Source organism: Nuphar pumila, chromosome 15 (assembly GCF_984573655.1).
Source record: "Nuphar pumila chromosome 15, dmNupPumi1.hap1.1, whole genome shotgun sequence".
Classification (NCBI taxonomy): Eukaryota; Viridiplantae; Streptophyta; class Magnoliopsida; order Nymphaeales; family Nymphaeaceae; genus Nuphar; species Nuphar pumila.
This window is the reverse complement of record NC_143263.1, coordinates 38,594,583-38,882,940: the sequence shown is the minus strand read 5'-3', so window position 1 is coordinate 38,882,940 and position 288,358 is coordinate 38,594,583. Positions and strand designations below refer to the sequence as shown.

At 37.1% G+C, this 288,358-nt stretch overlaps 4 protein-coding genes across 7 annotated transcripts in view; 2 read left to right on the top strand and 2 right to left on the bottom strand.

Moving 5' to 3' along the window:
* TIFY8 (TIFY domain protein 8) overlaps window positions 1-3,908 on the top strand; it is a 10,870-nt gene extending 6,962 nt beyond the window's left edge. The window contains exons 5-8 of one of the 3 annotated variants that reach the window (XM_089990318.1): window positions 1,304-1,550; window positions 1,642-1,724; window positions 3,044-3,055; window positions 3,152-3,245. In XM_089990318.1, coding sequence (XP_089846444.1) covers window positions 1,304-1,550; window positions 1,642-1,724; window positions 3,044-3,055 — 342 coding nt within the window. In that variant the 3' untranslated portion in view covers window positions 3,152-3,245. Of the gene's footprint in view, window positions 1-1,303; window positions 1,551-1,641; window positions 1,725-3,043 lie in introns of all 3 variants that reach the window. The other 2 variants (XM_089990315.1, XM_089990316.1) reach the window with 2 other exon arrangements.
* A 118,886-nt stretch (window positions 3,909-122,794) lies between these two features.
* LOC149815174 (gibberellin 3-beta-dioxygenase 1-like) lies at window positions 122,795-124,159 on the top strand. Its single transcript, XM_089988422.1, has 2 exons — window positions 122,795-123,312; window positions 123,453-124,159. The coding sequence occupies exons 1-2, from the start codon at window positions 122,834-122,836 to the stop codon at window positions 124,048-124,050; spliced, it is 1,077 nt and encodes a 358-aa protein (XP_089844548.1). The 5' UTR covers window positions 122,795-122,833; the 3' UTR covers window positions 124,051-124,159.
* Window positions 124,160-125,622: 1,463 nt separating this feature from the next.
* Window positions 125,623-197,470, bottom strand: LOC149815173 (paramyosin-like protein). Its single transcript, XM_089990493.1, has 9 exons — window positions 197,286-197,470; window positions 196,786-196,945; window positions 184,009-184,140; window positions 167,940-168,019; window positions 166,709-166,748; window positions 166,491-166,598; window positions 131,770-131,850; window positions 126,200-126,322; window positions 125,623-126,125 (listed from the first exon to the last, which is right to left on the bottom strand). The coding sequence occupies exons 1-9, from the start codon at window positions 197,468-197,470 to the stop codon at window positions 126,075-126,077; spliced, it is 960 nt and encodes a 319-aa protein (XP_089846619.1). The 3' UTR covers window positions 125,623-126,074.
* Window positions 197,471-211,859: 14,389 nt separating this feature from the next.
* Window positions 211,860-285,996, bottom strand: LUG (transcriptional corepressor LEUNIG). Of its 2 annotated transcripts, none has more exons than XM_089990028.1 (18): window positions 285,545-285,996; window positions 285,364-285,461; window positions 285,166-285,275; window positions 284,419-284,814; window positions 284,227-284,315; window positions 282,609-282,696; window positions 282,455-282,530; window positions 282,110-282,159; window positions 257,318-257,632; window positions 214,815-214,997; window positions 214,381-214,626; window positions 214,112-214,229; window positions 213,844-213,953; window positions 213,526-213,675; window positions 212,999-213,154; window positions 212,788-212,904; window positions 212,438-212,644; window positions 211,860-212,368 (listed from the first exon to the last, which is right to left on the bottom strand). In XM_089990028.1, the coding sequence occupies exons 1-18, from the start codon at window positions 285,574-285,576 to the stop codon at window positions 212,225-212,227; spliced, it is 2,685 nt and encodes an 894-aa protein (XP_089846154.1). In that variant the 5' UTR covers window positions 285,577-285,996; the 3' UTR covers window positions 211,860-212,224. The 2 variants fall into 2 exon arrangements, with proteins under 2 accessions (XP_089846154.1, XP_089846153.1); XM_089990027.1 differs by having other exon boundaries at window positions 214,112-214,256; window positions 285,545-285,981.
* Window positions 285,997-288,358: the final 2,362 nt, after the last annotated feature.

The following is a 288,358-nucleotide window of genomic DNA, read 5'->3' as shown; positions in this document are numbered from 1 at the left end:
AATATTTATGAAGATTATGAGCCATTGATCTTAAAGTCTTAAAAAAATTTGTTTATGCATCAAAATCTGATGATTCAAGAGTGGGTTCTTATAGAACCAAACCTGTAGATCACATCCGTACAATTAGATTCAAGAGAAAAGAACAAAAATCCATGATAATCACAGTTCACACATTAGTTATCATATTTTTAGTTCTCATATTCTAGTGACTGTATATATACAATTTTTAATAGTTTTAAGTTAACACTATGTGTATGTGTGTGCATTTATGCATTTATATATATAATATAGATAAAACTGGACTTGGTTAGGGTTAACTGAATCTAATTTTGGACAGAAATGGACCTCAGTATGGTTGACTTCACCTGACACAAAGGAAACCATGTCTAAGTGTCGCACCCGCATGGGTGCGGGTGCAACTTTGGTGCGGTGCCCTGTTAGAAGAGTCCGTGTTACATAGGCATCAAGGTGCTTGCTAATGAATCTTCTCACTACTAGAACCAAGTGTGGTGAGACAATGGCCCTAGTCCAAGAGCCAGTCTTCTCCTGTTTAATCTTATTGGAAGGAATCTTAACATGTGAGAACTTCGAGATAATCAGTTCTACAATATCAAGTTGGTGTTGCTTGTGCAAGGACGCTGAAGTAACATCCTTTCATCTATTTTGGTCCTGCCCCATTTTTCTATCTTCATTGTGATTTGATTTGCTTGTGGCACCATTCTCTAAAAGGCTGATTTGGGAGATGGACCAAATCCAAGAGCCACAGTTTTCTCCTGGTTAATCTCATTGGAAGGAATTTGAATGTGCGATAACAGTTTCACAATCATGGCTGGTAAATGAGCTGAATGAAACAAACATAGCCTTTTCGGGCTCGGCTTGTTTACCACTCAACCCAGCTTTGGCTTGGGCTTGTTGACATGACCCAAGCGGATACTTGAGCTGACCGAAGCCAGACGAGCTGAGTCTGAGTTGGCTTATGCACAAAGGTTCATGTGTATTTGAAGGAATGAAAACAATGAGATTTGAACACTGAACCTTCTTTTTGAAAGCTATGTGCTCTAACAAACTATACTAGATTGTTTTTTGCAATATATATTACACTTAAATCCTATATATTACAGCTGCACAAGCTCACCCGAGCTGGGCAGAACCTATGTCTGCACCACTGGGAGTTTGACATTTTTCCAGTTTTTCTGAAGGAATAATTGAATGATCATTTTGACTATTTGCTTTGCATGATCATCATATTTTTATATACAAATAGTGTTTGATGAAACCAAAGTTCTTTTCTTGATGTTGGCAGGCAGATGCAATCATGACCTTAGCTGGATCTAATGGCCGTTCATGGTCTACGACATATTCTTCCAAAAGTAGCAGGCCTGCATCCTTAAGTGAAACTTGTAAGATAGGAAATGATAATGACATAGGTGGTAAAAGGGCACTTTCTCAAGATCTACAAGGCAGGCTTCCCTCTGCAGCCAGTGCAGGTACCCCTAGCTACAGCCGAGGTGGTCACAGCTCATCTTTGCCAGCTACAGGTGTTATACCTGGTATGATGTACTAGTTTCCTGTTAACTTACTGATTATGGATAGTTTATCTTCTATTTTTCTGATTTTACTAGTTGCAACTTATGTTTATAGGGGTTGAAGGTGGTGCCTCTGACAAAGACGCGAAGCTGGCGATGGCACAAGTAGTCAATCCTGAAAATGAAGAAAACAAAGAGGTACAATAGATATTAATTTTAATGTACGATGCTGATTTTGTACACCTTATATGCAATACAAATTTTGTCAATGGTGTCGTGGGTAGAACAAGTCACCACAGTGAGATGAAACAAACCACGCCATCACCACCAAGTGGGTGCTTTTGTTATGTAATGATTCACCATACCCACATCCTTAGCTTCTTACTGAATGGCATCTTTAATCTTCCTTCTACAGCTTTTCTTATGTGATGATGATACTTGTTCGGCATTACTTTTCTCAAGATCTAGTTGTGAAAGGGAGAACCTACAAAACAGCTTCCATTTCCTACCCCTGATATATATATATATATATATATATATATATATATATATATATATATATATATATATATATATATAGAGAGAGAGAGAGAGAGAGAGAGAGAGAGAGAGAGAGAGAGAGAGAGAGAGAGAGAGAGAGAGAGAGAGAGCATTTTTATGTTTACCTGGCATTCCAAGGTTAGAGATACAGATAATCTGTACTCTGGGATTTTCTCAAGTTGGTATATGCAAAGCAGTGGGAGGGAAACCCACCAGTTCATAAACTAAGAGTAAGATTCATAGCTATATGATATACAAGGTGCTGCTACTCGATGTTACTCATTATTGTGTTTGGCTTCACAGACAATTGTTTCTGTTTCTCTTCCCTTTTATGATATGGGTCTGCATTTGGACCATTGATCACCGAGTTTTGTGGGCCTAAAGAGATTCATAATTTTGCACCTTGCCTGGCCCAATGGATTATTGTAAGGTGCAGGCTATGTTTTGGCTTTTGGTGCGATTTCATTTTCTTTAGGCCATCCGATCTCCAATTTTGGTGTTCTTGGTATGTGTTTAATGTAGATCATGGTCACGGAGATAGTCCCATCTTAAAAAGATCATTCTTTGATTAGCTGTAAAATTTTCCCTTGTTACATTGTAAATGAAGTTGGTGGAGCTTTGCTAATGAGAGCAGTTAAGCCTGTCATTCAGATGGTTCAAGTTCTGCTAAAAGTGTGTTCCCATGTAACTTTTAATTGTTGATGTGGTTGGTATTTCAGGCCATGGATTAGCAGAACTTGAACCATCTGTGTTCCCTTGTTATAAGCGTTTGATGTAGATATCATGTGTTCACGGAGATGGTCCCATCTTAAAAGATCATTCTTTGATTAGCTGTAAAATTTTCCCTTGTTACATTGTAAATGAAGTTGGTGGAGATTTGCTAATGAGAGCAGTTAAGCCTGTCATTCAGATGGCTCAAGTTCTGCTAAAAGTGCGTCCCATGTAACTTTGAAGTGTTGATTTGGTTGATATTTCAGGTCATGGATTAGGTACTTGATCCGTTTCTCAAGCAAAGCAAACCTAAATATTGGCATACATTGTGAATTAATCTGCTGACTGCATGATCATACATGGATTTACTTTAGGGAAAGCTCAGGCTTTCAATGGAAATGCACGAAGGAGGGTCCGATATCGTTTCTGCGCATTAAGGCTCTGTGGCATTACGTGCAACGGGACTGTTTCTTCATAGCCTTCACTGCAATCAACTTTGAGCTTTTGCGTAATATGTTGATCTACGCAGTGATAAAACAAAAGGTATATGTAGAAAAATCTTTGTTGGAGAATAATTTTCAGTGCTTTGGAGAAACGGTAGAACAACTGATGCTTAATAAGGGTGTGATGACCTTGGATCTCAGATCAAAGGGTCTGAGGTGGCAAGGACCTTATCTGGTAGCCTCATGACAAAATCCGATGTGCCATCAAATAATGGATCTCAGATCCGTGGGTAGATTGGATCTGAGATCCTTGCTTTTGTGAGGCAAAAGGGGGAGGGTCAGATTTGAAATCTGAGATGGGGGGATCGGACCTGAGATTCTCAGATCTCAAAATCTGATCATAACCTTCAAATCTTGAGAAATTTTTTTCCCTTGATGGAATTAAAGAAAATTTTGAAGGAACTCAGATCTTGAGATCTGAGGTATTCAAACACATCCTAGAGTCAGAAAATGATTTAGCAATGAAAGCCTTTCATAAGGAGGGATATGCTTGCTTGAGGTGGGTCCTCAATCGAAGGAAACCAGTGAAATTGTTCGGATTTGGCCTTATGTTTCGTCGTTTGACTTGCCTTAATTAAATTGTGCCAAGTATTAGTGATTAATCAAATGGAAAGACTATACACAAAAAGTTTATTTTGACTGATGAGGTAAATTCTATTATGATTACGGCAATTTACTGGTTGAACCGTAACTTAGATTTATTGAAATCAATAATCAAACACAAAATGGTGAAGTATGAATCATGTAGTGAGCTCACTTGACACCCCCAAGTCTTGAACGTGACATGCAATGATGTAAACAAGCAGATGCGCTCATGATAAGGCCAAACAAAACCAGGTCCATGGGCAATCTGATGCGCATTCAGTCATTATTCTGAGCCCAAACTGAAAGCTAGGGCTAGGACAGTGGTGCAAATTCACTTCCCCGCATACCTCGGCCTCCCACACTTCCTCTTCGGCAAGTCCATGGGCGCTGCCGCCACCATGCTCATGTACCTGCATGACCCGATGGGTGGTCCGGCTTCATCTTCTCTGCCCCTCTCTTTGTAATGCCTGAAGACATGAAGCCCTCCAAGTTCCACCTCTTTCTCTTCGCCTCCAGCATTGGTGATGGTGGGTGGTGGTGGTGAGATGAATGGTGGTAGAGATGGATGGTGGTGGTGGGTGGTGAGATGTAGAAAGAGCCCACAAAATTTTTCGTGAAAACATTCCTCCATTGGAGAAATGTTTTTTATAAAAAAATATACTTTTTAGAAAAACTCAAAGAGAAATTTTCTCTTGTTTAAAAGGGTTGAAAAAACCGTACATATTTTTTACTTTGTATCACTTTTCCTACATCTTGTTTAGAAGGGTTGAAAAAACCGTACAGAGTGCATCAGATCGCCTCATATCTTGATCTGGATTTGCGATCCTAGGATCTAGGACCCTTGGTTTTCTGGTGCAAATCGCCGATAGACCAGAAAACTGTGGATATAAGGCATTTTATGACAGATCCCTTGTTTTCTTGAGGAATGGATCTGGTGTGGGCCCCACTCTAGATCCGACCTTGAGTCACTAGATCCTCCGATATATGGTGCATCAAACTTCCTATTGAGAGCCCTAGAAATCTGACTCAGTTGGAAAGCTTGGGTCAGATTTTAGAGCACTTTTTTTTTTTTAGTTTATAACCTGAAGAAACCGCACCAGACAGGAAGACCTGGTTGCACTAGCTCAGCCTGCCATACCTACGGTCGTCGTGCCAGCAGCATCAAACTCTGAGGCTAGGAAACCTTACCCTCGAGGCCTATGCTACCCATTGGCTTGCTCAGATGGGGCGACATGTGAATAGAATCTTGACTGCCTGTCTAGCAGTCAATGCCTCACCCCACTACGCCAAGCCACCCTTGGGGTAATCTCAGAGCACTTATGTTCATCATCCCAAGTGCGATTTTTGTATGAGAACAATTCCAAATAGAACTCACTTATGGTTCTTTTTTTTGAGTGGAAGTTTGCTTCTTTAAGCTATTCATGTTTTTGCAAACATTTATAGTGGAGGGCATCTCTCCAGAGGCTTTTGCAAATCAAAGAAAGATAAGAATTAGAGCAAGAGGACCAAAATATATCACATCAGGCTATTGTTCGTAAAATTGGCTATGTGCTGGTAGATGGCGAGCCCCGAAAGTTGGTTGGGTTAAGGTTAATGTCTTTACAATCCTTTGTCTGCATTGGCGTGTGGGATTTACTATCAGAAATCATGATTGCGGCAATTTATTCATGGGATGGATTTTATTCGATCCCGTGAGTCCATTAACAGAGAATGGGTAGTGTGGAAGGAAATACTTGCTTCGATTCCAGATCATCCTAAGGTGGTGGTGGAGTCCTCAGGGCATGATGTAGTTGGCGTTCATTAATCATTTGCTTGAAGACCGGATGCATCCAGGAACTGTGGGAGTGTAGATAGTTGATATTTTGTTCTCATTTTGCCCATTTTCAATGTATTTTGGTATCTAAGGGAAGCAACTATGCTGTTGGGAATTTGGCTCAGATGGAAATGAACCAGGAGGATAGAATCTGGAAAGATAAACCTCCTGATTGGTTTCAAAGAATGAGTAATGACTGTCTTTGAATTTTGATTATAAACTGGTCAGGGTTTGCCTAACCCCAGCTTGCCTACCATAAAGAAAAAAAAACAACAACAGTAAAGCTATTTTCATTGCCAGTCCAACCATCCAACATGTTTCTATAACCAGTAGCCTCGACTTGAGCTTCACCCTTTGTTTTTTTACACCACTGCTGTTTTAAGATGGTGCTTTGCAGCCTGAACTTATTATGGACCAAGAGGTGCCATGTTAATTATAGCCCTATTTCGGTATCTGTGGTGTAAAACTCCACAAGTACTTTCTCCTGTCCAACAGGAACTGTTTTCTGTTGGCTTTGACCATGCAGCAAGGGATGCACGCCTGGGTATTGAACTCAATACATCCTTCGACTTGAAATATCTTAAGCTGACCCACCTAATCAGGTGTGCGGAGCCCTTGTAAAGGTGTGTCAGCTTGTCAAACTTGTGTATGTGGATTTCAATCTGCTGTCTTTCATGGATCTGCATATTTTTCATGAGCATATTATTTTGAGAACTGGATTAAAAAAGAAATGATATTGCTAGTCACATTGGAAATTTGCGCATAAGATGAAAAGCTAGCCAGAGTCATCATTTTCTATTCCACATTGAAGTAATCGTGCATTCATCATTTTCTACCTCACATGGAATTGTAGACAAACACCATTTTAGGTGTTGCCAAAATATGGTCTTGTCAAAATATAGTGTTGCCAAAATGTGGTCTTGGGCATAACATCCTCTTGTGAGCGACGAAGGTGTTGGAGATGAAGTTGCCAAAAACATCCTCTTATGAATGGTTCTGCAATATAGGGTCGGGGTTGCCAACTCCATCCCCAATGCAGTGTTTTGGCGATACGACCGCTTCCAAACAACAGAAGGTGTAGGGGAAACCACAATGCGCTGCTCTCAAACAACAAAATGTTGTCAGGAAAACCGCAACACACTCCAAAATGGAGCCTTTTTTCTTATATTATAACGTTTTAAGAGAAACCAAGCGCCACATTTAAACAACTATCCATCTCAAACATGGAATTATTGAAAACAGGATCAACGATTCTAAACAAACAGGCTTTCTAGGAGATGCCTTTTATTGAAATTGGAAGCCACTGTTAGCCAACGCCTAAGTCACATGGATACTCAATTTTGACTCCCATTCTGTATATCTTTATATACAAGTCATATTGGAAACTTTATAAAAATGACGATATCCCCGCGTCTGCAGTGGTGCCCACGTGACAAAATGGCTGTATCTTCGTATCTGCAGCCATATCCATGTAACATAGGTCATCACAAATTGTAAGCAAAGCCCCAATTCAGCAGAGAGAATGGATGTTCATGAAATTGATCACGCTATACAAACAAAACCAATGTTACAAATTCAAGTTCCAGCTTCCCTTTCACATATCTACATTTAGATGATTTCAGTACTTTTCTGCCCAAGTGCAGCTGACTCCCCTAAGAATCAAGCCAGGTCCTATCTAGGGAACTGACATGCCTTATCTTGATCTTTGCTCTGGATTTATTTGGATCCAAATGTGCCAAACTGGATCGTATCAGCCCATTAGATGTGCATCTTGTATGGACCAAGTGAGCTGCAATCTTGTCAAAAACTCGGTTTTAGGTAAATATCAGCGGCCAAAATTCTTGTGATAAATTGAAGCTTTTAATTTTTTTTCGCATTTTGGAGAAAAATAAAAAACAATTTTAAAATATTTTTACAAAGAAAAATTAAAAAATAAGTTAAAGTTTTAAAACTAAAAAATAATTTAGCATTTTACAAACAAATTGGTTAGCCAATTTCTTGTGTTTTTTTTTATTAATTTTTTTTAAACATTGACCATATTTACCACTAATGCTTGGAGCCACAAAAGTTTAGCTTAGGCAGATAATGCATGAAGTGAATATAATCTTGATGTCCAACCTAAGCACTGCAAGCTTGGAGACAAAGATAGATATGAACGCCCATGACCACATTTGATGGCACAAGAACCAATTTCCATTTGAAGTAGCTAATATGGTGTCTACCATTAAGGGGGGAAAGAGACAAGAGACCTCATCTTCACTATTACTGTTATAAAATAGTTCATAGGACATAGTTGACATGTGAGCCATTGTTCTCATCTGTGAATTACCAACAAATGAAAATGAACACTTCAGTAAATAGAGCATTGACATTATGGATGAATATAAAAGTACCATTATGTTGCTACTGTGATTCTAGAGCTTCAGGTTTTCAAAGTGTTTGGTTCAGTAGACCTCTTTGGTGCCATCCATGTCCTTTATTCCTACAAGATTGAGTGATGATTTTTGTTTTCCTCAAGAAATATTTGTACTTGTGGTTTTTTCTCCTTAAATAGTGAAAGTCATTCGACGCAAAGTGTTGTGTTAAAAAAAATGTTGTAGAGGGAATTTTGGTTCAGTAATTGAAGCTTGAGCAGTTCGTTTGAATACTGAAGGCTTTCTGGTCTAACATTTGGTTTATATCTTAGCCTACAAGAGATCCTCTCATCTGGTAGGAAACTTGTGAATATCACCAAGTTGACCGTGTAAAGTATTAACACACGATATAGGAACCAAACACTAGCACATACACTCATACATGATTTACGTGGTTCGGTTTGGGCATGACCTACGTCCATGGGAAATCCCTTTCTCTCTGAATTGACGTTGAGAGGAGATGTGTCTCTTTCTTTATATAGAAGTTCCATGAGGGAGGTTCAGAGTCCAACTGAACCTCTTATGATTACAACAATGAGTGGATTGGACTCTACAATTTTCTATCACCTTAGAGTTCTAAGATACAATTTTTAGAAGAAACTTATCAGGAGTCTTATTATCCTTGAAACTCTCCACATTGGAAGTTGAATTAAGGTGGGTTTCTGCACTCAACATTGGATCTAGAGCCTATCATTTTAACATGACCCTCAAGCCAATTTCTACGAAATTGAACTTGTTTATAAAATAAGTAAACTTAGGCCTTGCCAACAGTTTAGTGAGGATGTTAGCCAATTGATCTTGAGAAGAGATGAACCGCATATTGATTTCACCTTTAGAAACTTTTTATTGAATGAAGTGATAATCAATCTCAATATGTTTAGTTCGAGCATATAATACATGATTGGTAGCAAGATATATGATTCACAAATTGTCACACCAAGTAAGAGTTTCTTCAAAAACAACATTCAACTCTGTCAACAATTGTTTGAGCCAAACTTGCCCAGAGACAACACCTATGACTGCCTTATACTCAGCTTTTGTACTAGATCAGGCAACAATGCACTGCTTGGTTGAGCTCTAAGATATTAAATTTGTTTCTTTAACTGTCAAGTAGTCACTTGTAAACTTGTGATCATTCGGACACCCTACCCAGTCAGCATCAGAGTATGCAGATAGACAAAGAGAACTAAATTTCTTGACCTTCAGACCAAAGTTGATGGTTCCTAGCAAGAGTAACCATAGAGCGTGTTTGATACACCCTCCCCCACCCATTTTTGGATGTTTCGACCAATTGGGATGGTGTATAAAACATACACTAGATACAGCGGACACGTGGAACACGTTTGTCGGATCTTGATTTGGGTGTAATTTCCGTTCCACCCCCTTGTTACAAAAAGAACAGGGATGGGGAGAACAAAAGATAAAAAAAAATGAAAATTGTTACCCCTCCACCTCGGCGATTTTCCCTTTCCTCTTGTTCTCGCTGCCTCTCTCTCTCAAACCCTCTGGCTCTCGCTACCTCTTGACCCCATTGAGCGACTAGTGTCATTCATTTGGTGAGCGACCACTGCCTGATGCTCCCCTTGTCTCACTGCCTCACCCCAAGCACCCCTTGCCATCCTCCGATCTCCGGCGAGCGACACCCCTCTCTCATTGCCTCACCATCATTTTTCATTGCCCTTTTTTGTGGGGTTCTTGTTGGAAAATCCTAGAACCCTAATTTGATTGTTGTTTGTTTTTTAGGATAGAAGTAGGAAGATCAATCGTCGATTAAGTTTTGTGTTTTGGTGGATCTGATGCCTGAGTGTTTTTTGATTATTTTTTTGCATGTTATTTGTTTTTATAACTCTTTTATTTTTGTTTTTGTTTTTTATTTGGTTGAACATATGGAATGCATTGGTTTGTTTGAGATTTATTCTGGGCTTGGTTTGGAATGATAAACTGATAAATATTATATGCATTGAACTCTTAACATCGCTTAGTTTGAAATATTTTTTTGGTGTTTTGTTTAGAAGGGAGTCATCCACCGGTTAGCATTTCTCTTATTTCCTCATTCCATTAACCTTTTTCAAGCAAAAAAATATAAAAATAAAAGCTCATTTTTTGGGTGTATTTCTCATGATTTCAAGTATTTTATCTTCAGTTTTCTTTTCCTCCCCTTGTTGAATCATTTTTTCAGCACTCGGTGTGTTGATAAATTAAGTGCAGATAACTAATAACTTATGAGTGTAACGTGTGGTGAGTTTAGACATGGAATTGATTTTTGAATGAATGAAGACATATTTTTTTTATGCTTTGGTATTTGGATCCAATTTGAGATCCATATTTAATGACTTAATACATGATTTTGGACATACATTCATATTTGGATCCATATCCAATACCAATTATAATGTCGGGATATCAAAAAAGTTGTTGTGTAGTTACTTTACATATGTTTTTGTAGGTTTTGGTATTTGGATCCAATTCAAGATTGATATTCAAGGCAAAAATCTATAATTTTAGACATATGATTGTATTTGAATCCATATTGATACGAATTATATCATCGAAATATCAAAAAAATTGTTACGTATTTGTTTCACATGCATTTTTGTATGTTTTGGTATTTGGATCCAATTTGAGATACATATTTAGGGAAAAATCCATGATTTTAGACATACATTCATAATTGGATCTATATTTGATACCAATTATAATGTCGGGATATCAAAAAATTGTTGCTTAGTTGTTTTATATGCATTTTTGTATGTTTCGGTATTTAGATCCAATTCGAGATCCATATTCGGGGAAGCTCATAGGCTTATAGTTTTCCATATCTGATCTGAGAAAAAGATCCAAAATATATTTCCTTTGATATAAGACTAATCTTGAGGGTTCGTAAATTATTTTGATGCCAATAAAATAATGTAGGGGACCCAAATCATTGATAGAAAACTCACTGCCAAAAATTTGAATAATCTGCTTAATAGTATCAAAAATCATTATTATGACAGATAAACATAGACGGATCAACTTTGGATTGAGTAAACCCTGACTTTTCTAAATAAATATGAAGCCTCTCAAACTATGCTTGGGGAGCTTGTTTCAAACGATAAAGAGCACAATTTAGTCTACACACAAAGTCAGAGTGTCTCTTATCTTCAAAGCCTAGTGGTTGACTCATGTAAACTTATTTTTTTAAAACACCATGAAGAAATGCATTATTTACATCTAATTGGTGAATGGGCCAGCCCAATATGACTACAATGGATAACATCATCCTGACAGACGTTGGCTTAATAACAGGGGCTGAAGGTTTCAAAATAGTTGACCCCCTCCTATTGATTGTACACTTTGGCAACAATACGATCTAACTTTTTATTTTATGCCTTAACGTTTCATAGAAGTAGAAATACTAAACTATTTTGGTTTACGTAAGTAGTGTTAACCATGTTTCTTTGATTAAGTCTATGGTTGTTATTTGATCGGGTAGTGTGTTACAAAGTTGTTAGTAGTTTTCTTTAGCTAAATTTAGTTAGTCAATGTAGTTAGTTTGATCTAACTTTTATTTTCCTTTAATGCATTTAGTTAGCAACTTTTGCATTCACATTTTTTTTAGATTTCTATTCATTAGTTTAGTTTAGGCCTAAATATTGTTCACGTTTTCTTGGTAAGCAATTAAATTAAGTTTGTTTCTTCTTTTTATTTGTTCTTAGTTAATTTCATAACTTGTTTCTTGTTAAGTAGATTTGTTTGTTTTGTTAATTTGTCTTGTAGTAGTTAGTTCATAACTTAGTTCATGTTAGTTAAATAGTTAGTTATGCTATTTTGTCCTATAGTGTAGTGTTATTTCATAGTTTGTTTAGTGTGTTGTGATTTTTCTTCAAACTAATCTTTGATTTTCTTGTAGTTTTCTATCATATTTTTGTGCGTCATAATTTTATTTTTACAAGAGAGTATGCAAACGTGCGGTGAGCCCAAAAATGAGCCCTCGAAGAGCCCTCTGAGGTCCCCTCAAAAGGCCCTTCAGGCCCCTTAGAACCCCTTAGAGAACCCTCAAAGATTAGCTAGTAGGTAGAAGAAGAAAAGAAGGGACAAAAAGCTCCAAGCACTGAAGACATTTTTTTTCTTTTTAGATTGAGATTTATTTTGTTTTATTTTATTAATTGGGTTTGTAATAAAATAATTTAATTATTCTTTGTAAGTCCTCCGTAGAGGGCAACACTCATTCTTTTATTTAGTTAATTAATTTTTCTTTTCAAGCCAATAAAAGTAATTTTGTATAGGGTACAAAAGTACTTATCCCATTCCCTGAGTTCGACCCAAACTTCACCACTACTGTGAACCGGTTTTTATGATTTGATGTATGGTTTGTACAAACATTTTTACTAAAAACATATCTCAAAAATACTTTATTGAAAAAGATACATCAATTTTTTGGCGTATTTGCAGGGAATGACAAATTAAGAACTGAGTACCTGTTTTGTTGCCTAGTTCGTGTATTTAGGATTGTTAGTTTCTTTCCTGTAGTTATTTAGGATTGCTAGTTTATTTTTCTGTTGATTAATTAGGACTGTCAGTTTGCTTTATGCATTTAGGATTGTAGAACCACATGCTTATGAACCTAGAGACTATCTTACTTTTTCTGCATGGCCCACCTATTAGGCTACCCCTAGGAGGTGACTACGCACAATTGGTATCGTGTTCAATGTTTGCTTTTTGCAAAATTATTTGTTGGGTGCAAGTGTGTGGTTGTTTATTTTTTCTTTCCTGCTTTCTTTATTTCATTTTTGTCTGCTTTCGTGGTGTGGTTTGATCACATTAGTGCGCTAGTTAGGTAGAAAACCAACCATTAGGACGGTTGCTACACCAGTCTCTACCTGCAATGTATGCAAAGGCAACACTCACTTGACCTTGAGCTTGTGAACACTTTAGAGGACCCTGAGTCCCTCATTAGGAAAGCCTGTAGACCCGATCCCATGGCTGAGGATAAGCAATTGACTCATCCTCTCAAGGTGTACTTCATTCTCAATGCTTACACTCCCACCTCTTGCATCACGAGACCTGATGTGAGAACAAACCAATTCAAAATCAAGGCCAGTGTCATTCAAATGTTACCATCCTTTTATGACCTTAGCAACGAAGATCCCTACCATCATCTCGATGAGTTCCTCGAGATCTGCTCTACGATGCAGATCAACAATTTTGGAGATGACGTGTTGAGGTTGACGTTGTTCTCATTCTCCCTCAAGGACAAAGCCAAGTACTGACTGAAAGCCTTAGATACAGTTCAAATTACCACTTGGGAACACAGGCAATGAGAATTTCTTAAGAAAGACTTCCTAATTGGTAAGACAAACCAATTTCAAAAAGCCATCACCAGCTTTTCTCATATTGAGGAAAAACAATTTTATGAGATTTGGAAGAAGATGAAAGATCTTCTCCAAAAGTGCCCCCATCACCAGGTGTCTCGTTGGCAATTAGTGCAATACTTTTACGATGACCTCACCAAAAAGGACTGGCATATGGTTGATTTTTCGTATAGAGGCACGTTCATGCTTAAGAGCGAGGACGAGGCATGAGCCATGTTCAAAATGTTGAGTGAAAATGCTATGCACCATGCCCTATCCTCGAGAATCGATAGGACCACATTTGTTCCTAGTGGTCCTAAAAAAGAAGGGATTTATAAAGTTGGGTCCGAACATGAATTGCAAATCAAAGTGTACCAGTTGATCAAGAAAGTTGATTAGTTACTAGCCAACTCAGCTTCATTAAATCACGTAGGAAAAGTGTGCGAGCTATATGCTAGCCCTGCACACTATGTTTCAGACTATCCAACAGTGTCACTCTATCCTGAATTCGTTAAGAAGCAAGTGAGTGTTGTCCAAGGTTTCGCCAGGTCGGTGCAAGATCCATATGCACCCAATTATAACCCGGGATGGCAAAATCACTCCAACTTTGTGTGGAGCAATCCACAAGCCACACCCCATTTGCCTTCCCAAATATAGCACAGACCAAGTAACCCCCCACAAGGTTACCTGCGGTCCAAATTCCCATAGGCCTCTCCCCAGCTTAGCTTGCCTTCTCCTCAAGAGCCCACATCGAGTCAATCTTTTCAAGAGAAGCTTCTTGAAGCCTTCTCTAACATCAAGGTCAACCTCAGTTCTTATACGCAGTCGATAGCGAAGCTAGAAACTCAGATGGCACAGTTGGTTGAGGCCTTGAGCAAGCGAAGCGAGGGAAGCCTTCTAAGTCAATCTATTATCAACCCGAGGGGTAAAGAACCCATGCACCATGGCTTGCATCTCACAGAGTCTCATCAAGAACAGGCCAACTCTTTTATGACCCTTTAGAGTGGGAAGGAACTCCACCCTACACAGAAGAAGACTGGAGAGACCAGTGACACACCCATTGACCAGTCGATCTCTCCTACCAGGCCCAAAGAAAATAGGCAGGGCCCACAACCTGTGCCTTCTCCTTTATATATTCCTAGAGCCTCATTTCCTTAGGCCTTAGTAAAACAGAATGATTTTGGCAAGCAAAGGGTTAGAATACACAAAATGCTTGACATATTCAAGCATGTTCATATAAACCTCTCCCTTCTAGATGTCATCCAACAAGTGTCCGCCTCTACAAAGTTTCTTAAGAAACTTTGCACCCAGAAAAGAAAATCAAGATTGTTGCTCAAGAAGATCTTTCTGACTGAGCAGGTGAGCTCGGTGTTTCAACACCAAGCTCCATCTAAACTGAAGGATCCTGGGGTACTGATCATCTCTTGTGTTATAAGGAACATGGCCATCGAGCATGCATTGCTCGATCTTGGGGCAAGTGTGAATATATTGCCGGGTTCCCTATACGATACTTTTGGGATTGGAGATTTAAAACCCACAACAACTATCGCTCCCCCGAGGAATATTGGAAGATGTGTTAGTAAAGGTCGAGAACTTTTATTTTCTTGTTGATTTTCTCATTCTGGACATGGAGGGCACTGATGTCCCTCACTAGACCCTATCATTCTTGGCAGACCATTCTTGGCCACTGCCAATGCTCGTATTGATTATCATATTAGGGAGATGTATGTTTCTTTTGGTAATAAGCGTTTGTGCATAAACATTTTTTATGTTGCCACAAAAGTGATAGAAAATGATGAATGCTTTCATATGACGGACGTTCAATGAAAGCAATCTGATCTACAGTTGGATGATTGTATAGGTAAATATTCGGTTTATGGCTCACCTTCTTATGAAAATAGTCTTCATGTGGAGACTAAGCTTGGTCTTAGCATGCCAGAGCACCATTGCAGGGTCCAGAGTGGTAGAGTTGGAGAAAATGTTGTGGGCAGGGTCATAGATGAAACCATTTTTCTCATACCTCCCGATTGAGTATGACTTCACATCCATTGATTTCATGGACGATGAAGGGTCACCAAAGATCCGTCTGGCTGAAGACATAAAATTTAGCTCTCTATGGGAGGCAACCCATATTAGTGTTGTGCTATTAGTAGTTTTGTTGTTTTGTGGTTTTTCTGTTATTTTCTTTGTTCCTGAGCATGAATGTCAGATCATGTATACATTGCATTTGGTACATTTTTATGAGTTGTAAGCATTGAGATTGGTGGAATCTCTGCAGAGCTAGTACAAGGCAGCATCAGGTAAGATTTCACAGTACAGATTATGTGACTTTTACTACTTTTCTCTTATTTCTTTTGTTTCTCATGTGCATTCATATAGTTTCATGCAAGCATGAGAGAGTGTCACTAAGGACAATGTCATTCAAGCATGAGAGAAGGTGTAGTTTGCATACCCAAATCTTTTTTTGTCTTTGTACTTACACATTGATGAAAACTCATAAAATTAGGCTTTTAAGGAATGAGTTTGACTTTATATGAATGCTTTACATAATTTAATATTTTTAGAGAATTTTTAAGCCCCATAATTTTTTTTTTCTGACACGGATCTAAAAAAACATGGTTATTTATGTGGATTTCAAAGAAATGGCAATAGATGCATATTAGAGTTTACTTTGAACCACAAGTATGAATATGCATAGTTTATTTTTAAAAAACTAAGCAAATGAACAACATTGAAAATCAGAGCTCAAAAGTGAAAAAAGCATATGTTTAGTTGTTGATGTCTTCGTATTCCTCAGTAATTGGGATCAGACACAAGTTGAAGTGTTTGAGTTCCATGTCGAAAAAAATAATGAAGAAAATCACTTCTTTGTCTAAGTTGATATCTGTGGCCTATTTGGTTCGAGCAAGTAGAGCTTAAGAGGTGTTTACACCTGGTGCTCTAAAGCTATCTGGTTTGGGAGCCACAGGCCCAAAATCTCATTACATGGACTGTATAGAGAGCCTAATAGATATTGACATTGCACATGACAAGAAGCAAGCTATACATAAAACTATTAAAAATTAAAGGTCTAGTGACTCAAGCAATTAAGTTTGAGGGATACTTTGTATCTGGTGTCCTATGGTTGTCTGGACTGAGAGCCATTGACCCAAAACTCGTTACACGGGTCACGAAAACTAAAAATTTGATATAGTTCTCAACAAAAAAAAAAGTAAAAAAATTTGAAAATCTGGAAAAAGAAAAAGAAAAGAAAAGAAAGAGTATAAAAGAAAAAGGTTCACTGCTTAGGAATAAGTATTGAGAAAACCTGTACAGAAAATATATAAGTGAGGAGAAATAAATAATGACATGTATATATTTAATTTTCTGAGAATAAAGCATAAATGATTATGATATTTAGAAAAGTAGAAGAAAAAGTTTTACTCTGTGGTGGCATGTGATGATGCGTTAATTACTCGTAAATATAATATATTATTATTGCATAAATGCATCATTTATAGGTTTAGAATCCACAATTAGATGCATTTAGGTATGATTGAGCTACGGTTCGAATTTCGTTTGAATCAGACTTAAAACGAGAGAGATATCGCATTTATAGTGTAGCGGGTTAGACCTCAGGGCGAAATCGGTCAATTTGGATCCAAACGACCATTCTGGGTTGTGGATCGAGCCAAAAGTCTAAGATCCACCCCACACTAGAACCAAAACTCAAGTTTTAGGATTTTTGCTAAAAACCCCTCCTCAGAAATGGCGCCTAGCCATTACTTTGTTTTTAATCCTGGTTTTGGAAATTTCTAAAATATGGGCTTCTTCTATAAAATCAAGTTTCAAAAACCCTAACCGTGTCTTTTGCTTTTGGAAGTGCACCCTCCAGCCCAACTCACAATCCTTCACCCTTCTCCCTCAGCCACAAGCCACCCCACCTTCTTCCCCTTGGGTTGCTTGACTTTGCTAAGCTCCCATGGCCGCCGTCTCCTCTTTCTTCCATTTTTCATCGTCTTCCACACCTCTCTTCTCTTCTCCTCCTTGCTGAAACTAACCTCCCTTGCTGTATTTTGCAGGTTGCAGCAGGCATGGTGGTAGTCCAGCTGTAAAAGGGGTGTCGTCTGCCCCTCCACAATCAGCCAACTCTACCTCCATTCGGCCCTCTACACCATCCGCGCCGCCGGACCTTCGCACGCCACCATCGGAGCGCCACCCACCACTATTTCCAACATCCTGCAACAAAGGCAAAATAGACAGCACCATTGAGGGTGTTGGCTCACAACCTGGGCAAATTTCCACCTCTTCTTTGACCCCTCCAATCGTCAGATTACCAAAAGAGGCCACTGGTAAGCTTCTCACCCTCTTCTAGTTAAAAACCTATGCGTGTGGTTTTTCTGTTTTTTTTATTGTCTGCATTTTTTATTTTTTTTTACAGCCATAATATAGATGTGTTGGTGTGTTGAACACCTAGATCGAGTCTAGGTTTATGCTTCTTCTGTCATTTTTGGATTGATTTGCATTTTCAACATCATTGGAATCATTTTCCTCTTTTGCGCCTAAACCGGCTAGATTGATTCTAGCCGATTAAAGTGTTTTGTTTTAGGAGTTTAATTTAGTTAATGTGCACAATTAGTGTAGATGTGATGAATGTCTAGAGCTTAATTTCAATTCAGTATATGTGTAGTTCTTGGGCGTGATGTGCATTCTTTGTTTTTTTTTTGGGGGTATATCCAAATACCTAAAACCGGGTTGAAGCATTCTACCCGATTTCTGTAATTTGATGCTATGAACACCCCAAAATTTTCAAAATATTGCAAATATCCCCTTTTTGCCCCTGATTCCATTTTCTGGATAATTGAGTCAGTTTTAAATCTAAATACTAGTTTATTTATCAAATTTTACTGAAATTAAATTCATTTTACATATCTGACTCAATTTCGGATCCGAATCCATTGTCAAAATCAAATCTGAGCTTCGTTATCTAATCTTAAATCAAATTATCAAAATTACCAAAATTACTTTTTGAAAGGCTCAGACAGTCCATCCGGCATTCATTTGGATTCATTATTTGATATTCCTCGATTCGAGGTTTAGAACTCGAATATTTTCTTAAAACTTGGGTCCAAACTCATTTTCTGAAGAAATCCAACCCAAATTTTCAGAAAAGCCTTCTTTTGTAAATATTTTTAAAATTTTGCCAAATTAGTTTAAAATTCTTAATTCTTTAGAGTTTTATTTCAAAAACACAAAAAAATAGGAAAACACAAAGAAAATACAAAAAAATAAACTCTTGAGACCACTTTTTGAAAAATCATCTTTTTCTTTAAATCTATCTTTTGAATTTTTTTTTTATAAAGAAGCCTTGTTTGGAAATTTTATAAATATTGAAGGGCTTGTTTTGGAAAAAGGAAAAAAACCTAAACTCGATTTCTTAAAAAGGGGTTTACCGAAACTCTCTCTCTCTACCGCCTTCTCCCACTCTCGCCCGAACCCTCCATGGCCACCCCCCCCCCCCCCCCCCCCCCCCATGTGTGACCTCCTCTTCATCGCCCCCCAATCCTCCATGGCCTCCATCCTCCGCTCATCCCTAACAAACTCCAACTGATTCCTCCTTCTCGAACCTCCTTCTCCCCTATAAAGGAATTGCGCATGGGAACCCTAGATTCATCACGTTTCACCCCACCATTATCCCTCTTTTCTTCTTCCCGATCCGTTTTCACCTCCTCATCTTTCTACATATTCTCACCTTCACCGCCTCTTCACCCCCACACCCCTCTTTCCCTTCCAGCCTCTTCTCTTACCTCTGATCTCCTCCTTCCCCTTGTTTCTTCTCCATCTCCCTCTGATCCATCTCTTTCTTTCTCTCTCTCTGGTCCTCCTCTCCACCTTCTAACGGAATTCGATCGGTCATCTCTGAGATTAGAGGTAAGTAACCCTCTTCCCTTTTCTTCCCTATTTTTTTTAGCGTCTCTTCCTCTTCATTTTCAGCATTGCTCCGTTTTGATCTTTCTAGTTCTTCTTCACTTCTTTTCTTTTGCATTTCAAGGCACAAAAGGTGGGAATCGACCTGCATATAGCAGGATCGACCCCCCCCTTGTGGCTATAGTAATAGGAATATATTGATTCCAACATATTCTCTTCCCTTTTATACTTTACCTATGGATTTCTCGATTTTCAGAGGTTCTAACACAAATTTTTTTATTATTATTTTATGTATTTATTTATTTGTTTTTTTTTCTTCTTCTGCTTTCATTGTCTGATCCGTATACATTTCCTCAGTTGTATTTTGTTATCCAATGTTTCTTTCTATTTCAGTTCACGATGAATTTTCGATTTCATTTGATGTATTTTATATGTTGATGATCGGCGATGCCTCGCAATGGCATCACCGACTCAGCAGGGTCCTAATTTCAACTTATATCAGAATTTAATTTACTTTCCCCTCTGTAGTTTCAACTTCCCCTTTGGTTTATTTTTGCATGACCATGTCGTAGGTTCGTTCTCTGCTTTGCAATATCCAGGCATCAAAGGATGGGCTCATGGCCCACACATTGACCTGATGCCCCTGCAATGAGATTGGACCCTATTCAAATAGAAAATTTATTTACATGTTCCATTTCTGGGTTACCATTTGATGCTCAACTCACGATTAGTTCTTTATTATCCTTTGATTTTTTTTTCTTCTTCTCTTTCTTTCTTCTTTTCTTTTCTCTTTATATTACTGTCTTTGCATTTGATTTCCCATTTTAATGGCATCAGATTGTAAGTTTGGTTCACTCTAATTCATTCATCCCTGCATTATATTTTTACTGTATTTGATTATTCATTCCATTTTTAATCCATGCTTATTTCGGGGATTACTTATTGGTGTCAATATATCATTCAGACTCATCCAGGAGGTTATTTTTAGACTCAGTGGGGTTTACCTGTATTCCCCTTTCCTTTCTTTGCACAATATTCATAAGTACCATTACAATTCATAACAACATGTTGCACGACCCTATTGTTTTATTCTCTCCCCAAATCATGACCAAACATCTTAAGATATGCATTTTTTTTTAACATTTAGTTCCTGTTATTCCCACTATTTCAGCATTGCTCGATTACTTGGATTCTTTGTTTATCATATTTAGTGGTATGTTGCATTCCTCTCATCACATTAGAATTATATCTCACCCTGATTTATGAATATATATTTCTCAAGTTTTGTCAATCAGTGCCCTGTGTTTTGATCTAACTCCTTACGCTTAGTCCTCATGATTATGGTGCTTTGTGGATTCAGAAAGATGTGTTCTATTCCGATATACACGTTCTGCCTCGGATCCAGGTAAAACCCACTGCCGCCGCTAACTGAGGCTTTGCTTAAAGGACATATTGCTTCACATAGTTTACATAAACTTGAAGCACTTCTTATATATATAAGGGCTTGAAGTCTTGCCCTGATGAGTGGGAATCTTTTCTTGATTTATCTAGACTGACTCGCTGAAGGATAATACAGGTAGTGATTTTTGTCATAAGATTTATCAATGCAAATGATATAAGGTGCTCTCACTTGGCAAGTCCTAAAATACCAAAACGAAGGCAGCTATATCAAAAGATCGAAGGTAAAAAGCTAATACAGAATAGTTTGGAGTACTTCTACAGGGCTGTGCAATAGCAGGAGTGGCCTTCTTGGCTCCTTCAGGTCCCGGATTTCTTGCAAAAGGGTGTTCAACAACATTTGATTTACACAATAAGCTTCAGGTTCGTATACTCATGTCTTTCATTTGATTGTCTATTTCATTTACTGACCCATTTGCTATATTTCATCATCTTATCTACTGTGTGTTCTTTGTTGTGTACGCATTATCGATCATGTTGTTATTTAATATTGTCCCCTTTTCTGCAAAGTCATTAGCCTTGGTGGTTTATGTTGCAAAATATGAATCATAAGTTTTATTTAGCCTAGAAATTGAAAAACAACATCAAGATCTGATATTCTTGTGTTTGTGTCTGTCATTAAGCAACATTACTATCATTATTGTTCTCTTTTACCATGGTTTTGATGACTGTATTTTTTTTAGCAGTAGTCTTTGTATTGTTTTTTTTAGCAGTAGTCGCTTATATGCCATGAACCCAAGAATGTATGGCCCAACACAAAAATCTCTCATTGCTGAAGTATCGCAGAAGCTTATCATCTTTCTGCCTCTAAGCAGTTGGATGCCTAGAAATGGTTGAAATTCCTAGCAGATACATGGCTGAAATAATAAGCACTTTTAGCTTGAAGAAAAGTAACATATGTGAAAATTCCTGTGCACTTTAATATGAATCATCTGCAAAAAATTTCTGTACATTTTGGCATTCTCTGCTTAACATTCATGTGCATTTTTCGTTTGCTGCCTAAATTCGTTGATTATCTGTGCATATATTTTGTTGTGGTGTTTAATTTCCTGCGCACCTTCATTTTTTTTATCACACCTGAGTGTATGACAATCTAGCTCAATGTCATAGTATTTTTACTTTTTCAGTAGCAGTTGCCTTCCACCATTCTGCATACATGTTCACTGCTATAATATAATATCTTCCCTGTATATTCTGTATTGGCCTTCAGAAACTCCTGCACACAGTCCCAGCCACCTTCTTCCTCCTGACAGCACATCCAGCAATTCTTGTGCCCTGTTGCACAACAACACTTCATTAACTGTCTTTTCACAAGCTATGTCCTACATGCTGCCACTTCCCTCAAACCTACCTTTCCAATAGACATATTCACCTGCGATGTAGCACACACCACCTACTCACTCAGCACATCACCCATTTACTTGCCACAACATATACATCATATGTATACACAGCTGGTACAATAGCTGCCCACATCCCCTGCCAATCTGAGTCTGAGATGTATGTACACAGGATCAGCCCATTTCAGCAAAGAATGTGAGTTAATTTATGACATCACATAAAACACTCACACCTACGGTCCATATATGCTTTTATATAGGCCCCTCTAATGTAGCCTCATCACCAACCCACATTTTTTTTGCTAATAACACTATTCACCTTGTCATCACCCTCCCAACACATACACAACTCCCAGCAGCTGTGTGCTACCATTTACCTACACAGTCCCTTCACATCCACCGTTCCACCTATATACATACATACATACATACATATATATATATATGTATTCATATATATATATATATATATATATATATATATATAGATATATACGTATATAGATATACATATATATATATATATGTATATGCATGTATATATGTACATAGATATATATCCTTTTCATATTCCTACACTTTAGTGTTACGACAATGAAGCCATACATGATACTTCAAGTACAAGGTTTTGATGATGAGCAAGTGGAATCAACTGCATTTCAGCTAAGGCTATGAAGAAATTGAAGAATTCAGTGAAGAATCCTTGAAGACTAGTGTGCAAATGTTTAATTCATTAAAAGTCTTAGATTCTTGTAAGAGCCTTACTTAGAGTGCATATTTAGGTTGCATTTCACCTTAAAAGTCTTTAGAAAAACTTTTCAAAAAGAAACTCTTTTGAAAATCTTTTTAGAAAACTCTTTTCTTAAATTTTCATGTTTATTAGTCGACCAATAGACTTATCAGTCGACTAATCCTTTCGCGCCATATTTTCTAAAAAGTCATTCTTGTCAAATTAGTCGACCGAAGGTTTTATCAGTCGACTGGACAGAATGTCTGTTTTCTGAAAAATTAGCAGCAGTCGACTAATGGTTTTATCAGTCGACTGAACAGAACATGTGTTTTCTGAAAAAATTTAGCAGCAGTCGACTAATGCTTTTTATCAGTCGACCGAACAGAATGTTTGTTTATCAGAAGTTTTTAGCAGCAGTCGACTAAAAGGTTTTTCAGTCTACTGATGATATTATCAGTCGACTAACTTTTCTTAAGTCGACTAAGTTTCAAAAGTTCAGATTTTCAAACGGCTCAATTAACAGATCAGTCGACCGACGATAACTGTCAGTCTACTAATAACTAACTATTAGTCGACTAACTGATGTTTCAGTCGACTAATTTTGTCGTTTTCCTAAAACTTCAAAAAGGCGTGTCTTTTCATTTTTCAAACGTTTTGATCGTTCAAAATGGACAGTTTTGACACCCTTTCATACTCTCAACGTATGGAATATTTTAACTATAAATATGAGTGCATTCTACACTTAAAAACATCAAAATTCAATAGAATTATATTGAATTACTTCTTGCTTTTCACTCCTATTCATTCAAGTATTTATTTTCTCACTCACGTGATATTTTCACTTCAGTTTTTCACTCAAATCACTTTGAGAGATAGTGAATTCGTGAGTAGTGTTTCAACAACCTCAAAAGCCAATTGCATCTCATTTGCATTCAAAAGGAAGGCTCATAGGTTGTATTGTAAGTTGTTATTTCTTTTGTGTAAAAAAAAGGACTCCTTGGTGTAAAGGAGTTGTTTGCTTTCAGTAGGATTGTTACTGAAAGTGGGACCGGTTATGGTCTGTGTGATCTTGTAGTTTACAAGGTTGATTGTGGAAAATCTCAAGCGGGTTTTGCTTGAGGACTGGATGTAGGTCGGGTTTGACCGAACCAGGATAAAATCTTGTGTTCTTTGTGTGTTTGCTTTGAGATTTGCAAAATCATTCAATATTCCGCAGAAAGTTTTAAAAGCACTATTCACCCCCCCTCTAGTGCTCGTTGCCTCGATCCTAGTGCAATTTCATTTGGTATCAAAGCACAGATTTGCTATTACTTTGATTTGACCATCATCTAGCATGGCAACTACAACATCTCAGCACAAAGAAGGAAGCTCCTCTATTCGTCCTCCTCTCTTCGACGGAACAAACTATGGATACTGGAAAGTAAGAATGACAATATTCCTGCAATCCATGGATCTCGATATCTAGAGAGTTGTTTCAGAAAAGTACCAAACTCCATCAACTGATTTCAGCCGATGGACCGATGATGAAAAGAAGACTGCTTCACTTAATGCCAAGGCAATGAATGCCTTATATTGTGGCGTTGACAAGGTAGAGTTCAATCGCATCTCTCAATGCTCTACAGCTAATGAAATCTGGCATACTCTTCTCGTAACCCACGAAGGTACGTCAAAGGTAAAGGAATCTAAAATTGCTTCTTTAGTTCATAAATTTGAATTGTTCAAAATGAAGCAAAATGAATCTATATCGGACATGGTAACTAGAATGACCGATATAACTAACACTTTGAAATCCCTTGGAAAAGAATATTCACAAGTGGATTTAGTCAGAAAGATTTTAAGGTGTTTAACTCCTGAATGAGAGAGAAAAACCACTGCTATTGAAGAAGCAAATGATCTCAATACTCTCACTCTTGAAGACTTAGTTGGTAACCTAATGGCATATGAGGTCCAACTTCAAGACAGACAAGAAGAAGAGCCTAAAAAGAAATCTCTTGCTTTTAAGGCTACTTCTGACTCAGAAGATTCTGAAGAAGATGAAGATGAAGATGGAGATATTGGCCTCATCACAAGGCAATTTAGAAGATTCATCAAAAAGGGAAGATTTCAAAGAAAGGCAAAGAAAGCAGATTCTTCCATTCCCAATGAAGTAAAGTGCTTTAACTGCAAAAAGGCAGGACATATCAAGAAAGATTGTCCTCTTCTCAAATTCAAGCCCAAGGACTAATTCAAGAAGAAAAAGGCATTTCAAGCATGTTGGGATGATAGTGACTCCTCTTCCGATGAAGAATCAAATGAAGAAGTCGCCAACATGTGTTTTGTAGCACAAGAAGATTCGGTAAGTCAATTTGACTATGATGAGTTATTTGAAGCATTTAATGATTTATATGCTAAATTTAAGAGTCTTAGTTCTAAAAATAAAGAGTTAAAAACTGAAAATTTAACTCTTGACTCTCAAAATAAAGTGTTACTTCAAGAAATAGAAGATCTCAAGAAGGAAAATTCTTGCCAAGCACTTGAGATAAAAGAAATTGGAGTTAGAACCAATCTCTTACAAAATGAAATATTTAGTCTTAAAGAAAAGTCAAATGATCTTCTTTCAATAGTGACCAAATTCACGAATGGTCAAGAGAATCTAGAAAAACTTCTTGGTTCTCAAAGATGCTCGGTTAATAAAACCGGATTGGGATATAGCTTCTTTGATACTCAAAATAGACCAAACTATGTGGTGAAAAATCAAAGACATTATTCTCAACCTTTTGTTCATAAAACTAAACTTTCTAGTTCTAATAGAAATGCATCTAAAAATGATTATTCTAGACATGTTTATTCTAAATCCTGTTATAGAAAGAATATTTATTATCAAAGAAAACCAAAATCCAAATGGATATGGGTTTCTAAGACTAACTCTCATGGACCCGAAAATAGAAAGGGGTCAAATGCTCTGTTTTCTGATTTTGTTGTAGGTACACAACATAAGGAGCAAATGGATATTGGACAACGGCTGTTCCAAACATATGACTGGAAGGCCAGAGTTATTTTCCACCCTCCAAAATAAGGATGGAGGAACCGTCACCTTTGGTGACAATAACAAGGGAAAAGTGATAGGTATTGGTAATATTGGTAATCCAAAATTTCCCTTGATAGAAAATATTCTTTTAGTAGATGGTTTAATGCATAATTTAATATCTATTAGTCAATTATGTGATAAAGGTTTTCATGTTTCTTTTGAAAATGATTTATGCTTAATTTTTGATTTTCAATCTAAAAAGATCATTTTTAAAGGTAAAAGAAGAAACAATGTGTATGAACTATATCTAGATGAATTACCCTCTTTTAATGAAAAATGTCTTATTGTTTCAAATGAAATTCAATGGTTATGGCACAAGAGACTTGGACATGTTAACTTTAAAATTATTTCAAAATTATCCAAGAATGATCTTGTAAGAGGCCTACCTAGAATACCATATAAAAAGGATCACTTATGTGATGCTTGTCAAAGGGGTAAACAAATCAAGAGTTCTTTTAAAGCTAAAGATATAGTTTCAACAAAACGTCCTCTTGAACTTTTACATTTAGATCTATTTGGACCATCTAGAATTCAAAGTTTGAATGGTAGCAAGTATGCTTTTGTTATAGTAGATGATTATTCTCGGTTTACATGGGTGATTTTTTCTAAAAAGCAAAAATGTTGCTTTTTCAGAATTTTCTAAACTTTGTAGAAGAATTACAAATGAAAAATCTACATCTATTATTAAAATTCGTAGTGATCATGGTGGTGAATTTGAAAATGAATCTTTTCTAAAGTTTTGTGATTTACATGGTATATCTCACAACTTTGCTTTTCCTAGAGCGGCTCCACAAAATGGAGTTGTTGAAAAAAAGAATAGAACCTTGCAAGAATGTGCTAGAACCATGCTTCAAGATAAAAATTTACCAAAATATTTTTGGGCTGAAGCAATTAATACAGCATGTTATGTCTTAAATCGTGTTCTTATTCGACCAATTTTACATAAAATATGTTTTGAATTGTATTATGATCGTATACCAAAGATCTCATATTTCAAAATTTTTGGTAGTAAATGTTTCTTGTTAAATACCAAAGATAATCTTGATAAGTTTGATTCAAAATCAGATGAATCAATATTTCTTGGATATTCTTCTAGAAGTAAAGCATATCGTATTTTCAATAAAAGAACATCTTGTATTGAAGAATCTTTACATGTTGCATTTGATGAGAATTGTGAGCAGGTTATTCCTCTAAGCGAAGAAGAAGAAGCAATACTTCAAGAAGAACCCTTGATAGAGAGTACTTCTCAAGAAAATATTCCTCTTCAACCGGTTTGGAAAGAAGTTCCTAATCATCCACATGAACAAGTTATTGGTGAAATAAAGAGTGGTGTCCAAACTAGAAGGTAGTTAGAAAAATATATTGCAAATGTTGCTTTCATATCTAAATTAGAACCAAAGAATATCAATGAGGCATGTGATGATGAATTTTGGCTTTTAGCCATGTCTGAAGAACTTAACCAATTTACTAGGAATGATGTTTGGGATCTAGTTGATAGACCAAAAGATCATCCAGTAATTGGAACAAGATGGGTCTTCCGAAATAAGCTGGATGAAAATGGTGAAATCATTCGTAACAAAGCAAGGCTAGTGGCACAAGGCTATAATCAAGAAGAAGGCATAGATTTTGATGAAACCTATGCACCAGTGGCTCGATTAGAGTCAATTTGTATGATGCTTGCTTTTGCTAGTTACATGAACTTCAAGTTATATCAAATTGATGTTAAGAGTGCATTCTTAAATGGACACATCAATGAAGAAGTTTATGTAGAGCAACCTCCAGGCTTTGAAAATGAGAAATATCCAGAAAAGGTCTACAAATTGAAAAGAGCTCTGTATGGACTCAAACAAGCACCAAGAGCGTGGTATGAAAGACTATGAAATTTTCTAGAACAATCTGGTTTTTTCATTGGTCAGGTAGACTCCACTTTATTTATTAAACATTTTAATTCAGATATTCTTATTGTGCAAATTTATGTTGATGACATAATATTTGGTTCTACTAATGATTCTCTTTGTAAAGAATTTGCTAAGGCTATGCAGGAAGAGTTTGAAATGAGCTTGATGGGCGAATTAAACTACTTCCTTGGACTTCAAATAAAGCAAACTGAAGAAGGAATCTTCATCAATCAGGGTAAGTATACAAAAGAACTTCTCAAGAGATTTGGGATGGACTCATCGAAATCAAGAAGGAATCCTATGAGTACAACTACTTCTCTTGATAAAGATGAAAATGGTAAAAGTGTAGATACTAAGCTCTACAGAGGTATGATCGGATCTTTATTAAACTTAACTGCTAGTCGACCTGATATTATGTTTAGTGTTTGTATGTGTGCAAGATTTCAAGCTTATCTAAAGGAATCTCATTTAACTGTAGTAAAACAAATTCTTCGTTATTTGAAAGATACTTCAGATTTCGGTTTATTTTACCCAAAATCATCTTCCTTTGATTTAGTTTCATATAGTGATGCAGATTTTGCAGGAAGTAAATCTGATCGCAAGAGTACTAGTGGAACTTGTCATTTCTTGGAAAATTCCTTAGTCTCTTGGTTTAGTAAAAACCAAAATTCAGTATCACTCTCAACAACTGAAGCTGAATATATAACGGCTAGTTTAGCATGTTCACAAGTACTTTGGATGAAACAGACCTTAAAAGATTTTGGTTTAAACTACTCCACAACAACTATTTATTGTGATAACACTAGTGCTATAAATCTTTCGAAAAATCCTATTCAGCACTCAAGAACTAAGCATATTGAAGTTAGACATCATTTTTTAAGAGATCATGTGTTAAAAGGAGATATTTCGTTAAATTTTATTTCCACTAAAGAACAACATGCCGATATCTTCACTAAACCTCTTAAAAATGAAGATTTTATGAGAATTAGGAGAGAACTAGGTATTTGCTCGTTTTTGGATTTATAAAAATGCTGATTTTTGAACAAAATCTCAATGTCGCACTTTTTTAGTCGACCGATAAAGTTTTAGTCGACTAAATTTTTTTTTAAAAATTTAAGTGAAGGGACCCGACACCAATTGGATTTGTTTTAAAACCCGTTTTTTTTAAAAGAGGCATCGTTTCACTTCGTACCTTTTCGTTTTTTTAAAACGAAACCCTTAAACCGAAAACCCCTCTTTCTCTTTTGTCTCTCTCTCTCTCTTCCGAAAAACACTCGGAGTGCCGTTCGACTCCATCATCGCCGGGATTTTCTTACCGTAACAGAGAGACGCCGGAATCTTCTGGTCGTGATCTTCAAACGCAGGAATCCTCTTGTAGTGACTGGCGCATCTTCAAAACACGCCAGAACTCTCTTGCCGTGTTTTAAAATAGAGATACGAGTTAAAAGTCTATTTTGCTTATGCTATTTTTGCCCTTACTCTTTTTTATTCTGACAAAGGGGGAGAAAAAGATAAAGATAGCATTACATTGAAATTGCAGAAGATCTTGAGAAAAAGATGATAGCAATTACATCACAGGAGATCTTGCATGAGAAATGCAAAATTAAGAGAAAAAGAAAGCTTTGAATGAATGTATTTCTAAATACATGAAGAAATGATGAATGGAAATGCAAAACAATCAATATGTGATATATGTGCTTTAAATGTGCTAACTTTTAATGTTTTGCAGCATATTGATAGGGGGAGTAAAATCTCCATCTATGCATCTAAATGCTTCATCTTTGATTAAGTTTGTCATCATAAAAAAGGGGGAGATTGTTACGACAATGAAGCCATACATGATACTTCAAGTACAAGGTTTTGATGATGAGCAAGTGGAATCAACTGCATTTCAGCTAAGGCTATGAAGAAATTGAAGAATTCAGTTAAGAATCCTTGAAGACTAGTGTGCAAATGTTTAATTCATTAAAAGTTTTAGATTCTTGTAAGAGCCTTACTTAGAGTGCATATTTAGGTTGCATTTCACCTTAAAAGTCTTTAGAAAAACTTTTAAAAAAGAAACTCTTTTGAAAATCTTTTTAGAAAACTCTTTTCTTAAATTTTCATGTTTATTAGTCGACCAATAGACTTATCAGTCGACTAATCCTTTCGCGCCATATTTTCTAAAAAGTCATTCTTGTCAAATTAGTCGACCGAAGGTTTTATCAGTCGACTGGACAGAATGTCTGTTTTCTGGAAAATTAGCAACAGTCGACTAATGGTTTTATCAGTCGACTGAACAGAACATGTGTTTTCTGAAAAAATTTAGCAACAGTCGACTAATGCTTTTTATCAGTCGACCGAACAGAATGTTTATTTTTCAGAAGTTTTTAGCAGCAGTCGACTAAAAGGTTTTTTAGTCTACTGATGATATTATCAGTCGACTAACTTTTCTTAAGTCGACTAAGTTTCAAAAGTTCAGATTTTCAAACGGCTCGATTAACAGATCAGTCGACCGACGATAACTGTCAGTCTACTAATAACTAACTATTAGTCGACTAACTGATGTTTTAGTCGACTAATTTTGCCGTTTTCCTGAAACTTCAAAAAGGCGTGTCTTTTCATTTTCAAACATTTTGATCGTTCAAAATGGACAGTTTTGACACCCTTTCATACTCTCAACGTATGGAATATTTTAACTATAAATATGAGTGCATTCTACACTCAAAAACATCAAAATTCAATAGAATTATATTGAATTACTTCTTACTTTTCACTCCTATTCATTCAAGTATTTGTTTTCTCACTCACGTGATATTTTTATTTCAGTTTTTCACTCAAATCACTTTGAGAGATAGTGAATTCGTGAGTAGAGTGTTTCAACAACCTCAAAAGCCAATTGCATCTCATTTGTATTCAAAATGAAGGCTCATAGGTTGTATTGTAAGTTGTTATTTCTTTTGTGTAAAAAGAAGGACTCCTTGGTGTAAAGGAGTTGTTTGCTTTCAGTAGGATTGTTACTGAAAGTAAGACCGGTTATGGTCTGTGTGATCTTGTAGTTTACAAGGTTGATTGTGGAAAATCTCAAGCGGGTTTTGCTTGGGGACTGGATGTAGGTCGGGTTTGACCGAACCAGGATAAAATCTTGTGTTCTTTGTGTGTTTGCTTTGAGATTTGCAAAATCATTCAATATTCCGCAGAAAGTTTTAAAAGCACTATTCACCCCCCTCTAGTGCTCGTTGCCTCGATCCTAGTGCACTTTCATTTAGATCTTAAACATCTTGGCATATGAGCATTTTTACCATTAACGTCCATATGATATGTGTCATTTTCTTCTATTTTCATATTAACCCAGTTGTTTTGCAGGGAATATATGGAAAATATCATTACTTGGAGCTGTAAATTCATTTTTATATGTTGTAATAAGTTAGGTCTTAATGAGAATTTACATTTCTAGCTTTTAGATAGAGTGAATGAGCATTGTAAATATCATAAATTGTTTATTTTCATGTTTTTTACCTTTATTTCCCGAAATCTCACAATGGTGAAACACGAATGACACGTGCACCATTTTATAAAAGGTAATTAATCCTAAGTTGACAATTTACATCAATGGCCATAGTCAGGATGTAAACAAAACTTAAGATTTTTATCTTTTATAAAATAACATTGGATCCAAACTGAATCCTTTTCAAAATTCATCATATTTTCTTTAAATATTTTTTTTCTTTTATCAGAGTTTAGTTTAAAATTAATTCAATATATATATCAATGGCCATAGTCAGGATATATATTGAGAATTAATTTCATTTTAAACTCTATAAAAGCACCAAACTATGTTTTATTCTTCACCTGAATTTAAATATATATTATTTTATAATACATTCAACGACCATAGTCAATGATGCATTATATTTTCAATCTTACTTTACATTCATTTAAAGAATGAAATATGATTTTCAAAATCCAATTTTGAATTCTTTAATTCATTTTATCATTTAGGATAGAATTACATCATGTTTTCAGAAATTCTTTTTTTCAAAATTCATGTGATTTCCTTCAAATATCTTCTTCACTTCTCAAATCAATTTTCAACTCTTGTAAGTCCAAATACCATCTTCATATTCTAATTTTAAAATTCAAAGTCCAACTTGACTTTGAGATTTCAAATTCAATTTTATATTCAAAATTCCATTTCCAAATTCAATTTCAAAGTTCAATTTAACTTCAAGATCTCTGATTCATCTTCTGATTCCAAATTCAAAATCCAAATTTGACTTTGAAATTCATTTGTATATTCAAGATTCAATTTCTAAATTCCAAATCAAATTTCAAAGTTCAATTTAACTTTGGAATTCTAAATTCATTTTCAGGATTCAATTTCAAATTCAAATCAACATCTCAAATTTCAAAGCTCAAATTAAACTTTGAAATTCCTGATTCATCTTCGAAATTTAAACTTCAAAAAACCCATTTTAGGATCCAGAATCCAACTCCGCTTTGGATCTCAGACTTCATATCCAATTTCATTTTAGGATCCAGATTTTCAAATAAATGCCCTTGGATCTCAGACTTCAGATCCAAATTCTATTTTAGGATCCAGAATCCAACTTCATCTTGGGTCTCAGACTTCAGATCCAATTCCCATTTAGGATACTAGCTCCGTAATTCCACTTCATCTTGGATCTCAGACTTCAGATCCAAAATCTATTTAAGATCCAGAATCCAATTCCATCTTGGATCTCAGATTTCAGATCCAAATTCTATTTAGGATCCAGACTTTAGATTCAAATTCCATCTTGAATTCCAGATTTCAAATCAAATTCTATTCCCAATTACAACTTTCAAATCTAATTCCATTTTCGTTTCAGATTTCAAAATCCAAGTTTATCTTGATTCTCAAAATTCCCAAAACCAATTCTATATCTCAATCCTATTTGGATTTCTCAAATCTCATTCTAATTTCAAACTTCAAAACTAGAATTCGAATCCATTTTCAAACATTCATCCAGATTCAAAATTCTAATTCAAAGTCCATTTATGACTTTGAAACTTCTTTTCTTCTCCTTTTATCTTAGCTTCAAGAACATTCTTTTCAAAGTCAAAGATTTATTCTCAAGCTCTGATTATTTCAAAAACTTAGAACTTTAAATCTCAAGTTCTAAGTTATAAACCATTTTTTACTCTATTATCAAATTCATCTCAGAAACACTTGGAAATTTTCAAAACATTTTCTCAAAAGAGCATACATCCTTGCATTGCACAAGCATGATTCTTTGTGCATTTAGATTTAGGATAAATTCTTAGATGATATTTTAGCAAAGCAAAGAGGCATAAATTCGATCCTTGGTTCGATTACCCCTGGTAAAGGCGTCAGGAATGGTCGAACCTCGTACCGACGAGCGAATCTCGTCTCCCCATTTTCCCGCAAATATTTTTAAAACAGAGGTGAGTTATTTTCTTAAATATTTTCAAATCAAGGTCAAGTGAGACACCGCAAAAGAGTTTCTCTCTCTTCTTTTCTCTTCTTTTCTTTTCTTTTCTTTTCTCTTCTCTCTTCTTCTGTGTCTTTTATTTTCTCCCTTCAAAAAGGAGGAAATAAAGGTTGGAAAGGAAAAGAGAAGGAAGAGAAAGAAACACCAAGAGAGGAAAAATTTTGCGATGATCACAGTTTTGGCGACCGTGATGGGACCCGTCTTCATCCGGTCGAATTTGTGCCTTTTGCTTTGCTTTTATATTATCTAAGTCTTTATTCTATAAATGTCAGCCTCATTTCCATGCAAACCTTAGGAGCCTAGACTCTGTCCTAAGCTGACATCATTGCATATAGGATCTAAGTATGGTTTGGTAGGACCATATTGAGGAGATTATTCCATGTTCACATTAGACTTAGGTCTGAAATACAACTCTCCTCAATTCTAGGGATTGAATGCAAACAATGTGTGCAAGTGTATGCTTCTATTTCATTTAAATTCTATCTCTTTTAGGACTTGCATTAGAGCTATCTGGTTTTATTTGCCTGTTGAACATGTTTTTTGAAAACATCCCTACCTATATTGTCCCGGTCTTAACGTTGCTGGGCTGTCCCACTGAACCATAGTTCGGGAGAGAGCCTCACAACTGGGCCACTTATTTGGGTTCGTGCCCCCCTACCACGTACCTAAGGGCCATAGTCCGAGGTATATAGGTAGGTGCTCAAGGATGTTGGGAAGCCATTAAATTAGAACCGGAGAAATATATTTATGTCACGTACTTCGAGCTTTGGCTTGAGTATATCGGCATACCTTGATTGGAATCAGATGATTTAAATCTTAGAGTTAGGATTAAGGTCCTATCAGCCATTTCAAATATTGCATTTAGAGTCAGCCTTTAGTTGAACATGTTTTTTTAAAACATCCCTACCTATATTGTCTCGGTCTTCACGTTGCTGAGCTGTCTCATTGAACCATAGTTCGGGAGAGAGCCTCACAACTGGGCCACTTATTTGGGTTCGCGCCTCCTACCACGTACCTAAGGGCCATAGTCCGAGGTATATAGGTAGGTGCTCAAGGATGTTGGGAAGCCATTAAATTAGAACCGGAGAAATATATTTATGCCACATACTTCGAGCTTCGGCTTGAGTATATCGGCATACCTTGATTGGAATCAGATGATCTAAATCTTAGAGTTAGGATTAAGGTCCTATCAGCCATTTCAAATATTGCATTTAGAGTCAGCCTTTAGGAATTGCTGTTTGTGCATCCTTAATTGTACATCTGTGATTGTGTGATATTTTATATTTCCCTTATATTTTCCAAAACTCTGGGTATATATTATTCAAAATTTTCTCTTTATTTTTAAAACCCAGGTGTATTTTTCCTTTTCTTCTTCTGATTTTTTCAAAATTCTTCTGATCCTGCCTGCAAATTCTTCAAATTTTAAATCTTTACCATTTATTTTGAAATTCCTTTTTCCTCCTATCTTTCCAATGTATCTTCTAAATTCTATTTTTCTTGTTTATCTTTTCATAAATAAAATCGTTTTTTCGTCAAAGAGATATCCTTTTTCAAAATAGCATTTTCCTTCATATTTTAGTTGGTTACTCTCTCTCGTGGAGTAACAACGCAATTGTCATAAATTCTGTGATGACTCAATCCCTGGTAATGGGATATCATTTTTGTCGACCTAATTCCTTTCTTTTGTCAAAATTTCTTTCAAAATTCTTTATTCTAAATATCTCATTTTTAAAATTCTCCTATTTTTCTCAAATAAACATTCTTCAAATATTATTCTTCCTTCCCAGTTATACTGGGGCATTTTTTTTAAAATATATAGATATATAAATTCATATTTCAAAAATCTGTTTGCAGGCAGGATTAAATAAATTTTCTTTTCTTTTCTCATTTTTTATCAATCTTTTGTCAATCTCGTCAATTCTTCATCTTTTATTAAATTTTATCAATTTTATTGATTTTTCATCAATTTTATTTTGGTCAATTATATTCTTTCATCTTACCCTTTCAGGTTAAGGGATAAGCCTGACCCTCGTTGTCCGAGGTGTTCCCATTCAATATAAGGGATAATCCTAAAACCCCTCACCGGAGAAACAATGCTACCTGTGAGAATTCTTTTAAAAAACAATATTTTCATAAATTTATTCAATTTTTCTCCACCTTTGTAAATTTTATTCTTTTACCCTTCCAGGTTAAGGGATAAACCTGATGCCGCTTTTTCAATGAGGTATTTCTTTTATTCATTTATCCATTCAGGATAAGGGATAATCCAGAGAACCCTCATAGGAGCACCAATGTTACCTGTGAGAATTTTTTTCAAAAATAAATCCTTAATAAATTTCTTTAAATTCTTCTCCATTTTATAAATTTTTATTCTTCTACCCTTTCAGGTTAAGGGATAAACCTGATGTCTCTTTCCGATGAGGTATTTCTAAATCTTTTTTTTTTCCTCAGGTTAAGGGATAAACCTGACCCTCATTGTCTGAGGTGCTCCCATTCAGGATAAGGGATAATCCTGACACCCCTCACGAAAGCAACAAGGCTATCTGTGAGCATTCCTTTCAAAAACGAAATTGTCATAAATTTATTCACTTTTTATAAATTTTATTCTTTTACCCTTTCAGGATAAGGGATAAACCTGATGCCTCTTTTCCATGTGGTATTTTCTTTCTCCTTTTCTATTTTCCTGCTCAGGTTAAGGGATAAACCTGACCCTCGTTGTCCGAGGTGTTCCCCTCTTAGGTTAAGGGATAAACCTGACCCTCGTTGTCCGGGGTGTTCCTGCTCAGGTTAAGGGATAAACCTGACCCTCGTTGTCCGAGGTGTTACCCTTTCAGGTTAAGGGATAAACCTGACCCTCGTTGTTCGAGGTGTTCCCGCTGAGGTTAAGGGATAAACCTGACCCTCGTTGTTCGAGGTGTTCCCATTCAGGATAAGGAATAATCCTGAAACCCCTCATAGGAGCAATAAGGCTACCTGTGAGAATTCTTTTGTAAAGACAATTTTTCAATTTTTCTCGATTTTGTAAATGTCTATCAATTTTTCTTTTAATTTTCTCCAAAATTCTTTTATTCATTTACCCTTTCAGGTTAAGGGATAAACTTGATGCCTCCATCCCATGAGGTATTCTTTTATTCTTTTCCCCCTCAGGTTAAGGGATAAACCTAACCCTCGTTGTTCGAGGTGTTCCCGTTCAGGATAAGGGATAATCCTGAGACCCCTCGTAGGAGCAATAATGCTACCTACCAGAATTCTTTTGCAAATACAAGTTTCATCAATCTTTATTGATTTTCTAAATTTATATCAATTTCTCTTCATTAATTCTCCTCAAATTCTATTCTTTTTCCCATTCAGGATAAGGGATAATTCTGAGACCCCTCACAGAAGCAACAAGGCTACCTGTGAGAATTCTTTTCAAAAACAAAATTTTCATAAATTTAATCAACTTTTCTCCACTTTTATAAATTTTATTCTTTTTTCCATTCAGGATAAGGGATAATCCTGAGATCACTCATAGGAGCAACAATGCTACTTGTGAGAAATTCTTTTTATAAAATAAATCAATTTCCTCAAATTTTTTCCATTTTTATCAACCTTTCATCAAGATTCTATATCCTTCTATCATCTCAAATTTTATTTTTTCTTGTCCCCGTTCAAGATAAGGGGTTAATCCTGAAAATTGGACCGCATACAGCTAACTCTGCTGGTCCATCTAAATCATAAATCATAAATCATAAATCATAAATCATAAATCATAAATCATAAATCATAAATCATAAATCATAAATCATAAATCATAAATCTTGTCATATCCTTTATAAATTCAAGTCTCAGGTTATTTCTTCACAAAATCTTCTTTTTCCCTTCAGGTTAAGGGATAAACCTGAATCATTTTTCCTAAATTCTCATCAAATGTCTATTCTATTTCCCCTTCAGGTTAAGGGATACACCTGAATCATTTTTTTCTAAATTCTCATCAAAATATCTATTCTATTTTTCCTTCAGGATAAGGGATAATCCTGAAACCCCAGCAATCATTCCTGCTTCGATCTCTAAATATCTTAAGAATGCTGGTCTCCTTCCCGACTCTCAGTTGGAGAATCCAGTGCTCATTTCAGTCCTTGAACTGGTCATTTAAATTTTTTTAATCTTAGATTGAACCATTTTTAGAAACCCAGTCCTTGCACAGGTTACTTGTCAAAATCTTCAAAATCTAAAGATCAAGTTCATTCATAAAAATCAGTCCTCGTGTTGATTGTCTCTCAGAAAGTCTCAATCTTAGATCAAATCATTAAATCAAAGGTCATTAAATAAAAAGTCCCAGCTACTTCGTTGGTCGTTAAATGAAATGTCCCAGTTTTTACAAGTCGTTAAATAAAAAGTCCCAGCTACTTTGCTGGTCGTTAAATGAAATGTCCCAGTTTGTCACTGGTCGTTAAATGAAAGGTTCCAGCTACTTTGTTGGTCGTTAAATGAAATGTCCCAGTTTGTCACTGGTCGTTAAATGAAAAGTTCCAGCTACTTCGTTGGTCGTTAAATGAAATGTCCAAGTTTGTCACTGGTCGTTAAATGAAAGGTTCCAGCTACTTCGCTGATCGTTAAATGAAATGTTCTAGTTTTCACTGGTCGTTAAATAAAAGGTTCCAGCTACTTCGCTGGTCGTTAAATGAAATGTCTCAATTTGTCACTGGTCGTTAAATGAAAGGTTCAAGCTACTTTGTTGGTCGTTAAATGAAAAGTCTCAGTTTCCACTGGTTGTAAAATAAAAAGTCTCAGCTACTTCGCTGGTCGTTAAATGAAATATCCCAGTTTTTACTGGTCGTTAAATAAAAAGTCCCAGCTACTTCGCTGGTCGTTAAATGAAATGTCCCAGTTTGTCACTGGTCGTTAAATGAAAGGTTCCAGCTACTTCGCTGGTCGTTAAATGAAATGTCCCAATTTGTCACTGGTTGTTAAATGAAAGGTTCCAGCTACTTCGCTGTTCGTTAAATGAAATGTCTCAGTTTGTCACTGGTCATTAAATAAAAAGTCTCAGCTACTTCGTTGGTCGTTAAATGAAATGTCCCAGTTTGTCACTGGTCGTTAAATAAAAGGTTCCAGCTACTTCGCTGGTCGTTAAATAAAATGTCCTAGTTTGTCATTGGTCGTTAAATGAAAGGTTCCAGCTACTTCGCTTGTCGTTAAATGAAATGTCCCAGTTTGTCACTGGTCGTTAAATGAAAAGTTTCAGCTACTTCGTTGGTCGTTAAATGAAATGTCTCAGTTTGTCACTGGTCGTTAAATGAAAGGTTCCAGCTACTTTGTTGGTCCTTAAATGAAATGTCCCAGTTTTCACTGGTCGTTAAATAAAAGGTTCCAGCTACTTCGTTGGTTGTTAAATAAAATGTCCTAGTTTGTCACTGGTCGTTAAATGAAAGGTTCCAGCTACTTTGTTGGTCGTTAAATGAAAAGTCCCAGTTTCCACTGGTTGTTAAATAAAAAGTCCCAGCTACTTCGTTGGTCGTTAAATGAAATGTCTCAGTTTTAACTGGTCGTTAAATAAAAGGTTTCAGCTACTTCGCTAGTCGTTAAGTGAAATATCCCAGTTTGTCACTGGTCGTTAAATGAAAGGTTCCAGCTACTTTGCTGGTCGTTAAATGAAATGTCCCAGTTTGTCACTGGTCGTTAAATGGAAGGTTCCAGCTACTTCGCTGGTCGTTAAATGAAATGTCCCAGTTTGTCACTGGTCGTTAAATAAAAAGTCCCAACTACCTCGCTGGTCGTTAAATGAAATATCCCAGTTTGTCACTGGTCGTTAAATAAAAGGTTTCAGCTACTTCGTTGGTCGTTAAATGAAATGTCCCAGTTTGTCACTGGTCGTTAAATAAAAGGTTCCAGCTACTTCGCTGGTCGTTAAATGAAATGTCCATATATGCTTTTATATAGTCCATATATGCTTTTATATAGGCCCCCCTGTTGTAGCCTCATCACCAACCCACATTTTTTTTGCTAATAACACTATTCACCCTGTCATCACCCTCCCAGCACATACACAACTCCCAGCAGCTGTGTGCTACCATTTACCTACACAGTCCCTTCACATCCATCGTTCCACCTATATATATATATATATTCATATATATATAGATATATATACGTATATAGATATACATATATATATATATATATATATATATATGTATATGCATGTATATATATACATAGATATATATCCTTTTCATATTCCTACACTTTAGATCTTAAACATCTTGGCATATGAGCATTTTTACCGTTAACATCCATATGATATGTGCCATTTTTTTCTATTTTCATATTAACCCAGTTGTTTTGCAGGGAATATATGGAAAATATCATTACTTGGAGCTGTAAATTCAATTTTATATGTTGTAATAAGTTAGGTCTTAATGAGAATTTACATTTCCAGCTTTTAGATAGAGTGAATAAGCATTGTAAATATCATAAATTGCTTATTTTCATGCTTTTTACCTTTATTTTCCGAAATCTCACAATGGTGAAAAACGAATGGCACGTGCACCATTTTATAAAAGGTAATTAATCCTAAGTTGACGATTTACATCAATGGCCATAGTCAGGATGTAAACAAAACTTAGGATTTTTATCTTTTATAAAATAACATTGGATCCACACTGAATCTTTTTCAAAATTCATCATATTTTCTTTAAATATTTTTTTCTTTTATCAGAGTTTAGTTTAAAATTAATTCAATATATATATCAATGGCCATAGTTAGGATATATATTGAGAATTAATTTCATTTTAAACTCTATAAAAGCACCAAAATATGTTTTATTCTTCACCTGAATTTAAATATACATTATTTTATAATACATTCAATGACCATAGTCAAGGATGTATTATATTTTCAATCTTACTTTACATTCATTTAAAGAATGAAATATGATTTTCAAAATCCAATTTTGAATTCTTTAATTCATTTCATAATTTAGGATAGAATTACATCATGTTTTCAGAAATTCTTTTTTTCAAAATTCATGTGATTTCCTTCAAATATCTTCTTCACTTCTCAAATCAATTTTTAACTCTTGTAAGTCCAAATACCATCTTCATTTTCTAATTTTAAAATTCAAAGTCCAACTTGACTTTGAGATTTCAAATTCAATTTTATATTCAAAATTCCATTTCCAAATTCAATTTCAAAGTTCAATTTAACTTCAAGATCTCTGATTCATCTTCTGATTCCAAATTCAAATTTTAAATTCAAAATCCAAATTTGACTTTGAAATTCATTTGTATATTCAAGATTCAATTTCTAAATTCCAAATCAAATTTCAAAGTTCAATTCAACTTTGGAATTCTAAATTCATTTTCAGGATTCAAATTCGAATTCAAATTAACATCTCAAATTTCAAAGCTCAAATTAAACTTTGAAATTCCTGATTCATCTTCTAAATTTAAACTTCAAAAAATCCATTTTAGGATCCAGAATCCAACTTCACTTTGGATCTCAGACTTCAGATCCAATTTCATTTTAGGATCCAGATTTTTAAATAATTGCCCTTGGATCTCAAACTTCAGATCCAAATTCCATTTTAGGATCCAGAATCCAACTTCATCTTAGGTCTCAGACTTCAGATCCAATTCCCATTTAGGATACTAGATCCATAATTCCACTTCATCTTGGATCTCAGATTTCAGATCCAAAATTTATTTAAGATCCAGAATCCAATTCCATCTTGGATCTCAGATTTAAGATCCAAATTCTATTTAGGATCCAGACTTTAGATTCAAATTCCATCTTGAATTTCAGATTTCAAATCAAATTCTATTCCCAATTCCAACTTTCAAATTTAATTCCATTTTCGTTTCAGATTTCAAAATCCAAGTTTATCTTGATTCTCAAAATTCCCAAAACCAATTCTATATCTCAATCCTATTTGGATTTCTCAAATCTCATTCTAATTTCAAACTTCAAAACTAGAATTCGAATCCATTTTCAAACATTCATCCAGATTCAAAATTCTAATTCAAAGTCCATTTATGACTTTGAAACTTCTTTTCTTCTCCTTTTATCTCAGCTTCAAGAACATTCTTTTCAAAGTCAAAGATTTATTCTCAAGCTCTGATTATTTCAAAAACTTAGAACTTTAAATCTCAAGTTCTAAGTTATAAACCATTTCTTCACTCTATTATCAAATTCATCTCAGAAACACTTAGAAATTTTCAAAACATTTTTTCAAAAGAGCATACATCCTTGCATTGCACAAGCATGATTCTTTGTGCATTTAGATTTAGGATAAATTCTTAGATGATATTTTAGCAAAGCAACGAGGCATAAATTTGATCCTTGGTTCGATTACCTCTGGTAAAGGTGCAAGGAACGGTCAAACTTCGTACCGACGAGCGAATCTCGTCTCTCCATTTTCTCGCAAATATTTTCAAAACGGAGGTGAGTTATTTTCTTAAATATTTTCAAATCAAGGTCAAGTGAGACCCCGCAAAAGAGTTCCTCTCTCTTCTTTTCTTTTCTTTTCTTTTCTTTTCTCTTCTCTCTTCTTCTCTGTCTTTTATTTTCTCCCTTCAAAAAGGAGGAAATAGAGGTTGGAAAGGAAAAGAGAAGGAAGAGAAATAAACACCAAGAGAGGAAAAATTTTGCGATGATCACAGATGCCTATAGATTTAATCTGTTTTAAATCATGTGTTAGCACTAGTTCAATCAGTTCAATGACTGATTTGTTGGTTATTGCAGTAATTAGTGTAGTTTGTTGAATTTTGTGTTTGAGTTAGAAGATTTTTCCGTATTAGCCTTACTTAGATGGTACTTCATTTTTGGCGTGTTTGCTAAGTAGCATATAGGTTATTACTTTTTGTTGCAGCATCATTTTTGTGTGTGCATAGCTATTTTGCAATAGGGTAAGTTAGTATAGAATAGGGGATTTAGCGAAATGTTATTAGTAAGTTAGCCTAGTTCTAATTTCTAGTCTTACTTAGTGTTGCCTCATATTAGTCGAGTTAGGCATGGTGTGTGCATAGGCACTTAGGCATTTTTGTTTTAACAGTAGATGCAACTAGTTTAGATATTAATAAATGAGGTTAATCAATATTAGGTTGATCACTTGTTGCGCTTTGTTCATATGTTAGTATAATCCTACGATTAGTATTAGTTAGGTTATTTTTGTTAGAATCGATTTAGCATTGTATATTTGCTTAACCGTTTTGAGTAGTTGTTAACATCCTATTTCCAGTATGTGTTTAGATATTAATTAGTTATTATATGCTGGGATATTGAATGTAGAGGATTTAGAATAGTAGGTTCTCGCTGTTTGAGCATTTTGAGTGGGTAAATCATCGAAAGGCCAAAAATTGAGTAGCCTTTGCATACTCGATTTAGGCAATTTTGCAAACAGCATATAGATTGTTTACTTTCTGGTTTTAGCAGTATAATTAATGTATGTATATGATAGAGGTGTTCACGTAGGATAATTAGCATTTTTGGGTTTAGTTCTTCATAGTTTTGCCCTTCGCGATCTTGATTTTTCTAGATAGGTGTATTTCGTATTTCTATCTAAATTTGTGACACTTATATTCGAAGCTCCCAGAGTGATATTCTTGATCCGAGAGTTCTGCTGGATTTCTAATTCTGTCAAGAATACAACAGAACAAAAATCGCTCTAATCAGACTCCGTTTGAGCCATCTACTATTCAGTCTTTGACCGCCTATCAGAAATTAGGGTTTCACGTATCGTGGGGGCAAAATAGTCATTTGCGATTTTGCATAGCTTTTCTAATTTAAATTTTTAGTATTTTATTAAGTTTCTAATAGTAGTCTAGAGTTAATTGCAGTGTTAGGATAAATAGTTTAGGGAGTTAGCTCTGGTAACTTCTCATTTTACGTAGAATTAGGTTAGCGATAAATTTTAGAATTAATTCAGAAATAGTCGTTTCCACTTCTATAAATAGTTTTACTAACTTCATTTATGTGTCATGCAATTGATATTAAGTTGCGGATAAAGCGCTTCTCGTCCAAGCGATATCATACTTCATTAGTGAAATGATGAAAATGCCCTTGTATTCGCGGGCTTAAGTCACTGTGTAGCTTCTTTTTGTTCTTCTTCAATTTACTTTTTATTGTAATATTTTTTGTAATTGAACAAGTTTATTATCAATAAAATGCAAAGTTTAGTTTTAATTTGAGTATATCATGTTCTCTGTGGATCGATCTGACTCACCACTTACGTGGAAAATCGGTATTATTACTTGGTTGGCGATTTTCTAAATGCTTTCAACGATAAAATAATGTTTTAAAAATACCATTGCTAAAAGTACCACCAGCATGTAAAAGGCACTAATTATGTTTTTAAAATGTAATGACATGAAATATTTATGAAAATAAATTGCTTGGTTGCCTAATGCTTCTTAAATTGAAATCTTTATGCATACATGACATAGATGTTTGTGGGTAGCATCACTGCAAACCCTCATGAGACCTTACTCGTCCACTATGTAACCTAGGGGTTTAAATGGCTTATTGCAACGCTAAATGCAACCGTGATTCCTACAAAAGTGAGTTAGATTTTTGTTCTTTTTAGTTTATTTATTTTTGTTAGGCCAGTTTGCTCGAGGACTAGCAAACGATAAGCATGGGAGAATTTTTATGCATAATTTCATACATTTTTATGCATGATCATGTGCGATAATCGTTTAAAAATGCTTGTTTGCAAAGGTTTTCATAGTTTTTTATCAAATTGTAGTTTGAGCAAATTGAGCCTCTTTGGAATATTTTGGGGAAAATAATTAAGCTTTTAGAAAATATTTTAGAAAGAGAGGTCTTTTAAAATATTGAAAACTTTTCATACTCTTTTTGAAAGATTTGCTAAAACCTAATTAGCAACTATAAAAAGGAAATTTTTAGCCCGAGGAAGATGTTTTTCCCTCTTGGAATCTACGCCCCCCTCTCTCTCCTCTCTACCTCTTCTTCCCCTTGTTTTCTTTTCAACCGGTTGCTTACCCTATTCTTCTTTCTTCTTCTTCTTCTTCTTCTTCTTCTTCTTCTTCTTCACTTTTTCTTCTAAACCTCATCGTCACTAGTTTTTCTTGTCCCCATCGCCGAAGAGAGTAGAGTTCGTTCGATTGCAATGGAGAAGCCAACTTCTTTTTCTCAACCCATCCGTCGAAGGTAAGCCATAGGTAAACCTCTTCTCCCCCATCTCTATAGTACATAGGAACATTGCATGCATTGTAGTTATATTTTTTATCTTCAATGCATATTTCATAGTTTGATATTGTTTTGGTCTCAGCATCTTGTATCTCATATAATTTATTGTTTACCATTTTTTTAAAAGAAAAGAAAAAAATATCTTTCTCTTTTATTATTTTTATTATGTTTTAGACATTGGCGTATGCAGGTTTATTCTTTCTAAGCACAAACACCTGTAGCAAACGATGGCAGATCGGTGTACGGTTGATCAATACACACTGACCGATCCGACCAACCTCTGATCAGGTCACGCATACCCAATGTGAACTAATCTGTTGCTGACGAGTGTAGAGGATGTTTGCGGGTCTACTGAATGGTGCTTTGCTGATCACTAAGCATAGACCGAAAGTGCATATTGTCTGCCGGTGACGTGAACAATGTTGATCTCTTCTTTGGAAAGCTCGGCAACAATCTCACACTTGCCGTGATCATCCGACCATGATTGAAAAGCATTCAGATCTGCTCACATAGTGTGAATGACACTGGTCCTTGTGCAGCTTAGTGCATGCATTAATAGGTTAAGATTTGTTTAGTTTAGGTGTTTCTAGTTTAACAGTTTTTTATTTTATGTCTTAATGTTTCATAGAAGTAGAAATACTAAACTGTTTTGGTTTACATAAGTAGTGTTAACCATGTTTTCTTGATTAAGTCTATGGTTGTTATTTGATCGAGTACTGTGTTACAAAGTTGTTAGTAGTTTTCTTTAGCTAAATTTAGTTAGTCAATGTAGTTAGTTTGATCTAACTTTTATTTTCATTTAACGCACTTATTTAGCAATTTTTGCTTCATTAGTTTAGTTTAGGCTTAAATATTGTTCACGTTTTCTTGGTAAGCAATTAAATTAAGTTTGTTTCTTCTTTTTATTTGTTCTTAGTTAATTTCATAACTTGTTTCTTGTTAAGTAGATTTGTTTCTTTTGTTAATTTGTCTTGTAGTAGTTAGTTCATAACTTAGTTCATGTTAGTTAAATCGTTAGTTATGCTATTTTGTCCTGTAGTGTAGTGTTATTTCATAGTTTGTTTAGTGTTTTGTGATTTTTTTTCAAACTAATTTTTTATTTTCTCATAGTTTTCTGTCATATTTTTGTGCATCGTGTTTTTATTTTTATAGGAGAGTGTGCAAACGTGCGATGAGCCCAAAAATGAGCCACCAAAGAGCCTTCTGAAGTCCCCTTAAAAGGCCCTTCAGGCCTCTCAGAACCCCTTAGGGAACCCTCCAAGATTAGCTAGTAGGTAGAAGAAGAAAAGAAGGGACAAGAAGCTCCAAGCACTGAAGACATTTTTTTTTAGATTGGGATTTATTTTATTTTATTAATTGGGTCTGTAATAAAATCATTTAATTATTCTTTGTAAGTCCTCCGCAGAGGGCATCACTCATTCTTTTATTTAGTTAATTAATTTTTCTTTTTAAGGCAACAAAAGTAGTTCTGTGTGGGGTACAAAAGTACTTATCTCGTTCCCTGAGTTCGACTCAAACTTCACCACTAGTGTGAATCAGTTTTTATGATTTGATGCACGATTTGCACAAACGTTTTTACTGAAAATATATCTAAAAAATACTCTATTGAAAAAGATGCATCAAAAGGCACATAAAAGAAATCTGTCAACTTAAAGAACTTATTTGCATGTTGTAAAGATATGTTACCTGAACTAAAAATAAGTAACTATGAGCCATTTCCAACCATGACTCCATCTGTCCCATGATATTTACTTTTGTTAGTCATGCTTTGTTCATCTGACGTACATGATGAATGGCACATGTATCTAGATACGATGAAAAGTTCTGCATACTATTGAGATCCATAGCTATAAACGCTTTGAGGATACCATAACATATATGAGTTGTATGATTTTTACAACCACATAATTGGCAAATTACTTGCTCATCTTTACCATCATATTGGGGTGCCATTGATTATCCTTAGTGTCAAAATTTTGAAAATTTTGGAAGGGGTTACAACAGCCAGCCCCTCTTCCTCTACCACCATGACCTCTTTGAGAAAATAAGGCGGTAGTAGAAGTCTTTGATTATTGAGGAGACTTAGGATTTAACATTTAAAGTCTCTTTTCTTAGTTCAACTAGTAATCATAAATCTCAAAAAAAATTAAGGAGCTTATAAGGGAGGACATAAATAACAGTAATAATAAAACTTTCATAGTCTTGAGTGAGACCATTAAGAGCAAATTGAACCAAATCTGCATCAGGCACAACTTCATCAACAACACAGACAATCTGCATGAAACTTAACATGATTTAGATATTCCACCATGCTGTTTTCTTCCTTTTTCACATTTTGAAGATCACATTTCAACTGAATAATTTAAACACTCGAATGTGATGCATAGGATTGTTCTAAAGCAATCTATGTTTCCTTGGTAAATGGGACACATGATTTGTCCCAAAATGGCCTCAATGATAGTGACCTTGATTCAACTTAATGTCAAGGCCATTTCCAAATAACAAATTCAGGATTGATTATAAGTTTCTTACCTTTTCTAACGTATTAAAAAGATGTTGAATGTGATCCATCTATATACATGATGAGATCCTGGTTGTACATCACCAACTCTATCTGAGAGCGCCACAACAATTAGTTGTCTTTGTCCAGCTTTATGAACACAAGAGACAAAAACATATTTTATTGAACTGCAAGATTAAGAAACAGGGAAGACGAGCTTGACATCATATCAACTGGGCAAGAAGAAAATACGGCATGGACCTTAAAACTCACAAGAACAAACACGCTCTGATACCATGTAAAGGCTGCACACACACAATATGGGAATCAAACACAAACACATACACTCACACACAATTTACATGGTTTGGTCTGAGTGTGACCTGCGTCTATGGGAAATCTCTCTCTCTCTCTCTCAATTGACACTAAGAGGAGAGAAGCTTCTTCCTTTATATAAAAGTTACATGAGAAAGGATCAGTCTAATTGGACCTCTTATGATTACAACCCTGAGTAGATTGGACCTTACAATTTCCTATCACCTTAGTATCCTGAGATACAATCGCAAAGACTTCTCACCAAGAGTCTTGGTATCCTTGAAACTCTCCACATTAGAGAGTCTTCTTATCCTTGAATCTCTCCGCATTGGAAGCTGATTTAATGCGAGATTCTGCCTAGGTGACACAACCTGCGTGTCTCATGTTTTATTATCATTTTAATATTTTGAATAATATTTTGGATAATAATTATATGTTTAAGTATTAAAGTAGAAAAAATACATTTTTATCAACTAAAAACAAAATCAGCATTCTCGTGTCCTGGTTTTCAAAAGCTTTGCACAAAGTGTCTAATATACCGAGTATGTGCTCTTGTGACATAGGTAACAATATCTACATAAGGTGTAGTTCAAACCGTTTTCTCATAATTAATGTCATCAAAGTGCTACCCAATATACAATTTGGATTTTCGTGTATGGATATGGAGAATTCAATTTGTACCCAACCAAAGGAGTCAAAAGTTAGGCCTGGATTAGGTCATTGAGCCTATAGGTTTGAGACCAAACGTTTAGGCCTAGGAGCTCCAAACCACAACTATGGCAGGGTGGACCCCTCCTAAAATGGCCTAGCTAATACCCTAGCGAAGCAGGTTATATGTTACCCCCCAAACAGGGCATCTCATGCTCGGGGGTCCCAAAAAGCACCACATATTTAAGCATGTGCGTCTCGTATCCCCATGTTTGTCAGCATTAATTAGCTTTAGAGTTTGATGCGATTGCAAAGACTTAAGTACCCTCTCCTCCATTGGTGCTAAAAAAAATGACGATTCTAGAAAAGGAGTGGTTGTAAAGACTTAAGTGCCCTGAAGATGATTATTTAAGATCCAGTCTCTGCACTGCAGGATTATCCGAGAAAGAAATCTCCCCTGGAGGAGGCCATGAACATCAACCCTCTCACTCACTCTCTCCCTTCTCTTTCTGCTTCTGTGCACATCCAGCAGAAGATCCTGCATTGCTCCATCAAGCACCGACTGACCTGCACATTGACTCTTGTGGAGCCTGATTCAGAGTTTTTACCCTTACAGAAGGAGGGTTTGGGGGCTCCTCCCAGTGTGGGTAACATCATTCAACTAAATGAGTTGTGGATCCTGATTCAGAGTTTTTACCCTTACAGGAGAGGGGTCAGGGGGCTCCTCCCAGCGTAGGTAGCATCATTCAACCTGAAGAGTTGTGGAGTCTGATTCAGAGTTTTTACCCTTACAGAAGCGGGGTCTCAGAGCTCCTCCTAGCGTGGGTAGCGTCATTCAACTTGATGAGTTGTGGAGCTTGATTCAGAGTTTTTGCCCTTACAAAAGGAGGGTTTGGGGGCTCCTCCCAGCGTTGATAGCATCATTCAACTTGATGAGTTGTGAAGCATGATTCAGAGTTTTTTCCCTTACAGGAGGGAGGTTTGGGGGCTCCTCCCAGCGTGGGTAGCATCGTTCAACTTGATGAGTTGTGAAGCCTGATTCATAGTTTTTGCCCTTACAGGAGGGGGTTTGAGGGCTCCTCCCAGCGTGGGTAGCATCATTCAACTTGATGAGTTGTGGAGCCTGATTTAGAGTTTTTGCCCTTACAGAAGGGGGGTTCGGGGGCTCCCCCCCCCCGGCGCAAGTCCCGTTGCGCGGTCAGCGAGCGGGGGTCCTGGCGGGGGCTCGGGGGGTAGCGCCCCCCGGACCAAAAATTTTTGGGGCCTTGTATAATTTTTTTATTTTCTTTCCCTCTTTTAACTATCGAAAAAGAGCAATAAAGCATTTTGTTTAATCATGGGGCTCATGTTTCCTTCAGTTGTTTCTTGCTCGAGGTTTTCGTAACACTCCTTCCCACGATTTTTCTATTTTTCTTTTTCTGTTTCTTTCCCACAACAATTTGTAGTGTTTTCGGGTCTCCAACAAGCCCCACAGCGATTTATAGTGTCTTCCACAAATCACTATAGCGATTTGTAGTATTTTTGGGTCTCCATCGAGCCCTACAGCGAAAACACTACAAATCGTGGGAAAGAAACAAAAAAAGAAAAATAGAAAAATTGTGGAAAGGGGTGTTATGAAAACCTCGAGCAAGAAACAACCGAAGGAAACATGAGCCCCACGATTAAACAAAACGCTTTATTGCTCTTTTTCGATAGTTAAAAGAGGAAAAGAAAATAAAAAAATTATACAAGGCCCAAAAAAAATTGGTCCGGGGGGCGCTGCCCCCCAAACCCCGCCAGAGGCGCCCCCCCTGGACCGCTGACCGTGCAGCGGGACCCGCGCCGGAGGGGGAGCCCTCGGACCCCCCTTCTGTAAGGGCAAAAACTCTAAATCAGGTTCCACAACTCATCAAGTTGAATGATGCTACCCACGCTGGGAGGAGCCCCCAAACCCATTCTTCTAACGGCAAAAACTATGAATCAGGCTCCACAACTTATCAAGTTGAATGATGCTACAGTCAGTGTGCAGGTCAGTCGGTGTTTGATGGAGTAATGTAGGATCGTTTGCTGGATGTGCACAGAATTAAAAAGAGAAGGGAGAGAGTGAGAGGGTTGATGTTCATGGCCTTCTCCAGGGGGAACTCTTTGCCTCCCTTGATTTCTTCTCTAGAGAGAGAGGGTTTTACAGTGTTTTACGGAGAAGGAAGAAGAAGAAGATGACGATGAAAAGTTCAAACATATATTTTTGATGGCTCAGGTTCATTTCGCCAGATGACCATCGGATCGCCGGCTCACCATCGAATCGTCGACTCACCATCGTTTCGCCGGATCACCATCGACAAAACGATTAAGGTTCGTTTCTCTGTGTAGACTTTGAAGAGTCAACATCATCCTTGACTTTCTGGATGGAAGACATGTGTGTCCTTTTTTTGAACCATTTGTTTTTTCTTATTTTGAATGAAGGGCATTTTTGTCATTTTCTCAAACCGTCGTTTTATGAAAAGAATAGCAAGAAAGAGTACTTAAGTCTTTGCAACCACACCAGACTCCAATGCTAAGTGATGTCAACATACACGGAAATACGAGCCCCATGTGCTTGTATACGTGGTGCTCATTTAGACCCCCCGAACACAGACGTGGGATTCAATGAATCATCGGGGGAGAACATACACCACCCTCCCATACCCTAGTGTGAGAGGCCTGCAAGTTGGCTCTAGTGTACTTATGTGCCAACCCAACAAAAAGGGACACCGAGCCAGATAAAGAATGTCCCATCATCATGAGCTTTGATTGGATTCATCGAGTTCTGTTGAGCTTGTCATGCTTTCTAGAGGACAAATATTTAATCCCATCACATCCTTAACCATGTCCTTTGGCATGGCTAAGCCATGAGTAGACAACAATGCTGTACAATCTCTTGTCGCTGGGGAGATCAAACCTAGTGGGGTCCTCCCATGGGAGGAATGATAGGGGCATTGGAGTGGTGCTATCCTCTGCCTCACAGCATTTTGGCTGATTCTAGTTTCTTCTTTATGATTCTTTGCAATTAACTTCATTAATTCTACTTTTTAATGGGTTAATATCAATGTTGTTAGTATCGGCCTGAATCAGCAGATTTGTATTGTATCGATTAAATTTTGATAAGAAACCAAGCTGATCTGGCTTATTTTTAAATATTTTTGAAAACTGGTTTAAAGTTTTTTTTAATATTTTTTATATTATCATAATATTTTTGTCATGTGCCATCGACTGGTTAAAAATTGGCTGATTCAGTTTAGAATTAAAATAGGCTGGTTCTATGAATAGTTTTGAAAATTGATTTAGGGCCCATATCGATCCTGACAACATTGGTTAATATTGCTATAATAAACTTACCAAAATCCCTTTTTTCATTTTTTCTTTGTTAAATATAACCGCGTATATGCGATCTACATACTGTGTTTAGTATAAATCGACTTTTGGATCCCCAGAATCCAATGTGTGCATTTTTTTCGGTTATGCAAAAATCGATGGCTATAACTGCACCAAAAAAAAAACATGTTTTTTAATAAAAAAACATATTTCAAGGGTTGATTCTTATAAAATCAATCATGCTCAATACATATAGGAGGTTAGGTTGAGACAAAAACAACTAGCATCTTGAGATGCAGACTAAATTGTTGGTAGAATTAATTGCAGCAAATATATATCCTTTTAATGGCTCATAGCAACATCAGTGAGTGAGTGTCAAAAGTTATCAAGAGCATCCACAATGCTCTCCAGGAATTGAAATCTGCAACTTGGTCACCATTGATAGATCATAATCACATAAACAGGATGGTAGCACAGGAGACTTGGACACCATGCATGCGCAAACTAATGCCACCATGTCATGGGACTTGGAAGATTAATTGGTTCATAACCCTCTGTGAGGCAGTTTTTCTCTTGATTATTGACAGTCCCAGTTCAATACATTGCCAATTTTCAGTTTTGAAAATGATAGGGTTGCATAAGATGCATGAATGCGTTTGCTTTGCTCCTTTTCTTGCATAGAGCTGGATATACTGGGCGAAATGGCCGATTTCTTTGTCCTATGCCTCACTTTATGTTTATGCATTAGCCAAGTTCATAAACTCTAATCTCATGAATTTGGTCATATTGCATATAACTCAAAAGGTTGCACCAAAATCATTTCAGTTCATAAACTTGGTCGCAATTCATCATGCCAAGTTAATATTAGTACAGCACATGTGCTCGAGTCGAGTGCATGAACCGATAGAAACACACACATAGACACACATGTGTGCAAATGGACGGGAATGTTTTTTTTTTTTCTCACTAAAGCCAGTAGCTAGCACTATCTTTTTTTGAATGAAAGAGTTTTATTAATATCATAGCTACAAGTGATGAGATATCACTTTCAGCATTAGGTATAAAAAAAAAGTCAATGAAACATGTAAATAGAACATGATCTTGGTTCGCCCAACCAAGTATAAATTTTGTTGGATCATTTGATTTTATAATTCTTTCCTTTAATTCCCACTTGATGAGCGCCAAAAGTGCCTTTGCTGGGATAGTTTCATTCCTGAATTTTTGTCTATTGCTTTCCAACCATACACCTCACCATGCAAGAAGAAGCCAACAATGCCACGCGAACACCCACTTGCTGCCTTTGACAGTCATATCGTTGGCCATAATCAAATCCCTCGGCGTTACAATTCTCTGCCAAAATAGTGTTACATCCGCCCAAGAAAACTGAAAGAGCTTGTTGATATGCGAATACTCTGCAAATAAATGCATGCTCGATTCCTCGACTTGCCCACATAAATAGCATTTGCTTGCCAAATAGAAATCTCGACACTTCATAGTTATATCCGTTTTGACTCCATCATTCAGTACTAACCATCCAAACGAACAACCCCTACGAACAACCCCTTGTAGGTAGACCCTATCCTCACAAGGCCAAGAAATGATGACTGGGGGAATTAGAATCCAGTAGCAAGAAGATACCGAAAATTTACCCGAGCTCCAAAACTTCCAAATGAGGTGGTCCTGCGGATCTGGTAGCATGATTTGAGAAAGATAATGCATAAGAGAGAGCCATTGTTGCAATACTTGTGCGTTGGGATGTCTTATCAAGACAATGTCACGTGTTGTCCTTTCATAAAGCACTCACCAATTGATTAGTACCCTTGGCCACCTAAAAAAGCAATGGGTATTCCTCCCTTAGTACTAGGTCCTTATACCAAACACCTCTCCAAAAATTGGTAGTTTTCACTCTGCAATTGGGCTGTGATCCCTTCTAAAAAGTTGGGCTGTTCCGACGATGTCTAAAACTAACAAGCAAATTTGATAATAGTTTGGGGCTTCATTGTCACAGTCTTTTTTTTTGTTCGTACTTTTTATCTCGCACGAACAAGTAGTTTGGTAGGTCGTTTGGGTCATGCGACATACAACTTGCCTTAGAGGCGAAGAGCTACTGTGGAATACCTGAAGCAACAAAGTCGAGCAGGTCAATAGTGTGGGGCAATGCCAAATTCTTTTAGCGTATAAGTATTGAAGCCAATGAGACACATGTGTGTTGCCTTTCTATGACAAACGCACAAGCAATCGAGGATCATAGAGCTAGCTACGCGTCTAAATAAGCATTATAACATTAAAGTGAGTATCGAGTTCGCAAAATGCACCAAACAAGGAGCATATTGATTTTTAGCACTTATGGGCTCACAGAGCGTATAGTGTGCCCCATTAACCCCCAATCATGAAGGAGAAGGTCTTTTGACCCCATCTGAAGCCAGTTGTTAGTATGATGTAGTACTCCTAAGGGTGCAAGGTTGGGCAACAATAGCATACCTCATGCATACTTGAGTTTCCCAAGTAGATAATTTGTATACTCGTGAGCACCCCTGTGCACTCTGATGTGTTAATCATGAAATATAGGAGTTGCCCACTCATGATCGTACGATGGTGTACCAATGCAAGTCAAGAGGAATGTCCTGTGTATAGGTGTTATGGGCGCTGACCCCCATCAGTAGAAGGAATCATAAAACCACTTAGAAACATAACACTTTTGGTATCCAATGGTGCTCTGAGCTAAATTGTTGTATTTAATCAAAATGATTGTACCACGGCCTTCCTAACATATGAATGTGTTGGCGAGATTTCGATATTGGCTTGAAGATTCTCAATGTTCATGAAGATACGTGGCTCCGAAGTTCAAGTGGGCTCGCGTAGGCACCGAGACAACACCGTCGGATGAAGTAGCTTATTTCAGTGTTCTAACTTCATGGGCATCTTCCCCACATATGATTGTATGAGAGAATATATACTCAACTGTGACACATGAATTCTACATGAAAGTCATCCGTTTACAAACATGAAGTTGAAATGGGCCATGGGTGGCATAGCACCCCCGAAGCATGGCACGTGGCTGCAGGTGGCTAGAGACTCTCGTAAGATAGAACATAGAGTTGAGCATATGCACTTATAAGCTGCTAACGAGTAATGATATGTTGCATCGTGCTATCACCGCATGCCATAGCTAAGACATGAACTTTTCACTTAGCAAACATGTGTGCCACCATAAGTCTCACCACAATGCACACACGTGTGCCACTTTCGACAGTTGATAAGTAAAGTTTGTCACAGTCTGGCACGCTCAAGGCGGACCTAGCTCTAGGAGGCTTACCATCCTACAATGCATCTAGTATAATGGGTATCTATAGCTTATTTCTACAAACAATATTTAATGATATAATGGGTATAAGTAGCTAACAGTATCAATTTTCCCCACTTGGAATTGGATCACAATCGTATGCTTCTTTGCTTCTTCTTTTTCTAGGATACGACATCTAAAGTAAATTAAAAGATGGCACCAATACTTGAGTAGCATTGGCTTCACTCATCACTCATGGATGAAGCACAAAAAATGCATTCTATGGGCCCTACATCTTACATCAAATGAAGGGTGTGGACGAGGTCATTTTTTATGCAGTGAGTATCATTGGTTTCACTCATCATACATGCACTTTGCCTTTTTTGTTGCGAAATTTGTCATTTGAATGGATTTCACCTACAAGTTATTGTATTTATGAAAAATTCACATGCACTTTATCGCAATCCTTGCATCATTAGCAATGATTAGTTTTTTTTCATTATTGTGAATAGAAAACTTAAAAGTAGAGCCTTTATGAGATGGCAATATAAGATGATTGAATTTGCAGTGAAATAGAATGATAAATGAACCATGATGATTCACTTTAAAAAAAAACTCTTCAAGCTAAAAGATGTCAAGAATATCTTTTGCTTTTTATTCTCATTTGGTTGGTCATGCACACTTATCCATCTTATGCATTGGTGTCTTTTCCTCCTAAATCTTATTTTCAAGATTCTTGAAAAAGACAAAGTTGTTGATGATCATCCATGTTAACATTTTTCAAGATGAACACCACACCCATGTCCAGAAATGCCAAAATGGGTGGCTATCAAGCACATCGTTGCATGCCAACCATGCAGTGATGCTTCATATAATGTGAAGTCCTTTTGCAAACAAGCAATCTCATACCCTTGGTTAATAGATCTCCAATAATCCCCAAAATGTTAACCGGGAGTTGGAGATCCATGTATCCTTTATTAAAGGCAATCAAACGAAACCATAAGGAAAAACAGTAAAGTTCATAGACATGGTGAAGAATCTTATGGTGCATGAACAATCCTGATCTACTTTAGCTAAGATTCAACCAGGGTCCATGTTTGTGTAAGGAATCTCACACCAACTTGGCTAGGTCGCAACCAATCCCCGGGGTTCAGAATTGCCTGACAAGAGAATGAAATTCAGATCCGGGCCCTGTTTGAAGGAGTTATCCGGATTTAAAGGAGCCTGCCACTGGTTCGGCTAACTTCAGCTTGAACCAAACCCAGACCTAGGTTGGAGCCTAGTAGTAAAAAAAATTAAAGCTGACTGGATCCAGACCTGTGTCTAACAATGGATATGTCCAACAGCTACGGAAATCCAAAAAGTCCCAGTCAATCGAGAGCTTAGAGCTAGCCAATATTTATCCAGTGAATTGAAAAATCCATTAATGGTTTCAATTGGACCCATTTGGAAGTATAAATACCAGGTCAGGGTTCAAGTTCTCTTTTGATCCTATCCCTTCATCCCAGGTTCAACTTCTACCAAGTATGCAGTTTAACTGGTGGGCTCTGTAAAGGCTTGGGTGTCAGTAACCCCAGCCGGCGTTTACCTGGGGGGGTTTCTCGTCATAAAAAACCAAAAACTTGGAAGGATAAATGGATTAGATCCAATCGAATCTACTTCATATATATCCATCCTTAGAGGGGCTAAAATCAGGTGGCAGTCAATCTAAGAAAGATTGCCTATGAAAGAACTCGATCAAGATCTCAACTGCAGAACTGAGTCTGACCAAAATCTTGGTCAGAATATGATTTTTGACAAGATTATAAAAGGGGTTCAAGTGCCAGTCAGTCCCCATATTGGCATCCATCTTAGAGCACCTAACAATCCCTCGATTTGCTTTATAACTAGGGCGGGTAAAATACGCCAAATGAACCGAAACATAGGGTGTTTGGACTCGTCTCATTTACCACTAATGGTGTTCAAGCTCAGGCTCATATCTAGGCAAACCGAGCTCGAGTTCATGCGAGCACCAGCAGATCTTCATTCGAAAAAAAAGAGCTCATGAAAGCTGAGCCGTGCCAAAAAACCATTTGTTTGTGCTCGATTCATTGAGTGCAATCGGGCCGAGTCAGAAGCTGAACTGAGCCAAGTCACAAGCTGCTTGTTGGTTTGGTTTGCCACTCACATGGAATCGGGCCGAGTCAGAAGCTGTTCCGTTCGTCTTCCAACCCTATCTATAACCTCTATAGGCCTTGTCTTAAAGGAGCTAACAAGAAAGAGCCAAACATAGAGACAAGCCCATCATGACCCACATTTGAACTGATTGGCATTTCATTCCCTTAATTTGGGGTGACACCCTTGGATGGGAACTTAGCTGAGAAAAGAGACAAATGCCCTATTTCATATGAAGTGACTATAATGGCTCTGAGGAAGAAATGCCAAAGTTAGATTATAATTGTGATCATTATTAGTTTTCTTGGATTTAGCAAGCTGGAGAGCCTTTGTCCTCATGCATGAAGGTGCCAATATGAAATGACTTCTCTTGACTCAAAAGGCTTCTGATAAGGTAGATGAGTGTCTATAGCCTTGGATCCTAATCCTAAAATTTGAATCACTAGGCCTCTTTGATCATGGGACTAGGCCTTTATAGTAGACTCAATCCCTTTTCTTTTAATAGTAAAAGTTTACTTCACGGCTGTTACAGGGATACACCATTTTCTGTGTCTTTAATGACACGAATCGGACACACTGTAACATGTTGATGAGCTGAACACATTCAAGCTATATTTTAATATTTTTAATAGTTTTCTCATAATTTTAATTGTATTTCATTAAAAATCATATTTTATATATTAATATTATTGTAATTTTTTATTGACTACAAAATTAAGAAAACCCGTGTCCACATGTCTTGTTTTTTTTTTAAATTGTGAACTTGCTTTTCGAACTCATGCCAAGTGTCAGGTTACATCCATATCTTTGTGATACAGCTTCACAGTGGCATGGTAATTGTCTGATTAGGGGTGTCAATGGGTCGGGTTTGGTTCAGACCCAAGTGAAACCTGGCCTGATTTTTAGCTATAGTATTGGGTCTAGACTCGGGTCTAATCGGACCCATCATGAGAGAAACTATACCCGATAAAAACTACATGAATCAGACACGACAAAATAATATTTGTTATCATTTTTACATTGAAAATTTGTGGCTCTTAATCAAAACTCGAGTCAGGCACAGGTCTGGCATAAAGTTTCACAAACTATACCCAGCTCTATGTATTAATCAGACATTCGGGTCCGGACTAATGTCTTAATCGCATCTTCTTATTTATGATCACCATATCCGGACCCTATAGGGTTTGGCACGGGTCAGATCCGGTAAACCCGACCCGTTGTCACCCCTATGTCTGATGCATTGGTGATAGTCTAGTTGGCTTAGCATTCAACAGTTTTAGAGGAGATGTCATTCAATGATACTGGACTCTCTCTCTCCCTCTCTCCGTAGTGTCCAATCATACGTAATTTGGCTCTACTCTCCCTCTCTCTCTCTCTAAGCATACTCAATTTGGCACTACTCTCTCTCTCTCTCTCTCTCTCTCTCTCTCTCTCTCTCTCTCTCTCGTATCCAATCATGCGTAATTTGGCTATCGAGAGCTTACCAACCAACTAACAGAGCTCAACGTGGAGTTGTGGACAACCAAAATTTTAGGGTAATGATGCAGGATAACAATATTAATTGGACGGCTTTTGTTGCCTAAGCGGCTTCAAAAGCATATCTTCGTAGGAAGCATGCTTCGGAAGTTAGAAACCCTGTTCTTCTCAAGGAGAAAGCGTGAGAAAATGCAAACTTCTCATGGGAAGTGCACTTCTTATGTGATAAGAAATACGCTTCTCATTTATTTATTGTTTGCTTTCTGGTTGTTTCTCGTTTGCTTTTCAATCGATCGCTGCTTAATTTTTTATAGTATTATATATTATCTTTAGGTATAAAAGGACAGACCTGCTTTCACGTCGCTTCCTACTCGCTTGCTCTTCACTTCTTTGCTGTCTTATACTGAATTCCACTTTCATTTTTTTTTTTTTTGTGCACATTTTCTTGATCGCTTCTCACACATTTCCACAATGCTTCAACACTTCACACTTATCTTTTAGCAGTAGCTTTTCAGCTTTCATTTCATGCATCACTTCTTGCACCCACTTTTATTTTTTCTGGTAACTATGCTACAACAAAAAGAAAGGCTGTCATTGCACGTCTCCATGTGGTGGGACGTTGCAGGTTCAAAACCCCAGTAGTACATTGAATAATAACTGATGGGTCAGCCTAACCACAGCTTGTCTTTCTTAAAAAAAAAAAGAGCTTAAGGGTCAATATGTTAGTAGCAAAAGTGAAGCTTGCAATGCATCAAAATTAGGTCGCATTGCTTACTTTGCTCATCTGGTGGGAGAGACTTGTGAAGTAACCAAGTTGGCAGCACGTCACGAGTTCAAAACCCAAGCGAGGCATCCCTTACAGCAAAGTCAAAGGTGGGTGTATTCTTTAAGGGTTTTACCAACCTGAGGATTGCTAATGTGTGGTTGGTGATGCCAAGCTATTTATTGGCATAGCCGACAAAAGAAATAATATGAATAAGTTGTATTAAGGAAGCCAAAAACATTTTCTTAGTGCTTGAATGAAAGCCAAAAACCCATAACTAGGGATGAATGAACTTATATGTGCAAGTGGCATGAATGAACTTCCATGTCACATGGCAATGTTTGGTTAAAACACATGGACAGCTGTGGCCAACGCATTCATTTGTCCAGTAATCTTGACAAGAAATCTATAGGGTGAGGCCTTAACTGCACCAACCCGAGATCTCCCAACTTTTTCATATGTACTTTCAACTAGGGGTGGCAATCGGGTCGGGTTGTCGGGTTGGCGTGTCAGCATACCTCAACCCGAACCCGACCCGTTTATTAAAAGGGTCGGCTGTGGCAAACACGAACCCGACCCGTTTAATAAACGGGTAACCCGACACGACCCGCCAACCCATTTAATAAATGGGTTGTGTCGGGTAAACGGGTTTTCAGGTTCGCGGGTCAGGTTTGCGGGTCGGGTTGGCGGGTTGACGGATCGGGTTGGCAGGTTGGCGGGTCGGGTTGACGGGTCGGGTTGGCGAGTTGACGGGTCGGGCAGACGGGTTGGCGGGTCGGGTTGGCGGGTTGACCCACCCGCCTAACCCGTTTATTAACGGGTCAGCCGGGTTGGCATACCCCCAACCCGAACCCGACCTGTTTAATAAACGGGTTACGCTGGTCGACTTGTTTATTAAACGGGTTGGCTTAAGCCCAACCCGAACCCGCCTAAGAGGCGGGTTGGCGGGTCGTGTCAGAAATTGCCACCCCTACTTTCAACTAGGGATGCACAACGAACACCGAGCTAAGAGCTAGCTCAGGCTTGGCTTGTTTAAAAATAAATGAGCTGAGCTTAAACACAAGTCCGGTCTAAATAAATGAGCCGAGATTATCAAGTTGCTAAACTCGATTAAGCTTGATTAAGCTAGCCTAAATAATATATATATATTCTTCAAGATAAAACCAAAGTTAATGTTTCTTTAATGGGTCGGGCATTGGTCTCTTTCCTAAAAGGTGGTGGGGTCAAATCTCATTCCTTTAAAATTTCACGTTTTACAATAGCCGCTTTATTTAATACAAAAACTGATTCTACTATATTACAAAAATGACAAGTTTCTCAAAAAATCTTATAATTTTTTAAAATTCGTTTCATGTCCAAAATCAGATTTTTTTTACTGTAAATGACACTTTCACCCTTCATACATGCATTTTTTTTTCAAATATGCGAGATTTTCCCTCAAATATCAAAATATAAGAATTTTCTTTTTTATTTGCAAATTTTCTCTTAAATATATGAATTTACTCCCTCACATTTGCGAATTTCATCTCAAAATATGAGAATATGCGAATGTCCTCCCAAATATTTGATTTTTCTCTCAAAATATGCAAATTTTGTACTATATTTTGCAATCCCCTTCTCCTAAATATGCGCTTTTGAAGTGTCACTGCGCTTTTGAAGAATCTTTTTTTTTCAACAAACTCTTATTAATAAAAATCACATAACAAGCAGGAGGATATTAGCAAATGTGTGAGGACATTCGCAAGGAAAGAACATTCACAAATGTGAAAGCAAGCAGGAGGAAAATTCACATATTTGTTTATTTGAGAGGCAAGTTTGCATATCACAGGAAATTTGCATGTGCTAATGGTGAAAAGGTCCTTTTACAATTGAAAAGTTGTGGTTTTGGACATTGGGCAGATTTTTGAAGAAAATGTAAGGTTTTTTCAAAAAATGCATCACTTTTGTCATACAATATGGTCATTTTTAGTATTTAATATATGTATTATTCTTTGAGCCAATGTATGCAAAAACAATAGCTTGGCTTAATGGTGAGAATTTTGTGCACATTTTGAAGGTGTTAGTGATCGAATCCTCCTGCTTCAAAAATGTAAAACAAATAGAACTTCAAACATGCTTGGTTTGGCTTGAACCCATAACTGAGCTGAGTCTTCACAAGGCTGTTGAAGCTCAGCTTCGAGCTCCAACTGAGCATGAACAGGAATATTTCTATGTGAATCAAGTTCGAACAGCCCAGACTCAGCTTGTGTGCATCCCTACGTCCAAATTGTTTCAGGTCAAAAAATGCCAAGACCCATTTTTCTCACTATTCAAACACCTCTAGTAGGTTTTTTTTTTTAGATATGCAAACTGGGGTTAAAGTTAAACTAACCCCATAAGTACAAAAGTAATATTACAAGTAAGGGCGCCAACGAGTCACGTAGAATCAGACCTGGCCCCGATTTTGGGGTACGGTATCACATTCGGACCCTAGTAAGATAAACCATACTCGGACCTAATAAGAAATACATGAGCCAAACCTAGGTCATACTCAGTAAAACAATATTTTTTATCATTTTTACATTAAAAAATTGTGGGTCTTAATCGGAACTTGGGACAAGCCCGAGTCTGGTATAAAATTTCACAATTTTCGTCTGGGGAACTTGGGACAAGCCCGAGTCTAGGGAAATTAGCGACGGAACAATTTTGTCTCTACTCCATCGCTACTTGGCAACGGACGTAGCAACAAAAAATTTTTGCTGATGATCTGTCACTAAAGTGCGAAGGAACTTGAGACAGAATTTTTCTGTCGCCAAGTAGCGATGGAAGTTTTTCATCGCTAATTACGCAAATGTTAGTGACGGATAGTTTTCTCTAGCTAATCCGTCGCAAATTGACGGCGGATTATTTCCGTCACAAAAGTCTGTCGCTAATTAAAGTTTTTCTTGTAGTGAAACTATGCTCGACTCCATGTAATAATCTGACCTTCGGGTCCAGACCCGAGTCGTAATCTAGTCTTCTTATTTATCTCACCCTATAGGGTTTGGTTTGGGTCAGGTCTAGATAAATCCAACCCATTAACACCCCTAATTACAAGTCCGCTGAAGAGGGATACCAACTCAGTGGTTTATACTTCCATATCTTGATAGTGCTCTACTCGCCCAACTTAGCTAGATTGTAAGCAAAAACTTTGGAATGCAAGAGCAGATTACCTGGGAGCATACTGACAAATATCAAGAGACTTGTGAAAATCTAACGATAATATCACGAGAAATTGCCTGAAAGTTTAAAATGGCATTTTCTCGTGAGCTTTTCAAAATATCACGAGATTTATGAAAAAACATAAATACAGTGATTTAAACATGATATTTACGTTTTAAACAGCTATTTATCGTGAAAAAAATGTGTGATTTTATTTTTAAATATTTTTTATTAATATTTTCTTATAAAAAATATTTTTTTATTTTAAAATTTATTTTTTTATTGCCAAAATTTTGCCAAAAAATGTGAGTTTTATGAAAAAAATTTAAATTCTCGCAAATTTTTGAAAAACAATATTTTGCAGTTTTTAAGTTTTGTCACTATGGGAGAGAGAAACACCCTGAGTAGGGTTGGACATCAGGACAGGCTCCGGCTGCAAAATTTTCCCACTATCCAAATATCCAACTAGGGGTGGACCGGATTGGGTTAAATCTCTAAACAGGCCCGAATTGGGCACGGTTGATGGTGCAAACATATGGGGTCAAACCCAAGGTTGTTAAATGCGATGAGGCGAAGCGAGGCGTTGAGCCTGCGCTTTGCCTCTGAGGCGTACGCCTCTCACAACTGGATTGGAAGTGAAGCGGTGGGAGGGGAGGCAGTAGGAGAAGGACCACGCGCCCAGCTGGTACGGAAGCGAGGGGGGGTCGCATCCGGTGGTCGGAGAAGACTGAGCAGCCAACAACGAAGTTTGCCACCGGGGAATTTGTAACCGGGGAACTGTGATGAGGGGCAATTTGCGCATCACAGCAACGCCTCAGTACCTTGAGCGTGCACCTCGCCTCTGAGGCGTACGCTTCAGGTACTGAGGCATACGCCTCTCACAACACTGGTCAAACCGTTTATTGGTTGGGCTTGAAGGGCTTGGCCTAAACCTGATTGTGACCGGGCTTGGCTTTTTGGTTCAGGTCAGCCCTATCGGACGTCCCACAATCGGGCTAGTCTGGCCCGATGTCCACCTCTAAATTCCAAAGCACAAAATAGCAGCTGAAGCCCCTTACAGTCCAGGTCAAAATCTACAGTGTTCTGATATTCAAATAGAACCTTGTGATACCAAAAATCGCCACGAGTGAATCTACCACGAGCAGTGAGCTTTAAGAAACCTGGTGTAGACTAATCCAGCCAGATCCCAAGCTTTTAAACTGTGGTCCAAGCATCAACTATTTATACTGGGACCCACAAAGCAAATATTGGTGGTATTTTGAATATCACAAAGTCATCTTAAATGCCAATATTATCTAAAAAACGCAATATTTTCAAAATACTGATTTTAAAATATCAGGTATTATCATGATATTGATGCGGTACAAACGTTTTCTTAAGATTGTGTTTGATTCACTAGACAAACGCCACCTGGTTGATATCGATGCCGTAATAACATTTTCTTTAAGGCTGTGTTTGATTCACTAGACATATGCCACCCTGGACAACCAGGTGAGTTGCACCGTCAGGTCACAGGTTCTATCCAGGAGTGTCAAGGAGTCGGGTTTGGTTTCGATATAGTTGAAATTAGACCTGGTCTCGATTTTCAGGTATGGTATCAGGTCTGGATCAAGGTCTAATCGAACCCAGCTACCGGGATGGGAAGTGGACATTTCAAGAAGTGGCAGCTGCCTACCACCTCGTAGAGGTGGTAGATGCCACTTCCAATCCTAAATGCATTAACTCTCATCCCAGCTACCGGTTTCCAAACAGCCACCAGGCGGTGGTTTGACCAACTTTTTGCCAAATGCATAAGCTCCTATCCCAGTTCCTAGATTCCAAACAGAGCCTAAATAGAATTCAAATATTGGTTTCAAATCTGGCACCAGGAACTTACTTGAATGACAGGGCCCCACTACCCATCAGGCCGAAGTTGTTTGGAGAGTGGCCCCACTGGCAAGGGTTGTTGGATTGGAACACTCAGCTAGCCCATCTGTGTTATTCCTCCCTTTTCTTTTCTTTTCTTTTTTTCTGTGATGTGAATCACAACTTTCAAGTCATTTCATATGCTGGCAGTGGACTTTGAGACATAACAAGACAAAGACCTTGAACCTTGGTGATTTCCACCTGTAACCTTTTTTCTTGTCATTTTTCTTTCAAATTGATGATAGGATGCATCAGCTTATTCAGAAAAGAGGGATAAGCCAAGAATATTGCATTATTACATGAACCTGTTAGGAAAGTTTTAAAATGTTAATGATTACTACCTAAAGTGTTTTGAAAAAGTTTAGTCCCATATCTAAGAGAGAAAAGTTTTTCAAGAGGTTTAAATAGAGAGTTTGTTATCTATTCTTTACTTTCGTAAGCCTTGATTCTTTAGGTGGATTGTGGACGTTGCTGCGCATCGTGCAGCAACGGACGCACCGTTCGCGCGCTTGGGGCGCTTGAGGCGTTTTGAAGGTGCACTTTGCACTTCAAAACGCTCGCAGCGGTGCGAGGTGCTTATGAGGTGAAAATATCCGTTTTGACTTTTCGGTTTTGAGTTATCTGGTCGTTTGAAAAGCTTTAAGTTGCATGCATATCGAGTTAATGTTGCATTGTGACTAATGGACGGTTTTGGAGGCCTTTGATTGATAGTCAAAGGTGGGTGACCGTTCAGGTACTTTTTCGTCCTATTTTCAAACCATCAGATTTATGACCATTAATCTCATTTATCGCAAAACGTTTTGGCCTCTCTAAAAGTTTATAAATATCTTCTATTTTCGTCTTTTGAGAGATAAGAATTTTTTGACTCTCCAAAATCTTCTTCTTCCTTCTTCTCGATTTGGCTTGCAGAGTACAAGTGTGGTAGAGATCATCTGTCCTTGCGAAGCAGTGACTCTCTGGAGGTTCAAGCCTAGTTGTATCCAAGGAACTCAGTCGCATTAAACCCCTTTTCGCATCTTCGGACTTCTCGGAGTGGGGCGATTGAAGTTCTAAAGATAGTGATCTTAAGAACGTGCCTCTAGGCTTGAGATCTCTTTTCTGAAATCCATTTTCACAAGGTTGGTATAACAATTTTAGAACTTCAATATGGCCTCTGGTTCGACATCCAACTCCATCAATCTGCTTAGCTGTGACCTTGAAAAACTCGATCGATTTGATGGGTCAAACTTCAAGCGGTGGCAATCAAAGGTCTCTTTCTTGCTATCTGAGCTGCATATTGACTATGTTCTCAAAAAGCCCTGTCCCACTGTCGCTGCTGGAGAAGTTGAGACAGAAGAACAAAAGAAAGAGCGAGAGAAGTGGTTTACTGACAACTACCGATGCAAAGGGCATATCCTGAACACTTTAGTCGATTCTCTCTTTGACTTGTATTCACCATTGGAGTCGACTGGAGAGTTGTGGAATGCTCTCGAGATCAAGTACAATGCAGAAGATGCTGGTAACAAACGGTTTATCGTAGATCAGTATGTTAATTTTTCTTTTGTTGATGATAAGCCTATACTTGCTCAAATTCATGAGATGCAAATACTGGCCTATAAGATCAAAGGAGAATGTATGTATCTTGATGATGACTTCCAAGTTGCTGTCATCATTGGGAAGCTGCCGGATTCCTAAAAAGAATATAGGAATCACCTAAAACATAAAAATGAGAAAATCACTTTAGATGGCCTTCTTAAGGACATCAGAATTGAGGAAGAGACTCGTCTTCGTGACAAAAAGAATTCGAGTCCTAAAGAAGGTTATTCTAAAGTGAATTTTGTTAGTAACAAGGGTGGCAAAATCATGAAAATCCAGAAAATCAAAAAGAATTTTGTGAAAGGGAAAAAGCCAACTGATAAAAAGAAAATTAGTTGTTATGTTTGTGGCAAGTTTGGCCATTTTGCTAGAGAATGCAGAGAACGGAAGAGTACAAGTGTGGTAGAGATCATTTGTCCTTGCGAAGCAGTGACTCTCTGGAGGTTCAAGCCTAGTTGTATCTTGGGGAACTCAGTCGCATCAAACCCCTTTTCGCATCTTCGGACTTCCCAGAGTGGGGCGATTGAAGTTCTAAAGATAGCGATTTTAAGAACGTGCATCTAGGCTTGAGATCTCTTTTCTGAAATCCATTTTCACAAGGTTGGTAGAACAATTTTAGAACTTCAATATGGCCTCTGGTTCGACATCCAACTCCATCAATCTGCTTAGCCGTGACCTTGAAAAACTCGATCGATTTGATGGGTCAAACTTCAAGCAGTGGCAATCAAAGGTCTTTTTCTTGCTATCGGAGCTGCATATTGACTATGTTCTCAAAAAGCCCTGTCCCACTGTCGCTGCTGGAGAAGTTGAGACAGAAGAACGAAAGAAAGAGCGAGAGAAGTGGTTTACTGACAACTACCGATGCAAAGGGCATATCCTGAACACTTTAGCAGATTCTCTCTTTGACTTGTATTCACCATTGGAGTCGACTGGAGAGTTGTGGAATGCTCTCGAGATCAAGTACAATGCAGAAGATGCTGGTAACAAACGGTTTAGCGTAGATCAGTATGTTAATTTTTCTATTGTTGATGATAAGCCTATACTTGCTCAAATTCATGAGATGCAAATACTGGCCTATAAGATCAAAGGAGAAGGTATGTATCTTGATGATGACTTCCAAGTTGCTGTCATCATTGGGAAGCTGCCGGATTCCTAAAAAGAATATAGGAATCACCTAAAACATAAAAATGAGAAAATCACTTTAGATGGCCTTCTTAAGGACATCAGAATTGAGGAAGAGACTCGTTTTCGTGACAAAAAGAATTCGAGTCCTAAAGAAAGTTATCCTAAAGTGAATTTTGTTAGTAACAAGGGTGGCAAAATCATGAAAACCCAGAAAATCAAAAAGAATTTTGTGAAAGGGAAAAAGCCAACTGATAAAAAGAAAATTAGTTGCTATGTTTGTGGCAAGTTTGGCCATTTTGCTAGAGAATGCAGAGAACGGAAGAGGACTGGTCCTAAGCCAAATGAGTCAAAAGAAAGGCTTGTTGTTGTAATCTCTAAAACCTTTATGATGGCTGCAAATAAGGACTGGTACCTGGATACTGGAAGCATTGTTCATGTGGCAAACGACAGGAACTTGTTCAAGTCGTATGAAGTAGTGGGGGAGGGATGCAATCCCTTTATGTGAAACTCTTCCTCAACTAAAGTGCTGGGAAAAGGGAGTGTGAAAATTAAGTTCACCTCCGGAAAGTCCTAACACTTGAGAATGTCCACTATGCTCCAGAAGTTCGAAAAAATTTAATCTCTGCAGATTGTCACGAAATGGTTTTAAGATTGTTATTGAGTCTGGGATTGTAACTGTGACCAAAGGAAAAATCTTTGTAGGAAAAGGGTTTGACACTGGTGGTATGTTCAAGATGAGCATAAATGAAGCTACTACTTCTGTTTATATGATTGACTCTTATTTTCTTTGGCATTCACGATTAGGACATAAAAATTCTTATTGCATTCATAATATGAATAACTTTGGTCTTCTTCTGTGTCATGTTAGAATAGAACATAAACATAAGTGTGAGACATGCATTCAAACTAAGCTAACTAGACTCCCGTTTCCTAGTGTAGAAAAGAATTATAAATTGCTTGAATTAGTGCATTCTGATGTGTGTACGATGGATAATGTTTTGAGTCGTGGTGGCAATAGGTACTTTATTACCTTTATAGATGATTACTCAAAATTCTATTATGTTTATTTGTTGAAACATAAATCTGAAGCATTTTCCAAATTTCTTCTTTATCTAGCTGAAGTACAAAATAGGTTTAAAACAAAGATTGTACATTGAAGAACAGATAAAGGAGGTGAATACTTAGGTGGAGAATTTGATAAATTCTGTGAAGATAATGGTATTATCCATCAAACGTCAGCTCCTAGAACTCCTGAACAGAATGGAGTAGCAGAAAGGAAAAACAGAACACTTGTAGAAATGATGAATGTTATGCTGCTTAATACGGGTTTGCATTCCAACTTATGGGGAGAGGCTATACTTTCTGCTTGTTATATTCTTAATCGAGTTCCTTATTCTAAATCTGATAAATCACCTTATGAATTGTGTTTTGGTAAGAAACCTAATCTTAGTTATTTTCGTGTTTGGGGTTGTTTAGCATATGTTAAAATTCCAGAAAATAAAAGGAAGAAGGTTGGACCTAAAACATTTAAATGTGCATTTGTTGGGTATGATGAACATAGTAAAGCATATAGATTTCTGGACATTGTTAATGATGTTATTGTAGAATCTAGAGATGCATCTTTCATAGAACATAAAAATGCATTTGATTCTCTTCTTGATGGAAGCCGGATTATAGTAGATGAACATCCTGTTAATAACATGATTGAATATTCTAATGATTGTGCTGATGAACCAGAAACTGAAGTTAGACACAGTAAACGCATTAGAAAACCAACTAATTTTGGTTCTGACTTTTATACATTTTTAATTGAGAATGATCCTGTGTCTTTTCAAGAGGCAATGTCTTCTCAAGATGCTGCCTTTTGGAGAGAAGCTATTAATGATGAAATAGAATCAATTATGTCTAACAATGTTTGGAAATTAGTTGATTTACCTATTGGCTGCAAATGGATTTTCAAAAAGAAATTAAAAGCTGATGGCACAATTGATAAATTTAAAGCTCGTTTGGTTGCAAAAGGCTTTAAACAAAAAGAAGGTATTGATTATTTTGATACTTTTGCTCCTGTAACCAGAATATCTACTATTAGAATTCTGATTGTCATGGCTGCCATATATAAGCTTCAAATTCATCAAATGGACGTGAAAACGGCTTTTTTGAATGGAGAATTAGATGAAGAGATATATATGGAGCAACCTGAAGGTTTTGTAGTGCTAGGGAAAGAGTGCAAAGTTTGCAAACTTGAGAAATCCTTATATGGATTAAAGCAAACGCCTAAGCAATGGCATGAAAAATTTGATAGTTCTCTGGTACATAATGGTTTTAAAATTCATGATGCGGACAAATGTGTCTACAGTAAGGTAGATAGTATCTCAATTATTATTTACTAGTTTATATGTTGATGATATGCTTATTTTGGGTAACAATAGTGAATGCATAAATTAAACAAAAAGTTTTTTATCTTCCGTGTTTTGTATGAAAGACTTGGGTTTTGTAGATGTTATTTTAGGAATCAAAATTATAAGAAATAAAAATGACATTGTATTATGTCAATCACATTATATTGAGAAAATTCTCACAAAGTATGGATATATGAAAAGTTCACCAGCATGCACCCCATATGATCCAAATATGAAATTGACCCCTAATGTTGGTGCAAGTGTTCAACAATTAAAATATGCCAGTGTCGTAGGTAGCCTTATGTATGCAATGAACTGCACAAGGCCTGATATTGCCTATGCAATGAGTAAAGTGTGTAGATACACTAATAATCCTGGTCATCAACATTGGAATGCAGTGAACAGGATTCTTAGATATCTAAAACATACTTTAGACTATGAAATTCACTATACCGAGTTTCCTGCTATTATTGAAGGGTATAGTGATGCAAGTTGGAATACCGACTTTGAAGATTCTAAGTCTACGAGTGGATGGGTTTTTGCCCTTGGTGGAGGAGCAGTTGCATGGGGGTCTAAGAAACAGACCTGTATAACTCATTCTACAATGGAATATGAGTTTATTGCTTTGGCATCTGCTTGTAGAGAAGCTGAATGACTTAAGAATATACTAGTGGATATTCCACTAGGTGAGAAGCATATACCTGCTATTTCAATGTTTTGTGATCGTCAATCAGCTATATGTAAAGCAGGTAATATGAAATACAATGGGAAGTCTAGACATATTAGTCTAAGACACAGTTTTATAAGACAAATGATTGATGACAATATTATTTTATTGAAATATGTGAAGTCATGTCAAAATTTGGCAGACCCATTTACGAAAGGCCTTTCGAGAGATGTCATCAATAAAACATCAAGGGGAATGAGAATTAAGCCAATTAAGTCATCACCTAAGGATACCCAACCTAGAGCGTTGGAGATCCCACATGCATAGGTTCAATGGGAAACGAATTGGTGAATGACAGATATTGAGCATATTTATGTAAGCCCATTATTGATATGTGCTCATGAGTTGTAACTAATATGAGGGTTGAGCTAATAGCTCTTAATGAGTTTGTAGGCCTTAAGGCTAGGGTGTGGGTTATAATACACCTAGACAAACTCACCTATATGAGTGTAGAAATGTGAGTCGTTTCTTATGAGAATTGGCAATTCTCTAGAGCACTCATGAATCCAGGAAAGCACAAGGCTCTAAATGTGCCAACATGAAATCCACACAATCGAACTTTTGGAAACCTATGTATGATTGAAAACTCCGTTAACAATATAAGGAGCTAAGTTCAAGGTAAGTCCACTTAGCACCTTGGTTAATTTAGGTTTGCTTTCAAATAGTGGGGGTTCAAGTCATGCAGACACTCTCACTAATGCATAAGTTTCTATGCAAGCCAAATATATTTTAAAACTAATGGGGGATTGTTAGGAAAGTTTTAAAATATTAATGATTACTACCTAAAGTGTTTTGAAAAAGTTTAGTCCCATATCTAAGAGAGAAATTTTTTTCAAGAGGTTTAAATAGAGAGTTTGTTATCTATTCTTTACTTTGGTAAGCCTTGATTCTTTATGTGGATTGCGGACGTTGTTGCGCATCGTGCAGCAACGGACGCGTTCGCGCACACGCGCGCGGGCGCATGCGTGCGTGCGCAAGGGCGTTTGAGGTGCAATGTGGCGTTTTGATGGCACACTTTGTACTTCAAAACGCTCGCAGCGGTGCGAGGTGCTTATGAGGTGAAAATATCCGTTTTGACTTTTCGGTTTTGAGTTATCTGGCCGTTTGAAAAGCTTTAAGTTGCATGCATATCGAGTTAATGTTGCATTGTGACTATTGGGCGGTTTTGGAGGCCTTTGATTGACAGTCAAAGGTGGGTGACCGTTCAGGTACTTTTTCGTCCTATTTTCAAACCGTCAGATTTATGACCATTAATCTCATTTATCGCAAAACGTTTTGGCCTCTCTAAAAGTTTATAAATATTTTTATTTTCGTCTTTTGAGAGATAAGATTTTTTTGACTCTCCAAAATCTTCTTCTTCCTTCTTCTCGATTTGGCTTGCAGAGTACAAGTGTGGTAGAGATCATTTGTCCTTGCGAAGCAGTGACTCTCTGGAGGTTCAAACCTAGTTGTATCCTGGGAACTCAGTCGCATCAAACCCCTTTTCGCATCTTCGGACTTCCCGGAGTGGGGCGATTGAAGTTCTAAAGATAGCGATCTTAAGAACGTGCCTCTAGGCTTGAGATCTCTTTTCTGAAATCCATTTTCACAAGGTTGGTATAACAGAACCATGATATCTGAGCTCCTTGAAAAGTCCCTCAACTTGTAAAAAGAAATGGCAACTCTTTTATAAGTCCACTTTTCCAATGGACAGAGAAACCACCCCCGAAATAAGAGACCTGGCCGTGTAATGGTCGCTTCTCGGTGGTGTAAAACCATAGCGCACCTTTCGTGCTCAGGGAGCCACCTTGCTTCAGCTTAACGTGCAAGAGGCTGACGCCCATGGGATTTGAATCCAGACCACACGCCAAACCCCTTTGGGAAAATGATTTGGAGGATTTGTAAAAAGCTTAAAAGAAATGCAAATTCATAAACAGGAAATAGTAAAAAAAAAAATTATGGGCCTTTCATATCATCATCACAGTTAACCCTTAAGAATCTTGGTTTTCCATTCCTTCCTATTTACAACTATAATTTTGGTCACTACTTTACAATCCTCCGTATCACCTTTTACCACTTCCTTCCAAGTCTTCAATGGTCTTTCATTTTTCTTAATTTTATTTTATTTTATCATGTTAACTTTATTTTACTGATGACACAATAGGTCGCCATATACAACAAGCCTAAATCATCTTAAATGATATTCTTTAATATTTTGTTTGATCGATAGGACTCCTAAACATGCTCGAATATGTTCATTTCTAATCTTTCCTAATGGGTCTTTATCGCCTTGAAATTTATCAAAATAACACCACTAAAATCTTGAACACTTTAGGACTCTTTTTTGTTTTTTGTTTTGTTTTTTTTTGGTTTGGATAATAGGGAGAGACTGTCATTATGGCTCAGACGTCCCGTTACAAGTCGAGAGATACCACATTGACTATGGCCCTATTATCAAGAGATATTTTTCCATCTGCTTCAACAACCTTACAGCAAGGGACACACTCCTGGTATCGAACTCATGACATCCTTCCACTGGATGCCTTAAATCGACCCACCTAGCTGTGTATGTGGAGCCCCTGTGGACCTTAATTACTTTAGGACTGGCTTCATAGGGCCAAACCATTTTGGCCAAAGGGAATTATGGTGCCCATTTGGAAGCTATCTCAGCATTTTATTAGACAAGGCATGAAAAGGGTTGGTATCAATGCCTGCAAGTTTTTTTTCCCCTTTTTATGATGAGAACCTGCTTAAGAATGAGAGCAGTGGCGGATCCAGAATTTTGCTTAAAAGGGGGCCAAAATTTTTTATAATAAAATAAAGTATAAAACTAAAATATAAAGGGAGCAGTATACATTTTTATAATAAAATAATAAAAAAATTCAAAACTTTAGGAGGGTCTCGAGCCCCTCCTCGCCCACATGGATCTGCCAGAGTCACTTAGTAGGCCTGCTCCTAGATAGTAAACCCCAAGTGAGTGCCTTAGCCTACAAAGAACATCCACCGGGCAAGCCACCAGTATGATCCCAGGGAGAATCGATCTTGGGAAGACGAGGTTCTAACATCTTCTCAAGTACAGCCCTAACCACTTGGGCATCCCAAGGTGGGCTACCTATAAATATTATTAGGACAAAACATAAGCTGACACTGGAGGTAGGGGTGTCAACGGGTCAGGTTTAGTTTGGACCCAGGTGGAACCAGACTTGGACCTGATTTTTCGGTATGGTATCGGGTCCAGACTCAAATCTAATCGGGTCCGCTATAAGAAAAATCATACCCGGACCTGATAAGAACTACATGAACCAGACCCAGACCATACCCGATAAAACCATATTTTTTATCATTTTTACATTGAAAAATTGTGTCTTAATCGGAACTCAGGTTCGGGTCTGATATAAAATTTCAAAAACTATACCCAGGTCCATGTATTAATCGGACCGGGGTCTTCTAATTTATCACCATACCTGGACTCTATAGGGTTTGGTTCGGGTCGGGTCTGGGTAAACCTGACCCGTTGACACCCCTAAGTGGAGGTACTATTCAACAATAACAACAGGGAGACATTGAGATCACTGAAAACGAAAGCAATCGTATAGAGGGATATCCAAAGATAGATATGAGATAAAAACGACAAATTCTGAAGTAGACATCTATGGAACACATGCCAAACTATCAGCACTCATGGAGAGAATGATTGAATAAGCTAGAGATCATAGAAAGCAAACACTAGCATTGGATTGAGACTTGAACCATCTTTAGTCACTTAAGCACAATGAAAAGAAACATACCCCCAAAAATCAAGGATCATGCAAAATATTTAAGGTATCAAAGGAAACATAAATACAAGAACATTTAAAGGGCAAACACCATGGTTCAACTTAAAGTACTCTCAACCTGATAAAATAAACTCCTTTTGAGAATACCATGAGACCATTAGACTCCAAATTAAAGCCACAGTCTAAAAAAAAAACATTCTTATAGAATTACTTGAAAGAAAACTAGTTTATGCACATGATGCTCCAAGAAGTGCTTAGCTAGTGTACAAGATCATGATAAATAAATATAAACATTATTCTAATTATATATAAATAACCTGCAGTACGTTACCAAAAGTTTCAATCATTGGCAATCAATATTGTCCCACGATTCATTAAATGTCCAATATTCTCTAGCAAGTAATAAACAGTAGGAATTCGTTGCTTGAAGTACAAGTGCAACTGCTCAACTTAGACACGTCCTATTTAAACACCCTCAACCCCCAGCCTTCTCTCTCTTTCTTCAAGGCTTTCTTCAAGGCTAAAGGATGTGTCAGGCAAAACTTTTTGCCCACCATGAAAGAAAGAGATGGGGGGTGAGAAGAAAAAGAGATTTTCTCATTTTTTCATCTTTTGCATTTTTTTGAGGGCTTTTCCTACCTTTCCTCTTTCAGAACCACCCTTACTCCTTCCTTTTCAAGCCCCGCTCCACAGTGGGGCCCCTCTCTGATAAGGAAGGAAACAACATAATCTCAATTTTACGACAAATCCTTTTTCAGTAGAGAATAACTGAGCTACAAAGTATGCGGGGCAATTTACTTAGCAAGAATGTAGTGACCAATGGATGCTCTTATCTTCTGTAGTCTTACCGATGACAAACTCTTAGATAAAAACAAGGATTGATTGGGACGACCATGGTTACAACAAGTATTTTAAGCAACATACTATAAAGAAGAAGAAGAAAACCTCATATTGGAGATGGTACCAAAGTGTAAAGCTGGGTAAAGATTCACTCATTTATGCCTTAATGATTACAAGAGTGAGTCCTAGTTGCAGTATGCACATCCTCGTTCCCAGAATTTTCCATTGATGCATGTTGATTTTTGTGTTTATCTAGGATTATAAACCCGAGCCTAAAAAAGCACTCAACGGAGAGAGCAAAGCAAGCAAGGAATTTAAGTTTGATGTCTTTCCTTGCTTAAGAGTAAAAAAGCTACCTAAAAGTTAGGGAGCAAAACGATCAATTTTAAGTATTTAATTTTGGTGGCCTAATTCAAGAAGAGTGGATGTCACTATTCCTCTATTGCTAACAACATTATACCTAAAAAAGGAAAGCACACAAAGTCAATAACACATTTTCTTTTTTAGGTGTACACAACAAAGCAAGCAAGCAACAGAGTTAGGGAGCAAAGCAACCGAGCAACAAAAGAAAGTAAGCAAGGTAATTATTATTTCTTTCTTTCATTTTTTCTTCTCTTAATTCTTTTTTTGCCTAAAAGAGAGAGAAAAGTGACTGATAAATAAAGTACCAATTGAGGGAGCAAAGCGATCGATAGAGTGAGTGAGCAAAGCTAGCAAGCAGTAAAGATTAAACTCAATAGAAAGTTGTCATTCTTGTGCCTAAGTGAGATAGTATAAGACGTCACCCATACTCTCTCACCAATAACATACCTTTTAAAAAGGGTAAACTAACAAATCAATACCCGTTTTAGAAGAAGTAGCTACCTATTCCTTACCCTTTTCTAAGTTCATTGGTCCAATAGTTATACTGTATTGCTAAGTCTGAATTAAAAAAAAAAAACTGAAAATGTTGTTCTTATGAAAAAACATGTAAAAAGGTCTTCTAATAAGATAATCTTCTCTTGTATAATCTATCTTTAAAATTTTAGTAGAGTTGTTGTTAGCCTATTTGATTACATGATAAATGATACAAATAGACTGTTGATAGTATTCTTTCCTTAACTTGCCGTCCTTCTCCATCCAACAACATGATGTTTGCATTATCCTTATGTGCTTCATGATTCCTATGTGGAATATTGAGCTTAAACTCAAGCCTGACACCTAAGCTTGAGTTTGTCTTAATTGTTTGTTAATAGTATATTTAATCTTGGGTTCACACAGATAATAGATTGGACTTAGTTGGCTATAGTTAGTTTGGAATGGCAACTACTATCCCTTGTTTTTGTCTCTTTGTTAAGCCTCTTGTTTCCAAGTTTTACAGTTTTTGAATTTGTAGTTCTTCCTTTTATTTAGTGATGTAGAACACATGGCTTGGAACTTTCTAGGGAATTAAGATATGTCTAAGATGGGGTCAAAATTTAAGTCTTAGAGTTATGGTTTAAGTAGGAAAGTGCAAAGAGTCTTTAAGGTAGAAGAGTCTCAATAGGATTTTAATTTCTACAAAGGTATTCAATAAGAGTGGATATTTTAGAAGGGGTTTGGGCTTTAGAGTGGGATCATTGGATTTATAAATAAGGGGCGCTTTTTGCTTTATATTCAGTTTTTTTAGTAATGAAGTAAGTTTTATCTTGGGTATTTGCCTCTTGCCATCCTTGTGGATTCAAGGATCTCTTTAAGCTATATGTTATTTTCCTTATTAAAGTGAACTTAAGGAAAACCCTTATAGATTCAAGAGATCATAGTTTTTCCTTTGAAAACTCAAAAGGATCGTGTGGATTCGAGATCAACTCTTCTAAGAAGATGGTGTTCTTCTTTAATCATGTTTTTGGCTATGTTAGTTGGTATCAGAACCTTGCTCTTTCTTACTTTAATAGCCAACAACAGTTCTCAGGGCCACAAATCTAGCAATAGTACTCCTAAAGATCAACATGTAACCATGACAGAGATGAAAATTATTCAAAGAATGGTAGAACAATTGATAGTGGCAGTACAACAATTGCAACCATAGGGATATGGGAAAAATAGGACATCAATCAATAAAGGTGCTCATGATATCCATAGGCATGGGTCTCTTCCATGATCAACCCAACAACCTTCATTCTATTCAAGTGATGAAGATATTAGAAATTTGATAGTTGAAGAAAAGAGGGTGGTTTCTAATAGAGGTTGACATCAAAGAAACTATAAGATGAAAGTAGACCTTCATATTTTTAACAACCAATTGCATATTGAGGACTTCTTAAACTGGATCTTAGAAGTAGAATGATTTTTCGATTGTATGGATATCTGAAAAGATAAGAAGGTTAAGCTTGTTGCTTACAAGTTAAAAGGAGGCGCTTCAGCTTAGTGGGAGCACTTACAATTAACCAATACTTGCCAAGAAAAAGCATCCATCATGTCTTGGCAAAAGATGAAACAATTATTGAGGGTCATATTTTTATCACCTAATTATGAACAAGTTTAATTCCAGCAATACGAGAATTATATACAAAGAGTTTAAATAATAAGAGAGTACACTAAAGAATTTTATTAGTTCTCTTCTCATAATGATTTTTTTGAAATCGAGTCATAGCAAGTGGCAAGGTTTACTGGAGGTTTATATTGGGATATCAAAACTAAGATCTTGTTGTGACCTATTTAAAGTTCAGCAGACATAGTAAAATTAACAACTATGATTGAATCACAAATAGATCAACCTCCTACAAAGTGTAATGTAGCTAATTGTACCTCAACTTTTGAGTCTATTCCCCTAATATAAAAGACAATGAAAAACCATTGATGAAGGGAAAATCTCGATCGTCTATTAACTCAAACTAAGACGTGGATAACAACAAGGGTCAAGCCACATCAACTAAAGAAAATCCTTATGCACCCCTTAACCTTTTAAGCTCTGTTGATAAGAAGTTGAACATAGGTCCAACCAAAGTCCCAAGAGAAGGACAATAAATATTGCCAAGAAAGAAATTGATGAACTTATAGAGGGGCAAAAAACAGATTCAGAAGATGATGATGATGAGGATATGACTTACGCATATATAGGGACTTCTTTGGTTGTGAGGAGATTGATGTATGCTCTAAAATAGGAAGAAGATGTTGAATGTTATATTATTTTCAAAACCCAATGCATGGTTAATCAAAGTGTATGCAACGTGATCATTGATAGTAGCAGTAGCGAGAATATAGTATAAAAACATGATGGACAAATTGAAGCTTAACATTGAATCACATAAAACTCCTTATAAAATTGGATGAATCAAAAAAGTAGGAGATGTAAAGGTAAGTGAACGATGTCGAATTCCTTTTTTCTATTGAAAAAAATTATAAGGATAAAGTAATATGTGACATAGTAGATATGGATGTTTGTCACATGTTATTTGATCGGCCTTGGCAATTTGATTTAGATGCCACTTGTAGAGGAAAAGAGAATGTGTATATTTTTTTTACTGATGAAAAAAATTGCACTTGCACCTATGAAAGAAGCAATTACACCCAAAACTTCTTGATAGTAAAAAAACAAGAAGTTGAACCAATAAGTATTTCTACTAAATTGGTACATTTGATGAAATAATTTGAAGAGATCACTCTAGAAGATCAATCAGATGAGTTGCCTTCTTTTAAGGGACATTTAACATCATATCAATCTCATCTCAAGTGTAAGTTTATTAAACCTTCCACATTATCCTATGAATCCCCAAGAAAATGAAATTTTGAAGAGAATGAAATTTTGCAAAGTAAAATATAAGACTTGCTTAAGAATGTCACAATAGAGAAAGCATGAGTTCATGTTTTGTGTTTGCTTTTTTAACTCCTAAGAAGGATAAAAGTTGGCGCATGTGTGTTGATAGATGAGCCATAAATAAGATAACAATGAAATGTTGATTTCATATACTTTGATTGGATGGTATGTTGAATATGTTTAGAGGGCTCGAGAGTGTTTTTGAAGATTGATTTAAGAAGTGGGTATCAATAAATTCGAATTAGACCTAGAAATGAATGGAAAACTGCATTTAAAACCAAGGATGGGTTATATAAGTGGTTAGTGATGCCTTTGGGTTTACTATGTCCATAGTACTTTCATGAGATTAATGAATCAAATACTTAAACTTTTTATTGGCCACTTCATGATTGTTTATTTCATTGACATACTCATCTATAGCCAATTTGAGGATGAACATGTTGGACATTTAAGGAAAGTGTTGGTTGTACTCAAAGAGAATAAATTATGCATTAACTTAAAGAAATGCAGTTTTATCACCAATAACCTTATATTTTTGGGTTATGTAGTGAGTGTTGAAGGTATCAAGGTTGATGAAGAAAAGGTTAAAGCAATCAGGGAATGACCTACACCTAAGTTCATTCATGATGTTTGAAGTTTCTATGGGTCAACTACTTTTTACCAAAGATTCATAAGAAATTTTAGCTCGATTGCAGTTCCAATGATAGATTGCATAAAGAAAGGAAAGTTTCAGTGGAGTGAAGAAGCAAAAAAGAGTTTTCCTTTGATTAAAGAGAAATTTGCCTGCACGAGTCCTAGCTTTTCTTAATTTTGAGAAGCTATTTGAAGTAGAATGTGATGCATCTTATATAGGCATAGGAGCTGTGTTATCTCAAGAAGGATGAACTATCTCTTTTTACAGTAAAAATTTGAGTGGTACTAAAAAAAATGGTCTACATACGAAGTAAAATTATATGCAATAAGACAAGCATTAAAGCATTGAAGGGATTATTTGATCTAATAGGAATTTGTATTGTACACATATCATCAAGCTTTAAAATTTGTGACCAGTTAAACTAACCTCAATTGTCTACATGCTAGATGGATTTCATTCTTACAAGAATTTTTTGTTAGCCTGAAACACAAATTTGGTAAACAGAAGAAGGTAACAAATGTATTGAGTAGAAGAGAAAATTTATTGGTCATCTTGACTAATGAAATAAAAGGCTTCATTGAAAGACTTATATGCAGATGATGAAGACTTGAAGGAAGACTGGAAAAATGTCAAACAAGTCAATATGAGAATTTACACCTCCAAAAAAGGTTTTCTTTTTTCATAGAAACATATTATGTATTCCAAGGTGTTCTCTACTTGAAAGGGTTGCTAAGGAATTGCATGTTGAAGGCTTAAGGGGGGCACTTGGGACATGATAAAATTATTACTATCATAAAAGAAAGGTATTATTGGCCTCAACTAAAAAGAGAAGTTGGTAAATTCATACAACTATGTTCTGTATGTCAAAGGGCTAAAGGACAATCTCAAAATTCTGGACATTATATGCCATTACCCACACAAAAAGCCCCATGAGAAAACTTGTTTACAGATTTTGTGTTGGGACTTTCAAGAACCCAAAGCGGTATGGATTTTGTACCCATGGTCATTGATTAATTCTCTAAGATGATACAATTTATACCTTATAGAAAGACCACAAATGCCATAAATATTGCCAAATTGTTCTTTTGAGATATTGAATGCTTGTATGGGGTAAAAAAAGCTATTGCATCAGATCATGATGCTAAGATCCTTAGTCACTTTTGGAGGAATTTATGATAAAGATTTGATCCTTCACTACAATATAGCAATGCCTATCACCCTAAAACTGATGAAAAAACTAAAGTGGCAATATTCTTAGGTGTCTTTATGGAGATAAGCCTAAACAATGAAATATTGCTTTACCTCAAGCATAATTTTCCTATAAAAACATGGTGAATAGATTGGCAGGCAAGTCATCATTTCAAATTGTTTATGAAAAGATTCCTAAGCATACGCTAGATCTTTTAAAGTTGTCAAAATTTTCTGGAATGAGTGTAGTTGCAGAGAATATGGCAAATAGAATTCAGTCAGTGCATGCAGATGTAAAGGGACAATTGGAAAAAACAAATGCTAAGTAAAAAAAAGATGCAGATAAGCATAGACGCTTGAAAGCATTCGAAGAATGAGACATAGTAATTGTTTATCTCTGAAAAGAGTGTTTCTCTGCAAGAACATACAACAAGTTCAATGATAGAAAACATGAGCTTTATTAGATTATCAAGAAGATTAATGATAACGTATATGTCATTGATCATCTAGAAGACATAAACATCTCTCCAACTTTTAATGTAGTTGACCTATATGTCTATCATCCTCGTGGTTATTGAGTCCATAAATAGGGGAGACGTCATTTGCTTTGTGTTTAATTTTTTTTATTAATGAGTTGAGTTTTCTCTTGAATATTTTTTCCTTCTCATCCTTGTGGATTTAAGGATCTCTTTGAGCTATATGCTCTTTTTCTTATCCAAGTGGACTTAAATAAACCTTTGTGGATTCAAGGGATCATAGTTTTTCCTTTGGGAACCCGAAGAGGATCCTGTGGATTTGAGAGTAACTCTTCTAAGAAGACAATGTTTTTTATTCACACTTTTGACTATGTTACTTAGGGTATATGCACCTGCAATAATAATAAAAATTCCAGTGTTTAGTTCAAAAATTAATTAGTCCACATCAAATAATGCTATTAGCTTATGAATTATAGTGCTTGATCTTGACTTATCAAGCTCAAGGTCCATGCTTGAGCCTAGATCAAGTTCAGACAAGAATTTCATCTGACGGGTTAAACTAAGCTTGCTCAGTTAAAGCTATTAGCTTGTTAGTGTGCAGGGTCATGGCCCTACCTGAAGGAGTGTGCAGGGTCATGGCCCGACCTGAAGGAGTATATTCACCTGGTATGACTACAATTACCATGTTTCTAACATGACAAACCCATCATATGAAACTCTAAAAGTTTAAATGCACTTTGGCCAACCTAGGCAAAGGCCAATAGTTCATGTAAAAGCTAGACTATGGTCAATCAAAAGTACCACCTTGTAAACACCCCAAATTTTCCTCATCCATTCTCAAATAACCCTCCTCGTGCAATGCCAACCCTATTAGTTCAGTGTAGGAGTCAAACCCCGAGTCAGTTTCAGAAAATCACCATTTTACCAACTTTCATTAGGAAAATTACCATTTTACCCCTAGGTCATCCCGGACCTCAGTTAGTCGGAGTCAATTGAGCTCATTGGTCAGTTCAGAACATTTAGAATATCAGACATTTCAAGCTCATCTGAGCTCACAATGAATAGACCAGTTTCATTTCTGACAATTCCAGCCAAAATGGGATCATTTCTTCAGAAATAAGCTCATTCCTTGCTCAAATCCAAGCCAATTGTCTCCGAGTCAGTCATTCATAGTTAGTCATACTCCCCAGAGTCTAACTTGAGCTCACCAGGAGTTCGAGTTTTCCCGTTTCAGTTCAAAACCATTTCTAAGTGTCCAGGAGACCATTTTAGTCCATTTCAGTTCTTTCAGCTGAAATTGAGCTGAGTTCAGTAAGTTGAGTTAGTGTTTGAGCCTCGATTTTAGTTCATCTCAGTATTACTAACCTTTGCTTCAGCTCAAACCCAGTTCAGGTTCGTAATTCACTTCATTCTAGTGATCATTCCGTACCATTTCTCTAAAAATTGCAGCTTTTCTTGAAAATTCAATCGGAAAGGTCAGTTGAGTCAGTGCCTGGTCAGTTCATTTGAGTTCTGAAACTCTAGAACCCAGCTCAATCCAGCTTATCTCAGTTCAATCCAGCTTGAACCCTAATTTTCAGTATCATTCTAACCTAGTAGAGTCCGAAAACTATTTCTTTAACCATTTTGCAAATTTTATCAGTTTTTATGCTTTTTGAACTAGTACAGCTGCCAATCAGGGTTTAAAATCCAAAACTCTTCATTCAGGGTTAGCATTTCGCATAGCATTTCATGTCATTTCTCATCATTTCATATCATTTCTAAGCATTTCATAACATTTCATCACATTTCATTTCATTTTCGAAGTCCAGAACTCCAGTTTTATAAATTTCAATCCAGATCGAGTTTTAAAAGCTTTCAAAAATCAATTTCAAACCTTGGGTTTTCAAAATTGATATTTTTACCCCTGGGAGTCTAAATTTGGAAATATTTTCTCAAGAAAAACAATATGGATTTCTTTCAAAATTAAATTTTCAAATTCTACATTGGATTTGCTTCGCAACGAGGTATTGAACTTCAAAATCCGAGCTCGTTTCAAAAACTGCCAAAAATAGCTCGTTTCGTCTGGAAATTTTCTAAAAAGACTATTTTACCCTTCTAATCGTCAAAATGAATTTCAAAAGTAGAATTTGGACCCGCTCTGAGATGGCCCATTCATTTACATTTCTATTTTATTAAAAAAAAAAGATGTTTCTTTTATTTGCTTGTTTTGTTTTTATTGATTTTATTTATTTATTTTATTTTAGAGAGGTGGGACCCACGAGGGGGTCACCCAAACCTCCAGCCCCATTTCCTTTTTCCTTCCTTTTCTTTCTTCCCTTCCTTTCCTTTTTCTTCTTTCTTTTCTTTCCTTTCTTCTTTTCCTTCTTCCATCCTTTTCTTCTTTTCTTCCTTTCTTTCCTTCTTCCCTTCCTTCCTTCCTTTCCCTATTCTCCAACCCATCTCACGTAAACCCTTCTTTCCCTCTCATTCCCTTCTCATTAAACCCTAAGTTGAAAATGAATTAAGACCTAAGTTGGAAAAACCAAAAAAAAAAAAAAGAACAAAGAGAGCCATACGGCTGCCTACCTAGGCCTCTCTCTCTCTCTCTCTCTCTCTCTCTCTCTCTCTCTCTCTCTCTCTCTCTCTCTCTCTCTCTCTCTCTCTCTCTCTCTCTCTCTCTCTCTCTCTCTCTCTCTCCCTTTTGGTTGCAGCTCTCCTTGGCTGCAACTCCCAGCCATTGAAGCCACCTCCAGAGCTCCTTCCACAACTTCAACTGGTCCTCCATCACAGCCACCTTCCTCAAGCCATTGCAGCCGATCTCCAGCACCACCACTTCCAAAGGCTCCCACAGCAGCCATCACAGCCCATCTTCAACTTCCAGCAAGATCCCTCCATGGGTGCACCGTAGCAACAGCCTTGCCATCCACCACCACCATCGATTGCAGCAGCCACCTCATCAACGTCCTCGCAGTCACCCTGGAGGTACCTCCTTTCAAGCATCACAACGACGACCGGTTTCATTGCTTTCATCATCCTCTTCATAAAAAAATGGTCGCCACCGATCCAAGGGGCTAAGAGAATAGAAGATCCATCCGTTTGATGGGTTGGATCTTTTACTTCATAAGCCAACAACAAAAAAGTAAGTTATACCCCCTATTAATTTTCGTTTTTCATATTAGTTCATGTTTAAAAAATGTATTTAGGATAGTTTATCATGCATTTTATATAGTTTATATTATTGTTTAATTTAGAATTCATAGATCTTTGTTTACATGTAAAAATCCAGTCATTATTTCATGTCTAATTATTCGTCAATAAATGTTAAAAAAAAAATTGTGAATGATTTAATCTATCCTTGATTCCTTGACAAAAACCCAGATCGATTCGAGTTCTTTAACCCCATTCTAAAAACCAAAACATAAATCAGGTTTTTCATACTCCCAAAATTTCAAGTACAGTTTTAGCAGACAAAAACCTCCGGTACCACCCTCGTGGGAGATTTGGATTGTTCTCAAAAAATTACGGTAGATTCATAATTGAATCTACTAATGATCTGGAAATTTTAAGATTTTTCCAATTAGTTTTGACCCCTGTGAAAAATCTGATTTTTTAGACCCTTGGGAAAATCTCAATTTTCCTTTGTCAGGGTATAGACAGACTCTAATGCACCGAGTCCACCCAATCTGTATCCTGTCTGCAAAAATTTATAACACAAAAGTTATTCATAACATGTTTTTCTGTCATTTTCAAAAATCTGGGGATTTTTAGAACTGTTTCAGTATTTTTCCCAAAAATTTCTTTTCTGTCTGACAGATTTCAATATCCAGAAATTTCAGAGATTTGGGTATCTAATAACAGTGTGCCATTTTACAAACCGTAACCCAAATCCCAATGATAAAAAAAGATAAAATTTTCCCCTATTTGTCAGGAACCTTTTTCCACGATGTCAGCCTTTTCCCCATCTGTTTACTATTTTTCCCATATTTTCTACCAAAACCTGTCTGTTTCCCCCAAATCCTAGAGTCGTCGGATTCCGATTCGACTTGTCGGAGTGGTAAAGCTCCTACAATAGGTCAAAAACAGAAAGTGTAAAAGAAAAAAATCTTTTCCTAACTATCCTCTGTCACCCCATAAAATTTGGGAAACTTTTATGGAATTTTGATATCTGAAATCCCCTTTAGAATCAACATTTTAGGCAAAAATCACAAAATTTAAGGTTTTTATTTAAATTTACATATTTAAAAATACAAAAAAAATATATTTTCAAGATCCATTCTGTTTTTAGGGTTATTTTAGGTGTCCATGCCAAATTTGGTTTAATTCCAAGTTCATTTGCTCCATGTGTTAGTTTATCTTTAAATTCAGAAGCGAAAATCAGGCGAAAATTAGGTTAAATTTGATATTTTATTATATTTTCGTCATTTTAGGGTTTTATTCATGTAAATTAGCATGTAGGATCATATTAGGTTTAATTTCAATCTCATTTGCATTTCATATTTTTCAATTTTGCAAAATTTATTTCAGAAAACCCTGGTTTCAAGGCCATAGTCTTGTTATCAAGGGGTATTTTGGTCATTTTGACCTAAATTTTGAAATTTCAATCTTTAATTTCATAAATTTTAATGCATATCATCATATTTTATTTGATTTATTTTATTTGATTTTCAAAATTCCAAAATTTACAAAATTTCTTTCAGAAAACCCTGATTTGAAGGTCATCAGGGGCATTTTGGTCATTTTTACCCCAATTTCGAATTTGCAAGTTTTTTTTCAAAATATTTTCATTATTTATCATGTTTATATCAAAGGGTGTACGAATTTGGGTTTATATCTGAATAATATCTGATAATTTCCCATATTTTCGGATAAATTCAGAAAAACCTACATTTTTGTGCTAACCTTGTTTTCCAGTTTTGCAGGAACATCCAAGAATAAGGCTTAGTCACTTTATTTCTTTATTTTAGTCTATTCAATGAAAAAAGCAATATAATATTTGGAATAAGAGTTACATTTTTGCTTAGAATAGGACTACATTGCATATAGTTTAATTTCAGCAATTTTCAATATTTGATGTATCATTCATGCATATTTTTCCAAATTCACTATAGTTGACACGAATGGCACGTGCACAAGCTTTTATGGAGTTTATAAACTCGGTGGGATTCGTATTTATGGTCATAGTCAGAATACGAAGAAAACCAAGAATTATGATCTTCATATTAGCCACATTCAGCCTACACACTTAGGCTAACTTCAAAAATGCATGGCATTTTTCAAAACTTCAAAAGGATTTCTCAATTCCTCAATGAAATTCCCTTTTCAAATTCATATTCATTCATTCATGTCATTCAAATTGCATTACTTTCAAACTCATTTTCCAATTTCAATTTCAGAAAATTCAGTTTTCTCAAGAATTTTCAAGTCTTTCACAGGATCTGATTTTCTCAAAATCCTGAGTTTTTAAATGAGATTTCAAAAGAATTTTCAAAGTTCAAATCAAGATTTTTCAATGTTTTAAAATTCTCAAATTTCAAAGTCTCAAGTTTTCAAAAAAATCGAATTTCTCAGATTTCCCATTTTCCTGAGAAACCAGTTTCCTGAGAATCCATTTTTCATTTCAAAAGTCATTTTCCAATGAATTTCTTAGATTTTCTCAGAATTCTTAAATCCATTTTCTCAGAAAACAATCCAAATCTCAAAATCAAATTTTCTAAAGTTCAAGTTTACCTGCAAATTCATTTTCCAATCAAATTTCTGATTTCCAATGAAATTCAATAATTTTCCCAGGAATTCCATTTTCAAGCATTTTCCAGTCATTTTTCAAATGAATTTCAATTTTCCAAAGCAAACATCATATTTTCTCAAACATTGCATTATTTTCAAAATTTCATAGCACTAGCCTGATTCTCTGTGCATTCTAGGAAAAATAGAGCATAATTTAGATATTTGAGTCAAGTTAAAGCACGTAATTGATCCTTGGTTCAATTACCCTTGGTAAAGGCGCCAGGAACGGTTGAACCTCGTACCGACAAGCGGATCTTATTTCACGGAATTTTCCCGCAAATTTTCAAAACGGAGGCGAGTTAATTTTCAAAACTTTGGTCGAGTTTTAATCACAAAATTCGTCTCTCTCTCGCAAGGGAGGGGAAAAATTTTGCGATGATAACAGGTTTGGCGACCGAGATGGGACCTGTCTTCGCCTGATCAATTATGTGCTTTAACTTAGCTCAATTATCAAAATTATGTTCTATGGAATGTCAGCTTTTAATTTCTGATATCATGTGAACCTAGGAGCCTAGACTTGAACCCAGCAGACATGGATTGCATATAGACTAGGCATGGTTTGGTAGGACCATATTGAGGAGAATTATGCATGCTTGCATAGACTTAGCTCTGAAATACAACACTCTTCAATCTAGGATTTGTATGAAAACAATGCTTGCTTCTTCAAAAAAATTCAAAATGCTATCTCTTTAGGACTTAGAGCCCTCTATTTGTCTGCATGTGATCATTTTTCAAAAACCACCCCACCTATGTCTACTTGCTCTTCACGTTGCTGGGCTCTCTTCCAGAACCATAGTTCGAGACAGAGCCTCACAACTGGGCCACTTATTTGAGCTAACGCCCCCTGCCACGTACCAAGGGCCATAGTCCAACGTATATCGACAGGCGCTCAAGGATGTTGGGAGAGCACAAGCCTAGAACCGGAGATGAATTTTTATGCCACGTACATTGAGCCTCGGTTCGAGTATATCGGCATAGCATGATTGGACACAGTTGATCTAAGTCTAGAGTCAGGATTAGAGTCCTAAAGCTCTTTCAAAATTGATGCATTTAGAGTCAGCTTCTTAGGGAATGTTATATGTGCATAATTGTTTGTGATTGAATATATGATATTCATTTCCATCTTATTTTCCCATATTTTTCCCAGTTTTTCCAAAATACTGGATAATTTTCCAAAATACTTCATTTTCCCATTTATAAAGCATTTCTTTGTAAACCCTGGACGATTTTTCCAAATTATTCACTTTTTCTTCAAAACTCTAGGTGATTTTTCATTCTTTCGTTCCTCTGGACTTCGAATTTTCAGCATTTCACTTTATCCTGCCTGCAATTTTCAAAATTCTTGTATTTTTCCAAAGTCTAATTCCAATCTTCCTATCTTTCAGTCAAATGGCATTCAGTCAGCTCGACTCTGTTTTTTTTTAGGGTCACATCTCCTACGAGGTGCGACAAAGTCTTCCTGAGCATCGATCTCTCAGCACCGGACCCTTCTTCCCCCGATGGTACTACATTTGGTTCAAAAACTTCTCTCATATATTTTCGGACCACTTGAGTGAATGCGGGTTGGAACTGGCATCCGCAGTGGGAAAATTGACAGTCAACGGCAATCTGATCCATGCACTGGCAGAGCGGTGGAATCCGTGCACTTGCACGTTCTGGTTTCCATGGAAAGAGATGACCCTGTTGATGGACGAATTTTCAGAGATTATGGGACTGTCCGAGCCAGTCGGTCAGCCTGGAGATCCATTGGAGCAGCAATTTTTTGATCAATGTCAAGGGTCTGGACCCTAAAGATGTTGTAGCTCGCATGACAGGACGCAAGTCTTGGCCACTGATTGAAGAAAATGGAAATGACTATGTGAAACTAATCGAGATCTACTGACAGTATGGGGCATTTACAGAAGTCAGCTCATTATCCAGAACAACTCGAGAAAGAATTCAGTATGTGATGGTCATATGCACTGAAGGGTTCGCTTTCTTTCCAGATATACATATGTGTATGGCAAGCAGTTCAAGCTACTTGGCTCATTTTCCTATACCTACTACTATCCAGAGCGATGCGTCAGGCAATTTTCTCAAAGACAGAAGCGCGTAGAAGCTCGGCTACTATCAGGGGTTATGTCAGAGTTCAACCTTGCATCAGCGCAGTAGTCCAGAATATACCATTTTGCCAAATATGACTGGGATTATTTCATCATTCTCACTCTTTTCCCCAGTTCTCGTGTATCTGCTGATCATTGAGAGTGGTGGCAGACTGTCTATATGCTCCCTCTTTCTCAAGTCCACTATTGATGCAATCATATTTTTCCTTCAATAAAGAAAAAAAATCCTTCAATTTTCATTCTATCATGGTTTGACGACCTCGCCTAGGTGACAAGGCATATTTGCAGTTGTTTGTTCTCCTTGCAAAGAATGACAACATAATTGTTGTGACTCCAGTGGTGACCCAATCCCTAGTAATGGGATGTTCTTCCAATTGTCTACCAAATTCTCATCAAATATTTTTTCTATATTCATTTCTATCCTGAATCTTCATCATCAAAATTTAATCATCCATTATGCAGAGAGCATCAGTATTCCCAAGTGGTTCAGATCAGATCAAGCAAGAAGACACCAATGTATCAGAGCATCAGTGATTTTAGAAGCAGGCAAGAAGAAATGGATTCTCCAAGATCTGCTAGAAGACAAAGTCCGAATGATAGGGATGACATTGATCCTGCTACATATCAGATGTTCAAGAAAATGATGATTAGGATGATGTCTGAGCAAGCTGAAGACAATTTTAGAAAGGCTCCCATCAATGAGAAGACATCTATCTCCTTCTCTCAGAATATCACTGGTAAGAGCAACGAGCGATTCAGTGCATGTCAGGACGATATTTTATTCTTGCCGATGTCATCTATTGTCGTGGATGCAATTCTGAATATTCCAAATGCCTAGATGAAGATGAAGCCAAAGAAGTTGTGCAGGAGGTACACGAAGGCATTTGCGGTGGTCACGTCAGCTACCAAACTCTTATCAAGCAAATCATCCGAGCAGGATATTACTGGAAAACTATGCAACAAGATTGCTATCGTTTTGTGAAGAAGTGCGTTCAATGTGAGATGCATGCACCTTCCATTCATGCGCCAGCGACATACTTGCAATCTGTCGTCTCGCCATGGCCATTTTCTATGTGGACCTTTGATATTGTGGGCCCCATTACTCCTTCTGCTTCAAATGACCACAAATATTTTTGCCGCAATAGAATATTTTACTAAATGGGTCAAAGCTATCACTTTGCGTATAGTAGAAGGTCAACACATGGTCTCATTCATCCACAAGAATATCCTTTGTCGTTTCGGCATACCGCACGATATCGTGTCAGACAATGGCAGTCATTTCAAGAAGGAGAGAATGAGGACATTCTGCTCAAAGTTCAGAATCCATAATCATTTCTCCGCTCCTTATTATCCTCAAGGGAATGGTCAAGCAGAGGCCACCAGTAAGATTCTGATTCGAATCTTGGAGCGAACTTTGGAGACAGACCGTGATTCGCATGAAAAAATCCATGATGTATTATGGGCATACAGAACCACCATTCGAACTCCAACTAATGCTACTCCGTCAGAACTTGTCTACGGAACTGAAGTAGTACTGCCTCTACATGTTCAGAAACCTGCTATGAAATTTGCATCACTTCTAGTTAGTATCAGCAACAGCAGCTAGTACAACTTGATTTGCTAGATGAAAGAAGACTCAGAGCAGCAGAGCATGCTCAATCATATCGTCAAAGGATAGCCAGACAATATGCAAAATCTGTCATTGAAAGAAAGTTTTGAGTCAATGATCTAGTGCTCAGATCAACAGCTTATCTCAAACACCGCCCAGGTGGCAAGTGGTCACCCAATTGAGAAGGTCCCTATGTTGTCAAAGAGGCATTACCTTGTAACTCATATCGGCTCATCAATGCCGACGGAGTAGAATTACCAAATCCCATCAATGCTCAACATTTGAAAATTTTCTATACTTAAATCCTCTATTCCATCTTTTATAATTCCTTAATATATTTTCTTCAATAATGATCAAATTCTTCTTTCCCTATTATATTGGGGCATTATTTTGAAAATTGTCTTCAAAACGTCCTGTATGCAGGCAGAATTACACAAATCTCTTATTTTGCATGCATGTGCATCCATTTACATCATTTTGCATTCATTTGCATACATTTGCATTTACATGCATTCATTTGCATTCATTTGCATCCATATGTATCAAATTCATTTCCCCTTCAGGTTAAGGGATAAACCTGAACTACCCATTCAAGGTAAGGGATAAATCCCGAGACCCCGACAATTGTCTAAGTCATCGTGAGGATGAAGACTGAAAATCTCTCATCAGAATCAGTTGGGTAAGATTTTCAAAATCCAGTGTTCGTGCTGGTAAATTTTCGAAAGCCAGTGTTTGTGCTGGTAAATTTTCTAAATCCAATGTTCGTGCTGGTAAATTTTCTAAATCCAGTGTTCGTGCTGGTAAATTTTCGAAAGCCAGTGTTCGTGCTGGTAAATTTTCTAAATCCAGTGTTCGTGCTAGTAAATTTTCAAAGTCCAGTGTTCGTGCTGGTAAATTTTTGAAAGTCAGTGTTCGTGCTGGTAAATTTTCTAAACCCAGTGTTTGTGCTGGTAAATTTTCTAAATCCAGTGTTCGTGCTGGTAAATTTTCAAAAAAAATCCAGTGTTCGTGCTGGTAAGATTTTCAAAATTCAGTGTTTGTGCTGGTAAAATTTTCTAAATCCAGTGTTTGTGGTGGTAAATCTTCAAAAAAAATCCAGTGTTCGTGCTGGTAAGATTTTCAAAATCTAGTGTTCGTGCTGGTAAAATTTTCTAAATCCAGTGTTTGTGCTGGTAAGATTTTCAAAATCCAGTGTTCGTGCTGGTAAAAGTTTCTAAATCCAGTGTTCGTGCTTGTAAATCTTCAAAATCCAGTGTTCGTGTTGGTAATTCTTCCAAAAACAGTATTCGTAGTGATCCATTTTCAAAATCCAGTACTTATACTGGTTCATTTCCAAAATCCGGTATTCACACTGGTACATCTTTCAAAATCCAATTTTTATTGGTCAAACTTTCTAAATCTGGTTTTACTGGTTAATGTTTTCAAACCTAATCCATGTTGGTCTAGTCTTCTTGCGGGATTCGAGTTTCAACTCGAATTTTCTTTCCTCCGGGATTCGAGTTTCAACTCGAATTTCTTTTCCTTCTGAATTGTTCTAGAAAATTAGAGTTTCGACTCAAATTTTCTTCCAAATGCAATTCAAATGTCCTAGAATTGGTCTAGAAGATTAGAGTTTCGACTCAAATTTTCTTCCAAATCCAATTCAAATGTCCTAGAATTGGTCTAGAAAATTAGAGTTTCGACTCGATTTTTCTTCCAAATCCAATTCAAATGTCCTAGAATTGGTCTAGAAGATTAGAGTTTCGACTCAAATTTTCTTCCAAATCCAATTCAAATGTCCTAGAATTGGTCTAGAAAATTAGAGTTCTGACTCGAATTTTCTTCCAAATCCAATTCAAATGTCCTAGAATTGGTCTAGAAAATTAGAGTTCTGACTCAAATTTTCTTCCAAATCCAATTTAAATGCCTGGAATCGATCTAAAAAAATTAGAGTTTCGACTCGAATTTTCTTCCAAATCCAATTCGCTTGGCTTTCCTTTAAAGGTTTGAACTCTTACTCAAACTTTTTTACAATTTAGTAACTGGTCTAGAAGATCCAAGTTCCGACTAGAATTTTCTTTCAAAACCCAATTCATTTAGTTTTTCCTTGAAGATTTGAATTCTGATTTGAATCTTCCCTCAAAACCCGGTTTAGCATCTGGTTCATTCAAAGCTCACAAGTTGAATCCTTCCTTCTTAAACTATGGTCTCTCGGATTAATCCCTATGAAATTGATCGTTCGTAGGTCAAACACCTGCAGAATAGATGTGATCCTTAGGTTAAATCCCTATGGAATTGATAGTTTGTAGGTCGAACGCCTGCGGAACCAATGCGATTTGTAGGTTGAACGCCTGTCAAACCAATACGGCTCATAGGTTAAACCCCTTTGTGAACTAAAAGTCCTTCTCAACCCAGTGGTTCTTAAGTTGAACCACTTTTGAATCAATCTCATTCTCAAAAATTCGATCTGTAGGTTGAATTTCTACTGATCCACGGTTCTTAGGTTGAACCCCTTTGGAACTAATCTCACTTTCAAAAAATTTGATCTGTAGGTTGAAGTCCTCCTGATCCAATATTCTTTACAGTCCTTAGGTCGAACCCCTTTTGGATTAGTATTTTTCAGAATTGTGATTTGTAGGTTGAAGTCCTCCTGATCCAAGTTCTTAGGATGAATCTCTTTTGAACCCATGTTGTTCCCAAAGAACCAATGTCGTTCTCAATTAAACCCATGTCGTTCCTAGTAAACTAATTTCTAATTTTGACCTTCGGGTCAATCAATTTTCAAGTTCAAGCCTTTGGGTTACAATCTTACCAACATCAGTCATTTTCTTGCCTTTGGGTTACAACTTTATCAATATCTATCACTTTCTAAGCCTTAGGGTTACAACTTGATCAATGTCAATCAATTTCAAATCATTAAATTCAATCTTTCAATCAAAATCCTGCTTTCGAGCTGGTCGGTCAACAAATCTTGCTTTCGAGCTGGTCGGTCAACAAATCCTGCTTTCGAGCTGGTCGGTCAACAAATCCTGCTTTCGAGCTGGTCGGTCAACAAATCCTGCTTTCGAGCTGGTCGGTCAACAAATCCTACTTTCTAGCTGGTCGGTCAACAAATCCTGCTTTCGAGCTGGTAATTCAACAAATCATGCTTTCGAGTTGGTCGATCAACCCAAATCCTGCTTTCGAGCTGCTAAGTCAAAATAAAACCCAACTTTCGAGTTGATCTTTTATCGAGTCTTTTCAAGACTCAATTTGGTCATGGATGTGACAATTAAACCTCAAGGAATTTCTTTCATCAAGGATTTCAAGAACATTTTGCCAATTTGCCATTAAATATTTGTTGATTTCAAAATCTTTATTGTACAAAATTATTGCCTCAGAATACCTTCAGTATTACTTCCGAAAAGACAAAGCTTTCGCGAAAAAGGATTCAAAATTCAAAATCTTTCTATTGGCCAACCAAAAGGATGAAGAATAAATCATCGATATGGCCAGCAAAGGAAATTCAATGTTATTGCAAAGCCATAAGTGATCGGTATTGATCGCAGTCAATGACACATTTTTAAAGATCATTCTTGAAAAATAAAGCAGTCGAAATATCCTGGGTGATACAGAAAAATCCACTCAATCCCTATATCTCTTCAATCACCTAAGCTGCAATTAAATATCTGCAAAAGGGATCTCTCAATTGTCGTCAAGATGAAGACGAATTATGCGAGTTAGATCCCCGGGGCCAAAGAAGATTTGGATCATCTCCGATATGAAGGAGTTTGTGACGGATCCTTCCAGGGAAAGTTGAGAGCACCGTCAAGATGAAGGCGACTGCGATGAGCCTCCCGACAAACCCTAAAGGATATTTAATTTCTGCTATCATCAAGAGATTTTCAACCAAAGAGCCAATAATCGTCAATATAATCCCTAAGAGAAAAGAAGGATCGAAACATCTTTGAGATGAAGGAATTTGTGACGTACCCTTCCAAAAAAAAAAGAGAGAGAGAAAAGTCAGGGCATCTCCAAAATGAAAAATGATGTAATAAACTCCCCAAAAACCCAAGAGAGCTCTAATTCTGCAAATAAAAAAAAAGAGGGCAGAAAGATCATCATGAGAAAAGAATCCCAGGATATCAGACTGCCGAATCTGCCAAAGAATCTTCTTTAAAATTTGTGAAATTTTACTATCAATATTCTTTCACCAATTGCTTTCACAATATCAAGAATACTCTCTTTTCTGTTCATATCAAGGAAATTGATAGCTTCCTTGAAAGAAAGTCAATCGCAAGCAATTTGAATTTGAATCTTGATTCTACGAAGTTAAGCCCAATCAGAGGTAATACTTCAGGTAGAAAAGAGGGAATATTTTCAAAACAATGTGCATCACTTTCAATTATTTTGAATCAACAACAATTTTCAACATTTGACAATATTTTCTAGCCATCCTGACATGAAGCGCAAGCTTGAGGTTCATCTTTGGCGCATCCTGACATCAGTTGTTATCCCTTTTAAGGACTTGATAATGGGAGTTTTCAAGATTCTTTCCCTTTTGTTGGTATAATCTGAGCGCTTGAGCTCTCAGATTCGCACACTTCCCTGTGTCCCCACTGTCCCACCATAGACAGTCCAATTTTGGCTTGAGGTTAAGTCACCAATAATTTTCTCGTAAAAGTTCATTAATTTCAAAAGTTATTTAGTCTCAGCAATGAGGCACCCAAAATCAAACCCCTTTTCAAGCTTTAGGGACCCCAATTTCATTCTTTTGCAAAACCCCTATCAGATTCATTGTGCGGAAGTCCGAAGGTTCCATCATGGGTTCTCCTTTCGAGAATCCCATCATTTTCATTACCAAACAAGATAAGGGTACAAACCTGAGCCTCCTCTGAGGAGGTATTTCATTTCCCGATCAAGCTAAGGGTTAAACCTGAGCTTCATTATGATGAGGTATTTCATTTCTCGGTCAGGTTAAGGGTTAAAACCTGAGCTTCGTTTCTACAAGCGGTATTTCCCGTCCTATCCAGGTTAAGGGCAAAACCTAAATCTCACTTCTTTTGAAGTAAATTCTTTCTTCTTTATTCTCTATTTCATATCTACCATTTTCATCAAGGCTAATTTCTTCATACCTAGTCAGATCCTTCCAACTGGGGCATTTTTATAGCCCAAATTTGGTGTGTGTTTTCTTTGCCACTAAGCTCGTCCTCAAGTTGGCTTAGTAGCAAAGAGGGGCATCTGTAAACACCCCAAATTTTCATCATCCATTCTCAAATAACCCTCCTCGTGCAGTGCCAACCCTATTAGGTCAGTATAAGAATCAAACCCCGAGTCAGTTTCAGAAAATCACCATTTTCCCAACTTTTATTAGGAAAATTACCATTTTACCCCTAGGTCATCCCGGACCTCAGTCAGTCGGAGTCAATCGAGCCCATTGGTCAATTCAGAAGATTTAGAATATCAGACATTTCAAGCTCATCTGAGCTCACAATGAACAAACCAGTTTCATTTCTGACAATTCCTGCCAAAATGGGATCATTTCTTCATAAATGAGCTCATTCCTTGCTCAAATTCAAGCCAATTGTCTCTGAGTCAGTCAGTCATAGTCAGTCATACTCCCCAGAGTCTAACTTGAGCTCACCAGGAGTTCGAGTGCTCCCGTTTCAGTTCAAAACCATTTCTAAGTGTCCAGGAGCCCATTTTAGTCCATTTCAGCAATTTCAGCTGAAATTGAGCTGAGTTCAGTCAGTTGATCTAGTGTTTGAGCCTCGATTTTAGTTTACCTCATTATTACTAACCTTTGTTTCAGCTCAAACCCAGTTCAGGTTCGTAATTCACTTCATTCCAGTGATCATTCTGTACCATTTCTCTAAAAATGGCAGCTTTTCTTGAAAATTCAGTCGGATAGGTCAGTTGAGTCAGTGTCTGGTCAGTTCATTTGAGATCTGAAACTCTAGAACCCAGCTCAATCCAGCATATCTCAGTTCAATCCAGGTTGAACCCTAATTTTCAGTATCATTCTAACCTAGTAGAGTCCGAAAACTATTTCTTTAACCATTTTGCAAATTTTATCAGTTTTTATGTTTTTTGAACTAGTACAGCTGCCAATCAGGGTTTAAAATCCAAAACTCTCCATTCAGGGTTAGCATTTCGCATAGCATTTCATGTCATTTCTCATCATTTCATATCATTTTTAAGTATTTGATAACATTTCATCACATTTCATTTCATTTTCGAAGTCCAAAACTCCGGTTTTATAAATTTCAATCCAGATCGAGTTTTAAAAGCTTTCAAAAATCAATTTCAAACCCCGGGTATCCAAAATTGATATTTTTACCCCTAGGAGTCTAAATTTGAAAATATTTTCACAAGAAAAACAATCTGGATTTCTTTCAAAATTAAATTTTCAAATTCTACATTGAATTTGCTTCGCAACGAGGTATTGAACTTCAAAATCCAAACTCGTTTCAAAAACTGCCAAAAATAGCTCGTTTCGTCTAGAAATTTTCTAAAAAGACTATTTTACCCCTCTAATCGTCAAAATAAATTTCAAAAGTGGAATTTGGACCCGCTCTGAGATGACCCATTCATTTACATTTCTATTTTATTAAAAAAAAAAAGATATTTCTTTTATTTGCTTGTTTTGTTTTTATTGATTTTATTTATTTATTTTATTTTAGAGAGGTGGGACCATGAGGGGGGTCGCCCAAACCTCCAGCCCCATTTCCTTCTTCCTTCCTTTTCTTTCTTCCCTTCTTTTCCTTTTTCTTCTTTCTTTTCTTTCCTTTCTTCTTTTCCTTCTTCCTTCCTTTTCTTCTTTTCTTCCTTTCTTTCCTTCTTCCCTTCCTTTCCCTATTCTCCAACCCATCTCACGTAAAACCTTCTTTCCCTCTCATTCCCTTCTCATTAAACCCTAAGTTGAAAATGAATTAAGACCTAAGTTGGAAAAACCAAAAAAAAAAAAAAGAACAAAGAGAGCCATACGGCTGCCTACCTAGGCCTCTCTCTCTCTCTCTCTCTCTCTCTCTCTCTCTCTCTCTCTCTCTCTCTCTCTCTCTCTCATTTGGTTGCAGCTCTCCTTGGCTGCAACTCCCAGCCATTGAAGCCACCTCCAGAGCTGCTTCCACAACTTCAATTGGGCCTCCATCACAGCCACCTTTCTCAAGCCATTGCAGCCGATCTCCAGCACCACCTCTTCCAAAGGATCCCACAGCAGCCATCACAGCCCATCTTCAACTTCCAGCAAGATCCCTCCATGGGTGCACCGTAGCAACAGCCTTGCCATCCACCACCACAATCGATTGCAGCAGCCACCACATCAACGTCCTCGCAGTCACCCTGGAGGTACCTCCTTTCAAGCATCACAACGATAACCAGTGTCGTTGCTTTCATCATTCTCTTCATAAAAAAAATGGTCGCCACCGATCCAAGGGGCTAAGGGAATAGAAGATCCATCCGTTTGATGGGTTGGATCTTTTACTTCATAAGCCAACAACAAAAAAGTAAGTTATACCCCCTATTTATTTTCGTTTTTCATATTAGTTTATGTTTAAAAAATGTATTTAGGATAGTTTATCATGCATTTTATATAGTTTATATTATTGTTTAATTTAGAATTCATAGATCTTTGTTTACATGTAAAAATTCAGTCATTATTTCATGTCTAATTATTCGTCAATAACTGTTTGTGAGTGATTTAATCCATCCTTGATTCCTTGACAAAAACCCAGATTGATTCGGGTTCTTTAACCCCATTCTAAAAACCAAAACATAAATCGGGTTTTTCATACTCCCGAAATTTCAAGTCCAGTTTTAGCAGACACAAACCTCCGGTACCACCCTCGTGGGAGATTCGGATTGTCATCAAAAAATCACGGTGGATTTATAATTGAATCTACTAATGTTCTACAAATTTTGAGATTTTTCCAATTAGTTTTGACCCCTGTGAAAAATCGGATTTTTCAGACCCTTGGGAAAATCTCAATTTTCCTTTGTCAGGGTATAGACAGACTTTAATGCACCGAGTCCACCCAATCCGTAGCCTGTCTGCAAACACTTTAAACACAAAAGTTATTCCTAACATGTTTTCCTGTCATTTTCCAAAATTTGGGGATTTTTCAAACTGTTTCAATATTTTTCCCGAAAATTTCTTTTCTGTCTGACAAATTTCAATATCCAGAAATTTCAGAGATTCGGGTTTCTGATAACAGTGTGCCATTTTCCAAACCGTAACCTAAATCCCAATGATGAAAAAATATAAAATTTCCCCCTATTTGTCAGGAACATTTTTCCACATTGTCAGCCTTTTTCTCATCTTTTTACTATTTTTCTCACATTTTCTACCGAAACCTGTCTGTTTCCCCCAAATCCTAGAGTCGTCGGATTATGATCCGACTTGCCGGAGTGGTAAAGCTCCGACCATAGGTCAAAACCAGAAAGTGTAAAAGGAAAAAATCTTTGCCTTACTATCCTCTGTCACCCCATAAAATTTGGTAAATTTTTATGGAAGTTTGATATCCTAAATCCCCTTTAGAATCAACATTTTAGGCAAAAATCACAAAATTGAGGGTTTTTATTTAAATTTTCATATTTAAAAATACAAAAAAAATAGATTTATAGCTCCATTCTATTTCTAGGATTATTTTAGGTGTCCATGCCAAATTTGGTTTAATTACAATTTCATTTGCTCCATGTGTTAGTTTATCTTTAAATTCAGAAGCGAAAATCATGCGAAAATCAGGTTAAATTTGATATTTTATGATATTTTCGTCATTTTAGGGTTTTATTCATGTAAATTAGCATGTAGGATCATATTATGGTTAATTTCAATTTCATTTGCATTTCATATTTTTCAATTTTGCAAAAAAAATTTCAGAAACCCCTAGTTTCAAGGCCATAGTCTTGTTATCAGGGGTATTTTGGTCATTTTGACCTAAATTTCGAAATTTCAATCTTTAATTTCATAAATTTTTATGCATATCATCATATTTCTGCATATTGTATTTGATTTATTTCATTTGAATTTCAAAATTCCAAAATTTACAAAATTTCTTTTAGAAAACCCTGATTTCAAGGTCATCAGGGGCATTTTGGTCATTTTGGCCACAATTTCGAATTTTCAAGTTTTTTTTCAAAATATTTTCATTATTTATCATGTTTATATCAAAGGGGGTATGAATTTGGGTTTATATTTGAATAATATCCGCTAATTTCCCATATTTTCGGATAAATTCAGAAAAACCTACATTTTTGTGCTAACCTTGTTTTCCAGTTTTGCAGGAACATCCTAGAAGAAGGCTTGGTCACTTTATTTCTTTATTTTATTCTATTCAATGTAAAAAAATATATAATATTTGGAATAAGAGTTACATTTTTGCTTAGAATAGGACTGCATTGCATATAGTTTAATTTCATCAATTTTCAATATTTGATGTATCATTCATGCATATTTTTTCAAATTCACTATGGTTGACACGAATGGCACGTGCACAAGCTTTTATGGAGTTTATAAACTCGGTGGGATTCGTATTTATGGTCATAATCAGAATACGAAGAAAACCAAGATTTATGACCTTCATATTAGCCACATTCAGCCTACACACTTAGGCTAACTTCAAAAAGGCACTACATTTTTCAAAACTTCAAAAGAATTTCTGAATTCCTCAATGAAATTCCTTTTTCAAATTCATATTCATTCATTCATATCATTCAAATTGCATTATTTTCAAACTCATTTTCCAATTTCAATTTCAGAAAATTCAGTTTTCTCAAGAATTTTCAAGTCTTTCACAGGATCTGATTTTCTCAAAATCCTGAGTTTTCAAATGAGATTTCAAAAGCATTTTCAAAGTTCAAATCAAGATTTTCCAATGTTTTAAAATTCTCAAATTTCAATGTCTCAAGTTTTCAAAAAAATCGATTTTCTCAGATTTCCCATTTTCCTGATAAACCAGTTTCTTGAGAATCCATTTTTCATTTCAAAAGTCATTTTCCAATGAATTTCTTAGATTTTCTCAGAATTCTTAAATCCATTTCCTCAGAAAACAATCCAAATCTCAAAATCAAATTTTCTAAAGTTCAAGTTTTCCTGCAAATTCATTTTCCAATCAAATTTCTTATTTCCAATGAAATTCAATAATTTTCCTAGGAATTCCATTTTCAAGCATTTTCCAGTCATTTTTCAAATGCATTTCAATTTTCCAAAGCAAACATCATATTTTCTTAAACATTGCATTATTTTCAAAATTTCATAGCACAAGTCTGATTCTCTATGCATTCTAGGAAAAATAGAGCATAATTTAGATATTTGAGTCAAGTTAAAGCACGTAATTGATCATTGGTTCAATTACCCCTGGTAAAGGCGCTAGGAACGGTTGAACCTCGTACCGACAAGCAGATCCCATTCCACGGAATTTTCCCGCAAATTTTCAAAACGGAGACGAGTTAATTTTTAAAACAATTTTCAAAACTTTGGTCGAGTTTGACTCGCAAAATTCATCTTTCTCTCGCAAGGGAGGGAAAAAATTTTGCGATGATAACACACCTACAATGTGGGCAATTAATCATCGTAGTCTCCTACTAAAGCAACAAATGCTAAGGTATACATGATCACCCAGATCTAACATTATTTTTTGTTAATGATTAGATTATGGAAAATGAAACCAATATCCTGCTAGACTAAGAGACTATTGACAATTGGATGGACTCATAAACATATTTCAATCAAATGAATTTCAATTCTGTTCAAAAAATATTGCATATGGCAATTGAGTTGGATCGAAGGTAGGGTCGAAGACACGTGCTGGGCATGTTGTCTTTAAAGTGAACATTGCCTCACTTAGGATCAAATCTTTGGTGCAATTGGATACAAGCAACCTTTCTCCCAAGATACAACCAAGCTTCACCTATTCGCAATGGTCACCCCATGTGAGACCAAGTTGACTCAATACAAACTACCTTTGCATAACCTCTTCAATTCGAACCAAGGAAAGAATTAAGTCCAATTTTAGAAAAGATAGTTAGGGGAGAGGCCGAGAGAAAGTCTGCTAGAGAGAGAGATGATTGAAATGAAGGGAGGGGCTTGGGTTTATATAGGCCCAAGCCTAATGACCAGGGATAAATGGTCAATAGATAGCAATAAGTAACCCTAAATGGCCTAAATGGCTAGCCAACCAAAGGTTATTGGTTGGGACGGTCAACAGACTAAGGGGTTAAGACTAGGGTCCAAAATGTCCCTATTGAGGTTAAGTTTGTCCAAAAATAAAAGGAGCGGTCAACGTAGGTCAAATAGTTAGGAATCAATAGGGGTGGCTCTTGATCGTTTGACCATAAATGTTTCATGCAAGGAAGTTGGATGGTGTGATTTTGCTTTAAAATATATTTTTCAATAAAATATAAGTGTAAATCGTACATCAAATTTTAATAACCAGTTCACACACGAAAGTGGTGAAGTCCGAGTCGAATCCACGGGGAACTAAGTAAGACTATGTATTCTACGCAATTCACTCTTTTTTATTGCCTTAAAATAAAAAAATATACAAAAGCAATCGAGCACCAAGCCTATTATAAGTGTTCGAGCATAAATCAAATATTAGTACAACCTAAATTAAAATTGGCCTAAGGCCCTACTTAACTAAATGAAAATAAAAATAAAAATGAAAGCAAAGGAAATCAGCAACTCGATGTCCTTGTCACGGTGATGTGCATGAGATTACTGCCTTTACCTGCAAAACACTGTAAACACGAAAAAGAAACTTGCTTGCACAAGAGTTAGTACAACTGAACCTAATCTAGACCTTAGACTCTAAGTGCAAACTTGAATGCAATTTAAGACACAGAAAATGCAGACTTAGACAACCCTAAAAAATAGACCTAAATGCAGCTTAAGATGACCGAATATGACTATGCACACAGTCTAGTCCAACACGTTGACTAGACTGCACCACCGACTAGACTCGGGCCTAGCCGATTGGACTGGGTTTGCCAACAGACCAAGTCTAGTTTTTTTATGAAAACCAGTGTATGGTCCGCTGTAACAAACATGTTCAGACCTCCAGAATGCTACTGGGTCCGCTTTGAACCTCTACCAAAGTAAAAAGATAAATATGCCCTTCCCTTTGCTAACTGAGTGGGTCGAGTATATTAGGCAACTAGATGACTACAAAAACCCAACCTAACCTATTTAAATATTTGACCAACTTAGACCAATGTTAGGACATACTCTAAACAATTTAAAACTAACTTGACACAGGAAAAAAAATAAAAGAAACTAACAAAAATGGACTCGGGTCAATTGACACCCAAGCCCTCACACTAAGCCTAGTCAAACTTGTGTTGTTCTGCGATAGACCCAGAAAAACCAGTATGTTAGAATCCTGTGAACACCCCAAATTTTTCAAAAATCTGTAAAAATGACCTTTTTGCCCCTGGTTTCATTTTCTGAGAAAACCAAAGCTAAATTTTGATCATTCTTCAGATTTTCTGAATTAAAATCCATACTGATATATTCAAAATCAACTCTGGATCCTAATCCAGTACTTTAAATCCATATTTCCTCAAAATCCGAATCAAAACCCATTTCTGAAGAATTTTTTTTTAAAATAGCTTTTAAATTCTCAGAAAAAAATTCCCTCTTGTAAATATTTTACAAAAACACAAAAAAAATAGTTTTAGATCTTTGGTTTCTCGTAAAACTTTAGGATTTTATTCTAAAAATACAAAAAAAATTGAAAAACAATACAAAAACCTAAAAAAAATTGAGAAAAGCTACAAAGAAAACAGATGATTTTCAAAACTTTTTAAACCATTTTTACCAAAAACCTCAGCTTGAACCACTTTTCAAAAATCTTTCTAAAAGAGGACCACCTTTTTGAAAATTTGAAAAAAAATTTAACGAACTCTTCCCGCGCCTCTTTCCTTCTCTCTCTATCGTCCATCTTCAAACAGCCATCGTCGTTTTCCACCCTCAATCCTCAACAAATTTTCTTCCCGAACTCTCCATTCTCCTTTAAGAAGGAACCTCCAAGCTTCTTCTCGGCATCCATTTTTGACGCCTGCACTTGTTCTCGACATCATCCATCAACTTCGTCCGATTCTCCCGTTGATCTTTCTTCTGATCGACTTTTTCCCCTGGAACCATCTATTATCTTCATCACCTTGGTTTTGCACGAATCCGCCTCCTTCTCTCTAGAGTTCCTTTGAATCACTGCGTGTTGAGGATATCAGAAGAACAACCGCAAGACCCTAACAAAAAGAAGATATATAATCAGAATCCTCACCACAGAGCGAAGAAGAAGCTTCTCCCCCCTCCTCTCTCAGATTTCTGCAGCAATCCCTCTTTTGTAAATACCTCTTCTATAGAAAAGAACCAAATCCTGCAACATCCAGAAGGAGCACCGTTTTCTCTTCGCAATCCAGATCGATCCGCAGAAATCCACAGTTGAAATCATCCACCATCAGAGTCGATCTCACCTTGCAGCGATCTGCAGTAGTCGCCCTTCTTTTCCAAATCAGAGACGAGCCACGATAAGTCTTTCTCCTATTCTCTCTGCTATGCCGGTGTTTCTTGGTTTTCCTATTCATTTACCTCATCCAAGCACCATTGATAGAGTAGATTTGCTTGTAGCAAATCAACTTATCTATGTGCAATATTAACGAGATGATCCTACTCCGACATAATTTTCTCTTTTCTTTCTTTCTTTTTTTTTTCTTTCTTCTTGTCCATTTTCTTTTATATTTTACTATTTTTTTTTATTTACATTGTATTTTCTTCTAAGGCTCTACTTCAAATTGATAATCGGACAGCATTTTGATCATTTGTTATTTGTTGAATTTCCGTTTCTATCCTAATTGTCACGCTGATTTTGGATTCCTGTTCACATCAGGTTTCCTATTTTATAACCAGTAATGTCATGCGAATATATTTTTCGATCGCCCTTCTGATAGCGTTTTATGATATTTTAGTCGTATTTCACTTCATTACTTTTTCATGTTCTTTCCGATTTAATTATTGTTTTCATTTTGATTTAGATTTCCTGCTCCTTCAGTTGTTCCTTTATACTACATCAGTAGCATCAATTATTTGGATATCATCAGGCTCGTTGGCAATGATAACACAACACCATGCCTAAATTCAATAGAATAGGGGTTGTGTTGCATTTCTTTTTTTTTTACCAGATAGCCCCTCATTTGTTGTGTGGCCCATTGGTTCAAATCAGGTTTCTGGTTTTATAGCAGGATGCATTGAAGCATTAGTTCAAGAATAGGCTTCAGTTTACTGTAAGATCTATCCTTTGCTAATTTGCTTTGCAATCATTTTCACTTGATATGTTCACTATACGTCACTTGAACCCTCATAGTCAATATACTCACAGCACGTCGTCTCACATTCTCATAATATATTAGTCGATATGCTTGCAATATATCATTATATCTGTGAGCATATCAGACAGTGAGTTGATCCAGGCTCACTACTCACACTTCATCCTGTGAGAACAGGTGGGGTCTTAAAGTATATCCAGTGTTTCTCTTGTATTCCCTTCATATCTCCCATTGCAAATTAGTTCCAGTTTTTATTGAGGAAAGGAAATCTCTCAGCCTTTAAAACATACAATTATCTCAATCAAAGAATAGACAGATGGGGCTACTTCTGTAGTTTTCTGTCTGAGTTGATATTTTTTTTTTTCATATAGACTATCCCAAAAATGCTTTAGATAGAAGTTTTCCTAAATTAGCTTGTGGGGTGATCCATCCCGAATGTATGCAGTCATGCCCTTTGATCAATACATGACCATGGACATGCTGAAGATTGTTAATTCGGCAATAGTGCAGCTGCAATTCCCTGTTTACATCATACACCTGCTGCTACAGTTTTACTTGCAGCAACCGGTACACTGTCTTGTTATTATATCACTGTTCACATCTTGACACCACGCCTCATACCACCACCATTACCTGTGTTTCTTAATGGCTCACCGTGAGGCACCTCTGAGATGTGTCATAACTGGATGTTTGCATTGTTGATCGAATGGCCACACTTTAGAATGTTGTCTGATTCCTATAAGCAGACTATTGAGAAGGTGATCAGGCCACCATTATGAAGAACTTGCTGATTATGCCACTCCAGGGGTTAACAGTGATTCGAATATACACTGTAAGCAAAAAGGGGTTAAGGATTTGATGGTTGATTTGGAGGTCTTTGCTCCCAGCATGGGTCTATTCAGTTAAATCCCCCACAACAGTGATGAATACAATAGCATGTGGTTCAAACACTTAATTTAGCGATTCTCTTGTTGGCATATACAGCCAATCATGGCTACCTGTTGCAATCTTGCACCCTCTTGCCATGTTTACTGTATTTCATGATTCCTGCCATATTCTCATATCACCTATTATATATCCCTCATATATGTGCATTTTCTTGTTAAGGATATTACCTATCATGATCCCTCCATTTTATCACCTACACAAGATTGGCTTGCATCTCATTATCCTCTGCATAGGTCATATTCACTCATTTCATTTATCAATATTCTACTCATAATAGTTCCTACCACAGGTAACTAATCCATCCCATTCATTTCATAGTTTTTATTTTCACACGCCTGCCACATAGCAGCATGCATTGTTCTGTGTGTATATTCCATACATGCCCACCTCATCAACCACCTTAAACTCTTTCCATTTCACTGCTCGACATATACAGCAGTTGGGCCGTGGTACCTGCACTTCCACATACTACTGCTACCTTTGCCAATATGATTTGCAGCCTCCCTGCTACACAGAATTTTTGTGCATCTACATTAGCCTTATTCTTAACCCATCATCAGCATTCTTCCACCAGCTGAAATGAACACCTTCACTGCTGCACCTAAAAATTCACATTTTCCAACACCATGCACCTCACCTTTTTTCATCACAAACTGTCTTCACTACTAAAAGGGGTTGCTTGCAGCAACCTGGACATAATCTGTCCCTCAACACATTTCCCTATTGTATATACCCCCATATGTATATGTATGTATATATACCTATACGTAAGACATATATACTTATATACATGTGAATATACCTATATATGTATATATATATATATATATGTATATAGGTATATATATCATTTCCATCATTTTCATCATACATATCTTTTCACTATTTGATTTCCATATGATATATGTGATTTTCCTTCTCTTTTCATTACTAACCTGGTTATTTTTTCAGGAAATATGTGGAAGATATCATTACTTGGGTTGTAAATTTGATTTTACATGTTGTAATAGCTAGATTTGAATGAAAATTTCCATTTCCTGCTTTAGGTAGAATGAATGAGCATCGTAAAATCATGAATTACTTGTTTTCATGCATTTTTGCCTTTATTTCTCAAATTCTCACAATGGTGAAACACGAATGACACGTGCACCATTTTATAAAAGATAATTGATACTAAGTTGATGATCCATATCAATGGCCATAGTCAGAGTGTGGACAAAACTTAGCATTTTTTATCTTTTACAAAATAACACTGGATCCCCACTGGATCCATTTTCAAAGTTCATCATATTTTTTTTTAAATATTTTCCCCTTTTATCAGAATTTAACTTAAAATTAACTCAAAATATATACCAATGGCCATAGTCAGGGTATATTGAGGGTTAATTTCATTTTAAATTCTATAAAAGCACCAAAAATGTATTTTATTCTTCACTTGAGTTTAAATGTGGTTATTATATAATATATTCAATGACCATAGTCAAGGATATATTATATCTTCAACCCCATTCTTAATTCACTTAAAGAATGAAATAGCTTTTCAAAATCCAAATTCAAACTTATTCAAATTCATTTCATCATTTAGGGTAGAATTGCATCATATTTTCAAAATCCTCTTTCAAAACCCCAAGTGATTGTGAATATCTCTTCTTCAAATTTCTATTGCAAATTCCAAATCTATCTCAATTTCGAAGTCCAATTCGACTTTGGAATTTCAGAATCATTTCATATTCAAAACTCCAAAATTCCAAATTCGATTCAAAATTCAAATTCAAAATTCAATTTAAACTTTGAAGTTATCTTCTGATTTCAAAATCAAGTTCATCCTCTTATTTTCAACCAAGGTTTGGATTTGAATCTCAAAACTTAAATTTAAATCTGGGTTTCTAAAACCCAGATCCATCTTTAAAGGTCCTATTTAGACTTTTCATAATCCAAATCCAAAGTTAAATCCTAAATCCCAACTTGGATCCGGATTTCCGAGTACAACTCCACTTTAGGATCCAGAATCCAATCTACATTGGATCTCAGATTCAGATCCAAACTCCACTTTAGGATCCAGAATCCAATCTACACTGGATCTCAGATTTTATATCCAAATCCATTCTAGGATCCAGAACCCCATTCTACACTGGATCTCAGATCTCGGATTTCATATCCAAATCCATTCTAGGATCCAGAACCCAATTCTACATTGGATCTCAGATTCAGATCCAAATTCCAATTCTTAAAAATCCAAAATCCATCTTAGGATCCAGAATCTAGTTCCACTTTTGGATCTCAGACTTCAGATCCAGATTCCATTTAGGATCCAGAATCCAAATTCTACTTGGGATCTCAAACTTCAGATCCAATTCCATCATAGGATCCAGAGTTCAAATCCACCTTTGGATCTCAGATTACAGATCCAAGTTCCATTTAGGATTCAAGATCCAATTCTACTTTAGATCTCAGACTTCAGATCCAATTCCATTCAAAATCTCATATCCAAATACTATCTTGATTTCTATTCTTAAAATACCAATTCCATTGTCATTTTAGATTTCAAATCCAATTCCTATTTCCAGATTCTAAAATCCAGAATTCAAATTCGAATCTCAACTCAAACCTTAACTTTAGATTTAAATTCCATGAAATTCCAACTTTCAAAACAATTCTATTACCCAATTCACTTTAGATTTCCCACATTTCCTTCTAAATTCAAAACTTCAAAGTTAGAATTCAATTCCATTCCAAATATTCATTCAAGTTCAAATTTCTAATTCAAAGTCCATTTATGACTTTGAAATTTCCTTTCTCCTCTTTTCTCTCAGTTTCAAAGATCAAATCCAGATTCATATTCCCAAGCTCTTGATTATTCTAAAAACTTAGAACTTTAATCTTAAGTTCTAAGTTAAAAATCATTTCTTCACTTTATCAAGATTCATCTCAGAAAACACTTGGAAATTCTTCAAAACATTTTCAAAAAGAGCATACATCTTTGCATTTCGCACAAACATGATTCTTTGTGCATTTAGACTTAGAATAAATTCTTAGATAATTTCTTAGCAAAACAAAAAGGCATAAATTTGACCCTCGGTTCGATTACCTCTGGTAAAGGCGCCAGGAACGGTCGAACCTCGTACCGACGAGCGGATCCCATCTCCCAGTTTTTCCGCAAACATTTCAAAAACGGAGGCGAGTTATTTCAAATATTTTCAAATTAAGGTCAAGTGAGATCCCGCAAAAGAATTCTTCTTCCTTTCTTTTCTTTTCTTTTCTCTTCTCTCTTTTCTTTCTATCTTTTATTTCCTCCCTTTAAAAAGGAGGAAATAGAAGTTGGAAAGGAAAAGAGAAGAAAAAGAGAGAATATTATGAGAGGAAAACTTTTGCAATGATCACAAATCCCCACCATCGATTGCTCCAAATAGTGATAGTCATGAAATTTTAACTATAGGTCCATGTGTTCGTCAGTGAACTACAACCCCAAACTAGGCTCGATTTGACCAAAAATGAACATAAAATTATGTCAACAATGTCGGTCAGTCGAATTCCTGACAGAATCCGGCTAATCAGTTTGTGACATCTAAAACTCCATGCTCTGATATCAAAAAAAAATCTTGAAAAATCAAGGTACGAGGTAGACACACAAAACTTCAATACAAAAACAATCAGAAAAACTCAAAAAATTGAAGAAAATACGCTCTGCAAAAGATTGGCCTGATAGATCTTGACTGCGCCAGGCATCAGGGATGCCCTCTACTTCTGGATTTTATAAATCAAGATACCATGGATGAAATCATGCCAAAATTTAACACATACCAGTTGGATATGTCTTATGCAACATATCCAAAATTCAGGTCGATTGAAAATTGACAACTGCCTGAACCTAGCCGTTTTTGACCGGATAGGCCTACTGTAGATCCAGAAACCCGATTTTGTATTTGGGTGATTCTGATATGATCTGGAATGATTTTCTTTACAAAAATATGAAGAATGTCAAGGACAACCTTCTTAAATCAAAAATGATTTTTTGAAAATTTTTAGATCTGCAGAAAGTTATTGAATTTATGCCAAACCAGAGAAGGGGATACCAGGTATCGATCCTATCACAATGGTGGGTTCTGTGCTACAGCGTTGGAGGGGGTAGGTCGGCCAACATCTTTGTCTTCTCCTCGGACATAGAAGAGGGTTGGAGAAATAAACAGATGGGATAAGAAACACAAAGCTCAACAAGGGAGGTTGTTACTCGACCTAGAGCAGAGGAGGAGGAGGGCGGCTACAACAGAGAAATTCATTTTTTGCAAGAGAATGAGAGCTTTCTCTTTCTGTGAAGCTTTTATTTAGAAGGAGCGATTTTGGTGGATTTGGTCCACTACTTGCCCCTTCTGATTCATTCTTGAAATGGGAAGGGAGAGGAAGCAAGAAAGAGGAAAAATAAAGTTTTGACTTTTCTAATTTCCTTCTTTTTTTTTCCTTTTAATTTAATTAATTATAAGAGAGGCGATTTTCAAGAATCTTGCCCCCTCTCTCTTTTCTTCCTTGGATATGAGATGAAGAGGGAAAGGGCTTTGAAAATCTTGAGCCTCTCCTCCCCCCCCCCCCCACCCCCACCCACACACACACGCCTTTTCCTTCCCTCTTTGCATGAATTTTAAAATATGGCAAGCATTGCTTGCCACCTTAGCCATGTGCAAGAAAAGAGGAAATTCAAATATTCGAATTTCCTGAAATACGTTGACTTTTGGATTTCATATCCAATCCATAATACATCTTGGATCCAATCCAGATAAATTTGGGTCTTGGGTCATGGGTTGGACCAATTGGATCTTCTGTTGAGATCCAAATCCAAAATTATGCTCCAAAACCCAAAATTATATTTTTGACCTCAATTCTCTGTTGTGCCAATTTTAGTCCTAAGCATGGGCAATTATGTTAAAAAGCTATAAAAATGCATGCATTTGAATGTAAATATGTAGCCCTTATTGTGCTTCATCATTAAACAAGTAAGGTCATAGTCAAAGGTAGCTCAAACAGTCAGATTGACTAGGTCTTGGTCAATCAAACCCAACAAATAGTTTGGCCAAGGACTTGGGGATATAATCATTTTAAGTACCAAAAAACTTGGTCAAAAGTCTAATATGACCAAGATGAAATCAAACTGAACCAAACCAAGCTGAGCTTGGCCAAAACCTAAACCTATGTCCAAGTCCAAAGATCAAAGTTTAAAGTTTAAAGTTCAATTTACATGCCTACAATGGATCTTGCCAATAAAAGTAACTCTACCCTTTATAAACCACTGTAAAGGTCATTCTTTTCTTTAATTTAGGACTAAACAATTTTAAAAAGAGTGAATTCTCTTTAAAACTAAACTTAGGGAAATGAAGGTGATAGGTGAACAAGGTGCAACCTACATAATTTTGAGACATAAACCTAACAAATTCTTATATGTATCAAATTTAGATAAAAATAACCCAGGAATTGTGAAATTATTGTATCAAGCTTATTGATTTTTTTATGCTAAATTTCCTAGTTTAACGTAAATATAGTATATCTAATGTGTGTATACTATTTGAAATAATAGTTAAAAGTGAACTTAAATCTTACAAACAATTAGATCTTGATGGGTCTGACTTGCAACTAAGTAAGAAATTCAAAATGGCTAGGGAAAGGTAGCTGCGAAAAGCCGCAATTAGCTTGGTTTATAGTGTCCTAAATGACCCGACCTTTGAATAGCCTGTTTGACTCCAACAAGAGAAAGCTTTGACTAAGTCAAAATCTAGGAGAGAGAGTTAGAGGAAGGGGCTGAGAGCATGCTAGAGAGAGAGAGACGAAGAGAAGAGTGCTTCAAAATTGATGATTGAAACGAGGGAAGGGGCTTAGGTTTATATAGGTTCAAGCACAAAAACCAAGAATAAATTGTCAATGGTTAGCAATAAGTGACCCTAAATATCCCAAACAACGAGTCAACCAACGGTTACTAATTGGCATGGTTAAAGGATAAAATTAGGTTCCAAAATGATCCTAACAAGGTCAAGACTATCCAAAAATAAAGAGTGTGGTTATCATAGGTCAAAGGGTCAGGAATCAATAGGGGCAACTCTGAACCATTTGACCATAAATGCTCCATGCAAGGATGTTAGATAAGTCATGGTCAAAAGCACCTCAAATGGTAAGGTTGACTAGGTCTAGGTCAATCAAACCCAATAAATGGCCTGATCAAGGACTTGGAGATATAATCATTCTAAATACCAAAAACTAGGTCAAATGTCTAATATGACCAAAATGAAACCAAACCAAGCCAAGCTTGGCCAAAACCAAAATCTAAGTCCAAGTTTAAAGATTAAAGTTTAAAATTCAATTGAAATGCCTTTAATGGGTAATTGAGATAATGGGGTTACGATTGAACTGGTTGGTTTTAAATGTGAGAACAATTGTGATTGGTGTAGGCAGTTTTGTTGAATGCATGAATGTTATATGGATGGTCTTTTGTTACATGTTATTTTCATTTGATGCATGATATGTTGTGTGATTAGTGTAGGCATTTAATGATGGTCTCAAAAAGGGTTAAAGTATACTACCATCTCATTAATGAACCTCATTAGATATCTATAATGGTATTCAAAATACTAGCTTTAAGGAATTTATGGTATTCATATCTCGTAAAACCAGATAAGCCAAAGAGTATCTATGATTCAAGTATTAATGCAAGCATAGAAAGCCAAAAAATAACTATACTCGTTATGGATAATGATGTAGACTCTACTTAATTGTTTTCATCATACTACGTGACAAAGTTAAACAAAAAACAGTTGGAAGTAATCTTCAAGTAGAAGCTGATGAACAAAATAGCCACCAAAGAAATAGTGCTTCAAACGATGATGAAAAATGTGTAAAAAATGAGCAGCCACTCTAGCTCTTATAAACCCATGTTATTCACTTCAAGTCAGGACAATAATTTTGAAAAGAGTATAGTTTGCCTCCAAAACCAAACTTAGAGAAATGAAGGTAATAGGTGGACAAGCAAGGTGCAACCAACAAATTCTTATATGTACCAAATTCAAACAAAAATAACCAAAACATTATGAAATTGCCATACCAAGCATGGATCTAATTATTAAAAATTTTATACTAAATTTCCTAGTTAGTTTAACGTAAATATAGTATGTCTAATGTGTGTGTACTATTTGAATAATAGTTAAAAGTGAACTAGAATCTCGCAAACAATTAGATCTTGATGACTCATACTTGAAACTGAGTAAGAAATTTAAAGTAGCTAGAGAAAGGTGGCTGTGAAAAGGTGCAATTATCTTGGTTTATAGTGTAGTTTACTTCGGAGTTGAAACTAAAAATAAACTGGACCGAGAATCACTCTGAACTTGCAATCGGGCTGCATTATTCTTCAAGTTAGTAAATCTCTTGAGGTCCCCACTGCCCATTGAGTATATAACTTTGATCCTGTAGCAAGGGACGCCCCCATAGATTCGAACCATGGTCATCCCATGATGGCGACAAACCATGGTTGACCCTACCCAAGAAGGTGGAGCCCTTGTGGTCAAAATACCTCTTAGTATAATGTCTGAGCCTTAGGTCTCACAAATCCATATGATGATAGGTTTTCATGACTTGAATTTAATCCAATCTTCTTTTTAAGACATCCAAATTTAGATAGATCAGCATTTAAACCATGTGTTAGCCAAAGCCTACCCCACTTGGAATTTCCTTCTCTTTACCCCTATTTAAGAGAGGGTGGTGTATGTTCGCCCCCGATGATTCACTGAATCCCACGTCTGTGTTCGGGGCTTTGAATGAGCACCACGTATACAAGCACATGGGGCTCGTATTCCCGTGTATGTTGACATAACTTTGCATCGGACTCTGGTGTTGTTGCAAAGACTTAAGTAGCCTTTATTGCTATTCTTCTCATAAAGTGATGGTTTGAGAAAATGACAAAAATGCCTTTCATTCAAAAAAGAAAAAACAAATAGTTCAAAAAAAGGACAAACATGTCCTCCATCCAGAAAGTCGAGGATGATGTTGACTCTTCAAAGTCTTCTTCTTTTTCTGTTCAAAAAAAGGACAAACATGTTTTCTTCTTCTCTCTCCCTTCTCTTTCTACTTATGTGCCTGATTTAGAGTTTTTGCCCTTACAGGAGGGGGGTCCGGGGGCTCCCCCCCGGCGCGGATCCCCTGGCGGGGGGTCCAGGGGGGGGGCCGCCCCTGGCGGGGGGCAGGGGTCCAGGGGGGCCGCCCCTGGCGGGGGGCTCGGGGGGCAGCGCCCTTCGGACCAAAAATTTTTTGGGCCTTCCAACAATGATTTGTAGTATTATCGGGCTTTCCTACAGCAATTTGTAGTATTTGTAGTGTCTTCCGTAAATCGCGAAACGCTATAGCGATTTGTAGTGTCTTCCGCAAATCGCTATAGCGATTCACAAATCGCTATAGCGATTTGTAATGTCTTCCGCAAATCGCTATAGCGATTTGTAGTGTCTTCCGCAAATTAGGACCAACTTGTCAGAGTCATATCTCCCTAACCGGATGTCATATTCCAAATCCGCGATTTGTAGTGTCTTCCGCAAATCGCTATAGCGATTTGTAGTGTCTTCCGCAAATCACTATAGTGATTTGTAGTGTCTTTCGCAAATTAGAACCAACTTGTCAGAGTCATATCTCCCTAACCGGAGGTCATATTCCAAATCCGCGATTTGTAGTGTCTTCCGCAAATCGCTATAGCGATTTGTAGTGTCTTCCGCAAATTAGGACCAACTTGTCAGAGTCATATCTCCCTAACCAAAGGTCATATTCCAAATCCGTAAAAAGTGGTGTCTTCGTTATTGAGTCTAGTTTATTTCTGTAAATTTTCAGCAAATTCTATTGTCATTTCATTCCCCATTTTAACTTCAACGATACATTACAACCACAATCATCAAAAGAAAGATTGCCCAAGCTAAGAGTCACCGTTCTCGCCCTCCTCCTCGACAGCAACCCAGTCGGTGCAGTCGCGCTGAGGATGGCCAGCAGAAGCTCCACCACGTCGTCTTCTTCTCCCTAGCGAGGAGGTCTCAGCGGAGCCGTCATTCCGGTGACGGGTGTTCATCTCGTTCCGGTGATGGGTGTTCTACGAAATGTAAATCCCTCCTTCTGTAACGGTAAAAGCTCTGAATCAGACTCCATAACTCTTCAAGTTGAATGATGCTACCCACACTGGGAGGAGCTCTCAGACCCCCCTTTCTGTAAGGATAAAAACTCTAAATCAAACTCCACAACTCTTCAAGTTGAATGATGCTACCCACGCTGGGAGGAGCCCCCAGACCCTCCTCCTGTAAGGGTAAAAACTTTGAATCAGGCTCCACAACAGTAAATGTGCAGGTCAGTCGGTGCTTGATGGAGCAATGTATGATCTTCTAATGGATGTGCACAGAAGCAGAAATAGAAGGGAGAGAGAGAGAGAGTGAGAGATGAATGATGCTACCCACGCTGGGATGAGCCCCCAAACCCTCCTCCTGTAAGGGTAAAAACTTTGAATCAGGCTCCACAACAGTCAATGTGCAGGTCAGTCGGTGCTTGATGGAGCAATGTATGATCTTCTAATGGATGTGCACAGAAGCAGAAATAGAAGGGAGAGAGAGAGAGAGTAAGAGGGTTGATGTTCATGGCCTCCTCCAGGGAAGATTTCTTTCTCGGATAATCCTGCAGTGCAGAGACTGGGTCTTAAATAATCATCTTCGGGGCACTTAAGTCTTTACAACCACTCATTTTCAAGAACCGTCATTTTTTTTTGCACCAATGGAGGAGAGGGTACTTAAGTCTTTGCAATCGCATCAAACTCCAACGCTAATTAATGCTGACAAACATGGGGATACGAGATACATATGCTTACATACGTGGTGCTCTTTGGGACCCCCGATCATGAGATGTAGCTAACTGCCCTGTTCGGGGGGGAACATATAACCTGCTTTGCCTATTTAAGGGCAGAATACGGGGTAGCTGCCTAAAACCCAATTGGCCTACCACCAGTGGATGTGCGCAGTTATGAACTTTGTTAGTCACCAGTGGGAAACACATGCCATGATATGCATGTTGCGGTGGCAGGTATGTTGACAAGCGTTGCCAAATGGAAAGCCCGTGATGGTGTGAAGTCATGCAGTGGTGGCATGAGGCAACACAAGCTCTAATGCTTTGGCAAGCAAGCTACGTGTGTGCACGCTCCTACTCATGTGCATCTGCTCTTGCTCAGCCCCTTCTAGTGCACTGGTTGTGGCATGCATCACATAGTTAGGCCAGTTCGTGCACTGCTATGCGCAACTTCGAAACGTTCACAACTTTGAAAGAATCTCTACGCGTTCTTTGCATTTCCTCCACCCAACCATATGTGGAGAACACATTGGTGAAGTCAGATTGGGCATTAGAACACTTTTCACTGGAGGCCCTCTCGATGGGTGCCACCTTCGATCCAGAATTCGTCCATGTACTTTGTAGAATCTATTAGGTGTAATTTGGTATTCCCCTACTCAATCATATATGGAGAAGCTATTGGTGAAATCGTATTAGTAAAAGAAGCAACTTCATCCAACAGTGCCTCACGGATTGCCCTCCTTGGGCCCATCAAGCTTTGGGTCAACTTTCGTCCAAGCACGTGGAAGAACATGTGAACACAACTTGGATTTCTCCTGCCAAACTATATGTGGAGAGAGGGTGGTGTATGTTCGCCCCGATGATTCACTGAATCCCACGTCTGTGTTCGGGGCTTTGAATGAGCATCACGTATACAAGCACATGGGGCTCGTATTCCCGTGTATGTTGACATAACTTTGCATCGGACTCTGGTGTTGTTGCAAAGACTTAAGTACCCTTTCTTGCTATTCTTCTCATAAAGTGATGGTTTGAGAAAATGACAAAAATGTCCTTCATTCAAAAAAGAAAAAACAAACAGTTCAAAAAAAGGACAAACATGTCCTCTATCCAGAAAGTCGAGGATGATGTTGACTCTTCAAAGTCTTCTTTTTTTTCTATTCAAAAAAAGGACAAACATGTCCTTTATCCAGAAAGTCGAGGATGATGTTGACTCTTCAAAGTCTTCTTCTTCTTTCTCCGTAAAACACTGTAAAACCCCCTCTCTCTCTAGAGAAGAAATCAAGGGAAACAAAGAGTTTTTCCTGAAGAAAGCCATTAACATCAACCCTCTCACTCTCTCTCCCTTCTCTCTTTACTTCTGTGCACATCCAACAGACGATCCTACATTGCTCCATCACCATCTTCTTCTTCTTCCTTCTTCGTAAAACACCGTAAAACCCTCTCTCTCTCTCTAGAGAAGAAATCAAGGGAGGTAAAGGGTTTCTCCTGAAGAAGGCCATGAACACCAACCCTCTCACTCTCTCTCCCTTCTCTCTCTACTTATGTGCCTGATTTAGAGTTTTTGCCCTTACAGGAGGGGGGTCCGGGGGCTCCCCCCCGGCGCGGATCCCGCTGCGCGATCAGCGGGCGGGGGGCCGCCCCTGGCGAGGGGCTCGGGGGGCAGCGCCCTCCAGACCAATTTTTTTTTGGGCCTTCCAACAATGATTTGTAGTATTATCGGGCTTTCCTACAGCAATTTGTAGTATTTTCGGGTCTCCAACGAAATGCTATAGTGATTTGCAGAAGACACTACAAATCGCTAGCGATTTGCGGAAGACACTACTAATCGCAAATCGCTATAGCGATTTGTAGTGTCTTCCGTAAATCGCTATAGCGATTTGTAGATTCTTACGCAAATCGCTATAGCAATTTGTAGATTCTTCCGCAAATCTCTATAACGATTTGTAGTGTCTTCCGCAAATCGCTATAGCGATTTTTAGTGTTATTCAGTAAGCAAGTCGCTGTAAATCGCTACCCGAATTAGGACCAACTTGTCAGGGCCATATCTCCCTAACCGGAGGTCATATTCCAAATCTGTAAAAAGTGGTGTCTTCGTTATTGAGTCTAGTTTATTTCTGTAAATTTTCAGTGATTTCTATTGTCATTTCATTCCCCATTTTAACTTCAACGATACATTACAACCACAATCATCAAAAGAAAGATTGCCCAAGCTAAGAGTCTTGAGAGAGTAGAAGAGGGCCTCACCACCCACCAAATAAGAAAAAATACAATGACTCAACTTCAAGTACAGTAAGGACCCAGAGTCGAATAAATTTAGAGACAACTCATTAGTAAGGACCCACAACAGTCAATGTGCAGGTCAGTCGGTGCTTAATGGAGCAATGTAGGATCTTCTGATGGATGTGCACAGAAGCAGAAATAGAAGGGAGAGAGAGAGTGAGAGGGTTGATGAGCCCCCGGACCCCCTCCTGTAAGGGCAAAAGGCCATGAACACGCTGGGAGGAGCCCTCAGACCCCCCTTCTGTAAGGGTAAAAGCTCTGAATCAGACTCTATAACTCTTCAAGTTGAATGATGCTACCCACACTGGGAGGAGCTTTCAGACCCCCCTTTCTGTAAGGGTAAAAACTCTAAATCAGACTCCACAACTCTTCAAGTTGAATGATGCTACCCACGCTGGGAGGAGCCCCCAGACCCCTCTTTTGTAAGGGTAAAAACTCTTAATCAGGATTTACAACTCATTTAGTTGAATGATGCTACCCACGCTGGGATGAGCCCCCAAACCCTCCTCCTGTAAGGGTAAAAACTCTGAATTAGACTCCACAACAGTCAATGTGCAGGTCAGTCGGTGCTTGATGGAGCAATGTATGATCTTCTAATGGATGTGCACAGAAGCAGAAATAGAAGAGAGAGAGAGAGAGAGAGAGAGAGTTGAATGATGCTACTCACGCTGGGATGAGCCCCCAAACCCTCCTCCTGTAAGGGTAAAAACTTTGAATCAGGCTCCACAACAGTCAATGTGCAGGTCAGTCGGTGCTTGATGGAGCAATGTATGATCTTCTAATGGATGTGCACAGAAGCAGAAATAGAAGGGAGAGAGAGAGATTGAGAGGGTTGATGTTCATGGCCTTCTCCATGGGAGATTTTTTTCTCGGATAATCCTGCAGTGCAGAGAGTGGGTCTTAAATAATCATCTTCGGGGCACTTATGTCTTTACAATCACTCCTTTTCAAGAACCGTCATTTTTTTTTGCACCAATGGAGGAGAGGGTACTTAAGTCTTTGCAATCGCATCAAACTCCAACGCTAATTAATGCTGACAAACATGGGGATACGAGACGCACATGCTTACATACGTGGTGCTCTTTGGGACCCCCGAACATGAGATGTAGCTAACTGCCATGTTCGGGGGCGGAACATATAACCTGCTTTGATATGTGGAGAACATGTTCGTGAAGTCAAATCAGCAAAAAATGAGCAACTTCATCCAGGGCTGCTTAGCCTAGTGCCCATATGGGTCCGCCGAGCTTCGGGCTCACTTTTGAATGTGCACTTTGAGGATTCTTGGCCCGAGATCTAAAAGTTGTCTGTGCAATCATATATTGAGAACATCGTGGTGTGGTCGATTCATCGCAATTATATACTTCATTCAAGCATGCATTTTAGGGACTTGGCATATAGATTTTTTTATGGTTCCTCAAGTAATTTTGGGTTCCCTCCTGTTCATGGGGTGTCACACTCCCAAAACACCTATATATGGACATCTTCGCTTTGGTTTTGGCTTTGGCCAGAGTTGCCAATGATGCGGTTTTGCAACAGCACCCCTTGTATCTCATGGGTAGCACTTTGGTGTGCATGAGTTGTCATAATTAAGTATGCCAATCCCTCCCTTTGGGCATCTAAACATAAGGCTCATTCTTTTCAGCTCACCATGTAGCCCAACCATGCTATGCTTTTCATGGGACAAGTACATGGTCGAGCATTAACGTATGATCTTGGCTAGGGGTTTTCGTTATGACCTCACCCGCAATTGGCTTCGGCTGTTGATGGGAGGCTCTTCGTGAGGCCCACTATTCCCATCGGAATACCATGCATGGGGCTCACTGGTCCCAAGACTTGACTTTACCCCAGCTTTGGAACTCATGCTTTTTAATGTTTGTCATGCTTGTTCAAATGTGTTGTGATGTCCCTCGACCCTCGATTGCTCATGTGTTCAACATACTAAAGCAATGCACACGTCCCTCAATGGCTTGATCGCTTTTACGCCAAAGACATTGGCAATGCTCCTATATCAACCCACTCGGCTTAGCTTCTCGAAAGACTTTCGCTATGGTAGCATGCATGGGATGTGCATGACCTCAATCGTTTTCCATAGTTTAAGGAGTTAGCCATGCGCCCCTTCATCCCAAAAAAAAAGGTAGCTCCAAGCATGTGAGGCTTTTTGAAAGGGCTTTAGCAGCACATGCAAGTGCCGCTAAAGGGCTTTTTTTTTACCCTTTAATGCTTGTGCACCGTGCAATCCGCACGCGCACGTCCACTCGGGGTAGGCCAGTTGGGTGGTAGGCAGCTACCCCCATTGCAAGGGAAATGCTAGTAAAAATAAGATATGCCTGGGCGCATTGTAGATTATGCACGACTACTTATAGTAACAAAATCTTCATTCAAAAGATAAGGGCAAAAGAAGCTTTTGTAGAAAGTATTCATATCGATGGCTTTAGGAACTTATTAAGAAATTCGTGCGCTAACTTAACATAATAGACGCAACGCTGAAATGGAAGTTTAGGATTATATTGCCAAAAAAGCAGTAGAAGGGATATGTTTCCTTTCCATTCTCTCAATTAGGTGGAACTAGGATCGGTCATGTTTGGTATGGATCCAGGTCTCTTTCCAAGAAAGGGCCCATCGGGTTGGGGTTAGATCCATTCAATGTAAGGGTCCACAAAAATAATGGATTCAGATCCATTCCAGTAAATGTCCAAAAATATTATGTTCGGATCCTGATCCATGCGGACTCAACCCAATCTTTCTAACACATCGACTACAAATTGGCAGGCCTCACCCTTCTTGCCCACCGAGAAATGCACCCAGCTTTGACCCTGAGGCAAGGGACGGCGCCCGTGGGTTTCAAACCTATGACATCCCACAACTTGATGATATTCACAAGCCCCTACCAATTGAGCAGTGATATGTTTAATCATATGGTTGGAATCAATTGTAATAGCTACAGTATTGTTTTCCTCACTGCTGCATACCAACCGCTGATCATCTCAAGATGGAGAAGATGGTAACACCAAATGTTCATTTTCATTTCAAAGCTCATGCACCCATGTCTGTCTATCTAGAGATGAATGGTTGATATTGATCTCAGATAACATAAATCTGCATTTTTTTTTATCAATCAGTGTAGTATCATGGTAAAGACAATACAGTAAGTTTCAGATATCTTTTTCACTTGCATTTTTTTTATTTGCAATTTGTACAAGATTCTAATGGTTTCATGACCTCAATCACTATTGATGTGAGTTGGTGAGGACAAAAGCCATGTAAGAAACCATGAATAGCTAGGGAAATTGAAAATGACATAAAAACAGCACAAAATTTAGTCCCCAATCAATCAGAGGAAACGAACAAGTATGGAAGGCTGAGTTTTTGTACACCACGTTAGATGGTAAGCATACATGAGCACATGCACACACATGCACACATGCACAGAATAATTTTTCGTTTTCATAAAATGACAAAATAGCCATTTATTTCCTTGCTTGGCTTTTGAGAACCAGAAAGGTGATATAAGACAGGAAAGACCAAAAGCCAACATGATGGCACACATCGTAGGGATGTGAAATGATCAGACCGGGCTGGACCGGGTTTGTCCGTGTCGAAATCCGACCCATAATAGTCGATAGTGAACCTTGGATATTTTATGTCCCGGTCCAACTGTGCTTTTGGGCCCTACCAAATTGGACTTATTAAGCTTGTGGGACAAACTAGGTGGGTCAGTGTTGGATCTTATTGTACCAGCCTCTTATTGTAATCCTACCTATCAACATGTCTAGCTTGGAGAAAGCCCACACTAGATCTTTTTTTACAAAGTTGATTTGGACCATGGATTTTGGAAAGTAATCACTAGATGGTTGATGTTAACGCAGGCCCTCATTCCTATCAACTCTATTTAGTGGCTAGTGGAACCAGCACCAAATATATCAATGTATGGCTGTTTAGAAAACCAGCAACCCACACTCGCTCTCTGTGGAAGAGATGAAGAGTTGTGTTTTTCGCAGGTTCCTCAACCAAATTCTGTCAGATTTTTTTTTCTATGTTTTTGCAACCATTATTTCATATAATTTCTAGTCTATAGCTGAAATCAAATCATAAACTAATAATTATCCGGTGGAAAACGTTTAGGTTAGCTATAGTTTCCCTATTTCATTGCATTCTGCAGAAATTTTTCCACTCCTATGTGCAATCTCCAAATACCATTCCAACGGAAAATTGAAAATTTTGCCGAAAAGTGTTTAATGGAAAAATTTGTTTGTTTCAACTATGAGTCTGTTCTTTTTCTTTTTTAAAATATATTCCTGCTCATGTTTTACTGGATTTTGTCCCATATGCCATCTTACATTAGCATGGTGGCAGGTAATTATGATCTGCCGCATTTCCACCATACGATATTCACTGCACTCCCTTTTCCTTCCATCATTTAGACATAGTAGTATAGTACTGTTTGTTTCTTTTTTCTAGCTAAATTATGAGTCTGGCTCCAATTATTAAAGATTCAACCCATGATGCATAAAACCCTGGTTAAGATGTCAAAGATCTACCCATTTGAATCTCTTTCTTTTTTGTAAAATTTAAAAAAATTATTCTAGCTATTGATAAATAAGAGTTTCTTTATGTGGAACACACTAAACCAATTCTGTTTCTTTTTTTTTAGGTCCATACTGAGAAATTAAATTTGGATAGAGACTTAGAGCAAAGAAAGCTTAGTAACCTCCTTTGAGAAAATAAGTGGAGCAAAACAAAATCTAATGGCTCAAACTGGAGTTGAAAGGAATCCTCAAATCCTTCAGGTGGCCTAGGGAGAGAAATGGTAAGGGTAAATTTAGTAGTTTTTAGAAATGACAGGGAAGCAAGGACATTTTCTTTTTCAGGACAGTGAGTTTTGTGTGGTTGCAAGCAAAAAGCTAAGGTTGTCTAGGCCATCTTGTGTAAAGGAACAAGGCCATCCAAGGCATGGACTGGATGTATTCCTACTTGAAGACAAGACATCCCCACGTGGTATAAAAAAATACATACACTCTCTCGGGGGGCCCTTCTATGTTTTGTTCCTTCTCTTGTCCTGCACTTCACTCTCATTCTTTGTCTTCTTTCAATCAACACTCTCCCCAATGCCACATCATTCCAAAATGCACCTTCACCACCTTATCTAGGGGTGCAATCCAAGCAGAATATGTATACCGGGTCCGAGTAATCATCAAGCTCAAGGCAGGATTTGTTTGTATCCAAACCCATATTCAATTGGATCCTGCAAGGTCCAGACCCATTCCAAACTTCAATCTGTTCGGACCCAGCCAACATGATCCGGCCCATTCTAAAGATTGGGTCAGCTAGCTTAAAATGGAAACGGAACCATTTGCATACCTAATCTTATCCCTACCTCACCACCTTGATTCACTTCCAACTTCTACATAAATGGGTATAATGTCTCACTGTTCCTCCCATCCAAGGCCATTTCTGATTCTGCTTCTCATTGTCCACCATGCCTTCCCTGTCCCAAGTTTACAAAGACCAACCTGTCACCCTGCACCACCCTCTCATGGACCTCACCAACATGGAAGAAGTCCCAGAATCCCATGCATGGCCACCCCTGGTTGACTACCTTGATGATGCGCCCTCCAGGGATGGCACAATACCTGTTATCAACCTGTCTGAGCCCGAACTGGATGTCATGAATCAAGTCTCACGTGCATGTGAAACTTGGGGTGTGTTCCAAGTTGTGAACCATGGTGTTCCTTCTCATCTTCTCGCAGAGCTAGAGTTGCTCGGCCATAGCCTCTTTGCACTTCCCATGGAACAGAAGCTCAAGGCCTTGCGTTCACCTGATAGCATCTCCGGTTATGGTGTTGCTCGCATATCACCTTTCTTCGATAAATTGATGTGGTATGAAGGTTTCACAGTTGTGGGCTCGCCACTGGAACATGCTCGCTCCCTTATGCCGGATGATTACAATCATTTCTGGTACGCGGAAATTAAGTTTGATAATTTTCTTCTTCTCTTTCCTCCTATACAAGGATTTGTTAGCGCTCTTGTTTCAAACATGCTTAACTTGAGTTCTAATAGCTGCAATTCTGATTCTTGACATAATTATTCTCTTACAGTGCTGTAATTGAAAAGTATGCAAGCGAGATGGAGCGCCTAGCACAGACGGTAATGGAGCTGATACTTTCATCACTGGGACTAAGCAAAGATGACTTCAAGTGGGCGAAGAACAGGTTCGAGAGCGTGCATGGCGCGTTACAACTGAACTCTTACCCAATGTGCCCAAAACCAACAGCAGCCATGGGGCTAGCTGCACATACTGACTCATCACTGCTGACCCTCCTCTATCAGACCAGCATCCAAGGCCTTCAAGTCATGAAAGATGGACAGTGGATCACAGTCCCTCCAATCCCCGGTGCCATGGTCATCAACATAGGTGACCTCCTCCACATCCTCTCTAACGGGCGCTTCTCTGCCCCCCTGCACCGTGCACTCGTAAGCCGGACCCACCATCGGCTTTCATTTGCCTACTTCTGGGGCCCGCCATCCGAGACCACCGTCCGCCCTCACCCTAAGCTCCTGAGCCTGAACAATCCTCCTCTGTACCAGTCCATTACATGGAATGACTACCTCAAACTCAAAGCCAAGCTCTTTAACAAGGCACTGCCGTCGCTGCTGCTACAGGCTGGTCTTCCGGCAATGAAACCATTATCCTAAAGGGATTTCTTTTCCAAGTAAATTCAAGTGTTGATGGGTTTCATGATGTAATGGGCCGGTTTTGTCACTGCGGAAGAAGTACAAAAAGAAGGGTTGCTTTTTGGGACTCTCATCCTTTGGATTGTTGTGGATGGGATGAAAAGTGTAAAGGGAATTGGGTCAGTTGCCAGGAGGGAGGGTCTCTACCCACTAAGTTGCATCAAATCATGCACCCACATGCAAACAAACCATTGCTGTTCATCTTTTCTTGTCTTTGGCCAAAGGAAGAACAAAAATATTTCAATTTGATTATTTGGGAAGGTGGCACATAAACAGACAATACCACGTTTATTTGCCAAGGATCAAGATTATCAGCAAGGGGAAAAAGTTACTGCATAAATACAAATAAACAAACAAATCAAAAATAATGTGTGGGCTGTAGGCATGCTCATGGTTCTCGCACATGAGACACAAAACCGGCCTGCTAAATCTTCACCCGCTTTTATGGTGGGGATAGTAACGATAACAGCGATCCAGAAGGTCCCTGTGATCTAATGCTTGCTTTGATGTCTGTCCCATAGCATGCGTGGACAGGTGTGCTGGCAGAAATCGCCTCTTGGACATCCATTGTAGCCACAAAATAAGCTTCAATCCAATAATCAACCCAAAATATTCAAGCACCTTTTGGCAAATAAAGCTAAAAGGTTAAGAAGGCATGCTCGATCACTTGTATCCTTTTTCACAACCATGATGTTTGAGGAACAAAAGTACAAGATTAAATGTTACCAACTTGATCCCCAGGATAATCAAGAAATCTAAACCTTGATGTGGAATGTTAGTCACGGCACATATAAGCAGCAATTTTGTGTTGGTAACCAATAAAATTGCATCCAAATATAAAAATTATGAAGCAAAAATATGTGGTCAGGAAAGAACAGAAACATTGTCAAGTACAAGAAAACTACCTAATTTCTGAAAAGGGATTTCCTTTCCAATAATTAAAATGTAATTTGAATATAGTTCAGGTAAAAGAATAGAATTTACTGAAGGGTACCTTGCTCATGTAAAAGCAGGTCAAGAACATACAATTCACCAGGATGGGGCTAACTTCCACCAGACTTGACCAAGCATCAAGTAGAACTTGGTACTTTTACCTCTTATAGAAACATGAAAAGCATATTCTTCCTGTCTTAATAAAAGATATTACATGCTGACTGCAGCTCATTTGATTCCTTGTTAGCGGATAACAGTGATAATAGGCACAACAGTGTCAAATGCTTATCTGATTTTCATTAGCATTGAACAGAAAGACAGCTTCAGATTCATACAAGCAAGAAGTCTGTGTAAACCAGTCAATGCTGGAATGTGCCAAGACTTAACATTGCAATTAAGGAATTCTATGTGCCTGCTTCTTGTCCAGTAGCAACTGATGGTCGCCTTTCTGTTTCGTGGTAGAAGTTACAAAATGTTATGTACATAATAATCTGCAAGTTAAAATTGCTTAGCTTGGACTCAAGTTGATTATTGTGTCATGCCCAAGATCTTTTAAACCATCAACCATAACAAACGGAAGTCCAACTGGCAACATGAGAGTGATGATAAAATTGAGACGGTATCTTAGCATACAATAAACACTTGGAGCTGACATGCTCTACAGATGAATGGTAATACAATTACAGAGAGCATTATTTTACCATGAATGGTTTATACAGATAAGCTTCAACAAACAATTACAAGTAAAAATAGAGCGCAAATAACATTTGGACCACTAGAATAAAACAAGCTTTTAGTGATGATTTAGAGTTTTCTTAACTCCAAATTAAGCTCTTCTCCTTCACTTTTCAGAATGGCAGTACGTATCTTTCCAACTATAACATCCCTTGTATCTTTCCAACCATAACATCCCTTGATAAAAGACAGATAGTCAAGCATATCTTGTTTTCATACTCGGTCCCTTGAATCAGTGTCTTGGTATACTTCTCACCAGGAATAGATCTGTGGGAGGCTCAACTTGATCCATCCATGAAAATGTGCACAAGCATGTTCTATGTCAGCATTCTTCCAGTCCGTAACCTCTCATTTTTTGCATATTCGTCCTATATGAGATGCATAAGAGTAAGACAATAATGCATAGCAACAGCACAAGGTGAAATAAAGGAATTCTACTAACCTGGAATGATTTTAAGAGGGAAGAGAAATGGTGCTGCTCTTCAGCTGTTGCAGCTAACTTCTCCTTGAGGCCTGCACAAATTTTCTGTTCCTCTTCCAAACTAAGTCGAAGTTTATCCAGTTTCTAGTCATGTGAGGAGAATCAGTCAGAATTACATTGGCACATACATATCCATATGGATTCAGGTGAAAATGAACACATGGTAAACTTTCTTATGACCAACTAGTGAAGCCCATGGCTGAATTCAGTATCCGAGGATATGTGGAATAGCTATAGAACTTTGCTGAATAGATGACACTCTATGTACAGAGGAAAGGATTGGGTTCTAGATCAAAGAGCAGAAACCACGGACCTGGTTTCAACCAAGGAAGAAGTAGTTCAAGTCAGTATCATTGACAGCAGTCTGAACACTGAAATTCAATCCTAGGACAGGAGATTTTGCCATCACAAAATTACACCTACATTCTTATACAATGGGAAAAGGCAAAAAAAAGGAAGGGCTGATGGTGACTATAGAGAAGCCAACACTAGCTTACGAAGCCCTGAGTCTTGGAAGATGGGAACATGGCCACAGAGAGAGGTTGCACTAAGGGTTTGGTTGAACCTTGAAAGCACTCATATTGCGGTAAGCCAACTCGTACTCGAGAGATATGTCAGGACTTGCATGGTCAACCTACAGCTAGTTCCACTAGTAGCGTACAATCTAAACCCTAAGTCACACGGACTCGGCTTTAAGGTCGATGCACCCGCGTCGACATGCCCCGACACGGGTGTGGCTTCGAACACGGGGCAGACACAGTCAACGAAGAGTCGGACTCGGTCAACGCACCAGGGCTGAATCCATCCACGTTTTGGACTCGGGTCTGAACCCGACCCGGATCCAAAACAGTCAAGGGTCGGGGCCCGACCCTTAAGAGGCACAGGGGGAGGGGAATACCCCCCCCCCAATTCTTTTTACTGAATTCTAGGGTTAGGTCCTCTCTCATCCAAGCTCTGGCAGGCCACCGACGACCACCGCCACCGGTGACCCTCTGCCACCACCCCTCGAGCCTCCCTTTTCTCTCTTGTTTCCCAGCCCCCGGCGCTCGTCTCTCCCTCCCGCTCGTCATATTCCAGCAGCCGATGCCAACACCCCCTGTGCGCCATCTCCCAACGTCGGTGACTCCCCTTTTTTCGGCCACCTCTCAGGTAATATCTCTCTCTCCCTCTCGTTGTCTTCTTCTTCTCCCTGTTTGTGCAGAGGAGGGGTCGAGCCCCTCCCTGCCATCTCGTTTTCGCAAGGGAGGAATCGAGCCCCTCCCCAGCGCCCCATTTTCGCAGGGGAGGGGTTGAGCCCCTCCCTGCTGCCTTGTTTCCATAAGGGAGGGGCCAAGCCCCTCCTTGCCTCCCCATTCTTGTTGTACGCATGAGAGGGGCTGAGACCTCCCCTCTGCGTCTCTTCCCCCTCCCCTCTTCGTCCTCTCCTTCATTGTCGACAGGCAGGGCCTGCCGGCCCTCCTTATTGCAGGATAGGCAGGGGCTCGACCCCCCCTTTCCTGCACCCTTTGCTCGCAGAGGAGGGGCTCGACCCCTTCTCATGTTCGGCAAGGGGCTTCACCTCCCCTTGTTGCTCGTTTGCCCAGCATGGCAGGGGAATCGCCCCTGCCACACGTGGGTCTTCGGCATGGGCGATGCCCTCTGTCGATTGGGGTTTTTCAATAGGGGTGATGCCCATGTCCCTGAGCACCCTTAGGTAGGCAAGGGCCTCGCCCCTGCCTCTTCTCCCTGTCACAGGCAGGGCATGGCCCTGCCTCCCTGCATCTCATCCGGTAGGAGATTTGCCCCTGCCGCTCAATTTTTCCAGCATTGGCAGGAGTGACGCCCCTGCTAGTCGCTCTCTCTCCTACAGCGCATGAGCCCCTGCCCCTTCCTACTTTTTCGATTTTGTGTTTCGTTTTCAGTTTCACTTTTCTTTTCAGTTTTTACTTTTCAGATATAATGGCGAGTTTTAGTGGCAGTGTCAATACAGTTGGTTCAAGTTCTAACCCTGAATTAGAAGTTTCTCAACCTCTTTAGAGGCTTGTGACAAAAGGGATAAAAGCTAGTGGTAGTGGTGGGAATGTGCAATTTCATTGCAATCTATGTAAGACTGCTTTCACAGGTTCTTATTGTAATGAAATATGCGGAAAAGCAAAGAGTGCACTAGGCACTTACAACATCCACTAATGAACAAACAACAAGGGCTAATACCCAAACCCACAAAAGACAACATAACATAAAAATATAAATGTCTCTTATTGAAAGAGAGAGAGCTCTCAAGAGTGAGAAATACAAGAGGGGTTCACCCCTATTTATACACAAGAGAAGGAGAGGGGAAGGGCCAAGAGGCCTTAAAAGGAGAGCCACATAGGGGGCTCCCCATGTAGTCGTTGGGAGCCCCCAACGGTCACAAATGTGACCGTTGGGGGCCCCATCGACTACATGGTGGGGCCCCTTTTGTGTGAGCAAAAAAACAAAAAACAAAAAATATGATTTACAAAAAAATAAAGAGAAAAATAAAATAAGAAAAACAAGTACCCCTATCGGGTACTTGTGAAATGACAAAAATACCCCTGTCGGGTATTATATATATATATATATATATATATGAATTACATGTATTTTAACACTTATACGCGTGTGAAAGCACATCTTTTGCATATTCGTTGTCAAGAAATTAGAGCATGTTCTGGGGTTGACAAAGACTTGTTAAAGCAATTAAAGAAAGAACAAGAGGAAACTGAAAAGAAGAAAATTGCAGAGATGAGAAGCGATTCGATTAATCTGCCTTTTCCTATTGCTAGTGATATATAAGAAGAGATTTTGAAGAAAAAAAAAAGATAGAAAGCAATAAAACAATACAAGCGTCATTCAAAAACATGGCAAGAGCATAAATTGATAAAAAGATTGGTTGATTCTTTTACTCAAGCTCAATTTCTTTTAATGTAGCCAGAAGTCCATACTGGAAAGATATGATTACATCTTTGGCTAATTGTAATTTGAGTGGTTATGTGCCTTCTAGTTCAGAAAAACTAAGAACAGTCGTTCTTGCAGAGGAAAAAAATAGAATTGAAGACTTGTTAGAGACCCAAAAATTTGCATAGAAACGACATGGAGAGTCTATTGTTTCTGATGGGTGGACTGATATACAAAGGCAACCACTGATAAACTTCATTACTTACTCACTTAATGGGCCAATCTTTTTTAAGACTGTTGATGCATTTGAGAAGTATAAAGATGTTGAATATTTAAAGAGATTATTTGTCGAAGTGATAAAAAAAGTGGGTGAAGAAATTGTGATGCAAATCATTACTGACAATGCTCCAGTTTGCAGTCGTGCATGAATGAATTTGGCAAGTGAAGATACGTATTCACATATTTTTTGGACTCCTTGTGCAGCACACAGTTTAAATTTGACACTTAAGAGTATATGCAATTCATCAAAAGATGATGCACATGCACGTGAAATGTGTTTATGGATTGAGGAAATAGAGCATGATGTTCAAAATATTAGAAATTTTGTTATAAATCATCATCATGCCCCTTCTATATTTAATATGTATTCTGATCTCAAGTTACTGAAAGTTTCTGAAACTCGTTTTGCTTCTCTTATTGTTATGATGAAAAGAATTAAGCAACTCAAGAATGCATTGATGATTATGGTGGTTGATCAATATTGGAATTTTTATCGTACTGAAGATGATGTTAAGGCTCAAGCTATCAAAAAATGCATCTGTGATGATTTTTTGTGGGATAAAATTACATATTTTGTTGAATTTACAGAGCCTATTTGGGAAATGTTGAGAGAAGTTGACAGAGATGTACCCATACTTCATAGAATTTATGAAATGTGGGACAATATGATTGAAAAAATTTTAAGTATCATTTTTAAACATGAGAAGAAAGATGTTGCACTTGATGATTCAGAATTTTACAATCATGTAGATTCAGTTTTAGTGAGAAAATGGGATAAAAGCAATACACCTTTGCATTGCATGGCACACACTCTCAATCCAAAATATTATGCAAAAAAATGGTTGACAATAGGTGTTGGTCGTGTTTCTACAAATGAAGATCCTGAGATATCAAGAAATAGAATGATATGTTTGGGAAGACTTTTTAATGATCCTCACATGTTTAAGGTTGTAAATAGTGAGTTTGAAAAGTTCTCTACTGGGAGATTTGATTCTTTAGCAGCACTCGTGGCAAGGGACGAGAAAGATCCCCTTAATTGGTAGGCAACATATGGCTCAAAGACACCAAATCTGCAATGTCTTACAATGAAGTTATTATCCCAACCTGCTACATCATCGTGTTGTGAAAGAAATTGGAGTACATATGCTCAAATTCACAATATTAAAAGAAACAAACTCACTAGTAAAAGAGCAGAGGATTTGGTTTATGTTCACTCTAATCTACGATTAATTTCTCATCGCACCAAATATGAGTATAGGTATTTTTTTTTTCTTTTGTATTCAAAGTTCGTATTTAAATATTTATATTCAAAGTTTGAAGTTAGATACTAAGTTAGCATTTTTTGATGCAGTTGTGGACCATCCAAGTATTGGGATGTAAATCCAAAAGATTTTGACTTGGAGGGAGAACATGATTTACATACTCTCAACATGGACTACCTCGATCCTGGTCTTCCCTCTAATTCAGACGATGAGGCAGATTTATGATAAGTTTTCTTATTTATCACACTCACAAGCTTCTTTATGTGTTATATTTTGGTAAGTTTGTGTTGATAAGAATTACTTTTTTATTTTTGCTTTAAAATTTACAATCTTATTATTAATTTATTATTATATATATAATTATATATATTTAAATATATATATAATTATATATATATATATATTTAAAATATATATATCTGAGTCCCCGTGTCCAAAAATTTTAAAATTGCGCCGCACCCGTGTCGCACCTGAACCCATACCCGCACCCATGTGACATAGTCTAAACCCATGACAATAGATGTCATTACATGCAGAACAAGTCAACAATAAGATTGGAAGTCAGGGTATGATATTTTATTTTTACATGCCAGATATTTTATTTTTACATGCCAATTATATGCAAGAATGCCATTTAAACATCATATGCATTACAAAACGGCCACCTAAAGTAACATATTTTCTATTTAAAGAAATGGCACTATTTAACTGGTTAGCTTATGTGACATACAAAGTGAATTTCATGATCAAACGGCCAGAAATTCAAGGATGTTACTACAATAGATTATACCTTTTATTGAGCGAAGAATAAATATTTTCACTTATTTTTACAAACCCATAAGTAATAATAGCAATCAAAAAACAATGAAAGTAAATAATAAGATGAAGCAGCAGTAGCTATATCTCAGTTATCATGCTCCTAACTACATTCTATGAATCAAATGCAGGAAACGAACTTGGAAATCATAATTCAAACACAGCATAGCATTACACGTGGTTTTCATAAAGAAAAAAAAAACTTTTAGTAATAACCATCCTAATCATATTGACCAGAACATCATCATAGAATTTACATCAAAAAGTAGTAGAAGGTACCTGTTGAGTTCCATTTGCAATGCTCTCCAAGGAATCGATAAGCTTAGTGCGACCACTTGGATTGGTTATGGCATCTTGAAACTATGTAGATGGCAAGTGATTTTAAAAACTTGACAGAGATAACATAATGAATAAAAAATATGGAACATGAAATTCCATCAATACATAAGACTATGAAAGAAAAAGAAAAGAGCCAACAGCAGTGACAGTGAGGTCACACTATCTTTAATCGAGGTTTCTCAGATTAAGTCCAACAGGGGCTACCCCTGAGCTTGGCTATCAAAAAACAGAAAAACAAACAAAGACGAGATTATCTAAAAGCACGAAAATCAGTATCATCTGTTAAAATGATGACAGAGCAAGTTATCCTTTCAAAACTATAGAAAAAAAAGTGTGAGCTAGTCCAACCTATTGTTTACGATGCTTATAAGTAGTACTTAAAATGTTATGCACTATTTCCTATTATTTATTAAGTCACCTACATCATTCTCATCGAATTTCCAAGTTCCAAGATATATAGGCCAGAAAAAGAGCATGTGTCGTATTCATTGTTAGTTTTGGATCATGGATCCGACTCGCACCACATTCCAAGGATCCATCTTGGGATGCGTGGGCGGTGGCATGTTTGTAATTAGTTTTTACTTCTTGTGTAATGTCATACTATGTACAACACTTATAAATATTAAGTAAAAGAGGGAAAACCCTATTGCCGCCAACCCCTCTCTTCTCTTTCTTCTCTCTTTACCTCATCTCTAACCCTTGCAGGTGGATATTTCTGACATGGTATCAGAGCACAGGCACGGAAATCAATCATCTAGAAGGCCTCTAAAGACCAACACGCGCTGCTAAAGAACGTAGGTTTATTTCTGTCCCTTCTTCCTTAATCAGTTTTGCTTCTTTCCTCCTTTTTTCTTATAAATCTTTCACGTCATTCCAGTTTTTCGTTTTTGGTTCTTCTCATTCTCAATATTTCTGGTACGCACGTCTTAACATCTTGTTTCAGTCTGCCGAGTTTTTGTTTTCTCCCCAAAATATTTCTGATTCTTTCCCTTTTTCTGGTTCGCACGTTACTATTCTCTGTGTAACGTGTGTGCTGATATCTTTTTCAGCACACAGCAGCATTGCTACTTCCTTTTCTCTGTGTAACGTGTGTGCTGATATCATTTTCAGCACACAGCAACATTGTTGTTTTTTTTTCTCTGTGTAACGTGTGTGCTGGTATCATTTTCAGCACACAGCAACATTGTTGTTTTCGTCTTTCTCTGAATAACGTGTGTGCTGATATTATTTTCAGCACACAGCATTGTTGTCTCCTCTTCAATACACTGTTAGAACAGTTTTGGCTTCTCATTCTTCATATAATCCATGGATTCCAAGTTGAACCCTAGAGTTTTCTTACTCACCTCATGACCCACAAGTTATCTCATGATAACTACTTACTTTGGAAACGTCAGATTGTGCCCTTTATTCGCAGTCATGGTCTTTATGGGCATCTAGATGAGCGATCACCCACCCTACCTACACATATCATGCAAGAAATAACAGGTGAAGATGGAAAGGTGAGTCAACTTCGAACCACCAATCCTGCTTATGACATATGGGTACAACGGGATCAGACATTAGTTGCTTACATAACTTCCACACTTTCTGATCGTGTTTTACAAACTATTTTTGATGATCAATCTGCTGCCGAGTTGTGGAATGGACTAGCTCATTCCTTTTCTCAGGTTTCTGAATCTCGGGCTTTGCAACTCAAGTGGCAATTCCAATCCATGCGAAAAGGAAACAAATCTATTACAGAGTTCATGGGGGATGTCAGGGTTATTACAGATCAGTTAGCTGCCATTGGAAGTCCTGTATCAGATAAGGACATGGTACAACAGGTATTAGGTAGCCTTGGACCTGAATATCGCATGTTTTGCACAGCACTCCAGGTTGTCTCAGTTCTTCCATGTTTTGATGATCTTCAATCTAAGCTTTTGCAATATAAGGTCAGTTTAAATCAGGAACACGCGTCAGATGATACTCATCCTGTGATGATGGCACATACGCCTATTCAAACAGGAGCCTTATTTACTCCTCGTCCAAATGGAACTATAAACAAAGGAGGATTACTACCTACACCAGCTGGAGGAGGCCTTGGCTCAGGCAGTGTACCACGAGGGGGACGTGTTCCTACTTGTTTTCTATGCAACAAGCGGGGACATGTTAAAGCAAATTGCTGGTACAATCCTTAGAACTGGAACAAAACAGGGAGGCCAGGGCAGAGGGCAACTCAGACGTTTGCACGCACTCCTCAGGGACAGGTTCTTCCACAGGACGTACAAAATATCCTTATGACTACTTTCAATCAGATGAACTTGCGTCAAAATGATGATGGTATATGGTATATTGATTCAGGGGTAGCAGCACATGTTACTTCTGATGCAGGTAAATTTTCTCACTTGACTCCTTACACTGGAAATGGCACTATAGTCATAGGAGATGGATCTCACCACCCCATCTCTCACACTAGAAATGTCTCCCTTTCTTTGCCTGAATCTCAATTACCTTTGTCAAATGTCTTACTCACACTTGCTATTCAAAAGAATATTCTATCTGTGTCTAAATTAGTTGATGAAACAAATTCTTTCGTTGAATTTACTCATTCTTCTGTTTATCTTAAGGATCTTCACACCAAGAAGACGCTCGCTAAAGGTGAACGGCGCGGGAACATGTACGTCTTTGAAGAATCTAATGTGCCTTTGAAGACGTCGTCTTACGTAGCCGTGGATTTTTCAGCTCCTTCCTTTCCAACATTTTTTAGTCGATCCACAGATCATAGTTCTTCATCTAGAGTCTTGAAACTTAATAAGCCAGACTTATGGCATCTTCGTTTGGGTCATTGTAGTCAAGTTTTTCTTGACAAGTTGTCTGCTAAAGGTCTAATACCCGCAGTCAGTTTAGAGTCAAAATGTCCAAGTTGTCATTTATGCAAAAGTCATGTACTTCCTTTTCATAGTATCAATAAAAGAGCAACAAAACCTTTTGAGATTATATGCTCAGATGTTTGGGGTCCTGCGCCCACTGCCTCTCTTTTTGAATCTCGATACTATGTACTCTTTCTTGATTCTTACACTCGTTTTAGTTGGATTTACTTCATGAAAAACAAACATGAAGTTTTCAAGTTGTTCAAACAGTTTCATGCACTAGTCCAAAACCAATTCAATACCATTGTTGTATATTTCTAGTGTGATGGGAGGGGAGAATACATATCCCATGATTTTAGTGAATATTTGAAGGAGCATGGCATTACACGTAACATTTCTTGCCCTCATACCCCTCAACAAAATGGAGTAGCTGAGAGAAAACACAGGCATATTGTTGAGACAGCCTTGAGCATGATGCACATTGTGGGTATTCCCTTCTCTCTTTGGCTTTCCATACAGCTGTTTATGTTATCAACAGGTTGCCCATGACCATCCTTGAAGATAATTCTCCATACTTTGTTCTTTATAATTGTCATCCATCATATGAAGAACTACATCCTTTTGGTTGTGTATGTTATGTTCACATTGATCATTCATTGAGAAATAAGTTTCAAGACAGAGCTGTACAGTGCAAGTTTCTTGGGTATGCAGATAAATATAAGGGATACAGGTGTTATGATCCTCATACAAGCAAAATTCGGGTATCTAGAAATGTTGTTTTTGATGATGCAAATTTTGACACTCTGGGTTCGTCTTCCATAGATACACAGGACAGTTATGATCCTTGGCTCAGTGACTCACTTTTATATGACTCGTTGCCTTATGAGGATTCATCTTTATTGACAGACAATGAACCATATGCTTTCGATGTGGAACCGCATATGGAAGACATTCCTCCTACAACAACATCCTCACGTTTTTTTGGTCTTGTTTATTCTCGTAGAGCCCATCCAGTCAATGATGAGACTCCTCTACGACGCTCCACTCGGATTAGACATCCTATAGATCGCTGGGTAAGTTATAACAATTTCTCTTTGGATTTTCAAACATTTCTAACCAGAGTGTCCAAAGAAACAGAACCTTCCTCTTTTCATGATGTTGTACATTCCCGTGCCTGGGTAGAGGCGATGAATATGGAAATGGAAGCATTGCATGAATGCAATACATGGGAAATTGTACCAAGGCCAGATAACAAGAATGTTGTAGGGTCCAAATGGGTGTACAAGATCAAGCACAAACCGGATGGCAGTGTTGAGTGCTATAAAGCTCGTCTGGTCACACGAGGCTTCACACAGCAGTATGGGCAGGACTACGATGAAACGTTCAGCTCAGTCGTAAAATTGGGCACTGTCAGGATTATCATTGCATTGGCATTACAACATGGATGGTCACTCAGTCAACTTGATGTTAAAAATGCTTTTTGCATGGTGAACTAAAGGAAGAAGTTTACATGGAGCAGCCACCTGGTTATAGTATGCATGATTCATCCAATTGGGTATGTAAACTTCGACGCTCTCTTTATGGCTTGAAACAAGCTTATCGATCTTGGTTTGAGAGTTTTTCCACAGAGATCCAGCATCATGGGTTCACTAAAAGTGTCCTAGATCATTCATTGTTCATATTCAAAAGTGATTCAGCTATTGTTTGGGTGCTTATATATGTTGATGACATCATTATTACCGGGAGTCATGAGGTTCACATATCTTGGGTTAAGTCTATGCTGATGGCTAAATTCAAGATGAAAGACTTGGGTCCCTTGCGATATTTTTTGGGTGTGGAAGTTGATAGTCGACATGAGAGTATTACATTGAGCCAACATAAGTACACCATTGATATTTTACTTGTTACAGGGATGGAGAATTGTAAACCAATTAGCACACCTTGCCTTCTAAATCATAAGCTAAGTGCAAAAGAAGGCACTACTTATCATGATCCTACTTTGTATCGTCGAGTTGTAGGAATGTTACAATACTTAACATTCACTAGGCCTGACATAGCATACTCTGTCAATCAGGCTTCACAGTTTATGCATGCTCCTACAGATGTACATATGGAAGGAGTAAAAAGGATCCTTCGGTATTTAAAGGGTACGATTGGAGATGACTTGATGTACACCAAGGACATAGCTTATATGTCAGGGCATCGACTATTCACCTACACAGACGCGGACTGGGCGGGTGATCCTGACGAGCGAAGATCAGTTTCGGGGTATTGCATTCTTATCGGCAATAATATTGTAACATGGAGTAGCAAGAAGCAAAAGGCAGTGGAGCGATCTAGTACTGAAGCAGAATATCGTGCAATGGCAACAGGAACAGCCGATGTTACATGGGTGAGACATCTACTGCAAGAATTACAAGAACCAATCTCGTCCTCTATGCTTCTTTGTGATAATCAGAGTGCTGTTAATATTGCCTTCAATCCCATCCTTCATTGTCGCACGAAGCATATCGAGATCGATCAACATTTTGTTAGGCAAAAGGTGGAAGAAAAAGAAATTGAACCTGCATATGTTCGGTCAGATATGCAAGTTGCTGACATCTTTACCAAGGGATTATCCACTCATCAGTTTTGAGCACTCAAAGGCAAGTTGAGCATGATCAAAGACCATACTCAATTTGAGGGAGGTTGTTAGTTTGGGATCATGGATCCGACCCGCACCACATTCCAAGGATCCATCTTGGGATGCGTGGGCGGTGGCATGTTTGTAATTAGTTTTTACTTCTTGTGTAATGTCATACTATGTACAACACTTATAAATATTAAGTAAAAGAGGGAAAACCCTATTGCCGCCAACCCTTCTCTTCTCTTTCTTCTCTCTTTACCTCATCTCTAACCCTTGCAGGTGGATATTTCTAACATTCATAACAAATATGATTAGCCACAGATACATATACGAGTATGGATATGATACAAGGTTGTGACACAGATTTGAAGATTTTATAAAAATTAGGGTGAGGATGAAAATATAAACATATAAATATAAATACATAAATAAATATATATATATATGAGTTCAAAAACAAAAGTTGTATAAATACTATCTTTAATAAAAAATATAAAAAAGCAAGCCATTAAAACGTAAAAAGGACTTCAATGTAATTTTCCATAAAATTTACATCAATGAAAATTCTAAAAACAGCTCATTATACGCATGAGAGAGAGAGGTGGGGGGGAAGGGAGTTGGGGGGTTTGTTTCTTGAGACTGTTATCAGGCTGTGTAAAGATTACTTTTAAGCAATTAAAAATAAGGAATTTTTCAAAAAGGCACCTAAAGTTTGGACATTAATAAAAAAGGCACCTAAGTTTTGAAAAAAATTAAAAATGCACCTAAAAGATATCATGGTCAATTAAAAAGGCTCAAGAGTTTACTACCATCAAGTTTGCTGTTAAATGCAATGTAGAATTACCATTTTACCCTCAACATTATATTTTCAAAAAATGCACCTAAAAAAGAGGGATGGAGTTATTGAAGGGTTAACTAGTAATTAACTCTTAACTCATCTTGGGTTAGTGATAACTTAGGTTAAATGGATAGAAGTTTGCTTTTGATTAACAGTGCAAAATTTTAGGTGTCCTTTTAATTTTTTTCCAAACTTAGGTGCATTTATTAAAATTTCCCTAAAAAATAATTTCGAAGTTAAAATAGATTTTTGACTGTCCTGTAGAGCTCTCACTCATCAGTTGCTTCTGGCATTCATTCCATTTTTTATTTTCCTTGTTACTTGACTAAGCATAGTGGGCTCTGAGCACTTTTCATTAAGAAACCACCTTTTTTTACTTCTCTCTTGCAGAACAGAAGGTTAGATGAGATGGGCTCTTTGTTTTGTTAGAAACTCATTCACATCTCATTTGGTTCTCAAATGATTGAATAAGAAAGACTATTTCAAAGCCCTTGGCTGATTTTACACTGTATAAGTGCTAGCCCGCCCTTTTTTAGAAATCTTACTACTTAAAGACGGATCAAGGGTAGTGTGGTGCAAAATTTGAACGACGTAACTTTTTTGTAATGACATAAGATTTATTGTGACATACATGTCTTTTTTAATATTGTGTATGATTTCATTACAAGGGAAAAATGCCCCCATCATGCATAGGATAGAAAAGTATCTTCCTGAAACTATTTTGGTATTTTTGTCTCTCTATGTCTCTCTCTCTCTTTGAAAATCGGCACCATCACTGGGACGCTCACGCTCTATAGACGGCAGAAAATAGGGAACAGGCATCGTCCCCCACAATGGGAATGACACCACCATTGTCGTTTGTGTCCATGATGGCATCATCCTATTAAATATATATATATATATATATATATATATATATATATATATTGTTTTATCCAAAATACCCGATAGGGGTATTTTGGTCTTTTCATAATGTAATATAAGTTGTGTACAACTTATTTAGGAATTTTTTTGTTTCTTATTTTTTTATTTCTTTCTCTTTATTTCCCTTTTTTTTGGAACCATTAGAGGCCCCACTTGTATAGACGTTGGGGCCTCCCCAACATCTATCTAGTGGGAGCCCCAATGGCTCCCTCTCTCTCTCTCTCTCTCTCTTTCATTATGTATATAAAGGGGAGTTCCCCCTCATTTGTTCAATAGTTGTTCTCACACATTCTCTTGATAAAATTATTTTTTTTTTGCCTTTTGGCATTACCCCATTGTGGGTTTATGTATTTGCACTTTATGTGCTTGTAATTTTCCCTTAGTGAGTTTGTGTATTATGTGCTTGTGATTTCTTGTCCATTAGTGGACTTTCAAGTGTTATCACTTGGTATTTGTGTTTTCGCCTATTTCCTTACATGGTATCAAAGCCCGATTATGATCAAGCTATTCTTTTGGTGCATCAGAAAGCGTGTCATTCAAAATTTGAGAAGATGGTGAAGTATTCGTTACCTCTCCTTTCTTCTCTTCTCCTTAGATTTACTCGGTATGAATTTTACATTTCTTAAGTATTCTTTATGCTATTTAGCTCATGCATTATGCATGAGAAAAACATCTATTATCTTTATCGTTATACGTATATATGTATAACTTGTTTTCTTTATCGTTTTATATATATATATATAGTTTTCTATGTTATTTCTTTTAAATTAAAATAAAAACAAAATATATGCTTTGAAATTTTTAAAAATGGTATTTTTATCATCGTTGAATTTGTTTTTCTTATCTTTTTTGCTTATCTTAAAGAAAACTAGATGTTCGCACTTGTGGAGGGGTGACAACCAATTTTCCTATAATGGTTGGGTTACATCAAGGATCTGCTTTAAGCCCTTTCCTATTTGCTATAGTGATGGATGAGCTTACGAGATCAATTCAAGAAAATGTGTCATGGTGTATGTTGTTTGCTGATGATATTGTTTTGATTGATGAGTCTAGGGCTGGGGTTAATGCTAAGTTAGAATTATGGAGACAAACATTGGAAGCAAGAGGTTTTAAGTGGAGTAAGAGTAAGACAGAATATATGGAATGTCAGTTTAGTAAGCAACGAAGTAGTGATGGGAGTGTAGTGAAGCTTGGTGAGCAAGAAATATCGGTGGATAATTGTTTCAAATATTTGGGATCTATCATTCAAAAGTATTGAGAAATTGATGGAGATGTAAATCATATGATAAAGGTTGGGTGGATGAAATGGAAAAGTGCAACTGGAGTGTTGTGCGATCGTAGAATGCCATTGCGGTTGAAGGGAAAGTTTTATAGGACGACTATTAGGCCCTCTTTGCTATATGGTACGGAATGTTGGGCTGCCAAGAGACGTCATATTCAAAAAATGAGTGTAGCTGAGATGCGTATGCTTAGATGGATGTGTGGAAATACAATAAAAGATAAGATTCGAAACGAGGAGATACGTAAGAAGGTAGGCGTTGCACCCATTGAAAATAAGATGAGAGAGAATCGTTTACGGTGGTTTGGACATATTCGACGAAGGCCTAATGATGCTCCAGTTAGAAGGATGAAGAAATGGGAAAATGTATTAGTTAAAAGAGGTCGGGGTAGGCCTAGGAAGACTTGGATGGAGATGATAGGAAAGGATATGAATGCTTTAAACCTCACCGAGGACATGGCATTGGATAGAAATGATTGGAGGAGAAGGATTCATGTGGAAGACCCAAAATGATTTTCTTTTTTGGTTCATATCGCCGACCCCAATTGTTTTGGGATGAAGGCGTAGTTGTTGTTGTTAAAGAAAACTAGATATATGTATCATGTTTGAATCTTGGAATTTTTCAAAACTTGCTTTAATATATATATATATATATATATATATATATATATATATATATATATATATTTGAACATGTGTTGTTAGCCTTAGATGGTTCGTTTGAACCAATCATGATTATAAAAGTCAATCATGTTCATATCTTAAAATAATTTGATAATGATGTTGTATTTCACAAAGTGTAATTTTACTTTAACTTCTGTGTATAATAATAGTGATGACATTAGGTGTTTGGAACTTATGATTATGTTGTTGATCTCATGGAATTATCTTATAGCTCTTACATATGATTTAAATATTGTGTTGCATACTTGGTAGACATGCGTGTTCATATTTAAAACTCTTGACTCATTGTACACTTAAAATATAAATTTTTTAATTCATCACTTGCATATATTCTTAAATTTGTTCATATGCATGCCTTTTGTATGAGATATGTGGCCTTAAGTTACTTAGATTATTGCATATACATGAGTCGCTTTGATTTCTTTATGAGAATGTATGTACTTGGATTTTCGTATGGTTCTTTGATAATCTTTACATATGCTTTGGTTCTCTTTAATAAGCATTGATTGTTTCATAAGAGACTTGTGAGTTAAATCTAAATAGCTTCTTTCGAGATCATATATATATTTTTTTTTATCTTCCCTTTAAGAGTCATTGAATCCTTTACATATGATATGCCTTAGTGCACTTATCTCTTGATTAATGTATTCATGGACTCTTTTTTTGAAGAATTGTTTATAATAAGCATGATTCTCATTTGCTTATTAAAGATCGTAAAAATTGTCATGGGACATATTGTTGAACATGTGATTTTTTCTAAGATTTCATCTTAGTTGTTGAAGTTTTAAATTTGAAACTTTATATGTTTAAATCGGTTCTTTTTTATGAACCAAATCAAGTTAGCCCTTTACATAACTTGCTTATGTACTAATGCTTCTTAAGCATTTTGGTTATAAATAAATATTTATTATTTCATTTTGTGTTCTTCCGATTATACCCTTTTATGGGTCCTTGATAGACACTCTTTTGAGAGATTCAAGTACTTTTGTGAAAGACCACAATTTCATTACATGATTATAATTACATGAGCATATGAGACCAAGTTTTCCATTATTGAAGTTGATTTAAAATTTTGTTTTTAAAATCGGTATTTTGTTCGGAAAAATGATTTCCATGAGTAATTATTGCCTTCTTATGGCATTTGTGTTGTCCATCATAGACTTTTATATGATGCATTAATCTTCTTGGCCTTATTACTGCTGAATAAGAGATGTTTGTTGGGGTGAGTTGTGTGCATCTCGTTTTATGTCATTTTAGATTGTCAACTTGTAGTTTGACTCTAACTGACAGTTATGTGATCTTTGATTGTGAGTGTGTTGTATCACTCCTTTGTTCTTTGGCCATTGACTTTATTATGGATGCTTTTAATTATGTGTATTTGTAATGGCTATTTATTTTTTAAAACCATGGTGTTTCGAAATGTGGTTAAAATTGATATTAATTGCATTAATGTGTTTTCATTACAAGCTTTCTTACATCGGTTTCTTATCTAAGTATCATTATATGTAGACAAGAGATGTTTTTTCACACCTTCGTGTGTGATTTTTAGCCCATTGTTGGCTTTGAACTCTTGCTCTAGTAGCTGATACACTTGTTTTAAGTATCATTATATATAGACAAGAGATGTTGATTCACACCTTCATATGTGATTTTTAACCCATTGTTGGCTTTGTACTTTTGTTCTAGTCGCTGATACACTTGATTTTGAGTGCCACTATATATAGACAAGAGATATTTATTCACACTTTCGTATGTGATTTTTAACCCATTGTTGGCTTTGTGCTCTAGTTCTAGTCACCGATACACTCGTTTCAAGTATCATTATATATAGACAATAAGTGTTTTTACACACCTTCGTGTGGCCCTTTAGTGGCATGTTATTTATGCTCTCGGTTTAGTCGTCGATACACTTGATATTTGAGGTTTAGAAGACAATGAGGTGATTGCTTGTGATGGTTAAACCAATGTTCTAATTTGAAAAATTCATTGGATGTTTGAGAATTTTTTACTCTATTTGAAAAATTGTCTAAACTCATCTTCTCTTCTATGAGAAATGATTGTTAAAATAATTTCATGCATCTTATATTGTATTATTGAAGTTTGCTCTTGATATTTATGAGAATGTAATTTTTCGCAAATTGGTGTTGATTTGCAAATATCATTTTTTCTTTATTATATAAGATTTTTAAAATCTCTCTTTGAAATTTCTAAACTTTTACTACGTGTTTCTATGTAAGATGTTTATAGATAAAGCATTTTCGCATACTCATGATAATATTATGAGTCTTTTTGTGTACCCCGTTGAGGGTTTTTTTAAGTATGCCGCTTACATAAACACTTGTGTATTATTATGATAGGGACGATTTGTTCATAACTAAAGGAACTAGATTTGTTATATTAAATTCATGCTTGTTATATGCATTTTATTGATAAAAATAGTTATATTTTTATTATTGTTTCATATGCATAAAAAATGCTTTAATTATATGATGCATATATGTGTATTAGCTCTTTCTAAATCTTTTGTAATGCTTAATATCTCTCGATAAATAATTTCTTTCTATACATTTGTGTATGTTTGCTCCTTTGTGAGCAATTTCTTGTGCCTTTGTGCACATATCTTTCTTTGAGAATATAGTGAGTTTATCAAATTGTTTTTGAGCTTGATCCTCTTAACGATATCTTCACATGGTGCTTGATTGAAATGCGTAGAATGTTTTTTATGCATCATTATTTTATCTTTTTTTAAAATCATATGTTCGTTAATAATCAATTTTTTTCATGATCAATGTTATAATTTCTTGAAAAATGAGTTGATTCAATATATCTTGTTTGAAATATTTTATTCTTGTTATTAAATTATATTCGGCAAAGATATTTTTCTTGTATACTTGGAGCTCTTTAGTTTGTTCTACAGGTTCTTAAACATGAGATAAAAGAGTACCTTTGATACATCATGGAGATAGTCAATGAAGGTACTTGGAGATGATCACCATTAAAGACAGTTAAAGGCTAACATTTGCAAAATTCTCTGATATGTTATAAAAATGGTGATTTTCATTGAAGGCTCTTGAAAACTTGGAATCCTTATTTTTGGATTTTCAAACTTTTCGTCCTCCCTACGTAAAGTTTGAGGGGGTGTTATATATATATATATATATATATATATATATATATATATATATATATATATATATATATATATATATATATATATATATATCCAAAATACCCGATAGGAGTATTTTAGTCTTTTCGCAATGTAATATAAGTTGTGTACAACTTATTTAGGAATTTTTTAGTTTCTTATTTTTTTATTTCTTTCTTTTCTTTTTATTTCCCCTTTTTTTGGAACCATTGGGGGCCCCACTTGTATAGACGTTGGGGCTCCCCAACGTATATCTAGTGGGAGCCCCAATGGCTCCCTCTCGCTCTCTCTCTTTCATTATGAATATAAAGGGGACTTCCCCCTCATTTGTTCAATAGTTGTTCTCACATATTCTCTTAATAAAATTATTTCTTTTGCCTTTTGGCATTACCCCATTGCGGGTTTATGTATTTGCACTTTATGTGCTTATAATTTTCCCTTAGTGTGTTTGTGTATCTACACTTTATGTGCTTGTGATCTTTTGTCCATTAGTGGACTTTCAAGTGTTATGACTTGGTATTTAGATTTCCGCCTATTTCCTTACACATCCAACCTCGTTGCCATTGACTCCATTGGCTGCTCAGCATCTTCGATTCTGGCTCAACAAAGAAGCACCTCTCACAAGTGGTTTCAATTTTGTCATCCCTGCTCAAGAAGCTCATAGAACTGCTGCTAGTGGAGATGGTAGACGGATTGTTTCGTTGCCTATGCTCAAGAAGTTCATAGCCCCAACATCTCCCTCTCTCTCTACAGCCAATTTGATCCATGGGAACCCAATCCTTCTTGACTCAACTGAAGATGAGTGTTGATCTCTCTCTAATAAGAGGTTAATTTCTATTTTGATCTATGTAAAATTAAGAACACGAATTATTCTTTTTAGGTTCATATAATAGCTATATGTTGAAAAAACTTACAAGTTTAGTATGGTTAGGGTTTTCTTGAGAAGCACAAATGAGAAGTTCTCGAGTTTCATTAACTGAAGAAAATGAGAGTCCCTGATTTTTATATGGGTCGACTCTCTCAATGTTACAAAATTAAAAAAAGAAACAAAAGAAATATAAGACTAAACTACCCCTTAACAATAAAGTAATGTACAAAAGAATGTTTAATAACAAGAGGTAGTACAAGATTGGTAAAACACCTATATTACATAAGTCTCAACACTCTTTCAAACTTGGAATGATGTAACAGAATCATTTCGAGTTTAGAAAGGAAAGAATTGAAATGTGAAGGATCTTGAAGATATTAAGCTTCGCCAAAAGAAAATAGATGAGTATTTCTATCAATTTATTAATAGCTTGAGACCCGAATTTGAATCAACCAAATTGGCTCTCCTTCGTAGAGAAAAAGTCTCATCTATTGATGACACTATTGAAGAGTTAAGTATGGAAGAGAATAGGCTTAAAAAGCATACCACCAATAGCGAAAAAGACTCGGTTCTAGCTATTTCTAGACCGAAAAATTACATACATACCTACAAGCCACTTCACTATGGAAGACAAGAAAATGATAAAAGAAAGGTTATTTGGCATTATTGTCATGAAGTAGGACATATCAAGCCTTTATGTCCCAAACTAAGGACTTACGAGAAGAAGGTTGCTTCAGTTGGTCCTTCACAAGAGTCAAATGACATCAACACTACCTCTCAAGACTCAACCATCGTAAGCAGGTTTCTGGCTCAATTAGTAGAAGCATTGCAACCTCTTCTCAAAAGAACGTCCTCATCAACTGGAGTCGTTGTTTCATCTTTTTATGATCCTGATAAATTTCCTTAGCTTCTTGACTTGGGTGCTTCGTTTCATGTGACCTCCAATTATAGTATTTTATTTGAATGTCATAATAATTCAAGTGGGTCAAATATTTTTATTGTTGTCGGTACATCTCTCAATTTTAAAAGAATAGAGAATTTTGAAAGTTCTTTTCAAAACTCAAAAGTTTGTTATTTCAAAAGTTAGATATGTTCCTAAATTAAATTTAGATCTCTTATATGTTTCTCAAATATTTGATCATGGATGCAATGTCTTTTTTTCCTTTGATGGTTGTTCGGTGCAGGATCACTAGTCAAGAAAGTTGATTGGGGAACGCCATAGAGAATGAGGCCTATATTACATGGAATGTTTGGAAACACTTAAGAGTATTTTTTTTTGTAATGTTCAAAAAATTGATATGGCATAAAAGACTTGGCCATCCTAATGTATACAAGATTCAATATTTTTTAAATTTGAAAAAAAATTATAATTCTGAAAATTTTACATATAAAGATTGTATTCATAAAAAGATATACCATTTCAAGAAAGAACATTTTTTGCTTCAAGACCTCTTGAGTTAATACATTCAGACGTATGGGGTAAGCCACCAATTGTATTAAAGAGTAGATATGCTTACTATGTAATTTTCATTGATGATTTTTTTAGGCATACATGGAGTTATTTCCTTGGACATAAATTAGAAGTTTTCTTACATTTTGAAATACTTCACAATTTAGTCATAAATAAATTTGAAAATGATATTTTTGTCTTTTGAATTGATTCATGGGAAAAAAATTTATCAAAAAGAGTTCAAAGATTATCTTAACTTACATGGCCTCAGAAAAATAGTTTGGTTGAAAGAAAGCATAGATACATTATAGAAACCACTACAACTTTGATTATAATAAGCCAAATACCAAAGGATTTTTGGGTTGAGGCTGCTTTACCTATTATTTATTTCATCAATAAAATACCATCCTCATCCAAAAATTTCAAAACTACCAAGAAAATTTGTATCCTACGATTCTTTTTCACCTAAGTACAAAGTGTATATTGCCCTAATTCATTCATATACAGAACCCTCAACCTATGCTTAAGCCAAAAAATATTTTGAGCGGGTAAAATCCACAAGAATAGAGCTAAAAGCTTTAGAAAAGGTCCAAACCTCTAATTCAAGACATCTCACACGAAAATAAACTCATAGGTTGTAGGTGAGTATATAAAGTGAAAACCAAGAGTGATGAAACTCTCAAAAGATACAAGGCCAGATTGGTTGCCAATGGATATTCCCAAAAATATGGCATAGATTATAAAGGAATCTTTGCTCTAGTTGCTAGGATGACCATTGTTAGGACCTTATTAGCCTTAGCTTCTATTAGAAAATTTTGCATATACCAAATGGATGTCAAAAATGTATTTCTTAATAGAAACCTAGTTGAATAAGTTTTTATAGAAACTCTACTTGGTATAATTGTTCCTAAAGAAAAAGTTTTTCGATTGAATAAGGCTCTCTATGGTCTTAAACAAGCATCAAAAGCTTGGTATATTAGATTTAGTCATGTTATATTTAATATTGGATTTCAATCCTACTTAACTGACACAGTCGTGTTTGTTAAGACTTTTAATGAAGGTATCATTATTGTAAAACTCGTAAAAAAAAAGAGTCGGATCTGGATCTGCTCTGCCCCCCACCATGTTTCTATCTAAACACGGGACGGGGGGTTCCTCTTTTACACAAAAAGGGAACCTCCGACCCTCTCTATCCTCCTATTTGTCTCTCTCCCACCCTTTCTGTTTTCAACTGAGGTTCGGCCCGGCATGGTAGCCGAGCCCACCCTTGCCCCTTTGTGCGTTGCAGACTGGGGTTGGGCCCGGCCTGGTGGCCGACCCCACCCGCTCCCCCTCTGCGTTTCAGGTTGGGGCTGGGCTCGGCCTAGTAGCCGAGCTCACCCAGCTCCTTGAGATTTTTTATCTTTTGCTAAATCAAGAAAAGAGACTTCATATGCTAAATCCTAAGCCTTTTCAGCAAGCATAAACATCCACTACCGCCTTCTTCTCTCATAGAGGGCATGGTCGAGGTCGTGGTGATCATAATGGTCGAGAAAGAGAGGTTGATCATTTTAATCTCTTCTAATTTTTTTTTTAAAATTTGGTGCTAAAGATAATCAAGGGCAACCAAAGGAACCCAAACATGATCAAAGAGATGATCAAGTGGTATATCAGTTTTATGGTTGCAAGAATCATACAACCCATATGTGTTACGATATTCTCAAGGCATTTGTAGTTATGGCCCTAAATAACATGTAGGACAGTTCTTGGTACCCAGATACATGTGCTATCCATTACATGTATAATTTTTTTTTTATATATATTATCTAGATTATAAAATTTTAAGGCATTTTTATAACTTTTCGGGTGTATGGTTGCATTCTTATGCATTTTTCAAAAAGAATAAATTTTATTTCATCAAAATTGAAGTTAAAACGAGTTTGAAGCATGCTCGATAAGTTTCGAGGGCATTATGGTCATTTTGGGGTAAAATTCTTTCTGAGAAACATAGTTGTCCAACCCAGAGTTAACTCAACATGGTTAACTGCATGGAGGTCATATTTGACATTTTTTGGTTGACCTAATATTATTCTTTGTGATTTTGGTATGAGAGAGAGGTTACAAAAGAATCCAAAAGACCCATTTTGGGATAAGTTTGTCATGAAAGGACATTTTTTACTTTAAACAATCCCAAGTGATATGACCCTTGCTTCGGTTTGGTTCTCTCTTTGTTGAACTAACTATCTTGGGACCTAGTTAGCTCAACTAGAGAGCTAACCAAGATCCAATAGGGGAGGATCCGGTTGGATCCTGCCGAATTTGGGCCAGACCAAGATCCGTGCTGCCATATCCACCCACTTATAAACCCTCTCCCTCTTTCTTTTTCCCCCTCACGATTTTTCTTCTCTTTCCCTTTCTTGCCCTAATCCTCGTTCATGCCCCCTCTCTTCTCCTCTTCTTCTTCCTCACTCTCCCTCTGTCGTAGAGGAAGATTGCAGAACTGAGCCACCCCTGTTGTTTGCTGCTATGAGGAGAATGCCCCTACTATGAGGAGAAAGAAAGGAGGACTGACCCAAGGTAGGCCAACCCTACCCCTTTCTCTGCTTCTCCAACTTTCGCTTTTCTTTTTTCATTTTCATTCTTATTTTGCTTTTTTTTTTGTTTTGGGACTTACCTGTTGAAAAATAATGATCCAAGTTAGGTTCTTGACCCCTCCTCGAATTTAGCGATATGAAATAGGCACAAATAGGGCTGGTTGATTTGGGTAAAAAAAGAAAATGTTTTCTGATATGATGTTGTCCTACATTTTTTTATTGGAAAAATACTATGTTGTTTTATCTTATTGATTTAAAAAATGGTTTTTTTGATATGATACATGCCGCCTGTGTTATTGATTAAAGAAAAAATTTCTATTATGATTATATGCAGTCCGTGTTATTGATTTGAAAAATGATTTTTCTAATATGATATATGTTGCATGTATTATTGATTTAAAAAATCATTTTTCTGATGTGATATATGCAGCCAGTGTTATTGATTTAAAAAGAATGATTTTTTTAGATGATATATGCAACCTGTGTTATTGATTTGAGAAATAAATTTTTGTTATGATTATATGCAGCTTGTGTTTGTTTAGAACATCTTTTTAGAATATATTGTTGTCATGTGATTGATATGAAAAAAAAAAAAATTGTTGTGATAATCAATTGTTGCTTTGTGTTTGATGTAAGAAAAAAATTGCTATGAATCATCTTTACTGCCATGTTGTATGATAACAAGATTTTTTTTTGTTGTGGTTCTATGTTGTCCTGTTGTATGATAACTAGAAAAAAAAATTATGTCATGGTTCTATGCTACCCTATTGTATGATAATAAGAAAAAAACTTTTTGTCATAGATTTATGATTACAAGAAAAAACTTCTGTTATAGTTCTATGCTGCCTTGTTGTATGATAACAAGAATTTTTTTTTTCTGAGATGGTTTTATGCTGCCTGGTTGTATGATAACAAGAAAAAAAAAACTGTTATGATTCTATGCTGCCCTGTTATATGATAACAAGAAAAAAAAAATGTGTCATGGTTCTATGCTGCCTTGTTGCATGATAACAATAAAATTTGTTTTCTATCATGGTTCTATGTTGCCTTGTTTTATGATAAAAACAAATTTTGTTTTCTACCATGGTTATATGGAGCCCTGTTGTATGTGTGAAACCTACAAATTTTTAAGAGAAAATAAATAAAGGAATTATCTTATTTCGAGTTAAAAATGTGTTTATATCATTTATTGTAAGTTTGATGCATTTTATACGCTTAATTCTATTATTCTAACAAAGAAGGGTAAAATGGTCAGTTTAACCATTACAGTGAATAAAATATTATTAAGACATTCAATTTGATCATTTTAACGAGTCCTAAAACCATTTAGACATTTTTATAGGGGTTTCAAACTTAACAAGACACATTTTAATGATTTTTGAAATAATTTCTTGAAAAAGGTAATTTGGTAATAAAAGCTCTTAAAAAAATGTTTTAATGGGATGAATTATTGTTTTAGAACACAATTTTTGTCGAAAATTAGATTATTAATTGCTAAGTAGTTTTAGCTAGATTTTTCTTCCCTTTTTTGTTTTGAGTTACGTTATTTTATTTTAATTTAATTTAATTTTTTATTGGATGCTATTTTTGGGCGGGCCGAACCGGACCCGATAACCCCCCTACCCCGTAAAAGCTCTAACGAAATCCCTCTTTTCCCCGTTCTTTTGTTTTTCCTTACTTTGCCCAGCCTCCTAACCATTTCCTCCTCCTTCCTTTCCCCGTTCGGAAACCAGCCGGAGTCGGGTGCCGTCACTCACCCCCATCTTGCCGACGCCCTCTTTCTCACCGTCCCTTTATTCTTCCTCTTCTTTCCCTTCTTCTTTTCCTCCTTTCTTCTGTGTTCTCCGCTCGAGTGTCGACCGAGGTGTACCACCGTCGCGAGCCGTCGCCGGGACTCATCCATCTTCCCCGTTGACGCCTGCCGGAGACTAGCAAGGCCGACACTGCCATGACCTCCTTCTCTTCCTCCTTGTCCATTCCTTTCTCCTTCCCTCTTCCCTCATTTCTCTCTACGCCACCGTCGTAACCCTCACTGCCTCCCCTGCTTCTGGTGCGTGACGACAGCTCCGTGTCGCCACTGACCACCCTCGCCATCAATTCCTCTGCTTGCCGGACATCACTACCACACCATCGGGAGTCCCAGCCTTTGTCAGGTAACTCGTTCTCTCTCTATGCATTGCAGATGGAGTTCCTTAAACTTCTTATAGGGTTTGCGGATTTGGGGAAATAGAGCCCCTTCTTTTTCCCTTCGATTTCTGAGAACCAGGGTGGTTCTCTACAATCAACTTACGAAATCCATCATGTTGTTGTATTCCATCCGTAATCGTAAGCATTGCCTTATAGTTGCTCCAATATTTTTTTTTATGCCTCGACTTTCTGTCCGGCACTACGTGGGCACTGGGATTCGCTACGATAGGGACGTCCACCCCTTTTATGCAGTGTAGTATTTGTTTTCCTCTTTCTTTCTATCTGTGACCGGTGATGCCTGGGTCACCTACTGCGTGATCAGCACACCTTGCTCTTTATGTTCTGCATGATGTTTCAGAAATGTGGGATTTCATGTGTAAATCGAAAGGGGGGGGGTGATTCATTTTTGTTTGGGGCGTATATCGAATTGGGGTGTTAGGTTTAAAATTGTTTAAGGCTGTTGTGCATGACAGCAGGAGTACCTTTGCATTGTGGCTTTCTTTCTGATTTGGTTTTTGTGTTCTGGATTGGATTATATATATATATTGTCGAATTTGAGTGCTTCGATATGTGTGCCATCACTGGGTTGATGCACGGGCAGCATGCGACCTTAGGGTGTTGTCCAAACTTATTTTGAACTTGTTAGTGTGTCGTTTTGAGGTTTTCGCAAATCGGTTTAATGAATTTTGTTTTTGTTTTTATCGCTCATGTGCGAAATCGGATTTAGATAAATTTGTCGTTGTGTGTGTGCAGCTGTAGTTCTCTCTCCTTGTGAGAGAGACAAGTAGATCGTGTCGTGTAGCACTTACACTAGACTTTCAGGGTCCCGAGTTCCATTTCACTTTTCATCGCATCGAAAATGTAGGATTCCTAAAATAAAATTTGTAGGATGTTATTCATGTTGTATGATAGTCTTAAAATTTGTTTGTACTTGCATCATTGGCACAATGTCAGAAATTGTTTAAATTGTTTTGTATTGCCTATGTAATTGTGCTTGGCAGGTGCATAACGGAGCTATTATGCGATGCTTAGTGCTAAGCATCGCATGCGGCTAAAAATGCCATGCAAAAAGAAATAAGTAAAATGCAAATGCAAAAGCATGCAAATCAGGTAAATACCTGTGGTAAGTAAGTGGTGCACGCGCACCACAAGTTAATTACTTTCTCGAATGCAACACTCTCATGTTCACACAATTACTTAGTTGTGGATATCTAGGACTCTTTTGCTGGAATTTGGAGATCAAGTTGAGCATGATTTGAATGTATGAGAATAAAAGTGCTTTTATTTTTGTAGTTCAGAGACCATGCTAGACATGGTTGTAGTTAGCGGGATATTGGAGTGTGTTTGTTGCAGGTACATGTTTGACATTGTTGTAATATGAATGATTGAATGTATTGCCATGTTTGACGTGACTGTATCCATGCTTGCATGAAGTTATTTTCGATTTCATTATGCCTTCCATGTGAAATTATATCATAAAAACATGCTTAAAATGAATGTATCGTGTTTATGAATGTAATTTCATCCTTCTAAATATCCTTATAATGGGTGAAAATCTAAGTCACATGGACTCAGCTAAAAGGTCGATGCACCCACGTTGCCCGTACCCGACACGAGTGCGGCTTCGAATATGGGGCAGACACAGTCAACAAAGTGTCAGACTTAGTCAACGCACTGGGGCTGAGTTCGTCCATATTTTGGACTCTATCAACTTTGACCGAGTCTATTTTTGTCCATTTATGATTGTTATATATATATATTGTTATTATTGTTATATATATATTTTGTCAACTTTGATCGATCAACTTATTGCTTTAAAATTTACAATCTTATTATTGTACGTGTACGTGTACGGGTACGGGTGCAGAGCAATTTCAAAAATTTATATATATATATATATATATAACAATAATAAGATTGTAAATTTTAAGGTAATAAGTTGATTGGTCAAAGTTGACAAAATATATATATATATATAACAATAATAATAATAAAAATATATATATAACAATCATTGGAGGAGAAGGATTCATGTGGAAGACCCAAAATGATTTTCTTTTTTGGTTCATATTGCCGACCCCAATTGTTTTGGGATGGAGGTGTAGTTGTTGTTGTTGTTGTTGTAACAATAAATAAATAAATATATATATATATATATAACAATCATAAATGGACAAAAATAGACTCGGTCAAAGTTGATCGCGCGAGTCCAAAATATGGATGAACTGGGTCCAGGTGCGTTGATCGAGTCTGACACCTGTTGACCGAGTCTACCCCGTGTTTGTGTTCGCACCCGTGTCGGGGTGTGTCGACGCGGGTGTGTCGCCTCCCAAGCTGAGTCCATGTGACATAGATGCTTGGTCATATGATTTGACTATGCACGTGAGGTACTTGTGTGTGTAAGGCACACAAAAAGAGTCAAGATAGGACATGTTTCATTATGATATTTGAATTGCAAAGTACATAAATATTATGATAAATAACATGTGAATATGTATTTGAAATAATGCATGCCTTAGTCATAAGTTGGACATAAGCACGTTTCTTTTGAGCATAAAGAAAGTGAATAATGATATTGCATGATAGATTGCACTTTTACTTCACTTTAGAGTATGATATAAACTATTAGTTTCATTCATTTATGCAAATGATTATCATATATATGAATGAATGTGAAATGGAATGACATGAATTAAAATATGAATGAATTTTAGTTCCCATGCACACAAATGATGTAATTATGAATGCTATGAAATGAATGATGATTTATGTGAATGAATATCATGTTCTTGCTATGATGTGAATTCCCTTGACTCTCATTTCTAAAATCATGGGAATTACACTTGATTGTTTCATTTCAACTTTAATTGCATTCTTCAAGTTTAGTTTTGGTTTCCTACAGGCATGTGGTTGATGCCCTACAATATTTACAGATAACCTCATGGAGGATTGAAGTGAAGCACGAGTTGCTGCGTAGCTGAAGGCTCTACTCTTACCTAGTACGATTCCTGGAGGGATCAAGCAAAAGTTTTGAGAGAATTAAAATCTTGTGTAAATTTTACTTTTTTTCTGAATCCTTACATTTAAAGAGTAATATTTTTGGAATGAGAACATTTTTAAATTCTGTCATTTCATTCTTATTATGTCTTGCGTATGGTTTAGAACTTTAAAATTTGATGTAACTTCTCAATTATCTTAAATCGTGATACATTTTGTCTTTCACATTTTCTTTTTCACATATGAGAAACTTTTAGAGTAATAGTCCCAATCATGTTGTGTCTATGGATGATTCTGTACTAGATCTGATACTGAAAGGCTAATATATACTCGTGTTTGCGCTCAGGTAGGCCGTCTAGTATTTGGAATGTGGCCATAGATGAACTTGTTGGCATATTACTTTTGAAAACCATGTGAATTGTTTATATAAATAAAAAGTTTTAATTTTTTCTCAAAATTTAGGATTTGTCAAAGTTTTTAAAAGGTTGGATTTTTGAAGGACGTTACAGTTGGTATCAGAGCAAGGGTAAGAGTGACCTCAAGTTGCGAGCAAGACCGCCTTCGCAGGTATGATATCTGCTATGTAATTGTTGTTGAGATGCACTTACATATCATGTTATATATGTTGTGAAAACATATAATGTTTGTTGAAGAAAACCTAGAAATATGCTAGGACTCACTATTGTTTTGTGCGTGGTTGCTTGCCTGTCCAGACGACATAGGCAAGATGGTGACTTGATCGAAGGCACTATTCTGGTTGCAGGTCGAGTCACTCTAGTATTATTCGATAGTGGAGCTCGGCCAAGTAGCCGAGCCCAGCCGTCTCTGCCTTTCCCTTGTCTGATTTGACCCCTTACGCGGGTCAATGTTTTATTTTTGTTAAGAAATCACTATCTTTTTTGTAGTACGCACATTCCATCGGCGCAACAGATCCTCCATGCGCCTTTTGCCACCTACGCTTAGAGACGTTAGCAACCCTGACAATCCCCGAGGTAAGGGAAAGTTGCACAAAGGACAATAGATGAACTAAATTAAGCAATTAACACTTCAACGAAAAAGAACATATATATATATATATATATGTACGTTTTTAACTCAAGGACACAGTTTTGTGATCCTTGTCCTTTCCTTTTTGTTATTTACTGTTTTCTGTCTTTACTTTGTCATTGCGCTTTAGTGCACAGGCTTCTGCTTTCATATTTATTGCTTTCTGTTTTTACTTTGTCGTCACGCTTTAGTGCACAGTCTTCTGCTTTCGCATTTACTGCTTCCTGACTTTTATTTTGCCGCCGTGCTTTAGTGCACAGGCTACTACTTTTGCATTTACTGTTTTCTGTCATTTACTTTGCCATCGCGCTTTAGTGCACAGGCTACTGCTTTCGCATTTACTGCTTTCTGTTATATACTTTGCGGTCGTGCTTTAGTGCACAGGCTACTACTTTCGCATTTATTTAGCTGAGATACGATTTCGTACTACGTGCACTGCTTACACACTTATTTGCTTATATTCTCGTTATCGTGTTGCAATGTGCATAGGCCACATTATGTAATACATGTAATGCTTACGACACGCAAGTGCGTATTCTTTTCTACCTGTTTCCCATTTGCTCTTTTTCAAAGATATAGATTTTGCCAATGAGCGCTAGAGTTTCAAAAAAAAGAGATTTCTTATGAAAATCCAATTTTCCAAATGCGTAATATTGCAAAGCAATGTCTGCTCACTTTTAAGTTGCGAAATTGCAACTAAGTTTCCCCAAGTCGTCGCATTTGAGAGAAATGTTTTACAACTTCGGTTTAAGATTCCGATATGACTCGGATAACCTCGGTTGGGGGCATGAGCATGTGTTTGGACGGGGTTCTGCTGAGAAACCCATACCCCGTTTATCACACAGTATCGCAAGACATGCGCAGCATGCTAATACTGCGATAAATGAATGAGAGATTTGTGGCGATCTCATATCGTGCAAATTGCACGAGAATGTACAAGTGTTTTAAAAAGACGATCATGTTAAACTAAATATTTGTTGCATCGTTTCTTTTACGAAACATTGAGTTGGGGTTTCTTTTGAGAAACCTATATCCCTCTCATCGTAACGGTACTTTCAGACATGCACGGCATGTTAGTACTACAATAATTGGATGAGAGGTTTATGTAACCTCAAAGCGTGCAAATGGCAAATTGTAGAAATCATTTACATAATGATGTTTCGCCTTTACAGGCAAGATGCTCGTGTTAGTTTAAAGGACCAGAGCATGGCAAATGTAAACTAAAATGACTTTATCATTTCTTTTACAACACATTAAAGCTGGGTTTCTTTCTGAGAAACCTATACCCCTCTCATCGTAGTGGTACTTCCAAACATGCACGACATGTTAGTACTACGATGATTGGATGAGAGGTTTATGGTAACCTCACAATGTGCAAAGACACAATGATGAAATGAAAATCACATAAATGGTGATGATTCGCCTTCACAAGCAAGATACTCGAGTTGGTTTGAAAGATCGGATCATGCAGAATAGGTCTTCAGTTAAATTAAACCTAATGCACCCATTCACTCCGCTAATTTTCGTCAAGGTAAAGATGGGATGGTACAAAAACTTCTATGGATAGGTTGTTAACAACCACCCCTCGGAAAAATGACTCGGTGTCCCCAGTTATCGGAGTTAGGGGACGGGACTAACAAAAATTATCCTAGGTGGTAGATCCCATGGACTTCTACAGAAGTTGGATGCATCTCTTGAACGAGTAGCCTTTGGAAAATTCTCTCTCGGCCATTGGTTATCCCCTTAGGAGCGAACTCAGCTAGTTATTCGGGGTATTAAAAATACATGTCATAATAAACCCCCGAATTAGTCTCAGTTGTTTCTATGTTTCGTGCTTGTGCATATCCGCAGGCTATTTAATATCGAAACAAAATTATCTTACTCACATTATTTGTTGAATTGCGCATCATGTATTAATTAACTGCTTATGTTAACTTTGTTGTATTAATTGTTGAATTGTGCATCATGTGTTAAATAACTATTTGTCATATTTGTCGTATTACTGGTTGAATTGAGTATCATGTACGAATTTGATGCATACATTACTTGCTGGATTGCATATCATACATGAATCTGGTGCATATGTTAGTTGTATTCATAATACATGTTGAATTGTGTATCATGTATGAATTAAATGTTTTTACTAGATTTGTTCTTTTATTGTCATACTTATGCACCTACCAGTTTTTTATGAAACTGACCTATCTTATGGGTACATGTCATGATTAGGTTTACAAGACGGGCGATGGCGCGATTGCAAGATGACTTCAACATCCCACTGTTTTCTGCTGGCATTTTGCGTCCTGGATAAATTTTGAAGTTTTACAATTTTGTATAAGGGTTTCCTCAGGAAATCTCATTTTGTATAAACTTGATATTTTCTTCTAATGCATATGGTTTTCTGAATGCTTTGCGAAGATTCTATCTATTGTGAAATTGAGGTTTTTACGCTAACGCACCCAAGGTTGTCGACTTGTCTATTATTTTAGAAAAATTGTTTCTGCTGATTCACTAAAGCAAAAACTCTGAAAAGAATAAAGGATTTTTTAGTCTATTTCAATTATTCTAAAAGTTTTACAAGTTCAAAATTTTGGGGTGTTACAATTATTTTTCTCCTCTATGTGGACGATATGATTATCACTGGAGAAGACAAATAGGGAGTTAAAAACATTAAAAAACTTAAAAAAAAATTGAAATGATTGATTTGGGTTTTTTAAAATACTTCTTAGGAATTAAAGTTGCCTACTATCCTAGGAGTTATTTGTTGTCTTAGTCTAAATTTGATCTTGGTATTGTTTTCAGGTCCGAAATCACGGATGATAAGAAGGTTGATACTCTCGAGGTTGTCAACACTAAGATAAGAATTGACGATGGGGAACCACTTGAAGATCCAATTCCTTACAGATAGCTTATCGGAGCACTTTCCTATCTTTCAATTACTAGACCTGATATAACACATATAAACACAGCCAGTCAATTTCAGTATGCTCCCACTTATGTTCACATGGGAGCATTTTGTTAAATTATGTATATATAAATATATATATACATATACTTATATATATACATTCGTATATATATATATAAGTATATATACGTATATATGTATATATACATAATAATATAGTCTTTTTCTGTTTTGTATAAACCAAAAACCTGATAGGGGTGTTTTGGTAATTCCATTTGTACCTTTTTGCTTTTTACCTTTTTCCCTTTTTTCTTTTTCCTTTTTTATTTTTTGTTTTTACTTTTTGGTACTATAAAATGGCCCCACCTATCTAGTCGTTGGGGCCCCAACAATCATATTTATGACCGTTGGGGCTCCCAACGACTAGAAGGGAGCCCCCTTTATGGTCCTTCTTTAGTGCTCTCCTCCCCTATATAAAGAGGAGGTTCCCCCTTTAAATGTATGGGTTTTTACACCCTTCTCTTCCTTTCTTCAATAATAGCCAACTTATGACTTTAAGTCATTTTCTATATTTGTGAGTTTTGTGTGTGCACATTTGGTGTTTGTGTTCTTGGCTTTAGTAGTCACTCTTAAAGAGTGACTTTTTGCTCTATTGGTGCTTTCGCCTCTTTTCATTACATGGTATCAGAGCTCGGTTGGTGATTGGGCTTTTCTTTTGTCATCTTGGAATGCGTGCCTCTCAAAGTTTTGAAGAAAGGAGATATATTTGGTGCCGATAGAACGTGACTCTAGAGTGGAGCTTTCTTTTAAGCTAAATGGGTCCAACTATCTCATGTGGGCCTCCGCTATGGAAAATCATCTAAGAGGTAAGAAACTTTGGGGCTTTGTTATGGGAACTACTCCCGAACCCTCTCTTGTTCTTACCAAAATTGAAAATGAAGTTGAAAAAGATTTAGATGGCGATGAGCGCATCAAAGCCATTAATGAACATCAATCCAAAATTGAGGATTGGGAAAGTAACCATGCCAAAATTTTGGCATGGTTTATGAACAATGTAGACCTTAAAAATTGTGCTAATATTACCAAATTTAGAAGGGCCAATGAGGCTTGCTTTTTCCTTAAGGATATGTATACCCAAAAGGATCTTGCTCGGCAATTTTTTTGTCAAGAAAAAATTCGTTCCACCAAACAAATGGATATGAGTGTCCGGGACTATTTTAGCTCTCTTACCCCTCTTTGGGATGAGCTTGCCCTTCTTGAGCCTAAATGGGTTGCTCCACAAGCTATTGAGCTAAGAAGGGAACAAATTGAAAAGGAACACTTTTTTCAATTCCTTCATGGACTTCGCCCGGAATTTGAACAAGTGAGGGCATCTCTTTTCCATAGAAGCAAAGCCATACTTATTGAAGATGCTCTTGCCGAGATATGTCAAGAAGAAACTCGACTTGGCTTGAGCATTAAGAGTGATGAAGTTTTGGCCGTTACTAGGCCCGGATCGAATGTTAAAGCATATAGACCTCCTCACTTTAACAAAAATAGCAATGGACCTAGAAAGGGAATTATATGCCACTATTGTAATGAACCGGGGCACATTAGACCGGTTTGTCCAAAGCTTAAAGGAAAGGTTGCCGCGGTTGAAGAAAGTTCTCCAAAGAAGGAAGAAAGTACCAAAGAAGGAGATATCAAAGAAACTCTTAATCATATCTCCGAAGTTCTCCAACACCTTCTCAAGTCTTCTCCTTCAACATCCGGAGCCGCCATCGCCTACTCTTCATCACCTCCAGGTATGTGGATACTAGACTCTGGTGCTTCTTTTCATATGACATCTGATAAAAACTTTCTTTCAAATGTTCTTTCCGAACCCATGTCCTCCTATGTTTCAACGGCCGATGAAACGTCATTGAAAATTGAAAGTATTGGAACACTTGACTTCAAAAATTCTCAAAACTTTTTCGTTCCTAAAGTAAGAATCGTTCCAAAAATTAATTTAAATCTCTTTTCCGTTTCCCAAATCACCGATCATGGATGCCAAGTCTCTTTCTCACCTAAAGATTGCACAGTGCAGAATCTTCAGTCAGGGAAGCTGATTGGGCAAGGCCATAGAAGGGGTGATCTCTATTTTATGGACTTTTTGACGCTTCCATCTAAGTCATCTTGCAATCTTGTTAAAGACAAAAGTATTGGAATTTGGCATGAGAGACTTGGTCATCCAAATTTTGTAAAAATGTCTCTTTTCCCTTTTTTGAACAATACTTGTAAAAACAATCACATGACTTGTAAAGATTGCATTTTTGGGAAATCTAAAGCTACTCCATTTCCTCAAAGAAGTTACTTTACCACTCGGCCATTTGAACTTGTTTATTCCGATGTGTGGGGACCCTCCCCAATTTTGTCTAAAGGAGGTTTTTCGTATTATGTGGTCTTTATTGATGACTTCACTCGATTTACGTGGATATACTTCCTAAGTCGCAAATCCGAAGTCTTCTCCTTCTTTAAAGAATTTCATGCAATGGTTAAAAATCAATTTTTGGGAAATCTATCTATCCTTAGGTCCGATTCGGGAGGTGAATATATGTCTAATGATTTTCAAAGCTACTTAAAAGAAAATGGAATTTGTCATCAACGTTCTTGTCCCAACACTCCGCAACAAAATGGTCTTGCGGAAAGAAAGCATAGGCACATAATAGAAACTACAAGAACTTTATTGATTTCAAAAAATATCCCAAAATCCTTTTGGGCCGAAGCGGTTCTAACCTCAACATATCTCATCAATAGAATCCCTTCATCCTCTTTGAAAAATCTTTCTCCATTTGAAAAACTTTACAATATGTCTCCCGATTATAAAAGATTAAGAATCTTTGGATGTAAATGCTTTGTTTTAACTCGCAAAAATGATAAACTTTCTCCTAGGGCTATTGAATGTATTTTCTTGGGATATGGCAAAAAACAAAAAGGATGTCGATGTTTTGACATACTTAAGAATAAACTTTATATCTCAAAAGATGTCACATTCCTCGAAGAAGAAAATGGTTTTTCGCATCAACCAAATGAAAATATTGACTATCCCTTTTTATTTGACTTGTTACCTCAAGAAAACATCATAGATGATTATGTTGATCCTGGTGAACCTCTTAATGAAAATCTTGTTGAACATCCAAATAATGATCAAAACTTAGAAGAAAATGTTTCAAGACAAATACAAGTCTACTCTAGAAGGAATGAAAGAAATCCTCCTTGTGCCCTTGAAAGATTTTCTCAAAATGAGTCGATAGAAAAAACCTCTCAAAGAAGATCAAATCGCATTCCCAAGATACCAAATAGATTTGTTTCTTATGACTCTTTTTCTCCTAACTATCGAGCATGCCTTCTTGCTCTTCACTCCTTTCATGAACCGTCTCATTACAATGATGCTAAACAATATGCTCATTGGAATGAAGCTATGGAACTTGAACTTAATGCCCTTAAAAGGGTGCAAACTTGGGAAATCATTGATCCTCCCAATGGCAAGAAACCCATTGGATGTAGATGGGTGTTTAAAGTAAAAACTAAGAGTGATGGTTCATTAGAAAGATATAAGGCTAGGTTGGTAGCCAAAGGATATGCCCAAGAGTATGGGGTAGACTATGATGAAACTTTTGCCCCAGTTGCTCGAATGACTAGTGTTCGAGCCCTTATTGCTATAGCTTCTGTTAAAAAATGGTCAATCTTTCAACTTGATGTTAAAAATGCTTTCTTGAATGGTAATTTAAATGAAGAAGTTTATATGGAACCGCTTCCAGGTATGAATTTAAATGGAAAAGTTTTAAAATTAAAAAAGGCTTTATATGGACTTAAGCAAGTTCCTAAAGCTTGGTATGATAGGTTTAGTAATGTATTAATCAATTTAGGTTTTTCTTCTTGCTATACTGACACTGCTCTTTTTGTTAAAAGGACAGGTGACTCCATTATTATGCTTCTGCTGTATGTTGATGATATGATTATCAATGAGAATAACAAAAAGGGAGTAAATGATGTTAAGTCTATGCTAAAAGATACTTTTGATATGTCTGACCTTTGTTATTTGAGATATTTTTTAGGAATTGAAGTGGCTTATTCCGCGCGAGGATACATCTTATCTCAAATGAAGTTAGTTGCAGAAATGTGTACCAAATCAGGAATATCTGATGAAAAGAAAGTTGAGACTCCCGAAGTTATCAATGCGAAACTAGGACTTGAAGATGGTGTTCTTCTTGAAGATCCAACTCCCTACCGTCAATTAATTGGATCCTTCACCTATCTGTCCATCACCCGTCCAGACATAGCTCATGCGGTTCATGCAGCGAGCCAGTTTCAGCACGCACCTACTACGGTTCATATGGCGGCCGTAATGAGAATTGTGCGATATATCAAAAATACCATCTCCAAGGGACTCTTCTTATCATCTTCCTCATCCCTTGAATTGACTGCTTTTACTGATGCTGACTGGGGAGGAAATCCCAATGATCGTATCTCAATTACGGGTCTTTGTATTTTTTTAGGTGAATCTCTCATCTCGTGGAGATGCAAGAAGCAGCAGAAGGTTTCTTTATCATCTACTGAAGCTGAATATCGGGCTATGGCGATGACTACTATGGAAATTGTTTGGCTCAGAAGTCTCCTTGGTGACATGGGCGTTCTCATTTCCACTCCCACCAAGCTCTGTTGTGATAACAAGAGTGTGATATACATTGCCAGCAATCACACCTTTCATGAGCGGACCAAGCATATCGAAATAGATTGCCATTATGTTCGAGACGAATATCTCAAAGGGACCATCACATTGCCATATGTCACTTCAGAGTATCAACTGGCTGACTTCTTCACCAAGGCGCTCCCAACTCCACGATTCATGTTTCTTCTTGGCAAACTTTCGGTCTTCTCCCCGTAAAGTTTGAGGGAGCATGTTAAATTATGTATATATAAATATATATATATATATATACATATACTTATATATATACATTCGTATATATATAAGTATATATACGTATATATGTATATATACATAATAATATAGTCTTTTTCTGTTTTGTATAAACCAAAAACCTGATAGGAGTGTTTTGGTAATTCCATTTGTACCTTTTTGCTTTTTACCTTTTTTCCTTTTTTCCCTTTTTTCTTTTTCCTTTTTTATTTTTTGTTTTTACTTTTTGGTACCATAAAGGGGCCCCACCTATCTAGTCGTTGGGGCCCCAACAGTCATATTTATGACTGTTGGGGCTCCCAACGACTAGAAGGGAGCCCCCTTTATGGTCCTTCTTTAGTGCTCTCCTCACCTATATAAAGAGGAGGTTCCCCCTTGTAAATGTATGGGTTTTTACACCCTTCTCTTCCTTTCTTCAATAATAGCCAACTTATGACTTTAAGTCATTTTCTATATTTGTGAGTTTTGTGTGTGCACATTTGGTGTTTGTGTTCTTGGCTTTAGTAGTCACTCTTAAAAAGTGACTTTTTGCTCTATTGGTGCTTCCGCCTCTTTTCATTACACATTTTTGCACATTATTAGATATATTAAGTCTTTTATTGATTAAGGCATTTTTTTGTGTACTTCTTCCCCGTTAGATTTAATTGTTTATATTGATGTTGGTTGGGGAGGTAATCCCAATAACATATACTCAATTATGGGTTTTTGTGTCTTTTTAGGTGATTATTTGATTTCATGGCGGTGTAAGTAGCAGAAGGTCTCTCTCTTCGACTGGAGCTGAATACTGAGTCATGGCTACGACAACTATAGAAGTTGTCTGACTCAAAAGATTACTTGCAGATATGGGAGTTCATGTAACAAGAGCCTCACACATGTGTTATGACAACAAAAGTTTCATCTCATTGCCAACAACCGGACGTTTTATGAGCGTACAAAACATATTGAAATAGATTCACTATGTACAAGAAGAATATCTAAATGGTACTATCAATCTACCCTATGTTATTTCAGAGTACCAGTTGGCAGATTTTTTCACCAAATCTCTCGCGGCTCCTAGATTTCACTTTCTTTTAGGCAAACTTTAGTTATTTGACCGTAAGTTTGAGGGAGTGTTAAATTGTATATATATCTATATATATAATGTATATGTATATAATATATATGTATTTATATGTATACATATCATATACATGTATACATATATATATATATATGTATTATATATATATATATATATTTATATTTTTTATAAATATTTTTCTTTTGTTTTTTATTCTTTTCTTTTTGTCTAGTTTATTTTGAATGTCGGTTTAATTAAAGATATGTACGAAGGAGTGGTAACTAATGTCCGCACTTGTGAAGGGGTGACAAACAATTTTCCTATAACAGTTGGGTTACATCAAGGATCTACGTTAAGCCCTTTCCTATTTGCTATAGTGATGGATGAGCTTACGAAAGCAATTCAAGAAAATGTGTCTTGGTGTATGTTGTTTGTTGATGATATTGTTTTGATCGATGAGTCTAGAGATGGGGTTAATGCTAAGTTAGAATTATGGAGACAGACATTGGAAGCAAGAGGTTTTACGTTGAGTAAGAGTAAGACAGAATATATGGAATGTCGGTTTAGTAAGCAACGCAGTAGTGATGAGAGTGTAGTGAAGCTTGGCGAGCAAGAAATATCGGTGGATGACTGTTTCAAATATTTGGGATCTATCATTCGAAATGATGGAGAAATTGAGGGAGATGTAAACCATAGGATAAAGGTTGGGTGGATGAAATGAAAAAGTGGAACTGGAGTGTTGTGCGATCGTAGAATGCCATTGCGGTTGAAGGAAAAGTTTTATAGGACGACAATTAGGCTTGCTTCATTATATGGTACGGAATGTTGGGCTGCCAAGAGACATCATATTCAAAAAATGAGTGTAGCTGAGATGTGTATGCTTTGATGGATGTGTGGAAATACAATAAAAGATAAGATTCGAAACGAAGAGATACGTAAGAAGGTAGGCGTTGCACCCATTGAAAATAAGATGAGAGAGAATCGTTTACGGTGGTTTGGACATATTCGGCGAAGGCCTATTGATGCTCCAGTTAGAAGGATGGAGAAATGAGAAAATATATTAGTTAAAAGAGGTCGGGGTAGGCCTAGGAAGACTTGGATGGAGATGATAGGAAAGGATATGAATGCTTTGAACCTCACCGAGGACATGACATTGGATAGAAATGATTGGAGGAGAAGGATTCATGTGGAGGACCCAGAATGATTTTCTTTTTTGGTTGATATCGCCGACCCCAATTGTTTTGGGATGAAGGCGTAGTTGTTGTTGTCTAGTTTATTTTGAACTAGTCATAGTTCTATTTGAACTAGTCAACACAATGTTGAATAGTTTGAATAGCCATTGAACTAGCTCCAACATCTCTATTTTGGGACTCCATGGTGTGTATAAATAAGGGGTAAACCCCTCTCTCAATGTAATGCTTCTTGCATCGTGTGTTCCAATAAAATATTATTATTTTATTATTCTTTGTGTATGCCCTTAGTGGCATTTGTGATTGTGCTATTTGTAGCATTTGTGAGCCCTTAGTGGCATTTGTGTTTGTGCACTTTGGACTTGTTGGTGGACACTTTATTCGAACATGCCTCACTCATCTCTTCTTACATGAAAAACCCTTATCCAACCAAAAGTTCAGTACAAAATATACCAATAAATGTTAAAGGCAGAGGTTCAATGATTTAATCATTTAGACCATCTCTTTTCCATTTATGCAAACCGTACCCATTTTTCAACACTTCCAGCAAGCATTTCTGGTTGCAGCTAGGTATTGAGACCTTTAGTGAGAATTTCCAGAAGTGGAGAGTACCAAGTTCAGTCCTTGCATTAGTTTTTAATTCCCTTTTGAAAATCAAATCATATTATAAATTTTATGAGTTCATGATTATAAACTTGGTATCTATTTATTGAAAAATGTTTATAAATTATAAATAGAAAAGTTTATGGAAATGAAGCTTGGTGCTTCATCACCTCACAAGTACTATAGCATTTTGTGTTGCCTCACCATTATTCATAACATTGCAATTAAGTGTACTTCTAAGTGTATCAAGTGTAGGATCTTTGAAACTCTACACAAAATGGTCAAAACTGAAAAAGTGTGAAAGCCAACTATCAAGATTGTGGAGGTTTTGAATACAGCCAAAAGAAATGCAAAGGCTCTTAGTTTAAGCATGAAAAATGCTACATGAGTCATGACAATGTGGTTTTGTGACCTTTGTCAAATTTCATAAGATCGTTACAATTGCAATGCAACTTAAGTAAAAATTAAGTGCTGATTCTTTTGCAAACCTGTCGGTGTATGGAATTCAATAATGAAGTCTCCTTTGATGCCAACTCTTTAGACTCTAGTAAAGCATTGTAAGTATCATACAGTCTTCGCGTATGTAGAAGCTTTTCCTGAAAAATAGTAAGTGCAGACCTATGAGATAAGCAGCATTTAGGATTACATATTACAGCATTAATTTATTGTAAGTAATCTAACCCAATTATCAAGGAAAATCTTATACCTGGATTTGTGTATACAGTTCAGCAAATCGCCGCTCATACCTAGAAATCAGCATTTTAATAAGAATCCTTCTTGCTTTTTCTACATGAACAATTTCTAAAACATCATCTAGTCCCTTGTTTAAAATATCACATCTTCAACCATTCGTCCTAAAAAATTGATTCATTTGAAGATTGAATAATGATAGGTTCAAAAAGTTTGAAGGCTACACCAATGCCAACGAGGCTGCCACATGCAGAAAGGTAGTGAATGTTTTGGGAATTATTCAAAACCATAGTCACTGATATCGCCGATATTTTGAAAATATCACGATATTATCGGTTTTTCAAGGTCAACCAATATTTTCCCGAGATTTTCAAAATATCGCCAGAACCTAAAATATGTGCCCGAGATATTCTCGAGATTTTCAAAAAACACCTTTTTTATATAGTTTAAGTATCTTTTTTGTTTCTTTTATATTTTAAAATCTTTTCTAATTGTTTCTTTATTTTTTGCAAGAATAAAGAAATACTACAAAACCTTTTTCCTCTAATTGTTTCTTTATTCTTTTCTTTTTTATTATTCATAGCTTCCGAGATTTTCCCTATATTTTCTTGAGAAAAAACACTTTTGAAAATATCTCCAAGAAAAACGATCGCCAAGAAATTACCTTGAATGATACAGGTGACTGATCAAAACATGAACAGTAACTTCGGAATTTCCACCAACCTTTATATGTGATAACATAATATTGGATGGCTTTATTCTAAAATTCAATACTATATTTGCCAAAGCAGTTTTCCTTTGAACAGGTAACCCAGTGAATACATCAAGAAATACACATTTGCTAGAATACATCAAGAAATATCACATAGACGCAGGTGCGAAGGGTGTGACACATATGTGTGTACATATGTATGTCTTTATGTATATAATAGATGAAACTGGACTTGGTTAGGTTTAACCGAGTCCAGTTTTGGACAGAAATGGACCCTGGTGCGGTTGACTGCACCTGGCACTGCCCAAGTGTTGCACTCACACCGACGTGGGTCTTTTGCCCTTTTAGAATTGTCCATGTTACATAGTTCCTAGGAAACTTGTAAGCGAAAACAAGGAGAAAAATATGTTTTATAAAGCATCATTTAGTCAAATAATGCTCCATTCTGATATTTTCTCTACAATGGAATATTTCAATCCAACAGTCTTGTTTCTTTGGGAAAAAACTAGAGGAATCTTTTGAATGATTTACTTACTGGATAAGTTCCATTAGGGTAGGCATATCATCAAGCTGACGCTTCAGATGTAATATTTCCCTTAACTTAGAAGCTAGTACCTTCAAATAGATGGTTCAAGAAACCATTAAAGGCCAATTACAAATATATGATACTACAGAGAAAAGGAACAGGATACAATGAGGGACAGCAGACAATATTGTGATAACAGACACAAAATGTTTGGAAAATGTTCAACCAGTGTGATGCTAGATGCAACTAACACCAACTCGAGTTAAGATGTTAGTGATGTAATTAATGAAGAAAGAGGAAAATCTATAGAATATCATATGCGAACCAGATAAGACATCCATATATGCATGTGAAGCACATATTTCCATCCCTTAATGATCTTTTACAATGTTAACAATTTCAACTCAAGAACTTGAGGATTGGTTCAGTTTACTTATTTGGTTGGATATTGCCTACAGCAGGCACTACTACATGAACTGCAGACAGAACAACCCAAGAACTATTTTCTTGCATGCTTATCCTGAAGATTAAAAAGCATAACATCCTATTTTCCTTCACATGGCAACTGACAAAAGTTAAAACAAGAAAACTAAAGCGTTCAACCAGATATCCAACAAGGTGGGGCAAAACATAATTGAATAATAACCTGTATCTGAGTATAAAACTTGATTCTTTAACTTGTTTAAGAACTAATCAATTCAAAGTCAAAGCAATTTGTAGTCACCTCGTAAGCAGGTTTTCCAAATGCACATATTTAAGTCAAACATGCAAATATGTCACCCTTGGTGAAGACTTCTCTGATAATTGACTTACCACACCAAATTGATTAATCTCCATTCCCTCTCAATACTGCAGTTGCAGCAAATCAATCAGCTCTGAAACACTCCTCAAGCTCAGCATCTGAAGGGCTTGTAAGCCACACTTCACAGCCCAAGTTCTCTTTCCAACATTGACTAGTTTAGTAATCTTTAAATCTGGCAATAAATAAGCATAAGGAGAAACATATTAAAGGATCATCTTCAACCCATGGATCCGAAAAGGAGATCAGTCTCTGATAGCAGCCCGGCTAGTGGGCACCTATTTTTCGAAGCTTCAGTGGTCTTGTAATAGAACAATCATTGTGTGTTAGGCCTGCACACAAAAGGGAGACTCGCGCTACTGCCAGGCATATATGCTGCTGCGCATTCTTATACGCAGCTGCTGGAGCTTCCAAAGCTCACAAGAAAATCACCTTGGTACTAACCACTCGGGGGCTATTCAACCATGGAGATGTCCAGCGGAAAATGAGGTGAACGCACATTAGAAGGTGTGCAAAGAACAGCCGTGCAGGGTGTGGTGCCTCCAAAGGCACTGCTGCATGTGGCTGCGGCTTGCATAGGCCATGTGTGTGTGCACAGGGGGTCGTTGTCGGCGCTGTGATCACCGCCAACAAATCTCCCAGTGATCATGGGCCCACTCGATGCGTGAAGATCAATGTACCGACAGGACTGAAGTCTCTGCCGATGGATACTCCGGCAATCGGCCGGAAAACGAGAAACACTATCAACTGTCACGCAACTGCGGGTGATACCGCTCCTACTGTAGCAGTCTGGCAGTTGTGATCAAATGGACTACTTCATGTAGAGCTGCTGGAGAATCGGCTGGATATCCAAGCGAGTGCCTTAGTGTTCTGAACTCCAGGTGTAGTAGGGATGCCAGTGATACCTGGTGCTTCACCAGAGGTCACCGGATGGTATTGAAAAACATCAGCAAAGATGGCTGGATGTCCAGAAATACACGTATATATACGGAGCTCGAGAACGATAAAAATACCGCGACACGAAGTTTCTTCAGTCAATGATCAGAACCACTGATGGATATTGAAAGTCTGTGTGCTATAATGTATCATAGAGTTATGTAAAGTAACTTATTAGGCTAATAATGTACATACCCTATAATGAAGGGGTATACTAGTCTTTTCATCTATTCTTTTTTTATGTCCAAAGGGGATTGACCCTTGTATTGTATTAAAGAGCTCTCATTCACGACATGAATATATAGAACATTTGTTCTCTCCTTTGGTTTGTTGTACCTCTTCTAACCCTAGCATCTATCCTTCTTTTTTAGTATAGTTAACATGGTATCAGAGCTAATTTGAGGTCGTGAGAGGAGGGCTTCACTTTGAAGCTGCGTGAAGGATTGCTGACGTCAATTTTTTAAGGGTCTAGTCGTACGGAAATTTGCAATTTGTCCCATCTGAAGGCAGCATTGGGTAGATCATGATTTTAGATGATTTGTGTGTAAAAATCATCTTCATTGAAGGCACAGTTTATGTGAACAGTAACCAGATTTGAGTTTTTGCTCAATTTGTGTGAATCAGTGGGTATTTGAGGCCCACATTGGATGCTTCTAGGTCGTTTTTTGACCTAGAAACACTGTTGTGGTGGTTTGGTGCTCTTGTTTTTTGTTTTGGGGGAGTTCTATCGAAGTTTTGAGTGGCTCTAGCTAGCGGTAACCTGTTTTTTTTTTGCAGTTTTTGGTTCAGATTCATTGTATTGCAGCGTTGGGTCATAGCTATTGGGTGTAAAACTGGTGTGGAAGTGGTTCGTGAAAGGTCTTGGTGGTATTGGTTGTTGTTATTGTATTTTTTAGAGAGAATTTTAACAAGATTTAGGGCATTTTAGCTTGCGGTAAGCTATTTTCAAGCTGTCAACTTCGTCTAGTTGGTACGATTGTGCTGCATTTATGTGGATTCAATATTTTTTAAGCATAAATCAGCATATTGTGGTGTTCATTTATGCCTTGTATTAACCATCTGACTTTTGATGTGCCCTTAGTTGTTTCTGTTGGCAAGCTCATTCCTTTCATTTTTTTTGGTAATATTTATTGAGTGGTATCATAGAGAAGAAAGGGATTCAAATCATCCCAATCAAGTTAAATGGGAACAACTATGCATATTAGGCTGATTTTTTGGAAGCAGTGGTGGTTGTAAAAGGATTGGGAGGCTATTTGGATGGTTCAAAGGCAAAACCTAAAGTTTCTGATGAGGATTTTGATAAATCTATAGAGGAATGGGCCATGAACAATGCACGAGTCAAAGCTTGGATTCTTTGGTATGTGGAACTGAGAATTTCCATGAACATTTTAAAATTTCATAAGGCAAAAGAAGCTTAGTCACATCTCAAGCAAGTCTATAGGCAAGAGAACCGGGCAAGACATTACCAACTCACTCAAGAGTTGAGAAGTATGTGCCAAGGAAGCAAGTCAATCAAAGATACCTACTCTGATATGCAGAGAATCTGGGATTCTCTTGCACTAATGGAAGGGCAGAAGAAAATTATTGAGTTTCTCATGGCTCTTATACCATAATTTGATGGGACAAGGAGTGTCATCTTGCATCGTTCTCACTTACCATCCGTGACCCAAGTCATTGCTCAGTTAATTGCAGAAGAGACTAAGATAAAATCTTTTGGATCATTCACTTATGGGGATAATGTTATGGTTGTATACAGTCATATGGGTGGTTGGATGGGTGGAAGAAGTGGTGATAGGATTGGAACTATGTCACATGGGTGCGGGTGCGGGTGCGGGGATTCGGCACTTCCAAAAAACCCGGGTGTGGGGGTGCGGCAGGGGCAAAAATGTAATATATATATATATATATATATATATATATATATATATATATATATATATATATATATATATATATACCAAGCTTAATCGAGTTTCTTCATTAAGCTCTACTGGTCTAAGCCGAGTTTAATAGTTTAATTGAGCACTACTGGATGCATATATGGTTTTAATTTTTTGCTATTGAATCAGACAAATATCAGGATTTGATGGATATATGATTACATGTAAAAGAACCAAATAAGATACGAACACCGGTCCAAACGGGGCGAGACCCCATTTTCCCCCTGGCCAGGACATATATGCTTGGTTTTCCATCCGACTCTTTTAGTTATTCTCTCTTAGTTCCGTAACTGAGCTACTTTAGAATGGTAACCAAGTTGGTCATCCCTGAAGAAAGGTTGTATTGTCCATGATCATTACATCATGCCCCAAAATCTGGCAGCTCATTGGCTTTAGATATTTTGTATTAATTTTTGTAGTACGTAACCTCCAGCCCAGCGCATATCTCGAAGGAAATCAAAATCTGATTTAATATTTGCAGGCAGGTACAGTGGACTGCAATCTGTACGGGCCAACATGGGCATCATTACCCTTTTGCCTTCCTGAACCCTCTATTTTAACAGAACCATCTGTGCTCTCTTCAATTTTCAGGATACAGTATGGTTGCTCTCTAAGACCATCCAAATTTTCATGAAAAGTTAAGCTCTCATCAACTACGAGACGTGTCAGATCTTCAGTAAAAGGTGAGAATGATGAAGAAAGCCACCAGGTGTAGTATCAATGCATTGCCTGATTCACTCCCCATCAAAGTTGCAGTGAGGACCAACATCCTTTCCAAGAGATGGAGGTATCTCCCCACCGCAATCCCCTCTGCAGATTTCGATGAGGATCATTTCCCTTCGACCATGAAGCAACTCAAGAGACAGAAGAAGCTTGGCGAGTGGCACTCGCCGCTAGAAGGAACCGATCTCTTCACCGTTGTCAATCGATTCTTGTTGAACCAGGCACCTTCGCAGGTTGAGCCTGCGCTTGACCCAAAGAAACAATTTAGAGAAGAGACTCCTTGGTAGTTTGCTACGGCATGTGGTTGTCGTAAAGAAAGTTGAAGAGTTGTGTCTCGAAACTCGCCACGTTGACAAACCAGTTCCTAAGTTTTCTGGTTGTCATGCCCATTTCAGTGGGCCGCTTTTTTTTCAAGTCCAAAAGTTGGACATAAATGACCTTGGGTGTGTTGACCGCACCGGGTACCGCACCCGCACGCGCACCCGCATCGCGTCGCGTCGACGTGGGTGCGGCACCTGGTTGGCCGAATCCCTGTGACATAGGATTGGAAGATGAGGGGAGATGGGATTTGATGGAAAAGGTGACCTTAGTTCTGTTCAGCGTCACTACTATAAGGGTTTTTATCATATGAAGAATTATTATCCCATTCTAAAGAAAAAGAAGGGCACTGCATATACAGCTTCTATTGAGAGTGAAGGTGTAATGCCAAAGGAAGAGCAGTCAGGTGGCTCTTCATCAATTGGTAGTGGAGTGATGGGTAGTGGATAGCTTTAAAGATTAGAGCAGGTTCAGCAAGAAATTCAGCATCAGATCCAACAATTACAGCTTCTTGCTCAGTCAACCGTCAACCCTTCTTCCTTTACCACTCTTGCCTCCTCTTCTGGTACTGCTTTCTGAGGTATCTCAAGTCCTTCCTCTTGTTGGCTAATAGACTTTGAGGATTTATGTCATATGACACCTCATGAGTCTATTTTAGCTTAGTGCCATCCCTGTGGTGGCATTTTTCACACTGCAGATGGTTTTTCTATGTTTGTCTCCAAAGTAGGTTCTATTACTTGTGAATCTTATCTTGATAGTAAATTTAATCTTTCTCAAGTGTATCATATTTCATCTCTTGCCATGAATCTTATTTCTATAGGTCAAATTATCAAACTTAATTGTATTGTCATCTTCTTTGTTGGTTGTGTTGTGTAAGATCAGTTATCAAGGAAGAATATTGGGACTGACCATAGAAAATGAGATTTGTACTATCTGGATTAGATTGATATAAGAGAGCAGAAGGAAGTTCAAACTGGATATGGAGCTTCAATTTTGGATGAGTCTATTTGTGGCACCAAAGACTGAGGCATATTTTCAACTCTGGGTTGCAAAGTTTAGTATGCTCGAGAAGTTTTGGAAAATCCAAGCTAGTTTTGTCAAATCATGTTAAAGATTGTGTGAGTTATAAATTGGCCAAGAGACATGCTTTGTCATTTAAGTCTACTGATAGAGAATCAGAAAGTCCTTTTGATTTGGTACATTTAGATGTATGGGGTCCTTCTGTTATGTCAAAAGGAGGATTATCCTATTTTGTAACTTTCATAAATATTGTACAAAGTTTATATGGATATATTTTATAAAAAATAGAAGAAATCTTTTTGAAATCTTTAAGAGCTTTTGTGTCATGGTTGAGAATCAATTTGCAGCTAAGATCAAAACTTTGTATATTGACTCTGGTGGTGAGTACATTAGCTATGTGTTTGAAAGATTTATGCAAGAAAAGGGTATATGGTTCACCAAAAGTCCTGTCCTTACACTCCTAAGAAAACTGGTGTAGCTAAGAAGAAAAGCAGGCATATCTTGGAAACAGCAAGAGCTCTTCTGTTTGGTGGAGAGGTACCCAAAGTGTTTTGGGCAGATGCAGTTCAATTGAGCATTTATCAGATAAATCATATGCCCTCCGGAGTACTTAAAGGCATATCCCTATTTCAGAAGCTATATGGAAAAGTTTGAAACTATGATATATTGAAAGTGTTTGGTTGTGTATGTTTTGTTTTACTAGCTGATAGATAGAGACAAGTTATTGTTAAAATGTATCATTCAATCTTTGTAATCTTATATATATTTTATATATATAAAGGATGATACATATACATATATGCATATGTATCTTCCTAATTATATATATAATATATATTTCTCTATTATTAGGCATAAGGGTAGTTTAGTCATTTCCCCTTTTTACGCATATTCCATTTAGAATATGTTTGTAATTTTATTTTTATTTTTATTTTTTATTTTATTCATTCTTGTGGTTTGCGCCACCTAGGGAGGCTCCCCAAAGAGTCGTTGGGGAGCCCCCAACGGTCACAAATGTGACCGTTGGGGGCTCCCAAGGACTCCTTTGGGAGCCCCCTATGTAGCTCCTCTCTTGTGTTATAAACAGGGGTCTCCCCCTTGTAATTTAAGCACTCCTTTGGAGGAGCCTTTGCTCCATGTAATGGGTGTTACACCCTTCCTCTTTTCAATAATATCAACTTATGCCTTATAGGCATTTTTGCCCCTTTGTGGGTTTATGTGTTAGCACATTATGTGCTTCTGTTTTCCCCTTTAGTGAGTATATTCGCACTTCATGTGCATGTCTATTGGTTCATTATTGAACCTAATATATTCAAAGTCGTTTCCTTACAGTTATCCCCTAAAGTTGTCAAATGTTGCTTTCTTGGTTTTGTTGAGGGTCAGAAAAGATACAAGTGCTATGATCCAGTTGAAAAATGAGCCTAGGTATCCAGGCATATTTTTTAGGCGAATGTGTTGTACTTTAGACCGTATGAAGAAAAGTTGAAAACTGAATCTGATTTATCCATTATGGTTTCTTTTAAATAAAGGGAAGGTGAGAGAGATGATAGAGAGTCAAGGGGAACAAGTTCTTGCTAGAGAAGATAGGTTTGGTCATATCTATTCGAGACGTAAAAATGTGATTGAAATCCGATTTTTTGATCAAGTGGAAGAGCAAGGAAATGAAGAGGTCAATCTTGATCACATTCCTACAACAGTTGGTCTAGGACAACAACAAAACTTAGAGTTACCATCTTCTTCTACGTATTCTCAGGTACGTAAAATTTCTACTTTCATCTCGTTTTGTGTTCTATGAATCTTTTGCTCTTCATCACCATGTTTTCTTAGCCTTAATTCATTCCTATGTTGAGCCTGAGTCCTATAGAGAGGTAGTAGGAAAGGAGGAGTGGCAAAGAGCGATGGTTGATGAAATGAATGCACTTAAAAGAATATAGGCATGGGAGCTAGTAAAACCTCCTCCAAAGAAAAATATCATTGGCAACCAAATGGGTGTACAAGGTAAAGACAAAGGCAGATAGGTCATTGAAGAGGTAAAAAGCCAAATTGGTAGCTAAGGGGTACAGTCAGCGTTTTAAAATTGATTTTGCAGAAACTTTTTCTCTTGTGGCTCATATGACCATAATTCATACACTGCTAGCAGTAGCTGCCATGCAGCAGTGGGATCTTTGGCAGTTAGATGTCAAAAATGAATTCTTAAATGGGGATACTCAGTTCCGGAAGGCAGAGTCTGCAGGCTTCACAGGGTTCTATATGGTCTCAAACAAGCATCTTGAGCTTGGTTTGAGAAGTTCAGTTCAGCAGTAAGGTCACTTGGTTTTTAGCAGAGTCATCATGATCATGCTTTGTTTATCTTTTTTTCTCTAATCTTGGAAGATGTATATTGCTTCTTTATGTAGATGATACGGTTCTCACTGGAGATGATATAAAGTGTAATGAAAAGAGGCGGAAGCACCAATAGAGCAAAGGCACTCTTTAAGAGTGACCACGAGAGCCAAGAACACAAACACTAAAGGTGTACACACAAAACTCACAAAAGTAGAAAATGACTTAAAGTCATAAGTTGAATATTATTGAAGAAAGAAAGAGAAGGGTGAAAACCCCATGCTTTTACAAGGAGAGAGCCTCCTCTATTTGTAGAAGAGGGGAACTAAAAAGGAGACCATAAAGGGGGCTCCCTTCTAGTCGTTGGGAGCCCCAACGGTCATAAATATAATCGTTGGGGCCCCAACGACTAGATGGGTGGGGCCCCTGATGGTCTTCTAAAGTGAAAAATAAGAAATAAAAAAAAGAAAAAGAAAAAAGGGAAAAAGAAAGAAAAAAGGAAAAATAAAAAAGGGAAAAATTACATGTTAATTTACCAAAACACCCCTATCGGGTTTTTGGTTGTACAGAAAAAGAAAATAAATTATGTATATATATACATGTATATATATATACATGTATATATATATACTTATATATATACGAATGTATATATATACTTATATATATACGAATGTATATATATATAAGTATATGTATATATATATATATATTAATATATACATAATTTAACACGCCCCCTCAAACTTTACGAGGAGAAGACCGAAAGTTTGCTAAGAAGAAACATAAATCGTGGAGTTGGGAGCACCTTGGTGAAGAAGTCAGCCAGTTGATATTCTGAAGTAACATATGGTAATGTGATAGTTCCTCTTAGATATTCGTCTCGAACATAATGGCAATCCATTTCGATATGCTTGGTCCGCTCATGAAAAGTGTGATTGCTGACAATGTATATCGCACTTTTGTTATCACAGCAGAGCTTGGTGGAAGTGGAAATGGGGACGCCCATGTCACCAAGGAGACTTCTGAGCCATACGATTTTCATAGTTGTCATTGCCATGGCCCGATATTCAGCTTCAGTAGATGATAGTGAGACCTTCTGCTGCTTCTTGCATCTCTACGAAATGAGAGATTCACCTAAAAAAATACAAAGACCCGTAATTGAGATACGATCATTGGGATTTCCTCCCCAGTCAGCATCAGTAAAAGCAGTTAACTCAAGAGATGAGGAAGAGGATAAGAATAGTCCCTTGGAGATGGTATTTTTGACGTATCTCATAATTCTCATTATGGCCGCCATATGAACCGAAGTGGGTGCATGCTGAAACTGGCTTGCTGCATGAACCGCATGAGCTATATCTGGACGTGTGATGGATAGATAGGTGAGGGATCCAATTAATTGACGGAAGGGGGTTGGATCCTCAAGAAGAACACCATCCTCAAGCCTCAGTTTTGCATTGATAACTTCGGGAGTCTCAACTTTCTTTTCATCAAATATTCCTGACTTGGTACAAATTTCTGCAGCTAATTTCATTTGAGATAGGATGTATCCTCGCGGGGAATAAGCCACTTCAATCCCTAAAAAATATCTTAAATAACCAAGGTCAGACATATCAAAAGTTTCTTTTAACATGGACTTTACATCATTTACTCCATTTTTGTCATTCCCAGTAATGATCATATCATCAACATACAGTAGAAGCATAATAATGGAGTCACCTGTCCTTTTAACAAAAAGAGCAGTGTCAGTATAGCAAGAAGAAAATCCTAAATTGATTAATACATTACTAAACTTGTCATACCAAGCTTTAGGAGATTGCTTAAGTCCATATAAGGACTTTTTTAATTTTAAAATTTTTCCATTTAAATTCATACCTGGAGGAGGTTCCATATAAACTTCTTCATTTAAATTTTCATTCAAAAAGGCATTTTTGACATCAAGTTGAAAAATTGGCCATTTTTTAACAGAGGTTATAGCAATAAGAGCTCGAACACTAGTCATTTGAGCAAATGGGGCAAAAGTTTCATCATAATCTACCCCATACTCTTGGGCATATCCTTTGGCTACTAACCTAGCCTTATATCTTTCTAATAAACCATCACTCTTAGTTTTTACTTTAAAAACCCATCTACATCCAATGGATTTCTTGCCATTGGGAGAATCAATGATTTCCCAAGTTTGTGCCTTTTTAAGAGCATTAAGTTCTAGATCCATAGCTTCATCCCAATGAGCATATTGTTTAGCATCATTGTAATGAGATGGTTCATGAAAGGAGTGAAGAACAAGTAGACATGCTCGAAAGTTTGGAGAAAAAGAATCATAAGAAACAAATCTATTTGGTACTTTGGAAATACGATTTGATCTTCTTTGAGAGGTTTCTTCGATCGACTCACTTTGAGAGAATTTTTCAAGGGCACAAGGTGGATTTCTTTCATTCCTTCTATAGTAGACTTGTATTTGTCTTGAAACATTTTTTTCTAAATCTTGATCATCATTTGGATGTTCAAAATGATCTTCAATAAGTGGTTCATTAGGATCAATATGATCATCTATGATGTTTTCTTGAGGCAACAAGTCAAATAAAAAGTAATAATCAATATTTTCATTTGGTTGGTGCGAAAAACCATTTTCTTCTTCTATGAATGTGACATCTTTTGAGATATAAAGTTTGTTTTTTAGTATGTCAAAACATCGATAACCTTTTTGTTTTTCGCCATATCGTAAGAAAATACATTCAATAGCCCTAGGAGAAAGTTTATCATTTTTGTGAGTTAGAACAAAGCATTTACATCCAAAAATTCTTAGTCTTTTATAATCGGGAGACATATTGTAAAGTTTTTCAAATGGAGAAAGATTTTTCAAAGAAGATGAAGGGGTTCTATTGATAAGGTATGTTGAGGTTAGAACCGCTTCGGCCCAAAAGGATTTTGGAATATTTTTTGAAATTAATAACGTTCTTGTGGTTTCTATTATGTGTTTATGCTTTCTTTCCGCAAGACCATTTTGTTGCGGAGTGTTGGGACAAGAACGTTGATGACAAATTCCATTTTCTTTTAAATAGCTTTGAAAATCATTGGACATATATTTGCCTCCCGAATCGGACCTAAGAATAGATAGGTTTCCCAAAAAATGATTTTTAACCATCGCATGGAATTCTTTAAAGAAGGAGAAAACTTCGGATTTGCGACTCATGAAGTAAATCCATGTAAATCGAGTGAAGTCATCAATAAAGACCACATAGTACGAAAAAACTCCTTTAGACAAAATAGGGAAAGGTCCCCACACATCAGAATGAACAAGTTTAAAAGGCCGAGTGGTGAAGTAACTTCTTTAAGGAAATGGAGTAGCTTTAGATTGCCCAAAAATGCAATCTTTACAAGTCATGTGATTGTCTTTACAAGTATTGTTCAAAAAAGGAAAAAGAGACATTTTTACAAAATTTGGATGACCAAGTCTCTCATGCCAAATTCCAATACTTTTGTCTTTTACAAGATTGCAAGATGACTTAGATGAAAGAGTCAAAAAATCCATAAAATAGATATCGCCCCTTCTATGGCCTTGCCCAATCAGCTTCCCTGACTGGAGATCCTACACGGTGCAATCTTTAGGTGAGAAAGAGACTTGGCATGCATGATCGGTGATTTGGGAAACGGAAAAAAGATTTAGATTAATTTTTGGAACAATTCTTACTTTAGGAATGAAAAAGTTTTGAGAATTTTTAAAATCAAGTGTTCCAATACTTTCAATTTTCAAAGATGTTCCAACGGCCGTTGAAACATAAGAGGATATGGGTTCGAAAAAAACATTTGAAAAAGAGTTTTTATGAGATGTCATATGAAAAGAAGCAACGGAGTCTAGTATCCACATACCTGGAGGTGATGAAGAATAGGTGATGGCGGCTCGGAATGTTGAAGAAGAGGTCTTGAGAAGATGTTGGAGAACTTCAGAGATATGATTACGAGTTTCTTTGATATCTCCCTCTTTGGCACTTTCTTCTTCCTTCTTTGGAGAATTTTCTCCAACCGCGGCTACTTTTCCTTTAAGTTTGGGACAAACCGGTCTAATGTGTCCCGGTTCATTACAATAATGACATATCACTCCCTTTCTAGGCCCATTATTTTTGTTAAAGTGAAGAGGTCTATATGCTTTTATATTTGATCTGGGCCTAGTAACGGCCAAAACTTCATCACTCTTAACGCTTAGGCCAAGTCGAGTTTCTTCTTGGCATATTTTGGCAAGGGCGTCTTCAATGGGTAAGGCTTTGCTTCTATGGAGAAGAGATGCCCTAACTTGTTCAAACTCCGGTCGAAGACCATGAAGAAATTGGAAAAAGTGTTTTTTTTCAATTTGTTTCCTTTTTAACTCAATATCTTCCGGAGCCACTCATTTAGGCTCAAGAAGAGCATGTTCATCCTAGAGAGGGGTTAGAGAGCTAAAGTAGTCCCGAACACTCATATCCATTTGTTTGGTGGAACGGATTTTTTCTTGACAAAAAAATTGTCGAGCAAGATCCTTTTGGGTATACATACCTTTAAAAAAAAACCATGCCTCATTGGCCCTTCTAAATTTGGCAATATTAGCACAATTTTTAAGGTCTACATTGTTCATAAACCATGCCAAAATTTTGGCATGGCTACTCTCCCAATCCTCAACTTTGGATTGATGGTCATTGAACTTTGATGCGCTCATCGCCATCTAAACTTTTTTCAACCTCATTTTCGATTTTAGTGAGAACAAGAGGGTTCGGGAGTAGTTCCCATAACAAAACCCCAAAGTTTCTTACCTCTTAGATGATTTTCCATAGCGGAGGCCCACATAAGATAGTTGGACCCATTGAGCTTAAAAGAAAGCTCCACTTTAGAATCGCGTTCCATCGTCACCAAATATTCTTCCTTTCTTCAAAAAGCTTGAGAGGCACACGTCCCAAGATCACAAAGATAAGCCCAATCACCAACCGAGCTCTGATACCATGTAATGAAAAGAGGCGAAAGCACCAATAGAACAAAGGCACTCTTTAAGAGTGACCACAAGAGCCAAGAACACAAACACTAAAGGTATACACACAAAACTCACAAAAGTAGAAAATGACTTAAAGTCATAAGTTGAATATTATTGAAGAAAGAAAGAGAAGGGTGAAAACCCCATGCTTTTACAAGGAGAGAGCCTCCTCTATTAATAGAGGGGAACTAAAAAGGAGACCATAAAGGGGGCTCCTTTCTAGTCGTTGGGAGCCCCAACGGTCATAAATATGATCGTTGAGGCCCCAACGACTAGATGGGTGGGGCCCCTTATGGTCCTCCAAAGTGAAAATAAGAAATAAAAAAAAAAGAAAAAGAAAAAAAGGAAAAAGAAAGAAAAAAGGAAAAATAAAAAAGGGAAAAATTACATGGTAATTTACCAAAACACCCCTATCGGGTTTTTGGTTGTACAGAAAAAGACAATAAATTATGTATATATATATATATGTATATATATGTATATATACGAATGTATATATATAAAGTATATGTATATATATATTAATATATACATAATTTAACAATAAAGAAGATTGAAGAGACCAAAAAGAATTTAGCCAATATGTTGAAGATGAAAGACTTGGGGTGGTTGAAGTATTTTCTTGGGCTTGAGATAGCCTACTCTCCTAAGGGACTCTACTTGTCCCAACATAAGTATGTCACAGATAACCTTCTGAAAACAAGGTTGCCAGATGACTCTACACAAGTAAATTCTCCCATGGAGGCAAACTTGAAAATGAGAGCAACTAATGGTGTTAGCTAGAGGATCTTGTAGTATATAGATAGTTAGTCGGGAGCCTTATATATTTGACTATATCCAAACCAGATATAACTCATGCAATTCATATAGTGAGTCAATGTATGAATGCTCCCAGATCGGTTCACTTGGCAGCCGTACTCAAGATCATCAGGTATATCAGAGATTATATGCACTATGGCATGTTTTTCTCATCTTCGCCTAACAAAGAGTTGAGAGCCTTTTGTGATACTGATTTTGGAGGCTCTACTAGAGATCAACTTTCCACTACAGGGTTTTGTGTTTTTCTTGAAAACTCCCTAATCTTGTTAAAGAGCAAGAAGCAGCAAAGAGTTGCATTGTCCACTGCAGAAGCCGAATACAGAGCGATGACTCAAGTTGTAGCTGAGATTATTTGGATTCAATGGTTATTAAAGGATTTGATAATTTCATATGAAAAGAAAACTCAGCTATAATGTGACAATATGAGTATTATTCATATTGCAAAAAATTCAGAGTTTCATGAATGCAATAAGCACATTGAAATAGACTGTCATTATACAAGAAGGGCTTATGAAGATGGGATTATAGTTTTGGAGCATGTCAACTCAAGAATCAGATTGCATATGTATTTATAAAAAGTCTTTCTCCTTTGCATTTCAGTTTTTTCCTTTCCAAACTTGGAATGATTCCTTTACATCCTTCCAAGTTTGAAGGGGAGTATTGAAAGTCTGTATAATATAGTGTTTCATAGAGTTATGTAAAGTAACTTATTAGGCTACTATGTGCATACCCTATAATGAAGGAGTATACTAATCTTTTCATCTATTTTCCTTTTTGATGTCTAAAGGGGATCGACCCTTGTATTTTATTAAAGAGCTCTCATTCACGATATGAATATATAGAACATTTGTTCTCTCCTTTGGTTTGTTGTACCTCTTCCAACCCTAGCCTCTACCCTTCTTTCTTAGTATATTCAACAATGGAAAGATCATGATGTAGATCGCAAAAAACTACTCGGCTCATCCGGATTCAGGTCATTCCGCCAGAGATGGCCTGAATCCTCGCCGAAAGTCTAAAAAATGCTACTACTTGGCCGGAAACTCATATCTGCAACAAAGTGCAGCAGATATGTGTCCGATCATGCCAAAACGCTCCCAGATCATCGATAAATAGATAGGGATCGATCAGATCTCGATTTCTGTACTAGATCTGAGATATAAACGCCAAACGCACAAGAAATCAGCTAGGAGACTCACAGATTGGTGTGTTTGAACCTCCACGAATGGATACAGTCATCTAGCTGTCATGAATTACCGTTGTACAGTGATCCGTTCGCTCACACAACTTCTGGTTAATGCTCGGCCATAGAACAACCTGCTTCTTCACCGGAAGTTTCTTGAATTTTGGCGGATGTGCGCCGAGAGAAATCCAGCCACTCGATCATGAGATCAGGCGAACTAGCCAATCTAGCTGGCTCGATCGTGTGATTGTGCTAGCTAGCTAATGTGAGCATGGCCAAAGGAAAGCCGAGCTCGAGCCAATTTGGCTCTCTGATCCGCAGATCAGTCTACGAAGAAGAAAGGGAGAGAGATTTCTCAAAATTCCAAATTTCATTCAACATGCTTACAAATGGCATCAAGTGTTCCTTTTAAAGGGCCACACTTAGATCTCTACACAATGGATCTCATATCCAAATTCCAAAATTCAGACCCATAACCACCTTTACACCATTAAATTGCAAAGACTGAAATTAAAATACAACACAGGCTAAACTGATAAGTGCGTCTTCAGTACTAAAATGAAAAAGAAATCTCACCGATCTTAAGGCCAACTTGGCCAAGCTCGAGGTGGGCTTAGGCTAGCCTAGTGGGGATGTATCAGTCTCCTGTGGCCAAGTCTTGCCCATAACCATCTTCGTTTATATATGGACTTATTTTATGCTTTTGAGTTTTAAAATTTAAGACAACCAAAACAGGTAAATTGCCATTTAGATTGACCTAGAAATGTTCGCTTGCAGATAGACAATATGTGTTGTATGCATTAAACTGCAAAACAGTATTTCCATCCCTGCCACTGGATCAATATGTATGGGATGGACTGCAACATAGCACCAAAAATGAAGACGTCTGAAAAAAAAATGGAATTTCAACACATGCATGTATGTGTTTTTTATATGCAAATTTAATGTGAGATAGTATGTCAACCTTTAACAAATGTAGCCAATGTGCTAGACAAATTGGAAGCTGTGACAAGAACAATTACTTGCTGTGCTCTGTTCCGCTTTTCTGTTGCAGCACTAAACAAATGATTCAGACGACCAAGATTGAAGCCATGTCCACTGGCACTAAGCTTTTCTCCTGCTTTATTCAACTCTGCATGTGGATCAGCATTTTTCTGCATGCAAGTGGGTGCAATTTGAGATTCATTGCACCGAAGAAAGAGCAAAAATGTGGAAACTAAGCATTATCAGATGATTATGTTGCAGGAGAAAGATGAATTTTTCTATTAGTATCAGCTTTTCTGCTTTGGTTTGTGGAAAACCTGGACAAATGGCAACACAAAAAATGGTACTGCAAGATTAATATCACAATCAAATTGATTAAATTTACATTGAAATGGCCAGATGAAAGCTCTTTGATGCCAAAATTTGGCATGTTACTATATATAAGGAGGTGAATGTAATTAAGTATGCGAAATTGTTAGAACAAAGTGCAAAAGCACATACAAGTCCAATAGTGGAGAAGAGCACCAAGGCACAACAAGCACAAAATAACACAAGTCCACTATGGGACAATACAAAGGGCAACAACTAAAAAATATAGTTTTTATTGAATATATGCTTGAAAAGGTATAAGAATAATAGGGGGTGAAGATCCTTATTTATATACAATAATAACAAAGGAGGGAGACCCTTGGGAGCTCCCCAAGAGTCGTTGGGAGTCCCAACAACTCTATGGTCTTTTAGAGCCCCCATTGGTCTCCCTTAATTACATGAAATAAAAATAAGAAAAAAAATATTGTTTCAATAAATAGTATTTATATACATGTAAAAAGACAAAAATGCTTTTATAGGGCATTTAACTATTACAAGACAAAAATAAATATATATGTATATATACATACGTATATATACACACATACATATATTTTAACACTCCCCCTCAAACTTACGGCGAAGTAAAAGAAAGTTTGTTAAGGAGAAAAATAAACCTAGGAGCAGGAAGAGCCTTAGTGAAAAAATCAAACAGGTTGATACTCTGATGTAACATACAGCAACTCAATGATTCCTCTCAGTTATTCATCACGAACATAATGACAATTCATCTCAATGTGTTTTGTTCGCTCATGGAAGGTATGGCTGCTTGCAATATAAATTGCACTCTTATTATCATAACACATTTTTGAAAGTTTTGAGATTATTATCCTCGTATCTCTAAGAAAACCTCTTAGTCATACAAGTTCCATAGTTATTGTAGCTATCGCATGATATTCAGTTTCTATTGAAGATAGAGATATTTTTTGTTGCTTATTGCATCTCTACGAAATCAAAGAGTCGCCTAAAAATACACAAAAACCGTAAATCTAATGACGAAGATGAGGATAAGAAAACTCCCTTGGTTATAGTATACTTGACATATCTACAACACTTATGTGCACAATAGTCAGAGCATGGTGAAACTGGCTGACAGAGTGAATTGCACAAGCTATATCTGGCTGAGTGATAGACAAGTAAGAGACCCAACAAGTTGGCGGTAAGGTATAGGATCTTCGAGCAGAGTCTCATCTTCCTGCCTTAATTTAACATTAATCACATCAAGAGTTTCTATCTTTTTGTCATCTGAAATACCAGACTTACCTTCTAGGAGAGTATGCAACTTCAATGCCTAAGAAATATCTTAAAAAAACTAAGTCAGGCATAAAAATTTCTTTTAAAATATTTTTAATATCACTAACTCTCTGCTTGTTAGTTTCGGTGATTATCATATCATCTACATAAAGTACAACAATAACAACTTTAGAACCTGCACTTTTGGCAAAAAGAGCAGTGTCAGTATAGCAAGAATAAAAACCCAGATGAGTCATTACATTCCTAAATTTATCATGCCAAGTTTTAGGAGCTTGTTTATGTTAGAAAATGACTTGAAATACATTGGGTTCAATAATGAACCCATACCTATGCACGTGAAGTGCAAATATACCCATTAAAGGGAAACAACACAAGCACATAATGTGCTAACACATAAAACGCATAAAAAGGGAAAAATATGACATAAAGTCATAAGTTGCATATCATTGAAGAAATAATGGAGAAGGGGTAAAAACCCCATTACAATGGAGCAAGAGCTCCCTCAAAGATTAAGAAATACAAAGGGGAGAGCCCCTATTTATAACAACAAAAAGGAGCCTTGGAGGGGCTCCACTCATAGACGTTGGAGCCCCTCCAACGGTCACAAATGTGACCGTTGGAAGGGGCCCAACGTCTATTTGAGTGGGCCCCCCAAGGTACCTTTTGGTACTTGAGAAAAAAAGAAATAAAAATAAAAGAAAAAGAAAAAGAAAATAAATTACAATCACATTCATAAAGTGAATGTGCGTAAAACAGAGGAAAAGACTAAAATACCCCTACGGTATATATGTATATGTATCATCTTTTATATATATAAAATATATCTAATTACAACAATTGATGGGTACAGTTTAACACCCCCCCTCAAGCTTTGCAGGGAAACGAAAAGATTGAAAAAAGGGCAAAACTCCACGAGGCTTCAGTGACTCCAAGAGGCTTCGGCAAGGATGCAATGAAACTTGAAATAGCCTTCCTCCAATTGTCTTCAAATGATGAACCCATTTCCCGAACCATCCAGGGTACTTCCCTTTGTCCTATCTCCAAGATCCTGAGAAAAGAAAACAACAAAGAACAAGTAAACAATATCTTTGCACTTTACTCAAAAAGGAACATTCCTAACAAAGTGCAAAATTTATGCATAATATGATAGTTACTTTAGTATGAAACAAAAAATTTAGAAAACCAAAGTTTCTAAATCATACATTATGTTAAAACAAAATGAGCGGAAGCAAATTATGCAAAAATTGCAAGAATGCATAATGCATTCATAAGGTCCACCATTGGACAAATATAACCCCATAATGGAGAATAACAAAAAGATTCACTAAGGGATACCACAAGAAGCCTACGAAGAGGCATAACATACATATGCTTTATTGAATGAGAGCCCAAAAAAGGCCATAAAGAGCATATGCATATACGAATTATTATATGAATTAATACTCAAAGAACTAAAACATGCTTCAAACATGTAGTGAAGTTCCAAATAAGAGAAACGAAGTCTCCAAGCATACTTTAGGCAAAATAAACCCAAGAGTTCACAAGGTTTTTTTTTTTTTTAAACATTTATGAAAGTCACAATTAATTGAAAAAAAAAAACATTTTACATATAAGGGTGGCAAAAACCATAAGCACTTAATATATAGATTAAATGCTAAGAAATCAACTTGATATGCATATCAAAAAGATGATTTACTTGAAAAATACAAGTCATGAATGGAATTTTGCAAATTTCAATAATAGTTTATTCATTACAAACAACTTCCTCATTAGTCCTCCAAAACCCATAAATCAAGTGTATAAGCTACTAGATCAAGAATATAAAGCCATTAAAGGCCAAAGACACACACAAAGGTGTGTAAACGAACCTCTTGTCTACATATAATAATACTTAAAATAAGTGCATCTACGACAAGAGCAAGAGAATACATGCCAACATGGACTAAAAAGTATCTCTTGTCTACGTAAAAATACACTTAAAACCAAGTATGTTCAGCTACTAGAACAAGAGTAATAAGCCAACCATGGGCTAAAACATAATACATCTCTTGTCTACATAAGATGGCACTTGAAATGAGTGAAATAAGCCAACCATGGGCATACATCTAAACGACTAGAACAAGAACACAAACGCCAACATGGACTAAGATCACACACGATGGTGTGAATCAACGTGTCTTGTCTACATATAAGATCACTCAAGACAAGTGTGTTCAGCTACTAGACCAAGAGAGCAAAAGCCAACAAAGGGCTAAAAACACACGAAGGTGTAATAAAATTCTTGTCTACATATGATGACACTTAGATAATGGACATAAAAGGAAAAGACTTTTGAGGCAATAAACTTGTAATGAAAATAAACCTCGAATAAAACAATACTCCTTTTAAAATGAATTCTCATAACAATAACATGCATGTAAAAAAAAATATCTTCAACAAGATACTATAATCGATAAAATAAAATTCTTGAAAATAAATGTGTGAACATACGCACACCAAGAATATATGAAACACTTGTGCAAAAAAACACAAAATCACAAATGTGCAAATGCACTCATAATTTTCATAAACAATGGAAGGTTGGGCAATAATCCCTAAAACCTTGATTTCAATATACCTTAAAACATTTTAAGGTTTCAAACATCATATATCCATCACATTTATATATAAATAAGAGCATCCATAAGATCAATGGCCAACATCAAACTAGTGACACTCATATACCAAATCATTCTAGAGTCCCAAGGTGCCCATAACTCACCTCAACCCCCATCTATAATATGGTAAGTGGACAATCTAAAAAGACATAACAACGAGTGTCACACTCATAATTAGAGATCATATACCAAATCATTCTAGAGTCCCAAGGTGCCCATAACTCACCTCAACCACCATCTATAATATGGCAATTTGGACAATCTAAAATGATATAACACGAGGTGCCCATAACTCACCTCAACAAACATCTCTAATAAAACAATAATAAGGCCAAAACAATGATGCATTAAATAACATGTGATGGACAAATATAAATGCCACAAAAAGGCAATAAACACTTTAGGAATCATTTTTCAAATAAAAGAGGACCGATTAAAAAAGGTCCAATAATCAATAATGTGCTATATAACAACAATTTTGCATAAACACAAATTATGCTTAATCTTCAAACAAGTCATTTATACCAAAAAAGACTTATTAAGCAATAAACACAACAACATAAAGAATTCATCAAGACAATCAAGCTTTTAATCAAAGAAATCATAAGAACCGTAATGGTTCACAAAGAAGGCTTTAACACAATACTCAAGGAAAGAATATTTAAAACACTTGAAAATTTATAGATTTAGGGATTAAGTCCCATACAACAATTTTTTAAAAAATCCTTTGATTGTGATGAGATATGCGGAAACATACAAAGTGCTAAAAGCACTTACAATGATTTAAAAAGGACTCAATATCTAAATTCATTATATTTTTCACAAAAAGAAATGTGCATAAAGGCTCCATAATGCAAAAATGTCTACGAAGAGACAATACACATGTAAGCACAAAAGGCTTTATAAAAGATGTGCACGAAGGCACTCATACAATACTTGAACAAATACACACCAAGGTGTAAACAAACATGCACTAAGGCATGTATTTCATAAAAAAGAGGGAATGCATACAAGCGCAAATATTTGAGAAACAAATGTGCACAAAATACAAAAATACACAAAAGTGAGCAAGTATGCACTTTATAAAAAGAGCAATGCTTGAAATTCTCAAACTTTAACAATTGCAATTGAGGACAAATAAAACCATATTATGGCCAATGTAGGCATTTTTAAAAGATATTATTAAGAGGTTTTGAAACCTTATGAAAAATACAAACCAACAAGTTTATAAAGATAAAAAATGAAATCATTTATACCAAAAGGATGCAATAGATGAATTATGCACTCTATGTAGTGTGAGAAATTCCTTTTAAAAAATCTTTCCTAATGGTTTATCATAAACAATTTTTCAAAAAAGAAACATTGAAAAACTTTTAGGAGTTCTTATAAGTTATCATTAACAAGAACTACTTTAGGATTCAACAAAGATTTTAGAGGTGAGAGATTTTCATATAAGGATTATATCAAATTTTTCAAAAAATGCACTAAAATTCATAATAAAAAAGAGGAACTCAAATCAAATTAGGGTTCATATGAGAGTTAAGAAATTTTAAGCAAAGATCATTACTTTAGCAAGAAATCATATATATAATTTTAAAAATTAACTTATAGGTCAATCATGAGATACTTATGTAAGAATTATAAATCTCACATAATTGAAGGTAATTTTAAAAAACATAAATTGCTATTATATGCGATGAGTAGTTCGATAGACGCAAATTATATATTTGAACAACAAACGAGTTCACCAAATTTGAGTGGAGATATTTTTAAAATATACGAGCATACGAAATGTGAAAAGACATAATTCAACTATCATAACCATTAAACGAACAAACTATATGCAAGAAACATGTTTTCAAATGCATAATACTTTAAGAAAAGGGATACATACCGAATAACTTCAAAACAAAAAGGAAGAGCAATGAATACTTCACCATTTCTTGAGCGACACGCTTTCCGTTGCACCCAAGGACAACCCCATCGTGACCTTGCTCTGATACCATGTTAGAAAATGACTTGAAATACATTGGGTTCAATAATGAACCCATACCTATGCACGTGAAGTGCAAATATACCCATTAAAGGGAAACAACACAAGCACATAATGTGCTAACACATAAAACGCATAAAAAGGGAAAAATATGACATAAAGTCATAAGTTGCATATCATTGAAGAAATAATGGAGAAGGGGTAAAAACCCCATTACAATGGAGCAAGAGCTCCCTCAAAGATTAAGAAATACAAAGGGGAGAGCCCCTATTTATAACAACAAAAAGGAGCCTTGGAGGGGCTCCACTCATAGACGTTGGAGCCCCTCCAACGGTCACAAATGTGACCGTTGGAAGGGGCCCAACGTCTATTTGAGTGGGCCCCCCAAGGTAGCTTTTGGTACTTGAGAAAAAAAGAAATAAAAATAAAAGAAAAAGAAAAAGAAAATAAATTACAATCACATTCATAAAGTGAATGTGCGTAAAACAGAGGAAAAGACTAAAATACCCCTACGGCTAAACAAAAGGAAAATATATATTTTATATATATAAATAGGAGGATACATATACATATATACCATATATGTATATGTATCATCTTTTATATATATAAAATATATCTAATTACAACAATTGATGGGTACATTTTAACAGTTTAAGACCATACAAAGTTTTTTTAAGTTTAAGAATTTTACCTTTTTTCAATACAAAACCCCGACGAAGGATCCATATAAACATCCACATTTAATTCACCATTGAGAAAAGCATTTTTAACATCTAGTTGGTATATGGGTTGCTTTTTAATAGATGTAACGGCTATGAGTGTTCGAACACTAGTCATTCTAGCTACTGGGGCAAAAGTTTCTTCATAATTAATTTCATATTCTTGAGAGTACCATTTGGCCACTAACCTAGCTTTATATCTTTCTAAAGTCTCATTACTCTTGGTTTTAAGTTTAAAAAATTGTCTACATCCTATAGATTTCTTCCCTAAGGGTAATGAAGTTATTTCTCATGTTTTATCATTTTCAAGGGTTTTAAGTTCTATATTCATTGTTTCAATCTATTGTGGAAGATTTTTTACTTCATTATAATGTGATGGTTCATGATAAGAATGTAAAGTTATCAAACATGCTCTATAATTTGGTGTCAATATGTCATAAGATACAAATCTACTTGGTGGATTGGAGACACAATTGGATCTTCTAAGTGAGGTTTCTTATAAAGACGAATTTTGTGAATATTTTTCAAAAACATTTAAAGGATTCCTTTGCTCACGCCGGATATATATTTGTATGAGTTTATCAACAATATCATCATTTTTTTATAGGTGATTCTGCATTCTAATCATTTGAATGCATATTATTATCACTATTTTCATTATCATTCAAAGAATCATCATAAGAAGTCAACTCTTCTTGTGGCAAGAGGTCAAATAGATAAGCATAATCTACTTCCTTGTTTTCCTTGGTTTTTTCAAAACCATTTTCATTTTCCAAAAAGGTTCATCTTTAGAGACATAGTTTGTTACTCTTAGGGTCAAAACATCTATATCCTTTTTTGTTTTCTCCATAACCTATGAATACACATTTAATGGCTTCTGGAGACAATTTATCTCTTTATATAAGAGTACAAAATACTTTCCACCAAAAATTCGCAATAGCTAGAAATCAGGTGTTCTTTCAAATAATTTTTTATAAGGAGATATATTTTTTAAGGATGATGAGGTCATTTTATTTATCAAATACGTTGATGTTAGAGTGACCTCGGCCCAAAAACTTTTTGGAATATCTTTAGAAATAATTAATGTCCTAGTGGTTTCTATAATATGCCTATGTTTTCTTTCGGCTAATTCATTTTGTTGAGGAGTTCTAGGACATAACTTTTGATGACAAATCTCATTTTATTCTAAATAATTTTGAAACTCATTTGATAGGTATTCACCACCCGAATCGGATCTAAAAATAAAAATGCTGCTTTGAAATTGATTTTTGACAATCATATGAAATTTTTTTTAAAAAAAGAACACATCGGATTTGAAGTTAAGGAAGTAGATCCACACATATCTAGTGAAATCATCGATAAAAGTAATATAATATAAATATCCCCCTTTTGATATGACGAGAGAAGGTCCCCAAACATTCAAATGCAATAATTCAAAAGGTCTCTTAGAGACAAAATTTTATTAAGAAAAGGGATGGATTTTATCTTTTCAAAGACACGATCTTTGCAAATTAAATATTTTTTATTACAAAATTTTTTGCCAAATGGAAGAAGACACATCTTTGAGAAGCTTGGATGTTCAAGTCTTTTATGACAAGTTTCAATATCTTTTTCTTGAACATAATTACAAAAATAATTTGGAGAAAAATTTAGATAATTCACGAAGTAAAGATCTCTCTTTCTATGGCCTTGCCCAATCTGCTTCTCAGACTGAAAATCCTGCACAGAGCAACCCTTAGATGAGATGGAAATTTCATATCCATGATCGAAAATTTGAGAAACGAAAAAGAGATTTAAATTTAGTTGTGGAACAACCCTAACTTTTGGTACACAAAAATTTTGAAAATAATCTAAGGATACAATACTTTTAATTTGCAAAAATGTTCCATCGACAGTGGAAACATAGGTATTTTGAGTTACTGCATAAATGGAATAGACCATTCTCATGAGGTGTTGTATGAAAGGAGGCTCCTGAATCAGTGATCCAAGAAGACATACCTGGAGGAGAAGATGAGGCTATCGCGGCACCCAATGTAGATGGAGATTTGAGTAATTATTGAAGTGCCTTCGATAGTTGAGCAAGTGAAAAAGAGTCTCTTACATTTGTTCATCCTTCTTTGGTGTGGATTCTTCAACGGAGGCCACCTTGTTCTTTGGAGAATCATTCAACTTGAGGCTATTAGGCCTTATGTGCCCTGATTCATGGAAATGATAACAAATAGCCTTTTTGTAGTTACCTTTATAGCTATTTTGCCTCCCAAAGTGTGGAGGCTTGTAAGATTTCCTATGATTGTCGGGTTTAGAAACGGTCAATACTTCATCTCCTCCCTTAATCATACCAAGACGAGTTTCTTCTTGGCATATTTCGACAACGGCATCTTCCAAGGGAAGAGGTTTAGATCGATGAAGGAGAAAAGATCTTGTTCAAATTCGGGCCTAAGCCCATGAAAAAATTGGAAAAAATGCTTTTTTTTATTTTTTCCCTTCTTAACTCAACATCCTCACTAGCAACCCATTTGGGTTTAAGAAGGAATAACTCGTCCCATAGAGGACCAAGAGTATTTTTTCTTAAAGAAAAAATTGCCTTGCAAGGTCTTTTTGGGTATACACACCCTTCATAAAAAATCATGTTGCATTAGCTTTGCGGAACTTAGCAATGTTGGCACATATTTTGAACTCAACATTATTCATGAACCATGCAAAAAAATTTGCATGTTTACTTTCTCAATCCTCTACCTTTGATTGATGATCTTCAATGGCTTTAATTCGAGCATCTCCTTTCAACACTTTTTCTTGATTTGCTTCCAAATTAGTGAGCTCGAGTTGAAGCTCCAGAATAGAGTTCATCACGTATCCTCAAAGCTTCTTGCCTTTGAGGTTATTTTTCATAGTGGATGCCCACGTCATGTAGTTGGAACTATTTAATTTTAATGAGAGATCTATCTTTTGTTCATTCTCCATTTTGGCTTGATAGAAGAAGGAAGAGAAAATATGGAAGACCACGAAAAAGCTCCTTCACCTTGAGTTTCGCAAGCACCACAAACACTTTGAATGCTATCTCACAAGCACGATATGACCACTTTCCCAAAGAACCAAGAGCACTATGGCTCTAATACCATGTAACGAATTATACAAAATTGTTAGAACAAAGTGCAAATGCACGTACAAGTCCAATAGTGAACAAGGGCACGAAGGCACAACAAGCACAAAATAATACAAGTCCACTATGGGACAATACAAAGAGCCAATAAAGGGCAACAACTAAAAAATATATTCTTTATTGAATATATACTTGGAAAAGCATAAGAATAATAGGGGGTGAAGACCCCTATTTATACACAACAATAACAAAGAAGGAGGGAGACCCTTGGGATCTCCCAATGACTCTATGGTCTGAAAAGACCATAGAGCCCCCATTGGTCTCCCTTAATTATATGAAATAAAAATAAAAAAGGAAAAATAAGAAAAGGTAAAATACTGTTTTAATAAACAGTATTTATATACATGTGAAAAGATAGAAATGCCCCTATAGGGCATTTAACTATTACACGACAAAAATAAATATATATGAATATATGTATATGTACACACACACATATTTTAACAGTGAACAAAAGCTTAACCAAATTAGGTTTCAAAATTCAAAAAGGAGGCCAGTCAAACATTTTATTTTTTCTCATGTGGTGATGATGTTTCCGAAGTTCTGCAGGAAATTCAGATCATTTATATGCATCTATGAAATATATTTGTAGGATTCCCTAGTTTCAGTTTTTCAATGATATAGCTATTTTGAAAACATGCCATAAGGGAACAAAAAGAAGTGGGATACATCATATTCACCGCTACTAAAAATTGGCCTGTGTTTCTACATAGAATTTGATTTGAGCTAGAGACATGTCCTTGTACCACTATCAAATAATGGCCTCTACTTTCTTTATAGTATTTGATTTGAGCTACATGGACATTTGAAAATTACATGCTTTCTGTAAAATAATAGTACTATGACAAGAAATAAGTGAGGTGTATTCTAAACCAGCCCTAAGGCATAAGCATAAACAATTGCCAACCAAAGAATCTTCGTTAACAAGATCTTCCGTCCCTAGTTTAGCTAGAATGTTGCCATGAAGAAACTTAGTGGTTGCACCCAAATCATTGAAAGACCCAATCAATTGGTCCATGTATGCTTGCTATATCACTTCTGTCATAATGAATTAGATATGCAGATAGAACTGATCTATCCTATGCAACAGGTTATGGAATTACTGACAGCATGCATCAGACATTTATCATGTAAGATGATTATCTAAGACACTAGTTCAATGTGTTTCATTTGCTATATTATAGACAAAAAATCTCCTACATGCCACAAATCAAAATATATGTGGTTTCATCAAGTAGAATTATCAGTGAATGTTCTAGCTTAAATAAAGGACAAGCAAACAGTTTCATTAATTAAGAAAGGAAAAAATGCCAGAATAACTTCATGAACTAAGAAAGAAAAGAATTCCAGCAATGGAAGGGAAAATAAAAGGGTTCAAGAAACTCATGAAGAGAAAGAGCAGAATAACCATAAAAAGAAGACAACCAGAAGGAACTGTTCTTTTAGAAAAATGAGCAGCTAACTAAACTCAGAGGTAATAAATATCAGGAACGTGGCCCTTGACATGACAGCATGTTGATATTGTCTCCGGTTGCATCTAGCAATTCACGCTATACTTCTGATCATTTTGTAGATCAGTGTTTGCTATGCAGTTTCATATTTAGTTTCTTTACTAAGAAAATTTGTAATTGTCACGCTCCAATCAAAAGATATTGCAATTTTTTAATATCTTGCTGAAAAAAAGGGTCTGTTTTAGTTCCTAATATTCTCTCATCCTTGTCACTTCCTTCAATATACACCATAATTTCAAATCATTTATTGGAAGAACAATCAATCTAGTACCATATGGCTGCACCTTTGTTGAACCAAAATGGTTTAATTGGACCAACGTGTGCCAAATCCATATTAGCCATTTATGGATCCAGTGGACCTCAATCAAACTTAATGAGGTCCAAGTTTGATCCAATTTTATTAAATTGAATTTAGATTAATGGGCCAATGGAGCCAAAAGTTGTATCATGAGTCTAATGTGTATTTGAACCTTACGGTCTAAAGATTGTACCAACCCTCGTGTTCTTGGAATACGATCTAAGACCCAAAGGATATCTGGGAGTGGAATCTTTGTCATACCGTTAGCTTCATGAAGCAATTTATAGAAATAGAGAATAAAAGTGAAAACATCGTTTTCATAGCATCCTCACCCCAACTCTCTTATAGTATGCAAACACCAAGTTTAGGAAAACAGAGAACTCAGAAACCTTTAGTTCGCATATGAGAAGCTGCTGTCCTACATATCCAAACAAAAACCTACAATGATTTCAACAAGGAAAGCTTCAAACAGAACTATCGTTGAGAGAATAATATCTGGCTCTTTGAAATTGTAAACTAATTTTTCTAGGATTCCAACTAAAGTAATTGAATATCTTTTGCTATCTCAATCAAAACAATATCAAATTCGCAATTTCAATGCCACATCAAATTAGAAAGGGTAGCATGTCGATGCACAAAAAGAAGGCCTTAGCTCTTTCTTTTTTCCCAATTTTTTTGTGAGTTGTTGCTGGAAAGAATTGATTGAAACTTCAAAACCGAAAAACGCACTCAATTTACTTGGCTCCTCCATTATCACATAAATTTTGAAACAGTCGCAGCATAGATAAAATCCATTTTTCTTTAAGTTATTATCCATTCAAGGCCATGAACAGCACAAGAAAGAACTTCACCTCATCTCCCACATTCTCCCGCATCGAAAAAACCCGATCAACAATCCATCGTACGACTGGATAAACTTGATCATAATCCAGACCTTGAATTTGGTGACTTTCAAGAGGATATGGACAGCCAATAGACCGCAATTCACTATCAATCATTTCACCAACCTTCCTGTATCACAAAGTACGAACTTAAATCACACAAAAGAACCATACAAATCACATTACCCGCTATACAAGTAAGAACCCCATAAAATTCCAGTTATGATTACAATCATGACTATTATATATTGCAGAAGGAAGATAAGCACAAACTTAAACATGGGAATTGATAGCAATCATGTTAATAACTCAATGCTGCTTTAGTTAGCAGTTTTGCTTCCTTGAGGATGACCACAGATATTAAAGTTTTTTATAGAAAAACGTATGATTCTGAAGAGCATAGATTGATGAAAACACGAAACAAGGGATGCCCAATTCGTAAAACGCAAAAAGAAGAGGTTGGTATTCACGATTTATCTTGGAGAGCTATGCCATCATCGTAAGAAGCGACGCCGGTGTTGCAGAGAGCAATGCACCATGAGAGACCACCGGTGAGCCTGTCGAGGAGGGAGAAAGAAGACTCTTGTGCTCTCGAGTAACCTGTTGATGCCAACAGGTCCAGAATTTTCTGCGAAAGATCGGATTCAGACTCCATGGAGAGAGAGAGAGAGGATTGGTCTGTTCGAAGATTCGACCCAAAAGAGCCAAACGATCCGTGTTCGGGGGTTAGAATGAGCGCCAATGGGGCTCGTATCCCTATGCGTGTCGGCATCACTTAGCATAGAGTATGGTGTGGTTGTAAAGACTTAAAGTACTCTTTCTCACCATTTTTGTCAAAAATGAATAAAAATATCTTTCATCTAAAGAAGTAAAACGATGGTTCGAGATCCTTCATCTAAAAAAGTAAAACTTCGGTTTCAAAAAAAAATAAAAATATCCTTCACGCAGAAAAGGAAGAAAGTTTCGTTTTCACCCTAAGCAGTAAACGTTTGCACCATCTGCTATAACAGGAGCTCTCTCTGACAACACACCCTTTATCATCGTCTACTGTCATTCTTTTTTTGTCCTACCTTGGATATATAAGAAGTCATATGTGCACTCTCCCCTTTCAACCTCTCTTCTTCTCCAACACACTTGGACATAAGTTCATTGAATGTCTATTCATCATTATGTGTGTTGTAAGAGATTTTGAAAGGTCTGTATTTTAAATGTAAGGATGTACGAACTAAATGCACTATAAAAGAATCAGAGATGGTGAGCTTCATGTCATTTAACTGAGACGCTATGTTCCTCATCTCTAAAATGTGCTGACGAATGTTTTCCCCTTCAGTATATTTCATAGATATGAGTTTTGACATTAAGAAAATGTATAGAGCTTGATCCATCTAAAATCACAGAATTAGAAATTGCATAACAAAAGACACGTATCAAGAAGCATTCATACGAGACTAAAAATTTAATGGAAAAAACAAAAGAATAAAGGCCCTTGATATGCTTATTTTCAGGCGAGTGAAGAGGGTCATCGGAGTCCTACTTTGGTAAGAGCTACGACACGCGAAACCATTTTGCCTACCGACCATATTCGGTAAAACTAAGGTTCTTGTGAAGTTAGACCATCAACACAAGGTACATTTGGATACACATGTGTGATGTATCTCAACACATTTATCTTATTTTACCCTACTTAAATTTCAAACACGATAAAACTACAATTGGGTCGTTTATCGTTTCATGAATATAAGTACAATAGTAATATTGGCTAAAACCATATGATAGTACAAAATTTTGACAACATATGTGTATTCAGTCACTTTGGTGACATGAATACACTAAATTATCTTATTATCCTTGATGCCAATATTTAAACAACGCCTTGAAATGGTTCAAAACTGGATGAACCTATCATATGACCCTCAAAAATGATTCGAAAACTAAATGAACTGGTCAAATGATCCACAAACCGGTCTGAAAACTGGATGAACCGGTCAAAATGACTCACGAACCGGTCCTAAAACCATATGAACCGGTTAAATGACCGACGAACCGGTCCTAAAACCGCACTAACCGATTGACCAGTTAATTAGAGACTTTGTGTGGAACAACAACCAAGAATGGAAAAATCACAGGCACCTTTTGAATTAGTACACTGTTTGCTTACAGGAAGGAGGGAGGTCTTGATGTAAAAAGGCTAGATGACTCAAATCAATCAAGCCATATTAGCAAAACTCGGATGGATGGTTCCAGTCATGATAAGAGCCCATGGATACAACTTGTATAGATTAAATATGAGAAACACAGTTCCTTCTGGTACAGCTGGAGGAATGGGAACAGGTTGTGGGGGGTGGCAAAGTGTGTCTGCCACAGCAAACGTGATAAAAGTGGGCGCAAAATGGAGGACAGACAATGGAACCGATGTTGACTTCTGGTTTGATCCATGGGTAGGGAATTTTTCTTTAATAGATCGTTGTAAAGGTAATATCCTTATCAAAGAACTGGATTGTATGAAAAAACTGAAAAGTAGCTGATCTTTTGGACAACTCTATTGAGGGTGGCTGCAAATCAGCCAATAATGTTGTGCAAGATGGTGAGAGCCCGGTGACTCGTGATATGGAGATTCTAATAAACAATTGTCCACACGATATTCATAGAAAGGATGAGTTAACATGGGAGAGGCGTCAATCATTACAGAAGGTAGCATGGCATATAGTTAGAAGGAAAGGAAGTGAATACAACCACCACAAATTTATTTGGCCTAAGAAGCATTCAAATAGAGCTGCACTTGCACTCAGATTTGCAGTTGGTTTGAGACTTATGACTCAAGAATGTATGCAACACCTGGGATTTAGCATGGCGAGCGTATGTGATCTGTTTTGGCAAAAGGAAGAAAGCAGTAGCTCCACTTGTGATCTGTTTGTTAAGTGCAAGGTAAGTGTTACAATTTGTTAAAAAAAATCTGGGAGCTAAGATACAAATCAGTGTTTAATGGATGGGTTGGGTCTATTCAATACATGATGGTTGAAGTCCTTATTGAAATTCGGTGACATGTATTGCAAATATGTGGGGAATAAACATTAATGAAATTTGTGCTGTTTGCACAAAGGTGGATAGCCCCTAAAAAGGCTAGATGAAAATTAACACATTTAGTATATGCCATAATCATTGGACTATTTCCCAAAAATGAACATGCTCTTAAATACATTTATTCATTAGTTCAAAACTTAATCTATAATCATTAATTCAAAAATAAATATACTTACAAGTACATTCATTTATTCATTTAATAATAAATCAGTTCATACATTCATTCTGCTCATTCATTCTAAAATGAACCGGCTATTACATACATTCATTCATTTATTAAAAAATGAACCTCTCGTATATACATACATTGAATCATTTATTAAAAAATAAACTTGCTCATACATACATTCATTCATTCATTCAAAAATAAGCATGCTCATGCATACATTCATTTACTAAAAAATAAACATGCTCATAAATTCATTTATTTAAAAATAAACTTGCTCATACATTCATTCATTTATTTATTCAAAAATGAATATACTCACTCGTAGCTCCTCAGGTGTGTTTGTTGCTCCTCGATGACCCAAACGTAGTTATCGATAAGCTCAACTTGATTTTGTATAATGAAATCTGTTACAACAAACATAGCCTTTAGCATGCAATTTTCGCCCTATGAAAGAGTCAACTCTGCAGTAGCCCCACGTGCAGTCCTTCTATGCTTTTGACTCATCAACACATATTCCTTATCATCTTCCTCAATAGGACTCTTTCTGAAGGGACTGCCTACAAAATGTTGGGATTGAGCAACTACATCCTCATTATCGTTGACAAGTACCATAGAGGACAAGTCGATGTCTTTGTCATTGTCACGCTAGTCTTCAAGTTCAAAGAAGAATATGATGAGGTAATCTTTTGTTCTATCCTTTATTGTCAGCAAAATGGTTTTGTTAACTACATAAGGGTGATTGGTTGGTTGTTGAACATAGTCAAATTGACGAACTACTCAGCTAGCCATTTAACACTTAACTTCATTCATGTTGTGCAACCAAATGTTCATCCTCATGATGGCCTTTGCTTGCACAACCACATCCTGATTCTCGTCTTCTTGCTTCACGTCCTCGCAGGGGCACTACTTTACCTACATATCGAACATTCATTCTTGGTTAGTCCTATATTGTATTACTTATAAACATGTATAAATTATTATCAAAATTACTTATATTTGTCATGGTCATTATTCGCAAGAAGTTTAAGTAACGGACTTTGTTCATGTAATGACCAGACACTCTTCGATCAATCTTTTGTTTGTTGTTTGATTGACTCCATATTGCAATATATGGAAATTCAGGGAGAGTGTGACATCTCGTAGGCCTTCCAATATATATGTGCTCTCATATCTAAATCTACAAAGATTCATAATGATTAATACATATTAATACATAAAATATTACATAAAAATATTAAATAATATTTTAATTTAAATCAATAATTTAGGTACAAATGAATGAATAACTACCTCCAACACCAATATGTCGATTATGTTCATTATTCAAGTTCTCACGCTACTCAGACTTGCATAGAGGCATACAAGTGTGGCATCTTCCCATGCGTATTACTTGACAGGATTCAAGTATCTCACCAGTTCAATATGCAAACTATAGATTGAATTTTCACCAATGTCGATGAATATGCATGTGACAAAAAAATAGAGCAAGAATACTCTCAGATCCTTATCCAAGATATTACTGGTACTAGCCTTCCCTCCAACATAAAGTAGTTTCTCCTTTATTTTCCTCAACCTGCAAGGGTCAAAGCGACTCCTCTACCATAATAACTTTAGCCTTTCTCTTAGGAATGCATTATGCTTCGCTCTTAAATAAATATCACACATCTTTAAAATCTCTCCACCGATGTCCACTTGTTGGTTTTCCATGACACTTAAATCTGGTGATTTGTGTCATGTCCTCCAATGTGATGGTCATCTCATTATTTCTGAACTAAAATGTGTTGATTTTAACATTTCAAAACTACACAGCGATCTCTATGAAAATGTGACTAATGTTTCATGGTGTGATCTTCAAAAAAAAATTAAAATGCATATGATCAAGCATGTCTTTCGCATTATTTGAAAGAGATAGAAATCATTGTTATGCTTAGAACCAGTAGACTCGGTGCATGTGGCATACATGATCACTTTCCTCATATTGTGGCTCCTATATATATGTGTGTGTGTGTGTGTGTGTGATTAAATGTAAAATAGAGAATGATTGCAAACATCTTAAAAACATTTATATGCAAAATAATAAATGACCAAAGTACCTATCCAAGAGCATCAGACCTTCTTCGCTGCTTTGATCTCTTTCTCGGAGCTTGCACTTTCTTCTTCACATCTTTCCCTTGTTGAGGTGCTTCCTCTCCTTTTCACAGAGCTCCTCCTACCTTTGTTGAGGTTCCTCCTTGTAACACCTACAAATTTTGACTATTTTAACTTTTAAATTCGAGGAAAAATTAAATTAAATTTGGTTTAAATTTAGGCAAAAATTAAGAGTTTAAGTTGAACTAGGACTATAATTAGATCTATTATAAGTTGTATATCTCGTAGGAGATCCGATTTAGCGATTTTGGATATGGGTTGGTTCAGAAAATACATTTTTTAAAATTGATCGACCTCCATTTTGAGTTTTTTCACTTATATCGGATCCAGAAATAAATTTTTCAAATTTGACTGGACTATATTTTGGACCCAACTCAAAGTTCTAATAGGATGTCACATTGGAATATGGGGGCCAAAGGGTCACGCCCAGCCTAGTGAAGTGCCACATGTAAATGCGGGGCCCATAGGGGCGTGAAAGTGGTCATGGGTATAATGGTTGTTTTTATCCTCTCTATGCCAAATGGTGATTCTAGAATGCGTAGAGATCTTCTAGGTGGATCCCAAGTTATTTGATATTTTTTTTAAAATAATGGATTCTAGATAGGTCATATATGAATCCAAACATTGGTATTTGGATCAAATACTAATTTGGACTAATTAATCAATTTTAGATATATTGGATATGGATCTAAACCATATTAATTGGATGCAATATGGGTTTGGATTAGATTTTGAGACTCGACTCTTTATTAAGGAGTTTAGATTGGACTTGATTTGGTCATTTGATCCAATCTCAAATATATTGGACCTATAGGATGGGACGCTCTGAACAACATCATTACTGTTCTGGTAGAAATTTTGGTTGATCGATGGATCACCTATTAAATTGAAATTGACCTTAACATTCATTATCTAGAAGGCATCAAGATTGACTATCTATACACCCGAATTGGTAGTGATTTGAGTGTTATATAGTCGATCAAAGTACATGCCTAATTGTAGGTCTAAAATCAATATTTTCTAATATCGACTATTTATTTTTGGCTGATTCGTGTAGATACAATTAAATCTAAGACCACCACGATTATCTACATTTTGAGAGCTATCAAATCAACTATTTAAACATCAAATTTTATGAAGTTCTGAGGATTGTAGGCCTCTTAGAAGGTTATTCTGTCACTAGAGCCCAAGCGAGAGTGAGAAGTCCTCACCTTTCTTATTTTATTAATAAAGGAGATTAATAGATATTAACCTTTTATATTAGATATGAGACTCTTGCTTAAGCCCATATATAAATAGAGGTTCTTATGAGAAGGATTAACAAAATTAGTTATCTCTCCCTCTCTCATTCTCATTACAATTCTTTAATCTCTTTATCTCTTCTCTCTCCTTCTCTTTTTCATCTTCTTCTTCCTTCTTCTATCTTAGAGTTTTTTTATCAGCCATTAAAGCTACTCCAAGGTTCTAATACTGGGGACGAAGGCATTTACACAATAAAAAACTCAGCTAAGGTAGGATTCATCTCACTCGTACTTGTAGATTAAATGCAAGTGTATAGATCGTGCGCCTTATCGATTCTACGATCTGGTCCATGGTGGATCAGACCTGAAACAAATTAGAAAAGTATTTAAAATTTATTTTTGAATTAATACCATGGGTTAAAAATATTGAAAAATACGTTTGCAATAAAACTATGCCCAAACGGCTAAACAAAAAAATTGAGTAATATAAAATGCATAGTTTTGTGTTCCTACATGATTTAAAGATTGTATGTCATTGTTTTCAGCATGATTAAAGAAACATTTGTTTTCTTTCATGTATTTACGGTATGAATCATGTTTCTGCAAATTTATTTTATGTGTTGTATGATGATTTAGCATGCGAGCATCTTAAATTAGATATTATGAGCACAAATCATGAGTTACATTGATAGTTTAGGATTTGATGCATGTTTTATGACCATGTAATATTTTCTATGAGACTACGTGATGCATAGGTACTATGTATATAGTGGATGAATTATTGAACTTCAATATTATATGTTGATGTTTGTGTTTTTCTTATATTTAGCATACATCATATGTCATGTTTTTTTCTAATTGATTTATTAATAATTTTTGTAGCTCTTGAATCGGATCACTTCTAGCCAAATCCTTTTATGAAGATCTTTTAGACATCTAGGAGGTATTTTAGAATAAAATTAGGCCCCAGTGGTAGTATAGAATTGAGGGTTATAGTTGCTGCAACATAAGACAAAAAATTTGTCATGTATGCAGAGCACATTTCGATAGTCAGTTTTGCAAAAAATCCAACAAATCAATGATTTGATATTTATAACTGATTTTTAGATATAAATCTTATGTGGATAAATATGAGAAAAATAAAAGAAAAATCAGATTCGTTATTTGAGAATCCAAGAGTCTCACACAAGTTATGTGAAATTCAGGATTCTACAGAAAATTTGGATCTGAAACTGTCTCAAAGGATTTTTTCTATAAAATCAGATGATTTTGAAAGCTAACAAGTATAGCTATCACCATAAAATTTGAGAGGTTGAGATTCCTCACAGATTTGGTTTGGTGACTGCTTCCTTGTGAAACAAATTTTTGTTATGTTTTGATAGAACTAAAAAATAATTTATGGTCTGTAAATTTCTATAGGCAAACAAAATTGTTTTTCTTTAAGCTATCACTTAGATGTGATAACTAACATCTTCTACTATGACTGTGAGTTTTTTAGGGTTCAGATATACTCGATAAGATAGTCTAAAAGACCCATGAACAACCTAAAATTATGATGTATGTCATTCCTAGTTTGGGATATGTCATGTCTTGTAAACATGTTTTGTTTTAAATCTTATGCTTGCATAGGATATGAAATGGTAATCATGTATTTTCTAATATGTGATGTTTCATATTTATGTTGTATGTAAGCATGTTAGTGATTTATACATAATGATATATGAGACTGTATGTTTTCATATGAGTTTTGAGCATGATAGATAGGTCATGCAGTGTGCATGGGCATATATGTGATATTTTATACAATTCATGGTTCATGCTATATTGAAATGAGTTTCATGTATCATATAGTGTGATATGTAGCATGTAATATGTTATAAGTCATATAAGACATGCATTCACTGGGCTCGTAGGTGAGCCAGGTTTAGTAGAACTAGGGGTGTTAGTAAGCACCAAGTTAAATATATAATTAACATGCTCATACACACTTAAGCCTTAAGGAGGCATTATTGGCTCTAAGGTTTGGATGACAAATGACTTGTGTTATATTGCTGTCCTCGAGAGGGACTAAGCTAAGAGATCCTTAGTAGTGGGAACACTTAAACAACCTTAATAAAGAATACCTAGTAGCCTATTCAAACCATGACTACCTTAGAGAGGGTGGTCGGTGCACACGATCGAGAAAAGTGTTGTTAATGTTTTCAGAGAGCAAAGGTGTCTCTATGGGTTTCTTATCTCTGAATGTAGGGGGACCCGGTCTACTAAAAAGGCCTAGCTCTACAGTCTAGTACTCTACAGTGCAGAGTAGGAATCAAAATTTTGCACGGTTTTCAAGGTCATGAATTGCCCAGTGAATGTTTGTACACTCTTCGGATCTTTGAAAAAAATAAAATACATAAAATAATAAACCCCCAAATAATTGTTGAGTGGGAGTTAGGTACCGGGAGTATACCCTCTAAAAGAGAAACAATACATTAAAATTTTTACAAGTATATCAGGGTCATATGTTGTATGCATGTCATATGCTTCATGTATATTTTATGATTACATGCATGGGTGTTGAATATTGGCATACTTGATTTTATATTTGTCTATGATCTGAATTTCTAACAGGTGTGGTTGTAGGTGCTCTTACTAGTGGGTAAGATTTGTTAATTTTAAATGTGTGTGCCTATTACTTATTATGAAATCTTGATCCTCTGTTGTGAATGTTTGTATGTCATGTAATTATCATGTTATAAATGTTTTTAGATTATGAAAAGATGTATGAGATATGTGTTGTATTCTTTTTATGCCTTTGTTATGTTATGTTTCCTATTGAGGTCGTTGTTGATGCCCCTTCTTTTAACATTTTCAGTTAGCGAATAAGCTAGTTGATGATGGCGGGAGGCTCAGGGTAGTTTCAAGAGAGACACATTTCTTTTAAGCTTATGGGAGGATTTGATTTATTCTTATTATTTGATTATTTCATTAAACTTTTAAATTTTTATTAAGTGAGACTAGTGCTTTAAGTTATTTCAATTCAAGTGATGGTTTGATTAAGTTAATTCTAATCTTACATGTGTGAGTTGAGAACTGTAACTCACTCAAGGTTTTAACCATGTTTAAAAGAGTTTTCATTGTATTTCTTGAAAATCATGTAAAGGGTTTAAAAAAAATATTCTTAAATTTTTTATTTAAAAAAATCCTAATTTTTGGGTTTCGGTTTCAAAAAAAAATCTTAAAAATTTCCCTAAATGTAAAGGAACTCCTTCTCTTGCTAGAGTGCCTCTTCCCCTTGTTGATGTTCCTCCTCCTCTTATGGAGATCCCCCCTTCGCCCCTCTATCATCCATGGTCGCATCTTCAACTTCATCTATCTGATCATTTACATTAGCAACAACCTTATAGTGAGTGCATGGGTCAAACAGTTTGTTCGTTGAGTTTCCCTCACCTCTCCATCCTTAGATGCTTCCGAGATAGTAGACATCATTAAACAAACTCTTCATCAATTTTAACATATTCTGCTTCAGTTTTGTGCCACCCAAAGATATGTTAAATGTAATTTGGCCAACATTTCAGATATTTTATATTGTTCATTTAGGGGTGGCTAATAACTGAGACTGCATTCGTATTTTGGCTATAAAGCAAGCTTCCTCTCTATCCACCTTTTAAGTTGATTTCGTACATCATAATATATAAGATGACCCAGTGCATAGTTTTTTTTTCTGGCATTTCTTGTTATACTCCAACACTAATAGATGATATGGGTGTGGGTCCCTCAAACATAGACTTCTCAATCACCATATTATGTTAAACTCTTCAAACTCAATACTAAAAAGCACTAAGAAACACATGATTTAACCTATGACATTAAAGTATACACAATACTAAGAAGCATAAAATTTATTCGTCAATAAGAATAAATTATTAGTCATAGTTATCATTACTACTCCAACAACAACAACAACACTACATACAAAACAACTTAAAATAAATTAAACAGTGAACTAAACTAAAAACATGAGTCTGGAGCCTCTAAGATTTAGAAAATAAAAGTGTTCATAGCCATCAAACAATGTTTGTATGTAGTCCAGAAAAACTAAACTAAAAAACATACATAAAAAGCATAAAAAAATGTTTAATTGTATCAAATAAGAAAAAAAAATTATAATGCCTCTAATACCGCTATAGTGTCTTACATTTTTCAATGTATGATTGTAGGCATATTTTTTGTATGAAAGATAAAGAGGGATACAAGAGAAAATATGCAACTTAAGGAAAGGGTTATCAAAAATATTATGTTTACCAAAAAAACTCATCATTAAGAATGTGCTTATCGAAAAACTCACCATTGATGAATCTGAAAAACTCGACGATTAAATGTTGTCGATGAATCACTGAAAAAAGTGGCCAAAAACAGTTGCCAAAAAAGCTAACGTATTTTTTCGAAGAAGGTTAAGAAGGAGACTACAAGTTGGGAACCTCAAAGAAACCCTAGAATATGTAAAAATAGCCTTGGGGCGCGGATAATCACTTTTTATACCCTCGAAGAGTCACATTTATTATAGTAGAAAAATTGCAAACATGAAAGAATATCGCAAATTTAGATGTGGAGTTAAATAAAGGAGAAAGGAGGTTCACAAAACTTTGGTATAAAATATGTAATTTTGCGAAGATATTTGTGAAGTTATTATCATAAGGAGGTTCAGCAAACTTGTTTTTGTGATTCGTGAAGACCGCAAAAAAGTATGCACGAACATACATTTAAGTAAGGGTTAAAGAAAGGAGAAAGATGCTTCACCTAGTTTCCTGCGATTTTGGTATAAAATATATGATTTTACTAAGGTATTTGTAATTTTACAATTTATAGAGAAGACCATATAAATAACATAATTTTTTTCGCGCTTCATGAGGTCCGTAAAAAAATGTGTGGATCTTATTTTAAATGACAGTTTGCTATATCCGACGAGCAGAGCGATATATCACACGAACTTTGTGAGTTTCTTACATGCAAAGGGTAAAAAAATCCTAACAAAGTTGGATATTTGAGGTTTTTGTAGTACGGTGGATTTTAAGAAATTGTTGGGTTTTTAAGGTAATACATCATTTTTATCGAAACGGTCATTTTATGTTATTTTATCCCATTTGGATAGAAACAAGCCTTGAATTTATTTGATGTTCGGCTAGAAATATGACATGCGTACAAACCAAGATACCTGTAGTGAGCATGCCCAAACAAGAGATGGCGGCTAGGGCCCCAACCTCTGGGTTTTTTCACCTGGATGGAAATGGTTCGGAACCGAAACCCGTCGGTTGTGATAGTACAACGCAACCATCCAGCCATCTCATTCAATACTAAATGCCGGTCATTTATCCATAGGTTAGGTTCATAGGATGCAATATCAAGTGGTCAAGTTATTTTAAACTTGTAAAGTTTATTTGATGCAGATCAAACCAACATTACTATTTCAGGGCCTTAATGTGCAAACAGCTTGATCCAAACCATGCAGCAAAGATTGCAATCATCATCTTTTTTGTGAATTGGTAACAGCCAAATGAGGATTGTTATTTAAGCTTTACCAAAACCCTAACAATTGAAAGCCACAATGTTTAAAACAACTTCCCTATGATTCCTTTGTTCTGGCAATCTTATATTGAATGAGTATTTCCTTGAAGCACACCAAGGCCCACAACAAAATTTATTTGTTTTAAATACAAAGTTATATAAATATAGAATAGGTAACATATCAAGCAAAGTACATTCTCAACAAAAGTTTCTACATTTAGGGGTGACAAACTTTTCAACAATAATACAAAAATGGCACACAAGTGTACACGATAATGACACCACCAAAACTTGCCGAAAGATGCCAACAAATTTCTTCCGAACCCTTCATGAAAAAAACTATTTTTTTCTTTTTTCTTTGTTTTTTTTTTTTTTTTTGCACATCTGACCCTCCAAATGTGATCTACATGTTTAGTTTACTAGTAACTGATATTTAAATCATGCTTTTCCGACATATATGTTGGATTTTTTGAGGCTTGAAAAATCAATGACCTATATAGTATACCTAATTTTCAACCACCAAAAAATCATATTTTTGTCAAAAAAAAAAAGGGGGATTTGGAGCCATGAAGGCAACCAATATTTTCCTTTCTATTGCTGCCCAAGTTGGGCGGTTGACCATTATGTAGGACTTATCTTCGGTGCTAGCAATAGTACCATGATGTCTACTAGAAAGTCAAAAGTTCCAGGCATTTATGAGAAATGCTCAAAAGATGTCCCGCATACCAGTCCATGTTGGGTGGGTAGCTGAAAGCTTATAAAACGGACCCCTTACAGGTAGGGTTGTCAACGGGTCGGGTTTGGTTCAGACCCAGGTAGAATCAGAATTGGACCACTTTTTTGTGTATGGTATTGGGTCCGGACCCGGGTCAAATCGGGTCTACTATAAGAGAAATCATACCCGGACCTGATAAGAACTACATGAACCAGACCCGGACCATACCTTGTAAAATAATAATTTTTATCATTTTTCATTGAAAATTTGTGGGCCTTAATCCGAACTCAGGTCGGGCCCGGGTTTGGTATAAAATTTTACAAACAATACCTGGATCCATGTATCTATCAAACTTTCGGATCTGGACCTGGGTCATAATCAGGTCTTCTTATTTGTCACCATACACAGATCCTATAGGGTTTGGTCCGGGTAAACCCGACCCATTGACACCCCTACTTATAGGTAGCCAATTTAGCTGATTGTTAGGTGATGCAAGGGTGACCCAAGATGGTGTCCTTTTATGGGTGTTTACACTGTAGTGCTTTTCCAACAAGTAAAAATGAACTGTAAACTCATCTTGGTAACATTTAAAACTAAAAGTCACACATTTAAGGCAGTTAGTGTTCTATAAGCTATTTTATCTTTTGAACCAATTACTGTCTGAATTTCCATATGGTCAGGAAAATGAGGTTGGTGAAATAGTTTGGGATCAATATATTTATTTTTATTTTCCCTTTTTATTGATATTCGACTATGTAAATGCATTGCATGGATTGAGCCTGATATGTAAACATAATCATAAGCCCCTATTCAGGCTAGACCCATGCTCTAATTTAATAATTGGTCTGATCTGTTGACAAGTTATCAAACCTGGATTTGGATAGAGCTCTAATTCTGATTAATTAAGAACCTCTTGCATGCGAAGACTATTTACGTAAACATATGAAGGTTATTTTGATTCAGATTCGGACATGGATTGAGACTTAGCTGTCGTTAAACCTGAGTCCAAGCTCAATAATGTTAATGCTAATGCTAGATCCAATTAGTGTGGATTTATTTGTAACTAGAGGCCAAATCTAGTTCCTAGATTTGTTTACATCTAACAAACACTCCTTTATGTTAGCCACATATGCCCCTATCTTTCTACAAAAGATCCAAACCATGCATGTTTGATTTGAATCCAGTCGACGTGACTTGGATCTGAATCCAAAACCTGACAAATTTTCCTCTTACAATCTAAAGCCTATCTGGTGTGGTAGTCGGAACAACCTTGATGGTTGGAACGTCTCTTATGAGCTTTGGTGTCACGTTGGTCACAGCAACTGTTTCAGTGTCCACCGTGTAAAACTTCAAGAGCACTGTTCACACCCACTAAGCATAGTTTCCCATTGGATGTGACCGTGCAGCAAAGGATGTTCACCCTGATTATCAAACTTGCAACATCCTTCAACTTCGATTCCTTGAGCCGACCCACCTAACCAGGTATACTGAGCCCTTGTAGGCTTATAACTTCACTATAATAGATACCACAGTGAACAAATATCGGCGAACATTTTAGGTAGAATTACATAAACCAAAAACTATAATTCAAAGTTGACGATATACCCACAAGGGCTCCACTTATCTGGTAGGGTGACTTTGTGAATGCCACCAAGTTGATGGAACATCACAAGTTGGAAACCCACAAGTGGCATCTCCTGCGGTCGCAAGGTCGAAGCTGGGTGTACTCCAGTCCCCCGTAAGCAGGGGGACCTCAAGGGTTTTACCAATTGGAGGTCAGCCAATGTAAGGTTGATGATGAGGGGTTTTTTTTCCTTGGATTATTCAAAAAAAAATGGTCACGGTAAGTAAAGCAATCATTTGCTATTATTATATTGGGGACCATGCCTCAAACCAATATTCATTAAAATTAACAGAGCATAGGCAACTCATCTGTGGAAAAGGGATGGATGGTTATGTCACACTATCATAACCGAGGGGTCTCGGGTTCAAATCTAGTGGAGGTTATCCCCCAAGCATGCCTTATCATAAAGAAAAACTTAGCCTCTCAACATGCACAGTGGAGTGGCATTTTGAGGGGTAATAGCCTTCTAACAACTCCGGCCACTCTGTTCAGCAATAGCCAATAGACATAACACGATACACATACAAGCACTAGACGACATGCATTACTGCAATGTTTAAGCTAACACTAGAAATCACTTGATACTACATAGGAGTTGCCAGAGTTCAATAGGTTCTGGCTCTATCAGGAGAATTCCACCACAAGAGCATATCAATGGCAGAAGTTGAATGATTACTGGAACCCGATACAACGATGCATGCTTGATGTTGAAATGAAAATACCATAATGATGACATACGAACTAAAATGGAACTAGCACTGAAACAATTATGGACTGCTTCCATCTGTTAAAAGTCAAGCAACAAGCTCTTAGAAAACTTCCTGCTAGCAGCTATGCAGTTAGAATAGCAACTAAGAGGTTAGGCACTATATATATACGAGTTTTCACTTCCACAGTCTCACAAACTTGTCATGACTTCCAGAAGCGACAACCCCTGTGACATTTGACACTGCCAAGGCCGTAATCAAGCCTTCATGAGCAGCAAGGGTCATGCGCCTGTTCTCGACCATGTTCCATAGCTCCAGGGACTGAAGAAAGAAAAGCATGTCAGCTGAAACCTTCAGTAAAAATTGTAGGCTGGAGATAGCATGACTTGCCTGATAACATCCAATCACTAGCAATGACGGGTAGTTAGGATGGAAGACGCAAGATTGAAATTTATTGCCGGTACAATTCAGTTCATGAATGCATTCACCTTCGCTTCCAGAACTAAGACTCCAGACCCTAACTGAGTCCTCACTCACAGATGCCAGTAAGTCACCTGTTGTGTCCCAACACACGGAATGGATGGTCTTTGTGTGCGCCTAACATCATGATCCCAGAAAAAGAACTATTTGTTTAAGAAAGCTATCATGGCAGCTGCTTTATAGTAATTAAGAGTTGTAGCTGGACAAATATATAAAACCAAATCTAACGGCCAAGAAAAATACAAGTTTAGATAGTCAACCTGTAGAGTCTGGCGGCAGGCTTGTGTCTCAACATCAAGAATAGACACAACATTCTCAGAAGCTGCTGCAAGGTATTTCCCAACACGGGGTTGAAATCTTAATTGGTTTGAGCCACCCTGTAGGGAAAAACAAGGATTAACACAGAAAAGCAAGCAATACAATATCAATAGAGAAGTAAACAATGTCCTAGCACTAGAATATAAATCAGACCTTGAATACTCTTGTGCAGCTGCCATTGTTAATGCTCCAATACCGGATTTCACTGTCCCCATCACAAGAGCAGATTAGATCCTCTCTATTTGGATGGAAATCCAGAGACGAGACAGACATGGAATGGCCCGTAAAAGTTCGGAGTGAGTAGGAAGGCTGTAGAAGGGGAAAAAATAGCAGTTAATTGAAGCATCAATAACCTGTAAAGGGTGAATACGGAAAACCACAAAACGGATGCATCTTTAGTTAAAACAGACTGCATAGCAAGGACATTGTCTTCATCTGGGTATCCAAAATAACCAATGAACAAACAGCCTTGCTACATGAGTGTGTGCACACACATAAGGAGACATTGAACATCTATGTAGGACTTTGAAGTCTATAATCTACTGGGACATTATTTCATGAAAATCATTTTGACATGATCTATCTCATTAGTAATAACCTGGTCAAATAGCGCTGAGAGTTGAATCATCAACCAAAATATAGAAAAGATGAAAAACAAAAAAAAAAGATGGCATAAACACCTTGTCAGCATCCCAGACCCTGACGGTTTTATCAAAGGATGAGGTAGCCAAACGTGGAATGCTTGGACTAAAACGAACATCAGTGATTAACAAGGAATGCTCCTCCAATGAACTCTTTTGTTTCAAAGTCTCCGCGTACCACAGCACAGCCTGAATGTCAAGTTACCCACATAGTAAGTAAATTGGTAAATAGTGCCACTTTCTCTATTCCAAAGTTAAGACTTCCATTCTTGTTCATCTCAAAATTTCCCTAATCAATTAAAAAATAACTTATTTTTAGTATTCTCGTTACAACTGAATACAAGATTTAGATCTCACCTTTTTCTCATGGCCAGCACTGGCTAATAGTTTTCCATCTGATGAAAAATGGCAACAAGTGATTTTGCTTGAACTTGCCCGAACATGATTAATCTCATTAAATGTAAACCCTGAAAGGATAAGTTTGTCCAAATTAAGAAAAGATTGTTGCAAACAAACTCATCAATAACCAATAATGAACACAGAGAATAAGAACAATAAGTATGACCAGGTCATTCTTAAGTGCAACTAGGTGAGGAAATGAACAAAAATAGAAACATCAATTTACCTTTGGTGCCTTCCATACAATGCCCAACTGTGTCTCTCTGATCTGCATCATCGTGAGACAGGAATGACTCCACATTATCGTCCAATGAACCATCATCCACAAATCTTTCCATCTCAGCCTGCAATTCAATATCTTTGTCATCCCACTGCCAAAATGGAGTGCTAATGAGAATGTATACGAGCATCCATGACATGATCATCAAAGGAAAAGGTTTCCTATCTATAACAAACAATACAAGCTAAAATTGTTTGGGCAAAGAAGTTACTTACAAGTTGATTTGATGGTGACGTAAGTGTTCCAGTTCCATCTGAACCAAACATCATTAAAGCTTTAGATGAGTTAGCAGTATGCTGCAATGGCATCGACATTACGTCGCCTGGTGTATGAGTTGATGGGGTAGAAGGTGCAGAACTTGGCGACGGTCCTGTAGTGTTTGCTGTTCCTGAGCTATTAGCAGGACCTGAAGATGACACTGGCTGCTTCCTTTTTCTTCCACTCTGATTCTTGGAAGCCGTCTTAATCCACAAAAAAGGTGAAAAAAAGACGTTTAAATATCACTCAGATCAAGGTTGACAGGAACTAACAGAACTACTATAGGGCCAGAAAAAAATCTACGGACAACAATTTCAAAGCATAACAGAATCCAATCTACCATCAACATAAATCCAGAAGTATGTATCATAGTGAAAAGAAAGTACAAGACCTGATCAGCTCCTCTAAAGGAATTCGACATGCTGCCATCCATAGCAACACCACCACTGCCTGCTTTATCTTGCTGATGAAGATGATGAATGCTGCTCTGAGACTGCTGACTTGACAGCATGTGCTGCTGGAGCTGTTGCTGATTATTGTTTTGTTGTTGTTGCTGTAACTGTGCAAGCTTCATCTACAAAAAATATGACAATTAGTATTAAAGTTGAAAATAAAATTTAAATAACAGCGATCAGAAGCCATCCTTATCAGACTTTAGGAGAAGTTTCATTTAATAAAGATGCTTCACTATGTAAGTAATGGACCATCTGAGTTGACCTGATTACTGAAATACAGACATCCACGTTAATTTCTGAAACTAGGATTGCAACTAAGGTTGGTACAAATTCAAGATAAACATAATGTGCATGACATCCAACTCTTCATACAGTTGAGCCCTTAACTTAAGTTATTTAACCAAAGAAAAAGGATACTTTGTTCATAACAAACAGAACCAGTATTGTGATATGCAAAGGAAATCTAAGCTACAAATCCTACAAAATAAACTAATGAGTAGATGAAAGGAAAAGAACTTCCAAAAGAATTGGAGGGAAGAAAAAGATGGAATCGCTTGACAGCTAACACGTAGCAAATACAGGATTGGTAGATATAATGAAAGACTATTTTGAATACAAATGATCAATGGACAAATCAAGGATGATATTGAAATATCACTTTGTCACAAAAGTGAAAATGAACGATCCTGAAAAGCGCATTAAAGATTTGCATTACAACCATGCCTGGAGACAAGTTATCCTTATGGCCAACAAATTCCTCAAAAGTACCACAGCAACCTCTTAGAATTGAACTACTATGCATATTACTTAGAACTTGCACATTTCTTCTTTGCTGCCGTGAATAGTACAACAAACATTTGACAGCCGTTAAGCATATGATTACACAGATCAACACAGATATATGTAAAATTGAATAATATATCAACCTGGCAACAATGCACCAACACTAATAATGAAGATGAATGTTAAAGAAGAGAGGAAATTCAAACAAGAAATTAGTATCCTCACTTAAAGAAAATAGTCATTGTAATGTCGCGTATTTTCACACTTAGTTAAATTTAAGATTCTCAAAAATTTGGCTAAGTTCGGGAGAAAAATCGTTTGAACCTCGATTTTAGATTGATGCTTTTGAGTCTGAGCTTGGCCCAGGTCGCATTTTCTATGTCCAAACGATCCAATCGAAATGTGAGAAAAAGTTTTATTTTCGATCTTTAAATTCAAGTGAAATTCGAGCAAAATTCAGGTTATTTTCGAACAAAATTTGGAACTTTAAATTCATGTAATATGTCGTTGGATGCGTCTCAGAATTCTGAGCACAACTATATTTTATTTTTCTCGATTCGGGCTACAGTTGACCCGAAAATCATATTTTTCCAAAAATTAAGCAGTTTATCGATTCGGATCAGGACTTGGATCGGATCTGATGGATTTGATCCAAATTAATATAGATTTGGACTCTATCCAAGACCCATATTAATCTAGATTTGATCCACTTCAGAACCCATTTGGATTTCGGATATGAATTTGGGTCTTGGATTCGGATCCAGATCTATGCCCAACAATTTTCTAACTTTAAATTCATCAAAAAACTTTAAATTTGGGTTTATTTATGTTAAGAAGCCTCCCACATTAATTTAGTAATTTTTTAAAACTTTTGAAAATTTATTTATAATTTAATATTAATTAATTAATTTAATGCAATTCCAAAAATTTATTTTGGGGTTTGTTTAGGACTCTTGAAAGAGCCTTTAAACACCTATGGAAGAGTTCAAAAGGATTTGAGAGACTAAAAGTTCTTTTTTAACAAAATTTCAAAAAGTCAAACTTGAAGAGTTTTAAAATTTTCGAAAAACTCATATAAAAGAGTTTTATTTTCATGAGAGTTCTCTCTCTCCAGCCCTTTTAGATGGGCTGGAGAAGGGGGGGGGCGTCCTCCCCTATAGGGTCTATAAAAAGACTTCAAAAAAAAGAGAGAAAAGAGAAAGAGAAGGAAAAAAAAGAGGAAGAGAGAGAAAGTGAGGAAAAGAGAGGCAAAAGAGGAAAGAAGAGGAGGATATTTGATCTTTTCCAGCCATCCACTCATGTTTTTCAATATCTACCATCGTTTTTCTTCGCATGGTACGGGTCTTTGGCTTGTCTCGGATGAGAAAAAGAGCCTAAATAAGCTTTAGGCAATATTTTTACGAGGAACCATGAATTCTATCTTGATTTTTCATGGTTTAATCCATGGGAATCAATGTAGGAAGGCTTAGAATATGTGATATTCGTTTTCCTATAATTTTCTGCATGTTTTTACGTTTTTCCCTCATTCATATATATATATATATATATATATATATATATATATATATATATATATATTCTTGCCTTGTATGGACACTTTGGACAGATCTGGACAGTTTTGTCCCATGCTTTTAGCGGATAGATCTGGACAGATCTGGCCACCATGATGATGGGCAGATCTGACCAGATTTGAGCCTCTGTCCGTTCTGGACAGATCTGTCCTCTGGATATGTGTATATTTATGGACGGGTGGACATGGGGCTGTCGTTCTTAAAACGAAACCAGATCTATGGAAATAAAAATATGTGTATATTCAGTTAATGTGAAAATTTTGAATTTATGGAGGTTTTTGGTTCGGGACAGGATAGACAACTATCCAGTGCCAGCCTGGACAGTTGTCTGGGACTGGACAGTCTGCTGTCCAGTCCCAGACAACTGTCCAGATTGGTGCTGGACCACTGTTGATGTGAAAAATATTATAATATACACACACACACACATTATATATATATATATATATATATATATATATATATATATATATATATATATTTGGCTCCAGCCGATTCAGTCAGCTGGACTGAACCTGGAACAGTCCAGTCCCAGCCCACTGGTTGGTTGGGGCTGGCACACTGTCATAACGAAAAAAAAAAAACAGTATATATGTGGTTAACCAATTTTTTTATATGCATTATCGTGCTGGGCAAGTGGCTCGGTTTGGCCCCCAATCGACCCAGTTGGCTGGGTGTGCTTTGGCAGTGAACAGACCCAGCCGACTGGGTTCAGCTGGGCCAGTTGCCTGAAAAAGAAACAGGGGAAAACAATATAAATATATATTGTTAAATTAATATTTTTATGATATTGGGTCACATGTGTTAAAAAAAATTTCTAAAGGAAAGGGCATATGCAGTTAGGCATGAATATTTTCAGATTCATGCTCATGAACATAAACTGGTTATGTTATGATGCATGTTAATGGTATTATTACAAAACTGTTTCATGCACATGTGCGTACCATTGGTACCTACTTGAGCTGTTATAGAGATTCAGTCGTGCATTTAAATTTTCAGAATATGCCAAGGGTATTAGATTAAAACTTATTCTTGGTATGTGCTCTTTTAGATACAGATAGCTTAACAATTGTTCTGACACTAGTCAAAGTGAGGGCAATATCTGTGGTGTTTGGGAAACAATTTATAAGAAAAGATGGTATGAAGTCTAGAAGAATAGATCAGTGTCCTAAATCTTAAAATCCATACCAACTAACGACCTGTTATTTGAGGATATTATATGAATGACATATTTAGAATCACAATTTAACACCATGGAAACTGTAGGTTTATCTTGTTCACTTCTGCTAGTGTTTTTCAAGTTTATTTTAAACAATAGTTTTGTCCTTAATGAAAGTAAGCAGTGAAATGGAAGAATCATTAAAGGTGACCCTGGAATTTCTTGCTGCATAATACACATTTATGATTTGTCTTAACAAGTTGTGGTTTATCAAATGCAAGGCAAAGGATTAGATGTCAGCAATATGCCCTAATTGGTAAAAGAATTGGATGAATGCACTGCCTAGAATATATTGAGTTGCATCTTTATCTCTATGCATGATTGTTGAAAGCTTTATTTTGCATACAAAGGGGTGATGTTTCTCACATGCTTAGACTTGCTTTGTGATGCATTTTTGGGATATTGTAGTAAGGATGTTTACACGTGCATATACATACCTGACATTGAGCATTTAACATGAATGTGTGAACTCATGCACATACATATGTATATTATTGTTTTATGTACATCTCTGGAAATTGCATGTATGAGTGTGCATTGATAAACATGTGAAAGTAATGCATAGTGGCATGTGATTGATGATTTTTGCATATGAATGCATAGATGATCAAAATGGATCATCGTAGGTTGTGTGAGCCTTGGGTAGGTGTTGTTTTTTGTTTAGTTGATTTATGCATTGCAAAAATCAAATGTAATATTATTATTTTTATTGCATTGTTCCATGATGCCACGAGTTGTGGTCCCGTGAAAAGCTTGGTATGTTGATTTGCAAGCTTATGTTATTAATTTTGCATATTGATTTGCAAATGTAAAAGAGATAAATTAATAACAAGATAAAAGAAAGTAAAGAACGGTGTAATTTATGTTTTCTTGATGTCCTTTCTTTAGTGTGAGAATCTTAGATATTACGGTTTTGGAAAAATTGTGAAGATACTAAAACTCTGTGTGCGTTGTTGTTGCCCCTGAACCCGATATTGAGGTTCTTCTTCTGACTACGGTTTTAGGAAGAGTCTGACACTTTGTTTAGGGGTGGTGCGTAGACACAACTTTGTTTTGGTATACCAAGAAAGAGGCACTTATGGATGCTGATGTCCCTGGTGTCCCGACATTAGATGTTGATTTCTAATGTTCCGATGGATGGTGTTGTTTCCTTATATCGGTCGAGGGCTAAGTTTGGAACCCAGTAATAAAATACAACTTGTGTGCTAAGTTACCCTGAGAACCCTACTTGATCTCGAAAATTCTTACCCGTTTTGAGTATCCGTAGGCAATGGTAATTAAAAAAAGAAACTTAAATCGTATGCATTTAATATGGACATGCATATGAAAAAAAAACTCTGATAAACGATAATAATGATTTATTCATACGCTGCACTGAAATCATGCATATTTTTGTTATGCATTAGATCATGCATATTTACCTATTCTTTTAATTGTGCAATATTGGTGAATGCATAATATTGTTCCCTAATGTATGTTAAATGTCTTGAATGTTTAAATTATGATCCTTATCGTTATTATATGTTATTTCATGCTTAATAATGGTTCCTTATTGCATGAATGATTAGTTGAATTATGAATGTGTTATATTTACGTCTCTCGGAAATATTGCATGAATCTTATTTATGTTCTTTTTACTTGTTTGATTCATTAGAGAAATTTGTACGCAAGATTCTTTGGATTCTGACACCCTACTTGTGTTTTGCGCAGCCTCAGATACCTAGTGGAGAGGACTTGCTTTTGAGAAGAGTCACGAAGGGACTACACGACTGCAGGGCAGATTCTTGGGACAGCGTGATTGTTTCTTTTTGCTTTCTTTACTTTTATTTACTTGTCTTAGACTCTTTACATTTGAATAAATAAAGTTTGGTTTGGTATGAAAAATGAGTACAAGATCCCTTGTGATGGTAGTTGTGTTTAACTGTAAGGCCCCGAATCTCTGAGATTGTTTCCGCACTTGTTTTTTTTTAAAAAAAAAAATTGGCCACTTTTTCATGGGTATGAGTTGGGGTCGTTACCGTCATCATCCATACCTTCATGAAAATTTTCATATTCCTAAAACTGAACCCTAACAGAAAGAAATATTTGATAGGATACCACTAAAAGAGCTACCTTAGGCAGGGAATAATAAATGGCATATAACTACAAAAAGGAAAGGCTTCTCAAGCACAACCCACAAATGGTGTCGGTGGTACATACATCGCCAGACAGGAACTAAAAATCATATAGGCTTCACAAATCCAAGCAACAAAACCCGACAAGAATGCCACATATCATCCTACCCTCTCTAAAATCTGAAAATCTCTAGTTGAACATCATACAGCTCCAAGTCCCATACTCAACTACGCATTTCTCATTTATTTCCACTTATTTCCATTCTTCATACTTCCCACTCTTGTGTTAAACAATCATGTGTTGTGTAGCGATCAGTCCCTTATCTCTTATCCTCGAGTTCAACAAGCTTGGGTGAAATGAGCACTTTTATGCAGCTTATATTCAGTAATAGTCATCTCTGCACCAAACCACGGGAGAGACTACTTGTGACACTTGCTTTATAGGCAAAAGATGTTAAAATAGAGCATATGTATGGATCTGGATTGGATCCAGATCCATACACACATCTATCTTGCATTATTATGAACTTCACGATTCATTAATGGCATTCTTGTAATATTAGTATCTATTGTAAAATCGTTTTGCTATAAATATATTAGGGCTCGGTGGTGTGCGTTGTTCAGCCGCCCCAGCTATTGTGCCTCTCCCTTTTTCTTTTCTTCCTGTACAGGTTGAGCCGTGGAGTGAAGCTCTTTCGATTCCTCATGTGGTATCAAAGCCAGGTTGTAGAACACCAACCGAGAAGACTCCTTCAACATTCAAGGTTGTCTGTGACTTCTTCTTCAACATCGATTGTTTCCTTCCTCAACATCACCGTTGATATCAACGTCTCCTTCACCATCTGTGACTTCTCCTTTCTTCAATATCGACTGCGACGTCTCCTTCAACATTCCTCAACATCAAGAACACCAACCGTGAAGACTGCTTCAGCATTCAAGTCTGTCTGCGATTTTCCTTTTATATTCAACATTGACTGTTTCCTTCCTCAACATCAACATCCTTCACTATTTGCGACTACCTCCTTCTTCAACATCAACGTCTCTTTTGCCTTCAATATCAATATCATCTGTGTCAATGACCTCTCGATCGATTGTACCTTCCTCTTCAATAACACCTTTCTTTTGTCAACAACTGCATCTCCTTACAGTATTTATCAACGTCAACTTCAACTTCACTTTCTATGGTTTTTCCTTCTAAACTTGATACTTTCCTAAGTCTGTGTGTTGTGAGTACTCTTTGACTCCTTGTATTGCTGGACGATTCGTATCACTTTGTTCTAAATATCACTGTCATAGTCTAGCATTCATCATCGTATCAATTTTTCTCAATTTTGTATTGTTTTTCTTCATCCTTTTCTATCAGCACTGAATTAGTGCTTTCTGTACAACATCTATAGGCAGACTGTAACAGACTACGTTCTTGTTAAAAAAAAAGAGGTTTTTTTTTTCATTGATATGGATTCATACTCGTCATCAAGTCCTTCTGCAAGTTTCTTAAATCAGCTCGTTACAGAAAAACTTACTCATTCTAATTTCTTAACATGGAAGAGACAAATACTTTCATTTATACGGAGTCGGGATCTCGATGAACACCTGGATGGTTCTATTCCTGTACCACCACGGTTTATTTTGCAGGAAACCAAGGATGAGAAGGGTGATGCAACTACCAAATCTATTAAGAATCTAGAGTATACAGTTTAGAGAAAGTGGTATCGATGGTTGCTTATATTACGTCAACACTCTCTCAAGAAGTGTTGGCTACTCTTTCAGATGATTGGACTGTGGCAGACTTATGGAGTAAGCTATCTCAGATATTAGAAGCCCGAGTTATATACCTAAAGAATGAGTTTCAAAGTTTGAAGAAAGGCTCCATGACAGTTATGGAATACATAGGCCGCTTGAAGAGTATTACTGACCAGTTGGCTGTTATTGGAAGTGCTATTTCAAATAAAGATAAAGTACAACAACTCCTTAATGGGTTGGGCTCTAACTTTGACATGTTTACCACCGCTTTGACATGTCTTGCCCACTTGCCCAATTTTGACGACCTTCAAGCGAAACTTCTTCAGCATGAGATGATTATGAAACAAAGGGCAGAAGGAAATGAATCAGCTCGTTCCCATTCAGTTTTGGCTATGGAGACTTCTGTAGGTTTTAGACGAGGGAATGCAGGACATCAAGGAGGCAGAGGTCGAGGCCGTTTTGGGCAAGGAGGACGTGGTATCTTGCCTACACCTAATATTTTGAGTGTTTTTAATACAGGAAATCAGAGGAGAGTGCCTGCTTGTTTCTTATGTAACAAAAGAGGACATGTGAAAGCTGATTGTTGGTTTTGTGCAATAACTTTTGTTATCAGCATTGTCACAGATGACGATCAAACAAAATGAGCAAGGCGAGTGGTATGTTGATTACGGTGCTGCCACCCATGTCACGGGTAATGCGGGTAAGTTATCTCACTTATTGCCTTATTTTGAAAAAGGTAGTATGGTTACGAAAGATGGAACTTATCACTCTATTAGTCATACTGGCAGTGCACATATCCCTATGTCAACATCCTCACTTCACTTGTCCAATGTCCTTCTTGCTCCTAATATTAAAAAGAACATTGTTTCTGTAGCTAAACTTGTTGACGATATGAATTCTTCTGTCGAATTTACTCCCTCCTCTGTTTATGTTAAGGATCTACGAACGAAGAAGATGTTCGCTAAGGGGGAACGACAAGAAAACATGTACGTCTTCAAGGAGATTCCCTCAATGTCTTCGCCTTCAGTCTCAGTTCTCCAGTTGAAGTCGTCCAAGCTACCTTCACAGTCTTTGTTTTTCCTTTCATTGGAAGTTTTTAATTCATCTCATTGTAATAAGCCAGATATTTGGCACAGTCGCTTGGGACATTGTAGTCGGGGCTTCGTTGAAAATCTTGTATCTGATGGTCTTCTTCCAAAGACTAGTTTACGTTCAGTTTTAGAGAATAAAAAATGTTCCTCATGTGAACTCTGCAAAAGTCATGTTCTTCTGTTTCATATTATTAATAAAAGGGCTTCAAAGCCATTTGAGATTATTTGTTCCGATGTTTGGGGACCCGCACCTATATCTTCTCTCTCTGGAAGTCGTTACTATGTTATCTTTATTGATTCTTATTCCCGATATACTTGGATATATTTCTTGAAACATAAGCATGAAGTTTTCCAAATATTTCAGGAATTTTATTCGATGATCAAAACAAAGTTTTCCTGTAATATTGTGCATTTTCAATATGATGGTGGAGGAGAGTATTCATCGAACGAGTTTATTGCCTTTCTTCGGGATAAAAGAATAAGTCGACAAGTTTATTGCCCTCATACCCCTCAACCAAATGGGATTGCGGAGAGAAAACACAGGCATATTGTCGAGAATGCGATGAGCATGTTACATGATAGCAATGTACCCATTAGTCTCTGGACAGAAGTTTTTCACACATCTGTTCATGTCATAAATCGTCTTCCTATGGCACTTCTGGATCGAAAATCTCCCTATTATACTTTATTTGGGCAACATCCCTTTTATGATGAGCTGTGTTTTTTGTTGTATATGTTATGTACATATTGATCTCTGCGAAATAAGTTCCAGGACAAGGCCGCTAAGTGCAGATTTGTTGGGTATGCGGATGAATACAAAGGCTATCGATGCTATGACCCTACTACAAAACGTATTAGGTATCAGATTTGTTCACAGGAGATAAGAGGGAGAGAGAGAGAGAGAGCAATTCACAAAAGGCTGGGGCGGCACTGCAATGCTCGACCTCCAAAACCCTAAGCATTATAAATTAAAAACATATACATATTACAATAATGCCATTAATGAAATCCTATTTAAACTGTGTACATATAATATGTGTATGGATCTGGATCTAGATCCATACACATATGCAATGTTGTATTCTAACACCCTCCCTCAAGTTGTACGTGATTTTGGAGCATGTACAACTTGCTCTTCAATAGCCAAAATTGACGTCTTGTTAATCCCTTGGTAAATAGGTCTGCCACTTGATCTTCTGTTCGAACATGACGTAGTTCTATCTCCTTCATCTCGACTTTCTGCCGTATGAAATGTTGATCAATCTCAATGTGCTTCGTTCTGCTATGCTGGATAGGATTACATGCAATGTTTATTGCGCTTTGATTGTCACATAAAAGAAATGATCGAATAATTGTCTCCCCAAGATCACTTAATAAGTGTCTAATCCATGTGACCTCTGCCGTGCCTGCAACCATCGATCTGTATTCAGCCTCTGTACTCGATCGTGCCACTGCCTTTTGTTTTCTGCTGCTCCATGACACTAAATTGTGCCCAATATAAACACAGTATCCAGAGACAGATCGTCTCTCATCTGGATCCCCTGCCCAATCTGCGTCTGTATAAGTGATGAGTGCATGTCCTCTATGCAGATTATCGTTCTTGCGATAAACAAGTCTGTCTCCTATAGTTCCTTTTAAATAGCGTAGAATGCGCTTCACAACTTCCATATGACCCTCCGTTGGAGCATGCATAAACTGGGATACCTGATTGACAACATGAACTATATCAGGTCTGGTAAAGGTCAAGTACTGTAACATCCCCACGAGACTTCTATACGTTGTAGGGTTGACACAAAGATGACCATCTTCAAAGCTCAGCCTTTGATGTAATACACTAGGAGTGCTGACTGGTTTGCAATTCGTCATCCCGGCTCTTTCCAGAAGATCAAGAGTGTATTTTTGTTGCATGAGTGTCAATGTATCTTGTTGTCTGTCAACTTCCACACCAAGAAAGTATCGCAACTCTCCTAAATCTTTCATCTTGAAAGTTTTCATTAAAAACTGTTTCACGTCTTGCACATGACTATCTGAGCTCCCAGTGATCACAATGTCATCAACATATATAAGAAGAAGTATAACAATGTCCGCCTTTTGGTAAATAAAGAGAGAGTGATCCAAAGAGCATCTTCTAAAACCATAACTCTGAATCTGCATAGAGAAACTTTCAAACCAGGAACGGAACGCCTGTTTCAACCCATACAGAGATTTCCTTAGTTTGCACACCCAGGCAATAGGATCCTTCTCGGCATAACCAAGTGGTTGCTCCATATATACATCTTCCTTTAAAGTTCCATGCAAAAATGCATTTTTAACATCCATCTGGCTAAGGCTCCAACCTTTATCGACTGCTAGGGATATGATAATACAAATAGTACCCATTTTGACTACGGGACTAAAAGTTTCGTCGTAGTCTTCACCATATTGTTGTGTAAATCCTCGAGCAACAAGTCGCGCCTTATATCTGTCAATACTTCCTTCAGGCTTATATTTTATTTTATAAACCCATTTTGAGCCAACTAGATTCTTTCCTTCTGGCCGAGGGACTATTTCCCAAGTCTGGCATTCATGAAGAGCTTCCATTTCTTCATTCATAGCTTCAGTCCAATGACGAGATTGAAGAGCTTGATTAAAACAAGTGGGTTCATTCTGTTTTGTGAGCTGAGACACAAACAACTGGAAATCAAGGGAGAAGGTCTCATAACTCACCCATCGTTGAATAGGATGCTTAATGTGTGACGGCCTATGAGCCGAATCATTGGCGATGCTTTCCTTCACATTCCTCGGCTCTGTATTTTTGCTTCGTCTAGTGTATATCTGTCCAGAGAAACGTTCTACTGGGGGTGGCTCAACTGGAGATAATTCAACATGCATTTGTGAGTCATTCAATTCCCTACTCAAGCCAAAGGGAGAGCAATTTGTTTGACATGTTTCTCCTGTATTAGCAAAGAGGTCTGTGCTCATCCATGGATCATATACTTCTAATTCTCGAGGTGGCAACACTGCAGGGTCATTGACCTGAAAATTTTGTTCGTCAAAAACAACATTTCTGGAGGTCCTAATGCGTTTTGTAGTAGGGTCATAGCATCGATAACCTTTGTATTCATCTGCATACCCAACAAATCTGCACTTGACAGCCTTATCCTGAAACTTATTTCGCAGAGATAAATCAATATGTACATAACATACACAACCAAAAACACGCAGCTCATCGTAAGAGGGATGTTGCCCAAATAAAGTATAATAGAGAGATTTCTGATTCAAAAGTGTCATAGGAAGACGATTTATGATATGAACAGATGTGTGAAAAACTTCTGTCCAGAGACTAACGGGCACATTGCTATCATGTAACATGCTCATCGCGCTCTCGATAATATGCCTGTGTTTCCTCTCCGCAACCCCATTTTGTTGAGGAGTATGAGGGCAAGAAACCTGTCGACTTATTCCTTTATCCCGAAGAAAGGCAATAAACTCGTTCGATGAATACTGGGCTTAATGCAGATCCTTGATGTAACCCAACCGTTATAGGAAAATTGGTTGTCACTCCTCCACAAGTGCAGACATTGGTTACTACTCCTTCGTACATATCTTTAATTATACTAATGTACTTGAGAGAAACACCTTTCTTCATCATTGTCCACCAGAGAACATCCCTAGGTACTCTATCGTATGCCTTCTCCAAATCAATAAAAACCATATGCAAATCTTTGTTCCTCTCTCTATATCTCTCAATAAGTTGTCTGAGAAGATGTATAGCTTCCATAGTTGATCTTTCAGGCATAAAACCAAATTGATTCTCCAATATCATGACAACCTTCCTCAACCTATACTCAATCGCCCTCTCCCAAAGTTTCATAGTATGACTTATGAGTTTTATAACACGATAATTTGTGCAATCTTGTATATCACCCTTATTCTTATATAGAGGCACCAAAGTACTCTTCCTTCACTCATTAGTCATCTTATTTGTCCGCCAAATCTTGTTAAAAGGATTTGTCAATCATTCTAAACCTTTCTCTCTCAAGCATTTCCAAGCCTCGATAGGTATACCATCTGGGCCAACTGTCGTTCTTGATTTCATTTTCTTCAAAGCCTTTGCAATTTCTTTCTTTTGAATCTTGCGCATGAAGTCACGATTCATCTCATGAAAAGGAATGGAGAAGTCTCCAAGATCCTGAGCATGACTTTCATTAAATAGCTTATCAAAATAATCTTTTCATCTCTCCTTAATCTCCTCATCTTTGACTAAAACCCTTTGTGTTTCATCTTTGATACATCTAACCATACCCAGATCCCTCGATTTCCTATCTGTCATCTTTGCAAGCCTATAAATATCCTTCTCGCCCTCTTTGGTATCCAACTTGTCATAAACCTCCTTATATTGTAATGAAATATGCGGAAAAGTAAAGAGTGCTCTACGCACTTACAACATCCACTAATGAACAAACAACAAGGGCTAATACCCAAACCCAAAGGAGACAACACAACATAAAAATATAAATGCCTCTTATTGAAAGAGAGAGAACTCTCAAGAGTGAAAAATACAAGAGGGGTTCACCCCTATTTATACACAAAAGAAGGAGGGGAGGAGTGGCCATATGGCCTTAAAAGAAGAGCCACCTAGGGGCTCCCATGGAGTCGTTGGGAGCCCCCAACGGTCACAAATGTGACCGTTGGGGGCCCCATCGACTCCATGGTGGGGGCCCTATTAGGTGGACAAAAAACCAAAAAATAAAAGATACAACAACAACAACTACGCCTTCATCCCAAAACAATTGGGGTCAGCGATATGAACCAAAAAAGAAATTCATTTTGGGTCTTCCACATGAATCCTTTTCCTCCAATCATTTCTATCCAACGCCATGTCCTCGGTGAGGTTCAAAGCATTCATATCCTTTCCTATCATCTCCATCCAAGTCTTCCTAGGCCTACCCCGACCTCTTTTAACTAATATATTTTCCCATTTCTCCAACCTTCTAACTGGAGCATCATTAGGCCTTCGCCGAATATGTCCAAACCACCGTAAACGATTCTCTCGCATCTTATTTTCAATGGGTGCAACACCTACCTTCTTACGTATCTCTTCGTTCCGAATCTTATCTTTTATTGTATTTCCACACATCCATCTAAGCATCCACATCTCAGCTACACTCATTTTTTGAATATGATGTCTCTTGGCAGCCCAACATTCCGTACCATATAGTAAAGCGGGTCTAATAGTCGTCCTATAAAACTTTCCCTTCAACCGCAATGGCATTCTACGATCGCACAACACTCCAGTAGCACTTTTCCATTTCATCCACCCAACCTTTATCCTATGATTTACATCTCCATCAATTTCTCCAAAAAATAAAAGATAAAAAAGAAAAAAGAAAAAATACAAAAAGAAAGAAAAGAAACAAGTACCCCTATCGGGTACTTGTGAAATGACTAAAATACCCCTATCGGGTATTTTAGATTATACAAATATATATGTATATAAATATATACATATATATGAATTACATATATTTTAACACCCTCCCTCAAGCTTTACGGGGATATGACCGAAAGCTTGTTAAGAAGAAACAAAAACCGAGGAGCTGCAAGAGCCTTAGTGAAGAAGTCCGCCAACTGGTACTCTGATGTGACGTAAGGTAGTGCTATGGTTCCTCTTAGGTATTCATCACGAACGTAATGGCAGTCCATCTCAATATGCTTAGTACGCTCATGGAAGGTGTGATTGCTTGCAATATAGATTGCGCTTTTGTTGTCGCAACACAACTTCGAAGGAGTAGAGATGACAATGCCCATATCACTGAGGAGGCTTCTTAACCACACAAGTTCCATGGTTGTAGTGGTCATAGCACGATATTCGGCTTCAGTTGAGGACAAGGATACTTTGTGTTGCTTCTTGCATCTCCAAGAAATCATAGAGTCACCTAAGAAAACACAAAATCCGGTAGTTGAGACTCGGTCATTGGGATTTCCTCCCCAATCTGCATCAGTATAAGCAATTAAATCAAGGGATGAGGCAGAGGAAAGAAAAACTCCCTTAGTTATGGTATTTTTGATATATCTGACGATCCTTAAGACTACACTCATGTGCACAGTTGTAGGTGCATGTTGAAATTGACTGACAGAGTGAACGGCATGAGCAATGTCTGGCCGTGTGATGGATAAGTAGGTTAGAGACCCAACAAGTTGCCGGTAGGGAGTAGGATCCTCGAGAGGTGTTCCATCTTCCAACCTTAATTTTGCATTGATGACTTCTGGGGTTTCTGTCTTCTTATCGTCGGAAATACCAGATTTGGAACATATGTCAGCAGCAAGTTTCATCTGAGAGAGAATGTACCCTCGAGGGGAGTACGCCACTTCAATTCCTAAAAAATGTCTTAAGAATCCAAGGTCAGACATATCAAAATTTTCTTTCAAAACCTTTTTAATATCATTAATGCCTTTCTCATCACTTCCTGTGATGATCATATCATCAACATAAAGTAGTAAAATAACTACAGAAGACCCTGCACTTTTCACAAACAAAGCAGTGTCAGTATAACATGAACGAAAATTCAAACTTGTCATTACATTACTAAATCTATCATGCCAAGCTTTTGGGGCTTGTTTTAAACCATATAATGCCTTTTTAAGTTTAAGAATTTTATTTTTACCAATACATACTCCTGGTGGGGGATCCATGTAAACTTCTTCATTTAATTCGCCATTTAGAAAAGCATTCTTAACATCGAGTTGATAGATAGGCCATTTTTTCACTGACGCAATAGCAATAAGAGTCCTAACACTAGTCATTCTGGCAACAGGTGCGAAGGTTTCTTCATAATCTATACCATATTCCTGAGCATATCCTTTAGCTACTAACCGTGCTTTATAACGTTCTAATGAACCATCACTCTTGGTTTTAATTTTGAAGACCCATCTACATCCTATTGATTTCTTTCCAGTGGGTAACGAAGTTATTTCCCAAGTTTTTGCTTTTTCAAGGGCACTAAGCTCTAAGTTCATGGCTTCAACCCATTGGGGAATATTTTTGGCCTCATTATAGTGTGAAGGTTCATGAAATGAATGCAACGCAATTAGACATGCTCTATATCTAGGAGTTAAGGACTCATAGGAAACAAACCTATTAGGAGGATTGGAGATCCGACTGGATCTCCTTAAAGATGTTTCTTCAATGTTGGATCCTTGAGAGTATTTTTCCAAGGCACTTATTTGAGTTTGTTGACCACGCCTAACATATGTTTGGATTGGTCTATTATTCTCATCTATAGCATTATCAAGAGGAATTTCCTCTAGGTCATTCAAAGACTCATTAGAGATTTCCTCTTCTTGAGGAGTCTCATCTTCTTGAGATAGAAGATCAAATAAAAAAGTATATTCACTTTCGGCAATATCTTTAGTTTTCACAAAACCATTCTCATTTCCCAAAAATATTACATCTTTGGATACATAAAGTTTGTTATTTTTCAAGTCAAAACATCTAAAACCCTTTTGATTTTCTCCATAACCCAAGAAAACGCATTCAATAGCTTTAGGAGATAATTTGTCCCGTTTATGAGTAAGGACAAAACATTTGCATCCAAAGACTCTTAATCTATTGAAGTCAGGTGTTCTTTCAAATAGTTTTTCGTATGGAGATGTATTCGGTAAGGATGAAGATATCATTCTATTTATTAAGTAAGTTGAGGTTAAGGCCGCTTCGGCCCAAAAATTCTTTGGAATTTCTTTGAAAATAAGGAGTGTTCTAGTGGTTTCCATGATATGTCTATGCTTTCTTTCGGCCAAGCCGTTTTGTTGGGGAGTCCTAGGACACGATCTTTGATGACAAATTCAATTTACTTCTAAATAGTTTTGAAATTCATTTGATAAATATTCTCCACCCGAATCGGATCTAAGAGTGGAGATATTACTTGAAAATTGATTTTTAACTATCATATGAAATTTTTTGAAGAACTCAAAGACTTCGGATTTTAAATTGAGAAAGTAAATCCATACATACCTAGTGTAGTCATCGATGAAAGTGACATAATAGGAGTACCCTCCTTTAGACATGATGGGGGAAGGACCCCAAACATCCGAATGGACTAACTCAAAAGGTCTTTTGGACACAAAAGTTCGGTTTGGAAAAGGAGTAGATTTCATTTTGCCAAAAATACAATTCTTGCAAACAAAATGTTTCTCATTACAAAATTTCTTTCCAAATGGAAAGGAGTACATTTTTGAGAAACTTGGATGTCCAAGTCTTTGATGCCAAATATCAATATTTTTATCTTGGACATGGTTACAAAAAGAGTTAATGGGGAGTTTCAAGTTGCTCATGTAATAGAGATCTCCCCTTCTATGGCCTTGCCCAATCAGCTTCCCGGACCGGAGATCCTGTATAGAGCAATCCTTGGTTGAGAAGGAGATTTTACATCCATGATCGCATATTTGAGCAACATAGAGGAGATTTAAATTAAGTTGAGGTACAACTCTCACGTTTGGCACAAAAAAGTCTTTTAAAAAGTTTAAAGTTCCAAAACTTTTTACTTGTAAAGATGTACCATCGGCAGTTGAAACATAGGAGTTTTTATAATTATTACATAAATCGGAAAGCTCATTTTCAAGAGGGGTCATATGAAAGGAAGCTCCAGAGTCAAGGATCCAAGACGACATACCTGGAGGAGAGGAAGAAGCTACGGCGGCACCCGAAGTTGATGGAATCTTGAGTAGAGTTTGTAGTGCCTCCGATAGTTGAGCAAGAGAAAAAGAGTCCGTTCCTTTGATTGCTTCCTCTTTCTTTTGAGTGGCTTCTTCAACGAAAGCAACTTTATTTTTTGGTGCTTCATTCAACTTAGGGCAATTAGGTCTTATATGACCCGGTTCTTGACAATGATGGCAAATGGCTTTTCTATAGTTGCCATTATAGTTATTTTGCCTTCCAAAATGAGGAGGTTTGTAGGTTTTCATATGGTTGTCGGGTTTAGATACGGCCAAGACATCATTTCCTCCTTTAATCATGCCAAGACGGGTTTCTTCTTGGCATATTTCGGCAATGGCATCTTCCAAAGGAAGAGGCTTTGATCTATGTAGGAGGGAGGATCTAACTTGTTCATACTCGAGCCTAAGCCCATGTAAAAATTGGAAAAAGTGTTCTTTTTCCATTTGTTCTCTCCTTAATTCCACATCTATACTAGAAACCCATTTTGGTTCTAGCAAGGATAACTCATCCCATAGAGGGCCAAGAGTGCTAAAGTAGTCCCTAACACTCATTTCTCCTTGTTTGATAGTCCGGATTTTTTCTTGAAGAAAGAATTGACGAGCAAGGTCTTTTTGGGTAAACATACCTTTCATGAAGAACCATGCTTCATTTGCCATCCGAAATTTGGCAATGTTGGCGCAAATCTTAAGCTCCACATTGTTCATGAACCAAGCAAGAATCTTGGTATGCTTACTTTCCCAATCTTCTATTTTAGATTGGTGATCTTCAATGGCCTTCATGCGGGCATCTCCTTCAAGAGCTTTTTCTTGATCGCCTTCCATCTTATTTAGTTGGAGTTGTGGTTCCGGAATGGTGCCCATAACATATCCCCAAAGCTTTTTCCCTTTGAGGTTGTTTTCCATGGCGGCGGCCCACATCATGTAGTTGGATCCATTGAGCTTGAAGGAGAGATCAATCTTTTGTTCTCCTTCCATAATAATCACACTTAAAAGGATAAAAGAAGAGAGAACCAACAAAAAAACAAATATAGCTACACAACTAGCTATATTAAGAAGAAGAGCATACACAAGGCTCTGATACCATGTAATGAAATATGCGGAAAAGTAAAGAGTGCTCTACGCACTTACAACATCCACTAATGAACAAACAACAAGGGCTAATACCCAAACCCAAAGGAGACAACACAACATAAAAATATAAATGCCTCTTATTGAAAGAGAGAGAACTCTCAAGAGTGAAAAATACAAGAGGGGTTCACCCCTATTTATACACAAAAGAAGGAGGGGAGGAGTGGCCATATGGCCTTAAAAGAAGAGCCACCTAGGGGCTCCCATGGAGTCGTTGGGAGCCCCCAACGGTCACAAATGTGACCGTTGGGGGCCCCATCGACTCCATGGTGGGGGCCCTATTAGGTGGACAAAAAACCAAAAAATAAAAGATAAAAAATAAAAAGAAAAAATACAAAAAGAAAGAAAAGAAACAAGTACCCCTATCGGGTACTTGTGAAATGACTAAAATACCCCTATCGGGTATTTTAGATTATACAAATATATATGTATATAAATATATACATATATATGAATTACATATATTTTAACATATATACCTTAGCCCTTGCGTTTCGAACTACTTTTTTAGCTTCCTTCTTTGTTATCATATACTTCTCCAAATTCTCATTATCACGACTCTTACTTAGGCTTTTATAACACTCTCTTTTAACCTTAATAGCTAATTTGACATCTTCGTTCCACCATGATGTATCCTTACCTATCGGTGCACCGCCTTTAGACTCACCCAATACCTCCTTAGCCACCTTTCTCATGCAACCCGCTATCTTATTCCATATTGATTCTGAATCTTCCTCGAGACACCAATCAGCTTCCTTAACTACCTGCTCTACAAACATTCCTTGTTTAGCTCCTTTCAGTGCCCCCCACTTAATTCTAGGATCCATCCTATGTTTATCCCTTTTGCGACATTTTCTAAATCTAAGATCTAAAATTAAGACTCTATGTTGTGTAGCTACACTTTCTTCTGGTTACAATCGATGCAACAACCCCTATCTCTCTTTTTAAGTAGGAAAAAATCTATCTGACTCGTATTAACCCCACTTTTAAATGTTACTAGGTGAGACTCCCTCTTCCTAAACCAAGTGTTGGCTAAGATCATGTCATAGGACAAACCAAAATCTAAAATCCTTTCTCCACTTTCGTTTTTTTCTCCTATACCATAGCCTCCATTGATACTCTCAAATCCATCCCTACTAATGCCTACATGTCCATTAAGGTCACCGCCGATGAAAAGCTTTTCTCCATAAGATATCCCTTGTACTACTCCATCTAAATCTTCCCAAAATTGACGCTTAATGGAATCATTTAATCCTACTTGAGGTGCATAGACACTAATAATATTCGTACCTAATACTAATTTAATAAGTAAAATCCTATCACCCTTCCTATGGACCTCAACTACATTATCTATAAACTCACGACTAATAACAATCCCTACTTCATTCATATTCTTATTTATTCCTGTATACCAAATCTTATATCCCCAAGGTTCTATCACTTTTGCTTTCTCACCTACCCATTTGGTCTATTATAGACATAAAATATCAATCTTTCTCCTACACATAACATCTACTAACTCTACCAACTTACCAGTTAAAGACCCTAGGTTCTATCACTTCTAGAAGATATATAAAAGTTCAAATTTCTCCTCACTCAATCTTTCTATCATGTTCAAACAGATTTTTATATTCATTGAAACAGTAAGCGCCTTTCTGTCGGGGGGAGGGATAAAAAAAATAAAAATATAAGGGAGATGAGGATAAACCTCAGCCCCCACAATCGACGGGAGGGGGGTGAGGTTATCCTCACCCACTGTGAGGGCTATAAAAGCCCAGGGCTATAAAAGCCCTAATGCAGCCTCCTCCTCCACCCAGCAAGAGAGCGACAGAAGGAGAGGGGAGTGAAGAAAAAAAAAAGAGATACGAGATTTCAGAGAAGGGGGGACTTACCGAACAGCCGACGACTCTAGGTAAGGTTTACTTCTTTCCCTTCTTTTTCCAAGCGAATTGAGGGCCGAGAAACAAAAAAAAAAAAAAAGGGAAAGCTGCGAGAGAGAGAGAGGGTCGGCTGACTGACAGTGGTGGCTGGACCCTCTGTCACAAAGAGGGTCGGCCCCTCTGCGTCGGAGAAGACAGAAGGGGCAGAGCTGTTCTCTTTTTCTTGTGCAGCCGTCTCTCTCTCTCTCTCTCTCTCTCTCTCTCTCTCTCTCTCTCTCTCTCTCTCTCTCTTCTCTCTCTATCTAGGGCTCGGTTCATCTTCTACATGGTATCAGAGCCTAGCCGATCGTGGGAGCGTGATCGAGTGTGATCAAAGCACAGTCGATCGTGGAGGCTTTCTTGATCGTGATCAAACTTAGATCCAATGAATATCTTTTTCCAATCAGGTCAGCGATTAAAAATTTTTTTAGATCTGATGACAGATCTGGGCATGCTGCTCGTCGTGGATGCTTGTTGTGGGTTTCGTAGCTCCTAGTTTTTTTTTCTCGTGAATACCTACTGCTGAGTTGGTAGTTCCTGCCGTGATTCTGCAAATGTTTGCTTGCTGTTGGTGATTCTGCATCTGTTTGGGGCCCTGTTTAGTTCCTGTCGTGATTCTGCAAATGTTTGCTTGCTGTTGGTGATTCTGCATCTGTTTGGGGCCCTGTTTTTTTATCGCATGAGATCTTGATATCGTGGAAATGGGTACAGTCTGCACTGAAGCATGTTAGTTTCTGTGTGTTACTATCTTTGCTTTCTAATCAGCAGTGAATGTTTGAAAGAGATCAGTGCTTCTATTTCAGTCGTGATACCCTGATTTTTGGGTCCTGAGTTGGTTTTATCGTGCTTTCATGTCGTGACTTCCTGTTTTTTTTTTAGAAACAGCAATCCAACTCGTAGTGGTGTTGCTCGTGATTGAAAAATGACTGATTGTCAAGTTGTACATGTCTGGGGAGCTGCCCTTGTTATGAAACAGGTTCTGCGTATGCAGAAGTTATGTGGTCGTGATTCACTAACGTGCTGAAATTTTTTTTTCCTGTTTATGGGCTGCTGCTCACTACTGTCGTGGGGTTTTTTTTTTTTGGTTCGTATGTGAACAGCTACTGATTGTAATATTAGTTGGTGTGTGAGTGTAACACACGTTTTTTTTCCCTGTTTTGATTGGAGTCTGTTCAGTTTTTTGCGGAACCAAGCTGAAACTTCGAAATGTGATTCAAAATTGGAAAATATTAGAGAATATAAGGCATTTGCCAATCCATTTTCGTACGGCTCGTCTGTAAGGTTGAATGACACTAACTATGTCAGGTGGTCTAGAACATTTATGATGTCAGTATCTGGACATCGTAGAAAACATATCTTGTTGGAAGACGAACCCACTGAAAAGGTGGGAAAATATGTTACCTGGGATGAAGATAATGACATAGTTATGTCATGGATTATGAATAGTGTTGAACCCCATATTGCAGATGGTTTAATTTACTATAATGCAGCCAAACAGATGTGGGACAATCTTCGAGATACATACTCACAAGAGACTAATGTGAGTCGTATCCTACAAGTTGAACAGGAAATATATAATTTACAGCAGGGAGATCAAACCTTGGCCCAGTACTATGCCTCCGTAAAAGCTGCGTTTGAAAGACTTAATGCTCACAGACCCCTCTGTTGTTCGAAACAAAAGGATCATCAAGAACAAACTATGGTTGCTCGGTTTCTTACAGGTTTATCTTCAGAATTCTCCGTTGCAAAAGTTCAAATGTTGACTGATTCGGATGTACCTACTCTTGCTGACCCCCTCTTCTCCCTCTCGCCCAAAGTATTTGGATGTGTTTGTTTTATACACAAACTTGGCCCTGACCGTGATAAATTAGTTGCTCAAGCTACAAAAATGCATATTTATAGGTTATCCCAAAAATCAAAAGGGATATTGATGTTATGATCCTACTTCTCGCCGAGAGTATGTCAGTGCGGATGTATCTTTCTTGGAATCCACTCCATATTACTCTAGTATCGGTTCCCCGCTGCAAGTTGATCCAGCTGAGTCTTGTCCATTACCTATACCTCCTTTTTCTTTGAAATCCGTGCCCTCATTCCCGAACCAAACTTCATCCTCTTCCAGATTTCATAATCCTCCATTGGTATATGTGCGTAGAGATCCACCTCCGCAAGTGCCTTCATCGTCTTCTTCCCCTGAGGTAAGTTCTACTGATAAGAGTGATCTTCATGATGATGATAACAGGTCGATTGCTCTACGCAAGGGGACACAACAATGTACCTTATATCCCATATCTCATTTTGTCTCCGATGCCAGAATTGGAAGTCAGATGAAATCTTTTATTTCAGCTTTATCTGCTGAAACTATTCCTCTGAACTATCAGCAGGCAGAACTTGATACTCGCTGGAAGCTGGCTATGCAAGAAGAAATAGATGCTTTAATATCTCAGCATACATGGGATCTAGTTGACTCCCTAGCAGATGCTGACATTGTTGGATGTAAATGGGTATATACTATAAAGTACAAATCTGATGGTTCAATTGAAAGGTACAAGGCCAGATTAGTAGCCAAAGGGTATACTCAGACATATGGTATTGATTTCTTTGAAACTTTTTCTCCTGTTGCACGGATGGGTATCATTCATCTTGTTCTCTCAGTAGCTGTTCAGCATGGTTGGAGCTTGTACCAATTAGATGTGAAAAATGCATTTCTATATGGGGACTTATCTGAGACCGTTTACATGCAACAACCTCCAGGATTCGAGGTTGAGGGGGAGTGTCAGAAGGTGTGTAGACTGAAAAAGGCGATTTATGGTTTGAAACAAAGTCCTCGTGCATGGTTTCAAAAGTTGTTTGAAGTGATGCCACGTTTTGGCTTTAATAGGTCAGCAGCAGATCATACACTATTTATAAAGAAAACTAGCTTTGGCATAGTTGTTATGGTGGTATATGTGGATGACATCATTCTTACAAGAGATGATGTGAAAGCTATTGATGCCACAAAGGCTCATCTTCAAAAACACTTTGTTACAAAAGACCTTGGTTCACTGAAGTATTTTCTGGGTATAGAAGTTGCCAGGAGCCGTGAAGGGATGGTTTTGTTTCAACGGAAGTATGTTCTTGACTTATTAAAGGAAACAGGAATGTTGGGAGCTAAACCAGCAAATATTCCCATGGACCATAAAGTTCAATTGTTTGAAGAAGGGTCAAAACTGGTTGATAGCAAAAGCTATCGCTCCCTAGTAGGGAAACTACTGTATGTAATAACTGTGACCAAGCCGGATATTGCTTTAGCAGTAAGTAAAGTTAGTCAGTTTATGGACAAACCAACTGAGGTACACTGGGATGCAGCTATTATGATTCTCAGATATCTAAAATCTTCTCCTGGAAAGGGGTTATTGTTCAGGAAAGGTGGAACTCTGGAGATAGTGGCCTATTCTGATGCTGACTATGCAGGATCTGTAGTGGATAGAAAATCTACCACAGGATTCTGTGTGTTCCTGGGAGACAACTTGATCTCTTGGAGAAGTAAGAAACAAAATGTGGTTTCTAGGTCGAGTGCAGAATCAGAATATCGGGCTATGGCCCAAACAGCTGCTGAATTGATGTGGGTTCGTACTGTTCTTCTTGATCTTCAGGTGAAGGTTTCCACTCTCATGACCATGATGTGCGATAACAAAGCTGCAACATATATAGCGAACAATCCTGTATTTCATGAGAGAACAAAGCACATTGAGGTTGATTGCCACTATGTAAGGGATATGGTTCAAGCTGGTCATATCACTACAAAATATCTAAAGTCGGAAGACGAAGTTGCAGATATGTTTACAAAACCTCTTGCTAGACCAAATTTCTCAAAATGTTGTGACAAGCTGAGCATGATTGATATCTATGCTCCAGCTTGAAGGGGAGTGTTGAGAATAGGTGGTTTTAAGTAAAGTTCTTTTATATTAAGATGCTATTTGTATTTTTGCTTTTATAATGGGGCTTGATTGTAATTATGCTTTTAAGCCTCTCTCTATTTAACATAAAGAGAGGCCCTAATAACTTAACGAGTTCTCTTTTTCTTGTGCAGCCATCTCTCTCTCTCTCTCTCCCTCTCTCCCTCTCTCTCTTTTCTCTCTCTATCTAGGGCTCGGTTCATCTTCTACAGTTTTAAGAGGGACAGACTGGGTCAGTCTGGGTGGCACCTAGACCGAACTAGGTGAGTTTAAAAAAAAAATCGTGTCAAACCGGTTCAGATCAAGTCAGCTTGAAACAAACCAGTTCAACTCGAAACGGCTTAAAACCAAACCAATTCAGATCGAACTGAACCAGTTCAAACCGACTAAATCAAACCGAATTGGTCTGGTTGTGTCTCAGTTCTCAGTCTGGATCTGGTCTGATCTGGATCTGACTGATTCTAAATCCAGTCAATCTAGAGCGGCCCAAATAGAACTGGATCTAGAGAGGTTTGGGTCTGGATCCAGTCTGACTGTTCTGGATTCAAAACATAACTGAATTTGGTTCGAATCAATATTGGATCTAGATCAGAACTGGATCTGGATCCAACTGAATGGATCAGTTCTGAATCCTAATCAGAATTGGGTCTAGATCCAATCCAATAGTTCTGGATCCATATTAGAGCTAGATCCAGATCCAACTCATAACTAGATAGACTAGTTCTGGATCCAAATAAAAAATGGGTCTAGATCCAGTCATAGAGTTTTGAATCTAGATCAAAAATGGATCTGGATCAAGATTTTGAATAATTTTCAAATTTTGAGATAATTGTTAAAATGACCAAAGTACCTTTTGTGTGTACCCAAGACCCGTTTAGGTAAAATGGGCATAACTTTGTACTCTGAACTCGAAATTGAGTAAGGTTTGGTGTGTTTGACTCGTATCGTAGAGGACAATCTACTTGTCCTCTGGTTTTGGTCAAATCAAGGACATAAAAATCGAGGTTTAACGAACCAACTCGGGAGGGGTATTTTGATAATTTTGTTAAAATATAAGAGGTAATGTGTATTAATACGAATATGTTTGTATAATGATTAGATCCTACTATTAGAGTTTCTTGAGACTCTATTTCGATCAGAAACCAGTATTTGTATTCGAGGTAAGGGATATAAGTAATTTTAGTTGTGAATAAACCTTTTTGCGTTACATGTTATTGTTGATGTTGTGAATGAGCATGATTAGAAAGATAGATATTGAATGTGAGCATTATATGCATAAAATGACCATGCATGAAAGTATTGCAATGAAATAATTACATACACAAGTCGGTCATGATCAAGGTTGCCAAACTAGGAAGCGAGAAGCGAGGCATTTTAAAATTTATATGAAGCGAGAAGCGAAGTTTCAATTTAAAAGCGAAATATGAATAAAAAATGAAGCAATATGGAATCAAACAAGAAAGAAATAAAAACTACAATAAAATTGATCATTCTTATATTTGATGATTTTTCAGTAAAAGAGTTAAATTTTTGTTAAAATCTAACAATGATGGTTACCAATTTAAAAAAGTACATGGAAAGTGAGTGAAAGCGTGAGAGAAAATACATGAAAAAGATGAAAAGAAATGTGAGAAGTATATAGTATGCATAGACCATGTCTATGAGAAGAATAGAAGAAGTATGGGGGAATCGAGCTTCCCATAAAGTTTCGGAAGCGAAGAGTATCGTGCTTCCGAAGTGAGTTTCCGGGAAGCGAGCTTCCCACCTACCTAAGAAGCCTTCGGTAACTCTGGTCATGATATATCATGCATAATAGAAAGAGATTATTTATGTGATAGTATATCTGTGTTATAATTTGCAAATAACATGAATCATTATGAGATTGTGATTAGAATTGAGTCTATTTATTCTATATATGTCATGTGAATGTTTATATTGAGATTAGCATGCATAACCCCTTAAATCCCAGAAGTGGTGACCTATGGTAAGGGCTACCTAGTTCGCGGCCAGAGTACAACTACCATGGAGAGTGGGCCGTCGGTGATTTAACGATGTGGAGACTTTACATTGTTGCGTGCTTAGTATGAGATAAGTGTGAACCCTAATATCATTCTGAGATTGAAAAGTGAGATTCGTCATGATCATTTTACGATATCACTCGTGAGAGAAACGTGAAATATGAGCTTGAGAATGTAGTTCAATATGATGATCTTAATATATGACTTAAGGTTATACTTACATAGAGTTTGGGACTCTAGACAACTATAGATGGTTGAAAACCATCATGGTTAGGATGTAGCATGAACCATGCCGAGATTGAAATTGAGCCTGACCTCCCGGCAAGCTACTGGTGGGGTCTTCCTTTTATTTCACTGCAATGCCTGGTGATCCGGGGATCACCAGGAGTGTATGGTTCATTGTCAACATATAGAATTAGGGTCTTCTACGCGAGTTGCTACACCCATAGACGGCTATGACCAGTATAGCCGACCTAGTGCTAGTTTGGTATGACAAAGTGTTTAAGAGAATTAAAGGGAGATAATTAAAACATACAAACTTGTGTGGTGTGTCGAAAACTAAACTCAGACTAAGGACTTAGAGTCTACTACAATTGTAAGTTGAAGTTTTTATTTGCTTATAATTATTCATAGACTCTTCTTCTGTATAATTACAACTGTAGGTTCCAAGCACAATAGCACAGGCAGGACGTGATTGATTACTCCTACTTCAGCAGAGCACTTGGTAGTGTTTATATTTTCTTGTCATTGGACCTTTACGTACTTGATTATTTCTTTTGCTATGAATGATGAACAACATAAAAGAAAGTGAGTTATTGAAAAAAGAATAAAAAAAAAATTAGCCATGTTTTCTCTGTATAAACTCTGCATGTTTTTCCTCTGGAAAGTAATACCAACCGAACTCAGACTCACGAGGTCCTTGATCGGGGTGTTACATATAGTATCTTGTTAAACTAGCAGGTACCACAGAACTACATTAAAGCAAACCGTTCCCAAGAGAGGGGATAGAACCTTTTTCCATTGAGACAAGCTCTTTGAACATCAAACTAGATCAATCACTAAAGAAAACAAGGAGTATCTAATAACACATTTAACCCCACCTCCTCCAAATAATTGGTTGAAGAATAACATCATTGGGTTGTTTAGCATAGGATGGAAGGTCCACTATACCATTAAAGATTCTCAAGGTGCTTTCCGGACGGCTGGTTGTATCTTCCACAGAGCGACTATGCAGGAAAGAGAATGGAAGGTATGGGAGTTTATCTTGGCTAAAGTTGACCACCAGGAGCAGATAATGGTGGAGTCCTCAGGGGGGATCTAGTGGTACAGATCAATGCTAGACTTGAAGGCAGGGGACATGACAGGTCAGTTCCTGCTGAAATTCTAAATTTGCTACACCAGTTCAAGAGGGTAAAAGTAGGCCTCATCCCACGGCACTGCAATTCCATCCCAAGAGTGTTGGCTAAGATAGCCAATTGTGAACTTGAGCGTCAATGGAAGGACCGGCCTCCAGATTGTACCTCGACATCAACAATATGTAAGCTATACATGTAAATTTTGTAATTTTCGCATGTATAGATTCCCCTGTACAGCAATTTTGGTTTGCAATATAATCTGGTAGGGGTCTGCCTAAACCCAGCTTGCCTTTCGAAAAACAAATAACACATTTAACCCAGCTGCATAAAATTAAGGGCATGCCAAAACATTGCTGTTATGGAAATTATACTCCTCTTTTACAGGAGTACTAAGCAACAAATATTACCTTTAACCCAGCAATCAGAAGCCAACCAATAACAGGAAAGTCTAGGCACACATACTGTTAAAAACCCTTCATATGATTTGGATTTGGATTTGGATTTGGATTGGGTTTCTTAGTTGGATATCCAATTGTATTTGTAACTGTTTATATCTGTATTTTTTGTTGTGTTATTACCCCTATTTGTATTTTATTGTATGCTGTTAAAACAGGGGGTAATTCAGTAATTGAAACATGATGTAACAGCTTGGAAATATATAGAGCCATACCCCACAACTTCCCACATTGGGAATCATGTGCTTTCAGCCCGTTCTCTGTGTCTTCTCATCTTCTTCTACTGCATAGGAGTTCTGGAACAAACTGCTGTGCATTCTTACATGGTATCAAAGCGCGAGGATCCACATCGAGTACAATCGGGAGGGCTTGAAAGGTGTTCTCCCTTCTCTCTTTTTCTCCTTCATTCTTGTTCTTCTTTTTCTTCCTGAGAATCTGTCTTTCTTATTGGGTTTCTCTCATTGAAATTTTGGCATTTTATTGTCTTCCTTGATTCCCAATCAATCTTTCCACAAACTGTTGGTTCCAATCTCATTAGTTTTAATGCCCCCTGCACTTGTTTCTTTTGATAATCTGATCTGTTTTAATATCCATATGGATCAGATTGGGTTACTCCCATTGACGTGAAATTGATCTTGGCTCACGTTATATATTCCTTTTTTTGGGTTGTTGACTTTGCTGTTTTTGGGCATTACTAGTTATTTGTTTTCATTCTCAGATTCACATCAGACCTGTGATTGATTTCAAGTATTTGCGATCTTAAAAAAATGCAATCAGCTCAAACGAATTGGTTTTTGAGAATCTATGTAGTATTGTCTATCACATATCAAAATTTGAGGCATGAATTCAAAACTTTTGTGGCGTGCCCTGTTTCTCAGCTTGCCTGTGACCTGTCTAGTTTTATCCATTTTTGTCTTTGTTTTCTCCTTCCTTTCCTTCTATTTTATCTTTTGGTCATTGTTGATTGTTGACATGGATTCAAACTCCTCTTCATCTATTCTTTCTAATTTCCTCACCCAGCTTGCTTCCAAGAAGCTAAATCACTCTAATTTCTTAACTTGGAAGCGTCAAATCATTCATGTCATTCATAGTCATGACCTTTCAAGGCATCTCGATGGGACCATTCTAATCACACCAGAGTTTCTTATGCAAGAAAAGAAAGATGACAAAGGGATTGTCGTGTCTACTACTGCTGTCAGAAATCCAGATTATGTGACTTGGATGAAGAGAAACCAAACATTAGTTGCTTACATCACATCTACTTTATCCCAAGAGGTTCTTTTGGGAATTTCTAATGGCTGCACTGCCGTGGAGTTGTGGGAAAAATTGGCGCATACATACTCTCATATTTATGAGTCAAGAGTTATGTTCTCGAAGGAGTTTCAAAGCCTCAAGAAGGGTTCGATATCGGTTTTGAAATATTTTAATAAGGTGAAATTCATCACAAATCAGCTGGCTTCAGTAGAGCATGAGGTTACAATAGAATTGTCAGTTGGAGAAGCGGGAGCAGGAAGCGATTAGAGAAGCGGAAGCAGGAAGCGAAGCACTTCCAAAATTTTAAGCGAAAAGTGTGGGACGACTTAGAAGCGAACCAAGAATCATCTCGGAAGCGAGAAGAGAAGCAAACTGAAAGCGACCTAGGAAGAGATAGGGAAGAGAAGGGGAAGCAAAAAAAGAGAAAAATAAAAATGAAAACATAAAAAAAAGGAAAAAAAAGGAAAATGAGCTTCTCCTAAATGGGAAGCACACTTCCCAATTTTTTTTGCGCTTTCTAACGTGGCGCTTCCGAAACACACTTCGGGGAAGCGCACTTCCCCATGTCCTATGGTGATTCTGAATCTCTGATAACCCTGGGTTACAAAGAAAGATAAGATTCATCAAGTACTCAATGGTCTAAGACTCGAGTTTCATGTTCTTGCTACGACCATTCAGTACTCACAATTACCTTCTACTTTTGATGATCTTAAAGGGAAATTGCTTCATTAGGAAATGTCTCTAAACATTGTGGTTGGAGAGTCTTCTACTGGTCCAGCGGACTCACATGAGGTTCTTGCTACTGAAGTATTTCGTGGAAGAGGAAGAAGCCCACAGGGTGGTAGAGGTCGTGGACGTGGAGGAAACCAGGGAGGTCGTAGTCCATTGTCATTGCCTAACACACCTCCCAATGGAAATAATCAAGGAAGAGGCATTCCTACTTGTTATATTTGCAAGAAGCCTAGACATATCAAAGCCAATTGGTATAAGGATGATCCAAGATAGAATCCTCAAGTTGTTTGGGGATAAGCAGCATTTGTTGCTAGCAACTCTCGTAGGACTCAATTTGAGTTGTCATTCATATCATTGGAGAAGGAGGTAAGCTTCTTAAGAAAACATTCATATCATTGTTGCAGCATTTGTGGCACATATATTTTGGAGTTGTCATTCATATCATTGGAGAAGGAGGTAAGCTTCTTAAGTTGATTCCATATTCTAGTAAAGATAGAGTTATTACTAGAGATGGGTCTCATCACCCCATCACGCACACTAAGGATGCTTTCATTCCTTTATTGAATTCTAAATCCATTGGTTTATCCAATGTTTTCTTTGTCCTAAATATTTGAAAATTTCTTGTTTTTGTTCCTAAGTTATCTGATGATACCAACTCCAGTGTTGTATTCACTCCCACCTTTGTTTATGTCAAGGATCTTCGCACAAAGAGGATGTTAGTTGAAGGAAAAAGAATGAATGGGTAATATGTACATCTTCAGAGAAGATCCGTCATCTAAATCAATCAGCATTGTTTTGAAGTCAGATTCAAAGTTGTTGAGTTAATCTGTGTTTTTTAGTGTGCCTGAGTCTAATAAGGGCAATGTCCGACATAATCGACTTGCCTATTGTAGTCGTAGTTATGTTGAAAGATTAGTTTTCGATAGTTTTATTTCTAAGTCCAGTTTATGCTATGATTTTGTTGATTCTATTTGTCCTAGTTGTCAGTTATCAAAAAACCATGTTCTCTCTTTTAATTCATGGAATAAAAGGGTTTCAAAACCTTTTGAAATTGTGCATTCAGATGTTTGAGGACCAACAGCCATTGCTTCATCTCCCAGTAGTTGTTATTACATTTTTTTAATTGATGATTATTCTCGGTATACTTGGATATGCTTTATGAAATTCAAACATGAAGTTTTTGGTACATTCAAGGAGTTTCATGCTTTGGTCACAAATCAATTTTCTATAGTTATAATAATTTTCACTGTGATAGTGGGGGGTGAATACTCTTCGAAATATTTTATAAATTATCTTGAAAGTAATGGAATCAACCGAAGAGTGTTTTGCCCTCGCACCCGCAGCAAAATGGCATTGCCAAAAGGAAGCATCGCCATATTGCTGAGAGTGCATTGGCAATGATACATGTGAGTAGTGTACCTTTTTATCTCTAGTCAGAAGATTTTCATTCAATCGTGCATATCATAAACATGTTATCCATGAGGATTTTGGGTCACAAGTCTCATTATTATACTTTGTTCGATAAACATCCTTATTATGATTCATTGCGAGCATACAGGTGCATTTGTTACTGTAGAAAGAGGCATTGAACCCTAGATAGAGAGAGATAGAGAGAAGAGAGAGAGAGAGGGAGAGACGGCCGCACAGATAAAACACGTTCTCTTTTTTATTAGGGCTTTTCTCTATGTTAAATAGAGAGAGGCTAAAAAGAATAATTACATCTAAGCCCATTATGAAAACATAATTTCAAATAGCCTCTAATATAAAAAGACTTAACTTAAAACCCCCTATTCTCAACAATATCAAATAAACTTAAAGCTTAAAACCTCTTAATCTCAACACTCTCCCTCAAACTGGAGCATAGATATCAATCATGCTCAGCTTGTCACAACATTTTGAGAAATTTGGTCTCGCCAGGGCTTTGGTAAAAACATCCGCTACTTGATCTTCGGAAGATACATGATCGGTGCAGATATACCCAGCTTGAACCAAGTCACGAACATAGTGAGAGTCAACTTCAATATGTTTAGTCCTTTCATGAAACACGGGGTTGTTGGCAATATATGCAGCAGCCCTATTGTCACACATCATCAACATAGGTAGGGATACTTTCTCCTGAAGCTCGGTCAATACTGATTTTACCCACATAATCTCAGTTGCAGTCTGGGTCATTGCTCGGTATTCAGATTCAGCACTCGACCTGGCTACAACGGTTTGTTTCTTACTCCTCCAGGTAACAAGATTTCCTCCCACAAACACACAAAATCCAGATGTTGACTTCCTATCCTCAACAGATCCTGCATAATCTGCGTCAGTGTAAGCAACAACGTCCAAAGATGGATTTCGTTTAAACAACAAACCTTTACCAGGAGATGACTTTAAATACCGAAGAACCATCATAGCTGCATCCCAGTGAACTTTTGTAGGTTTGTCCATGAAATGATTGATTTTACTCACGGCTAATGAAATGTCAGGTCTAGTAACAGTCACATATAGCAACTTACCCACCAAGGATCTAAAGCTGGCACTATCCACATAGTCAGACTTCTCATCGAACATGTGAGTTTTGGGATCCATTGGAATATTGGTTGGCTTAACTCCTAGCATTTCAGTCTCTTTTAATAAGTCCAACACATACTTTCTTTGAGACAACACTAAGCCCTCTCTGTTTCTTGCAACCTCGATACCCAGAAAATATCGAAGATGACCAAGATCTTTAGTAACAAAGTGCTTCTGAAGATGATCTTTTGTTGCAAAAATATCTTGGGCACTGCTCCCTGTTAATATGATGTCATCAACATATACCACCATAACAACAATTCCAGTACTGGTTTTCATGATAAACAAGGAGTGATCTGAAGATGACCTGACAAATCCAAAGCTCGACATTACCTCAAATAATTTGTGAAACCATGCCCGCGGACTCTGCTTCAGGCCATAAATAGCCCTCTTCAACTTGCACACCTTCTGACACTCCCCCTGAACCTCGAAGCCCGGGGGTTGTTGCATGTAGACAGTTTCATGCAAATCCCCATACAAAAAGGCATTCTTGACATCCAACTGAAACAGGGGCCATCCATGGTGCACAACAACAGAAAGAACGAGACGAATAGTGCCAAGACGAGCAACTGGGAAGAAAGTTTCAAAGAAGTCAACACCATAAGTCTGAGTGTATCCTTTTGCAACCAATCGGGCTTTGTACCGTTCAATCGACCCATCCGAGTTATATTTAATGCTATATACCCATTTGCAGCCTACAATATTTGCATCTGTGAGAGGATCAACCAAGTCCCAAGTGCCTCGAGACCATAGGGCATCCATCTCATCAGGCATAGCCTACATTCAGTTGGAGTCGACTAGAGCTTGACTGTGATGAAGCGGAACAGAGGAGGAGGACAGAGCATAAATAAAATTCTTCATAGATGCCCCAAGATTAGCTTCTGATACAAATTGCGAGATGGGATAAAGAGTGCACTGTCTCTTTCCCTTGCGCAGAGCAATGGGAAGATCAGCATCAGATGTAGGGACAACAGTTTGCTCAGAAATACTTACCTGAGGAGAAGGAGGTGATGGCGGCATGGAGGTAGGAGGTACCCTGTGAGTGTATACTATGGGAGGGTTTCAGAAGCGAGATACACCCGACGCTGGAACCAAGGACTGAGGAGGAAGCGACTCTAACGGAAAGGGAGGAATCGGTAGAGGAAGGATATCACCAAGGCTCTCCTGTAGTCTGGGAGTAGTACTTGAAAAATAAAGAATAGACTCAAAGAAGGTAACGTCCGCACTAACATACTCTTTATGAGATATAGGGTCGTAGCAACGATATCCTTTTTGGTTCTTAGGATACCCAAGGAACACACATTTAATAGACTGTGCAGCAAGTTTATCTCGATCTGGACCCAGCTTATGCACAAAACACACACATCCAAAAACTTTAGGGGGGATAGGGAAGAGAGGAGCCTCTGGATGGAGAATTTGAATAGGGATCTGGTCTTCTACAGAGCTTGAAGGCATGCGATTTATAAGAAAACCGACTGTCAAAACCGCATCGCCCCAGTATGAAGCAGACATATTGGATTGAATCATAAGGCACCGAGCAACATTAAGGATTTGTCTATGTTTCCTCTCAGCCACCCCATTTTGTTGGGAGGTATGGGGGCATGTAAATTGAGGTTGAATCCCATTAACAGAATAGAATTGAAGTAAGTCTTTGGATTTGAACTCAAGAGCATTATCAGTGCGAACAATTTTAACACATACATCAAATTGAGTTTTTATCTCTGCAATTAAAGATTTAAGAATGACAGGACCTCGAGACCGATCTTTTAACAGGAACACCCACGATAACCTTGAAAAGTCATCAACCATAACTAGATAATAACGACACTGAGACCTATTCGGAATCCTACTCGGACCCCACACATCGACATGAAGAAGATCAAACAATCCTTGACTTGACGGACTCTGACTAGAGGGGAAGGAGCTTCGACAATGTTTTCCCAATTGACATGTTTCACACTGAAAAGAAACTGAAGGAGGTATATGAGAAATGACACGACGAAGTTTTGTCACTGGAAGGTGACCCAAACGATGATGCCACAATAGAGGAGTTGAGGATGATGTAACAGCAGAATAGGCCAAAACTTCTGGTTGGTGTAGGTAATACAGACCACCTTCCTCATAGCCGCCACCAATCCTTCTCCCCGTCAGCAAGTCCTGAAAGGTGCATCCCATAGGATCAAAAATCACTCTACAATTCAAATCTTTTGTCAGTCGACTGACGGATAATAAAGTTTGTGGAAATGAAGGAGCATGAAGAACATGCGACAATTGAAGAGTAGGGGTAATAGACATGTTTCCTTACCCTACAATTAGGGAAGAGCTACCATCAGCAAGTCGTACCCCTTTTTGACCAGTCACAGGTTTTAAACTCAAAAAATTACTCGAATTTTCGCACAAGTGACCAGAGGCTCCAGAATCAATGATCCACCTATCACCTTGACCAGATAGGCCATCACCTGTCGAGCACACAACCTCCGCAGCAGAAGACTTCGAAGTGGATGATCGTAAAGCAAGGAGCCCGTCATATTCAGTCCTGCTAAGAGTTACATAATCATTGGAGAAATCTGCATCTGATTTAACCACTTGAGCCATAATATAAACTAATTGGCTTGATTCACAAAATGCAGGAGCAGCCACACGCGCACACCCACAATCAACTACGAACCCGACTATATCAAGTTTTGACTTCACCAATGAAATCTGAGAAACACGACCTTCGACTATTCAGATCCAAACTTCAAAAATAGTTCTAAAGAACCTTGACCAAAACCTTCCACCTCAACCCCGGATGGCTATAGGTTGCAAATCAAGATCACACATCCAACACGATAAAGATGTGTCTGGTTTTCAGACTATCACACGTCAGTTTTGCACGACTACACAGTTTTCCACACCAGAGATGAAATCTGGGCAGGCTTCAAGCGACACAGGGAATAGCGTGTCTTACCCTCACGCATCAGCCACTACGACAACCAGTAGCAGTACTCAACACAGAATCCCTCGACAAAAAAATTCCCACAAACAAACTATTTTCCCACACTGCAGGGGATCACGCCTGCTGCTTCCAAAAAAAATTATATTAACATGTTGCTTTCACAGCACACACGTTCCAGCCAAAGAGATCACGACACAGCAAGGAATCACGGCTGCTGATATTCATCTTCAAATAGAATCTGAGATGAACTCACCATTCAGATTCCCAACCAAAGATAACTTGAGCACGCAAAAAAAAAGAGAACTTCACGACAGCTACTCCCAGCCATATAATCACAGAAACCACGATAATAAAAGAACTCAGCAACAATGCAGGAAATCACGGCATCACGGCAGGGAATCACAGCAAGGGAATCACACCAATAAAACACAGCAAGAATCACGGCAGGGAATCACAACAAGGAATTCAGGGCAGGAAATCACGGCAGGGATAAAAACTCAGCAACAGGAAAAAAAAATTCCAAACTGCAGGGGGTCACGCATCCTGCATTCTTAGATCTGATAACTCGGCAACAAAAAAAAATTCCCAAACTGCAGGGGGTCACGCATCCTGCTTTCTTAGATCTGATGACAGATCTCCAGATCTGTCATCAGATCTTACACAGAAAACTAACTAGCTGACCTTATTAACAAAAGCTTTTCGATCACGCTCCCACAATAGTTTGATCACGAATCACGATCAATCACGCTCCCACGATCGATGGCTTTGATACCATGTAGAAAGAGGCACCGAACCCCCTAGATAGAGAGAGATAGAGAGAAAGAGAGAAGAGAGAGGGAGAGAGACGGCTTCACAGATAAAACACGTTCTCTTTTTTATTAGGGCTTCTCTCTATGTTAAATAGAGAGAGGCTAAAAAGAATAATTACATCTAAGCCCATTATGAAAACATAATTTCAAATAGCCTCTAATATAAAAAGACTTAACTTAAAACCCCCTATTCTCAACAATATCAAATAAACTTGAAGGTTAAAACCTCTTAATCTCAACAGTTACGTTCACGTGGACAAAACGTTGAGAAATACATTTCAAGCATGTGCTTACGGTTGTAAATTTGTTGGCTATATTGATGATTAAAAGGGGTTTAGATGTTATGACATTAAAAATAAGTGCATCCATATTTCTAGGAATGTTATATTTGATGAGACTTAATTTGAGTATGACTCTAGTACAGATCAAAGAAAGACAAGTGCATATTATTATCATCCATGGTTGAGTGAGTTGTTCTCTACTCACGAGACCTCAAAAAATCATGGGCAGCAGGTCCAAGATTTGGATGTTGGTGGAACTTAAACCAAGGTTTTAAAACCCGTGACTCGGGACTCAACTCGTTCTTTATTGACTCGTGACTCGGCGGGTCAACTCGGTGACTCGGACCGGGTTTTGTTAACTTTTGATTTTAAAAGAAAAACGATTTATAATTTGTCTCAAACCATGTTTTTCAGTAAACAAGAGATCCTTGGGTTGTGTAAAGGCATGTAATCACTGAAACTGGGAGAGAGACGTGACTCTTTCTTAGGTTGCTTTTGAACTGATAACAATTGGCATCAACTAAATTACTTGGTTTTTGCTTGTATTACTTCCTGGGTTTGTCATTTTCTAGTTAAACCATTCATAGAGAGCAGTAGCATTGAAAAATGCATAGGCTGATCTCTGCCAGACTATCTCACAGGAATATTCCCAACTTACCAGTTACCGTTGTGTCATGCCCCCTTATACAGTATTCTTAATGAAAAATTGAACAACAATGGCATGCCATGTGTCCTTTTTGTTGTCCATGTAACCATATATAAATGTACATCTTTGACAAATGAACAAAGGTCATTAAAAACAACTAATGCTGTAGCAAAAAACTCTAGGATATCTTGCTAAATGGCCTTCAAATTTCTTTTTTAGACAAAAGACTATGGAGTAAGTTGAAGAATAACTATGGTGACAGTTGAAAAATATGAAATTAAGTGGCATGACAAAAATTCTCGAAAGAGATGCAGCATATAAAATCCTGGTTGTTCACTCCCAAACAGAGCTAAAACTCTTTTCCCTATGAACACTGGCTCCTAATGTTGTTTCTTATGAATTAGCGGGATTTTTGTATTTTGATGGTTCTGTGCATTGTCAAGCAATCAAGAACTTATGTGAAGCTCTGTTGACATTTGTCTTATTGGTAGAAATTTATGAAAACGTTACGAATCCTCTCTTGAGTGACTTCTAGCTACTGGCTACCACAAGGCCAATTACCAGTTTCCAACATATACTTAGTTCCTTAATTTTATGCTTCTGATAATACATGATGAATATTATAGTTGATTATGCTATGATAGTGATACTTAGTACCTGTTACGAAGTTAACACACACACAGGGAAGATCCAAGAGCACACATACCACAAATCCAATGAGCACATCAGTCCACCAAATCAGCCAACACAAGGACCACTAAGGACACACTCACAAGAGACCCTAAGGGTATGTCTGATTGCTTGTCCAAGATTGGACAAACCCTTAGAACATAACAGACAAAACATATGTTCTGTCTGTAACAACAGTACTTCGTCCCATGTTTGTTTAACTCAAATAAAAAATCAAATTTCAAACATCCCAGAACTCGCCCAAGTCAGGCCGAGTCAGGCCCGAGTCAAGGCCGAGTCTTGTCAGACCGAGTTTGCCTTGCCGGGTTGACTCGTTGGAGGGCCGAGCCGAGCCGAGTCAACGAGTTGACTCGGCGAGTTTTAAAACCATGACTTAAACAACTACAAACATGCCTTCAAGGGAGCAATAAGGCAGATACAAAGAAGGAATGGTGTATACTCGAAGAAATAGAAATGCAAAGGCTAACAGAGAACAAGTACAACAATTACATGATGAAGACGATGCAGATGACATGGCCAGATATCATGAATCAGCCCCAAATGTGCCAAAGTTAAAGAGATCGGCTAGAGTCAAGCATCCTAAAGAGAGATGGGTCAACTACGAGAGTTTGAGCATGGACCATCAAGCGTTTCTTATGCAAATTGAAAAACAAGATGAACCCGTTTCTTACATTCGGGCAGTCCAAAATAAAAGGTGGATTGAAGCAATGAATAAAAAGATGAAAGCTTTCCATGAGTGTCAAACATGGGAAGTAGTGAAGAGACCCACTCATAAGACTATTGTAAGATCAAAAAGGGGTTTACAAAATCAAATATAAGCTACATGGAAGCATAGAGAGATGCAAAGCATGAATGGTGACCAAGGGCTTTACGCAGAAATATATCATGGACTACGAGAAGACTTTTAGCCCAGTAGTGAAAATGGGAACCATCTACATTATTTTATCTGTGGTTGTTTATCACGGTTGGGTGTTGAATCAACTTTATGTGAAAAATGCATTCTTCCATGGAGATCTAAAGGAGAAAGTCTATATAAAGCAACCTCCCGACTACAGTGAAAGTGATCTGAATCAATGTGTACAGATTGAAGAGCCATATATGAGCTGAAGCAGGCTTCACGCTCTTTGTTCGAGAGCTTTTTATTGGAGATTCAGAAACATGGATTCTATAGATCTCTTAATCACTCTTTATTTATTTGTAAAGGCAAGGGATACATGACTCTTTTGCTTATCTACATATATGATATCATAGTCATAGGTAGTTCAAAAGGTCACATCAAGGAGATCAAAGAAGTGTTGAGCAAACGTTTCAAAATGAAAGATCTTGGTCCACTAAAGTACTTCTTGGGTGTTGAAGTAGATAGAAGGAAAGATGGGATGGTGTTGACTCAATATAAATATACACTTGACCTCTTGCACAAAACAGGTATGAGTGATTGTAAACCCTTGTTGACTCATGTTCTAATACATCAGCATCTTAATATGACTAATGGTGATTTACGACATGTAGGTCCCACAAGGAGGATCCCATAAAGTATCGAGGTATAGTGGCGATTTTGTAGTACCTTATATTTACTCGGCTAGATGTGACATATGTAGTAAATCAACTTTTTCAGTTTATGCATCAACCAAGATCCAGCCATACGGAAGTTGTAAAAAGAATCTTACGATATTTGAAAGGAATATTAGGCGATGGATTGTTCTACAAGGGATCTCAGGTAGAGGACATTCTTACGATTATGGCATTTTCAGATGTTGATTGGGCAGGAGATCCGGATGAAAGGAGGTTGATTCAGGCTATAGTATTTTTGTTGGAAATAATCTTGTCTTTTGGTCTAGTCACAAGCAAAAAGCGATAGCCCGATCGAGTATTGAGGCAGAATACCGAGTCATGGCAACTACTGCATCAGAATTGGCATGCCATAAAAATTCCATTGAATCCAATTTATCACGGTAAGACAAAACACATAGAGATTGATAAGCACTTTATAAGGAGCAAGATTGAAGATGGTGAGCTTGAAGCCAAGTTTGTTGGTATTAAGAATCAAGTGCCAGATCTTTTCACAAAAGGGCTGACTAAGCAAAGATTTTGGTTTTTGAAGTCCAAGTTGTCAATGGTAAAGACCATGTACAACTTGAGGGAGGCTATTGAGACGTGATTTAGGTTTGGATTGGGTTTCTTAGTTGGATATCCAATTGTATTTGTAATTGTTTATATTTGTATTTTTTTTTGTTCTGTTATTACACCTATTTGTATTTTATTGTATGTTCTTCATATAAGGGTAATTTTGTAATTGAAACATGATGTAACAGTTTGGAAATATATAGAGCCATACCCCACGAATTCACATATTGGGAATTGTGTGTTTTCAGCCCCTTTTCTGTGTCTTCTCATCTTCTTCTATTGCATAGGAGTTATGGAACAAACTGCTGCACGTTCTTACATATACAACCAGCAAATGCTTAAAGATACACTTAGATGCTGTGAATCAATTGACAAGAGTTGTAGATTTATATTCTAAAATTGATCCCTTGTTTAAGTAAAAGGAAAATCATAAATGGAAATGTCAACACTCATGCTATAACCCACACAGAAAAGGCTTATGTTGACACATCTTATGGTTTCTTAAGCCTTTCTAATACCTTTACATTCAAGAACCAGACTTAATTTCATCTCGTTTTCATAGCTTATTCATAAATCTGTGGGATCATATGTTTCAGTTAAAGTTCTTTCCAGGAGCAAGGCAAAACATGTAACCGTTGAAGGAGGCTGGATCACTTCAGCATCATTTTTTGCTTCTTAGCCTGCTTCATTTCTAATACCAGTTGACCAAATCATATTGTGACTGACCTAGTATCCTCAACTAGGTTGCTGTGATAGGGAATTTATTAATAGTCTTTGCAGTCAAGGTCTTTTGCCAGTTATGCTTGTCCATGTCAAGTCCCAACTCACAATTGAGCACAAATTGTTGAAGGCTACAAGTTACATGATGCCTTCTATTAAATACAGTAAGAGAATCACTTTTTCTTTTCAACCGGTACATCTTGATCTATGGAGCACATTTCTAAAAAATCATATTTCTTCATGTTTATATGTTGAGTGATGACTGCCACATATAAACATGGACTCTTTTAGTTATTCAACTAAGACAGATTGGTACAAGTAAACAAATATATGCAGCTACACATGTACCTGAAGCTGAAGTTCATCAGAACCTATGCTTCATGATGGTAAAAGAAAAAAAGGGAGGGCTCCTTCATCGTAATTGTTAAGAAGATTAGAAGAGGACTTATCAGCTGTCACATGGGTGCGGGTGCGGGTACGACACAGGTGCGGCGCAATTTCAAAAAATTTGGACACGGGGACTCGGCTATATATATATGTATATATATTTTTAAAAATATATATATATATATATATATATATAACAATAATAAGACTCGGTCAAAGTTGTGCCCATTAGGGGACACGGCTATATATATATATATATATATATATATATATATATATATATATATATATATATATATATATATATATATATATATATATATATATATATATATATATATATATATATATATATATATATATATATATACATATATATATTTTTAAATATATTAAAAAAAACATTTTTTCTTTAGCTTTTTGCCCTAACAATGGACAAAAATAGACTCGGTCAAAGTTGACCGAGTCCAAAATGTGGATGGACTCGGCCCCAGTGCGTTGACCGAGTCCGACACTTGGTTGACCGTGTCCACCCCGTGTCCGAAGCTGCACCCATGTCGGGGCGTGTCGACGCAGGTGCATCGACCCCCTAGCCGAGTCCGTGTGACATAGCTTATCACATACTGGAAAGAAGATCCTTCAATATAATCATCCACATTTATCGTTCGTTAAGGAATAGAACAAAAATCATTGAATTGAATGAACTCGAATTTAATTCTGTTCCAGCTGGATTTTTATTGTAGCCTAAATGAATAATTATCTAACACAGAAGACTTAACAGGAGAACCTTCAGCATGAATGGCTAGCACTCTTTAAGCAGTAATAACAAAGAAACAAACTTCTGAAGATCAAAGTGAAAATTTCATAAATGATAATGAATATCACCTTCACAAGCAGTAGGGTAAAAGTCACAAAAGATGTTTTATAAGATGTTGAAAATAAATGGGTTCAGAAGCATAGGATTCACCAGGTGATCTGACAAATGTGCAGAGAACTCAACTTACACAATATGGCAACTTCATGACAACTTAAAAGATGAAGTTATATAAGACGATACTTAGGAAAGAAAAGATATCCATAGTGCTTTGAGTGTATATTATAGATTACCTATCATCAAGATAGAAAAAATTCTAAAAATTACTTGATGTTGGATAAACATTAGGGAAAGAAACAAAATCTACATAAAGAAAAATATGAAGAGTAAAAGATTGATGTAGGAAGATCCAAAACTATAAAACAGATTGCATATTAACTAATGAGAGAGAGAGGTGCACCTTAATCAAGATATCTGTATCTCCCCGTTGCAAGGGAGATGCAGCTTGCATTGGAGATCCAACACCCTGAACCACATCACCAACAGAATTTGACTGACCATCCTTTCCGATAGGTATATTCCTGTTGTTCAGAAGCATTCGCAGTCTTCTGCTATCAATATCAGCTGCCGAAGTTGAAGTTATATTCTGTTGTGCCTGAGCTTGCATCAGAAAGTGCTGATGCTGGGGAGTCAGCATCTGAAGCTGATATTGTTGAGATGACTGTATAAATGGCTTCTGTGGTTGCAGAAGGTTTGGTCGAAGCTGATCAAGGCCCTATTCATACAATAGAGTAAGCAATTTGGAAATAGAAGATATAAAGCACTAAACTTGGAAATTTTGGAAGATAGAAAAATCTTAAACTTGTCATCATAAATAACATTGCAACTAACAAGCTTAAACTACAACCAACGTAAAAGTTCACATTAAGTCAAAGTCAAGTTCTTTCATCCCAAAAAGAAAAAATGAAGCCAGGCACTTCTATTTGACATTTTAAAGCATGATAGGAACAATTTTTGGTTCATCAAAAATCTTAATGAGTAAAAAAATTGGCATAACAGACGAACAAATGTGATCTACAAGGTTTTCTTAGTAGGAAACATGTTTTAGATCATGTGATTATGACGTGTAAGTGGGTTTGGGGGACAAAGTGAAAAATCAACGGCCCGCAATGCTCACAATTCATGACTCAAAAAAATAATGTTTCTATGTTGTAAAAAACATGATCCATTCACATAGCTCTTTGTCAGACCTAACCTACGATTGTTCAAGTTCCAGTTAGCTGGTAAGAATTGGCTCGCACTTAGAGCAGAAAAACAAAAGAAAATCTCTACTTGATACCAAATTACCATGCAATCATTATACCCCAGATTTCTAGGAACCCTAATTAAATGAGTTTCCATTCTTACCAACAATCCACCTCTTAACCAGACACAACACTAGAGCCAGCTATGTGCATTTTGTTCTTCAGTAGACTCACGACATTGCTGAGTGCTGTGTTAGACAAATAGACATGTTACATGCACAAAACTGCCAAAAGGTGTTGCATATCTTAAAAGGTACCTTTAGGCAATTTTATACTGTCACAAATGTAAGAAAGTGGTGGAGTTCCACCAAAGCAATTGAACCAAGCAAACAAGTGTCTAGAAAGACACTTCACACAAGACCCGTAAAAGGGTAAAAATGGAAAACACAAATAAAAAAAGAATTTTTATTAAAATGTGAAATGCTTAAAAAGCATTTTCTACAAGTGAGTTACAATGGGGGATGTACCCCTATTTATAATAGAGAGGAGGGGAGAGCTCATAAGGAGCTCTCCCTCTAGCCGTTGGAGCTAAGTCCAACGGCTAGAGTTTAGTCAAGTTTCAACCGAAACTTGACCAAAACTCTAACTATCTAGTTCTATTTGAACTAGATAGTTAAAATACTAAAAAAAAAAAATACAAAATACAAAATACAAAATAAAAAATACAAAAATATTTTACATTCTAACACTCCCCCTCAAACTTACGTTACAATGAGCGAAAGTTTGTTTAAGAGAAAGAGAAATCGGGGGGCTGCAAGAGGCTTGGTGAAGAAATCTGCTAACTGATATTCTGACGTAACATATGGTAGATCAATGGTTCCATTCAAGTACTCCTCTCTGACATAGTGACAATTCATTTCAATGTGTTTGGTATGTTCGTGGAACGTCCGGTTGCTTGCAATGTAGATTACACTCTTGTTGCAGCTCTCATGTCTGCAAGTAGACGACGGAGCCATACGACCTTCATTGTAATGGTTGCCATGGCTCGATATTCGGCCTCAGTGGAAGATAGAGAAACCTTCAACTGCTTCTTGCACCTCCACAATATGAGAGATTCACCTAAAAACACACAGAAGCAAGTGGTTGAGTGCATATTATTAGGATCACCTCCCCAGTCAGCATCAGTATAAGCAATTAAATCTAATGATGATGAAGTAGACAAGAAGAGTCCTCGTGAAAGTGAATTCTTTAAATATCTAATAATACGTAGAACTGCTCTCATGTGAACAGAGGTGGGAGCATGCAGAAACTGACTAGTTGTATATACGGCATGCGCAATGTCTGGCCTAGTGATGGAAAGACGGGAGAGTGCTCCAACAAGTAGTTTGAAGGGGGTAGGATCATTGAGACGCTCTCCATCACCAATTTTCATTTTAACATTAACTACTTCAGAGGTGTCCACCGTCTTTTCATATATAATGTCAGACCTAGAAACAATATCAGAAGCAAATTTAGATTGAGAGATCAGATATTCTCGAGGAGAATAAGCAACTTCTATTCCTAAAAAATATCTTAAAAATCCTAGATCAAACATTTCAAAATGAGTTTTAAGAAGAGTTTTGATATCTATCACTCTCTGTTTGTCATCACTAGTGATGATCATATCGTCCACATAGAGGACAAGAATGATGATACCTGCATCAAATTTCTTAACAAACAAAGCACTGTCAGTTAAACAAGAATGAAATCCAATATCTGTCACAACATGACTAAACATGTCATACCAGGCTTTTGGTGCTTGTTTGAAACCATAGAGAGTCTTCTCAAGACGAAGGGTTTTTACCCGTGGGAATACAAATACCAGGTGGAGGATCCATGTATACTTCTTCAGCAAACCTCCCATTTAAGAAAGCGTTTTTGACATCCATTTAAAAAATATGTCACCTTTTAACAGAGGCCAAGGCGATTAGGGTTCTGACAGTAGTCATACGGGCTACAGAAGCGAAAGTTTCTTCGTAGTCGATGTCATACTTTTGATTATAACCTTTGGCTACAAGTCGTGCTTTATATCTTTCTAGGGTCCCATCACTTTTGGTTTTGACTTTATAAACTCATCTACACCCTATAGGTTTCTTTCCAAGAGGAAGATCTTGAATGGACCACGTCTTGGCCTTTTCTAAAGCAACCAATTCTACTTTCATAGCTTCGACCCATTCTTTATGATTTTTGGTTGAAGAGTAGGAGGAAGGTTCAACGTAGGATTGGATTAATGCTAAGGCAGCCCTATATGATGGTGAAAAGGAGTTATAAGAAACAAATTTGTCGGGAGGTCTAGAAATTCTAGAAGTCCGTCGAGGAGGATCTTCGGAGAACCTTTCTAACGCACATGGAGGATGCAGTTCTCCAACTCTTCGTCTTGTATACTGCAATTCAACATCCCTACTGGTTTGGTCTCTGCTATCAGTGTCAAGAATAAAGGGGCTTTGATCATTGTCAAAGTTGCATTCGAAATCCTCTTCACCAAATTTTAAGGTTAAATTAAGTAGAAAGGAATATTCAGTAATATCTTTAGGTTTTTCACTCTTAAAAGCATTCTCTTTTGCTAGAAAAGATACATTTCTTGATACATATAATTTGCCATTTTGAATATCATAGCACCTGTAACCTTTTTTATTCTAGGCATTCCAAAAAAAGCACATGAGATTGCCCAACGGGAAAATTTATCATTTTTGTCCGTAAATACAAAATATTTGCAACCAAAAACTCTCAACCTAGAGTAGTCTGGTGTTAAATCATAAAGTTTCTCAATTGAAAAAATATTTTTCAACGAAGATGATGGCATTTTATTGATGAGATAGGTGACAGTTAGGACTGCTTCAGCCAAAAACCCTCTTGGAACTTGACTTGCAATTAGCAAAGTCCTAATGGTTTCCATAATGTGGCGGCGCTTGGGTTCAGCAAGACCATTTTGTTGAGGTGTGTGGGGGCATGATCGTTGATGAGTAATGCCATGTAGATTAAGATAATTTTTAAATTCTTCGGACATAAATTCTCCCCCTGAATCGGTGCGAAAAATGGCGATATTACTTTGAAATTCATTAATAATCATCTTATGAAATATTTGAAAATGAACAAAAACCTCGAATGTATGCTTAATAAAATAAATCCAAGTGTCTAGAAAAATCATCAACGAAGATGACATAATACGTGTAACCGCCTTTAGAAATAACTGGTGCGGGTACCCAAACATCCGAATGCACTAAGTCAAAGGTTCTACTAGAAAAGGGTAATCTTTTCATTTTACCAAGAATGCAGTTTGTACAAGCAAAATTTTCAGATTTACAAATTTTTTCCAAACTTCGAAAGAATTGGATTTTAGACATATGACGATGGCCAAGTCTTTTGTGCCATAATTCTATCTTCAATTTCTGAACATTTAGACAAAAAACATTCTTTGGTAATTACAAAAAGTCCATATAATATAGTCCTCCTTCTCTATGGCCTTCCCCAATCAGCTTCCCTGACTGGCGATCTTGTACCCAGCAACCATCAGAAGAGAAGGATATATTACATCCATAATCAAAAATTTGTGAAACAGATAGAAGATTCAAATTTAATTTTGGTATATATCTAACATTGAGAATACAAAAACATTGATGATTTTCAAAACAGTCTATTCCTTTTATTTCAAGAGATGTTCCATCTGCTGTGAAAACTTTTGATATACTTAAGTTGTTTTTAAGACATTCGAATAAGCATTTGTCATTTGGGGTCATATGAAATAAAGCATCAGAATCTAAAAGCCAAGGAAAATTACCTGGACCGGAAACAAAAGCAATTGCCGCTCCAGTTGAGGCATCAGTTGAAGATGATACCCCTTTGAGAAGAGGTTGGAGGATCTCCATCAGTTGAGCCATGAAAATAGGCACATCTTGATCTTTTGGCTCAACGTCAACGGTAGCAACCCTTTTTTCATCCCTCCTTTTTAGTTTAGGGCATTGGGGCATGCCTGGCTCATGACAGTAGTGGCAAATAACTTTCCTCTTGTCAAACTCACCATTTTGTCTTCCAAACTGAGGTGGTCGGTAAGTACGAGTATGATTCCCAGGCCTAGATATTGCTAGGATGAAATCATCGTCAGCTTTAGGGGTGCTTTTCCGAAGACGATTTTCCTCCATTGTTAATTCTTCAATAGTTTCCACAATAGTGGGAATTTCTCCATGATGGAGGGTCGATTTGGTGGACTCAAATTCTGGCCTTAACCCAGTTATAAACTAGTAGAAATGTTCAACATCGAGCTGCTTTTGACAAAGCTCAATATCCTTGGCACAGTGCCATTTGGGTTCCAAAAGAGATAGTTCTTCCCAGAGTTCGGATAGCCTATTGTAATATTCTCGAATTGATTTGTCACCTTGGGTCATCATGAACCTTCTCTTGAAGATTGCACACGTGCAATATCTTTAAGGGAATACATATTTTTAAGGTATTCCCATGCCTTATTGGCATGATCAAACTTGGCAAGACTAGAACATTTTTTAATGTCATCAGACTCAACACTATTGATAAGCCATGACATTATTTTTGCATGTCCCATTTTCCACTCTTTCCATTTTTTTTCATAAGAGGCTAAAGCCTTGATTTTCTCTTCCTCCGATAATGAGACCTCCTTATCTCCCTCTTTCTTGGTAAGGGATAGTTTAGGTTCTGAATCGGAACCATCCATGATTCCCCATAAGCCTTTACCTCATATGTGGTGCTTCATGATTGAAGCCCACGTTTCATAGTTTGTGTCACTTAATTTCATGGGGATGATGGTGACTTTTTCATTGTCATCCATCATTTACAAGGGGTGAGAAAGAAGAAGGATAGAAAAAAAGAAACAAAAAAAAAGAAAAAATGTGTGAGAAAGGAAAGAGATACAATCAGTGTTGTGAAAAGCGTTGAGGCGTAGCGAGGCGCTCCACTAAAATCTGAGGCGAGGCGTAAGCCTCGAGGCGCAAAGCGTAAGCCTTAAAAAAAATTAAACTAAAAAAAAACTATAAAAATGATCTAAAATTATAAATAAATAAGAAATGCTTTATTAATGAAGCGTCAACCAACACGAAATAAAAAATATCAAATAAATACGAAAAAAAATATGAGATTTACATGTAAAAGTAACATTAATGCAACAACTTGATCTATATAAGTATCTAATTGCGTAAATATGAGCATTCATTCAATAAAAAACTAATATTAACAACAAAATGCATATTAGCACTAACAACATCATGTCATAATTAAAAAATGCATGTTAACATTAACAACCAAATGTTAATGTATTTGTCCAGAATTCTTCAAAATGAGAGTGTTAACATTCACAATTACAACTGAAAGTCCCAAAAAACATATAAATGGCCAATAGCTCTATGATATGAATTAGGACCTAGGCTCTTGTTGTGTCTCGTCATCATCAATATTTAAGTTTTCAATATCATCATCTGAAGAATCCATATAAATAGGTTCTTCTTCATCTTCATTCTCTGACTCTTCATCATCTACACTTTCATCCACGTCCTCAATTACTTCTTTTGCTTTTCTTTTTCCTTCAATAAAAAATCATGCATTAAATATTTATGTTATGTAATTAAAAAAATACATTTATATCTATGTCACATGGGTGCGGGTGCGGGTGCGGGTGCGGGTATATATATATATATATATTATTTTATTTTATTTTATTTTTTTAAAAAAAAGATATTATTTTATTTTATTTAAAAAGTGCACAGTCACAGCACTGTGCGCACTGTGCACAGGCACTGTGCGCACTGTGCACATGGTGCACAGGCACATGCACTGTGCACTGGCACATGCACTGTGCACTGGCACATGCACTGTGCATTGTGCACTGTGCACTGTGCACTGTGCATTGTGCACTGTAAACAGGCACAGCACTGTGCACTGTCTCTTTTTATATAAAAAAAATCATTTTTTTAGTTTTTTCAATAGACATTTTTGGACTCGGTCAAAGTTGACCGAGTCCAAAATGTGGACGAACTCGGCCTCGACTCGTTGACCGAGTCTGACTCGGCGTTGACCGCGTCTAGGCCGAGTCCGAAGCCGCACCCGTGTCGGGGCGTGTCGACTCGGGTGCGGCACCTCCCTAGCCGAGTCCGTGTGACATAGATTTATATTCATAGCTAGGTAAAAGGAATATAACTTTACCTCGATCTCTTGAAGACATGTCTTGCCTAGAACCACTTTGTGAAACATGTGTTGAAGTGACTTTTTCAATAGGCACATGTTCAATGGCATTTATGTCGAAGTTCGGATCCAACCATGAATCCTCCAACCAATTGGGATCACTTGGCAACACTGAATTTTCCTTCTCCACAATCCACTCATCGTTTGAATCTATATGATCTAGACATATAGGGTCTTTGGTAGCCCTCCTCTTCATATTTCTCTCTCTTAATTTCATATTGTACATTACAAAAACCAATGCATTCATCTTCTCTTATTCAAGTCTATTCCTTCGTTTTGTATGCACCTATAATTTCAAATCATTGATAATCAAATATAAGATAATTAAACATATAAAAATATATTTTCAAAAATAAAATACAAAGTCACAAACCAATGAGAAAGTACTCCAATTCCTCTCACAGCCCGATGCACTGCATGTTAAACTTAAAATTTGAATTGCAAAATTCATCAACTCAGGATTTTCGTGCCCAAATGAACTCCACCAATCAGCTGCATTCAAATAAAAGAATAAAAAATTGATAAAAACATTAAGAATGTCATAATTAATAAAAACATAAAAAAATATTAACAAATAACAACATAATTGCAAACTTACCAGGACTTTTTAATTTTCTTGTTGTAACAGTTGCCTCTATGCCAAACAAGCCCTTTGTCTTTTTAAATGCATCGATTTGTGTTTTAATTTTCAACCGAATATTTGTATCAGAAACTAATTTTTCAACACAATCATAAAAGCCACCCATAACTTCTCCATCAGGGTTGAAGTTGTCAGCATAATGAAAATATGGATTTAAATAATAGGCAGTTGCATGCAAAGGCTTATGAAGTTGCAAATCTCATCGTCTATCAATGATATCCCAAATAGGTTTATATTTTCTTTGGACATTGTCAAGGTTTGAAGCAATTTCCTCCTTCACTCTATCCATTGCCTCATACAAAAATCCCATAGCAGGTTCGTCTGCATCAACGAGTCACAACACTTTCACGAGAGGTAGTGTAGCTTTAATTGCATATGATATGGCAGCCCAAAACTTATGATCATTAAGAACAATATAAGAAATGTTCTTAGCATCAGATTTCTTATAGTAATTAGATGTTCTAAAATTTGAAGATAAGAACATCGACTTTAACTCTTTCTTATAACATTCAATACTATGAAGTGTAAGATATGTTGTGGCAAAACGAGTGACGGTTGGACGCAGAAGTTCTTTCTTCTTTGTGAATTTTCTCATTAAATTTAATACCCATGCATGACTATAAATGTATCTTGCAATTTTTTTTGCCTTTTCCACTGTATCTTTAAAAATTGATATCTTTCTAATATCTTCTAACATAAGATCCAAGCAGTGGGCTGCACATGGTGTCCAAAAACATGTTTTTCCTGCTGTTAACATATTTTCAGCTGCCACATAATTTGGTGCATTATCTGTAATGAATTGCACCACATTACTTTCACCAACTTCTTCAAACAACTTACACAAATTTGCACCAGTTTTTTTTATGTCGCTGATGTCAACGGACTTCAAAAATACTGTCCCAGATGAGTTGTTCACAAGAAAATTAATTAAGTTTCTTCCTTTCCCATATGTCCAACCATCTGCCATAATACTGCAACCAACCTTTGACCACTCTTTTTTGAACTCTTTCAAAATTTCATAAGTACAATCTACCTCATCCTTCAAAATCCATGTTCTTATCTCATGATAAGAAGGTGGTTTGAACCCTCGCCCATAATTTGCAATAGCTTCTACCATTGCACCAAAATATGGATTGTTGCAAAGATTAAATGATAAAGCATTTGCATAAAAAAATCTACCAATGGCACAACATATATTTTTTCTTTCATCCCTTTTGAAAGCAGTGTTTATTGTGATTTGTCGTGCTTCTTTGTTCACAAAAAGGTCCATAGGACCAGCTGCACTTGTTTTTGCATCACTACCTGATCCACTAGCTTCTTTATTCACATTATCGTCGGTTGATGATCCAAAATAAACACTTCTCCCGATATCCAACTTGTTTTGTTCTAACTCTTCTTTCTTTAGCCTCCGATCCTTTAGATGATTCTGAAAAAATCTTTTCACGTCAAGTGGAACCGCTTCGCACATGCTTTGTGTCAGCTAAGTGATGTTTTAGCTTATAGATGTCTCATGTAGTCTCTTTATGACAATAATTGCAAATTACATGTCCTACGAGTTTGGGATCTTTAATAGGATTTGGAACTTTAACTCCATGATCCCATCCTATATCTTTTGCCATTGTTCAACTACAAAAATACATAACACAAAATATATATTAACATCATGCATTCTGATGACCACAATACATGAAAACAAATGCAAAATAGACAATCTTGGTGTATAAGCTATACGAATCCTAGAAAAAAACATAATTGACGAGAAAAAAATAATAAATATAATTAGGTCAGTTTTTTAATTGGGTCTCAAAGTTCATTCAATAATGCACACTTATAGCCACACACACAGTAGAGATAGAGTGGAGGTGGTTTGGATCCCAGATTTCTTCTCAAAAACAAAAAGAAAACACCAACCAACTCCAAGGCACTCCAAACAAATTTTGCATCGATTGAAATGAATACCATCACAAAAAAGCACCAACAAAAGACAAAAAATATCCTTAAAACACAAATAAAACACCAACGAAATTTGTCTTCCTTTTTTTCGAAGAAAGAAGAGCATGTTAAACCAACAAAATAACCATCCCTAGAATTCAACAAGAAGGTATATCAAGAACTTCTCCGGAGATCAACCCCAAGAAATTGTGAAAATGCCAGGAAAAAAAAACATATATTGAATATGCTAAACAGAGGTCACCATTATGTTCGAATATTTCAGATGCTTAACATAAGAAAGGGGGAATATATGGAAAATTCCTAATCAGAGGACAGAGATCTTTTGATTCCAGCAATTCGACAGGGATAAAAAATACATATTTTAATGAAACTTAAAATATCTTAATCAGATGAGTTCACACAAATCAACACCAAAAAAAAAAGATGAAACTTAATAAAAAGAGGAACCCACTAATTCTAATGAACGAAATCAGTCAACAGGGGAAAGAAAACATACCAATTACATTTAAAGATAAAAATGGTATCATTTCATTCATATTTAGATGCAAAATAACATAAAAACAAAGGAACATATTGTTCAGAAACAAACACATCTACGTATAAATCACGAAAAGCAACTAGAAAGAGAGAGAAACAAAATAAAAAACGAAAAGGGTAGAAGAAAACCCAGAAAATTGTTAACTTCAGATACCGATGTCTCAGAAAACAGAGAACTTTACCTGTCACCGGAAAACACAGAGGTCGTCGGCGGCGAGTGGTGGTCGGCGACAGCAGTGGCGACGGCGGCGAGTGGTGGCTGGTGACAGCAGTGGCGGCGGCGAGTGGTCGCATGGCGGTGGTTGTGAGTCGCTGGCACGGCGGGTCGTTGATGCCTTCTCAGCAGAGGAAAGAAGAAGGTGGAAGAGGCAATGATCGGCGACGGGTGGTGGCCGGCAGCGAGTGGTGGCCGGCGACAGCAGTGGCGGGGGACGAGAGGGGACGGAGTGGAGAGAGAAGGGGCGAGGGTTTTCCCTCGCCCCGAAGCGCCTGTGTCTTTTTTAAAGACGTAGGTTCTCGATTGTTCGAGAATACGGGCCCGGATCCGGGTCGAACTCGGGTCCGGACCATCCGATTTTTAATGCGCGCCTCGCCTCAAGGCGTACGCCTCAAGGCGCATGAGGCGTACGCTTTAACGATGTTGCACTTTTTAAGTGCGCCTCAAGGCAAAAAGGACCTCGCCTCGAGGCGAAGCGCGCTTTTTGCGCCTTGAGGCACGTTTTTAACAACACTAGATACAATACAATGATGTTGAAGCCCTTCAAATGATACGTTTTGAAGTCGATAATGAAGTGATGAAACACTTCTCTCCAAGTGACAAAACACTTTTGCAAGAATAAGGTGATAACACACCTTTTGCACAAGGGGCACGGAAACCGAGGCGACCTTTCTCCATGATCTAATAACCCCGCAACTCTGATACCATGTAAGAAAGTGGTGGAGTTCCACCAAAGCACTTGAACCAAGCAAACAAGTGTCTAGAAAGACACTTCACACAAGACCTGTAAAAGGGTAAAAATGGAAAACACAAAAGTAAAAAAAAATGAATTTTATTAAAATGTGAAATGCTTAAAAAGCATTTTCTACAAGTGAGTTACAATGGGGGATGTACCCCTATTTATAATAGAGAGGGGAGAGCTCTCCCTCTAGCCGTTGGAGCTAGTCCAACGGCTAGATTTATAGCCGTTGGACTAGCTCCAATGGCTAGAGTTTGGTCAAGTTCCAACCGGAACTTGACCAAAACTCTAACTATCTAGTTCTATTTGAACTAGATAGTTAAAATACAAAAAATAAATAAGAAAAAATAAAAAATACAAAATACAAAAATATTTTACATTTTAACAACAAATATCCCTGATATACATGTCACTATCCAAGTCTATTGATGTGAAATAAACAACTTCAACAGATCTGAGAGGAATTCTGAAAGTTCCTCATTCAGAGGTCACTTTATGATTTAGTTAGATAAAATAACTTCAATAAAATTCATGCCATGCATCAAAATGGCAGTTGTGAACAAAAGCAAGAATGCATGCACCTCGTTTGTTCACATGAGTGTGGTGTTGAGAATAGTTCGATACATTAAGAACACAATATCTAAAGGGTTATTCTTATCATCTTCCTCATCTTTAAATATTATTGCATATACTGAATCTGATAGAGAAGATCCCAATAACCGACACTCAACTATGGGTTTGTGTGTGTTTTTGGGTGATTCCCTTATATCCTCGAGGTGTAAAAAGCAGTTGAAAGTGTCTTTATCTTCCATGAAAGCTGAATATAGGGCGATGGCTAAACAACAACCAAGGTCATGTGAATGAGATCCTTACTTTCAGAGTTATCTTGTGATAACAAGAGTGCCGTATATATAGTCATCAATCACACATTTCATGAATGAATAAAGCACATCGATATGGATTGTCACTATGTTTGAGAAAAACACTTGAAGGAGACCATTGCTTTACTATATGTTCAGTTCGAATTTCAGATTGCGAGCTTCTACACCAAATCTCTTCCTCTACTACGATTGTTTTTTCTTCTTAACAAACTTTCAATGATCCCACCATAAGTTTGAAGGAGAGTGTTAAAATATAATGTATATATAATATCATGGGTATTTTGGTCTTTTTTGTAATTGTAATAAATACAGTCTAATAGGGACTGTATAGTCTTTTTATTTTTAGTTTTTCATCACCAGCAAATAATTATGCATTAAATATTTTTGTACGAGGCTTCTCATGAAAAATGAATGATATCTGGCAGAAATAGCAAGTTCCCACACCATATGAATAGCAAGAGATACTGAGTGCTCCCATTAACCTCTTCCACAATCCTTGAACCCAACCTATGTCAGGTAACCACACAGACAAAACTGATACTAGTACTACCGACTCAAATTTAGCAATTCCTTTCAATTATGTTACAATCTTTCTCCTTAAGTTCATAATTGATTGACTCACCAGTTCAGCAAGACCCGTGGTAGTAACCTTGCCAAGCATTTCATGAAGTACTCATCCCACATAAGATGGAACTCTTTGCCAAAGTGTATTCCTTGACTTTATTTTATAGCCTTAAGCTAAAATTGCAATTGGAGGTACAGATGGTCAGACCAGTGTGACAGTATTAAGTGGAGTTGCCAGCAGACTGTGAACTAGTTTGTACAAAGTGGACCTCATGTTGTTAGCAACCCAGCTCACTGAAATTAGTGAACCCACACACGCACCCATGCGCACTCAGACATGCATGCCATGCCCATGCCTACGAATGCACACAGACACACACATGCACATGCCAAAAGCCTGCACACACATAGACATGCACATGCACATGCACATGCACATGCACATGCACACACACATGAACACATAGAGTCTGGTGCAAACAGAGGAAAGCATATGATTGGTCCAAGAAGCATCCCAAGATTCAAGCAATTGCAAATGATATAACTAGTAAATATATTGCTAATCTAACCAAACTCTTTAAAGAGACTCATCAAAGAAGTTAAAAGGCTTCCAATTTTATTGTTTAGTCTTGGAACTTCGGCCTTGAATAGATCCAAGCTATCTCACAGGGATATACCATTTTTGGTCTTTTGTCTAGCGACATGACCGGAGTTACTGGAAGCGCCTAGGTAAGTGGGGAAGCGTGCTTCCCCAAAGCGCGCTTTGGAAGCGCGAAACGTCGTGCTTCTGAAACGCGCGGGGAAGTGCCATTTTTAAATGGGAAGCATGCTTCCCTTTAATGGGAAGTTGGCTTCCCATCACGCTTCCCTCATTTTTTCAATTTTTTTGTTTTTATTTTATTTTTTATTTTTATTTTTTTTGCTTCCCCCTCGCTTCCAGTTCGCTTCATAGGTCACTTCCGAGACGATTCCTGGTTCACTCATAAGCGGTCCCACGCTTCCCGCTTCCTAAAATTTTGAAAGTGCCTCGCTTCCCGCTTCCCGCTTCCCGCTTCCCGCTTCCCGCTTCCCGCTTCCTCAACTGGCAACCATGGACATGACACAACATGAGGACACGGGACGTGACACGCCCATGACACATACGGAAATAATTTGTAATATTTTAATATTTTAATAATATTTTCAATAATAAATATATTTTCATATATTAAAATATCAAAAAATATTTCTTAAACAATTAAATAATGAAAAAAAATTTATGCCTCATGTGCTATTATTGAAACAAAAATTTACGAACTGATATCTCTAGTTACTGGCTTCTTCCTACTGCCATTTGTTAGGGGTGCACATTGGCCAGCCCAATTTGAGGCTCGTAAGGGCCCGACAGCCCAAACCACACCCAGGTCTGCCAAGAGCTCAACCTGACTTTTATTGGGCTCGGGATCGGATAATGAGGCCCTGAAAGTACCCCTTGTTAGGCCCGCATCGGGCTGGTTGGATGGGTTATGAAGATCAAGGCAATAGGATTGCAAAGTTGAAAATCCAAACACGGTTTTGGCCCAGATTTGAGAAATATAATTTAATTTTCAAAGACATTTCAGAAATCACACATGATTTTTATCAGAAAAAGCTGGATCCGGATGGTTTAAATCGGTGGCACATCATACAACATTGGGATGGAAGGCTTCAGCTTTTATAGAGAACAGATGAGAAATTCCTCTGAATGAATGAAATAGAACTAAGCACTCACCATGCCCATCCTTCTATGCATTGAGGCACACCTTTTCTATGCATGGAGGCGCACCTCATAAAACTTTCCAGCTACAATTTTTGGTAACAACATTTAATAAATAAGACAAATAATGAAGTTAGGAAACTGACAAAGAAAGGTTTTGCATCAAATAGTGTGAGACTTTTAGTCCCATATCGAGTCCTCACTCGCTCTCTATAAAATATTTGCAACCACCCCTTGCGTAAGGCCACCTTTATAGCTGACTAGGCTTTAACCCTAGTTGGGTTCTGGGGTGAGTGTATATTCTTTAGCATATATTTAATGGGTATAAGGGCTTGACTCAGGCTGGCATTAATACCCGAGCCCGATCTGATGGCATATCGGGCAGGGCTTGAATTGATTTTTTTCAAGCTAGGTTTTCAAATGCCAGCCTGAGCCCAGCGTGTGGCGGGCTGGGTACCCAATACCGGACGGATACCCAATCGATGTCCATCCCTAATTATTATCTCCTGGTTTGAAGAGCCTCGCCCTCAAGCCAGCTTTAATCGCTTGTACCTTTTTTCAACTTTTCTCAGGAAATGTTGAAAATCACTCGGACACACTTGCTCTCATTTCCCTTCCTTTTAAGAAACGCTAAATTGTACATGTCCAATGACTTCGACTAAGCTTGACTTGATCACACTGAGATTGTACTTAGTTATCTTGACCTCCCATACTGAAGCTACTAACCAACTGAAATAGATGTCAGTTTTGCTATTGTCAACCTACACCTAGCTTGTCTAAAACTTGTTCCATTTGCTGTTCAAATCCCACTTCCATCCAACCAATCCAAGTAATTTTCATCAAACCAGACTGACATGAATCTGCATATACCATGCCACCACTTATGACAGCATGATTTGATCATAGTGACAAATATTGGCAATGCTTTAAAAAAACAAAAAAATATGCACTATTTTGCCAGCGGTTTAAAATGGTAAATTTTAGCCAAAATTAATTTATTCTCATTTTTTCCTTATTTTTGTCAATATTTGTTTTCTATTTTTAATTATTTTTTGTGTTGATACTTTGCCAATAAAAACACAAGAAAAATAAAAAAAAAATCAATTTCTTATGAGAAAATAGTGGTTGTCATTTCTCTGTTTTCAACTTTTGCAACTATGAATTCAATACATAAGCCTGCATCAATTCCATCACAGTTGCCATAGTCAAAAAAACACAACATACTATGCTAAATTCCCCCCTCTATGTCCATTAGTTGAATAAAGCTATTGCACTGCCACTGATGTGGAGTTTCATAACCACTTGTCTCAAATCTCTTGGCCTCCACATGATCAACAAAAGACAAGAGCAGCCTATTGTTCACTGCCTACATGTGCATGTCCCATGAATTGGTCTAAATGTCAGTCCAAAACCCTCTAGAACTGCAGGACTGCAGATTGTGTCAAACAGACACCCAACCAACTTTGACTAGGTTGCACGCAGAATATGCTAATGCCAATAGCATCCACAGTCAAAAGCTAGGCTATCTTGACAATTTGAACCACCTAACTATTTTTTGTTTGACATAGACTTTTGCAATTTATTTAATCCAGCTGTCATACTCGCATAGGGTGTATAAACCCTGAGATGCATGTGTTATCAAAATTTGGCCACATCCACATGCATATGGGGGCTCCAAGTTGGGTTAGCTACCATATAGGGAAAATCGGGCATGTGAGAATGTGATGCACACCAACCAAGCACCCAGTAAAGGTCGCAAGCACCTCATGTGCACTGTCTTTTACACTATTTAGGACCATTTCAAGTGATAATGGTACTTAAACCATTTGCACTATGTTTAATCCAAACAATCTTGGAATTAGATAACATCTCATGGTTATTGGGTGAAACTATTTGCTCCTACCCGATAACATATGGTGCAAACTAGGGTGGTTCCAAGTGAAGAGAAACACCAAATTCTGCCTTTCTAAAATTAGGCTAGGGTTTAGTTGGGATGCCACCCAAATAGCACCCTCGCAAGATTGAATCATGGATTAACCATCTTGAACATGCCTTTTATAACTTTATAACCATGAGAAATCTTCATGGTATAGCCCAGCTAGACTTCACTTTCGGGCTGTGAAAATGCCAACATTGGCCAGGTTGTGAAATAGGCTCAAATGCAGTCTGGTCAAGCCTAGTTTCGATGCAAATCAACGAGGTTGGGTCAAATCCAGAAGTTCATATGAAGTTAGGAGCAGAAATACTAGTTGTGGAGAAGTGGCATCATAAGAGCTAAATGTTCAAGCCTAACAAAAATTTCTCACAGGTCATACCATGAAAGAGTTTGTGGGTCAATTCTCATCAAATCCACCGGGTGCAAATTCATCAACCATAACTTGTATATCAGTTGAGTCATCCTCAATTTCTTCTTTCTGATATAACATGTTCACATATATACTTTTCTTCATCAGGATACTCATCATAAATCGGCCCTTGTTCACATTTTCTATGAGGATTGTTATAGTCTGTCAGACCCATATTCTGTTTCAGAGAAACAAGAAAGAGAGAGAGATGGACGAGAGAGAGAGAGAGAGAGTTCGATCTTTTTTCATTAACCTTAATCATCTATTTAAATAGGTGATTAGGTGGAACAAGATTACAAGGCATACATAATTATGCTAAATTATGTAATGACCACCCCACCAGACTTATGAATATTACTTTTAACACTCCCCCTCAAGCTGGAGCATATATATCTATCATGCTCAGCTTGCTGCAACATCTTGAGAAACCTGCACTTGCAAGAGGCCTCACATGACTAGTAGAAATATGCCCAGCCTGCACTAAGTCACGTATATAGTGACAATCAACTTCAATGTGTTTCGTTCTCTCATGAAAAACTGGATTGTTATATAGGTAGTTGCTCGATTATCACACATCATCAACATTGGGGATGGAATCATCACTAAAAGGTCTTTTAGAATGAACCTAACCCACATCATTTCAGCAGTTGTTTGAGCCATAGCTCTATATTCTGATTCAGCACTGGAGCGAGCTACCACAGTTTGTTTTTTACTTCTCCAAGTAATCAAGTTTCCTCCGACAAACACGCAAAACCCTGTGGTGGACTTTCTATCATCGATGGCCCCTGCATAGTCTGCATCTGAGTATGCAATTATATCCAGGTTGGAGCTTTGTTTATATAACAATCCCTTTCCAGGGGAGGATTTCAAATACCTGAGAATCATCGTAGTTGCCTGCCAATGCACTTGAGTAGGTTTGTCCATGAATTGGCTTATCTTGCTCACAACTAAGGAGATATCTGGCCTTGTTACAATGGCATATAGAAGCTTACCAACCAAGGATCTAAAACTTCTATTGTCAATAGGTTCTGCTTTTTCATCATACATATGCAGTTTAGGATCCATTGTTGGTTTGACACCTAACATCCCTGTTGCATACAGTAAGTCAAGTACAAACTTTCTCTGTGATAGAACTAACCCCTCACTGTTTCTGGCCACCTCTATGCCCAAGAAATATCTAAGAGAACCGAGATCTTTTGTGACAAAGTGCTTCTGAAGATGAATCTTTGTGTCTGAAATGTCCTTTGCACTACTCCCTGTAAGAATAATATCATCTACATATACAACCATAACCACAATACCCGCGAAGGTTTTCTTGATAAACAAGGAGTGATCTGAAGAGGACTTGTTGAAGCCAAATGAAGACATAATTTCAAATAACTTCTGAAACCATGCACGGGGACTTTGTTTAAGACCATATATAGTCTTTTTTTGTTTGCACACCTTGTTCCACTCCCCCTGAACCTCAAACCCGGGAGGTTGCTGCATGTACACAGTCTCAAACAGATCCCCAAGGCGTTTTTCACATCTAACCGGCATAAACTCCATCTATAATGAACCATGGTTTTAAAACTCGCTGAGTCAACCCGACAAGGCAAACTCGGCCTGACAAGACTCGGCCTTGACTCGGCCTGACTCGGCTTGACTCGGCCTGACTCGGGCGAGTTCTGGGATGTTTGAAATTTGATTTTTTATTTGAGTTAAACAAACATGGGACGAAGTACGGTTGTTACAGACAGAACATGTGTTTTGTCTGTTATGTTCTAAGGGTCTGTCCAATCTTGGACAAGCAATCAGACAGACCCTTAGGGTCTCTTGTGAGTGTGTCCTTAGTCGTCCTTGTGTTGGCTGATTTGGTGGACTGATGTGCTCATTGGATTTGTGGTATGTGTGCTCTTGGATCTTCCCTGTGTGTGTGTTAACTTCGTAACACTTCGTAACAGGTACTAAGTATCACTATCATAGCATAATCAACTATAATATTCATCATGTATTATCAGAAGCATAAAATTAAGGAACTAAGTATATGTTGGAAACTGGTAATTGGCCTTGTGGTAGCCAGTAGCTAGAAGTCACTCAAGAGAGGATTCGTAACGTTTTCATAAATTTCTACCAATAAGACAAATGTCAACAGAGCTTCACATAAGTTCTTGATTGCTTGACAATGCACAGAACCATCAAAATACAAAAATCCCGCTAATTCATAAGAAACAACATTAGGAGCCAGTGTTCATAGGGAAAAGAGTTTTAGCTCTGTTTGGGAGTGAACAACCAGGATTTTATATGCTGCATCTCTTTCGAGAATTTTTGTCATGACACTTAATTTCATATTTTTCAACTGACACCATAGTTATTCTTCAACTTACTCCATAGTCCTTTGTCTAAAAAAGAAATTTGAAGGCCATTTAGCAGGATATCCTAGAGTTTTTTGCTACAGCATTAGTTGTTTTTAATGACCTTTGTTCATTTGTCAAGGATGTACATTTATATATGGTCACATGGACAACAAAAAGGACACATGGCATGCCATTGTTGTTCAATTTTTCATTAAGAATACTGTATAAGGGGGCATGACACAAGGGTAACTGGTAAGTTGGGAATATTCCTGTGAGATAGTCTAGCAGAGATCAGCCTATGCATTTTTCAATGCTACTGCTCTCTATGAATGGTTTAACTAGAAAATGACAAACCCAGGAAGTAATACAAGCAAAAACCAAGCTAATTTAGTTGATGCCAATTGTTATCAGCTCAAAAGCAACCTAAGAAAGAGTCACATCTCTCTCCCAGTTTCAGTGATTACATGCCTTTACACAACCCAAGGATCTCTTGTTTACTGAAAAACATGGTTTGAGACAAATTATAAATTGTTTTTCTTTTAAAATCAAAAGTTAACAAAACCTGGTCCGAGTCACCGAGTTGACCCGCCGAGTCACGAGTCAATAAAGAACGAGTTGAGTCCCGAGTCACGGGTTTTAAAACCTTTTAATGAACAACTACAGATATGACCAACCGAATAGTCCCAAGATGAGCTACTGGAGAAAAAGTCTCAAAGAAGTCAACCCCATATGTTTGAGTATACCCTTTGGCGACCAACCGGGCCTTGTACCTTTCGATTGAGCCATCCGACTTATACTTAATGGTGTAGACCCACTTACATCCAACGATATCTGCATCAGTGGGAGGAACAACCAAATCCCATGTGTCACATGAGAGCAAGGCATCCATCTCAACCTGCATCGCTTGCTTCCACTTAGGATCTAATAACGTTTGATGATGATTAAGTGGTACAGAAGTGGCAGAAAGAGCAAAGATAAAATTCTTCATGTGAACCCCAAGGTGTGCCTCAGAAACAAACTTGGAAATAGGATGTAACGTGCATTGTCTTTTACCTTTCCTGAGAGCGATAGGTCTATCATCATCAACATTACACATCTCAATATTTTCAAGAGAACTTACTTCTGACGAAGGCAGTGATGTAGGTGTTGATTCAGGTGGTAATCTGCGAGTGTACACCAGAGAAGGATCATGATACTGACCAGTTAAGGAAGATTGAGAATGAGAGATAGTTTGAGAAAATGACTCCAAGGGAAAAGGAGGAATGGGAAGAGGCAATGTATCACCATGTTCAACATGTAGTCTGGATGCAGTGGTGGAAAAATAAGGAACAGCTTCAAAGAAAGATATATTTGCACTAACATACTCTCTACGGAAGATGGGATCATAGCACCGGTAGCCTTTTTGATTTTTTGGATATCCAAGGAAGACACACTTGATGGCTTGGGCAGATAATTTATCACGGTTAGGTCCAAGTTTATGAACAAGGGAAACACATCCAAATACTTTGGGAGAAATAGGGAATAGTGGAGCACTAAGATAGAGAATTTGAAAGGGAATTTGTTCTTCCAAGGATGAAGACGGCATACGATTAATGAGATAACAAGCAGTGAGAATAGCATCTCCCCAATATGAGGGTGGCATATTTGATTTCAACATAAGAGTGCGAGCTACCTCTAGAAGATGCCTATGTTTTCTCTCTGCAACGCCATTTTGCTGAGATGTATGGGCACAAGTGGTTTGAGGACGGATGCCATGATTTCGATAAAATTGTAATAATTCATTTGACTTAAATTCGAGAGCATTATCAGTGAGGATAATCTTGACAAGAGAGTGAAACTGAGTCTTTATAATGACAAAAGACATAAGAATGAAGGCAACCGCCGACCTTTCTTTTATTAAGAAAACCCATGACAATCTGAAAAAATCATCAACAATAACTAAGTAATAATGACACTGAGATCGACAAGGTACTCTACTAGGTCCCCATACATCAACATGCAAAATGTCAAACGATGCTTGACTTGATGGACTCTGACTAGATGGAAAGGAGCTTCTTTGATGTTTGCCCAATTGACAGGCGTCACACTGAAAGGAATCAAACGGAGAAATCTGAGGGATAAGTCTACGAAGCTTTGGCAACAGAACATGACCAAGATGAAGATGCCACTGATAGGTATTGGAGGATGGCTCAGACACAAAATTCATTGATCTAACCGGCTGATGTAGATAATAGACACCACCTTCCTCATGGCCTCCACCAATCATCTTCCCCGTCAGCAAGTCCTAAAAAATACAACACACAGGATCAAATATCACCCTACAGTTATTTTCCTTAGCAATACGACTAACAAATAGTAAGTTTTAAGGAAATGAAGGAGCGTGAAGACATTAGTCAATTGAAGTGTGGAAGATATAGGGATGTTTCCCTGGCCTACAACCGGAAAAGATCTCCCATCAGCAAGTATAACATTGCGAGGCTCGGCAATAGGATGCAGCTTAGAAAAATTATGGGAAGTCCCACACAAGTGCCTAGAGGCACCCGAATCAATAATCCATCTACTACCTTGACAACTCAGACTATCACTTGTAGAGCATGTCACATCAGCAACAGGCATAGGAGTGCTCGAACTTGGAAGCCGGTGGGACACCAATTCATCATACTCTGCACGACTGAGAATAATCGAATCACTGGAGGAAGTAGTGGGGTTCTCTGCCTCGAGTTTAGCAACCTGAGCCTTGGACACATTCGTTTTGGATGATGGGATAGGAGATCGACCAGTCTTATCCCAGCACCTATCTTCAAGATGTCCCAGTTTAGCACAATATGTACATTGAAGCCTTCCTCTTCCTCCAGTATTTCGACGGCGACCTCTTCCTCGAAAAGTCAAGAAAGTACCTCTTCCACGAGTTGAGGTGATTGCAAGGGCGGATGCCTGTGATTCAGATTGAGTTTGAGGAAGAGTGATGGCAAGCCTACTCAGACGATTATAGGCTTCTGCAAGAGTAGGAACATCAGAACTAGTTAGCATTTGAACTTTGGCAACTGAAAAATCAGATGATAATCCTGTAAGGAACCGGGCAACCATAGTCTGCTCCTGATGGGACTTCTATTTGGTGCACCATAAGGGTCTGTGTGCATTTAACCTCTCAAAAGCAGATTTAACATAGTATTGGGCCAAAGTCGGATCTCCTTGTTGTAATTGATAAATCTCCTGCACAACTTGAAGAATACGACTCACATTGGTTTCATGAGAATATGTATCATGGAGATTGTCCCACATTTGTTTAGCTGAGGTATAATAAATCAGTCCATCAGCTATATGAGGTTGAACACTGTTCATTATCCATGACATCATAATGTCATTGTCTTCGTCTAAGGAGACATATTTTCATGTTCTTTCAGTGGGTTCTAATTCCAACCGGATGTGTTTTTTTTATGGCCAGAAATAGACATCATGAAGGTGCGAAACCACCTTGCATAATTAGTATCATCCTGCTTAACTGAGGATCCATATGAAAAGGGGTTCGCAAAGGCCTTATATTCACCAATGGCCTCTGATTTTTCGTCGTTATTTAGAGCACTTGAATCAGCCATAACAACAACAACAAAAATTTGTTCACCAGGGACAGCAACAAGACACTTGTTGTTTTTGCGCAACACTATTTTCTACTCTTCTCTTTCCAGATCTGCGATCAAATCTGATTTCAGATCAGCGTCTGACAAAAACTTTCAACAGACCAGATCTCCACTTGGAACGACACCAACCTGATCCAAGTCATAGCTTCATATCACTGGTTCACGATGATAAAGACACTCTTTCTGATCAGCAGCAGCCTCAACGCAACATAGTCATGGTCACAACACCAGCACACGCAACGGACCCACAAACAGATCACGATACACAGGTGCCAAACACTTTCTGATCAGCAGCAGCCTCAACGCAACACAGTCACGGTCACGACACCAGCACACACGACCTGTGCAGAAGTTTCCCTCTTTTTTTTTAAATCCACGAGCATATCACGATGATCAGCGACACCACTCCTGCTTCACCTTTCACGATTGGCAGCAGTCTGATCACGATCAAGCGACACCACTCCTGTTTCACACTTCACGACCAACATCATCCTAGAGAGAGATCAACGACACCACTCCTGCTTCACACTTCACGACTCGCAGCATCCTTGAGCAACCTCAGCAGCAGCGTCTTCCCAGAAGGGAGACCCGCTCTGATACCAAGTTATAGTCTGTCAGACCTATATTTTGTTTCAAAGAAACAAGAAAGAGAGAGAGATGGACGAGAGAGAGAGAGAGAGTTCGATCTTTTTTCATTAACCCTAATCACCAATTTAAATAGGTGATTAGGTGGAACAAGATTACAAGAAGGCATACGTAATTATGCTAAATTGCATATGACCACCCCACCAGACTTATGAATATTACTTTTAACAAGGATCATTGGGTTTCATGTGCTTATCTCTTGAATTTTCATGAATCCAGTTCTTTCCAAATATTTGAATGTTGACTTTCAAATTGGAAATTCATAATTGATTGTCAATCTCCCTTTCATGTTGCTTGTCACCGGAGCATGATGAAACAGAGAACTTTTAGATATTTCTTGAGTCGTAATCACCCTAGAGGACCTAGACACATTTTTGGTAGCTAAATGCACAAAGTTTCCTTTATTCATCAGAGTTGCTTTTTGAGAGTCTGAGACCATCCATCATCTCAATTCTAATATGAAATACATGAATGCAGCTTCCTCGTTCTTTTATGTACAACCATGGGGTTGACACAGGAAGAAGAACCTTGAAAGATAATAACGATATAACACCAAATGATGTAGATAACGCCCACAACAAGAAGATTAACCATCTTCTCATGCAAACCGTTGAAACCTCAAGGTCAAAATACAAGCAAAGTTGAATAATAGCAAAAAATTAACTTGTTTTGTTAAGAAAGTCCATAGCATATATGTATTTCAAAGTCTTAAACCTCAAAAAAAAAAAAACTCTGAATACAAACTAATCTTCTTAAGAAAAATTCCTAAAGAATTCTCGATAAAATATTTATCCTAATAAATATAAAATAACTAAAAACTACTATTCCTATTTTAACCCATAACATATTTATCCTAATAAATATAAACTAAAAGACTCAATCCTAATTTAACTCATCCTTAAAGACACTTGTCAAAGAAGCAAATAGATTTCTTATTTTGACTCTTGGATCTAAAGTCTAAACCATCTGATATGAATAAATCCAAGGTATAGTTATTGGTTCCATCGATCCATCCATAAAAGTGTAACATATTTTTTATCACGAAGCAAACTTAAAATATTGCTAATCAATAACGAATTAGATATTTGTCAGAAGAGGCATATGTGACAAGAAGGCACACATGGGAAAAGACAGATCAACCGCTGGCAAACAAAGCATAAACCAACAAAAAACTGATTCCATGCCCAACCAGCAATAATCATCATGAGGCCACATCAGCTCCATGCATTACCTGATTTCCTTTTGAATGTGAGAGAGGATAGTCGAAAGATTGGACAGTTTAACCACAAAATATCAAATAAATTCCCAACCAAATTATTTTGACCAAACAATTGGATCTTTTAGAACCAATGACTGTTTTTCTTTTTAAAAATATAACAGCCAATGTTACACGCATACTTCAAGAAATCGTACAAGCTAAAGAATACTTAGAATACGGTGTTGATGTTACATGACACATAACATAGCACTAATTGCAACAGGGGTATGTACAAGAACAACCACTAATAAGTGATTCCACGCTATGGAAGACTAACCGTGAGAGGCCACCCTTTCAAAGTCAGATTGTTACCGCCTTGGTTGGCTCCTGTCAAGATAGGCCTTTGTTAGATACATATGTATAATTAAAATGGAATTAACCTCCAATGAGTTTGAAATTGCATAAAATTCCAAAGTACAAGCAAGGCTGTCCAATGAGGAACTAAACAGGAAAATGTAAAAATGGTACAGATTCGGTATAATATAAACTACAGAATGGTACTATGTTGGTGGAAGGGTCTCAGATTAAAATGCTATCAGGGCTATTTCACGAAATTGAATAACGAAAACTGTGAGAAAAAATTAAATAAACCATAGAAAAATCTTGTTTAAACAATCATTACCAGGAACGCCAATTAATGACCCATCAGGACCTGCTGCTCTTGAGTTCAGTACGGCATTTATTTCACCTTTTATGTCCTGTTTCGCCATTTTATTTAGAAAAAGGTGAAAGGAATAGAGAAAAAATATTATATTGTTTCACCATATCTTACACACCTGTGTAGGTACTGGAAGTTGCTGGTTCCGTGCTTGGACTTGCTGAAGAGCAGCTGACATGCCTCCAGCAGTCCCATGTAGCACTTGCCTAAAAATGATTGCAATTTTGCAACAGAAATTTAGTGACATGATTAAGCTCAATGGCATTGCAATTATCACATTTATATCCAGAAACCCAAAAGAGACATAGAACCAAAGAAACATGAAAACAAAGAAAGAAACATCACAAGAAAAATTAGCAAGGAACAACAGAAAGGAAAATATGTTGTCAAATATTTTAAGGACATGCAGTTTATCCCAAAGACTAGAGGCCAAAATGGCTTTCAAACTATGTCACCTGGGTATGGGTATGGGTATGGGTATGGGTATGGGTATGGGTATGGGTATGGGTATGGGTATGGGTATGGGTATGGGTATGGGTATGGGTATGGGTATGGGTATGGGTATGGGTATGGGTATGGGTGTGGGTACGGAAGGTACGACACGATAATTCTAAAAAATGTGGGTACAAGGACACGGCTATATATATATATATATGGGTTAATATTGGCTACTAATGAAGGTACGGAACTAATGACCTAGAAATCATAGGTGCAAGTTGTATCGACTCAATCTAACCACATAAATGTGTTCAGCATGGTTTGTTTGTTAAGGATCAAGCCTTGGATCTGATGTAAAAATGTGATCTTTTGAGCTATGAAATTTTGGCACATTGTAGCCCATTGATTTTTGGACCTCTTTAAAAGAGTACTTGTCATAATCACATGATTCAAAACAAGTTTCTTACTAAACAAACCATGTAGATCGCATCGGTAACATTTGATCCACCAAAAATTTGAAATTTTTTAAGAAAAAATGATTTCTACTCATTAGTTATGTACCTTCATTAGTAGCCAATATTAACCCGATATATCACATAAATACAAAATAAACTGAATATAATCTAAATATATATGTTATATCTAAAATATATATTATATACTGAAAATATAATTATAAATTATAAATTGAATACAAACTTGTACGTACGGAGGGTAAAATGGCGTGTCCAGGTGTAGACGTGTGTCTGACACGGGTCCAGAGGGCAAAATGGAGTGTCCGTGTGACATAGCTTTCAAAATATGGAATGGTGAAGACAGCTTTTAGGCATGCATGCAAATAGGGATGGCAGTGGACTGGAGGAAAGCGGGGCCCGGCCCGCCCCGTTTGGACCGGGTATGAAGGGTATGAAACGGGGATGGAGGCGGGGACGAAGGTTAAAATCCATCCCCGTTCGGGGATGGAGGCGGGGGATGGACATTCACTCCCCCCCGTCCCCGTCCCCGCCTCAATCCCCGCCCCGCCCCGCCTCATCCCCGTTTGAACCGGGGGTGGAGGTTAAAATCCATCCCCGTGCGGGGATGGAGGTTCTAATCTTGAGGTGGGGCGGGGGTGGAGACCTTGTCCCCCGCCCCGCCCCGCCCCACTGTCATCCCTACATGCAAAGTAATTGAATTCTTATTCACTGAGAACAGGGGCACGCAAAAATGAATATATACTTCCATACTGGAACCTTTTAACATTAATGAGAAGGTCAACAAGTCGACAATATAAGTGCTGGAAATGAGAAATGACATACCCTGTAGGTTGCGGAGGTGCCCCTGTTGACTTCAACATTGAAGCATGATTTGAATCTGACAACTGACCCACATTATCGCCAAACCTTTGCTGTGGCACATAACAATGATATTATCAAATAAAACTGACACGCAAAAGTTCAAAGCAAGCACCAAAGAGTGGAAGAAAACGAGGAAACAGATCAGGCAAAAACCTTCATGGATGGATCATCAAGGGAGTCTCTTTGCATCGGCAACTTCAACCGTTCTTCATACATCTTCGTGGCCAGAGCATTTGCACCCTGAGTTTGCCTCAAGAGAGGTTCAGCGCCGACAAGACCGTTTGGAGTACCATTGAGAAGATGGGCACCTTCTCTCCTCTGTTGCTGTTGATGTTGCTGTTGCTGTTGCTGTTGCTGTTGCTGTTGCTGTTGCTGTTGCTGTTGTTGTTGCTGTTGCTGTTGCTGCACTGCATGTCTCTGCATTATGAGCTGCTGCATTTGCAGCTGTTGTTGCTGCTGCTGTTGCTGCTGGTGCTGCTGCTGTTGCAGCTGAGGCTGAGGTTGCTGCTGTGTCTGCTGTTGCTGCTCCCGTGCCTTTATTAGCTGAGTCTGCATCAACACCAAACCTTACACCACTACCCGCAAAAAGGGGTCCTTTTTGTTTATACACATACAGCTTATCACCAACATGATAAATGGAAAACGTTATCAAAGATGGTAATCTCAATTTCAAAAAGGGGGCATCTTTGGTAGCATTAGGAGAATCAACTATACATTCAATCTTGTTAACAACCACGATACAACATCTTCCTATATTGAGTCCTCCTAACTCGATGCTTCCATCTAACTCCTAATGACCACCACTAAAATAAGCGACTGTAAATGCATTAAAACATAGTGAATAGATGATGATAATGAAGAAGAGAAAGACTAAGACAACGATGAAGAAGAAAGGATTACCTCTATGTACGAAGCCGCGACATCGGAATGCTTTTCGTTCGTCCGGGCAATGAAGATGTCCCAAAAAACCGACCACCATTCAAAGAGGAAACCTCCAGGTGCATCAATGGCTTTAACAAGAAAACCCCCAAAAAAATTATCAGAGAAACACCCCAAAAAGACCAATTTTTGTTCTGGATTCAATTGGGTTCTGCTTACCAACTGGGTCAGAGGAGACCTTGCCCTCAGCCTGGAAGGCCTTGGCTGATGCTTGAAAATTCCTCTTCACCAAATAGTCATAGATATACACATCCAACCTATCCAACAACCAACATCAGCAAAGAAGAAAAATGAACCAAAGAAACCCCAAACAAGAAAAAACCTTGATTGAGAGGCTCACATTTTATCTGCTTCCCAGTTGGTCTGAGACATGATGACAAATCAAAGAGGAACCCAGAAAGAGAAAAGCGAGAAAAAGGAGATCAAGGAATGATCCTAGGAGGGAGAGTACAAGAAGGAAGCCATGGGTTTGAGTTTGGGTACCCTCTTTTCAAGGTGTTGCATGGGAGAAGACATTCCCAGTGAAGGGGGGAGCAGGAAAAGGCTTGTTTCTGGGCATTGGGTAGAGCTAACAATTGGACCTTGCTCAGTGGGGATGTGGGTTTTCCCTCCCCTCTTCTTTTTCTCTCTATTTTTCTTTAGCTTTAGGTAATAAAGAATAGGATTCTGATGATTGAGGAATTTGGGCTTGAAAGGATTGAGTTCTCACAAGTCACAGCAAAGAGAGAGCGATTTAGAGAGAGAACCAGCTGCAGCAGCCCAACGCCACATTCGATTGTCCTTTTACATCTCTTCTTTTTATTTTCTTTTAATTTGTCTAATTGGGGTTGTCATCAGTGGATGATATCTCCAATGTCTACGTCTCTTTTGAGTCAATGACCAACAGATCCATTTGATAAAAAGACATTGTTAGCATATTTTTTTAGGTTATGATGAGAAATGTCCTTTCCCTCCTGCGTGTCTTTTCAATAACTCAAGAAAGACGCCCGGTGATTCGAGTTACTAAGGTTAGAACATAGTTATAGGTTAATTACCGACAATATTATGTTGTCAATTATAATCAACTGTTGAAGATAATTATCGGCGGTTTTTGTATTATTTTGGATGAATAACAACGATGATAATATCCTCGACCTAAAATATATCTCCAAATGATATTTATCGTCGTCATTATATCAATGATATTATGTCATCGATTCAGGTTAAAAAAACAAAGAGGCGAATTGGCATCAGGTTTTTTTCCATGTTTTGTTTTTGTAAAAACCTCATTAAAAAAAGGAGTGAATTTGCCTCAGTTTTTTATTTTTTAGTTTGCCCTAAGTCCTTAACTTTTGCCTAAGCTACTTCTCTATTTATAATCTTAGCTTGGGTTTCAGCCACGGACATCAACGAGTTTGGGGTTCTGATGATCGACGTGAAGGATTCCGACCACTACCGCCAATCCACTGGTGAGAGGTGCCATTGCCTCTCTCTCTCACCATAAATCCAGAATAGTGAGTGCCTAATTCTTGTTTTCATGCTTGCATTCTCTTAGGGTTGCGATTTCTTTTTCGTTCTTTCTTGTCCCAAATGTAAGAAAACTTTGAATAGATGGAGTTCGGGTTGGTTTTGAATTATTGGTTACCATTTTTTGTCCTAATTCTTTTTTTTATGGTTGAGATCTGTCAAGACTTTTATATTGTGCATCTAGCAAATCTTTATCGATTTTGTGATTTTGTTGAGACTTGATTGTGGTTTTTTGTTGTTGAAGGAAAATTGAGTCGTTTTATGTAACCTTCAAATGGTATTCTTGTGATTTCTTGTGGACGTCATGCTTTTGTTGCTGTGCGATGCAAAATTTTAGATTCATGCAAGGATTTGATCGCCAGGGCCCTTAAAGATTTTTTTTTCATTTATTGATTATGGGTATATATAATGTTTGTTGTTTCTCTCTCTTGCTAAGGTACTTATTTTCGTAACAGTCGGCTATTTAAACTTATATGATTTTTCAATATCTATAATAATTATCCGATGAGAAACTAACATAATCGATGATATTATCGCTAGCTATTTGAACATATATGATTTTTCAATATCAATATGATAATAATTATCATCGTCTTTAATTAAAAATCACTGATATTTATTATCAACTTAAAATAATATAGCTATCGATATTTATCATGGGTTTGAACTAACATAGCCAACGATATTTGGCATCAATTTAAACTAACACAATTGACAACATTTATCATCAGTTATTTGAATATATATAATTTTTTAATATCAATACGACAATAATTATCATTGGCTTTAATTAAAAACCAATGATAAATATCATCATTAATGTTAAATAGAGTTGATGGCATCTATCAACAAATTTAATTATTATATCGACAATATTTATCATCACTTTAAAGGTAACATTATCGATGACATCCTAGAGCTGACCATTTTATACCATCCATATCCATCGTCAAATTTATTTTCTGTAAAAGTACACTACAAGAAACCTGTGGATTAGCGATGACCTAAATCCGTCGCTAATTCAATGTCAATCCGTCGCTAAACAGTTTAGCGACGGATAGCTTTCATCATGAATTTTTTTACGTTAATTAGCGACAGAATATATCTACCGCCCATTCTGTCACTAAGTAGCGATGGGATGTATATGTCATCAATTTTGTCGCTAAGTTGCGACGGAATAACGAATGCCAACATCCGTCGCAAGCTCGTCGTTACTATACAATGATTTTGGTGTTGTGACGGATTTATAGCCATCGTTAATTCGTCGCTACATTTAACGCTAATAGTAATTAGCGACGGATATATCCGTCGCAAACAAGAAAAAAATAAAAAAAAAAATATTTGAAAATTAAATATCAAACAAAAAATTTCTCGTGATACAATTTATATTTCCTGTGAATAAAAAACAAAGTACACATCAAAATACATATAAAAGGAAACTAAAACAATTAATCGATCCACTATACAATTCGCAAGTTCTAATTATTTACAATTCAACATGTATATTTTTTAAACAAAAAGAAGGTAGAACAAATTCAATACATGAATCTAATCATCGCTAAGATTTTGTGTCCTCTTGTTCATTGTCTTGATCTGTCCATTCAGCTCCACTACACTGATTATCGCCAGCAACCTACACGAGAAAATA

What these genes read in the sequence shown, in the direction of transcription:
- LOC149815174 (XM_089988422.1), top strand. Translation starts at nt 122,834, where the DNA reads ATGCCTTCCCTGTCCCAAGTTTACAAAGACCAACCTGTCACCCTGCAC. An exon ending in GATGATTACAATCATTTCTG is followed by an intron (nt 123,313 to 123,452) that starts GTACGCGGAAAT and finishes ATTCTCTTACAG; the next exon opens with TGCTGTAATTGAAAAGTATG.
- LOC149815173 (XM_089990493.1), bottom strand. Translation starts at nt 197,470, where the DNA reads ATGGAGTCTGAATCCGATCTTTCGCAGAAAATTCTGGACCTGTTGGCA. An exon ending in ACCCTAATGGAACTTATCCA is followed by an intron (nt 166,749 to 167,939) that starts GTAAGTAAATCA and finishes GCTGATTTCTAG; the next exon opens with GTATGAGCGGCGATTTGCTG. An exon ending in TTGCAAATGGAACTCAACAG is followed by an intron (nt 126,323 to 131,769) that starts GTACCTTCTACT and finishes TCACATGACTAG; the next exon opens with AAACTGGATAAACTTCGACT.
- LUG (XM_089990027.1), bottom strand. Translation starts at nt 285,576, where the DNA reads ATGTCTCAGACCAACTGGGAAGCAGATAAAAT. An exon ending in TGAAAGGGTGGCCTCTCACG is followed by an intron (nt 257,633 to 282,109) that starts GTTAGTCTTCCA and finishes TTGTATGAATAG; the next exon opens with GGCCTTGATCAGCTTCGACC. An exon ending in CGTCACCATCAAATCAACTT is followed by an intron (nt 214,257 to 214,380) that starts GTAAGTAACTTC and finishes CCATTTTGGCAG; the next exon opens with TGGGATGACAAAGATATTGA.